The 283101-nt window shown below is 42.1% G+C and overlaps 2 protein-coding genes and 1 long non-coding RNA gene across 4 annotated transcripts; all 3 read left to right on the top strand.

Annotated features, from left to right (window-relative positions):
* Positions 1–45876: 45876 nt before the first annotated feature.
* LOC142827887 (uncharacterized) lies at positions 45877–60009 on the top strand. Its single transcript, XR_012902682.1, has 3 exons — positions 45877–45991; positions 58378–58534; positions 59335–60009. It is a non-coding gene; the product is annotated as an uncharacterized LOC142827887 (long non-coding RNA).
* A 24756-nt stretch (positions 60010–84765) lies between these two features.
* On the top strand, positions 84766–197777 carry HBS1L (HBS1 like translational GTPase). Of its 2 annotated transcripts, none has more exons than XM_075924223.2 (18): positions 84766–84923; positions 95719–95784; positions 97622–97832; positions 103412–103606; positions 157708–157816; positions 167306–167565; positions 168279–168444; positions 170461–170578; positions 176190–176336; positions 177859–177933; positions 179945–180062; positions 180274–180342; positions 183186–183290; positions 185893–185983; positions 187702–187810; positions 191590–191690; positions 194193–194337; positions 197105–197777. In XM_075924223.2, exons 2-18 carry the CDS (start codon positions 95758–95760, stop codon positions 197114–197116), a joined length of 2058 nt encoding a protein of 685 aa, XP_075780338.2. In that variant the 5' UTR covers positions 84766–84923; positions 95719–95757; the 3' UTR covers positions 197117–197777. The 2 variants fall into 2 exon arrangements, with proteins under 2 accessions (XP_075780338.2, XP_075780337.2); XM_075924222.2 differs by having other exon boundaries at positions 84769–84923; positions 97695–97832.
* Positions 197778–202426: 4649 nt separating this feature from the next.
* ALDH8A1 (aldehyde dehydrogenase 8 family member A1) lies at positions 202427–218455 on the top strand. The gene is made up of 7 exons (XM_006136271.5): positions 202427–202658; positions 208071–208218; positions 210209–210364; positions 211875–212024; positions 213445–213701; positions 215064–215225; positions 217434–218455. Exons 1-7 carry the CDS (start codon positions 202521–202523, stop codon positions 217884–217886), a joined length of 1464 nt encoding a protein of 487 aa, XP_006136333.2. The 5' UTR covers positions 202427–202520; the 3' UTR covers positions 217887–218455.
* The last annotated feature ends 64646 nt before the right edge of the window (positions 218456–283101 follow it).

The raw sequence follows: 283101 nt of genomic DNA, 5'->3' as shown, positions 1-283101 counted from the left end.
ATAATTCTTATGAACCCTAACAATCCTAAACATTTTTCTTCTCATAGTCATAATTAGTCAAGCAAAACTTCCATTGATTTTAATGGAAATTTATCATAAAGAAGGATTATAGGATTGGGCCCTTTAGACTACATCTTTCAACAAGGTTAAAAATTGATGTTTAATTTTCTTGGCCCATTTTGCAAGTACCAGTCTTAATTCTTAACTATTATTTGTTTCCTGCATTTTCTGAGTTTGTTAAAAATCTTGAAGGGACACTACCAACTTAGAATTATATGTTATAAAGCAACACCTTCCTTTACCTATTTTACCAGAAATACCTTAGATTATCAAAAGTAATATTTTTAAAATAATGTTGTTATTTGTGCTGTTTGTTTGCTGTTTGCATTTCTCTTGCATTTGACAATGAAAACCAAGTAGGTTTTATTTTCATTGTTTTATTTTTGTGTTCTTGTTTCTGTAATGTTTGGGTTTTGTATGCTGCAGAGGAATATTTATTGCTTAAAATCAGTTGGTTTTAAAGGACTTGAAGTATAGAAATAAATTGATATTTTATATAAAAGGTTTGTTATAACATTTAAATGTGAGGCTGAATTTGAATTGACGGGGTTGCTTTAACAAACTCAGATATAATTTTGTATATGTGGTTAAGAGAAGAGTGGGTAAGACACAAGGGGAGCAATCAGGAGGCCTCATTTATAACACATGCCATGCCACAGACTTCTTGCATATCAAGTCACTGAGGGGTATATATTTTTAGTCAGATTCCAGACTCCTTTAATTGTGGGTACAATTTGTGACTGAAAATCTGAACCTGGTTTTTTACTCCTGAAAAATCAGTTGTGAGTGTAAATCCGAGAAGGCAGGCTTGTAACTTTTTGTACCTGCAGTCAAAGTTGTTAAAGGTTTCACAAATTCACTACTCAGATTTATAACCACAAGGAAACTACAGAAACAAAAAGGTAAGTCTAAGGCTGGCCACCCTCCTGAAAATTTTGTATTTTAATTAAATCTGGAAGGGCCAAACCAGATCATGCATGAGGGTCTGTATAAGGACCCTTTTCATATGTGTTCATTTTTTTAAATTGTATCCTTTGGTATATATGGTTGTGACTATTTTCTTCCACTACTTGATCTGAGGAAGTGGGTCTGGCCCACGAAAGCTCATCATCTAATAAACCATCTTGTTAGTCTTTAAAGTGCTACATTGTCCTGCATTTTGTATAAGGACAGACATTCAAAAAGAACACACAAATATTTAATTCCATCCCATTGTTATCTCCTTCTCCATTGTCCTGTGGAGAATCTTCCAATGAGCTGGAGGTCCATGAGTGAGTAGACAGAGGAACAGTAATAAGGCTAGAGGGAAGCCACTCAAGAGTTAATGAAGCAGAGCCTCTCTATGCAAAGTAGAGCCCCTCTGTGCAGAGGAGCTCAGGAATACATGAAAAGGATCATCACCTCATAGTTTCCCATCACCCCTCACACTCTGGACTGCATGTAGGTAGCTCAGCCAGTAGCAAACATTAAGGTCTAAGTCACCTATGTGGAAGTCAATAGGAGTTTTTTATAAAAGAGGACTGCAAAATACAGAGATTCAGTTGCATTCAGGTGTAAACTAGATTTCAGGTTCTCATGGTGGCCCAATCTTGGAAGACCCTACTATAAGGTCTAAAACAGGGGTCTTACACTCAATTTACTTAGGGCCAGGGCCAGTCCTCAAATCTTCCTGGCAGGCCAATGGGCACCCCCCTCTGGCAGGGCCCGGGAGGAAGGAGGATGGGGAGTCTCTGCTCTTACCTACCTCCCTGTGGCGCTAGCCCTGCCTGGCATCCCTTGAGTCCCCACCAGCAGCGCACTGGGGCTAGAGTGGAATCTGGTTGCTACTTCTGGCCTGTCCCTTTGGCCTGGGGAAGGTGTGTGCAGAGCCATCCTGTCCATAAGATGGTTGGAGCAGCCACCCTAGCAACTGTGCTTTGGGGGGCTCTGCAGAGGCCACCCCAACTGTCTTATAGTGCGATGGTCCCCCATACTCAGGCTAGCCTGTGGGGCCCTGTGTGGGCTGAAGTTGCAGGAGATCCATCCCCCTACAGTGTACTTACCACGACAGTGGAAAGCAGAGCGTCCCAGACAGCTGTATTCTGCTCCACAGCATGGTGCAGCACTCCGCTTCCCACTGCTGCAGTGAAGTGGAGTGACTAGGATGGCCTAGGACATGGTGGTGGATCAGAGAAGAGGCTGCTGCATCGCTCCATTACCCTGTGGCTCCCACAACTGCAGTGAGTGCATGCGACGGGGGGGTGGGGGGATCAACCCCTGCTGCCACCCAACGCCTAGCCCTCCAGTAATCCCCAAGGCTGCATCCCATGGAGGAGCAGGTTTGGAGAAAGAGGTGCAATGTGCGGAGAGGGTGGAGCAGGGATGGGAAGAGGCAGGGTGGGGACAGAGCGGGACTGGACTTGAGGGAAAGGCATGCACACCCTCCTCTCTTAGGGCTGCAATGACTTGCACGATGGCAGCCAAATGCATGCCAGATTGTGGAACTGCTCAGGCCATAAGTTTGAGACCTCTGGTCTAAAGTAAGTAATGATCTCTTTATCAGGGTAAAGGAAAATCAATAGTAACCTGAGTGCTTCATGCTGCCAGTAGGAGAACACTATAAAGTGCATCAGTATAGTATCAAGATGAGAGGAAAGAGGCATAACTCGGATGTAATTATTATCTTGGATGATGGAAAGTTGTCCGTATTTGAGTAGCGGTTTTGTGGCAACCCCTCTTTCTTTGTATATGGTTTGGAAGGGAGAGCTATGCCTGGGGCCTCCCCAATTGCAAAAGCAGAATACTACAGAAGCTGAACATGTGTTCTACAAGGGCTGTTATTTCATTAGTTCTGAAACAACAGCACTGTGTTTGTTTCTACAGAGTGCAGTAGGGTCAAATTCAGCCCTGGGGGAAGTGGGACCAATTCTTTGGCCATCGGCAAAGTTGCATGTGCTTAAACAAGGGCTGTTTTTGAATATTACACTTTCACCCTTTGCAGAGTGTGTTGGACTCTAAATTTAGCAGTGTGAGCTTGATAATACAGTGAACACACATGGTTCATGTGATGAAACACAACACTCTCATAAACAAGTAAAATTATACTCTTTTTTTCCAGGACACAGTACAGAACATAAGAAATGTGCGCATCTTTCTAACCAATAGTAGGTTATTTACAATTACATCACATCCTTAAGAGTAATACAGGTTGAACCTCTGTGGTCTGGGACTCTCTGGTCCAACAACATCTGTGGTCTGGTCAGACCACGGATGTTGCGGGACAGGAGAGCCCCAGTGGCAGAGGTTGCTGGTAGCTAGGAGTGAAGCTGGCTGGCAGGCTAGTGGAGCCCATAGGACACCAGAGCCAGCAGCCGATGGGACAGGGAAGCCAGCAGGGAAGCCAGGCTGTCAATGTCTGGCGGGATCACTGGGAGCTCTTGTGGAGCAGTGGGGCTGTTATAAGGCCACTGGGGCTGCCACAACCCCTGGCAGAGTGGTGGGGTTGCTGCGGGGCCGGTGGAAGCTATGGCGGGACTGCCATAAGGCCAGCAGGGTGATGGGGCTGCTGCAGCTTTGCAGCTTGCAGGGCTGGGAGGCTGGGGAGAGTCCTGCAGAAAGGCTGTTGTCTCCTATCCCAGAGCATGCCTGGTGCAGAAAACTCCTTTGTCCAAGACCAGTAAGGTCGTGAGGGTGCAGGACCAGGGAATCCAACCTGTACAAAGATAGCAATATAGCAGGATATTAGTATTGTATGCTTTAGGTCTGCACAATACAAAATACCTCTTGCACATAATCTTGTCTCTCTGCAGACTATAAGTTTCCTTTCCTTCATGTCAGGTTCTGACAGCTTGTATTTCCAAGGTAATAGTTGCATTTCTTTATTTTTTTTTATTAAGTGATTTGAAATACAATGTGGTAAAAGTATTAGACAAATCAGATTACTGATAGTAAACAAGACAAATAGACCTAAACACAGACAAACTTGTTTTTAATGGAATGCTTCATTTAAAAATAATAATATGTCAAGAAATAGCTCTGTGCTTCTCAAAACAGATACTACACACAGAACATGATTTGTTCTATCTATATATGTGATTTGTCCTGGAGGTTGTGGTTATTATAATGCTGGCAAAGAAAGACACTTTTGCTGTGTGGTGTTGCTTTTAAATGTGTTCACTGACTGAGATACAACTTTAGACTGACTTCTGAAGTCCAATTTTTTCTCTCATTTACACTAGAACAAACCAAAAGTAATGCTGCTGATGTCATTAGTGGTATTCTGAATTTTTGTTGTCATACATGAAAAAATAATTTGGTTGCTAGGGCCTGATTCTTCATTCATACAGGTTGAATGTCTATTGCCCAGCATTCTCTGGTCCAGCAACATCTGTGGTCTGGCATGATTATAGTTAGCTGGATGTCCTCTTATCATAGGTGTGGCCAAGTTTCCCATGGTCCCATAAAATTTATTTTCAACCACCAGTCCTGGCTCTCCGTGTTCTGTGCTGTTATTTAGCTCTAATTTACCTCTAAATGTCTTCTAAGAACCCAATAAACACTGGAAGTGTTGGTAATGCTGCTAGACAATATTGACCTCATGTGGTTCAGTAAATTCTCTGTTTTGGCACTGGTCAGGCCCTGAGGGTGCTAGACTAGAGATTCAACTTGTACTAATTTTCCTCTGGTGTATTTCTAATAAGGAGGATATGTGGTCTCGTAGACAGCTTACTGGAGTGGGACTCAGGAGGCCCGGGGTTCTGCTTCCCCTCTCTCTGGCTTGCTGTGAGATCTTGGGCATATAACTTTCCCTCTCTATACCCTAGTCTCATCTTTCATAATAGAGGATAATGAATGTAACTTTCCTTTGTAAAATAGTTTTAGATCTATTGATAAAAATCACTAGGGAAGAACTCATATTATATACTAAGGTCCACCTTATACAGGTCAGACCATATGTTCACAATGATCTCTTCTGGCCTTAAAATCTGAATCTCCATTTACTTTAGTAACTTTAATGAGCTGCTCATGATTTACAGCAGCACAAGTGAGCGGCCCATGGGGTCTAATACTCCACTGCTTTGCAGTTTCTGTAGTCATTTACTTGATGGGTGGAGAATCAGGCCTATTGTCTTTAAAATGCATGAAATTTGACTAGCTGTAAAACAGTGATAAATGGCTCTAGCCGTGGTCCTAAATCACTGATCCTTGTCCTTTACTAGAGGTTTCTTTTTATAAATGACCTGTAGTTAATACAGCCTTGTAAAACTGTCTTGGGCACTTAATCTAGGCATAAGATTTTCCATGATGATGATCTACATTTTCCATGATGATGATGATTGATTATAAAATACTGGAGTGGTATTTTATTTGCTCATTTAAAAAAAAGAAAATCTCAAAACAAATGCAGAAGTAGAATTTTTCAGAGGGGCATAAACTCACTCCTTGCTGTTCTGCTTCCCTTCATTTTGATCTCACTATTTAGGGAGCTTACTATAGGATAAATGGCAAAACTTCTTATGTGTTATATAGTTCTTTCGTATTGGACCCTGTTTGGCCCTTTTTATTATGTCAGCGGACTGGGCCAAAAGAATAGCAAGAAAAATCATCGTTTTTGGTCAAGAGAAAATTCATCACTTCCATTTTACACACAGTAGTTCTCACAGTGTATGGACAGAAATTCAAGGGTTTATCAAATGACCTGTTCAACAAAGCTGTGATTACCTACAATGTCTTATTCCTGAATCCTTTATGTCCTTTGAAGTCAATAGAACTATACATATATTGTGTCCTTAATTCTGAAAGAATATGCTGTTCCTTTTCAGGATTGTAGAATAAGACAAAGAAATAAACAGGTGACAACAATTATTTAGACCATTTAAGGACAGACACTATTTTAATTCCAATATTAGTACCAAACACATTTTCTTTCAGTTTCTAAATGCTGATGAAAATTGTTGATGTAAAAATAAATTACTTTTATTGAAAATAACTTTTTATATTACATGCTACATTGCTTCTGAATTCATCTGTGTGGGAGTTTTTGTGATGCAAGTGTTTTGGGGCCTACATAAATATTTCTGTGTTTCTTTTGCAAATGTTAACAGACAAAAGTCAGAAATTTGCTGACTGAGAGTACAGTCTGATAAAGGTGAGTCAGGCATTCAAGGATTTAACCTAAATAAAACAGGAGTAGCTCCAAGGAAGACAATGGCATAAGTGAAAGGAGAATCAGGCCCATTATACCAAGACTTTCTTGCAGCAAAGAATGTTTTTGTAGCTTTATGACCAGTTTGTCGTGTAGTTGCACATATACATTGTCAAAGTGAAAACAAATTTTAAGACTAGATTTCAGAATGGACGTTTGCTGTGCTTTCCCTTTCATCTGTGTTAAGTGAAGCATTGTTAGGTAACCAGGGGATTTGTCCCACTATAGTAGGGGAATTTCTCTATGTTCACAGCACCCCAACTGAATTGAGTGAATTTAAATTCACTTCACCCAGAACCTGACCACTTTGACGTTTCATCCCAGTCCCATGTGAAAAGGACATCATACACACAGGTTAGACAGATCCCAGGAGTTCCTGGGTATTTTACTTCAGTCTTTCACGGGTACCCTTACTATAGGATATTCCTGACTCTCTTGTTATCTTTTTAACCGGTAATCGCAGCAATTCACTTAAACATATATAAAATTTAGTTACACCAAAAACTATTTATTTGGGGTTTAAAGAGTACTTTGCAGCATAAGTATTGTGAGGAAATGGCTTGCATAAGCCCGTCTGTGGCTCTGCCTCTACTTGCCTCTACTCTTCCACCTGAGGTTCCCCCACCCCCACTTTCTGCCCAAGGCCCTCCTCCTCCTCTTCCACCTTAGGATCTGTGGAAGTAAACATGAACTGGGAGCTGTGGATGCTGCACCTGGTTGGGATGGGGAAGTCTAGAGCAGCCCCTGGCCTATGTCCTGCCCTGCTGCTGCCTCAGTCCCGCCCGTGGCAGGAGAGTCTGTAGTCCCCCACAGCTACCAGTATAGCTCTGTCTGGAGGACCATAGCCTGTCCATGGTAAATGTTATATGGTAGGCAGTTGTGGGAAGTTCTGGACCTTCCACCTGCTCTGGACAGAGGGTCTATGGGGCAAGGACATGGGCTAGGCACTGCTCTTAGCCCCTGATCATGGGCAGGTGGTTGGTTTGTGTTGTGTCACCCTACAGCTACCCAGGCTCCCTGGCTAGGCTCTAGCTGCTGGTCTGGCTGGAGCAGCAGGGCCCTTGGGGGTCAGGAAAGAAGAAGGGCATAGCCAAGTCAGTGAGAGAAAATGGGAGGGCCATGGTGGTTTGCCCCCCTCGTTCCATCACCCCTGCTCTGGGGTACTGTTCTGGTTACTCTGACTGTTCAGGCTGTTACATTGTCCTTGGCTTTGCTTTGACCTGCTGTATTCTCCCTTGCTTTGCCTCACTGTACACTGGCCAGCTCCAGCTCATATGGAAGATGGGTTTTGTTGTCCCTCATTGGCCTGCCTGTCCTATCTATCTGGCTGATATGGAGTGCTTCCCTCTTCCCACTGGCCCTCGGGACTTATCAGTCTGATCCTTATTCCTCTGAGATTGTAAGAGGGGAAACAAAAACAAAACAAAAAAATTCTTATACCCATACATTTTTTTCTGTTTTGAGCTACTTTTTATGCTTTGCTGAGAGCACCTTCACAGAACACTTTCAGTCTTTCATGGTGACCTTTGATCCATTCATCAATGTTGGTCATATCTTCCTCCTCAGAGCCTTCTTTAGGTAGGATGTCTAGTGGCAACTAGGGCTCTCTGCAGAACATGTAGTAAAAAGGAGGGTAACCTGTGGAAGAGTGAACATGACATCTGTAAACCAATACTAACTTGGGGAGATGCTTCTTCCAGATTCTTGTCCTTTTGGGTGGTAGTATCTTTAACATCTCCTGCATGGTCCTGTTAAATCTCTTACACTGAATGCTTCTTTGTGGCTGCTAGCATTGTCCTTAGCTATGGTTCATTGCTTTCTTTGCTAACCTTAAAACTGGACATCCCTAACCAGTATGGTCCAATAGTAACTTCTCTTCATCATCTCCTCCTCATATCTCCACAGTGCTGTCTCATATCTCCTCATAAACAGTGGAGTTGACCACCTCTGTGGGCCCCTTGGTAAGGTGAGGGAAGGGGCATAGCTCTGCGCTCCTGGAAGGGGTGAGGCTAAGGGAAACTGGCCCTCAGCACTGCCCAGAGTAGGGCATGGCCTTCTCCCCAGCCCTTAGCACTGAATGGCTCTCCAGCAGAGGTTTAAAATATCTGGGTTACTTTGGTAGCAGCAGTGGCCAGAGCTCTGGGTTCCTGTGAATTGCCAGGCCCCAGGGAACTGCCCTCTTTGTGCCTCCCGTGCTGCTCCCACCCCGTTGGCAGGCTTGCTTATAAACTTCCTTGTATAGTGATACCGGCACAACCAGTTGCCACCCCTCTTCTCCATCTCTTGAGTCTCATATCAGCGAGAATGCTACTCTATGACATAATTTAAACTATTCCCACTGCTGGATTAATTTCTTGCATTGTGGGTGCTTGTTTCCAAGTGTCCAGATAGAACTTTTTTGTTTCATGGCTGTTGGTAGGATTGGTCAAGTATCATTCCATTGCTGCAGGATTCCAAATCTTGTCCCAGGATTACCCTGAAATCATTGCACCATTCCCGGAAGACACAGGATTCCTCCTTCCCCCCCGCTGCATTATACCTTTATCACTCAGGTTGTCTGCGCCAGTCACAGACAGGCTTGCATGACATCTTCAGGGATTACTAATACATTTCTCTCCTCCTGTTCCTCCATTAGGAGTAGTTGAAATAGTGTGTCAGCACTGGTGTTTTGTCTTCCCAGCTTGTAATTCACTTCAGAATCAAATTGTGCAAGCTGGGCCACCCATATATGTTCAACAGCACCCAAGGTGGTAGGTTTGTGGTCTGATACTACCATGAACTTCAAATACATTAAATAGTCATACTTTACTGTGATTGTGTGCTTAAGGACAAGCAGCTCTAGCTGAAAGGCAGTGTTCTTGTAGTTTTTCTCTGAAGACCTTAACCCATGGCTTGTATACACAACCACACTTTCAGCCCCCTTTTGCTTTTGACTGAGTACCATGCCCAGGATGGGAAGACTCCTATCTGTGGTCACTATGAAAGGCAAACTGAAATCAGGTTTTGTGGGTAAAGGTGGTGTCATTAACTGTCATTTGAGCTCATTGGTGGCTTTTTGATGTGTCATCCCATGCAAACTGTAGAGCTTGGCCTTTTCCCTTCTTTTGGTTTTATTGTCCCACTAGCCAAGGTAATGGTGCATCACTGTGTGAGAATTTTAGGACAAATCATCTGTAACTACTCATGAAATCTACCGCCTGTTTCACTTATTTGGCATTCTTAGGGACAGGGCAGTTTTTCAATGCCTTGATCTTCTCTTTGTTCACCTAAATGCCTTCTCTTGAGATCACGTAGCCAAGAAATTTGACTTCAGTATGTAGGAAGCAACACTTGCTAAGTTTAGGTTTCAAGACATGTTCCTTCAAACACATGAAGCCCAAATCCAGCTTTTCCATATCACTTTTGAAATCTCTGGAGAATACAATAATATTATCTATATTTATCAACTAGTTGTCCAGAATGTAGTCTCCCATACTCTCTCCATTGCACAACCCAAATGGCATATGTATTCATTCAGACAGCCCTACATGCATCATCGCTGAAGTCTTCCCCCTGTTTTATTTCTCCGCTGCTACTTGGAAATGGCCCAAAGTCTGATTGCTTTGGGAAATACAAGCTTCGTCCAAGGGGTCTTCCACCTGAAGCAGTGGGTAGGCACCCGTGCATGTCACTTCATTCAGTTTCCTGAAATCACGGTAGAACTGCACACCACCATCCTTTATTTATCACAGTTACTGGAGGCATTGGTCAGGGACTGTGGTTTACCTTAAGAGCACCTTGTGATATCAGATCCTGGACATATTTTTTTACCTCTTGAAATACTTGTGGCAAAATTCTTCTTCATTGAGGTGGCATCTCGAGTGATATACAATGCCTCACAATGGTGATATAATCAAAGACTTATTCATCTTTAGAAAAGACTTCTCAGTGCTTTACTAGCCATACTCATAAATTGGCCAACTGTGCAAGAGTCAGCCTTTGGAGCTCCTCTTGAACTCGAACTGGAAATTTTCTTGCCATGTCTTTCTTGAGAAGAGGCAACTATTTCTCCCATCTCTCATCTTGTCACCCACAGCTCATCTCCATTCTCTTCAAAGATCACTTCCACCCAAGGGACCACTTCTCCTGGTCAATGTACCTCTGTAACTCTGGTTTGAGTTCACAGCCTTCACACTTGGGTTTAGGAGTCTGATTGGTATACTTCCTTTGATGGATTTGGCCAGTATATTGGTGAACAGGAATTATTAGCCTCATATGAAGGCTCTACAAGTACTTGATATCTGTCAGTGTTTCCTGGTACCCAGCAGTGTCCATCACTGATCTTCTCACTCCACGAAGAAATGACCACTTTCTTTTCATCTTTAACATATTCAGCAGGGCCTAGGAAATGGCTTTGTCTCTCCACTTGAGACAATCCTCTATTCAGTATAAAATTCTGCTTAGACTGCCCGTGCTGGTTCATCATCCGGGTTCCTTTTCTTGGCCCCTTGAGCCCACTATTGATGTTCATCCATGGAATCACTGGTACTCCATAGGATTTCCTTCAGAGACTGTGTCTTTCAGTATGAATTTGCATTTTCCTGGCAGTGTCTGGACACGTATTCTACACCTGCTTTGAGGCATCCCACTACAGGGATTGCCAATCCATTAGCTGTCATTAGTCGTACAAATCATGAATTATGCATTTGGCTCTTTATCCTTGAAATACTTTTGAAAATATGACTCAGTAATGGTGGTGACTAGTGAGCCAGGATCTATCAAACAGCTGGTGTTCACCCCTACTATAGATACATCAGCAGTTATGCAGTCTCCAAAGCTCACTCACAGATGTTGATAGAGACACTAGTGTTGTCTGAGTTCCTTTCAACAGTGTTCGCAGGTTGATCTTCCACCAAAGACTGGCCTAGGAATCCTTATGTATGCTTGGCCTTCTAATGTAGTAGATAGAATCATAGAATCATAGGACTGGAAGGGACCTCGAGAGGTCATCGAGTCCAGCCCCCCACCCTCAAGGCAGGACCAAGCTCCGTCTACACCATCCCTGACAGATGTCTATCTAACCTGTTCTTAAATATCTCCAGAGAGGGAGATTCCACCACCTCCCTTGGCAATTTATTCCAATATTTGACCACCCTGACAGTTAGGAATTTTTTCCTAATGTCCAATCTAAACCTCCCCTGCTGCACTTTAAGCCCATTACTCCTTGTCCTGTCCTCAGGACACTTGTTCTCAATGCTTCACTGTCCCTACGCTCTGGAGATTTTGATTTCCTTCTTGAAAATCCACTAGTATGCCTAAGCTTCTCAAACATGTAGCAAATGTACCATCCCTAATAGTCTTTCAAGGAGACTGATTGAATCCAGATGATTTCTGGTACTTCAATACACTTCTTGATGTTTTCTCCTTTATTACCTTCATCACCACCTCCAGTTTCTCTCCCTTCTCTACAAATAGTTTCTGAATAGCTTCATGTCAATTTTCATATGTTAATTGTGTCTTTTCATGGCAGCTGTTTCATGACCCCTCCACTCCTTGTGTCGGGGTTGGTACCAGCGTCATCCTTCACAAAGATCTCATCTTCCACAGACCACACAATGGCAGCTTATATGAAATTGTGGAATTTCTCATTGGACCTCTTCTCAGCTTTCATCTTCATTTCACACATCAAGGAATCATCTCTGAGCCCAGTCACCAACTGCTTCTTGCAGATCACATCCCCGTCTGGAACTTGTTATGGGTTCTGGCACTCCACCTTGCTCATTTGAGGTCAGGCATTCCTGGGTGTTTACCTCTGCTTCTCCATGGGCAATTCTGGGCTTGTTATCCTTTTAACCTGTAATCACTTAAACATAGATGCAATTTATTTACACCAAAAGCTATTTCTTTGGGGAATAAAGAACATTCTCAGTGTAGGTACTTGGAGGAAATGGCTTGGATTAAGGTTCAATGCAGCAGTCTCTAAATTACAAATTTACAAGTCTGGTATCTTCTTCCTAGAGCTGGATGTGATGCTGTGGGGGTGGCGTTTGCCAGAATGGGTTCAGGCTCTGTGACAGATCTTGTTCTCCACCATCAGTTCTAGTCTCTTTGTCAGGCTGCATCCCTTTTTGGTCTGGCACTTAATGCCCTCTTAACAGACTTTGGGAAGAGGCTTATCTCTTCCTCTCTTGCTAGAACAGCACACACAACCTGGATATCAGAGCAGGAGATTCACCCCACCATTATCACACTCCAGTGCCTCATTCTCTCCAGCTGCTGCTCTGATGGCCCAGGCTGTTGCACTCTCTCTGGCTCTGTTCTGGTAGCCCTGACTAACATGGAGAATATGCCTTGGGCTTTCAACTTCTGCAATGGCCTGCTTGCCCTATCAAACCAGGTGACTTGGAGCACTGGCTTACTCCCAACGGTACTTGGGACTTTACTTTGTCAGGATCCTGGCTCCTTTTCAGTTCTCCCCCTTTCTCCTAGTATTGCAAGAGAGCCAAACAAACAAACCCAAACCAAACACTCAGTTTCAGTACGGGGTCAACAGCCCCGTTATCGGTAATTATATAAAAATGATACTTAGGAAGACTTCCAGATGTTTCTTATTTAAGCATCTCAGAATCTTTCCATGCATTCCTTTCCAAATGCAAAAAAAAAAAAGGACCTTCAGCTTTTGTGTTCAAACTTCTGCTGCTTTCATTATCTTCATTACTAATGGTTGCACCTTCTGTTGGTTTTTGTAGTCCTTGAATATTTTATTACTTCTGTTTTTGTGCTTTCCTTATGTTTCTGCGGAGAAGTTGTCTCTTTCTTTTACTAGTCTTGTTTCTGCATGCTCTTTTTCATGGATGCCAATTAATAATGAAGGCTGTGTGTGCTTCCCCTCCCTATGGCACAATGTGGCTTTCCCTAGGTCTCACTTTCTGTGAGAAGTAGGCCATCTACTGTTGCTTTCTAGTATGGATTCTAAACTATCAGTTTGCAATATAATGCCCAGAAAATGGCAATGTTACATATACAGCCCCCCCAACAGTAAATGCATCCAAAGGTAGAAAGCATAGATTACACTATTTATTGGACACTTACTATTTTAAAATATATTTTAATATAGTATAACTTCTCCATAAAACACTGAAACCATACCTAGTTTTTAACATGTTAAATTATGTGTTTGGGCTATATGCCAAAAAGTTGTATTTTGCTCCTAATTTTATTGTTTTCTAGCTTCTGATTTCAAGGGATTTACTTTTTATAAAATAAACTGTTCAGTGGGCAGTCTTACAAATTTAAAAGTCTTTCCAGAACAAAAGTTTTTCACGGTAATACATTTAAAAAAAACTAGGTTACAGGACAGGAGGTGGTTGCTAACAGCCAAGAGAAGATGCGTTAATGACAGTTTGCAGCAGTTTAGCAGTTTTTGTGTGTGCTTTTTTTTCTTAAGTGTGGTTATGAACAGAAAAGTGACTCTTTAAAAATGGCATCTCTACATATCTGCTCTCCATATGTCTTCTGAGTCATATCTGGATAGTATATTGAAAAAAAACAAGCTCTACTACTGTTAGCACTGCACAGCCAATATAGCTGTGAAAATGGAGCTGGAGCTGCTTTCTGTTCTGCCTATTGCATGATCACGAGTGACCAGAAAGATTCTGATTCCTGAATCGTTATTTCTGGTGGTGATACAGAAGCTGACACAGCACAGCTTCATCTTTTAAAGTTTTGTAGCAGTGAGCCTGTAGTACAGTCAGATGTTTGGAATTTGATTTGGTTATCATTGCTGGAAAATAATGAAGTACAGTTAAATAACATTTTTTGGACCATCACCACACATTCAAAGTCCCTTTTTTTAGGTTGAAATCAGATACTTCCTCCTTCTCTTCCTACATTTACTAACCGAGTGAATTCTCTACTACATTATCAGTGGAAAAACTGACTATCAAAGGGGAATAAATGAAAAATATATAGTGGCTGGTCACAAAGAAAAGATTTGCATAGTAATCTAATTGCATGTGTATATTCTTTTCCTATAGTCCAAAGGCCTAATTATATGAAAGGAAGCTTGAAAAGTAGTTTTACAATCAGCAGCCAAATGCTGTTCACATAACTAACTCTAAACATGCATCTGACAAAGTGGGTCTTTGCCCATGAAAGCTTATGCTCCAACACTTTGGTTAGTCTATAACGTGCCACAGGACTCCTCGCTGCTTTAACTCTAAACAGTGGTTTTCATGTATTTCAGTTGGAATACTTGCATGAGTCAAGTGAGCAGAATTTAGCCCAGTCTCCAATAAAATATTTGTCATGAGGTTCATTAATAAGTCAATAGCAAGCTTATATTATTATATGCAGTTCATTCTTTGGTAAATTCTAGAGAATGTAATGACCTAGGGTATTACTGTTATTTACATAGTTTTATGGAATACAGTAGTGGTTGCACTTAAAACATTAGTTTTAGAGAGATTCAAGTAGAATACAACTTGGATGGTAATATCTGTGGAGCTGGAATGAACTTTTAAAGAGTGCATGAATAAAACTACAAAACAAACGTCACCCCTGGGGTATATTATCCTATTTAAATTGAACAATAACAGAGATCCAGTACTGTGGTGGATATTATGATTACACAGAAAATCAAAATTACAAGTAAAAGCACATACCATTGGAGCATGGATAGCTCAGAGAACGTAAATGTGATATGGAGCCTTACATTTCTAGGTCAGTGGATGAAAATGGCAAACAGAAGAAATGTACTTTTCACACAGATGCTGTGCCTTTGAAAATTGTCTTTTAGACTGAACTCCTGCTGTGACAATATTTTTTCTTTAAATAAAATATTTTATGTTGATGTTTCTGATTGGGAAGGGCCCCCAATATTTACTGTCTGGAATTGTTGCCGTCAATGTGGTTCTTTTTGTGTTCTTGACAATGAATCTAGTGAAAACAAGGCCTCATGTATTTCCTTAAATTCTGTTGAATCAAATATTTCCTTAAATTCTGTTGAATTGAACAACATAATCAGTATAACAGTCCTTGTGATATCTATTGTGATATTAAATTCAATTAATTTTACAGTGCTCCCACATTTATGTTTGTTGATATTCCAGAGACTTCTGTATTGACAGCTTATAAGAATTAATTTTTATAGTAGTACCTGGAGGCCACAACCACAGTGCTAGGCATTGTACAAACATGTGCTAAGAGCCGGTGCCAGCCTCAAATTGCTTACAGTTTAAATAAACAAGGTAGACAAAAGTTGGGTGAAAAGTAGAATTATTATCATCCTCGTTTTATCAATGAGTATATGAGCCACAGAGACCCTTTCAACTTACTTAAATTCATACAGGAAGCCAAAGGTCACAAAAGATGGAGAATCAGGAAGTTATCTAAGATCTCCTGAGTCCGAGCTTAAGTGTCTTAACCACAAGGTCTTCTTGCTACTCTGTTGCTCTTGTATTCTAGAAATTGTCAGGAAAGAAGCTGAATATTTTGGCAGTTAACTATATGGCATTTTGGGGCTTTTGGCACCTAGAGAGGTTTGGGAGGATAGTCTGGGATTGTCCGATGACCACATTAGTTGACTGTTTCTGCTAAAATGATCAGCAGTAAAATAGCTGACAGTGTCACCATTTACATTTTCATCTTTGGCTTTCAGACTTAATCAAGTCAGAAGAATGGGGCAGATCTCAGAGCTATTACTTCAGATTGCTACAGATTCAGGAATGATAAACTGTCTCAGTGTACATTTGGCTTATGTTCTCAAGAGGCTTTTTTGATTAGTTGTTTTTTCTTCTCCTGAGTCAGAAGGTATAGAAATATATTTAAAAAAAATTAGAAGCTTGAATTTTGTGGCATAGTTCTTCCGGGAGAGGTGGATTCCTTGGTAAATTCTGTATCAATCGAATTTTAGCATGCTTGGCCCTGACACCACAGTCACTTTTTCAGTTTAAAAGATTGAGGCATTCCTGGCAATAATGTCATCATTTTCTTAAGCGAACACACTCTTGCTTTTTATTTGTTACATGTGATCTCGGTGAGATGCTTTTCTCTTTGACTACTGCAAATACTGCTCATCTTTGCTCCCCATCTAAAGTCTGTGAAGGTTTGCAGGCAATTTGCACTAATCATAGCAATGCTTTTATCTCCTTCCTCTTTCTTATGTATGCATTGGATTTGTTTGAATATTGGCCATTTAAATTGCAAACTCTTCTATAATGTGGGAACCATAGCTGAGTTTGTCTACCAAGCATCTCTGACTTATTTAATGTGTAGGGGGACTGAGTTAACAGTGCCAAGCATATGATTTTTGTAGCTGACTGCAAATCTTTCAGCCACTTCATTTGCTTGGGGATATTGGGGACTGATGGTAGTGTGCTGGAAATCATATCTTGCCATGAAAGCTTTGAAATCTTGCCCTATAAATGGTGGCCTATTTTTGGTAACAGTTCCTCTGGAATTCCCCAGTAAGCAAACATACTCTTAACCTTTCCAATAACACTCAGTCTCATTATATATAGCACACATGCAATCTCTAAGTATCCTGAGTAATACTCTATTGCACCGAGATACTTCTCTCCATTTAGCTCAGAGACTGCCACCCACTCTTCTCCCATGGCATGTCACACCCCGCAGGGCTGAATTAATTGTTTTAGCAGCCCATAGCTATTAGATTTTGTGGAGCCCCCTAGATTCTGAGGTGGGGCCAAAATAAGGGATTCAGAGTGTGGAAGGGGGCTGTGGGTTAAGGCAGGGTGTTGGGTAGAGGAAAGGATGCAGGCTCTGGGATGGGTCTTAGGATGAGGTGACTTGTTGAAGGGGGCTCCAGGCTGGGGTTAAAGTGGTTGGAGTACAGGAGGAGACTGAGAGCAGAGGTTGGGTGAGAATGCAGGATCTGATGCAGGAGGGAGCTCAAGGCTGGGGCAGAGCAATGGCGGTGCTTACCTGAGGCAGCTCCCCTTTGGTGTTGCAGGCCCTGGGGAGGGGGGAGGGAAGGTGGCTCTGTGCATTGCCCTGCACTCACCTGCAGGCACTGCTTACACAGCTCCCATTGGCCACCATTCCCAGCCAATGGGAACTATCAGGGCGGAGCTTGCAGGCAAAAGAAGCGCATGGATGGAGTTTACCAGCACTTGCAGCTCCAGCCCAGCATGCGAGGGAGGAGAAGACAATGTGCAGAGCCATGTGTATTGGAACGCAAGGGCTTTAGTGGCTGCAACCCGGGGGGGACCCCATGAAAAAGATCTGTACTTTTGGCAGCCAACAGATCTTTTTGTTGGGTTCCCCTTAGACCAAAGCCCGGGGATACAGCTCTTTTAGGCCCTTTCTTATTCTGGCCTTGAGACCCAGGTGATGCTACCAAAGAAAGGCTCTTCCCTTCTGTGTTGGCTTATTGACCTGGCAGAACCCAAAGGTTCTCAGATTTCTTTACTTGTTACGGGTTAGTATGAAGTCAAACTGAAGAAATGACAAATGCAAAGTACTTTGCTTAGGAAGGAACATATACAAAATGGGAAATGACTGCCTAGGAAGGAGTACTGCAGAAAAGGATCTGGGGATCATAGTGGATCAAAAGTTAAATATGAGACAACAGCATAACACTGTTGCTAAAAAGGCAAACATCATTCGGGGATGTATGAGCAGGAATATTGTGAGCAAAAAACAAGAACTAATTCTTCTGCTTTACTCTGTGCTTATTAGGTTTCATCTGGAGTATCGTGTCCAATTCTAGATGCCACATTCAAGGAAAGATTGGACAAATTGGAGAAAGTCCATAGAAGAGCAACAGAAATGATTAAAGATCTAGAAAACATGACCTGAGGGAAGCCTGAAAATATGTGGAATAGTAATAGAGATGTAGCCGTGTTAGTTTAGTCTAGCTGAAACAAAAAACAGGACTATGTAGCACTTTAAAGACTAACAAGATGGTTTATTAGGTGATGAGCTTTCGTGAGCCAGACCCACTTCCTCAGATCAAATTGTGGAAGAATATATATGGTCATGCCTATTTTCTTCCACAGTTTGATCTGAGGAAGTGGGTCTGGCCCACGAAATCTCATCACCTAATAAACCATCTTGTTGGTCTTTAAAGTGCTACATAGTCCTGTTTTTTGAAAATATGTGGTTTGTTTAGTCTGGAGAAGACAAAGAGGGGACATAACAGTTTTCAAATACATAAAAGGTTGTTACCAAAAGGAGGGGAAAAAACTGTTCTTCTTAACCTCTGACAAGGGTGCTGACAGGTGGACAGGGAGGGTAATGGGGGCAGCTATCTTGGGGTCTGGCAGTTTAAAAGGACATGGGTCTCTCAGCAGCTGCAGCTTCTACCTTGGCAGTAGCCAAAGCCCTAGGCCTTTTAAATTGCCAACAGAGTCCCTGGAGGCACACCCCTTGCGGCCCAGGCAGCACTGAAGGGTTGACTGGGGAAGGTTAGCCCCAGCATACCCTGTCCTCCCAAGGGAGACTTTTGTCAGCCCTGACCTCTGAGGATAGGACAAAAAGCAATGGGCTTAAATTGCAGCAAGGGCAGTTTACGTTAGACATTATGAAAAACTTCCCATCAGGGTGATTAAGCACTGGAATAAATTGCCTACGGAGACTGTGGAATCTCCATCTTGAAGATTTTTAAGAGAGGTTACACAAACACCTTTCAGGAATGGACTAGTTATTACTTAATACCTCCATGAATGCAAGGCACCAGACTAGCTAATCCCTTGAGGTCCTTTCCAGATTCTATGATTGTGTCTGTTTTATTTGCACTTCCTAATGCCCTGGGGACCAACCTGTATTTTTCTTACAATTTTCTCTCCAGGTTTATTACTATACAGGCAGTCCCCGAGTTACGCGGATCCGACTTACGTTGGATCTGCAGTTACGAACGGGGCTTTTCTCGCCCCGGAGGATGGGAGCGGTGGGACGCCCAGATGCGCCGTGGTCCACCGCCCCCGTCCTCCAGAGCGAGAAAAGCTGCTCCCCGTCTCCCTGGTCTGCCCGGGCGCGCTTGAGCTGTCCCCCTGAGGGCGTGCTCCGCGGCTTTGCTCCCCGTCTCCCGACCAGCAGACCAGGGAGATGGGGAGCAAAGCCTTGGAGCACGCCCGCAGCGGGACAGCCCAGGTGCGCTTGGGCTGTCCCTCTACGGGCATGCTCCGCGGATTTGTTCCCCATCTCCCTGGTCTGACCAGTAGACCAGGGAGATGGGGAGCAAAGCCTCGGAGCACGTCCGCAGTGGGACAGCCTCAGCGCGCCTGGACTGTCCCGCTGCCCGCGTGCTCTGCGGCTTTGCTCCGCGTCTCCCAGGTCAGCAGACCAGGGAGACGGGGAGCAAAGCCTTGGAGCACTCCCGCAGCGGGACAGCCCAGGTGCGCTTGGGCTGTCCTGCTACGGGCATGCTCCGCGGATTTGTTCCCCATCTCCCTGGTCTGACCAGTAGACCAGGGAGATGGGGAGCAAAGCCTCGGAGCACGTCCGCAGTGGGACAGCCTCAGCGCGCCTGGACTGTCCCGCTGCCCGCGTGCTCTGCGGCTTTGCTCCGCGTCTCCCAGGTCAGCAGACCAGGGAGACGGAGCAAAGCTGTGGAGGACTTGGGCGGTCCCGCCACCCCGTCTCCCTGGTCTGCTGGGGTAGGGGGTGCAGCTAGTGCCCCTCCCCGTCCCCCCCCAGCAGACCAGGCTTTTCTTGCCTACCCCTGGGGTAGAGCAGCTGGGGGCTGCCGGGTTGGTCCCGCAGCGCCGCTCCGGACCAACCCGGCAGCAGCCCAGCTGCTCTGCCCCAGGCGTCCTGATTCAGCCGCTGCTGGTCAGTTTCAGCAGCGGCTGAATCAGGACGCCTGGGGCAGAGCAGCTGGGGTGCTGCTGGGCTGCTCCAGTAGCGCCGAGGAGCCGTGCTACTGGAGCAACCCAGCAGCACCCCAGCTGCTCTGCCCCAGGCGTCCCCAAGTCAGCCGCTGCTGAAACTGACCAGCGGCTGACTACAGGAAGCCCGAGGCAGAGTTGCTCTGCTCCAGGCTTCCTGGAATCAGCCGCTGATCAGTTTCAGCAGCAGCTGACTTGGGGACGCCTGGGTTTCTTAAGTTGAATCTGTATGTAAGTCAGAACTGGCGTCCAGATTCAGCCACGGTTGAAACTGATCAGTTTCAGCAGCGGCTGACGCCAGTTCCGACTTACATACAGATTCAACTTAAGAACAAACCTACAGTCCCTATCTTGTACGTAACCGGGGGACTGCCTGTACTGTCCTTTATAAAGAAGTATGCCTTTAATTTCTAGTAAATGGTTGTTTTCTGTTTAGAAGATACATATTTTGAGGATTATTTTAATTGCCCCTTTATTCCATTATGAGTTACAGCAGGAGATTTTGGTCTGTTTATGTAGTTTGCCTGTTTTTACACTTTTTTTTTTTGTAAAGAACATTGATTGGACTATATATTTATATTTCTGTAACTCCTATAATTGCTGCTGCTGCTTCTAGCACGTGAATATCTTTTTAAGTTTGTTGTAGTTTTTTCTTTTGGCTGGAATATTTGCTATTATGAAATCTTTCCCTAAGACAAGCTCATTTCCTCACTCCTGAGTATTTAGCTGTACAATCATAACATTTTCTTCAAGATTTTTGTATAGAATGATTCATAAAAAATTAATGTTATTACATAGAATAATATTACAATCTATGAGGAAGGCATTAGTACAATGAATACTCTCCTTTATATGACTTAAAGGGAAATTTGAGATAGCTAGTGCATTATATAATATGTTGTTTTGGAGAACAAAAGAATAAACATATTGCTTTCTTTTTCATTCTGGCACAACAAACCGTGTACTGTTAATTATCTGTAGAGATAGCCTTACTTTAGGGAAACAGTGAAACTCAAAGGATTATTAAAGGGTAGAATCATCTTCATATGTTTTATTTCATCCAAGAACAGTCATAGGAGAGATAAGTCAAATACAGGACTATGTAGCACTTTAAAGACTAACGAGTGTTTCTCTTATTTCCTTCAGTGTGAGCATAAAACAACGTTTGTTGTTCCTGCATTACTCTTATATGTTAGGCCCTGATTCAGGAAAGCACTTATGCATATGTTTAAGTCAACTCTATTCAAAAGAACACTTAAGTATATGCTTAAAGTTAAGCAGGCATGAATTTCATTTTAATTGACATTTTTATGCACTCCCCTGAATAAGAATTGTTTTCTGAATTAAACCCTTAGTGCTGAAATATTTTGGAAGCACTGCTAATATAAAAAAGCTAAATGACAAAACAAAAAAATAAAAAAAGCGCTTGCCAAAATAAGTAACAAATTTGAATTTGGCATGTCTGGATTCAGTAGGTTCTACCAAAGTTTCTTGAAGTATCAATTAATGGGGAAACATGCACACTGTCTAGCTTTGGAATGATATCCTCAACTGTTAAACAAGAATATCACTCCTATTTTCCTGTTTTGTTAATTTGTTTTTGGTCAACATGTATTTTTACGTTTCTAGCCTGGTCCATTGTGTAAGTTCTTTCAATCTAGTTTCTCCTTGTTCTTGAAAAGAAATGAGATTCTGTAGTCTTTGTTAATACTATAGGGAATTACCCCTTCAGTTTTTTCCTTACTGACTCAAAATTCAAAAGACACCCATTTCCCAAACACTCCTTCCAATCTCGTGTATCAGCTCTATTCTGAAAACATAACTCCACAGGTTGTTAACCTATGACCTTATTATACTCTAATCTGGACAAACAGTCATTGTATGTTGTCTCATTTATAAACTGCTCTTTCAAGTCTAGTATGTCCACTGGGCTATCCTGGATAACATTTGTGATTTTAGCTTGGATTCGTAATGAAGACCATTGTATATTGAGTGACAGTCAATGCATTAGTTCCAGTGTCTATTTTAAATCTCAACAGTTTACCATGAATTAGCAAATCCATTTTCCAGTGTTCATCAGTGTTATCAACACAAGTAATTGAACCTTACAAGAATGTCTCTACATGCTACCACTTAATACCTTTTGTTCAGCACACAACTGCAAAATGGCCTTTTTTTTCTATGGCATTTTTGCATTTCTGGCTGGATATTCAGCTACACACATGAGTAGCTTTTGTGAATTCTTTGTGTATTTAAGGGCACATGCTTGCTTTGTCTGTGCCCTTTTTCTGCTTAGGAATATTTTAATAAGGTCTGCTTCAACTACTAGGGCAGCCTCTTGACCTGACTTCACCTTTGTAGTGATATGTCATCTCAGTGGCATGCTCTAGGGTCCAATTTGTTTATGACTGGAGATCATCCCTTCAATCCTTTTCAGAAATACCCATTACCAGTCTGTTTCAAATGTGTTCACTTTTAGTAATCTCAAAGTTACAGCATTATGGCTTGACAGATGCTTCGGTGGGTTCCCTTGTCTTTTGTTTATGCTAGTAAAAGCCCAGTTATGTATGCCATCTGTGGGCAATGTAGGTGCATCCGTAACCTCTAGAGCGCTTCCCTATGTCCAGATGTGGTGCTGCAGGGGTCCTTTCATTCAAGTGCCCCCTCCGCTCCTTCTGACATCAAGACACTTTGTTGTCTTATGTAGCTCTCCTACTAAATCACTGCTCAGTATGTTTTCTGGTTAACTGAAAAGTCCAAAATAAGAAATTCAAAGACCAATGAACTTAGATTCTCTTCCAGCTGTCGAGCAACCCCCAACCTATATATCTACATGCCCTCCTCCCCACCCAAGCCCATCTGTGATCCCCTCTGGAATACATGTCCCCACAACTATCCTCTACCCCTGAAAGCCCAGGGATCCAGAAGGACAAACAGCCTGGTGTTTGGTTCCAGGCTTATGTGAAGTTTCTTGTGCACCATGGTATCCCTCCCTCATGGTGTGTAAGGAACTGCAGCTGCCAGAAACTGCTACCCCCAGCTGTGTCCTCCACTGAGAGAGCTGGTTTCTGCCAGATCCAGCAGCCCCTAGTGGTGACTAGCAGCACTGTAGCCCATTTCTCTGAGGGTATGTCTACACAGCAGCATTATTTCGGAATAACTGACATTATTTCAAAATAACATAGTGCACGTCTACACAGCAAGCCATTATTGCGAAATAATTTCAAGATGAAGGACTTCTTACTCCATCTCCTGTAACTCTAATTTCACGAGGAATAAGGGAAGTTGAAGGAAGAGTGTCCTTCCTTCAACTTCCTGCTGTCTAGACAGGGCCAAAAGCTGAATTAAGCAATTTCAACTTCAGCTATGCAATTGACATAGCTGAAGTTACCTATCTTAATTTGACTTCTGCCCTACTATGTAAATGTACTCCGAGGGAAAGGAAATTCTGCACATACAACATTAGTTTTGCACAGCAGAATTTACCAGATGATTCAAGAACTACAGCAAAAGGACATAACGAAGAGAATTTGGACCCCGAAAGCAAGTGTTAGTGCTGTTACTCACATTGGAAGCTAAGTTCTTGGCAGGTGGGAAGGGTCAGCCCTGTGAATTATGAAGTTTGTCAGCCAGACCAGAAGAAGAAAAAACAAACGTATCATGTCAATCTGTTAAAACCCTGCACACCCAGGATACAGCTACACTGTGGGGGGTTTTCAAAGAAGGTATGCAAATTGCACTCACCTTTGCATATCTTCTTCTGATTCTTTTTCCAGAAGAGGATTTTCTGATATTTGGCCTATCTACACAAGGCCATATTTTATGAGGAATAAGGGGGCTTCTGAAAGAGGGTTTTTTTCTGACAGTTGGCCCTGTGTAGATGGGCCAAATATCTGAAAATCCTCTTCTGGAAAAAGAATCGGAAGAAGATATGCAAATGTGAATGCAATTTGTATACCTTCGAAAAAAACCAACACAGTGTAGCCGTACCCCCAGTAAAGGGGATCCTTATATCTTCATACCTCTATAAACCAAAACTAGGACCATCAATACCAACACCTGTTACAGGCTCAGAAACCCAACTGGAGGAATATTTGAACCCCAGGCAACAAAGGCAGACCAAGCTCCTAAGTTCAAAAACATCTTCTCAGAGAGTCCAGAACAAATGAATCTGATATTCTATCACCTTAAGACAGATCTTGGGAAGATGGTGCAGGAACTATACAATTGCCATCTAAGAAGATGCAGGCTCTAGTCAAAGATGAACTGGAGAAGATGCAGAAGCTGGGATGCCATCATGGAATTTCAAAGCACTTTGTGTAGTCCAATACTTCTGGTTCGCAATCCCAACCCCTCAGTCAAGCTTTGTGTAGATTTCCGAAAAGTAAATAAGATCTCTGCATTCTATGCCTACCCTATCCCTCATGTAGATGACATCCTTGAGTGTATAGAGGAATCCCAGTATATAACAATGTTGGCTCTGAAGAAAGAATACTGGCAAATTCTTCTGAAGATAGTGCCTTGGGAAAAGATTACCTTTGTCTACGCCCTGGTGACTCTGAGTTTAGAACCATGCCTTTTGGCCTATATGGGACAACAGCCATCTTCCAAAGCTTGATGGATGAAATACTACAACTACATATGGATTAGATGGCCAGTGCCACCTATTTAGACAATATAGTAATCTTCAGCCATGACTAGGAGTTTCATTTAGAGAAAGTAACAGCTCTTCTGTGCTTCTTAAAAGCAGCTGGGCTAATGGCAAACCTGGCCAAATGTGTTTTCAGCAAGGAGGAGACACAACACCTAGAGTACCTTCAAGGAGATGTGGTGATCAAAACCTTAACTGATTAGATGCAGGCCTTAAGAGATTCTCCGGCCCCCCCATGATAAACATACCAGATATGGTCCATTTTAGGCCTAGCTGGCAATTATAGAAAATTCATAGTGCTATTGATTTGCCACATTAGCAAAACTCCAGAAAGTATGATGGAGTGTTGAATGCCAGGCAACAGTCCAAAAAATTAGAGATTCTGTGCAGCCAATTGGTCTTACAGACCCCAGACTTTGAAAGGCTCTTTATATTCCAAACTAATGCCTTAGACTAATGGTGACTAATGCATCACCATAGGGGAAGTACTGTCCAAAGAATATGACATCTGGTGTTCTACTTCAGTCATAAGTTGCTTGTTCATGAACGAGCCTATGCAGTAATTGAAAAGAAGTGTCTCATAGTAAATGGGGCCACTGAAACACTTCTATTTTCTACTATGCTACCACTTTCAATTAGTCTACCATGCTCCACTGAAATGGCTGAACTGTATGAAGGACATGAGTGCAAGACTTATGAAGTGGTATCATAGCCTGCAGCCTTACTCCTCTTGGTGGCGTATCACTCCAACCATCAGAATAAGAATGCAGATTTCTTCTCCCAGGAAAGAAGAGCAGTATTTCCACAGAAAGTGTTCCCATTTAATTCCAAAAAGAGGAGATATCAGAGCTGAGCCCTGGTAAGACCAGGTGCTGGCCTGCTCCCTGACTAATTTCATTGCTAGGTAACCAAAGAGCCCAGCTTCACTGTCTTGGAACTGACAATAACCACAACCCTTGAATGGCTACTATTATAACAACTCTGCATATTAGCCCGGCTGTTCCTGGAGGATTCTGTACCATCACACAATGCAACATTTGGCAGAAAGCATGTAAATCCTTCAAGTGGTCCTTCAGCTGTAAAACATACTGTATCGCATTTGGTGTTATATTGACTTTTTCTACACAATCCCAAAAGCACCACAGCTTTTGTAATTCCTACTCATTAACCTATTCCACTGTTGTTAATTTTGGACTGGCAGATGATTAGTTAAGACTGGAAGAGTTTAACTCTGTTCCATAATTGCATTCCAGAGTTGGACAACCTATTTTGATATGTCCATTTTGCACACAATGGAAACAGATTACTTCTTGTGATGAAGTATGAGGTGGCATAGTGTATGAGGCATTGGTCTGACCATGCCTCCAGGTTTAGACTTTGGAGAGTCTGGGGAAAAATAGATTAGAGCTAGTTCCTGTTGTATGGTCTGTCTGCCCAGAGTGAAGAGAGTCCCCTGGAAGTGTATGATCTTGAAGTGGCCAAATCTCATATGGACCCATGGGCCATGGAGAGATGGGATCTCTTTCCAGGCTGATCTTGTAAAGTGTCAGTCTTTAAGTAATTTTCAGTGAGCCTCAATGCTTCATCTAGAGTCTCCAGTTGGTGTTTCTACCTCTGCTCTCATATAGGAGCAGGGAGAATTCAGAAGAATTGCTCCATAGTTATAAACTCAGGCTACGTCTACACTGCAGGCTTCTTGCCCAAGAAGTTTTTTGCAGAAGAGATCTTTTGCAAAAACTTCTTGCGCAAGATTGCATCCACACTGCAAAAGCTTATTGGAAAAGTGATGTGCTTTTGTACAAGAGAGCGTCTAGACTGCATGGACGCTCTCTCACAAGAAAGCTCTGCTTGCCGTTAACAGAACGGCCAGCAGGGCACTTGTGCTTGTTTCGATAGCTGTTTTTGTGCAAAAACTTCCTGCTGCTCATCCACACACACCTTTTTGCGCAATAACTCTTGCGCAAAAAGGAGTTATTCCTTGTAGAAAAAGGAATACCTACACCTCAAAAACTCCTCTGTTCTGTTGATTCGCTGTAAATGTTATTGCATAAAAATGTGCTTGAGGTGTGGATGCTCCATGAGTTTTCACGCAAAAACTCTGCAGTGTAAACATAACCTCAGCCACCTGCCTGCCTGTCCTTATTTCTGGTTTCATCTGCTTCCATCTGATGTCTTTAAGATTCAGTGCTAGCATCTTATGTTGTATGGACAGGCTAAACTTTGGTTTGCTGAAACCATGACAGTAAGTCTCCTCATTTATTTTGAATATGGCTGCCTTTGTCATTTGATAGTTGAGAGAAGATTGATGATCTACTGTGCCGAAGGCTGTCTATGATGCTCCCGTCAAGACATCTGCCAAGCAGATCGCCCTCATTTCAGGATTCCAGTAGGCACAAGATGCAGCACATTGAAAAGTCTCTAAAATGGCCTCTGGGTTATTGCTGAGCATCCTCTTCAATAACATAGGGATGTCTGACCAACCTCCCACATCTATCTAAACATCAGCCATCAAATGTGAATGTCTTCCAGCCAACACTCGAACTAAGTTATCCAGATGCTTTTGCTGAGCAACTACCATCACTAACATTTGCTGGTTTTGATATTGAGCCAGGGTTTGGGCTTCTTGTTGCTGGGCCACCACTTGCAACTCATTTATAGAGGGCCTTCAAGATGTTGTGTCAGAGCTTGCATATGTTGATGTTGCTTTTGCATGGCTGTCTGTTCTAAAGGTGTAGTGCATTGTGGGGCTAATAGTCAAAGGCTTCCTCCGTCTTCAAATTCTTTGTGGATTGAAGGGTCTTATGTGTGATTATATGCAGACTCCCACTTCAGTACTACATCTCGGTGGACACCCTTGCATCCAGAGCACTTCCTCCTGTCTAGGTGTGGTGCTACACGTGTCCTTTCACTGTAGCATGCCCTTCTGGCTTCCATGTAGTCTGTCATCTTATGAGGCCTAGCTCTCCTGATAACAGTGCAATCTGGCCTCTTTTGTGGATAACAGAAAATTCCAAAAGTAAGGAACTCGAAGTGCAAAGGCCTGAAAGCCTCTCCTCTGGTCTTTGTCTGACACTCATAGTCCTTGGCTTTCCCCCAGTCCCAAGGAAAGGATAAGGGAACCCAAGTCCACCTGTTCTATTGGATTCCAGTTGAGGAAGCCTTTTTCAGAACTGTCAAAATTAACCTTTCCCTTGTTATACCCCTCAGCTGCTTGCTACCTCTGTGGACTTTCTAGCTGTTTGTTCTGTTTCTCTCTCTGGAGTGTTGGAGTCTCTGGCAGCTTCTCACTAGTTTGTTAGCAGGAGCTTCTTTCCATAGTTCCTCTGTCAATGGCAGCTACCCGATATTCCTCCCTTACAGCCCTTTTATCCTATGCTATGGGGCTGCTAATCAATTCCAGCTGAGCCACGCAGGCAATTTCTGTGTTGAACATTGATTGTCAAACCAGCATGGGTTGTACAGATCCCATGACCTGCAGGAAGCAATAACTGACTTTTTTTTAGGACTATAGCAGAGTCATTCAACTTCCCTTTCTCTCTGGCTGTGTCCAGACTCAGGGTTTTTTTCGGGAAAAGTAGCCTTTTTCCAAAAAAACTTCACCTGCGTCTAGACTGCAGCCGCGTTCTTTTGAAATTAAATCGAAAGAACGCGGCTTTTCTTTCGACGGCGGTAAACCTCATTTCATGAGGAAGTGCTTCTTTCGAAAGAAGGCGTTCTTGAATGTAAATAGGGCTTCTTCGAAAGAGAGCATCCAGACTCACTGGGTGCTTTCTTTCGAAAAAGCGGCTTGCTCTTTCAAAAGTTCCGCGTGCAGTCTAGACGCTCTCTTTCGAAAGAGGCTTGCAGTCTAGACATAGCCTCTGATTGCCAAAACATTGAAAATGTGCTTAGCCTCTCATCCGATTGCGGATTGAGTGAGTTCACCAATGTTTTAACTATCCTTTTCTTAGGCATTGATAGCAATTGAAAGCATCTGGTTATCATGTTTGTGCACATACATGTGCACATGCTTAATTTTGAAATGTTCTGGAGAACTAGGGTCAGAGTTAGGCCTTCTCCTTGTCAAAGTTGCACCAAATGTGATTTCAAGTTATTTAGTTAAAATGTTCCAAACTGCCATGTGGACATTCTTCATTTGACCAAAACTAACCTATATCAACTTAGCTTATCTATCAAGTTAAGGTGAACTGATTTGAGCCAAATTTTGTGCACACAGGGATTGTACTGTTTTAATTAAATAGGTTTAAAATCTCGTTTCCAGTTAATCTGCAATTTTGAAATTTACTCATAATATTGTTAGTTACTTTTCTCATTTCACTCATATCTTTTGTTCCCCAACCATGTGAATTACCCCATCTTAAAATCCATTAGATCTACTGGGACAAATTCAGATGTGAGGATGTTTAAATTACATATTGGGAAATGAATAGAAATCTAAATTGGTGTAAACTGATGTTACTTCCATGGACATCATAGATTTCAATAAGAGCAAGGCATTGTTCCATATCATAACACATGAAGCCAAAGGTCTTCTTAAACAAAATTTGTTTAAGAACAATAGCAATCTGCAAATAAAACAGCTAAAACTTCTTCTGGGGTGTGATCTTGTTGTTAAGGCATAGCACTGGGATTTAGGATAAGAAAATTAAATTCCTGGCTCTGCCAGACTTTTACTCTGTGATCTTGGGCAAGTCACCTAACATGGGCATCATAATATTTTCCTGCTTTAACAGGTTGTTGTGGGAAATCATTCATTAATGTTTGGATGGTCTCTGTTTCTGTGGTGATGGAATCCAAATGAATACCTACATAAAATAAAATTTGCAAATATACTGTCTGTTCTGTTTATAACTAGAAAAGAACTCTCACTATTCAGTAAGCAAACCTTAATGCTGGGAAGATTTCACTTCTGTGGCTGGTTGATAACACCAATGCTACCGTTTAAAAAAGATGTCCCTCGTGTCTTTTGAAAATTCATCTTTCAGTATTCATACTTAGCATATATATTACAGGTTTTATAACTAATTACCATACTGTTTTTCTATACGACAAAGTTATGGAATTCTATCTTTTGATTGAACACACTATGTTACTGAGAGATAAGGTATTCATCAAAAATACAAAGCTAGAGCACATATTTTCAAGCTGATCATAATATAAATAAAGCAGGTCAAATTCACTGCTGGTATATTCTTTGCTTATTTGCTTTTGCTTACACCAGCAGAGAATGGATACTATTATCCTATTGATTTTGTTACCTCATATTTTACAAAGTAAGTTTACATAAAGTCCACTAAATCACTCATTGGCTACAGTTCATTAATTTCCTTAATCGTTTAAGCATCAGAATGGGACCATTTTCATAAACACCTGTGTTTCTAGCTGAGGTTGTCTTGGATTCTAACGTACATGTGTATATGACGGTGGGTTTTTTTAAGTTGAAAGAAAGAGTGATTTTTAATGGGGAGGAAGTTAAATGTTACATAACCACTAATGTAACAGGAATTAAGATGATGGCATCAATTCACAATCTGAAAATGTAAATATTTCTTTAAAACCATGGAGAATCAGAATTTTAGATAAAGAAGAAAGATCAAAGTAAAGTTTTCAAAAGCACCAACTAATTTTAAAACCTCATTCCCATTTTTAAAAGTGATAAATGCACATCATAGCCTAATTAACTTTTAATGAGACTTAGGCTCCTCAGTGCCTATGCCATTTTTGAAAATAAGCTTTTAAGCTTCTAAGTCACTTAGAGCTTGTTTATACTGCAGTTGGGAGCATGCTTCCCAATGTGGGTCGACAGACGTACGCTAGCTGCACATGAACTATTGCAATAAAAATAACCATGTGGACATTGTAGCATGGGTAGTAGCATAGGCTAGCTGCCAGAGTCCAAACCTGCCTGACTGGCTGGGTGCCTCACTCAGTCCATCACTTATGCCGTAACATCCACAAGGCTGTTTTTTGCACACTAGTTCCTGCAGAAATGGCATGAATCTGTATACCCAGGATGGGAGGCATGCTTCCAGGTGCATTGTAAACACGGTCTTGGGTGACTTTTGAAAATGTTGCCTCCCCACACCACTTAATATCATTTTGAAACTTATATCACATCCAGAAAGGTCAAGCAGAAAATATACTTACTACACTAAAAGAGACGAAAGTCAGATGGCCAAAGATTTTTTTTTTTTAAAGTCTCCAGATATCTTTTCCCTGGAGTAGATCCTCTTATTTTCCCTCTTCTTTCATGCCAGGTGATGTCATTGTGGACAGGGCCAGCTAACATGGCTTTTCTGATCTCTGTATAGATTGTATTCAGCAGTTTAAAGGTACAGTAATTGCTAATGTAGTGAGAACGCTTGATTTTTGTCCTTTTTTCCTTTTAGCATGTGTAAAAACCTTAAATGTTTTTGAATCTGAAATATTTGTTTTCTTTCATTAGAAATCCTAGTTTCTCTTGGAAGACTGGAGAATGTACAGAATGGTAATATTAGAGAGGCCATGCAGGTGAAACTTGATAAAATTGGAGGGGAAATTATTTTTATGCAGTCTATTAAAAATTGTCCTTGAATACTCAAATACTCAAACTGTTGAGGAAAAGCAGACTTCATTAAATATTTAACAGTCTGACCCTCTCTTAAGGCTAGGGAAGCCACAAAACACATCTAAGACCTATAACAAGTCCTTCAGCTACAGAAGAGACCTTCTGATGAAAGAGAAAATGTGGGGTGAAAAGTGGCTTCATTGAAGTAAATGGTTTTGAAAAAGAAATGTGGTGTTTTTATTTATATATAATGAAGAAACAAAAAAGATCACAAACCTGAATTTTATTCTCTTTTACAAGTTAAATTAAAAATATCTAGAAAGTCAATAAAAAAAATCATTTGGGGCCTGATCCAACATCCATGGAAGTCAATGAAAGGACTTCCATTGACTGCAATGGACACTGGATTGGGCCCTTTCAGGAAGCATTTTGGGCAACTCTTGCCAACCGTTATTTCATGTAAGAGAAATGGGGTTATCTCCCTTGTGCACTCTAGGCTTCTATCAGCAACATGGCATGTAAATAAGTGAGCTAAAGTAAAGGAAAAGCAGAAACTGTTCCTATAGTTCAGTACAGGGGGTGTGTTTGTTGTTAAAGAATATCAACAAAATGACACATTAGAGAGAGAGAATAAATCACAGAATGAGACTGGGAGGCAAAGCAGTAGAGAGGGTTGGAAGCAATTCCACAGTTTGTCTAAATACAAAAACAGTCCAATCATGTTAAGACCTGAGCCAGTGGGAAAATACAGTTTCACCATGTTAAAATTTTACATTGTTTTTCAGCTGTAACAAAAAGGAGAGCCTTCTTTTAAAAAGTGAAAAATGTTCCAGCAAGATTAGGAACAGGAAGCTAACTCTATGCCAAATTATCACTGATATTCAGCCTTTACAGCTGTGTTCTCTCCCTCACCTTAATTCAGAGATGGGAAATCCCCTTACTTTAGTTTCAGAAAATGTAGAAGTATGAATCTCAATAACTGTCTCAGCATGTGTTCCTTTCTTTAGACTCTGGAGACTGACCAATGAGATATAAATGAAGACCTCAGTCCGGCAACTGGCTTCATGTGGAAAAATCCTGCGTTTGCACAAAACTCCATTGATACCACTTGGGTCCACAAGGATGTAAGCGGGAGACAGTTGCAGGATATCAATTAGATCTTTTCCTTTCTAGAAAAAAATTTCTTCACTTTCTCAAAATGAAACATTTCAGCATAAATATTTTAATATGATAACACCATTTCTGAAAAACCCAATGTTTTAGAATTTTCATCTGTGGCAAATTTTCATTTTTTGTCCTAATTCAGAAATTCTTCTTTGAGTGCTTCTTCATGTCCATTCTTTATAGGTGTGTGCGCACTGCGTGCACAAGTTCCAGAAGCTTTTTCCCTCAGCAGTACCTGTCAGGCCAGTCAGGGAGCCCCTGGGAGTGGCGCCTGCATATCAGTGCATATTTACCCCTGCTTGCCTTCCACCCCTCAGTTCCTTCTTACTGCCCCTGATGGTTGTTGGAACTCTTCTTGCTTGCACTTGCAAGTGTATCCTTAGCAATTCATCTGTAAATAGTTTTCATTTAAATAGTTAGACAGTTGTTAGTAGAGTAGTTTAGTTAGTGTTGGTGGGAGTTTCCCGTGATCATTTCCTCTCCTCTGCCTGGGCCGCATGGCTTCAGTCCTTGTTTGGGTGCTTGAAACTCATGCCCTGTGGCAATCCCCACAATGACTGTTCCAAGTGTCTTAGGGAGGGACACCTAACTGATAGCTGCAAGATTTTCAGAGCTTTTAAGGTTAGGACCAAAACAGAAAGGGATGCCAGGCTTACATTTCTACTTATGGAGTTGGCCTTCCAACCTCCGGCACCAGCTTTGGCTCCCGCAGTTTGAAGTGCACTGGCATCGGTGTGTGAGCCGTCAGCAACACTGAGACCTTCTGCAGCACCAGGCCCTGATATGGCACCTTGGCACTGCTCTCAATCACCGGTGCTGCAGAAGAGGATGAAGGCCCGCAAAGGCAGATCCCTGAGCCACCACGAGCACAGAGTGCATCTGCAAGTAGGATACTTAGTGGCTCGATCATCACCAACACACCGGGGTACTCCTGCACCCGTTAGGTGCCAGTCAAACTCGGTGCGGGCAGGCACTCTGGACTTGCAGGACATGCCTTTGGAGGGTGTCTGACAACCCTCCACACCGGATCCCTTTGACCCAGCTCAGGACTTAATAGAGCTGACATCTTCACCAGGCTCGGCACCACCAGCAGAGTACTGTGATGAGTCCCGTGCCATGGCACCACCAGACATTTGGCACCGTGCCCTTCGTCAACATGGGCACTGGCCATCTCATCTACCCACCTGGCACCAGCGCCTCCAGCACGACCACAGTCCCCAGTACCAGGACCTCCTGAAGCACACATGCCGCCTGCTCTTGCTTGTCCGCCTCCAGGGCAAGCCAATGGCTATGGCACATCACCAGGCTCAGCACCACTCACAAGCACCATCGTCTGTGGTACTGCCTTGGTTGGCCTCAGAATGCTCTTTGGAGTCAGAGGCAGAGTCAGTGCTATTGAGAGCCTCGTCCTGCAGGTCTTGATCTCGGCACCACTCGTGCTGAAAGCACCGATCATGGCACCATAGCCTGGCTTCTCACCAGGCATGGCCTCCATAGTGGCAACCTCAAGTCCAATGGCCATTCTGGACCCCATGGGCTTATTATTAAACCCAAGGGCAGACAAGATCTCAGAGGGGTCCACTTACTCCTACCCCCAAGGCACCCCATCAGCTATACCCTTTCCTCAGGCACCAGTGTCAGACCGCAGGCTGAGCTCGCAAAAGGAAGAAGGCAGACTACCTGTAGAGGGTGAGACCATGTCTAGCCTGCTGACAGTCTTGGGCCCTCCCCACACCCAAGATAGTCATCAGGGTGGGGAACAGCTGCCACCCAGGGACCACCTTTGTGGTCCCCTGATGAGGCCCTAGCTGACCCTTCACCTTTTATGCTAGCCATGGACATGACAGCCCATCAAGAGCTCTTGAAGAGACTAGCCCAGAACCTAGAGGTCCAGGCAGAGGAAGCTGTGGACAGGGAAGTTGTGGATGAGAGTATTGCAGGGCCCAGGGCAGCACAATTTCATGGGGCCGCTCTCACCAGGCATCTCCTCTCTCACCTGTGTTGCGCGGCGTTTCAGCACGTCGCACACGCGCTCCTCCACCGTGCGGTGCGCGGCACCGGGGAATTTAAAGTGCGGTATCCCGCCGGGCCATTCAGCCCCTGAGTGCAGAGCCCAGGGCAGTTGCCCCGCTCGGCCTGCCCTATATCCACAGCTGGTTGTGGAGGATTTGGTCCCTATGGTAGATATTCTTACAGCAGATGCTCCTGCCAGGGTGACACTCCTGCTAAATAAGACAGTTGCCAAAATCTTCAAAACACTGTGGCAGGCCCCTGCTCCGATCCTCCCGACACAGAAGGGGTGGAATGACGATATTATGTGCCCCAATCTGGCCATGAGCACCTATTCGCCCAACCTCCCCCGGGGTCCTTGGTACTGGAGGCTGCCAACTATAGGGAAAGGCAGGGACAGCCAGACCAACTCCAAAAAGTAAAGAGCCCAAGAAGCTGGACCTTGTAGGCCACAAGGCCTATGCCACAGCAGGCCTACAACTAAGAATTGCCAACCAGCAGGCAAAGCTCAGTATGTACTCTTACAAATCTTGGGTGACTATGGACAAGTCCAAAGAACTATTTCCATGTGATTCCCAGCAGGAGTTTGGTGCACTGGCAAGAGGCAAGATTGTATCTTGCACCACACTTCAGGCAGCTTTGGATGCTGCATACTCCGCTGCCTGTTCCATGGCTATGGGCATTGTCATGTGGCAGAGTTCCTGGCTGCAAGTCTCAGGTATCCCACCCGAGGTGCAAACCATATTCAGGATCTTCCGTTTGAAGGGTCTAGACTGTTTTCTGAACAGACAAACAGCAAATTGCATAGCCTCAAGGACTCCAGGGTCACATTGAAGTCTTTGTGCATTCATATGCTGGCCCTACAAAGGCATCCTCTCTCCACCCTTATCAGCAGGGCCCAGAGGTCGGACTCCAGCAGGAGGAGGAACCATAGTAATAACAGAAGGGACAACAGGAGACAGTTCTGTTCTACCTCAAACCAGGGCGCAGGCCTCTCTAACAAGGCACAAGGGCCTGGGTCAGGCTTTTGAAGGTGCGCCCAAGGATGGAGTTACAGTCCCAACACTAGATCATCCCTTTGTCAACTGTTTATTCCACTTTCACTGTGCCTGGAGCAGGATCATCTCGGATTGGTGGGTCCTAGACACAGCAGTGGGATAGTCTATCTCATTCCTTGCTGTCCTATCCTGCCATGCTCCTCCCACAGTCCCTCTTCAGGGACCTTCTCACAAGCACCTTCTTCATCTGGAAGTTTGTTCGCTCCTGCACCTGGGGGCAGTGGAATTGGTTCTGCCAGAGTTCAGGGGAAAGGGGTTTTACTCCTATTACTTTTTAATCCCAAAATCCAAAGAGGGTCTTCTCCCCATTCTGGATCTCAGAGAGCTCAATGCCTTCGTAAAGAAGACAAGGTTCAGAATGGTCACATTAGCTTTGATCATTCCCTCCCTTGATCTAGGGGACTGGTATGCCACCCTTGACTTAAAAGATGCATCTTTCCATATTTCTGTTATTCCACCGCCCAGGAAGTTCCTCCGATTTATGATCGGAAGAGACAATTACCAGTTTGTGGTCCTCCCATTTGGCTTGTCTGCAGCCTCCAAGGTCTTTAAGAAACATATGGCAGTGGTGGCAGCCTTCCTCAGGAGGTGCAGAGTGCAAGTTTCCCCCTACTTAGGTGACTGGCTAATCGGGGCATACGGACCTGGTCAAAGATACCTTTATTCAACAAGGTCTAATGCTAAATGAGGAGAAGTCCACCCTTGTCTCACAGATAGTAGAGTTCATGGGAGCACAGCTGAACTCAACAACAGCTATGGCATCCCTTCCAAGGGCCAGGTTCATAGCCATAACAGACATTATTCTGGGTCTATGGGCATTGCCTCTGACAATAGCCTGGAATTGCATGAGGCTGCTAGGCCATAAGGCATCATGCACATATGTGGTGCAGCATGCCAGGCTATGCCTCGCCCCTTGCAGGTGTGGCTCACTCAGATATACAACTCAGCTCATTCACCAACAGATATAGTGGTCTCACAACCCTCAGAAGTCCTGGTCTCCCTGGACTGGTGGCTTCAAGAAGATGTGGTTTGTGGATGCGGTCCCCTTCACCAGGCAGACTCCATCAGACCAATTAGTGACGGACACTTCGGACATGGGTTGGGGAGTGCATCTCGTGGACCTCAGGACACAAGGTATGTGGGCATGTGCCAAGCAGTCACTGCATATAAACACATTAGGGAACTGACAGCAGTTTGTCTTGCTTGTCAGGTTTTTTTGCCTCACCTGAAAAGCAGATGCATTTCGGTGCTGACAGACAATATGGCAGTAATGTTCGATATCAACAGACAGGGTGGAGTTCAATCTTCTCCCCTGTGTTAGGAAGCCCTGGCCCTATGGGAACTCTGTATCGCACATGCAATTCACCTGGAGGCTACATGCCTCCCGGGGACATGCAATTTTCTGGCAGACCACGTGCGTCTTTCAGAGCACCTGAGTGGTCCCTCAGGCATGACATAGTCCAAGATACCTTCTGTAGGTGGGGGTTTCCCCACTTAGACTTTTTGCTCTGCACAGCAATAGCAAGTGCCAGCGCTTCTGCTCATACCTGAATCACAGACTAGGGTCGGTGGGGGATGCGCTTCTCATACACTCGCTTCCATGCCCCCAGTATGCCTTTCTCCCCTTCTTGTTAACACACCAGGTCCTCCTCAGGGTGCGGAGGTACAAGGTCTTAGTGATCTTGGAAGCTCCAGTGTGGCCCTGCCAGCACTGGTTCCCCACACTGTTGGATCTATCAGTAGAGGGGCCGTTTGCTCCCATTGCTCCCCAACCTGATTACCCAGGATCTAGGTCAGGGCCAGCTCTGTCACCCAAATCTCCAGTCCCTACATCTCACAGTATGGAAGATTCGTGGTTGAGGAGAGTGGAGTGCCTTTGTTTGGAATTAGTGAGGAGAGTGCTCTTGGAGAAAGGAAACCCTCCACTAGAGCCATGTATGTGGCTAAGTCTCATCATGGGCATCGCAGAAGAGGGTTGACCCACTCCAAAGGCCTATCCCACTTTTTCTTTGTTAGAACTCAGGCATCAAGGTCTGTCTACTTCAGTGTTGGTCCACCTAGCAGCCATTTCGGCATTCCACCTGGGAAAGCAGAGTCGAATTTTCACTAACGCAACAGTTAAGCGGTTCCTGAAGGGGATGGAGAGATTGTACCCTCATGTCTAAGAGTCCCATCACAATGGGACTTCAACCTGGTTCTCATGAGACTCATGGGCCCCTGGCAGAGCTGTTAGCTACATGCTCCCTAATGCATCTCTCCTGGAAGGTGACATTCCTGGTGGCCATCATGTCAGCTAGAAGGGAATCAGAACTAAAAGCCCTCGCATCAGAGCCCCCATACACCATATTCTTTAAGGACAAAATTAAACTATGTCCTCACCTGATGTTCCTGCCCAAGGTGGTATCACAATTCCATACCTCCCAGGACATTTTCTACTTGAAACCTCACTCCACTCACAAAGAACAGATATTACGCTCATTAGATGTGAGGAGAGCATTAATGTTTTATTTGGAAAGAACAAAGCCAATCTGTAGGTCCACGCAGCTCTTTATTTCAATAGCAGAGAGGATGAGGGGCCTTCCAATATCGGCCTCGTGCCCATCTTTGTGGATTGCATCATGTGTTAGGACGTGTTATGGCCTTACAAATAGACTGGCTCCTCCCATCACAGCCCATTCCACAAGGGAACAAGCCTCATCCACAGCCTTTCTGGCACAGGTACCCATCTTGGATGTCTGCAGGACAGCCACTTGGTCGTCAGTGCACATGTTTACCAGCCTAATAATTGCGCATTAGGCAGGGATGATGCAGCCCTTAGTAGGGCAGTGTTTCAGTCCATGTCATTTAGTCTCCAACCCCACCTCCATAGATAGAGCTTGGGAGTCACCTACATAGAATGGACATGAACAAGCACTTGAAGAAGAAAAAATGGTTACTTACCTCTTGTAACTGTTGTTCTTCAAAATGTGTTGCTCGTGTCCATTCACAATCCCAGTCACTTCCCCTTCATTGGAGATCTCTGGCAAGAAAGAACTGAGGGGGTGTAGGGCCAACAGGGCTATATCTGCGTTGATATACAGGTGCCATTCCAAGGGGCTCCCTGGCTGGCCCAATGGGTACTGCTGAGGGAAAAAGCTTCTGGAACTTGTGCGCATGGCACGCATACACCTGCATGGAATGGAGATAAGCAACACATCGAAGAACAGTTACGAGAGATAAGTAACCGTTTTTTCCATTTTCTGACCAGTTCTAAAGCATATCTTCACATCATTCTCCTCTCACTTACACATGATGCATCTCAGTTCAGATATTCTGCTCTTCTCTCATTTAGTGTTCTCTAATTCACTCATACCCCTCCTCAGCCAGAGAGCTTGTCCCCTGGGCTGATCAGTGATGTTCTTCATCTTCCATCCGTTCTAATACACTTATGCAGACAGAACTATAATTAAAAACTGAGTCCAACTCCAGTAGAAGTCAATAGGACATCTCTTATTGACCTAAATAGGAATTGCCAGACCCTTAATTATGTGCTCACTGTTTTTAAAATAAACTCTAGTGTAGTTCTAGAAAAATTTTAGCCTCTGGCCAAAAATTCCAGAGGCTAAAGTTTTATCCACTGCCTAGATACAGCATTGAATATGGGTATTAACCTGCCCAGCCTACTGCATCATGGTAGTTCCACTCTATGTTTGTATTAGTCAGCAGCAGTGTGATGCATCAACAGCATACTGGGCCCATAATCCAGAGGGTAATAGACTGAAATAATTGTTTGCTCCACTGTTTTAGATGCTCAGGTTCCAATGACCTGGTAAAAGAATCTAGCTCAGCAGTTCCCAACCTTTTCCAGATGGGGACTCATTTTGACAATTCAGGAAGACTTGGTGACCCAAGGCAATTAAAAAACAGTGGTGGGGGGGACGGGGACAGAGCCCCCTAGGGAGACATTTGGTGATCCTTTTGAAATGTAATGGCAACCCGTATTTGGGACGCGACCCATAGGTTGGGAAACTCTGCTAGATGGAACAAAAGGAAGACCATATCAAAATTTAGTAATGCTTGTTTAATTCTGGTGAGATGTTTTCTTTAGGTTTTCTAGTTAACACATGGATTATTATTATGATGGAGAGAATGAAAGCTGTATAAGCCAATACACTTTAGTCCTCATCATGTAAACCTACCATTAAGGAAAATATCTATTTCATTGTATTATTTGATAGCAAATAGAGATATGCAGTGCTGCCTCTGAGTGTGCAATGCAAATGTATGACATATTCCTATATCACTGAATTAAAAAACATGCTTTGTTGAAAATTATATTCAATGGCTAGTTAGCTAGATATCAGTATTTCATGAGTTCTGAAGTCTCATCTACAACAACAAAACAATGTAGTATCTTTCATTCGTTTTCATTATTGCTTTTTTTAAACATAACCATTAAGTTAATCAAATGAAATGCTGAAATGAAATGAGCTATACAACAAACTAGAACAGGCCTAGAGCAAGGAACACATTTTAAATTATTTTTGTATTAATTTCCATCTCTTTAGTCTCTGATTGTGATGAATGATGTAACAAAAAACTCTAAGGGCCAGATCAAAAGCCTATTGAAGATAATAGGCGCTGTCATACTTTTATTAAAATCAATGTAAAGGTCTCACTTCAGGGGGAGAAAGGTTTAGAGTCTGGGGAACACTGAGCATGCTTGAAAATCCCATGCTACATTTGAATGCAATGTGCCAATTCTTGCAATTAGAGCTGGTGAAAAGTTTTCTGATGGAAATTTTCTGTCAAAAAATGTTGATTTAACTAAATTGAAATGTTTTGTGGGAACGTGTTGATTTAATTGAAATGTTTGTGGGAAATTATCAAAATGTTTTGTTTCAGTAAAGCCAGAGCATTTTGTTTTGATGTTATTGTTTCTACTTTTACAGCACATATTGTGTTACGTATAAATAGTATAATTATTATTTCAACTTTTTTTATATAAGGAAAACCAATGAAATTGAAAAAAAGTGTTTAGATGCTTGTCAGTATGTGTTCCCTTTCTGCTGGCTATCTGTCCCATGCACCAGAGATCAGAACACTTTAGTCAGACTTTCCATTGGTTGCACCTGCATTCTTCACATTGTCAAGCCCCTTCCTGAAGGCAAAAGTGGGACACAGCAACAACCCAACCTTCAGTTTCTTTCTGATCACCTATGTTCTGTGAAAAATTCTGAAATTTCAATATTTTGTTCTGATTTAGAATTAAACCAGATTTTGAAATCTTAGAATTTGCCAAAGCATTAAAATTCCAAATTTCAACTATTTCTATCTGCAAATTTTTCTCTGAGTGGTCTGGGTTTACAATTAACTGTAATGGGACCAGAGTCATGGACTTTGTTTTTTTTTATAATAAATATACATTTTTCCTACATCCTCCTTTCACTACTTCTTCACCGTCTTTTCTCTTGCTTCTCCACTGCCATTTCTTATTTTACACTTCTCCATTATAAGCCCTATAAGTCCACAAAACTTACATAAGCCAAACTAGAACTCAGGAATTTCAGGCTCCAACTCTTGTGCTTAGTTAATGCCTTTCTGTCTCCCAATCGCTTTTTAAATGCTTAGCCAAGCCCCATTAGACCTTAGCTCCTTGATCAAAAATATGTTCTTTGACTAGTCAGAAGTATAGGCTGTTAGCTAGGGTGATAGCTTGGGACTCTGGAGATGCGGGTTGAGTTCCTTGTTCTATCTCAGGCTCCCTGTGTGATTCTGAAAAAAACACTTAAAAGTCTGTCCATGTCTAAGTTCCTTATCTGTAAATCAGGGATAAAACAGCAATTTTCTGCCTCAGAGGGATATAATGAAATACACGCATGATACATTCTGAGGTGCTATGGTAATAGAGGCCATATAAGGATCACAGATAACAGACTCATTATTCCCTTCCTCAGGTTCTAATTGACTTTACTCAAGTCATTACATATCCAAGGATTTCTGCCATTAGGTTTCTAGTAGCTTTGATTCATTATTCAGGTTTTGTTTTATCGCAACTTAATTATTGTTTGATAATGAAAAGATACTGTAGCTGCTTTTCTACAACAACTCAAGGCTGCCTAGTGATATGCTCTACTTAAGCATGTGGGAGACCTGGAGTCAATTTTCAAGCTATTCTCTCTCAACTCTCCTGGAGAGAAGAAAAAAAAAGCATTTCTTGTAATTAAAACATCACTTTACTTAGCCTAGCAGATTGAAAATTCTGAATTAAGAAACACTGGTCAGCATGATTAAAATCTAAACATATTTGGCAATAACTAGCATTTCTGAGCCTACTTGTGATGGCCATCTTGCTAAAAATGTTTAACAATGAAATTACATTTAAACTGTTACCTTTTAAATAGCCTCTAAAACCTCTCTACCATAGATTCTCCTGGTGACATCAATTAGGAAAATGCAGTCTCCTTCTTTAGGTTTTTTAACTTAGGTTAAACTAACCCATATTGTGATAAAATTCTAGTGATGACAAGACAGTTGTAATTTAACTCATGTTATTGGCTGTTGGGGGTCAACCCTAAAGGGCATTAGAGGACTTTTAATAGAACTTTTAATTAAAAAGGTTATTATTATTATCTATTATTATTTATTATTTAAGTCATAACAACAATCATAACAAAAAGTATTAGGTACCATTGAATATCATGGGTTCTACTGTAATTCACTTTATATGGTGTCAGACCATAATTCAATAGTAGTGTGCATAACTGAGTCTATGTTTTCACTGATATGTAAAGCTTACCCAGACTGACCAAAAAGGTGTCAACATGGGAGAGAGGGAGTAATATATCTTTAGTTACCTGAAAAAAGTAGCCCTTCCATTTTTTTCAAAGGTCTCAGATACTAGTTTAGTTATGAAATAACTATGAACTGGAAAAACAATAATAGGTATAAATGTGAAATGTGCATCTTATTCTGCCACAAAATTTTGTATTTCGTGTTCTGTATTTTGTATTTTACCACAGAGTGACTATCTGAGCCAGAGACTAGGGGTACAGCTTGACTACAAGTTTTTGTCGGAAAAATGTATGCAAAATGCGTTCCACATTTTGCATACCTTTTTCCATTTCGTTTGTTGGAAGAGGCTTTTCTGACATTTGGCCTGTTTAGACTGGGCTAAATGTCAGATAAAACCTTCTTTCGGAAGTTCCCTTCTATCTCGTAGAACAAGGAAAACGGGGGCTTCCAAAAGAGCGTGTTTGCTCTTCCACAAAAAAAAGCAGACAAGCAAACGCATTCCCCAGATGTCGTGGAGTTTTTTTGGGATGCCTACAGTCTAGCCATACCCTAGATGTCAGAACTCTTAGACTCTGATCCAAAGCCCACTGAAGTCAATGTGAATCCTAGAACTGTCTTCAATAAGCTATGGATGAGGCCATTGCTTTCCATTTCTGAATCTGCTATTGACTCACTGAAAATCCTTGAACGAGTTACTTAGAAATTAAAAAAAAATCTCCTGCTTTTGTTTTTAGAAGTTCATATTTAGACACCTACTGATAAGTGTCTCAAGCCAGACAACCATAAACAGGAGCATGCAAAATCAGTGGACACATTTGACCATTCTCTGTGCCAAATTCATCTCTGGCATAACTCAAGTGACAATTGAACTACATCAGGGCTGAATTTGCTCTTCTGTAACTCAGTTCATCAATCTGTAAAAATCTCAACTAACTCAGTTACTCTTAAATTAAATCAATGCTTATAAATTCCTTTAGATGAAAGGAATAATAAATAGCAATTTCAAATTTGAGTGTCTCCTGTTAGACCCCTAAATAAATGGCTTGATTTGCTGAGTCTCTGAAGCTCCCACTGGAGTTTGCTTCATCAAGATCAGGAATGCAGTTGGAGGCATGTATTGCTGTTATGAAGCATAACGGGACTTTTTTTTTCACAAATCTCTGTATAAAGTGTATTGTTTTCAAAATATTGTGTTAGATTATTGGCTTCTTTCTTTCTTGGTGAGGGGAAAGCTTAATTTGGTGCTTGACTATTCTGCTACTGTTCTTTTCAATATTACACAGATATTAAAGTAAAATCAAGAACCAAAATATACAAAACAAAGAAATCCACAAGAAAAAGAATTTGACTCATGAAAGGGATACCCCTACTTTCCCTCTTGGTAAAAATGAATCACTACTGAATATGAGACTTAGGTACAAAAGTTTAACTGTAAGTATTTGCTTTCTTTTTTTACCCCTTTTTCTGTTTTAATCTTGCACCTACATGTTTGTGGTTGCTATGAAACATAAATGACATTTACTTCAGTGGTATCCACAGAGGGGAAGGAGCTTTACTAAACTCAACCAACAAACCTGGAAATTATTTTATTTCCCCCTGTTTTGCTCAGTTGCTTTGACACTGATCCTAATAGAAGACTATCCCTTGTAAAGACTCAGGTGATTTGTGTTGAACATGGAACCAATATTTTCACATTTGAGACCTAATCCTGGCCTCCATACCTAGCCAAATTTCAATAGGAATTTTGCTTGAATAAACAGCTCTGGATAGGGACAAGTACAGATTTTGATGCAGCACCCCGCTGGTATTTTGTTTAGCATTCCAGTTGGATAAATTTATAGAAGCCCCTCCCTCACTTTGGTACTCAGATGTGCTCCATGAATGAGCATAGTATTTTTTCAACACAATCAATGAAAGTGCAATAAAGATTATTTAAAACTAAAGATTGTTTGCCTGGAAAGCTGACAGAAACTGTGGGCCTATCCAAAGCTCACTGATGTCAGTGAGAATTCTTCCCACTTGCTACAATGGGTATATGATTGTAGGCCAAACCTCTAGGCCTCAACACAGACAATATAATTTACTGTGAAATACACAAGTAATGAGCAAGGCACAAAGAAATTAACATTAGTAGATTTTTCTGATAAAAGATCCTATGTAACCCAGAATTCTAATTTTTCTGTCCTTATTTTTACAAACTGTTACAAAACTCAGCAAGTAATTATAATAAGGCCACATATTTATTCTGGCAAAAGAAATGAAAATAAGTGAGCCAAAACCTCAGTTTATGCAAAGTTAGTCAGTTTACTCCAACTGAGGATCTGGTTTCTTGTGTTTAAATGACCAAAATATAAATTAACGGATAAAAATAATATCCAAATGGTAATATGCTGTTGAGATTTGACTGTTATATCTGCAGAAGTTCTAAACCAGAGGCTAGGAAGTATGAGTTTAAATTATCTTTTTTGGCACACTTACAGAAATAAAGTTTCAAAAGTTATGAAAGTTGAAGTGAATGGGAAAGAGATTAGGATCATTGTTCTGTCAAGCAAATGACCTTTTCATTTGACTCAGAGAGAAAAACAAAGTTTTTCAGCAGCTTTCTGCAATATGACATTGTGTTTGCCTCATAAATGTGAGACAAACTTTTTATGACCTTTAATCCGTACCATTCAGAAATCAATTAAACATAGAAAAAGTAAAATGACTGAACATTGCTAAGCAAAAATTTGTTTATAGCAAGCAAAACAGCATTTAACAAGATCTATTATATTCCTATAACAAAAATTTAGAATTCTATCCTGACGGCTGTTAGTAATAATTAGGGTTGTAGGTTTGGAATGGAGAAATCATGTTCTGATAAAAGTTGGGGCCATCATAAAATATAAGACAAATATGACATGTTGAATACCTTTCAAAAATAGCTTTTCTGAGTAGTGTTCATTCCCTTGTATGCTCAATCAGGTTCTCTGTTTCTGCTTAAAATCTCAAGTCTTTAAAAAAGCCCATGTGTTTTCTTTTTGAGAGGTGCTGGAAAGTAACTCTAGTTTAGAGTGTTTGTTTTTTGTTCATCTTTAATTCCCACTTCATTGCCATAGAGCTGAATCATGAACCCTTCACTGATTCCAGCTACTGGATAACATTCAGTGGGGAGAAAAATCACTCTCGCTGGGGGTGAGGAGCAGGAGACAAGGAAGTTTAGGGAGCAAAGTGTGTGGGATAGAACAGATGACAAAATGGAAATGAGCAGGTTAATTAGGTAGAAAAAGAGAAGATGGGGAAAGAGAGGAGGAGCAGGGAAATGACAGAGAGGTAGGAGGGTGAAAAAGGAGCAGAACATAATTGTCCAACATCAGCCTTTGAGGGAAAGGAGGGGATTTCACTCACCCTAAGGTCTGTCTCCAAAAATCCCAGATTTTTAGCAGTATTATGATAATGGGGATCATGGTCGCAAATACTACAGCGATGATGAACACAACAGAGGAAAAGCACTGAGTCTGTTACAGTACAGATGTGTCATAAAGAAGATGATGCTTGAGCCTACTCATGTTTGCTTTCACATGAAATAGAGACTATATTATTGCCCTGTTATTTACAGAGGAGTTTTCAAAACTCACAGAAGGCAGTGAGCTCTCATGGAAAGTCAAGGTATTTGGACATCTCAGTGCTGCTTGTGCCTTCCCTCTATTATTTAATCAGCAAAGAGAAAATAAGGTGAGAGAAGAGGTCAGCCAAAAGAAAGTCTCAGATTTTTCAGTTTTGCAGGTGTAGAGAGAATGTGATGGTGGGGGAGGAGTGAAAAGAGGAAGGGGGTTGAGATGAACAGTAAAACCTATTTAGAGCCTGGGGCTACGAGGAGCTGGCAGTAGGTTGTGGGGAAGGGAGGTTTGAGAGCAGCCAGGGGGATGTCTGGAGAAAGAAAACATGTCTAAGGCCTGAAGTAAAAAAGAAAAAAATAACAAAGGGATATTATATGTAATTACAGGGTTCATATATTAAAACTATTTATTTCTTCATTAGGGAATCTTGCAAAGTGACTGGTCAATGACTGTAATTTGTGAAAGTGCACTAATACCTTTTGTTATACAGTCCAAGCAGTTCTGTCTGACCCAAGATGTTGGGTTCAGGGTATTACAATAGTTATTGACAGGTAGCCACTTTTTATACAGTGCAGTATATCACTTTGTCAAAATGGAGGAGAAGGGTAGAGAGAGGAGAAAAGAAGAGGGATAGTGACTGACAGCATAATGTTTAAACTGTCAAATTCCTTATGAACAAATTAGATGATGCTTATCTAATTGATGTTTTGGAGGCAATCCAGGGTTTCATTTTATTTTATAAAATGTGATTTTTTTTATTGGAACTGAAACAACGACTCCCCTGCCACTGATTGTATTCTCCTGACAAAGTGTTGTATCTGGTTAACAGGGAGTAAATGCCTTCCACAAGTTTCCACACCTACTTGGATGGAAAGGATCAGGATGGATTAATAACAGGCTCTTTTCTGAGGATAAGGGCAACCTGGTGTAAGCCTTTATGAAAAGGACTTATTGGGAAGGCTAACTAGGTTCAATCAGCAGGTCCAAGCTAGAGCTAGGCCACAATACCAAATTACAAAAGGCGGAATATGCTAGCACAAGCAGGTCCTTTCTGCTATTCCATTTACTTTGAATCATGTTGTGTTTTCATTTTGTTAAAACCTGTTGAAGTCAAATCCCTGACAATAAACACACAGCAGAGAAACTCTCTTTGTGAAAGACTGTGGCTGTTGAATTGTTTTGAACAGTTGTGCCAATGTACAGTTTTCAAAGGCAATTTCCCTTGGTGCCTCTGAATGCTTTAAATGTGTTGTTTGGAACAGCTTTTCAGAAGACCATAGGCAAGTTTTGTTCCTGTTCCAGAAGGCTGATCCATCAGTAGAAGATTTTAGCTAGAGAATGAACAATTTGTTACTTCAAATACCTTTGGGTTATAGATTGTCTGGAAGGTTTTGGCTGAATATCAATGGGTGGTTAATGGCACTGTGGACGTAGGGGATACTGTTGCCTGGGAGAACCCAAAGGCCACAACCAGAGGGAAGACAAATAGTCTCACTTCCTCTGTTCAGAAACAAAGACTGAGGAATATGAAAACCTTTGAAAATTTAAGAGTTACAGCAACCGCATATTAGAGCTAATTGCCCGGACACTTTGCGAAATTTGATTTCAGTGTGGGGGGAACTTAATTTGCTCTTGGCAAACAAGGCAGAATGCTTAATTAAACTTAACAAAATACGTTTTTTGAGAGAGGAAACAGGACTGACAGAACTTTGGCTTATCAACAAAAAGAAAGAACACAAAGAGAAAAGGATTAGTGAAAATGAAGATCAAGAGAGGATCAGAAATATATTGGCTAAAATCCAGGAAACATTTGTTACACTTTATAAGCAACTCTTTTTCCCAAGTGTGTAGAAAAGAGGAACCAGATGATCTTCTCCTAAAGGGATATTGACCCTCTTCTCCCGCCCCCCCCTCCCCCGCAAACCTCCCTATGTGTTAGTGAACAGATGCCCTCTAGCTATCAAGGATGTGTTGGTGGCAATAGTCATTGAAATGTAAATGGGAGGTTCATAAAGAATTTATACAATCATGTTGATTAATATAGAGGATGTTAATGTGCGGAACCTTATGCATGATAGAGCGAACTTGCTCCATGATTAGCAGAAGCTTTTTTGGACCTTTCTTTTTGGTTAGCATGGGCTTGATTCTACATGGCTTTGCCCTTGGTACTTTTTACACTTGTGAAAATTAGATAAAATATGTTACCTTCTGATCTGATAGCATTTTACACTTCGGCTGTGTCTACACTGCACCCCTTTTCTGGAAAAGGGATGCAGATGAGACAAGTCAGAATTGCAAATGAAGCAGGGGATTTAAATATCCCCCGCTTCATTTGTATAAACATGGCTGCCGCTTTTTTCCGGCTCGGGGCTTTGCCGGAAAAAAGCGCCAGTCTAGATGGGGATCTTTCGGAAAATAAAGCCTTTTCTGAAAGGTCCCTTATTCCCCTTAAAATCAGGAATAAGGGACCTTATGTAACCCACACACCTATTGGGGCTATGTCTACACTACAGAGTTTTTTAAAAAAACCCAGCCATTTTTCTGAAAAAACATAAATTACGTCCACATTGCAATCGTGTTCTTTCGAAAGAAAATGGAAAGAATAGAGGGATTTTTCTGACATTGGTAAACCTTTTTCAACGAGGAAGAAGCCTTTTTCTGAAAGAGCTCTCTCAGAAAAAGCCGTGTGTGGACGGGGAAGAGGGAGTTCTTTCGAAAAAAGAGGAAAGAGGAAAAAGCACAGGTGCCCTCATGGCCACTCCGTCCATAGTAATTACAGCTTGAATGCGAGATAGCATCCACACTGAATGGATGCTATCTTTCGAAAAAGCAGATCGCTTTTTCAATTAGCTTTTGTGTGTGGATGCTCTCTCTCTGAAGTTATTTTGGAAGATCTCTTCTGAAAAAAAGTTCTTCTGAGTTATCGTAGATAGTTCTCTGAAAACTTCCACACAGTGTGCAGCGGTGGTCTAAAAGGCAAATAGGATGTTAGGAATTATTAAGAAAGGGATAGAAAATAAGACCCAGAATATCTTACTGCCCCGTATAAAACTATGGTACGCCCACATCTTGAATACTGTGTACAGATGTGGTCTCCTCACCTCAAAAAAGATATTTTGGCCTTAGAAAGGATTCAGAAAAGGGCAACTAAAATGATTAGGGATTTGGAACCCATATGAAGAGAGGTTAAAGCGACTGGGACTGTTCAGTTTAGAAAAGAGGAGACTAAGGGGGGATATGATAGAGGTATATAAAATAATGAGTGGTGTGGAGAGGGAATAAATAAAAGTTATTTATTAGTTCCCATAATAGAAGAACTAGAGGACACCAAATGAAATTAATGGGTAGCAGGTTTAAAACTAATAAAAGAAAGTTCTTCTTCACACAGTGCGTAGTCAACCTGTGGAACTCCTTGCCAGGGGAGGCTGTGAAGGCTAGGACTATAATAGAGTTTAAAGAGAAACTAGATAATTTCATGGAGGTTACGCCCATAAAAGGTTATTAGCCAGGGGATAGAAATGGTGTCCCTGGCCTCTGTTTGTCAGAGGATGAAAAGGATGGCAAGAGACAAATCGCTTGATCATTGTCTTCGGTCCATCCCCTCTGGGGCACCAGGTGCTGGCCACTGTTGGCAGACAGGATACTGGGCTAGATGGACCTTTGGTCTGACCCAGTACGGCCATTCTTATGTTCTCATGTTTATGGAAGATCTCTTCCAGAAAAGCTTCTTCCGAAAGTAGCCTACAGTCTATACATAACCTGGGTATGGCTTACTTTCCCATGTAGTGGCACTTAGACCACTTACAGCAAGAGATAAGAAGTGAGCTCTATAGCCTAAGCTGTGAGCTATCTGGCTTTGTAACTCATGCTGTAGAGGTTTCACAGTTTCTGAGGTCTCAGGTTTGTTCCACCTGCAGATGGTTATACAGGCACTGGAAAATCAGACCTTGTTCACAAAGACTGTGTCTACATTGGCACCCCTTTCTGGAAAAGGGATGCTAATGAGACACTTCAGAATTGCAAATCCACAGGGGATTTAAATATTCCCCGCGGCATTTGCATTTACATGGCTGCCGCTTTTTTCCGGCTCGGGGTTTTTGCCAGAGAAAAGCGCCAGTGTAGACACGATTTTCCGGAAAATAAGCCCTTCTTCAGAAGATCCCTTATTCCTACTTTCAAGTTGGAATAAGGGATCCTCCAGAAAAGGGCTTATTTTCCGGAGAATCGCGTCTAGACTGGCGCTTTTCTCCGGCAAAAACCCCGAGCCGGAAAAAAGCGGCAGCCATGTAAATGCAAATGCCATGGGGGATATTTAAATCCCCCGTGGATTTGCAATTCTGAAGTGTCTCATTATCATCCCTTTTCCGGAAAGGTATGCCAATGTAGACACAGCCAAAGTGTGAAACAGAACAGTCATGCAAAGTTTTAAGCACCACTTAAATATCATATAAATGATGTAAATGCTACATAATGCAATGCAGTCCTTCTGCAGTGGGACAAATTTCACCATGAAACTCATTTAAACCCATCTTTTTTTTTTAAACACCAGTAATAATAGGAGCCTAAAGTACTTGAACCTCAACAGAGAAGAATGAGAATAGTATTCTTAGTGAACAGGTGACAGTATATCAAAGCCTTCTGTAATAATCTAAACAGATTCCTAATTTAGTAAAAATTTGCACAGTAACAGCAGGGTTTGCCCTCAGGTGGTGGAGCCTATAGCTTAGGCAGCACAGATTACATGGTGATCATCACCTCAAGGAAATCAAGTGATCCCAGGGTCAAAGAGTAAAGGACAGGGCTTTGAGAGTATAATTGTGAGTAAGAGAAGGGAAAGATGGGCAGGAAGCCTGAGAGAAAACAAGAGAATACTTTTTAGGCCGGGAGGCCTTGGTTGGGAGAGATTCTGCTCAAGAAGCAGAGACAAGACAGACAGACAGACTAACCCACCCTCAGAGAGGAGGGGGCCGTGTCTATCGGAAACTGGGGTGAAGACTGTATAAATTTGCATTTTGCTTGGGAAGACTTTGCGTTAAACTACCAGGAGACACGGAAGGTGTGTCAGGGCCGGGAGGGCTTATGTGCACTTGAAGACTAAATCAAAGGCATCCCTGTGAACTGTGAATTCTTAAAGGGTCCCTGAAGATGGGATAGTTAAGAATGGCAGGGTAGTAGAGTGACTCCTGTCCACAAAGAGGGCGCCTAAGTGCGATCAATGGCCACACTGCTGTATGTGTAAAAAAAATTCAGGGAAGTCATTTTCTTTTTCCATTTTGTCAAGTCAATTCCAATTAAAACAGCAAACAATCACAAAAACCTTTTGAGGCTCAAGAAATTTGTGTCCATTTTGTTGTGGTTAAATCCCCCACCCCTGTTAGGGGATAAGGCCCAGATTTTTAAAATAATTACATGCTTATAGGATCTAGGCACCTCAATACCTTTAAAATCTGGGCCTAGGGGATTGATCCTAAATTCAGTAAGGTTAACTGGAAAACTGTCATTGATTTAAATAGGGTTTGGATCATTCAATAAGTAATAGAAGGTAAGAGGGGTATGCGTATAATATCTGAAACATTAAGTCTTTCTTGCACAATTTTTGCAGGGCTTATAAAATATATCAGTTAAGAAACCAATAAAGGTAAAACAGTAGTATTTCCTAAGACTGATACAGCTATAAACTATAAATGTGTTTATTCTACTGTAATATATTCCCCTGAATGCACAAAAACATGCAATCAGTACCTTTTTCCTGTATAACTGCATTCCCACTAGGAGCTGTACTGATTTAACTATAAAATCACAGTCCTAGCTGAAATAGTTAAATATGTACAGAAACTATGTGTAGACAAGATCTGATCCTGGATTGGGAGACTGTGCTCTGATGCCACATACATTTTTAATTAATTTTGAGAATAAACTTGCACTTTCTGAGGATTTCACCCTTTAATCCCTATCCTCCATCCCATGAGGAAGAATTCCTATATGTAAATTCAATCGGGTAGAAGCTCTGTTATTGAAGGCTATGTTAAGTCACTCTGTGGAGAGTGATTACAGTATTTCTCCATCAAAAATAGTACTTCATCAAAGTATATAAATATTTACGTTGTGGATGGACAGATGGACTACAGTATTTTAGAAAACCAATGTGAAACTTACTTATAACTCAAAAGGAAATCCCGAACATTTTTGAACTGTTACAAAGGAAGGTACATATTTGCACCATGTAAACATCCTGGTTTTACCCAGGAAAGGAATCAGATCCAGAGTACTCTAAGAGAGGGTTGTCTTGTGGTATCTTTGGCCTCCATCTGCACTCTTGAAGCACTAATGATCTTGCAGTTAGACAGGGCTAAATCATTTTTAAAATGTGTTTCTGAGCTGTGCAGCAACCATGATAAATATCATAGGTGTAGCATGGTTCAGAAACATGAATTAAACACACAGTTCAGTCTGGCCTTTACTGCAAACATTAACTGTGTTTAACTGTAAGTGAACTATAAATGTAGGTTCTGGACTGTGGACAGGACCCATGAATACTGTAAAATGATATCAAGTTGTACTGGACATCTAATAAGTGATCTTCATCTCATAAGATTTCCAGTTTTACTTCCAAACCAAAGAGGGGTTTTAGCTAATTCAGTTGCTTATGCACATTAAACTTGTTATAGCTAGTTTATAAGACTTGTCATTTGGAAGAGGTAGGACACAACACAGCGGGGAGTGGGTGGCTCAAGGGATTAATGCCTCACCAGTCTTTCTCCTCTAAGGCCTTGTCTACACAGGCACATTTTTTTCAGAATAATCATTCTAAGTTGTGAATTTAAACAGATATTGTTATATAGCATGTTCAGTGGCATGTCAACAAGAGTTCTATGGCCTCAGTCCAGTTCCTAGAAAGTAGATGACCACTGTCATCTGATTTAGTACTAGATCACAGTGTGAGGCTATGTTTAGACTGCAGGCTTTTTTCAGAAGAACCATTTTTCAGAAGAGATCTTCCAAAAAAACTTCAGCGAGAGAGCATCCACACACAAAAGCTAATTGAAAAAGCGATCTGCTTTTTCGAAAGATAGCATCCATTCAGTGTGGATGCTATCTCGCATTCAAGCTGTAATTACTATGGACAAAGTGGCCATGAGGGCACCTGTGCTTTTTCCTCTTTCCTCTTCTTTTGAAAGAACTCCCTCTTTCCTGTCCACACACGCCTTTTTCTGAAAGAGCTCTTTCAGAAAAAGGCTTCTTCCTCATAGAACAAGGATTGCCAACATCGGAAAAACCCCTCTGTTCTTTCGATTTACTTACGGAAGAATGTGATTGCAGTGTGCATGCAACTCAGGTTTTGTCGGAAAAACGAACGTTTTTCCGATAAAACGCTGTAGTGTGGACATACCCTGAGTCTCAGCAGTAAAGCAAAGAACTGAACCTGCCATAGAGACTGACTGTTCTCTTTCAATATTAGAGAAAGTCAGTATTTGAGGAGTACTGCCAGGAAGTATCAAGAATCTTATCCCACTGCTGTCCATGATAATACCTGTTCTGGGGATTAAAAATAAAAAACAAAAGACTTCAGAATTGGAGGCCGTCAATCTGGAAAACAGCCCCAAGAATTGAAAAAAAATGTTTCTGGAAATAAGTGAAGTATATACTAACTAGCAAAGATTATCATCACATTTTTTACAAAATAATTAGCGTGAATCATAAGGGACTATTTATAATGAGTCATGCTGTGGTCAGAATTTTCATGTATCAAGCAGGTATTTTTCTCAAAGAATACTTTTTGGTGGTTTTCTTAGTTTTCAGTTATTCAGGATATATAGTTTCTTACCAGTATTGAGAGTTCCAAAGCAGTTGATACTATGAATACTTCAGATGCAGATTGTCAGAATTAACTGATCACGCAGCGCTATGTTTCTCTATCCAGTGCAGCTCAGTCCTTGCAAATTTTAAACCAGCTGAAACACAGACAGTTGAATTGACTTCAGTGTTAATGTGTGGTGAGCAGGAAAACGTGCAGGTATGCAGAACCACTTTCCTGCTGATTGTTGTATCTGTATTGCACAGACTTCTTCCCTTAGCAGAGTTTCAACTGAACCTCTCTGCTCCATTCAACATGGGCCTGACCCAAAGGCCATTGAAGCCAATGGAAAGACTCCTACTGACCTCACTGCACTTTGGATCAGGTTTCTTGTACAGAATGTGTCAGTAGCCTTGCTCATTTACTTAACTGCCTATCATGAAAACAAATTGTTTTTAGGTGAGAGGTGGCACAATATTAAAAACTCTGAATACAGAGAAATGTGATCTCCTTAACTCTCATTCTGGTGGGCATCCACGCTCTGACACCTTTTAGAGGTTCAACAGTAGCAGTTTATGTAGGGAAGTGACTCAGACTTGCTGAAGTACATTTCAGCATGTGGAGTTCACTCATTCTGACATCAACCTAAGATCACTCCTTCCACTTCAAAAAACAATTGGAAATATTTGGTAGAGTTTTCTGTTTCTACTATCCATTTTAATGATGCCTCTTTCCTTGATTTTTTTTACTTATTTTATACTATGTATTCTATGCTTCTGATAATATTTCATTATTTTCACTATTTATGTGGTAAGATAAGATGTTTTATAAATATAATTTATTGCTATTATTCCATTTTATAACAATCAGAGGTGAGCCTGCCCCCATGAAATTTCTCAGGATATTTATTTCCTTAAGAGCTAAAAAATATTTGTAAATATTGTGAATAGCAAAAACTGACTTTTTAATCCACATACACTATTTAAATGCTGCCTAATAATTGTGTAATGTTTGCAGCTGTGAGGAAAAAATACAGGTTTTTTTCCAGTTACTGCATATTTTTAATATGTAGAGCCTGATTCTGCATATAATATTCCCTCTGAAATGATAGTTTGGGGTATTGCAGTTCAGGATCCATAAAGTAGCTTTTATAGTAGCTGCCTCCTCCCCACCCTTGGTTTCCCTAAAGTATGGGGTGTATTGTGGGTGTGATGGGAGCATTTTGTGGAATAGCTGGGGGATCATTGCAGCCATCATAAATTAGCGGAGCACAGAGTATGTGCTAAATTACACCTGTGGTCACAATGGACCCCAGTGCAAAAGTGACTTTAAACCAGTTTTGTCAATCTTCCCCATCCCTCAGGTCCTGCACTGCGTGTAAATTAGCTAGATTAGAGGAACTGACCCCAAATGTTTCATCTCTTCTACTATATAAGTATATATCAATTGCATGTATGAAACAATGTGGTTTAGAAATGTATTATCTCTTTTTTGTTTTTTGACAGACTTTTGATCCCTTGCTGACTCATAAAAAGAGACTTGGCAGGGGTGGAGAGATGGCCCATGTCAACTTGTGCCCCAGTCTTGATAGCAGTGAAAAACCAATGCCTTGAACTGAAAGTCTGTTTCAGCCTTTGTTTCAGAAGATACCCTTTCGTTTCTTAAAATAAATTGAGTGCAAATTTTGGCTTTGCCCCAATTTCATATGTGTTCCTTTAGCAAAAATATTTTGTTTCTGGGACATTCTTACAGTTTAACTTTTGAGCTTTTTCTGCCAGTATATTTAAGAGAGTTTATATTGTGTCTCAGACTTTCAAAACCACCTACCTAAATGATATCTGCAAATTCTGCACAAAAAAGTTTTTGTTTTGCATATTTAAAGAGGTTTTGCATATTAAGATGGGTACATCCATAGGTAAATATGTTCATTTATGCATGCAGATGCAGCCCATTTTAAAATAAATGTATACCACTTTGTATTCACTGTGCACTGAGGGTTTTTCACAGCACAGTATACATGGTGATTTCAGAGTTATCAAATATATGTCAAATCACAATAAAAAATAGTCCTTGGGCCAAACCTGTTCCTATTCATAACCAAACTCTTCAATATTCAGTGACTCTAAGATCGTGAATTTGCCACAGAATTCAACTCTGGAATCTAAGCTTACATAAGGGACTGGGGGAGGGTTGCTTATCCTTATGATTGTGAAAAAACTTACCAAATGTGAACTAAGAGCAATAGGTACAGCATTGTCTTTCTGATTCTGCAGAGAGCCTAAAATTATTGCTCTGACTAGTGAGGAATGGGTTGTTAACTTTGAAATCTAATGAGGATAGTAGGTATAAATATAAATTTATAGCATGGCATCATTGTAGGCTTTTTAATTCAACACCTTAATACAACTTTTTCCAGTCTATTCAGGAATGAAATATTCTTTCATTGCTTTGGTTTTTTCCACCTTAAAATTGTTTTGCAGTGTTTTTTGATACTCTTATATCTTCTTGGCCTGACTTTAGTCATTTCTCAATTTCTGGTATATGGAATCTTTTAGGGTCTTTAGCACCTGTTGGTTGTATTATTTCCCACACTTTGTGAGGTCATGTGATAACACCTGCTGCAGAATTAAAAGGCTTCTACTGAGACACCAACCACAAAAGCAGACTGTGGTTTTGAGAAAAGCACATCATGCTGAGGGTGACATCCAGCACTGTTGTGACACCACCTGCTTCCATGTTTGAAGTAGTCTCTTAAGCAGTGTGAATCATGTTCGACATGCTAACGCCAAAGGGCCAGTGCAAAACTTTGACAATAGTGTAAATAGTTTAAAAGGAAAAAAATAGATAAGGGAAATTTTTAAGCAACAAAGTTTATATTTATAGATTTGAAGGATGCACAAAGCTAGATTAAGTCAATCTGAAACCCTAAGCATCCCCCAACATAGACCTTCCTTTTTAGGGGCTCTGCTCCTTTGGTATAGCCCTATCTCTGCTTGGGGTGGCAATGGCAGGGCTAGCAATAGAAAGTCTGTCTGGTGTGTTTGTGGGAAACTGAAGTGTTCTTCTTTGGAAGCATGGAAATTCCCTTCCTCCTGGCTCACTGTTCATTGACTTCAGATGACCTGAGGTCAGAAGGAGGGGAAAAATAGCCCTCCTCCTGAGGGCTTAAACAGAAAACTTGAACAAAGAACTACCTACCTCCATAGCAGCGCTCTAATGAGATAGCAACAGTGAAATCCCTGTATTCCCCACATACAATCATCTGCTGGGATGGCCTCAACTGGAGGCTCCAGCAGGCAGAAACCCCAGGTCTCCCCCCCAGCCAGTGTTTGTGTAGCTACACAATAGTGTTTGAGAGATACACATTGACAAAAAACCATGAGAAACAGTCACAAATTTCAGAGACCAATAAAATTGAAGGTGCTTGTCTGCATCTTTAGATGCCCAAATACCTTTAAAATTTGCCCCTTGGTTTCTTTGTGCCTCTCTGATCCATTTGTAAAATGTGGATAATACTGTCTACCTTAGGGGGATATTGTGGGATAAACATACCAGAGATTGTGAGGAGCTCAGTTACTATGGTAGTGTGGTCCATATTTTGTATCAATTAAGGCAAGTGGAGATGAAGGCCTGCCTAAAGTTTTTAGCATAAGTGGAGTAAAGGCAGTGTAGGACAAAGGTGCCCTTGCACAGCTAGTAATAAGCACATTGGAGATGAAGCCTATTCTAGGACCTTTTACAGGCCATTTATTTTGATGAGCACAGAGCCCTTATTGCAGGTAGTGTGCAAAACCATCAACAGTTGTCACAGTAAAATTGCATAACCATTCATTTAATATTGTGGAGGAGAAGTTTCCACTAATGAGTGAGATTCGTTGAAAACACTGTAGCATCTACAGTATTAGCAATTAAATGAACCAAACAATTTTTAAAAGAGAAAAATGTAGTGTATATTAAGATGTGCTGAGTCCATTTATTTTGACATCTATGGTTTAGTTGTAATTTTTTATGTTCAAAGGGAACCATGAGTAATAACCAGAAGTTGCAGAGTATGGGATATGCTCTTCTTAAATAGGTGTATTTTGATGTAGTATCTCAGGTCACCCTCATCTCTCCCACAACTGAGGCTACGTTTAAACTGCAGGCTTCTTTGAGAAGAAGCTTTTCAAGAAGAGATCTTCTGTAAAGCGTGTATCCACACTGCCAAAGCGCATTCAAAAAGTGATCTGCTTTTTCAAAAGCTAGCGTCCATTCAGTGTGGATGCTATCTCACCTGTAAGCTGTGATTCTTATGGATGGAAAGGCCACCAGGGCAGTTGTGCTTTTTCCCCCTCATCTTTCAAAAGAACTCCCTCTTCCCTGTCCACACATGCCTTTTTCTGAAAGAGCTCTTTTGGAAAAAGGCTTCCTCGTAGAAAGTGGTTTACTAATGTCAGGAAAAACCCTCTGCTCTTTTGAAAGAATGTGATTGCAGTGTGTATGTAAGTGAAGTTTTTTCAGGAAAATGTCTGTTTTTCTGAAAAAGCTCTGTGGTGTAGCAGCCTCAGAGTAGCACCTTGATTCCCTGATTCTTACTCTGTAGTCCACTTCTGCTATGAAGTCAAATCAACATTTGAATTCTTCCATCCATCTTCAACCATCCCACTCCTGAAAAGTGGTGCTCTGGCTTCACTTCCTAACCTTCTGCTCTATGTTTGGTTTTCCAGATGCTGCAGAGTTTCTGTAAACAGGTAATAGAGCACCAGGCTTCACTACAGTATGCAGGAGGTGAAGCAAAGATCACATGCAAGTAGCAGGAAATCACCAATGACAAGAACAAACTGGAAATATAATGTACCATCTTGATAGACATTTAAAATACAGGTAAAACATCATAGATGTTTTCATCTGCTAGATGGGGCCAGCAGCAGCCAGGGCCAAGTTCAATATATAGGGGTTCCTTTCCAACCATCCCACACAGATCTGGCTTGAGTTCACACCCAGTAACCTGGGAAATTCATACTTCATGACAGGGCACCTTTGAGGGCCAATGCTTTCCCACTCACAAGCACAGAGTCTGAGTGTAGAAAAGAAATTTTAATAAAGGGAAAGGAAGTAATTTGGCATTAATTTGAGAAAATACCACAGGGTTCATAAACAAAAAAAACATGAGTAGAAGTCTCCCCCCTGCCCAGTAGGTTAGGTAATGACTTTTTCCTCTCAGGCTCTTAAGTCCAGTAACCTAAACATCCCCTTCACATGCCCAACCCTTCTCTTCTCCCTACTCAGTCATTGCCTTGGTCATGGTAGACCCAGAGTTCAGGGGTGCATATGCAGAGGTCATCCTGTGTGGGAGGAGATAGAGAAGCTTCTTATTCCACTGATCACTCGCCATCTACCTGTTCATTGCTGCTGCCCTGCTGGCTCTCAGTCATCATCCACTGCCATCCACTTCGTGGCTACGACTGTGACCATCAGTCCAAATGATTTCAGCTCCCAGTGATTTCAACTCTTAGCAAGCAGGGTAGAACACAACTCCAACACCATTAATATGCAAAGAGGGGCACCCAATCGTGCCTATTTAGCTCTGTTCTTTGATCTTTGGGAGGGAGGAGGGTTGTTAAACCATTCCAGCCATATAGTCAGCTGACCAAAATAACCTTCCCTTGCTTCTTCCCCGATAGAGCTCTGAAACTCAAGCCTGTGCATTTGCAAGATTCTGCTAACTGTGCACCCTTCCATTTGGAACAACTCAGCCCAGTCCTACTTTTCTGTATTTCCACAAAATTACAAACATTGGTAACTATATTTAGCTATCCCTGCATTTAATACAAACATAGCTGGTGTTGGGTCACAAAATAAGTTGATTACAATGAGCAAAATACTGTTCCATCTGGATATCTAACAAATCTATGTAAATACAGTTTGTTCCTGCTTTGCTTAGACGCACCCAGGGTTTCGCTCCCATTCTAGCTAGCTGAATGGAAGCATTTCTTCAGACCCTGCTTACACATCCAGGGAAGATGAGCCATACGTCTCTACGGCTTTGTATACACTGCAAGTTTTTGCAGCAGAAAATATGCTAATGAGGGACTCATTAGCAGGGCTCAACAAATAATACAATCTACTCGCCACAGGCGAGTAGATCATAACCCAGAAGAGTCAGGTTTGGGCGATCTGTGCATGCGCAGATTGCCGGACAGCGCAGCTGGTGAGTGGGGCTTGCCGCGGTTCGGCAAGCCCTGCTCATTAGCATGAGTCATGATGTCATTAGCATATTTTCTGCCAATTCTTTTTGCACAAAAAGCAGCAGTGTATCCGTTTCTGTTTTGCGCAAAAAAACCCCCCCAAAACAAAAAACCCCCACCACATCACACCTTTTGTGCAAGATCCTTATGCCTTTCCGGTAGGCACCCCCTACGCCCCTGGTTCTGACACCTATGGCTATGTGCACACAGTTTCCATTGGCTTCACCAAGTTTTTCCACATACTCAACCAACAGAATAATGTATTCCCAAATTCTAAAGTACACTTCTACTGTGTCCCAATGCTTTGCTGAGCCATACCACTGCACTTATACAAATCTATATACATTTTGGTTTTTGCTAGGATTGGGCCGCCTTTTCAAGTCATGATGGGAAAAGGAGTATTAAGCAAACAGATTGGCTGAGTCTAGACTGGCAAGTTTTTCCACAAAAGCAGCTGCTTTTGCGGAAAAACTTGCCAGCTGTCTATACTGGCCGCTTGAAGTTCCTCAAGAACACGGACTTCCGACTGTCTGAAATCAGTGCTTCTTGCGGAAATACTATGCTGCTCCCGTTCGGGCAAAAGCCCTCTTGCGCAAATGCTTTTGCACAAGAGGGCCAGTGTAGACAACGCGGTATTGTTTTGCGCAAAAAAGCCCCAATGGCGAAAATGGTGATCGGGGCTTTCTTGCGCAAAACCACGTCCAGATTGGCACGGACGTTTTTCCGCAAAAAGTGCTTTTGCGGAAAAGCGTCCGTGCCAATCTAGACACTCTTTTCCGCAAATGCTTTTAACGGAAAAACTTTTCCGTTAAAAGCATTTGCGGAAAATTATGCCAGTCTAGACATAGCCATTATGTATGCACTGTATTTATGTTACAGAAATGACCATTTTAAAAATACCTGATTGATTCCAGGTGCAAAATTGGTTATAATTAGAAGATTAGGCCAAACACCACCTAATATTACCTACCTGTTTCCTGTTCTTTTTGGAAGAACCTTTATCAGTGTGAAAGTCCTTCAAGTGCTTCTGTTCTGTCTTCCATAGTAGATGTTGCATTGGTTCAACCTATCAAATAGAAATCATTTGTGAGCCTGATGCAAAGCCCATGGAATTCAGTGTGAGCTTTTACAGTGACTTTAATGGGATTTGGATCAGAACAACAAAGCAACAAGACCATAAATCCTATAAATCTCAGTTCCTTAAAATAGAAGTTGCCTTATGTCTTTCAGGGTTTGTCTACCCTATAGCCACTTCAGCTGCTTAGCTGTAGCACTGCAGGTTTTTTCACCACTCCAAGGCTATGTCTAGACTGCAAGCTTCTTTCGAAAGAGCCTCTTTCGAAAGAGAGCGTCTAGACTACAACACGCGGATCGGAAAATCGATCCACTTTTTCGAAAAAGAGCGTCCTGACTGCTGGACGCTCTCTCGAAATTAAAAGCCACCCGGAACCGCTTCTGCCAGGGCATGGGGGCAGCATTTCCTTCCGGGTGCTGCTGCCTGCCTGCCCTTTGCAGAGACGTGGCGTGGTTCAAGGGACACTCCTGAACACCCGTTGCTCTGCTCCTGCAGCTGCCTTTGCTGTCCCTCTAGGAGGTAAGCAAGGCATTGCAGTGCTGGTTTGGAGTGCTCAGTTTCCTGGGACACCCCAGCAGCTTTTTTCTCTGGAGGTTTTTCTGTTTGAGACCCATTTTTTTGGCATGGAGCCAGAGCTGCCCCTGGGCAGGCGATGGCCCCACACCATCATACTGCAACTGTTGCTGCATCTGCATGACACAGTCATGAGGCTACTTCCCCATCTGGACCCAGACCAGAGGTACGAAGGGCTCCTCCGTCAAGCAGCCGCACTGCCCTTGCCTCCAAACTTCTTTGTGGACAGGCGTGTTTGGAGGCTTGACACCAGCTCTGACTGGTGGGACCGGCTCATGAGGGAGATCTGGGATGACCAAGAGTGGCTACGCAACTTCAGGATGCGAAAGACCACTTTCCAGGAGCTGTGTACCTGGCTCGCCCCTGCTCTGCAACGGCAAGACACCCACCTGCGGCCCGCTATCCCCCTGGAAAAGAGAGTCGCCATTGCCCTCTGGAAGCTGGCAACCCCCGACAGCTACCGCTCCGTGGGACACCAATTTGGAGTGGGCAGGTCTACCGTAGGATCCATCCTGATGGAGGTAAGTCATTGTCTGGGGACAGTCACAGTTTGGGGTGGGCGGAAGGGAGACTGTCAGGAAGGGCCAAGTGGAGTGGGAGTGGGAGGGAGCTCCTCCACTCACCCTGAATTGTTGGGGGGGGTTCTGAGGAGGGGATTCCCGGGGTGTTTGAGAGGGAAGGTGGGTGGTGGGTTCTCCTCCTAAGAGATAAGGCACCCCTTCTAACATTTTGTTGTCTGTCTCGTTCTGCAGGTGGTGAGGGCCATCAATTCGGAGCTGCTCAACAGGCTCATCTGTCTAAAAGATCTGGACAGCGTCATGGCCGGCTTTGCTGCCCTTGGCTTCCCGAATTGTGGAGGAGCGCTCGATGGGACACACATTCCAATCCGTGCACCGCCCCATCGAGCAGCCCAATTCATTAACAGAAAGGGCTACTTTTCTATGGTCCTCCAGGCCCTGGTCGACCATCATGGCCAGTTTTCTGACATTTGTGTTGGGTGGTCAGGGCGGGCACATGATGCCCGCATCTTCAGGAACTCGTACCTCTACCGGAGGCTTCAGGCAGGAACATTTTTCTCGCATCACGACTTTGCGGTTGGGGATGTGCACATGCCGGTGTGTATAGTGGCTGATGCCGCCTACCCCCTGATGCCGTGGCTGATGAAGCCCTACACCGGCCACCTGGATGCGAGCAAGGAGCAGTTTAATGCTCACCTTAACCAGGCTCGCAACCAGGTGGAATGTGCGTTTGGACGTTTAAAAGGCAGATTCCGGTGCTTGCTCACACGCCTAGACATGGGGGTGAGCAACATCCCTGAGGTGGTGGCTGCGTGTTGCATTCTCCATAACCTGGTGGAGAGGAAAGGGGAGGCCTTCCTACCAGGGTGGGGTAGAGGTGCTGATGGCCAGGAGAGGCACTTTGCCCAGCCCCGGACAGCTGCCATCTGCCAGGCTCACCGGTCTGCTGTTGGCATACAGGAGGCCCTACGGGAGCAATTCTCAAGTGGAGGCCACTGACTCTACTGAGGGGCTTCTGCCCGGGGACTGGGCCCTGGCCCAATAGAAGCTTCCCTCCACAACCCATCTCCTGACCCTGTTTGGACAAATCATTAACACCAGGGTTTGTCTCAAAATAATATGTTCTGTTTAATTTTTTTAAATATCTCTCAAAAAATAGTATAACTGTTGCAAACATAAAAAAGCTTTTGTTCATTTTTGATGTTGACAAAACTATGTACAATAAACATTTTTTTGAACACTTTCTTTGTGATTTAACTGGGGTGATGGAGGTGCTTGAAACCTGGAGGGGGGAAGGGGACTTGAAACCTGGAGGGTGGAAGGGGATCAGGTTGCACGGTGCTTGCCTGATTTCCCTCTCCTGCCTGGGCCTCGTGTTCGGGGTGCACCATGGCCACGGGATCGGGTGGTGTACCTGTCGGTTGGCTGGCTGGGGTGCTCTTGGGACGTGGAGGCCTGGGGGAGAGGAGGGCCAGGGGGGGAAAGGGATGCTGTTGTGGAAGGGGGGTTTGGTGGGGCGGAGTCATGGGGTCCTGGAGGAGCAGGACCAGGCACAGGCGCAGGCAAGCCGCAGACCTCCCTGAGAGTGGCAGTCAGGGACGTGCGCTGCTGGACCAGCTCCTCCATCAGCCGGTCACGCCACCGATCCTCTGCCTCCGCCCTCTCTCTCAGGATGGAGTTGAGCTCCTGCACGGCCTCCACGTGCTGCCTCAGGATGTCCGCATAGACACGCCTGTGTCTGCGGCTCCCATGTCCCCGAGATGGAGATGGAGGTGGGGCTGGGGTGCTGCGGCCCTCTTGCATGGCTGGTCCGGCTGTGGAGGAAAAGAAGAAGACACAATCAGTCCTAAAAAACTGGACTCTGTAGCACTTAAAATACTAACAGGATGGTTTCTTAGGGGATGAGCTTTCGTGGGCCAGACCCACTTCCTCAGATCAGAGTAACACGGCTACATTTCTATCACAATCAGTCATGTGTGCAACAGCTGTCCAAAAGGGCATGCCCTCTCCTTGAGACAGGGGAATCAGACATTCTGAAGGTAACACCGTGTGTGACCTGGGCATCAGCCTGAGCATGACAGGTTTCCCTTGTGCATCACCCACTGTGCACCCACCTACCTCCCCTCCCCCCCCCGGGTGTTACACAACCTCACTGCACTCACCTGCTGCTTCCTCTCCTGTGCCAGATGACACCTGGGAGGCCTCTGGGGTCTGGGTGACTGGCTCCAGGGTGAGGGTCGCCGTCTCCTCACTGTCCTCCTCCTCTGGCACCATGTCCCCGTTTCCAGACTGCTCTGGGTCCTGCTCGGGAGCGTCCACCACGGGGTCTGCCAGTCCAGACTGGACGAACTGCCGTGGTGTGCGTGCTTCTCCACTGCCACCCAGGATCTGGTCCAGCTCGCTGTAGTAAGGGCAGTAGTAGGGGGCTGCCCCAGAACGGGAGCTCTCCTCACTGGCCTTGACGTACCCTTGCCGCAGCTCCTTAACTTTGGAGCGCACCTGGTCCTGGGTGCGGGGGTAGTGTCCCTTCTGGGCCAGGGCCTCTGCCATGTGGCCATAAATGTCGGCATTTCGCCGCCGGCTTTTGAGGGCTTGTAAGGCCTCCTCCTCTCCCCAGAGCTCCAGAAGGGTCTTGAGCTCTGGCCCAGACCAGGATGGTGCCCGGCATTTGGAGCCCCTGGCTGGGTCCCCAGAAGGCTCTGTGGAAGGGCCAGGAGGGTCTTGGGGCTGGGACATGCTGCAGCAAAGTAGCCGTGTGCTCTGGCTCCTTTGCTGCAACAAGTGGCTGTGAGGGTGCCTGTCCCTTTAAGAAATGGCTGCAGACAGGAACCAGAGACATGCAAGCCATGCCCCAGACTGTCCACCAGGGCTTCTTTCTGGAGGCCAATATTTTCGAAAAAATGGCCTCCCCCCGTCCACACTCACTTATTTTCGACGGATCTCCGTCGAAAAAGGCGTTCTTCCTCGTGGAATGAGGTTTACCGCCGTCGAAAGAAAAGCCGCGTTCTTTCGATTTAATTTCGAAAGAACGCGGCTGCAGTCTAGACGCAGGTGAAGTTTTTTCGAAAAAAGGCTACTTTCTTCGAAAAAAACCCTGAGTCTGGACACAGCCCAAGAGGCAGATGCTAGAAAAATCCTTTTGGTAACCTTCTAAAAACTACATAGGAGGTTAGATCAACTAACTGTGGTGGTCACAGCATGAAATTTTTTATAGCCCCTTGTTGCAGAGCTGACTCACCACCCTGGCACCTCCAACCAGTTGTCCTGGGAAGTAGCTCTCTTGCCTCACTGGACGCCTCTCTCTAGGTGGTGTCTTCCTGCATTTCTCCTTGGTCACGGCATCTTCTTCCAGGCACTGCCCTCTGGCAGTGTCCACATCAGTGTCTAAGCCCCTTTTCCAGGAGTTCATTATTTACTGCACTCACCCTGCAGGGTCCTCTCTTTCCCAGGGCACCCTGCTCTCTAAGGGTACGTCTACACTACAGCGCTAATTCGAACTAAGCTAATTCGAACTAGCGCATCTAGAACTAAAAACTAGTTCGAATTAGCGTTTTGCTAATTCGAACTAGCGCGTCCACACTGATTGGACGCAGGGGGGCATTTAAGGGCAGCTGAAACCGGTTCTGGCAGGGCATCAGGTCAGTAGTTGCTTTGTGTGGCTGCTGTCTGAGGCTATCTGAGGCTCGAGCTTAAAGGGACCCCCCTGGACAGCCGGTTCTCAGCTTTTCCTGCTTGCTTGCCAACCTCGCCGAGGGACAGCAAAGTGTCGGTCTCTGTGCCCGTCTGTGTCGGTGCTTCCCTTCGGGGGGGCCGCCGCAGGTGGCAACATGGAGCCACGGCTCGCCCTGCACCTTCTGGTGCACGTTCTGGACTTGCTGCTGCAAGCCTGCCAGCAATGGCTCGAGGCTGCCTGGCACCACCTGGTGAACGTCAGCCCCCTGCCTCTCCGCCTGGCCGCCCTGGGGGCCGTGGAGGAGCCGCCGCGGTGCCCCAGCACCGGCGTGCCCCGCCGCATCTGGCGTCTGGACACCAGCACCGACTGGTGGGACCGCATCGTCCTGGAGCGCTGGGAGGACTGACAGTGGACCCAGAACTTCAGGATGAGGAGGGACACCTTCCTGGAGTTCTGCGAGTGGCTCGCCCCTGCCCTGCGCAGAAGGGACACTCGCATGAGACCCTCCATCCCCCTCCAGAAGCGGGTGGCCATCGCCCTCTGGAAGCTCTCCACGCCGGACAGCTACCGATCCGTCGGGAACCAGTACGGCGTGGGGAGATCCACCGTCGGAGCGGTGCTCATGCAGGTATGGCACTCGTCGGCCACCGAGCCAGGAGGAAGGGGGGTTGCGAGGAGGGGATGGGCCGCCCCAGGGACAAAGAGGGGGCGGGAGGAGGCGAAAGCGCCCCGCACCGGAGGGGTCGGGCTGTCCCGGCCGTACTACACGCTGCCAGGGGGGTTGCTTCCGGGACAGGAGCATGGGGCACTGCCAGGGCACGCACGCTCCCAGCCACCCGGGCGCCCCACTGATTGGCGCTTTGCTGTGTCTCTCTCCGCAGGTGGTCAAGGCCATCAACCGGGTGCTGCTCTGCAGGGTGGTCCGCCTCGCCGACCCGGACGCCGTCATCCGGGGATTCGGCGCCTTCGGCTTCCCCATCGACGGGACGCACATCCCCATCCGTGCCCCGGAACACCAGGCGTCCCGGTACGTCAACAGAAAGGGGTACTTCTCCGTGATCCTGCAGGCCGTGTGTGACCACCGGGGCCAGTTCACGGACATTAATGTGGGCTGGTCTGGCAAAGCACACGACGCCTGGGTGTACCGCAACTCCTCCGTGTGCCAGCGGCTGCAGGCCGGGACCTTCTTCCCCGACCGCCACATCAGGGTCGGGGACGTGGACATGCCCGTGTGCCTGGTGGGGGATGCCGCCTACCCACTGCAGCCGTGGCTGATGAAGCCCTACACGGGGCACCTCAATCCCTCCTGCCAGGCCTTCAATGCCAGGCTGACCAGGGCCCGCATCGTGGTGGAGGGGGCCTTCGGGCGACTGAAAGCCCGCTTTCGATGCCTCCTCACCCGTCTGGACCTGGCCGAGCACAACATCCCTCCCGTGGTGGCGGCATGTTGTGTGCTCCACAATTTGTGTGAGCGAAAGGGGGAGGCTTTCCTGCCAGCCTGGATGGCTGAGGCTGACCACATGGCTGGACACTACGGTCAACCCCACACCGCCGCCATCCGGGAAACCCAGCGGGGGGCCGTCCGGATCCGGGAAGCCCTGCGGGAGAGCTTCCTGGTGGAGGAGGAGGAGGACTGACCTCTCCCTGCATGCCCCACTGGGGCCTTCTTCCACCCTACCCCCCTTCTCCTTTCCCCTCCCTATCTACTGTAAAATAAAGACACCTGTTTTTGAAACAAAAACGTCAGTTTATTTAACATAACTGGGTGCGGGAAGGGAGGAATGAGGGTTGGAGAGGGGAGGGGGAAACCTGGGACAAGGGAGCTGGAAGGGGAGGGAAGGGAGGAAGGGAAAGGAAAGCTCAGGGGTGGGAGTCCGGCTGCCTCTCCCGTCTCGCCACACTGTGGGTCCGGGGGCGTTGGTGGGAAATGGTTGTGGAGGGGGGGGCAGAGAGGACAGGGGGTGTGGAGGAAGCAGGAGCGGAAGCAGGAGCGGGAGCAGGAGGAGCAGGGGGAGCAGGGGGAACAAGAGGGGGAGCAGGGGGAGCAGCAGGAGGAGGAAATGGGAAGCGGTCGAGCAGGCTCTGGAGGTGGCCTCGCAGGGCACGGCCCTGCTCCTTCAAGGCCTCCAGACTCCTCCGGCGCAGCCTCAGGTCCTCCTGGACCCAGTGGTCCTGGAGACGGAGCTGTTGATCCAGGAACTGGAGGTGCCGCCTCTGGTACTCCTCCTGGTTCCTGGCTGTCCTGCTTGCCCGGGCGCGGGCGGCTGCTGCAGGCGGGGTGGTGTGCCCTGCAGTCCCAGGTGCTGCGGCTGTGGTGCAAGAAGACCAGCGGTCAATTTCCCCAGGGGCCCAGGTGTGTGAAACCCAGCTCCCCTCTGCAAGGCCAGGGCCCCTGCAGGATCCCCAGCTGCTGCTCCTTGGTGGGCAAGGCCCAGGCGCAGGGTCCCGGGGCTCCCTCTCGCCCCAGCCCCCCGTACACATAAGGGGAACATGAGGGTACTCACAGGTGGACGCCTCCCCGGCCTCAGACGACACAGGCGAGCGGCTCTGTGGCGTGCCTCGGGGGTCCCGGGTCCTGGGCAGGCTGGCGGCAGGCTCCTGGCTCTCAGAGCCCTCTTCCTCCTCCTCTGTCTCCAGGAGCGGTCCCTCTGCCCCGGGGTCAATCACGTCCCGGGGGGCAGGGACGGCATGAGCCCCCAGGAGGCGGTCCAGGGCGTGGAAGTGGGGGCAGGCCTCTGGGTCGGCCCCTGGCTGGCAGGCCCGGGAGTAGGACTGCCGCAAGTCCTTAATTTTGCAGCGGACCTGCTCCCGGCTGCGCTGGTGGCCCCTGGCGGCCAGGCTGGCAGCCATGCATCCGTAGACGGCCGCGTTCCTGTGGCTAGTGCGGAGATCGTGGACATTGGAGGCTTCCCCCCAAACCTCGATGAGGTCCACGATCTCCGCACTTGACCAGGCGGGCGCCTGCCTTTTGCGCCCCCGGGCAGGCTCCTGGGAGCCGCCAGGCTGGTCCTGGGGAGCAGTGGAGGGCTGGGAGCCCTCGGATGGCTGGCTCATCCTGTGGCAGGTGCAGGGTCTGCTGGCATGGGTGCTGGCAGCCTTGTAACTGGCACAAACTGTGTAGCCAGCCCGTGGCCCTTTAAGGGCTCCGGGGCCGGGACGGGGGCAATAGAGTTTCCCTGGTGTTGGCCAGAGTGGCCACCAGGGAAACCTGGGAAGCCTTAGCCTCCCACTAGTTCGAATTAAGGGTCTACACAGCCCTTAATTCGAACTAGCTAGTTCGAACTAGGCTTAATCCTCGTAAAATGAGGTTTACCTAGTTCGAACTAAGTGCTCCGTTAGTTCGAATTAAGTTCGAACTAACGGAGCGCTAGTGTAGCGCCTAGGAAAGTTAGTTCGAACTAACTTTGTAGTGTAGACATACCCAAACTCAGGACTCTCAGTTCCCCTGCCTATGATGGCTGCCCCACTACAGCCCTCATGGCCCTGGGCCTTGCTCCAGGCCCTCCAGCCTGGGCGCTCACTTGGCGGGAGCTCCCCTAACCCTGCCTTGCTTCCCCAGCAATGCTTCAGCTCCATGGAGCCACCTACTTCCCTAGCAGCCAGTTTCTTTCTGTTCTCTCCCCCTGAGCAGCCCACTGTTCTCCTTTATATAGCCCCCAGCTGGGTCTTCCATAGCTCTAACTGCCCCAGCTGGGGCGTTACTTTTAACCACTGCTTCGGGCTGGGGTTTTGCCCTTAAAGGGCCAGTGCAGGGCAAACGTCCTGTCACACCGCTATTGAAGTAGCTAGGTGGACCTATATTTTAGATGTAGGTCAGGCCTCAGCAAATACTCTTTGCCATGTGGCAGTGCTTACAAACACTTTCTTAACCTAGTAGAGTATTTACTGTTCACAGAATTAAGTGTGTTAAATATGCAATAGGCTTAGACTATAAATAATCACAAGTGCTTATACCTGGAACAGATTGTCAGATTAAGCTTTCTCATGCATATACAATGTGTTACACTGAAGCAACATTTGCGTCCATTCACTAGCTAAAACAATGCAACTTTCCTCTCTACACTGCTGATGTAAAGAGATCAAGGGTTCAACTCTGTGTATCCAAACTGTACTGTTAGTTACTGCTATGTAATATTTTATAAGAGAAGTTAAAACTCATAGCAAAAGGGTACAAGGTAGTTAAGTGACTAACGACCCATTCATTGGCATGGGTGGATAAAGACTAAGGCTACATCTACATTGGCATGATCTTGCGCAAATACTCTTTAATGCAAGAGTTCTTGCATTGAAGTATTTGCGCAAGAGAGCGTCTACACTGGCATGTGCCTTTGCGCAAAAGATGTGCTTTTGCGCAAGAGCATCCTAGAATCATAGAATCATAGGACTATAAGGGACCTCGAGAGGTCATCGAGTCATCCAGCCTCCCGCCCTCAAGGCAGGACCAAGCTCTGTCTACACCATCCCTGACAGATGTCTGTTTAACCTGTTCTTAAATATCTCCAGAGAGGGAGATTCCACCACCTCCCTTGGCAATTTATTCCAATATTTGACCACCCTGACAGTTAGGAATTTTTTCCTAATGTCCAATCTAAACCTCCCCTGCTGCACTTTAAGCCCATTACTCCTTGTCCTGTCCTCAGAAACCAAGAGGAACAAATTTTCGCCTTCCTCCTTGTGACACCCTTTTAGATATTTGAAAACCGCTATCATGTCCCCCCTTAATCTTCTTTTTTCCAAACTAAACAAGCCCAGTTCATGAAGCCTGGCTTCATAGGTCATGTTCTCTAGACCTATAATCATTCTTGTCGCTCTTCTCTGTACCCTTTCCAATTTCTCCACATCTTTCTTGAAATGTGGCGCCCAGAACTGGACACAGTACTCCAGCTGAGGCCTAACTAGTGCAGAGTAGAGCGGCAGAATGACTTCACGAGTTTTGCTTACAACACACCTGTTGATACAACCTAGAATCATATTTGCTTTTTTTGCAACAGCATCACACTGTTGACTCATATTCAACTTGTGGTCCACTATGACCCCACTATGACACATCCGTGCCAGTGTAGATGCTCTCTTGTGCAAGAAAGCTCTGATGGCCATTTTAACTATAGGGCTTTCTTGCGCAAGAAATTAATGTTGCCTGTCTACACTGGCCTCTTGCGCAAGAACAGTTGTGCAAGAGGGCTTATTCCTGAGTGGGAGCATCATGGTTCTTGCGCAAGAAGCACTGATTTCACACATTAGAACGTCAGTGTTCTTGCGCAAGAACCCATGGTCGGTGTAGATAGGCAGCAAGTTTTTGCGCAAAAGCGGCTGCTTCTGCACAAGATCGCGCCAATGTAGACACAGCCTAATTGTAGCTCCAGCTCATCAGACCTTTGTGCCTTCTCCTACTCTGGCACATCCCTTTAGACTTCCCTTAATTATTATTCTCTTTCCTGAGGTATATTCTTCTCATATTTCTTGTGTACATAGTTATCATGCTGTCCATCACTATAATTTGTTTAATCATACTGTCCATCACTATAATTTGTTTAATCTTTTCCCTTGTCACTTTCAAAATAAAGATGAAGCCACCATGCCTATGAGACTGGAACGTGAACTTTAATCTGTGATCACCCTATACTAACTAATTAATAATTAGATCATAAAAGACATGTTCCCATCAGATTGGTAGTGGTTTTATTTGATTCTGGGGCTATTTGATCCAGAGTTACTTTGATTTTAAATTGAATAATTATTCAATAAACAAGTAAATAAATATTACCACCATTATTTAGGGCCTGATTTTGATCTAAGTCATGTTGGTTTAAATCAGAAGTAATTAATTTAAATAAAGTGTGTTATGCAGGTGTAAAATTACTATCAGTTTGGCATTAGGGCCTTTACATATTAATATTCTCTAGGTATTATACGCACACATCTAAGAGCAAAGGCTGATTTCAGTATTCTGCAAACAGTCCTAGACTGATTTCTAAGTTCCCACCTTTATTAGGGTGTACTGCTCTGAAGTCATCTAAAGTAGAATATCCATAGGGACACTATCCACAGAAGAAGGCACTTACTTTGTACAGTAACTGGAGTTCTTCAAGATGTTTTGTTCCTGTGGTTGCTCCACTAGCATCCTTAATTTCTTTTTGCTTTGGAGTCTAGTTTTTCAGGACTTTCAGGAAGAGAAGGAACTGAGGGCAGATTCAGCTGACAGTGCTCTACGTATATTGGTATGAGTCAAGACGATATATAGGGTGTTTGTGTAGACCAAATTAGCATTGCTACCAAAAGTCCAAATCAAAAGTGCATAGTGCACATCTGCTCCTGAAGTGGAGCACTTATAGGATACGTCCATACGGCAGTGTTATTTCAGAATAACAACGTTATTCCAAAATAACATAGTCCGCCTCTACAGTACAAGTAGTTATTTCAACATAATGTAAAAATAATGTTGAGCTGGAAGACTTCTTATTCCAACTTCTGTAACCCTCATTTTACAACGAGTAAGGGAAGTCTGAGGAAGAGTGCTTTTTCATGGACTTCCTGTTGCGTAGAAAGCGCCAAAAGCCGAAATAAGCTATTTTGACTTAAGTTACGCAATTGACATAGCTCAAGTTGCATATTTTATTTTGGCTTTAGTCATGGTGTATAGACATGCTCTTAGGGACAAACATTCTAGTTCCTTTGCAAGGTAAGTAGTTGGCATTGTCTACACAGCAAGAAGTCCAAAAAAGAGCACTCTTCCTCTGATTTCCCTTACTCCTCGTAAAATAAGGGTTACAGCATGATTTTTTTAAAAAATGCAGAAATACTTTAGAAGCCTTCAGGTATTCATTTTGCAAACTATGTGGTGACTGTTGATCCTGTGTCTTCTTAAATTTACAATGACACTAACCTTCCATTCAAAGCTGAGAGTGAGGCAGCCAATGCACTACTGGGATATTATGTCATAACCATAAATTGTAGTCTCAGAATTAAGGTTCCAACTCCAGCAAAGCACATAAGCATCTACTTAGGCATCTATTGTAAGTACCTTGCTGGAGTCCGACCTAACTGGGTAGTAGCTATTAAAATCTGAAAGTGTGGGGCCATATTCAACCCTGATGAGACCTCACACTGAAGTTACTTCAGGGACGAATTTGATTAATGGTTCCTATCTCTAATTGCCAACTAAATGATACTTATGGCAGTTCTGCTAAATCTACTTAATTATTAAACATAGTAATAAGGACCACTGTATTGTCCCCTGACTCTCCTACTACCAGCTTTTGTATGACTGACCATATACAACACTTCAAACGTCAGTATTAGTGTCTGACAATCAAAAAAAATTTTGGTTTAAAGTCTTGACCAGGCAAGATTTTAGAAAGAGAATCAACTTAATTCCTGAATAATCAGAAAATACACAACAATGAGGGACTTTATTGCTCTTAGAAACTAAGGCCTTATTCACTTTAGGGAACAGAATAGGACTAGCCACAATTGTTGTTAAGCATATTGTAGTTATTGGTTGTGAGGTTCTACAGTTGAATTTAAATGCTATTAGCCATGAAGGAAGATATCTGCAGTAATCATCAGTACAGAATACACATTCAACTTGAGTTTTGGCGAGAAATTGTTATTTTGTGTATGATAAGGGAAGGGATGGGTGTGTGTCCTGTCTCTTTTCTATTGTGTACACATTTTGGGGAGAACAACTTGAATTCTGAAAAAAAAAATTGTGTTATTATTTGTACTTATTATTTGTGCCTTTCTCACTGAATTATTCATTTAAACATAAACATGAAAAAGATTCCATACATGTAAGAATCTAATTCAGCACATCACCAATTTACAAAGAAATCAGATACCGCAAATTATAAGTTTTAGATTACTGCTGCTTTGCACAGTGTTTATACAATTAGTGTAGTGTCACATATAACTTAATAACTAACACTAGTAGACTTTTAGGAAGATGGCATAAATTTGGAAGTATAATGTACAATTGTACCTATTAATTACTATGACTAAAATAAAATATGCATTTGTAATGTCTAGTTTATTATTTGTTGTAATAAATTATAGAAAGATGAAAGTGGAAAAGATTCATAGATATCTATAATAGATAGCAATAATGTAACAGAAGTATAGCTAAACAATGCAGTTTTTGTGGCACCAAAAGAATGCATGTGTCTCATTGTGTCATAAAGGCTACAAAATATATTAGGAAATTTTGACTATAACTTTTTAAATTCATGTACCTCCTTTATACTTTGTGGCTAATATTTTCCTATTATCAAGACCTTGCATATTTTCAGCACCCACCCAGCCCCAGGGTATTATTATTATTTTTAAAGGTCTGAGTGACAAGTACATTGATATAAGTGAATCATCATTGTGCAGGCATGAAATATTATCAGATTGGTTTTCAAGTAGATTTATACATTTGAGAAAGTGCATCTGCCATAGAAGATTAGTCTCTGGAAGATAGAACATTTGTTCTAGTAATGGGTGATAGAATTTTACACTTTAGACATGTGAAGCAAATTAGATAGTACACTGACATCTTGTTGAGTAGTTCCTGGTTATCAGATCCAATGACAAAAACTAAGCTTAAAGGATATTATTGTGCAAGATTGTTGGTGTAGGGCCAAGTTTCCATTCTCTGCTGGTTCCACTGCTTCGTGTTCCAAAACTGCAAATTTGGTTCTAGCATCTGGTCTTAAATTAAGCTAGCTGAACATGAAGAAGGGAAGTAAATAAACCCTCAAAGTGCCGGATTATCCTGTTATTCCATGATAAAATGGCAATGTCTGCTGTAGACTTCTTCAAGGGCTACAGTAAAAGAGAAAGCTAGCGGGAACAGAGAAAAAGATATCACTTTGAACTCAAAATTCTTCTGTAGCAACCTTAAGGACTTTAGTCACAGGCCAAAGTGTAATGTTATCTATTTGAATGTGGTCACATACCTCATGGCAATTGTGATGCTCCATTTCACACTTAAAAATAAAATAATTAAATGCATTATATATGTCAAACACATATTTCAACCACAAATGCTACACAATTCCATAGGCTTGATCCTGTGCTCACTTATGCAAAGGAAGTGATGCACAATCACAATGATGGTGGTTCTAACTCCACAACTTTTACTCATAACAGACTGCATATATTCTGGGAACTGCTGTTTTTTATTATGTTTTCCATACACAGAACAATTATATTTCTGACCATTCGTATTTAGAACAGCAACAGAACAAGAAAAACAATGAAGAACAAGAGTAAAGTCCTCACAAGACAGCATTATATGGTTTCCTTGGTAACATGATGGTTCCGCTGAATTTGCCAACAGCAAATTCCCAGAAATTGTATAGTTCAAAATACAGAAACAAAATCAGAATAATTACCAGCTAAAATCCACCATAGTTTAACAAGCTACTCTCTTAACAAGCAACTAGAATGATACATTCTCCCCCCCTCTACCCAAGGGGATATGTGTGTTAACAAATTTTTAATGCTAAGTGTTGTGTCAAAAAGTTGGTAGTGAGAGATCTTAAGATGGCTAGTATAATCAATGGTTGTGTCCAAATGAGGTGATTTTAACTTGTGTTCATCGTGCAGTGAGTCTCACCTATGAACACTTGTGCAATGCTTCTGAAATAGAATTTTTCAGTCACCTTTAGATTCAGAATCCTTTTCTTACTGAAGTCAATGGAAAAACTCTCACTAATTTCAGTGGGATCAGGATTAGGCCCCTGTGATCCAGAGACATATTGTGCCATAATCATGCTATTGCACAGATACTATTTATGCTGTGGTAGTCAGAGCCTGTTAACTATCAGGCTGTGTCTAGACTGGCAAGTTTTTCCGCAAAATCATCTGCCTTTGTGGAAAAACTTGCCAGCTGTCTACACTGCCCGCTTGAATTTCTGGAAAAGCACTGATGATCTCATGTAAGATCGTCAGTGCTTTTCCGGAAATACAATGCTGCTCCCGTTCGGGCAAAAGTCTTTTTCCCAAAGACTTTTGCGCAAAAGGGCCAGTGTAGACAGCACAGTACTGTTTTCTGCAAAAAAGCCCCGATCACGAAAATGGCGATCGGGGCTTTTTTGCGGAAAACCGCGTCTAGATTGGCAACGGACGCTTTTCCGCAAAAAGTGCTTTTGCGGAAAGGCATCCTGCCAATCTAGATGTACTTTTCCAAAAATGCTTTTAACGGAAAACTTTTCCATTAAAAGAATTTTCGGAAAATCATGCCAGTGTAGATGTAGCCTCAGTGTTTTAATGCTGCAATGACACACACATATACGCAAACACAGAATTGTATACAACAGAATGTTGCTGGTATATATTGTACACAAGTTGCTATAAATTGTATTGGAACTCACATATGCATGACATGTTGAAAAATAAGTGTAAGACTACTTGTATTATACCACCTTAATATCCATTATTCTAATTAATGCAACTTTTCAGTAGACCTGTTAGAAGCTGGCTTGTGTTCTAAACCCTGAAGGTTTACATCACTTCCAAAACTCTTGTATATGTGTTTTAAATATATTTACTGTCATAACTCTAAATATATTTGTTATCCATATACAGTAAAAATCCGATGGTCCGGCATCTGACGGTCCGGCACTCCTGATGGTCCGGCACCATCAGGAACCCGGAAGTGCTCCGGGCAGCTGGACCATTGGAGCTGCTCTGCCCCCAGCTTCCCCGATTCAGCCACTGCTAAAACTGACCAGCGCTGAATCCAGGAAGCAGGGGGCAGAATAGCTGGAGTGCTGCCGGGTAGGTCCAGTAGCGCTGCCCCTCGGGGCTGTGGGACCAACCCAGCAGCACCCCAGCTGTCCCGGATTCAGCCGCTGCTGAAATTGACCAGCGGCTGACTCCAGGAAGCCCGATACAGAGCTGCTCTGCCCCAGCTTCCTGGAATCAGCCCTGGTCAGTTTCAGCAGCAGCTGACTTGGGTACACCTGGGACAGAGAAGCTGGGGTGCTGCTGGGTTGGTCCCTGCAGCGCCGAGGTTTGGCGCTACCAGACCAACCCAGCAGCGCCCCAGCTGCTCTGTCCCAGGCGTCCCGATTCAGCCGCTGCTGAAACTGACCAGGGCTGACTCCAGGAAGCCCGGGGCAGAGCAGCTCTGCCTCTGGCTTTCTGGAGTCAGCCGCTGATAAGTTTCAGCAGCGGCTGACTTGGGGACACCTGGGGCAGAGCAGCTGGGGTGCTGCTAGGTTGGTCCAGTAGCGCCGAGGAGCAGCACTGCGGGACCAACCCGTCAGCACCACAGCTGCTCTGCCCCAGGCGTCCCCAAGAGCAGCTGGGGTGCTGACGGGTTGGTCTCGCGACACCAAGGGTCGGCGCTACTGGACCAACCCAGCAGCACCCCAGCTGCTCTGCTGCAGGCGTCCCCGATTCAGCCGCTGCTGAAACTGACCAGCAGCGGCTGAATCGGGGACTCCTGGGGCAGAGCCGGACTATCAGAAGGGAGGGCTATGAAGGGTCTGGGGTAGCATTCCCCCCACCCCACCCCAGACCCCTCATAGCCCCCCCTTCTGATAGTCCAGCATATCTGATAATCCGGCACCCCCTGGGTCCTAAAGATGCCGGATTATCGGAAGTTTACTGTAAATGGCTAGTTCATTTTTTAAGCCTGCTAAATTGCTGACCTCAGTCAGAATGAGTTTCACAATCCAAGGGTGTGTCTACACTGCAGGGCTTAACTTGAAATAAGCTACGCAAATTGAGCTACATCAATTGTGTATGTTATTTCAAAATAGCTTATTTCGAAATAGGGAGTGTCTATACAGCACATATTTCAAAATGGAGCACTCTTTCTACAACTTCCCTTATTCCTCATACAATGAGGGTTATAGGAGTCGGAATAAAAGGTCCTCCAGCTTGACAGTATTTTGACACTATTTTAAAATAACTGCCTGCTGTGTAAAGTGGATTAAGGTATTTCAGAATAGCGCTAGTTATTTCGAAATAGTGTTGCAGTGTACATGTACCCTTATTCTGTGTTGCATGCAAAATAATTCCCTTTATCATTTAAAACTGTTTCACTTTTCTGTTTCATTGAATTCTCACTTATTATTTTACTAAAAGTAAAAATGGACATTTCTGATCTAACTTCTGTATGACTTTCAGTACTGTATATTTAGTTTTATCGTGTCCCTTCTTCTTTTCCTCTGTAAGGTAAATACCAATCATTTCAATCTCTTTTCATATAAGATTTTTCATGCCCATAATAATTCTTATTATCTATTTCTGAAACTCCTTTATTTGTGTGATATCTTTTTCAGGGTGTAATAGCATTACAATATTTCCATATAATTTTCTGTCCCAATTGTTATGCATCCTAGAGTATTATTTGTTTTTTAACTGCTGAAGTACTTTGAGCAGAGGGCTTTACTGAATTCTCCTATGATGGGGTATATTAGGCCTGTATTTGATAAGAAGGGGTTAACCCCATATTGTGGGCAGAGGAAGCCTCACAGCCATGCCACTGCTGGGCATGCTCCAACTGGAGCTTCAGTATAAAAGGGAGCAGCCCAGCTCAATAGGAGTTGGTTGCCAAGGAGGGAGGATGCATATTGCAGGGTCCCTTTTGGGAGCTGCTAGAGCCCGAGGCTGTAGTTACCTGACTGCTTGCACAAGCCCAAGACGGAATGGAGTCATTGAGATTTCTCAAGCTGATGAACCCAGGGACCCAAGAGACCTGCGGACAACAGTGCTAGAAAACAGCATTTGAAGTAACCCCAAGGAGCTAGACACCATGGCTACGTCTAGACTGGCATGATTTTCCGGAAATGCTTTTAACAAAAAAGTTTTCCGTTAAAAGCATTTCGGAAAAGAGCATCTAGATTGGCACGGATGCTTTTCCGCAAAAGCACTTTTTGTGGAAAAGTGTCCGTGGCCAATCTAGATGCGCTTTTGTGCAAAAAAGCCCCGATCGCCATTTTCGCGATCAGGGCATTTTTGCGCAAAACAAATCTCAGCTGTCTACACTGGCCCTTTTGTGCAAAAGTTTTGGGCAAAAAGGACTTTTGCCCGAATGGGAGCAGCATAGTATTTCCGCAAAAAGCACTGATTTCTTACAGTAGGAAGTAAGTGCTTTTGCGGAAATTCAAGCGGCTAGTGTAGACAGCTGGCAAGTTTTTCCGGAAAAGCGGCTGATATTCTGGAAAAACTGGCCAGTCTAGACACAGCCCATCTGGTTATGGAAATGGGATGAAGGCAGCAAAAGTTGCATATAAAACAAAAATATTTAGATTAGTCAAAATTAGACTAACTTTAGAGGGACCTAACTAAATTGATGAATTGGCAACATGATGGCAAATGAAATTCAGTGTTGACAAATGGAAAGTAGTGCATATTTGGATGAAACAACTAGATCTCTGCTGCCCTATTGGTGCATCTATTTGATGCTACAAGGGTTTTAGGTTGGCATCTGGTGCAGTAGGGAGGGCCCAAGTCTCCCTACCTCAGACACAAACCCTACTGTTGTGGTTCATTTTCCCCCCTTGGCCACTAGGCCATGCAGTCCCACTGAGGAGGGCAGCCATATTAACTCTGGCCATTAGGCCATACTTCCTTAAGGCTAAGGATGGTCATTTGGACTCAGCTGAGGGGCCATAATACCTCTCCCCCTGCCCAGAGTGTAATGGGGTCTACAGGCCCACAATGATGTCCAGGTCTTTTTCCTGAGTTGCTGCTGTTAATTTAGGATCTTGAAAGGTGTATAAATAGTTGTTTCATCCAAATATGCACTACTTTACATTTGTCAGCACTGAATTTAATTTGCCATCATGTTGCCAATTCATCAATTTAGTTAGGTCCCTCTAAAGTTAGTCTAGTTTTGACTAATCTAAATATTTTTGTTTTATATGCAACTTTTGCTATTCTGTAGCTCATCCTATTTTCCAGATCATGAATACAACAGTGATCACAATACGCAAACTTTTGATGCCCATTGTAAATTCTTTTACTGTGTTGCAAAAATGATTTATTCCCATTCTGTTTTTGTCTTCTAGCCAGTTTCTAAGCTAGATAGTGTTCTTTTAAATAAAGATATGCATGCATTTAATGAGTACAGATCTTTTCAGAAGTTCAGATAATTTATCAGTCAAATACATATTTAGTGACTGTCACGTTACTGGAATTTGAGGGAAGCAGCCGGATCATGGCTGTACCCATAGGTGGGGGTGCTGGCCCCAACAATGATAGAGAAGGGGGCCATGTGGGGTATTGAATGGGAGCTTGTTGTTTTCTGATCCTGTGTATGCTATTTTTGTGAGTGTATAATGTCTGTGTGAGCAGATAGGAATCTGTAATCTGTGTGGAAGCTGAATATTTCTCTGAATGTGATTAAGCATTGCTATGGACAGGCTGAGTAGCGAAGCCCTGTGGAACAATGGCACTTGATGGGCCAAGGACACACCTAAAGCATGAGGGCCGAGACCTAAGAGCTGCCAGCAGAGAGAGGCTGAGGACCAGAAGACCGACTGAGACCAGAAGAGGCCAGGAAGGGGGTATAAAGAGGCCATGTGGTCAATGCCATTTTGGCTTGAGCTCAGCACTTCATCCCAGAGGCAGCATTGCAGGGATTGAAGGGCCTGAAAGACCTGTGGACCCATCCTGATCTTAGGATGCGCAATAAGAACTTTTAAACCAGCAGCTGCAACATCTCTGCTAGAGCCTGCACCGAGAACTGGGAGATTCGGCGCATGTAACGTACTGTACTTTAATAACCTTACTCTCATGCTTTTCTTTCTTGTGTTAATAAACCTTTAGTTGTTAGATGCTAAAGGATTGGCCCAGTGTGATTTGTGGGTAAGGTCCAAGGGATAAATTGGCCACAGATCTGTGGCTGGTTTCCTGGAACCGGACAGAACTTGTTCGGGGTAGGTGGGATTGGGTGCTAGGACCCCCCACCTGTGTATGAGGTCTGGGGCCATCTGGGGCACGGTTATTGCTGGGGTGTCGGAGGGGTTTTGCTCGTGAGGCTTCAGGCAGGCTGCTGAAGCGCTCTGTGGGACTGGTTTGTGGCCTGTGTGGAGAGGTCACCAGTCGGGGGGCTGTAAGGAGCCCCGGATTCGAGCAATTCACCCTGAGCGGACGCCCTCAGCTGTGCCCAGACACGGCCCGGTCTGACACAGTGACATTGACACTCTATTTTAAAAGTTAACCCAAAAGTGACACACTATGTCACCTGGAATTAACTTTCTCCAAACCATGCTCTGTTTAGTTGTAGTTTTAAACGAAGTAGTGTTTAAGTACAATCTCTGTATAGAGTATCACTTGAACTATCTTACACATTATCAAGATAGCTTTCCCAATTATCACCTCTAATACCATTAACTCACAAACATCCCACTCTCCCCACCTCTAATATCGTCAATTCACAGACACTTACCTTCCTTCCTCCCCCCGCCCTGCATTCCCCTCCTGTTCTGAAATGTGATTTGTCCTTTTCATATGTGTTCATTTTTTTTAATTGTATCCTTTGGTATATATGGTTGTGACTATTTTCTTCCACTATTTGATCTGAGGAAGTGGGTCTGGCCCACGAAAGCTCATCTTGTTAGTCTTTAAAGTGCTACATTGTCCTGCATTTTGCTTCAGCTACCCCAGACTAACACGGCTACATTTCTATCACTATTCTGTATAGAGTATTGATACCTAAAGCTTTTTAGACAGTTACGAAGCTGAGCAACGTGTATATGATTGGGGACTGTTCTCCCACTACAAGCAAGTAGAAAAAGGCAGCCGCTACAGTATTTCATAAAATTGTTCCTGTTCAGAAAACTAAAGGCCTTGTTAGCCATTTAAGCACAGTTGACTTACTGAATAATCTTGCTGTGAATCTTCTGAGGACTGGGAATTATATAAAGTGAATAGAAAAGAGGTTCTTTTGAAAATGTGTTATGAGATTCCCAGAAGACATTTTACTGGTCAAAAAGGGTATGTCTATGTTGCATTCCTCCTTCAAGAGAGGAATGCAAATGCAGACAAACGAAATTGGAAATGAAGCGTAAATTTTAATTTCCCGCGCATCATTTGCATAATTGCAGCCAGCCGTTTTTCCGAAATATCATATTACGAGGGGAAAAAGTGGTTATTTCGAAAAGAAACCCTTCCTTTGAAATAACCCTTAAACCTCATTTTTAAAGAGTAAGGATTATTTTGAAGGAAGGATTTCTTTTAGAAATAACCCAGTTTTTTTCTTGAAATACAGTATTTTGGAAAAGTGGCAGGCTGCAATTATGCAAATGAAGCATGGGAAATTCAAATCCACGCTTCATTTGCAGTTTTGTTTGTCTGCATTTGCATTCCTCTCTCAAAGGAGGAATGTAATGTAAACATACTGAAAGAGAACTACACAAAAAAAAATCACTATCCAGAAGCTTTATTCCTTAAAATGTGTAAATAGTTTTGAAATGTTTCATTAAATGATAATTAATTTTTTTTTAAATGTACTAACACAGGAAGCTGGAAGACAGATGATTACTGATGGGTTTTGGATACTTCTAGGTCAACAGTTCTGATCAGCCACTTGATGATAACCAAAGTTATTACTATCTGCTGGTTGTTTAGCCTCTGAGAAATAGATTGGTTGTCTCAATTCAGTTCCTAGTACATATATCTTTACATAAGAAATATCTTTTTAAGGCAGTCTCAGTGAAGGGAGTAGGGTCTGAATGATTATAGAGAATGAACTTTTTCACCTCAAGAGGCACTATCTTTAGGCTAAAGATGTTGAAGGCAGATAGGCAGGATACTGTCAGGCTGTGTCTACATTGGCAAGATTTTCCGCAAAAGCAGCTGCTTTTGTGCAAAATCTTGCCACCTGTCTACACTGGCTGCGAGTACTTGCGCAAGAACACTGACGTTCTAATGTCTAAAATCAGTGTTTCTTGCGCAAATACTCTGATGCTCCCGCTCAGGGATAAGCCCTCTTGTGCAACTGTTCTTGCTCAAGAGGCCAGTGTAGACAGGCAACGTTAATTTCTTGTGCAAGAAAGCCCAATGGCTAAAATGGCCGTTGGAGCTTTTTTGCGCAAGAGAGCATCAACACTGGCACCAGGGCCGGCCCGAGCCCTTTTGGTGCCCTCAGCCCAGGTGCGCGGTGCCGCTCCTGGGTGCAGGGCGCATGCGCATACCGGCCACGGCCTCTGGCAGGGCCCGACAGCCATGGGAGGAAGGGCGCTGCTGGCTGGTGCCGTGGGGATGCAGGCAGGTCAGTGCTGTGGGAGCCGGGCGCGCAACTCCTGATGGCAGCTGTAAGGGACACCATCAAGTGCCTCTCATCGGTTGGCGCCCTGGGAGCTGCCCGGCTCGCCCATGCCTCCGTCCAACTGACTGGCACGGATGCTTTTGCGCAAAAGCACATCTCTTGCACAAAGGCACATGCCAATGTAGACGCTCTGTTGCGCAAATACTTTAATGCAAAAACTCCTGCGTTATAAGTATTTGCGCAAAACCTTGCCAATGTAGACGTAGCCTCATAGTGCTCAAATTGCTGCTACAGTTTAAATCTCTTTAGTGTGGTACCCTTAGGTCCCGATTGGTGTTAAACTAGAAAATTTGTCATATCATGGGGGGGGGGGGGGGTTCAATATTGTCTAGCAGCATTGCCAACACTTCCACTGCTTACAGGGCTCTTAGAAGACATTTAGGGGTAAATTAGTGCTAAATAACAACACAGAACACTGAGAGCCAGGACTGGTGGGTGAAAACTTTATGGGACCGTGGGAAAGTTGGCTACTCACGTAAGTGGACGTCAGCAAGATTTTACTAATGTTGCCAGACCAGAGTGTGCAGGACTAGAGAAATTCAACTTGTATCACATTGCACATGACCGGTGGCTTGACAATCTTCATTTGTATTCTTTGCTGTTAGGCGGACACCTTTAGCTTGGTCTACACCAGGGGTCTCCAAACTACGGCCCGGGGGCCGGATGCGGCCCGCGAGGCCCTCTCATCCGGCCCGTGGAGACCTTTTTGGATTCAAAGGCAGAAGAAGTGAGATTGTTTCAAAACCCATTTGAAGCAGATGTGGCCAGTTGCCCAGATGAACTGCAGCTGGAAGTCATTGAGTTGCAAGCAAATGACCTCCTTAGGGACAAGTTCAAAATAGGACTGGTGGGTTTTTACCAGTTTTTGCCCAAGGAAGACTTTCCTAATGTCAAAACTTTTGCATCAATGTACCTTTCAATCTTTGGAACAACATACCTGTGTGAACAAACATTTTCAAGAATGAAATACGTGAAGAACAATTTGAGAACAAACTTGTCCGATGATAATCTCAGGTCACTGTTGATGTTAGGGACAACAAATCTAAAGCCAGAAATGTCTGCTATTTTGGCATCCAGGAAACAATTTCACCATTCACACTAATACAGGTGTTCATGTGTAGTGTATGAATGTGTTATTAAATAATAACTGAATAAAATAATATTAAATAAATAATTAAAAACAACATCCATGTTTTGATTGTTTTTTATTTGGACCTCAAGTGTGCAGTCGGCCCCGAACTGCTGTTTGATAGTTAATGCGGCCCTCGGGCTGAAAAGTTTGGAGACCCCTGGTCTACACCAAAGTTAGGCGGACACAGATACCTAACTCAGCAATGTGACACACCTACGTCCTTGAACAATGCCATTCATCTGATTGTCAGTATGAATGCCAGTGAGGTACTGGGGGGGGCACTGATGACAAGGGTGTCAGGGCAGCGGCACAGCTGGGCCAGTCTGGGGAGGATGGGCATGGCCAGTGTGTGCAGAAGGAAGCGCGGGCGGGACGCCGTGGCCAGAGCCTGGTTACTGGGGTGCGGCGCAGGCAGGGGCCCGGGGCAGGGCGTGGCTGGGACTGGCGCGTGGGGAGGCGCAGAGAGCGCGGCGCTGGTGAGGGGGTGACCGGGCTGGGGAGGGACCGCGGGGCAGGGCGGGAGGCGCGAGCGCTGACGCGACATTGGGCAGGGGAAAACTCGCACTCGGCGCACCACCTTGGTTGGCCCGACCGGCGGCGCATGCGCAGACACTAAAGGAGCGCGGGGGGGGGGTGTTTTGCGCCTGCGCACAGCGATTCGGAGCGGCCAGGCGGAGACCAAGATGGCGGCGTAAGGCTGCGGCCACCAGCGCCACCGAGTGCGAGCGACGCCGCCGCCGCCATGTCGCGGCACAGGAACGTCCGAGGCTATAACTACGACGAAGGTAGCGAGACGCCTCCGCCTTTCCTGTCCCCGGTCTCTCCGAGTAGCTGCCCCTCGGTCCGGCCTGGCAGCCTCAGCGGCCTGAACGCGTCTCCTGGGGCGGACCCGCGTCCCCGCCAGGCCATGGGCCGGGCCCCAGGGGGCAGCAGCGTGTGTGAGGGGGTTAGGCCCTGGGGAGGAGGAGCTGGGATGGGGGCTTACTGGGCCCCATGGGAGGGGGCTGTTTCCCTTCCAGTGCCCAGGCAGGGCTTGTTTACGAAGCGCCGTGCGAGGCGCGTGGGTTTAACTCCTTCCCTTGCAGCTCACCCATCCCCACTCTGCGCGGGGCTTTCACAGCGCGGCGGCGGCGGGGGGGGGATACTAAAGAAGTAGAAAAGCATTTTAAAAGCACCTCATCTGGCAGGGGTTGACGAGGTGGGGGGGGACGGGAGCGTACTGCTTTCTGCTCTCTTGGAAACTGGCTGCGTCCCCAGCGGGCAGCGCTCCCTTCCCACCTACTGCGGACAAGCTTGTTTCCCCCCAGCCCGGCGGCTGGGCGCTGCGTGTTCCCTGTGTTTCCCGGCACCGCGCGTGACGTCACAACCACCCGACCCATCCATCCAGGCGGCCTGTTGCTCTTGGGCAGGCAGGAAAAGAGGGGATTTGTAGGGCCGGTAATAGAGCAGCTGGTTTCTAGACACTTTGTCTTAAGATGGAAATGTTTAAGGCTCTGTGTATCTTATGTTTGCCTTCGTATAACTATATTATTACCAGCTCCTGTGTCAGAGTAGCTTAGCTGGATATACTAGCGTTCTTTGATATTCTGTCTCATTTACTTAGGAGCTCACTTATCAGTGATTTGAAATATTGATTTTGCACCTCTCTTTAACCAGGGTGTGTAGCTCCTCTTAGTAGTTTAGGTCTAATTTGTATCAGTTTATCTTCCAGCTGTGTTATTACAAGAAACTCAGGTCACTAAGATCTTTTCCTTATTTTTCACCAGCGTAGCTATAGTAATCCAGTCACCTCAATGTAGATATATTGCACTCATGTAAAATGGGGTTTGTACTATTAGGGTTTATTAAACTACACGAATGAAAGCAACACTTCATTAATCCAACATCTACATTAGGGCTACGTCTACACTGGCATGATTTTCCGGAAATGCTTTTAACGGAAAAGTTTTCCATTAAAAGCATTTTCGGAAAAGTGCATCTAGATTGGCAGGACGCTTTTCTGCAAAAGCACTTTTTGCGGAAAAGCAGCCGTGGCCAATCTAGACGTGGTTTTCCGCAAAAAAGCTCCGATCGCCGTTTTCGCGATTGGGGCTTTTTTGCGGAAAACAAATCTCTGCTGTCTACATTGGCCCTTTTGCGCAAAAGTTTTTCGGAAAAAGACTTTTGCACGAACGGGAGCAGCATAGTATTTCCACAAAAGCACTGACAATCTTACATGAGATCATCAGTGCTTTTCCGGAAATTCAAGCGGGCAGTGTAGACAGCTGGCAAGTTTTTCCGCAAAAGCAGATGGTTTTGTGGAAAAACTTGCCAGTCTAGACACAGCCTAGGAGTTTGGCTCACTGGTGAAAATTAACCTAAAATAGACATGGGTGTTCTCTGCTTGATTATTTCACCCTTTGAAAATTAAATCAATTTCACCTATTCTGTATTAGGGTTAAGATCTACAAATGTCCCTACTTATAAGTGGTTTTCAGTTTCCTGTTAAAAACTTGGGTCCCTATCCTTCAAACACAAATGAGTAGTTCTGCACATGATTAATCCTTTTCATTCAGACTACACTGCTTATGCAGCTAAAGTTATTTGCATAAGTGTTTGCTGGATTGGAGCCTTTAATTGCTATCTGTGTATAATGGCCATCTTATGTACACCAGAAACTTAGTCTACAATTCATGTTGTATCTAAATTTGTTCTGTGTGTATGTATATGTCTGTACACATAAGTATAAATATACATCCAGAGAGACATACATTATAGAGACATGTTGCCTGTACCATAAAGTTTTGGTATGAGTTTATGTTTTCGGTTGATGATGCAATTTTCTATGTTTGTATCAGTAAATAAAATGAAATCACTTCTAGTGCTGGACAGGGCATATCAGATCTTGCATTCCTACAGCAAAGGTGGTTAGTTCACTGAAATTAGGGACAAGAAAGACCATTTACACATCTCATATGTATTTCCTCGTTTTTGTCCAAAATTTTGCTGACGTTAATCTCACTGCGTTAGCTCTGCCAGGAATAGCCATGGTGGAGTGTTAGTGCATATCTAATGATGTCATGGCTAAATCACAGGCAGTCACTTGTGCTTTCACTAGCTTGCTCATCATTGTTACCTCTGCTATAGCTATGCTGACTTGGGAAAAATTGGGAAAACAAAAGGAGAAAATGCATCTCCTTCAGTGAAAAATCAAACCATGCTTGTACTGGTATGATTCCATATGAGTTATTGTGGGTAGTTTTTCTTTTTAATAATTTTGCTGTTCTTCCTCTATCCTCTACAATTAAAACTCATAAATACAAAAGGAGGGGGAATAATTTTTCAGTGGCTAAAATGGATATAGTAATAATTGCCACACTTATTTATAAATACATCTGGCAATGTCCAAAGAGAAGATCAATACTATTTTTCGGGGTGTAATACAATTTTGTTTTAGGTATGGATATTAAATTTTGATTAATCAGCTAATCGAGTAGTTGATGGAATTTCCATCGACTCCTTGATTAGTTGATAAAGGGTGGAGGGTGCTTGCTATCCCACTGTGCCCCGTCCTTTGAAATATACAAGAGCGGCCCACGACTCTTGTACATTTCAAAGGGATAGGTGCAGTGGAATGTAAGTGACTAGTTGACTATCGGATAAGCAGAAGTGTATTGGATAGTTGACTAGTGATGCGACTAGTTGCTTCTCCTCATCCCCCCCCCTTGCTGCCTCTATCAGAGAGAGGTGGCAAGGGGGCGAGGAGCAGAGCCAATGCTGAGGGGAGCCAGCTTAAAAGCCGGTTTCCCCCCAGCACAATCGATGCGGGTGGCAGAGGAGGTAGAGGCACAGTTGGAAACCGCGCGAGTGGTGTCTGAAGCAGTCTTCACTTGTGCCACTTTTGCTTTTCTGCTTTTCAAAAGCAGAAGCTCTGCAGGGAGCACAGGGCCAGTGGGGGAGTCCCTGCTGGTACCCCGCTCTCTGCAGTGCTTCCTTCTTCTCAAGAGCCCCACAGTGGCTTTTGTACATTTCAAAGGCTCAGGAGCTGCAGGGATCTCTGGGCCAGTCCCCTGCTGACCCTGCACTCCCTGCGGGACTTCCTCTTTTGAACTGTAGCAAGAGCCCAGCAGGAAAAATCTATGGAAATCCCATTGACTATTCAATTAGTTAATCTAAATTTAACATCCCTAGTGCAGCATTTGGGACCCCACGCAAGTGGGACTGCTTTGGTCCCTGCTTGCAATGTTTCTCCCGCTGCTTCTCTGCCTCCCCTACCCTCCCACGGGGATGGTGCTGGGGGGAACAGATTTTAAGCTGACTCCTCCCAGCACTAGCTCCTGCTCTGCCCCCTCAATGGGTGCCTCTGATAAAGAGGCAGGAAGAAAGGGGTAGGAAGCAACTAGTTGAGTAGTGACTCAGTTACCCAATAAGCCTAGACTTATTGGGTTGTCGACTAGTCACTTACATCCCTGGTTTTAGATTTTGTATTTATGTAAAAATTGATATACCTGTTGTTTATCTGGGAATGATAGGAACACAAGAATTACCATAAGAGATCATACCAGTGATCCATCTGTCTAGTTCAGTATCTTGCCTTTAGCAGCCTGTATCCAGTATCGAATACTTCAAAAGAAGATGTGGGCAATTCCAAGGTAGATAACCAGCAAATAACAAGTTTATAAGAGAAGCTTCTTAATACCTGGTTTATGCTGTGAAGCATGACAATTAATACCTTTTCTATTTTTCTCTATTTAATGTAACTATGTTACATTCTCTATAGAGATAATGTGCTTATTATACATGTATACGTCTGAATCCTGCTAAACTCACATCCTTGATATTTTTTCAATGAGTTCCACTGGTTAATTAGTATGCTTAATTTCAAAAAAATTAATTTTTTTGACTTTCAAGGTCAATGAATGTGCTTTGATTTTTCATTATGAAAGAGATAAATAGAGCATACAATTTATCAGCACTATACTATTTATCATGTTTTAATCTTTATATAGCCCATTTATTGTCTCCTGTTAAAAGGAAAAAGTCCCAGTCTTTTCAGGCTCTCATTATACAGAAGTCTTCCAGGCCTCTGGTTGGTCCCTTCCCTCCTCTTCGCCCCTCCCCCGCTGCTTTGGTTCTTCTTTCAACCTATTCTGTTTCTTCTGTACCCTGAGATGTGGCCAGGACTGAAGGCAGTATTTCAGACAAGGGAGTACCATTGGACTACAGCCTACAGCACGTGCCGTAAGTGGCACACGAGCTGAATTTCTGTGGCATGTGGGGTGGGAGCTCAGCCCCGCTAGCCTCAGGATTGCCGTGCAGCTACAGGCTGGAACACCAGCTCCGGCTTCCTGCTGTGGGAGGGAGAGGGGCAGGATGGGAGAGGTGCACTGCATAGGGTCCAGGGCCTGGGCGTGCAGCTACTGGGAACTATGGGATTAATCTTGCTCCCAGTGCTTCAGGCTCTGCCTCTTGCTGTGGGAGGGTGGGATTGGGGCTGCTCTACAGATCTGAGCTAGGTAGCTGGTCACACATGGAGTGCAGGGCCACACCCTGTGGGGTGTGCACGGCGCTGCTCCCCGTAGGGTGTGTGCGGGGGGTGGGGAGCCCCTTCCTCAGCATCTTCCTATGCCTGGCTGTTCTGGAATCAGCCTCGGGCTCTGCTTGCCCCAGCCCCGGAGCTGCAGGTCAGGGGCAAGCCCTGGCAAAGGGCTGTGCCAGGCAGGGAAGTGACTCTGCCACCTCCACCCCCTAGCCCCTCATTACCCTAGTGCTGCTCCTGGGGGGCTGTGAATCCCAGCGCTGCTGCCCTGCCAGTGAGTGTGCTGGGAGCACAGGGATGTATGGGTAAGGAGGATGCAGGGGAAGGATGGGAGGGGCAAGGGTTGCAATGAGGGGAATGGGATGATGCAGGGGATCAGCTTGGGCAGGGACCATGGGCTGAGGGGAGTGAGGCTGGAGTAGAGAGATGCGGAGGAGGGGAATACAATTTTTCTTTGCAGAAGTTGCATTTTCCTTTATTTCCCCACTTCTTTGCCTTCCTCCCCAACTGATGTGGCTGCATTCTCACCCTCTTGCCTTTTCTGCGTTACTCCCACCCCCAAATTCCCCCTTGTACTCATATCCCCACTCCACCCCTCTCCTGCTGCCAAACTCTTCCAGACCCTGCCCTCTTCACCCTGTCCTACACACCACCTCTTTCCCAGATTCAGCATCTCTATTCCTCTCGCTGGATAAAATAGGCAGTCCCATCCCGCACAATGAACCCCTCATTTTTGTTCCATCCCAGAGCCAAAAATGTCCATAAAATCCACTAACTTTGGAACCCCAGAAAAGTGAATCTGGTCTATGGGAAGCCATGAATCTCAGTCCTCCCTGTTCCTTCCTCTCAGTCTGAGGCTGGAGTATCAAAGGAGTGAGGTGTCTCAGTTGAGGGCAACATTAATGAGGGTTGGGGTTTTTTGGAGGAGTTTTTTTGCTTCTCACTTATGTGGTCCCCAACTGATTTTTCTGTGGGTCAGTGGCCCCAACCCAAAAAAGATTCCCCACTCCTGCCATAAATAAAGAAAACATTGAAACCTTTTGTGTTGGATATAAATTAATAATTTATTTAAAATGAAGTTTGATAAACTAACATGAGAAAGTTAAAATGCTTAATCTGTTTAATAATTTAACTTAAATCATTCTCCCTAGCTGTAGCACTAGCAAAATGGCTCAGGCGTAAGTATGTAATTAACAGTGAGTTTCTGTTAGCAACTAGTGGTCTGTGGAAAGGTTTGCATTGAGCCAGGTGGTCCACAGGGTGCACTGAGAGACCCTCCTCCACTTCCAGGAGAGTGGCCCAGGGCAAGAGGGTTAAATCTTGGCACACCACTTCAGAAAGGTTGCCAACCCCAATTTACATAAAGTCATTCTAAAATGTCTCTATTTTCAGTCTTGTTCTTCATGAATTTTAACATTTTATTTCTTCATGTGTTTTTTTTTTAATTTGATCATCTCTGCATCTTGAGCAGATATTTTCATTAAGCTATTTAATCTTTTTTTCCTAACAAGTTCCATTTGATTTTAGGACTGAATAAAGGAGCGCATTTAAATTTTTATTTCCGAGTTGTTATTTTTCATTTGTCAACATTACAGTTGCACTTACCAGTGTGCATTAGTTTATTTCATTTGAATTTCATCATTAATTTCTCTCCTGTTGGCTAATTTAGTAATTTTGTTTCATCTGCAAAATTTACCACATCACTAGCCAGTCCCTTTTCCAGATAGATAGGAAGTACTTTAAAATACTCAGTCTCAGTGAGGAACCATGGTACACATTTCTGTTAATCTTTGATCATGTTAAAAAATGATTCCTTCTCCTCAATTAAACAGTTTATAATCCATGGTAGTAGTTATTTTACTGTTACTTAGTTTCCTTAGCAGCTGTTTGTGACAAACTTTTGTCAAATGTTTAATGAAAGCCCAAATAATTATGACAACCAGTTATCCATTACCAATGGGTTATTATTGACATAACCAAGGAATTATTATAGATTGTATAGGTATGATTATTCTGTACAAAAGCTGATTTGTCTATGCCACCTCATGTAGTTAGAACAATAAGCCTTTAATTCTCCAGGTCTCTGAGTGCTCTTTGTAGGGAAGAGTACAACATTTGCTTTGATGTAGGAGCTGATCTTCAGGACTGTGCATTGTTTTGTTAGCACGCTAACTACTTCATTCTTCATGACTTTTTGAAACAAATTATATAAATATTTTAAACTGTGTGTACACTAACTTCCTGTAAACAATATTTTAGCATATGTTCTCTGTATTTGTTCACTATCTACTTGTAAATACTAAACCTTGAAAATGTTTACCTTTTTCCATATTCTTAGTATGATTTCTTCCTGTAAATGACATCTGAGAGCCATATCCTGATCTAAAGAGACATCAACTTATTTATTAGAAATAATTAATATTACCGTTACATAGCTTTACATGTCCATTGAACTGTAATGTTAATCTTCCGAATACTGTTATAAAATTTACCCGTTTTATAGATGGAGAAATGAGGCAAGAGATGGAACAGTCATTGAAAGGGCCAGGACATGTTGGCTCTTAATCTTATGTTAATTCCTTCAAAATAGATCATGCTTCTTCTCAAGAAGGCCAATGAGTTTATTCAGTTGAGGATAAGGTTGTTACTTAATGACATTGTAGTTCACATTTAAAAGGAAACGGAAGGAAAATCTACATGACCAGTAACATTGCTGCAGCAAGGGAGGTTCCTAACTGTCAAGGTGGTTAAACACAGGAATAAATCGCCTAGGGGGTTGTGAAATCCCCATCACTGGAGATATTTAAGAGCAGGTTAGACAGACCTCTATAAGGGATGATATAGACCATGCTTGGTCCTGCCATGAGGGCAGGGGACTGGACTTGATCTCTTGAGGTCTCTTCCAGTTTTAGTATTCTATGATTGCTGGACAGATGCTTACTCAATATTAAATGCTTTCCATTCCTTCTCTAAAAGTCAGTAAAATTCTTATTCTTGGAATAACTAATAGGAAAGGATACATTTTCATAAATGCAGAACTGATAATGATTTTTCATGACTGGGAGAAGGAGACACACAAATATGGGGTAGGTGTTATAAAATAGATCACAATATAAGGGGAAAAGATAAAAATATGTAAATAAATGCAGAGAACAAAAAGGATGCGAGGGAACATCATACTTAAATGGGATTTTACATCCCTAATATTAATTGATTAACCAGTTAAACTTAAAGGGGGAGAGGGCTTTGCCTTAGGGTTGGATCCAGGGTAGGACCGCCGCTAACAGGGGCTCCTCTACTCAGGGTGGAGTGCTCTCCGCCTGTAGTGGGCCTGCAGAGGGTGGGAATATGCTCAAGCCCCCACTGATTAACCCGAACCGGTAATCCTCGCCTATTAAATTAAATTAAATTAAATGAGGCTTAGTGGTTAACTATTCTCATCCCTACTTAACAAATAGGAAAGAGACCCTTCTATAAGAGAAAAAGAAGTATAAATTTAATATAGGAAAGAAATTACATTATATTTCTTAAAGTTGCTCGTATAGAAAGTAGGTAATGCCGTGGGGGGGGGTGTGTGTGTGTGTGTGTGTGTGTGTGGGTGTGTGTGTGGGTGTGTGTGTAGGTGTGTGTGTAGGTGTGTGTGTGTGTGTTTTAATTTCTTTAATTTGAAAGGTTGTGGATAGCTGGGGGATGGCAATACTGGTATTCTTTACCTGCTAGTGAATACTAGGGAAATCTTTTAAACTCTTCAGGTTAGACCAAATTAGATCTGTTGAGAGTGTGTAGAAATTTTTAAATGGGAAAATGTACTTTGTATGTCAGTAGTGGTATAAGATACTTGCTTTTTGGCTGAAATAATGTCTGTACCATTTGTTATATAATATAGTTCAGTAATAGAAGTACAGTTGTAGTTACTTTTTCTTTTGGGTAAGAATAAGGCAGGCAAAATATGGCCCACCAAACATTTAGACCATTGAACTCCTTGGGCAGGCTTCCTGGATTCTGTGGCCCCGCATGCCACTCAAAAGCAACTGGCTGCTGGGACAAGCATGTGTGTCTCCTCTCTATGTGCGCCATTTGGAGAAGGGGGAGCTGCGAGTCTTTTGCTTATGAGAGACTGTGTAGCTAGGAATGGGGGCAGGGTGTAGAGACTTCCCCATCGCCTGTGGGGTGTACAGGGCAGAGACATGCATGCTGGTCCCAGTAGCTGGCTGCGTATTGGACCACGGCAGCCAGGGAACCTGCCTGAAGGTCCCACTGGACCACCTACTGGGAGTCATCTATGGGAAAGGTCTCCTAGAGAGAGCCTATACCTGGCACCCCTTCCTGCACCCCAGTTCTCTGTCCCAGATCACAACTCCCTCCTGCATCCAACTTCGCTTCCAGGACCCCTACTAGGGATCTAAGCAACCATTAAAGTAGTTGATTACCCGATAAATATGCTTATTGGGTAGATGAGTAATGACTCGATTAGTTGCTGCCCCCCCTCTGCCTTGCTGCCTCTATCAGAGAGAGGCGGGCAGGGATGGGGAAGCCAGGAGCTGGTGCTGGGGGGAGGCTTGATCCCCGGGAGCTCTTCATACATTTAAAAGTCACAGCCACAGCAGGGTTATCTCCCGGGCCAGGAACTAACCACATCTGGCTTTTCAGTGTTCCCTCCCCCCTTGTTGACTAATCAAGTAGTCAATGGAAATTTCATTGACTACTCGATTAGCTGATTACCCACCATTTAACATCCCTAACCCCTACCCTAGGTCATAATGCCATCTTCACGTGTACCCCCAGCACCCTATCTGTACCCAAATTCAAACTTCCTCCTGTACTTAAAAGCCAGTTCCTCCCAGTACCATCTGCACGGCAGGACAGGGAAAATAGAGGTGCAGCGGGGAAATGACGGGCGGGAACTAAAGCCGTCCCTGCTCGCTCCAGTCTGACTGCTGTGCCTCTCTCTTTGAAATGTAGAAAGAGCCCTGTGAGAGAGGAGGAACGGGAGGCGAGTGGGGACTGCTTCTGTCACTGCTGCTCTTCTTCAATCAACTCTTACTACATTTAAAAGGCAGAGGTGCAGCGGGGATAGTGCTCGCTCCCTCCTCCCTTATCAACTAATCAAGTAGTGGATGGAAATTCCATTGACAACTTGATTAGTTGATTAATTGAAATTTAACATCCCTATTTCAAAGGGAGAGGAGAAGCGGAGAACCCGGCCAGAGTGGGGACTGAAGCAGTCCCCATTTGCCCCGGATTCTCCACTGTGCCTCTGCCTTTGAAATGTAGGAAGAGCTGCCTGCAACTCTGACTACATTTTAAAAAGCAGAGGCGCAGCATTTGTGATCGGGTGTGAGCTGGGACATCTGAGTCCTGGCTTACTCCCAGTCCCCCGCTACACTTCTGTCACTCTTGCCCCTGTGGAGATGGTGCTAGGAGGAACTAGCTTTTAAGTCTGCTCCCCTCCAGCACTGGCTCCTTCACTAGTCCTCCTCCCCACCCTACCTGATAGAGACAGCAAGGCGGGGTGGGGAGCAACTAGTCAATGACCCTAGTTAGGGACGTGAAAGTGTAACCATATACATGGTTAACAAATGACCCTGGGGTCATCAGTTAATGTTCATTATTGCACATGGGCTCCCGGTATGCACGAACCCATTCTCGCCAGCTCCCATGCGCACCGGTTCCTGGGGAGCCACCTGCGGCCCTGTGCTACTTACTGCATCTATATCAGAGGCAGCAGTGTAGATGAGGGCAGATGGGTGCTGGGTTAAAAGCTGGCTCCCTGCACTCTCTGACTTCCATACATGTGTAACCGCTGAAATTTTCAGCGGTTACATGATTGCGTAATTAAATATATTTTGACGCTATTATATATACTACTATTCTTACTGATTACTGAGTAAAGATTCGCTGTTTGTCAGTGTAACTTTAGAAATATTGAAGTGGAATAATTCTAATATAACTGGGGAGAGGGTTTTAAAAAATACTTAAGAAATTGTTTCTAAATACTCCTTACTTGTTAAATATTTTAAAAAGTGTATGTAGATTAATTCTTATTGTTTCCTGTTGCTTAGATTTTGAAGATGATGATCTTTATGGCCAATCGGTAGAGGATGATTGTTGTATTTCCCCGTCAACAGGTTAGTTCAAATGTTTATTTATGGAATTTTCACTTGGAAAAATATGGACAAATATAGATGACAAAATATAGGGAAGATTGGGATTTGCTGGTTAAATCTAGAAAGATAGCTTTGCAAATAGTTGTGGCAACTAAAATGATTGACTATCAAACATTGGATGATGAGCATTTAAGAAACATTTGATAAGATTATAACTTAAAAGATGAGATTATCAAATTGGTAAGTGTACAGTATAAAAGTTAACTGTGCGAGTATTAGGGGTGTTAAAAAGCTGAACTGCTGAACTTTACAGCGGTTATATGTTTACAGGTGACGGGGGGGCAGGTTGGATCTGGCTTTAAAGCTGGCTATCTACAAGTGTTGGGGCTAGCAAGTACCGGTTCCCGCCTGCCACCCCCTTTCCTGTGCTGCTGCCTCTGGGAGGCAGTAGCATGGGGGAGGGAGTGTGCAGCAGGGAGGGCGGCTCTGCAGGCGGGGTGGCGCATAGTTCTGAGGAGCCGGCTCCCCATGCATACTGGCTCCTGAGCTGGTACGTGTGGTGTGCAGGCTTTTAAAAGCTAGTGTCCCATGTACACCAACTGCTGCCTGCCCCCTCCCATCTGTCTTGTGATACCGAGATTGGGGGTGAGGAGGTGTGTGTAACCCTTAGGATTAACTGATGAGCCAAGGCTAATTGGTTCCTTAGCGAGTATAATGTAATGGGGTACGAATAGCTGTTCACTTTGTAGTTACTGTGTGTGTTTGCTATTTTTGCACACTTCTGTGGAAATTATTATTGCATCAGCATTTGTGGAATCACTACATTGTTTTTGCATGGAAGCCAGAATATTTGCATGTGGACAAGATTTGCTTTTCTCATTTAAAAAGGTTCAGCCATCCAGTGATAAAGTAGCAACAAACCAAGTGTCTCAAGAATCTGCTTACACACCATAAATACAATATAGCAAATTGTAGTAAATGTTCACAGACAACTCCTAAGCTGAAATTTCACATAAACTTTGAAAATTATGAGTAATGACTAGAGTCTAAATTTCGCAAAGCTTTTAAGCATATAATTTAGGCACCTTTCTTATTAAGGATGGGGTTTATACATTTTTCAAAAATGTAAATGTGTGCTAAGGTACTTTGAATCATGGCCTGAATTTGTAAAAATTAAAGCTCAAGAACAGAAAAATTGACTGAATTAATTGAATAAATGTTTATGAATAGGTAGTACATACAGGTTGACACTCTGTAATCTGGATTTCCCTATTCTGGCAATACCTCTGGCATCGTCAGAGTGACCACTGGGAACACTCATGGGAATAAGCTAGTGGGTTGGTGCCAGGAACTTTGCCAGACTAGAGGGCTGAGAAAGAGGAGCCCTGGGCAGCAGCAGTGCCACTGAGCACAACATGGAGCCCCTAGTCATCTGGGATAGGGTGGCAGCCAGCAGATCAGCTGGGCAGTATGCAGAGCCCTGAGCAACCGTGGAACGGCTGGGTGGGAGTGGCGCTCTCACACCCCAGAGCAACAGTCGAGCTGCTGGGATGGGAAGAGTACGGAGCCCCGGGCGGTACCAGGAGCTACTGGGGAGACCACAGAGCCCTGGGTGGCAGTGGGAGCTCCCTGGGTTTCCCAAAGCTGCCCTTGAATGAAAATGGCGAACTAGAGCCAGCGGCAGCCATAAAGCTGTATGACTACAGACCTTTTAGGAAAACAAAGCGGCGCAGGCCTGCTAGTAGCTTTCTCAAAGTGGGCCTGCAGGAACGATGCTCTGAGTTAATGATTGCAAAATAAGATTTTTTTCCATATTAATTGATGCACGCTGTTGTCATTACATGTTTTCTTTTGCTAGATTCTGTATTCAAACAATGGGATATTTATTTCAAGGGAAATTATTTTTAATATACTGCTCCTGGTTGTTGTAGCTGCTCAGTTTATTTACTCAAGACGTGATAAACCCTCAGCACTTGCTGAGCCATTAGAAGAAGAGTATGGCTATGAAGGTGCAGAAGAATCTGCCAACTGTTTTACATCCAGTCACCAGCTAACTGGAGTCGATCAAGGTAATTGTTAAGAACAATCAATCTTATTTTCATTCTACTGTGATTTAAAGACCCGAATATAATTAGGTAATTAGGAATAGTTAGTCAACCACAAACTGAGTCCAGTGATTAATTCAGATTTATTTACTATAATGAGGTCCCAAGTAGTTATCTTATATGAATGCAATACTTTCTGTATTTGTAAATAAGTTTGAGAAACTTTAATATTTTGCTAATGGTTGCATGAGTCTTCCAGCATATATTTCCCAAATTGAATTATCCATACAAGTTTTTCTTTCCATGTGTTTCTGAGGAAGAGTCTAATTAGTAACTCATCCTGTTCTCTGGTTTGATTTGGTGGTCTGTGAAGGACCCCCACTATTACGCTCTCCAGTACTTTGTTAGCACTAGCTAATAATGGGGAAGATAGGGCTTCTACAGTATTGTTCAATTGGCCACATTGCTTATACAGTACTACATATATCATTGTTAGTTGTTTTGTTAACTAACCTACAAAAATGCATATTTATCATGCAGCACCTATCTTATCGAATATATCTAAGTTAACTTTGGCCTGAATACTGGATCCTCTTTTTTGAGAGCTTCTGTACATTTCTACTTAAGGGGATCCGTGCTCTGCTTGCCTCAAGTTCACAAACCCTGTTGAAAAATGTGACAATGACATTGCGTGAGTAATGCCATTTGGTACTTGTATAATAGACTGTATGAATGAGTATGGTTGATCGTAACGTGATCACATTTGTAATGTGCAAGCTTAATAAAGTGCAGAGCAGTAATATGTATGGTTGGTGTTTTAATAGGGCTAATTTTGCAAAACTGAAAACAGTTATAAGCTAAGTCAGCTAGGTGGAAGAATTTAATCAGAAAAATGTGAATGAGAATTGGGAATAGTTTAAAAACACCGTACAAGATGAGTGGGGAATTGAAGGGAGTTATAAATATAACAAGAATAAGAAAAGAGAAACTAGAAATTGTAAAATGACGACAAGAGAAACAAGGAAAAATCTATGGTCAGCAGTGTTAAGGACAGCAAGGAGTTTTTAAAAACTTAGGAACAAAAGGACTCTTGGCAATGGTATTGGTCCATTATTAGATGAAAATGGTAGAATTCTTAATAATAATGGAGCAAAGGCAAAAGTGACCAATAGATATTGAGCCTGACACTAATGTTGGGCGAGACAAGGGAGCAGCTGGTGTGGGACACAATTAATAAAGAATTAAAGGAGGGTAATGTAATTAATACCAATCATCATGGGTTTGTGGAATAGATCCTGTCAAACTAATTTGGTATCTCTCTTGGATGAGATTACAAGTTTAATTGATAAAGACAATAGTGTTAGCATACACATTTCTCTTTCTAAAATGGCATTTCGCATGATTGTCACTTCTATCAGGAGAACTAGTGAAGAACTACAAATCCTAATGACTAATTTGCTATACCACGTTATATAAGCACTTTAAAGACTAACAAGATGGTTTATTAGATGATGAGCTTTCGTGGGCCAGACCCACTTCCTCAGATCAAATAATGGAAGAAAATAGTCACAACCATATATACCAAAGGATACAATTTAAAAAAAATGAACACACATGAAAAGGACAAATCACATTACAGAACAGAAGGGGGATGTAGGGGGGGGGGGAAGGAAGGTGAATGCCAGTGAGTTAATGATATTAGAGATGGGGAAGGGGAAATGTCTGTGAGTTAATAGTATTAGAGGTGATAATTGGGGAAGCTATCTTTGTAATGTGTAAGATAGCTGGGGTCTTTAAGTCCCGTGCGGAGAGTGTCGAATTTTAGCATGAATGCCAGTTCAGAGGATTCCCTTTCAAGTGCAGATTTGAATGTCTTCTGAAGTAGGATGCAGGTTAGCAGGTCATTGAGACTGTGTCCTTTCTGGTTGAAATGACAAGCAACTGTTTTTTCTTTGTGATCCTGTCTGTCTGTTTTGTGGGCATTGATTCTTTGGCAAAGGGTCTGAGACGTTTGTCCAATGTACATAGCAGACGGACACTTTTGGCACATGATATCATAGATTATATTTCTGGAGGCGCAGGAATATGTATTCTTGATCTTGTAACTCACTTGGTTAGGCCCAATAATGGTGTCAGCAGAGTGAATATGTGGACAAAGCTGGCAGCAGGGTTTGTTGCAAGGGAAAGTACCGGGGTTGGTATTAGTGTGGTATGTCCTGTGGTTGTTGGTAAGAATCATCTTGAGGTTAGGTGGTTGTCTATAGGACAACTCCCATCCAGCACACACCATACGATCCATCATCTATAGCCAAGCCCTTCGATACAACCGCATCTGCTCTAATCCCACAGACAGAGACCAGAAACTTCAGGATCTCTACCAAGCATTTATAAACCTCAACTACCCACCTGGAGAAATAAAAAAGCAAATTGAAAGAGCCAAACAAATACCTAGAAACCATCTACTACGAGACAGACCCAAGAAAACCAACAATAGAACACCACTTGTCATCACCTACAGCTCCCAACTTATACCTGTCCAACACATTATCAATAGATTACAGCCTATACTGGAACAGGACACTAAACTCCAAGAAGCTCTGGGAGACAGACCCTATAAACTTGATAAACTGTTCCTTGAACTTAGCTTCATGCTCTAATGATGGGTTTAAGAGAACTGTTTTATGAGTCTTGACCTGAGAATTCCTAAGGCTTTATTCCACTGGGGCTGTCCTGCTCACTAATCCCACACCAGTCAGAATATGCAGGGGCCATTGAAGAAAAAAGCATTGATTAGTACCCAGAATTAGCGATTATTTATTTGAAAGTTACTTCTGCCCCTTCACGCTTTCCTCCTATCTTCTTCTTTACCTGATAGTTCTTTATGTACATAGGGCTATGTGGTTCAGGAAAAGGAACTGAGGTAACTGGGAGCTGCACTCCCTTATGGAGACTGAATGTTTGCCAAAAGAGGGTGACCATTCAGCCCCAGCAGATAGGGTTTTCAGGAGAGGATCATAAGTTTGAGGTGACAGATGCATCATCCCCTCCCCCCCAAGTACAAATGCACAAGGTGGCCACAAATAGCCTTTCTGTAACCCTTGATATATGAAATATTTATTGTGGGACATGGATACTATATTATCTTAGTTTTATGCATTTAATTTCTCTTAAAATGGCTATTCTTAAAAATGAATATTTTAATTCTTTGTTAGATTTAGGAGTATATGCTTGCATGAGAACATTTGTCTTCTTATCTTTGCTACTGTTTGTCTGAAGGTTGTTCTTTGGCATGCCGGATGAATGGGACAGATGTGTATTGATTTACATTTTCCTTCCTGTAACTTTGTAATGGAAACATGATTTACATGAAATTCTGATTCTATAATTTCATATTTTCCTCTGTCATCTCAAGAGTTCTTGTCCATCATGTCAGTTTCAGTCCTGATTGGCCTGGAGATAGGGGAGTACAGGAAATCTTTTCCCACAGCTAGGGGCATGGGAGCTTAGTGGGAAGGGGGAGCAAAGGGGCTCCCCCACACCCAGACCGATCATGGTTTGTGTGTGGGGAAGCTCAAAGTGTCCTGGCCCTGCCTCTTCCTTTGGAGGCCCTGCCCCCCCCTTTTTTTCTCCATTATAGAATTTTACCTGTTGTCAGAAACTTTAATTATTATTAATCACTAGGGGGCTGCACCCCTTGCTCACTATGCTCACTATGCTCACCAGCCCTCCTTTTGCCTCCTCAGAGCACCGGGACAGGGGAGGTCATGCAGCTCCCTCCCCTCCAGAGCACTGGGGAGGGGTGAGGCTGCAGGCCTCAACCTCTCCTCCCTCTAACACTGGGGAGAGGAGAAGGGAAAGGCCATGCAGCTCCGGCTGCCCTCAGCACTTTCTGCCCCTCTCCTCAGCCTGCCATGCCTTCTCCCCCTCCCCCCACCTGCTGCAGCCAGAAGAGGCTCGCAGCTTCTGCTCCTCTCCTCTGGAGCACCGAGAAGGGGAAAGGGGAGTGGCTTTGTGGCTCCCAGCTTCTGCCCTCCCCTCCGAGCACCGGGGAGGAGGGACTCGTTTCATGTCCTGGGGCTGTGTGGCTTGCAGCTTCTGCTCACCCAACCAGAGCATGGGGAGGGAGGCTGGGGCAACGTGTTGCCCCATCCTCCCACTTACTTGAAGGGCCTAGGCTTATCAGGTAGTCAAGTCGGCTGCTCACATCCCCCTCTCCCCCCGCTTTGCTGTCTCTGCCCTCCTTGCTCCTCCTATTTTTTAAATGCAGAGCTGCAACAGGTTCTGCATTTACAATGTTGTAGGAGCCGGACTGACAGGCTGCCTGGCTCAGTCCTGGCTTGTGCCAGTCTGAGACCACATCCTGCTGTGGCACTTGAATTGAAAAGGCAGTAGAACCCTGGGGCAGGCTGCTCGGCTCCTATTACCTTTTAAATAGCAGAACCACAGCAGGGTTTGGATCCGCATACAGCATGAGCTGGGACTGAGCAGGTTGCCTATCAACTAATTGAGTCGTCAATAAAAATTCTGTTGACTACTCGATTAAATACCCACCTCTTAACATTATTAGTCTGTAGTGGGGTTCCTGGCTAAACAGCCAGATGAAGCATATTTCTGACCTTTTTAAAAAAAGTTTGATCTAATAAAATATACTGCCTTACTCACTTTGTGTGTCTTTTAAAAATAAGTAATTTATGCTCAATTTTAAACCGGTACTACATAATTTTTGGGACATTCATTCATTCTGTCATTGGAGATTTTTAAGAGCAGGTGAGACAAATACCTGCCAGGATGAAGTAGATAATATTTAGTCCTGCCATGATTGGGACTGGACTGGATTACCTGTGAAGGTCCCTTTCAGTGGAGCCCTGCATGGACACAAAAATTGTATCTGAATCTACACCTGGATCTTGCAAAAATGAGTGGATATCTGCATCATCAGATACCCACAGATAAAAAGCAAATATCTGCATTTGCCAGACTCTGCCTTTCAGTCCTATGGTTCTGTGACTTTAGTTTATTGTTTACAGGATTGTCCATCACGTTATTCTGTAGTTTCCATTCATTTCCTTTTAACTTCTGAAATGTATGTAATGTCAATAGAAAAGTCTGGCTTTAAATCATGTCGATTTTTACATTCAGAAACATGTCTCAAATCTAGGAAACATAAGATTTCGGATAGCTTTAATGTTAAAGTGTTCATCTAAAGCTGCTAGTATTTATGGTTATTCAGCTGCTAAGTCCCAAGGCTTGAAAAGATGCTGTTTACCATAGACATTAAATAGTGTCTGCAAACACTTAAAATGTTCTGTTAAATGGATATAATATGGGCTTATCAAATTACTTTGACTAATTTTAAGTTGAATAATTGCACTCTTCCATAATACTGTTCATGTTGGTAACACTTACTAGTTAAGTGTTCAGCCCTTTAAAGACAATTTAAAATCATTTCTCATACTAACGTTTGCTGAAATAATTGAAAAATTCTTCTGTGCTCGGAGTAAGAGAAAATGCCAGAGAAGAAATCAGGTTGCAATGATTTTTCTAATTACCATTCCTGCCTCATCCCAAATATGTTTTACACATTTTATAATTTTATTTTGTAGCTCATCTTTATTCGTGTCTTGACCAGATGAGAGAAGTGCTGGGGGAAGCTGTACCAGAGCGGGTGATGGTGGAAGCAGTGTTGAATAGTAAATTTGATATACAGAAGGCTTTGGATCTTGTGCTTTCACAAGACAGTAAGCAAAGTATGAAGACCAAGAATGAAGAAGCTGTGATTATGGGAAAGACAACAAAAGGTATGCTTTTATTTATTATGTTTTGGTTCACTGTCTGCATAGGATAATTCTGACTCGAAAACTGGAAGATACTTGGATACTGAATGATACCCATTGACTAAACAAAATATTTCTAAATACATTTCAGGATTTTAAGAAATATACAGAACATCTTTTAAAGGAAGCAGTAGTTTTTACTAAAATTAAAATCATGTTTTAGATTTGGTTCGGTCCCCTAATTTAAAATGTAAGCAATCACAATCCCCGTTTTCTAATATATACCTTAGATATGTTACTACTTAAATTATCCATCTGTTAACTTTTTTTGTTTTTTAATGTAAGACAGCAAATTTTAAGACATTTTAAATGTTTGCTGGTGATAGAGCTAGCACAATAACTGTGTGGAGTAAGACATCTTAAATGTTGATACCCATTTACTAACTTAGTTTCTTTTGGTGGATAATTGTAAATAATTTTGCTAAATGATTGAATATTATTACCTTTCAGAACTCACAAATTTGATTATAGCAAATTTGATGCAATGCAATTTTCAAGTAACATTTAGTAATTAAATGCCTTTCATGTTTTTTCTTGATTTTGCTCTTGCTGCCTCCTTAAAAATGGAAATTTTCGTTGTGACCATACATCTGTCTGAAAATTATTGGCTATTGTAAGGTAAGGAGACTTATTTTATTCAGAAACTTCCACTAATTCAGATAATTTGTCTGTCTTAATAGAAGACACTTCAGCAAACTCCAACATATCTGACCTCAGTAGCTTGACAGTCAAAACTAAATCACCTTGTTACTTTTCAACTTTAAGTGACAAAATGCTCTTCAAAGCTAAAAATTCTAATATATCCTCAGTTGAAAAGCAAATATTTGAATCTTTTCATAAATCTTCAGCTGTTCTATATTCTTCCCTCAGTAATGATTTGTGTGAGGAATCATGTTATGACTCTGTCAGTAAACATGTGGCAGAACAACTTCAAGACAATACTGGCACAGTAAGTTTGATTTCCAGCAATGAAAGCAAACTTTGCTTTACTGTAGGTGCTGAATTATTGAAAGCTAGTCATTCTGACAGTCCTCTCTGGAAGCAGTTGTACTGCAAGGAGCCACAAGACTTGAAATCTTTGCTGATGCAGGATGATTATTTAAGTCTCCAAGACAGGGGACTATTTAGGGTCCAAAATTCTTCAGATCATAGTAGTAAGAGAAGTATGGATAGTTGTCCTGGCTTAATGAGTGCTGTAGAGAAGACTGAGCTTTTTGAAAAATTTCCTTCGTTTCTGTCAAGTACTGGGCAAAACATCTCATCTTCAGAAATGAGTAGTTTGCCATTTTCAAAGTCTGGAGGTACATCACTGGCTGATCTGCTTCAAGAGCCCAAGGAAAGTAATTCAAACCACTGTTGTTCTTTGTCTGATCTTTATAACCAGTCATCTACGAGTTTTACAGATTTGAAATTTGAATCCTCACCATGGTCACAACTAGCTGGTCAACATCAAGCTGCAGCTGGGATGTCAGAATTAACAGGATCTCTGTCGTCTTTGGCATTTTCTAAGGCTTCTCCAGTAAGAGAACTGGAGAATTTATCACTTTCGGATTTAATTGCAGAAACCATTGAAGTAGATAAACCTCAAGATGCAAAAGACTGCTCTAGATTCAGTATAGCTGAAACGTGGCCTTCTGCAGGAGTAAATACAAACATTGATTTAAGTGTCCTTATAAAAAATCCAGAAATATCTTCACAAGCTGTAATAGGCCAGTCAAATACTATAGTTCCAGAAATGAAAGTTTTAAGTTCAAAGCAAGGAAAAAATACCATTTTAGCTAAAGGAAATAAAAAAAGAAAAAAAGGACACCTTTCTAAGAGCCAGGATCTTTCTCTCTCGTGGATGAAGGGTCTCTGTGCTAGACCTTCAGCTTTTGCTTTAACTTTGTGTCTCCGTTATCCTACAAAAGGCTGTAAACGGCACACAGTTGATATACACAAGACTTTTCTATATAGTAGGCAAGTACAAGAAGTAAAAAATAAGGAAATTAGCCCTTCAATAGTAATAACACCATTTGACTTTAAATCAGCATCTCCTGATGACATTGTGAAAGCTGGACAAAAAAGAGCCTTTACAAGAGAATAGTGCGAAGTAGGGGAAAGAATTAGTAGTTATCCTTCAGAGTCTTTTAAAATGATTTTTAAAGTTTTGTATAGACAGTATATTCTACATTTGATAATTTTCAACAAAAAGTCAGTGGTAATTTTTTTTGTGGACTTTTAAACTGTTGCACTGAGTGTCTATATATTTTTTTTCATATTTTTCATCAACCAAGATAAAACACCTTAACTTTCACAAAGTCTTAATCTTTAATATGTAAGAATTGAACATATTTAGGATGCTACTATATAAAAATACATTTCTAAGAAAGAAAAAATAGGCTTAATTAAAAAAAAAAATCCTAGATTTACCATTCAGTTTTCCTGTTTTGTTATACTGCAGAACAAAACCTAAAGTAGTTACGGCTATGAATTAATTTGATTATGTGTACTTAAATTTAAATTTTAAGATTTCTGGTACATTTCATAATTAAATTATCTTGTGGCATGGTTTAATGCCTAACTGTTGCTAATTGCATTCTCAGTTTCATTATTCTTTTTTATAATTGTTTGGTCGTAGTGATGTTACTAATCTCAGAACTTTATATCATGTACACACTAACTCCTTCGTTTAAAAGAAATAACCCCAGAAAAATCAATATTGACCTCTATATCTAATTTTAAGCCATTTGCTAGCTTTTGGTGGGACCAGACTTTAAGATGGCAATGGTAGTGTAAGTTAAATTTGCAAATGTATCTGTTAAAACATCCAGGTATTAAAACTGGGCATTTAAGGACATTGGAAAAGGGGGGGGGGGGAGAGAGAGAGAGGTTTTTCCTCAAATTTTTTCCAGTTTGAACCCATCACTTGTTTTAAGTTTGTTTGAAGTGGGTTGGAAGAAAAACTGCTCCCCCCACCACCCCCTGCCTAGTGAAAAGCCCAAGTATCAGGACAAGCTATAGGTGCTATTTCTCCTTTTAGGAAAAAGTTATCTTTAAGCAATAGAAATGTGGTAATTTTACATTCTCTTTATAGTTTGAGCCAGTGTTCGTTATTTTGAGCCTTAATAATTGAGGCCAAAGTTAGGTTTTGAACTTTATCTAATTGTCACTGGATTCTGATGCTGTCTGTAAGTAGTTTGTATCTGTACACAGGTGTTTGTGTTTGGCAAATTGTAGTACTTTTACACTTGAATCTATGAGCAATCAGTCAGTATTTTCAACAGTCACGCTGCAGTATATCCTATAACCCCAACTGGAGCAGTTGCACAGTCCAGTCTGGGAGTGGAAGTCTGTTCCCATCCCTTAAGCCCTGGCCCCTTCTTGCCACCTCCCCATCTGTACCCCACATTACACCCTGTCTCCCAAGAGATGTGGCTTCAGAGATTACCAGTGGGCCTGGTGTGGGACAACGGCAGTGGGCAAGCCCCCTTGCACTCTCTGCAGTGGCGGGAGCCATATGGAAGCAGAGTGTACTCGGCAGGCATACTCACTTCATGGTGCTTCACTTCCCTGCATCTCCCAACACTGCAGGAAGTGCTGGGAGGGTCCCTCCCCACCTCCAGGAATCTGAGGCTGAATCCCTTGGGGGATGAGATACAATGGGAGTAGAGGCCACGGTGGTGGCAGAAGGGAGGGTGGGGGAAGGTTTGGGGGACAGGAACAGACAGTCCCCTCTCCAGCCTGCTGGTACTCACAGTCTGGATTGTGCAGCTGCTTTGGCTAGGGGTGGTCCGTGGGCTGAGAGTTTTAAGAACCCTGCTATAAAGGTACTATTACTACTAGAAAAATAAGCTTGTTCATACTTTACCATATCTTTTCAAATATAACTAGGAAACTATTATTTAAATAATAAATTAAATCTTAATAGTAGAGCTTTAGTAAGTTGACTATAAAAAAACCCTTAATATTTAGAATTATTCCTTGCTTTAATTAACTATATCAGTTTAGTCATAAAAAGCATTTGAAAGCACTGGAATGCAGGTTTCATTCACTATATATTGTTTTGTTTAGCTGGTAAACTGTAAATTGTCACTCTTTAGGAAATTCTTTTAATATGTATCAGACTTGTTTTTATTGAAGTGTTTGATTTTCTAACCTCCAGAATAGAGTTTGTGGTTCTAGTGCCTTGTAATAAAGATGATAGCACTGTAGTGTTAATATTCTGACTAGTGATCTTGCTTTATTTTTGTTTAGGCTCCCATATCCAGAAGATTTTAGGGGCTTTAAGTACTTTAAAACATCATTCCCATAAAAATAGGTAGTTTGTTTAGATAACTAAAAGAGCAGAAGCAAAACCCAGCATCCTTCTATTTTGCTTACAAATTGTTTTCTCCACCATAAACTAACATGGAAAGAATTTCTCAAGCCTTGTCCAGAACGATGTCACATTCTCTCCAATTATGAGAAGAACTTTCCCATTTTATACCAATAGAGAAAACACTAGATGGCTTTTGTTGCCATCACAAGGTAATCCCTCAAGAATACTAACTTTTATCATTTAAGATTCATAGTAGAAGCTTCAGTTTTACTTCCTGAACAATAAGTAAGCAAGGTAGATCATGGTGAAGTTGTTCACTGGCTCAAAATACTGACTGAATAGCTCAAAATGTTTTTTTTTAAAAAAATCTTCATTCAAGTTAGCTGTTTTCTGAAGTCTCTCTAAATATGAACAGCTTTTTACTTGATACCCAGACTCTATTTTAGATTTTAGGTCTTACATGAAGAAATTTGTGCAATAAACGTATCTTCAAATTTATTCTAAATGGGACAGTGAGAAAAAAAGTTTAATGTTTTAATAATTTTTTTAAATGGCCCAGTGCTCTTTAGTTTAAGTGATTGGGTCTTTTCTTGTTCCTGCTGTTTCCTGATGGTCTGATTTTCTTATGGAGGTGTTATCAGTTTCTGGTGGAAGAAGTGCTATTATATTTAGTGGAATAAATTGTTTCTTAGCTTATGTCTTGTCTTCCCCCTGCTCTAGCTAGTCTTACTTTGCTGTCTCTGTTCTCTCATTTCCTCGTTGGTACTCTTTTCCTAAAAATTTTTTGAACGTTAAATGCTATTAGCAGTTTTAGAGCCAAATTCTGCACAAATCTTACCTGCACTAAACTCCTGTTGATTTAATCACAGATTATGTGCAAGTCCCTGAAAGAATTCAGCACGTAGAAACCAGTTCTGCAATGATATCTGCAGATAGTCCAATGGGCCCACGCAGAGCCTTATTGAGTTCAGTTGGATTCTAAACTCTTGTTGGAGTCCACCCACGCAGATGTCATTGCAGATTGGGGCCTCAGTGCTTACCTTTACATGTAAGTAATATTTCTTATGTCTGTTGCATTGGCACTGTTGATGATCCTGAAGATGCAATGCATAATATTGTTCAGAAGGATAAAAATTATGCAGCATGTGGTGGGAAATGTCTGCACACACTGTAAATCTGCAGCCTAAAATGATCTTTTAATAAATATGAGCAGAGTAAAATTTTCAAAAGTGACCAAAGTGATACCCTGCATCACTTAGGAAGCTATCTCTTATTGAATACAGTGAGATTTTGGGTCCTTTGCCAGTTAAGCACTTCAGAAAAATTTTACCCACCATATTGATTAACTAAAAGATAGCCGGTTCCTGTATTTCTGAAGCTGAAACTGGTGTACAAATGAATTACTCAATAAGAACTATGTTTGTGGCTCACAGAAAAGTCTTAATTTTCTTAAACTACTGCATGGTATTATGGCACCTTGAATTTTCATATAGGATATGTTTTTCGTTGATTGCAAAAGTTTCTAGCTAATTAACCTTAAAATCTGTTACTGAAATCCCTTTTTGTTTACATTTTATATAAAATAGGGTGGTGGTTTGTTATAAATATTTCCTTAATAGTTTGCAGCCAGTCTGTAACTTGACATGTGTATATGGGTCACCTGTACTAATGTCTTACATATTGATATTCAGATTTTTAAATAGTAAAGTATGTGTGTGTCTGCACACAATGTAAACATGAAAGGAAGCATTAAGCTACGTGGAATGTACTGCTTACAGCTTTCAGACTGTTGTAAAGTATACATCTTTTGTAAATTGTTTTACATGTATTTTTTTAAAATTAAATAAGTCATTTAGTATTTTTAATTAAATTTGTAAATACTGCTTTTCATTCTGTAAAAAACACTTTGTAAAAGACTGATTAAACACATAATTTCTTGCTAACAGTCTGTTTTGTACATTTTGTCACTATTAGGAGTGTACTAGCCACTTATTTTGAGGGGTAGGCTCTCTAGAATGTGAGTTGATTTGGACAGATGCCCCTGTTTCCATAGAAGTTTCCACAGAAATGGCCAATACTATGCAGACAAATATATCCACACATGTGGAATCCAGATGCAATAAAGGTGTTAGTGTTTTTTTTAGAAATATATTTGAGAATATTTGCACTGTTAGATTATGGATAGAATTTTTAGGCTTCTCTAAATTCTAAATAAAAAGGGAACAATATTAATAAAATAACCATCTAACTGTAAATGCCAGGTATAGAACCTTTTCTTTGTTCTCCAGGCTAATCTATACTTCAAGCTAAATCAGCATTGTTGCGATCAATGCAACAGTGTTGATTTTAGTGGGTGTGATGAAGACCTGCTAAATTGATGGGAGAGTACTCCAGCTTCATGAGACGTGTGAAGTAGGCCAGCAGACAAGCGTTCTTCCATTGACACAGTGCAGTGTAGACACTGCTGTAGGTCAACCTTAGTTATGATGGCTTCAGTTACATAAGTTATGTAACTGAAGTAGCATATCTTAGGTTGACTTCCAGCTTTAGTGTAGCCCAGCCTTCAGCCCCCAGTGTAATATACAGTGTATCAGTGCTATTACATTTAAGGTTGTACAGATGTTCAGACATTTATAACTGTCAGACACTTTCATCTTGTAGGCTTACATTTTCCAGGCTTTTGTGTCTGCCTCTGGGTGTATTTGTTTTGGAAAAATTGAGCAAAATTAAGAGTACAAAGCAAGTGGAAAACTAACTTTCTCCATTAATTAAAAAATAGACCTCTTTTAACAGCCTGTGTGTAGTTCAGGAAGATTATATTACATATATATAGAGACCAGTTATAGTACTTGCCTCATTCTCTATGCATTTTGCAGGGTAAAAACTGCACAGCTCCTAAGGTGTATAGACTCATAGACTTTAAGGTCAGAAGGGACCATTATGATCATCTATGACCCCCTGCGCAATGCAGGCCACAATCTCACCCACCCACTCCTGGAATAATCCTCTCACCTATATCTTAGATATTGAAGCCTTCAAATAGTTTAAAGACCCCAAGATGCAGAGAATCCTCCAGCTGTGATCTGTGCCCCATGATACAGAGGAAGGTGAAAAACCTCCAGAGCCTCTGACAATCTACTGTGAAGGAAAATTCCCTCACGAACCCAAATATGGCGATCAGCTGAACCCTGAGCATGTGGGCAAGACTCACCAGCCAGACACCCAGGAAATGAGGTGGTTGTGGAATCTCTAAAGTGTGCTCGGGCAAGATTCCTTCTTTCACATTTTATTATGAATGTGATACAGAGCACTTCATATATCTAGTCAAATGCAGTAGTTGCATGTCATGGAATCTTTTTCTCTGACAAAACTTAAGATTTTCATCCAACTAACGAGAAATTAAGGTTGCATGGTGAAGCATTCAAAAGCCAGGAAATAATAGATAAGATTGCACATGCATCCTTTCCCCCTCTCTCATTCAGAACCTCATGACTTTAGGTCAGCTCCTGCAGGGAGCCCCAGTTGCCTTGCCCCACCCACATGCTGCTCAAAAACGTGGCTGTGGGGTGGTTTCACTTTAAAATCTGTGAGCCCGGAGAGGAGGGGGAAAAGCTTTAGGAGCTGCTCCCATCCCCAGCACAATTGGCTGGCTTCCGGCCAGAAACTGGCCAATGGGTGGTGCCTGTTTCAATAACAGGCAGCCATGAAGCACAAGGAGCTGGTAGTTATTCACCGGCTGCAGCCATGTGCTTTATGTGGCGGTGGAACAGACCGGGAGGCTGATTCAGGAGTAGGCTGTTAAGTCTCCTGGCCAGATCCTGCCTCTGGCACCCCAGCCCCTCCATTCCTCAACCCTCTGCCCCCTACTCCACATACCCAAATCCTCTACCTACTTCCTGTACCCATATCTCGTCCCAGATCTGGCACCCCAATCCCCTGCTCAAATCACAGTCCTTTCCTGCCCTAGCTCATGCCCCAAACCCTTGCATCCCCTCCTATACCCCAATTCTCTGCCCTAGAACACAGTCCAACCCCCTGCACTGCAGTCCAGTGCAACAGGTCACAACTGCTTCTTTCACTCAAACTCCCTCCCTTATCCCAAACTCCCTTCTGCACCCAGCCCCCATCCCAGACCCCGTACCTCCTCCATTAATATCATGGAAAAATGTGGCCCTCAACCACTTTCCATATTCTTGGAGTGGCTTCCCAACAAAATTGTCAATCCCTGCTTTAGGTGCAGAATCTCTGCCACTCTGCCATTTGATCCACCAGTTATTTTCAGAGAGAGATTGGTAATTTTGCTTTTGGGGTCTTAAGTTACGGTTCAGGGGTATTTTGATGGGGCAACATTCCTAAATAGGAATAGAGTATCATTGACATGATTGTCAGTTTTGTTGCTGTCCACCAGACTCAGAGTAACAACAGTGAAAATGGTTAGTGTCTTCATTTTCACTGTGTTGCTGCTCATAGTCCAGGGACTGGCAATCTTTGACACAAGGCCTATCAAGGTAATCCACTGGTGCAGGCTGCAAGACATTTTGTTTGCATTGACCATCCACAGGCACAGCCCCCTGTAACTCCCAGTGGTTGCGGTTTGCCTCTTCTGGCCAGTGGGAGCTCTGGGAAGCAGAAGTCAGCATGTCTTTGTGGCCTGCACTGCTTCCTGCAATTGCCATTGGCTGGAAATGATGAATTGCAGCTATTGGGAGCTCTGTGGGAGGAAGAGGGGGACCTGTCTGCAGGCAGTCAATGTAAACAAAATGTGTAGCAGCTCGCCAGCAGATTACTCTGATGTGCTTTGTGCCAAAGATTGCCGACCCCATCGTAGCTCTTCAACAAGCAGCAGCATAGACACTGGAGTGGTTTTTAGGCCTAACAAGAAAATGAAGCAAACATAAGGGTTATAAACTTTTTTTAAATGAAAGTTCTAATTTTACAGAAATAAACATCTCTTTTCACATAGGGAGGGTTAATCTGTAATAGATAATTGACTTCTGAATGCTGTCCCAGAGTTAGGGTCCTACCAAATTCATGGTCCATTTTAATCAATTTCATGGTCATCAGACTTCAAAAATAAACATTTAATTATTTCAGCTGTTTACATCTGAAATTTCAGAATATAGTAATTGTAGGGGTCATGACCCAAAAAGGAGTTGTGGTGCAGTTGCGAAGTTATTGTATAGAGAGTTGTGGTACTGCTATCCTTACTTTAGTACTTTTACTAGCAGCGAGACTTTCTTCAGATATGGGCAACTGGAGAGTGGTGGCTGCTGGCTAACAGCCAAGTTTTGAAGGCAAAGCCACTGCCCAACAGCAGCGCAGAAATAAGGGTGGCATGGTATGGTATTGCCATTTTTCTGTGCTGCTGCTTCTGGTAGAGCCTTGAGAGTTGGGTGCCTGCCAACAGCTCAGAAGTAATAGTGGCAGTACTGTGACTCCTCCTCCCCTAAATAATTTTTGTGATCCTCCCATATTTGCAGAAATTAAATTGACATCATATTTATAACTTCTGAGAAATCTTGAAAAAAATCACACTTTAAGCATATTTCTAGTCTGAAAGCTGCTGATGTAAATATGTCTCTCTCTTAGTCAAAATGATATGCTCCCTAGACATATTCATTTTCATTTCTACTTCTACCGTTTAAGTTGTTTTCATTGCGTTTTTTACTTGTTAGCACTATAGAATGAACATGCACGCATACAAATATATACACACACACACACACACACACACACAATTCTATTGCATCTTGGCCCTCAACAGAATTGTAAACTGCTTTCTTATTGTAAGATTTTCAGTAATGCATGAACCAAAAAAGGCAGATCTCTGGTTAAATTTACAGGATTGCCCCCACTCTCAAAATCTTGTCAATCTTCTTGTCTACTCTTTTCTGCTTCCTCTATCCAGGAAGCACCTGTGATTGGCCATTGGAGAAGTAGTTCTTTCTGCAGTTTTATCACCAACTTCAGATTCATGCTACAAGCCTTGTTTGCCAAACTGTTTTGTCCCAACTGATTTGTTGGCCCAGTAAAGGACCTCACCTGAGTATTGAGCTAGTCACTTAGCTATAATTTTTCAAAAGTTCCTATGTAAGTTTGGTGTCTATATTCCATTAATAACTTCTTGCTTCACCTCATCTATCCGTAAAATGGTGATATTAATTTGTGGATCAAATCTGCTGTGATTGAAGCAATAAAATTGTAATAACACTGTATCTATTTTGACAAAATGACTTTTTAAAGTATATTTTCACTTTAATATGCTGGTTGAAGGTATTGTGTTAATGCATAATAATTATTAATGTATAATGCTCTAGTATGTAGCACTATAAATTGCATGGTAACAGACAATTCCTACACTAAAATACTTAAATCAAAATAGAGAAGACAAAGGTTTGGCAAGTAAATAGAGAATTGAAGAGGCTTGCCCCAACTTCTGACAGCATGTCATTAGCAGAGTTGGGAATAAAGCCAAGGTCTTTCTTTGCAAACCAGTTCAGTACCCTATTCACTCATTCTCAGTTCTTCTCCAGAAAAGATACAGACTTTACAGGGGAGACAGTTCTTCATTTATTAGTATAACTAATTATTTTAATTATTAAGTGTCAGGTATTCTGGGAAATATACAGACATATTGGAAGAAACATTTTCTTCCAATATGTCTGTATATCTCCATCATACAGATGAGGGTGTGGCAGTGGGGATGGACTGGTCAGAGATGAGGATGCAACATAAAAGCAGAGTAAGCAGATGTGAAATATTTATAACAGCCTTCCTCTGTCTCAACCCCTTCTCTTCCTCTTTCTTTATATCAAAACCAGTCCCAGTTCTATTCCATAAACCATTTCAGGCATATCAGCATAGCCTACATATGACAACACACTAGAATAAGAAACAGCCAACTAAATATCACAGAAGAGCTTTGAACAAATCCCTGCTGCTTACCATAGTGGTTCTGACTTAGCTGCCTGAGGGGAGTTTCCCAATCCTGGGACAGACACTTAATGGTCTGGCTTTCATGTTTCTGTATGTACATTGCAGTTGCAACAGCTTTCTATTCTAAAGTGCAGTGTAGTGGAATGCAAGCTATCTTTTACAATTTGGGAGTTAATATGCAACTTAAAAGGTGGATTAAATGGTTAAAGGGGAGCCTAAAATGTGTTATTTTAAAAGGGAGCTGTATTCTGGAGGAAAGTATATAGTGAACTTCCTCAAGGATTAGTATTGGGATCAATCTTTTGCATTTTCATTATCTTGACCCAAAAAATGGGAGTGTTCCAATCAAATTTGCAGATGACACTAAGTTAGCAGTCACTGTTAATGTGGAGGAGAAGTGGAATATCATGGAAGATTTGAATGAGCTTGGAAACTGAAATTTTAGAAATGTGAACTTTGGTAGTGCAAGGTCATGTGCACAGTTAGAAACTAACAACAAATTTTTTTTAATAGCAGTTGGAAACAAAATAGGAGGAGAAAGACCTGGTTGTATTAGTATATCACAGGATGACTATGAGCCATCACAGTATTGTGGCCAGGAAAAATGCTAATGCAATCATAGGATGCATCAGGTGATTTATTTGCAGTAGAGATAGAGAAGTGTTAGTACCATTATATAAAGGATTTGGTGTGATCTCATCTGGAATACTGTGCAATTCTGATCTCCCATGTTTAAAGAAGGTGACTTCAAACTGAAAAATGCATAGAGAATGGCTTCTAGGATGATCAGCGAAATGAAGATATAATCATATGAGAGGAGGCTTAAGGAGCTTGGGTTGTTTAGCTTAACCAAATGAAGGCTTAGAAGAAATGATTGCTCTCTACTTATATGTCAGAAGAATAGACTCAAGGGATGGAGGGGTCTTATTTGAGTTAAGGGCTAGTGTTTGCCACATGAAGAAATGGATATAAACTAGACATCAGCAAGTTTTTAGGCTTGAAATTAGACATCGGTTTCTAACCATCAGCAGGCTAAACATCTGCAACAGCCTTCCAAAGTGAGTAGTGTGGGTGTGGGAAACTAACGTGTTTCAAGACTGAGCTTATTACATTTATGGAAGAAATGGTATGATGAGGTTGCCTACAATGGCATATGGCACGGTTGCACTTACTGTTAGCAAATATCTCCAGCAGCTGGGGATGGGACAGTAGTTGTGAAGGACTCTGTTACTAAGGTAAATTCTCTCTCAGGTGTCTGACTGGTGGGCCTCTCCCACATGTGCAGGTTTTAACTCATCAATATGTTTGTTGATCACGATGAAGTGTTCTCCCCATGTCAGATTGCCAAAGTTGTAGAAGGTTTTTACCTTTCTCTGCAGTATGGGACAGAAGTGACTTGTTGGTTTCAACTAGAATAAATAGTGGATTCTTTGTAACTTACAGACTTTAAAATCAAAGATTTAGGACTTCCAAAATTCAGTTATAGATTATGGAGCTATTACAGAAGTGAGTGAATAAGGTTCTGTGGCCAGAAATGTGCAAATCAGACTAGATAATCATGATAGTTCCTTCTGGTATTAAAGTCTGTGATTAATTTTTGGCATGCTGCTTTGTGAGTCCATAATCGGTGGGCGTGTGTGGGGTGGGTTGGGGGGTGGGGTGTCTAAAAATCTAAGTCAAATTGGAAAATAAACATCCAAAAGCTATACTTCCACATTCCATCCCTAGGGAGGATTCTCAAGAATTACTGGAAAAAAGTGTTCTGAAACTTATATTAATAATAGTGAATGGTATATTTTTGTTTGCTTAAGATGCCCACAGCTTTTGTTCAGGATATAGGAACTATCATGCTTGATCGTTGTATTCTGATGCATCCCAGTCTGCAAATCACTTTCCTATTTACATCTAAACTGCCCAGTAGGACACTAGAAAGGCCCTGGTTTTTTACTGGTCACATTTTTATTTATTCAACATGTCATGGTTGCATCCAGATGCCTCAGTTAGTTAGGGTTGAATGAGGTACTATGTAAATAAATATTAAAATGGTTCCTGAGCAACAGTGTTTTAGCTTTGATATAAAGTATTTTAAATATAACTGATTATTCAAGAAGCTTTTAAATCATGGGATATAATGACAAACTTCAAGACTTTGTGTTTTGTGTACTAAAAATATGTCTCCACAGACATTAGGACGTATTGAATCTCTGCACTAAAATACTGTGTGGGCTTTAGAAAGGAAGTGGCTTATTCACAGAAAAATGTGTCATCAGCAGTGAAAACCTTTTAAAATGTTCTGAGATACTTTTTTGAGATTCTCTTCATATGTACTGTACACCTACACAGGAAAAAGTGACACTCCAGTCTTTTTTCTGAGAGAAGTTTTGCCTTGCAGCGTTTTAACACTAGTATAGTTTATTTTTTGAACAAAGAATAGCCGTCTGTACAAAGTAGGTCATTTAGCTAGCTATAGCACACATTAATATTATGTATTTGGTTTAGAAACCTGGATAAAATTTAAATTGATACCCAGTTTGAATTCTGTACGGTTCCATAGAAGACGGCAATAGAATCATAGAAATGTAGGTCTGGTAGGGACCTTAAGAGATGTTCAAGTGCAGTCCCCTGCCCTGAGGCGGGACTGAATACACATAGTAGACCATCCTTGACAGGTGTATGAGTAACTGTTTCTATTTTTAGAATAGATCATGTCCTCAGCAGAGGATTAGTATGTTTATCAGCTAAATTTCTGTTTGTCTTAGGAAAACTAATATTTTTATTTTATTCTGTACATTGAAGTGAAGAATCAGTCTGATCTCAGATTTGTAGGATCTCTGACATTCTGCAGCACTGTGGAATTTTTCTTTAAGACCGTGATATTCTGCATCCCAGTTTGATGTCAGAACATGTGTGGAGTAGGAAAAGTAAACTTACATTTTGTATGTACTTGCATGTTGTTTGTCTACACATTCCAGTTTAAAGCGCCGCAGCAGCAGTGCTTTCACACTGCAGTGTTGATCATGGCAAGAGCACTGGAAGAGAACTCTCCCAGTGCTTTAGGCAAATCAGCTCGCTGAGGGGAGTAGCTAACAGCACTGGGAGTTTGTTTATACTGACAAACAGTGTTGTAACTTGCTGTGCTTGGAGGGAGGGTGTTTTTTCACACTCTTCACTCAGAAAGTAGCGCAGTAACTTTCCAGTGTAGACAGACCCTTACAATGCACAGTGAGCATCTGAACATTAATCTTAAATTCCTGTTCTCTTAGGTATACCTTATGTTGTATATCCTTACAGCTATAGAGAGAGAATCTTAGTGGACTGTCAAAATACATTTTGATAAGATTTTCCTGGTTCAAATACCAAAGAATAGGTTTAGCAAGATGCACAATGGGGGAGAGCTAGGATATAGTCACCGTTATTTGGGGTGCCCCAGCCCTATTTTCATACTTTGTTTAAAACATTAAACTTAATTAAGTTGTTTTTAAATCTAATCAATTCCAAAAAAGTTAAAATAGTTTCAAGTGCTAAATCCATTTTTGAGTCCTTTCTTTTACTTTCTGTGGTTTTACAATCACATTTTCCTATATATTTAAATGTTTTTCTCTTCCCTGTTGCTGACCCACATAAACAGAGGAAAATGAGTAACCTCATGTGACAAAACAGAGGAAATGATGAAACTAACTACATATAGGACTATTGAATGCACAAAGCAAGCTGAAAAACAGAATTGTTTCCCTTGTAATTTTCCTGTTATCTTCTTAGCAGTTGCAACATTTAAACATTTTGCATGGATAAAAGTGATTTGAATTGCCCAGCTTCTGATATTGGATGTTTTAATTGCCATGTTTTATTAGAATTTCCTTCCCTAAAGTAATATACCTATAGCATTACAAGCAGTTTATGGAAGCCTTTTCTTATTTCAGCACCTGTGAATAGAGCTGTAAGTGTTCACTCTAGCTGTTTGCTAATTTACCTCATTTTACTAGTTTGTTCATTGTACTTATTATACAATGCTATTGGATTTTGTAAAACCAGTTGTTCTGGGTAGAGTCTCACAGCTCAGTTTTGTTTCTGGTCTGAAGGTAAATATTTTGTTTTTATTACCAATAGAGGGTATTATCCGTGCTTTCACCTAATATATTTGCACATATCTTCTTACTAACTATCAAACACTTAGCTACTACTAAGTAGGAATGTAAAATCCCAGTTAATAATTTAACTGGTTAAACCTTAGAGATAACTAGTTAACGGAGTAAGCAGGCTTTGGTCCCTCTCCCCCGTGTAGGGCTGCAGCTGCCAACACCTCCCCCCCGTGTGAAGAGGGAGGGTGGGGGGAGAGTGCGGTGGCTTCTACTCCTCCTCGCCTGCCTGCCAGCCCGCAAGGCTCCCATCCCAGCTGCTGCCACCGCCAGCAGCCCAGCGTGCGGGGGATCAGCTCCTACTCCCCATCCCTGCCGGGCTGGAGCAGCACTCCACTTGCAGCGGGCTATGGGTGGGAGGATTGCTCATGGGTACCAGTTCCCAGTATGTATTACTAGCTAAGGGTGATGCTTACCAGGTAACTGGTTACCTGTTCACATCCCTGCTACTGAGAAGGTGGAAATGTCAGTGTCTGTCCATCCTGATCTACTGGTGTCATACTTGGGAATCTTAAAAGATTTACACAGATGTTTAATCATTGTTATTTTTCTTCAGTTGCTCTCTTCTCTCCCTCTCACTCCCAATGCCTAGAAGCTGGAGAATGAGGAAGGGCCGAAGAAGATGACTGGGCAGAATATGTGGCTGGCATACAAATTACTCAGTTTTAGAAATATGTACTATTATTATGGAAATTGATAATAGGTTTGTTTATTTACACTGTATGCTCACAATTCTGTTCTTTCCCTGTGATCTGCCAGAAGGAAAAAAAGTTTTCATATTTTTCTCTTAGGGCCAGAAAATTGATAACTTGCCTTTATCCTTGATAGCCAGCAGTTTTTTCCATCTGTCATGTGCTAACCAGGCACCAGGTAGTTTATATCTCATTAACAGTCTGTCTAATATTACATAATTTTTGATATCCTCTTTTTCTTCTGCATCTAGTTCACTCAACTTCAAATATTTCCAGCAGAATTGCATGAACTGGAAAATTGGATAATAGTTTCATGAATTCAGAGTCAGCATAAAGCTGTATTAAAGTTATAGCATAAACTAATACGGCGATGTTCAAAAAAGAAATGCGCAGTTTTGTATCTGCTACAGGAAATTTGTTAGGATACCTTTTTTCCCGTGCCTTTTATTTTTTCACTTAAGGGATTTAGGAGTAAAAGTCCCATGGAAAATCTGCGATTTTTGCTCTTAACTTTCTCAGTTGCTTTTGAAAATCTCTGTTAATTCCTGCTTCTGTTTTTCACAAACTTTCTGTGTAGGGATGCAGTTTTTGTCCATATTGTCATTATATGTTAATACAATCACTTTATATATATATATATATATATATATATGAAAAGGACATCAAAACTGTAAATGACAAGCTTTTACTGTTCAGCAAAATACTGAATATGAAAAAGCCAGGAAGCTGGAGGAAATTTTATCAGGTAAATTGGAGAGAAGAATGTGAATGAGTGCACTAAATATGGTTTCAGTATTTCTAAAGTAGCATCACATGTATTTTAGTTTTCCCGTAGTAAGTTAATTTAAATCATTGATAAATATTAGGAAATGGGAGGATTCGTGGGATTTTAAAGGAGCATGAGATTGTGTGGGGTTTGGCTTTGAGTCCTGACTTCAATTTTCCAAAGAGTAAAAATACAAACTACTGCAAGTTAATGTTGAAACTAGAATTCCTATGAGTTTGTGTTCTTCTTTGAGACCTGGGTGGAACACTACTTTTTGAGACTGCTGCTGATTTAGGTATTCTCTGGGATGTAAGTATAATGGCTTTATTCTCAAATATTTGCTTATTTAAAACCGGGCAAAATAACACATTTTTGATAGAGAGTCACTAACAGTGTCATTATAATGAACAGATGAAGAGAAAGAAAGTGTGGGGGAAAAATAGTGAAGTGGAAGAGGAATTCTGGCATTTTTTGCAGGCTCTTTAGCAAGTAAAACATCTGGGGGTACACAGCAGCAGGAAGGAAGTTGTAATATAAGGGCAGAACAGTAGAGGTAGTAGTGATAGAATAAGGAGGCAACCATCCACAAAGCTGAAAAGAATATTATAAATTGCTTTAGTTAATAATCCTAAAGCCATACATCTCTGGTATATTTTCTAATGTTTTGGTATGTCCATTTTAAAATACCCTAGTGTTTGGATTTTCATAGCGTAGTAAAACTGTCAGGGAGCTTTCCCTAATACAGTAAATTTACGATAATCCGGCACCTTTAGGACCCAGGGGGTGCCGGATTATCAGATATGCCGGACTATCGGAAGGGGGGGCTATGAGGGGTCTGGAGTGGGGTGGAAGGGGATGCCACCCCAGACCCCTCATAGCCCCCCCTTACGATAGTCCGGCTCTGCCCCAGGCGTCCCTGATTCAGCTGCTGCTGGTCAGTTTCAGCAGCAGCTGAATCGGGGATGCCTGCAATAGAGCAGCTGGGGTGCTGCCGGGTTGGTCCCGCAGCGCCAAGGGGCGGCGCTACGGCACCAACCCAGCAGCACTCCAGCTGCTCTTGGGGACGCCTGGGACAGAGCAGCTGGGGTACTGCCAGATTGGTCCCGTAGCGCTGCCCCTGGAATCAGCTTCCTGGAATCAGCCGCTGATCTGTTTCAGCAGCGGCTGAATCGGGGACCCGTGGGGCAGAGCAGCTGGGGTCCTGCCGGGTTGGTCACGCAGCCCCGAGGGGCAGCGCTAGGAGACCAACCCAGCAGCACCCCAGCTGCTCTGCTTCCGGCTTCCCCGATTCACCTGCTGGTCAGTTACAGCAGCAGCTGAATGGGGGAAGCCTGTCCGGCTGCCCCAGCACTTCCGGGTTCCTGATGGTGCCGGACCATCAGGAGTCCTGGAGCATTGGATGCCATACTAATGGAGTTTTACTGTATTCAGAAGCCTGCATTTTTTCTTCATATTGCTCCTAGTTAACCATTGTACAATTCTAAATAGTTCTTTATCTCTGTAGAATAGAGATGGTAATGCTTCATCCCAGCTTACAAATTGGAGGATATGTCACTTTGAAGATTTGGTCTTAGTTAAGTGCAGAGAGTGTTGGTTGTTGCTCACGTGCCTTTTCCTCCCAAGTTTAGTATAGCAAATTTTAAAATTCTGTTGTCTTATAGTTTTAAGTATAAAATTATGTTTATGGGAAAAATATGTAATGTAGTAATTCAAAAATCTGTAAGAATTTATTTTTAAAAGCATGTAGTATGAGACCATGTATGTGAAGTATCCACCCCAACATTTTCTGAAATTTCAGTTTAAATAGGGTTATAATAACAAACAGGATGGTTCTGTGGTGGAGACTGTACAAAAATGTTACTGGTTTTGTTTTATACAAAAGTGAACCTGAAATTTGTTTTGAATATGATAGTTAAAATGGCAAATGACATTTGGTGCTGGCCATTTTCAGCATAGCCTAATATCTTCTGGCTCCATCCTCTGGATAAATTGGGTAAAGAATGTGAATGAGGCCAAACAGCAAAAATTAAGATGTTTGTACACCAATGCGAGGAGCCTAGGTAACAAAAAGGAGGAACTAGAGCTATTGGTCCAGGAAGTGAAACCAGATATTATAGGAATAACAGAAACATGGTGGAATACTAGGCATGACTGAAGTGGAGATGAACGTAGGAGATAGCTGTGTAGAGAGTCTCTGGGTTAAGCTAAAAGGGGTAAAAAACGAGGGTGATATCATGCTAGGAGTCTACTACAGGCCACCTAGCCAGGTGGAAGAGGTGGATGAGGCCTTTTTTAAACAATTAACAAAACTATCCAAGCCCAAGATTTGGTGGTGATGGGGGACTTCAATTATCCAGACATATGTTGGGAAACTAACACAGCGAGGCACAGGCTATCCAATAAGTTTCTGGACTGCATTGGAGACAACTTTCTGTTTCAGAAGGTTGAAAAAGCTACCAGAGGAGAAGCTGTTCTGGATTTGGTTTTAACAAATAGGGAGGAACTAGTTGAGAACTTGAAAGTGGAAGACAGTATAGGGGACAGTGATCACGAAATAATACAGTTCATGATCTTAAGGAAAGGTAGAAAGGAGACCAGCACAATTGAGGTAATAGATTTCAGGAAGGCAGATTTTGATAAGATCAGAGAACTTGTAGGTAAGGTCCCATGGGAAGCAAGACTGAAGGGAAAAACAACTGAGGAGAGTTGGAAGTATTTCAAAGGGACGTTGTTAAGGGCCCAAAAGCAAACAATTCCGCTGTGTAGGAAAGATAGAAAATATGGCAAAAGACCAGCTTGGCTTAACAAGGAGATCTTGCATGATCTCAAAATAAAAAAGGAGTCATATAAAAAATGGAAACTAGGACAACTAACAAAGGATGAATATAGGCAAGCAACACGGGAATGCAGGGGCAAGATTAGAAAGGCAAAGGCACAAAATGAGATCAAATTAGCTACAGGCATAAAGGGAAACAAGAAGACCTTTTATAAATACATTAAAAGCAAGAGGAAGACCAAGGACAGGGTAGGCCCACTGATTAGTGAGGAGGGAGAGGCAGTAACACGGAACTTGGAAATGGCGGAGATGCTCAATGACTTCTTTGTTTCGGACTTCACCGAGAAGTCTGGAGGTGTGCCTAACGTAGTGAATACAAGCAGAGAGAGGGTAAGTTTAGAAGATAGGATACACAAAGAACAAGTTAAAAATCACTTAGGAAAGTTAGATGTCAGCAAGTCACCAGGTCCTGATGAAATGCATCCCAGGATACTCAAGGAGCTGATAGAGGAGGTATCTGAACCTTTAGCTATGATCTTTGAAAAATCATGGCAGACAGGGGAGATTCCAGAAGACTGGAAAAGGGCAAATATTGTGCCCATCTATAAAAAGGGGAATAAGAACAACCCAGGAAACTACAGACCGGTCAGTTTAACGTCTGTCCCAGGGAAGATAATGGAGCAGGTAATTAAGGAAATCGTATGCAAACACTTGGAAGGTAATAAAGTGATAGGGAATAGCCAGCATGGGTTTGTGAAGAACAAATCATGCCAAACTAATCTGATAGCTTTCTTTGATAGGATAACGAGCCTTGTGGATAAGGGAGAAGCGGTGGATGTCATATACCTAGACTTTAGTAAGGCATTTGATACGGTCTCGCATGAGATTCTTATTGATAAACTAGGCAAATATAACTTAGATAGGGCCACGATAAGGTGGGTGCATAATTGGCTGGTTAACCATAGTTAGAGAGTTGTTGTTAACGGTTCTAAATCCTGCTGGAAAGGGATAACAAGTGGAGTTCCTCAAGGGTCTGTTTTGGGACCCGTACTGTTCAATATCTTCATCAATGATGTAGATATTGGGATAGAGAGTATGCTTATTAAGTTTGCAGATGATACCAAACTGGGTGGGGTTGCGACTTCTTTGGAGGATAGGGACATAATTCAAAATGACCTTAGCAAGTTAGAGAAATGGTCAGAGGTAAACAGGATGAGGTTTAATAAAGAGAAATGCAAAGTGCTCCACTTAGGAAGGAACAATCAGTTCCATACATACAAGATGGGAAGCGACTGTCTAGGAAGGAGCATGGTGGAAAGGGATCTAGGGGTCATAGTGGACCACAAGTTGAATATGAGTCAACAGTGTGATGCTGTTGCAAAAAAAGCAAATATGATTCTAGGTTGTATCAACAGGTGTGTTGTAAGCAAAACTCGTGATGTCATTCTGCCGCTCTACTCTGCACTAGTTAGGCCTCAGCTGGAGTACTGTGTCCAGTTCTGGGCGCCACATTTCAAGAAAGATGTGGAGAAACTGGAAAGGGTACAGAGAAGAGCGACAAGAATGATTATAGGTTTAGAGAACATGACCTATGAAGCCAGGCTTCATGAACTGGGCTTGTTTAGTTTGGAAAAAAGAAGATTAAGGGGGGACATGATAGCGGTTTTCAAATATCTAAAAGGGTGTCACAAGGAGGAAGGAGAAAATTTGTTCCTCTTGGTTTCTGAGGACAGGACAAGGAGTAATGGGCTTAAAGTGCAGCAGGGGAGGTTTAGATTGGACATTAGGAAAAAATTCCTAACTGTCAGGGTGGTCAAATATTGGAATAAATTGCCAAGGGAGGTGGTGGAATCTCCCTCTCTGGAGATATTTAAGAACAGGTTAGATAGACATCTGTCAGGGATGGTGTAGACGGAGCTTGGTCCTACCTTGAGGGCGGGGGGCTGGACTCGATGACCTCTCGAGGTCCCTTCCAGTCCTATTATTCTATGATTCTATGACTGGAGTACAGGTATTGAAGGGTATGTGTTGTTTAGGAAAGACAGAAATAAGGGTAAAGGTGGTGGAGTCGCATTGTATATCAAAGATGAGGTAGATTGTAAAGAAATAAAAAGTGATGGAATGGAGAAGACAGAGTCCGTTTGGGCAAAAATCACATTGGGGAAGAAAACTATCAGATCCTCCCCTGGGATAGTGCTTGGGGTGTGTTATAGACCACCAGGATCCAATTTGGATATGGATAGAGACCTCTTTAATGTTTTTAATGAAGTAAATACTCATGGAAACTGTGTAATCATGGGAGATTTCAACTTTCCAGATATAGACTGGAGAACAAGTGCTAGTAATAGTAAAAGGGCTCAGATTTTCCTAGATGTGATAGCTGATGAATTCCTTCATCAAGTAGTTGCTGAACCAACAAGGGGGGATGCTATTTTAGATTTGGTTTTGGTGAGTAGCGAGGACCTCATAGATGAAATTGTTGTAGGAGACAACCTTGGCTCGAGTGATCATGGGCTAATTCAGTTTAAATTAAATGGAAGGATAAACAAAAATAAATCTGAGACTAGGGTTTTTGATTTCAAAAGGGCTAACTTTAGTAAATTAAGGAAATTCGTTAGGGAAGTTGATTGGACTAAAGAAATTATGGATATTAAAGTGGAGGAGGCCTGGAATTATTTTAAGTCAAAGTTACAGAAGCTGTCAGAAGCCTGTATCCCTAGAAAAGGGAACAAATTTATAGGCAGGTGTGTTAGACCAAGCTGGATGAGCAAGCATCTCAGAGAGGTGATTAAGAAAAAGCAGAAAGCATATAAGGAGTGGAAAATGGGAGGGATCAGTAAAGAAAGCTACCTTATTGAGGTTAGAGTATGTAGGGATAAAGTGAGAGAGGCTAAAAGTCAGGTAGAGTTGGACCTTGGAAAGGGAATTAAAACCAATAGTAAAAGGTTTTATAGCCATATAAATAGGAAAAAAACAAAAAAAGAGGAAGTAGGACCACTAATTACTAAGGATGGAGTGGAGGTTAAGGATAATCTAGGAATGGCCCAATATTTGAACAAATACTTTGCTTCAGTCTTTAATGAGGCTAATGAAGAGCTTAGGGATAATGGTAAGTTAACAAATGGGACTGAGGATAAGGCGGTAGATATTACCATATCCGAGGTGAAAGCCAAACTTGAACAGCTTAATGGGAGTAAATCGCGGGGCCCAGATGGTCTTCTCCAAGAATATTAAAGGAACTGGCACATGAACTTGCAAGTCCATTAGCAAACATTTTTAATAAATCTCTAAACTCAGGGGTTGTACCATTTGACTGGAGAATTGCTTTAAGAAAGGGAAAAAAAGCGACCCAGGTAACTATAGGCCTGTTAGTTTGACATCTGTAGTATGTAAGATCCTGGAAAAAATTTTGAAGGAGAAAGTAGTTAGAGACATTGAGGCTAATGGCAATTGGGACAAATTACAGCATGGTTTTACAAAAGGTAGATCGTGCCAAACCAACCTGATCTCCTTTTTTGAGAAAGTAACAGATTTTTTAGATAAAGGAAATGCAGTGGATCTAATCTACCTCGACTTTAGTAAGGCATTTGATACAGTACCACATGGAGAATTATTGGTTAAATTGGAAAAGATAGGGATTAATATGAAAGTTGAGAGGTGGATAAGCAACTGGTTAAAGGGGAGACTACAGCGGGTCATACTGAAAGGTGTACTGTCAGGTTGGAGGAAGGTTACTAGCGGAGTTCCTCAGGGATCAGTTTTGGGGCCAATTGTATTTAATCTTTTTATTGCTGATCTTGGCACCAAAAGTGGAAGTGTCCTAATAAAATTTGCAGATGACACGAAGTTGGGAGCTATTGCCAATTCAGAAAAGGATCGGGATATCATACAGGAAGATCTGGATGATCTTGTAAATTGGAGTGATAGCAATAGGATGAAATTTAATAGTGAGAAGTGTAAGGTTATGCATTTAGGGATTAATAACAAGAATTTTAGTTATAAGCTGGGGACACATCAGTTGGAAGTTAACGGAGGAGGAGAAGGACCTCGGAGTCCTGGTTGATTATAGAATGACTATGAGCCGCCATTGTGACATGGCCGTGAAAAAGGCTAATACGATCTTGGGATGTATTAGGCGAGGTATTTCCAGTAGGGATAAGGAGGTGTTAGTGCCATTATACAAGGCATTGGTGAAACCCCATTTGGAATACTGTGTGCAGTTCTGGTCTCCCATGTTTAAGAAGGATGAATTCAAACTGGAACAGGTACAAAGAAGGGCCACTAGGATGATCCGAGGAATGGAAGACCTGTCTTATGAAGGGAGACTCAAGGAGCTTGGCTTGTTTACTTTAACCAAAAGAAGGCTGAGGGGGGACATGATTGCACTTTTTAAATATATTAGAGGGATAAATACCAGGGAGGGAGAGGAATTATTTAAGTTTAATACCAATGTGGACACAAGAACAAATGGATATAAGCTGGCTAGTAGGAAGTTTAGACTTGAGATTAGACGAAGGTTTCTAACCATTAGAGGAGTGAAGTTCTGGAACGGCCTTCCAAGGGAAGTAGTGGGGGCAAAAGATCTGTCTGGTTTCAAGATTAAACTAGATGGGTTTATGAAGGGGATGGTTTGATGAGATAACAGGATCTTGGTAGCTAATTGACCATTCATTATCAGTGGGAAATAGGTCAATGGAGGGATGATAGGAGTTACTATAGAGAACTTTCTGGGTGTCTGGCTGATGAGTCTTGCCCACATGCTCAGGGTTTAGCTGATTGCCATATTTGGGGTCGGGAAGGAATTTTCCTCCAGGGTAGATTGGCAGAGGCCCTGGAGGTTTTTCGCCTTCCTCTGTAGCATGGGGTACAGATCACAGCTAGAGGATCTCTGCATCTTGGGGTCTTCAAAGTATTTGAAGGCTTCAATATCTGAGATATAGGTGAGAGGATTATTCTAGGAGGGGTGGGTGAGATTTTGTGGCCTGCACTGTGCAGGGGGTCAGACTAGATGATCAAAATGGTCCCTTCTGACCTTGGAGTCTATGAGTCTATGTTCTTTCTTTGTTCAGCTCCATTTTTGAGAGAGGCAACCAGAATCTAAGATTATATAGTTTCAAATGAGATTGCTAGCGATAGCCATTCTGTTATATCAACAGTCAAATTAACAGTGGATATACTATATGCTTATGTATGTGACTACCCCCACAAAACTCTGATGCATGCACACAGCAGTCTAGCTGGTGGCTTCTGTGGTATGTTAGGCGTTTTGGTAGAACCATGTATTTTTCATGCAATGAGTCGGTTGCAGCTATGTAAATTATGATGAGTGGATAAATAATTTTAGTCTAAGAAAACTGCCTTTCCAGCTTTTTGGCTAATTTAAGGTTTGTCACCATAGCTATAGTAATGAGATGTGCGAATTTTTCCCAGTGTACTTTTTACTGTTAATATATTGTTTTTAAATACCACAAAAGTTGTTGAGTGCAGATAAACTCAGACTACGCTTAATCAGCCTAATGCATTGATAAAGCTTGATTTTATGTTTTACAAGTTAAATTCAAAGCAGCTTTAGCAGTTTCACACCTAGATTTCAAATATTTTTTTTCTGTAAATGTGTTGCCACTAACACATTTGAATAACAAAGTATACTAAAGCTTGTAGTCAGTATTTATAATGTCTCCCTTCCTCTGCACTTTGCTCTTCATATGTACTGTATATGTATACTGTCCAAGATTATAAGGATTCAAGAAAGGGGAATGGCAAACTCTGGTGCTTCTTCGAGTGATGTCCCCATGTGTGCTCTAGTGTTGGTGTTGGGCTTGTCCCGGTGCCACGGATTGGGGACTTGTGAATCAGTGATCAGTCGGGCTGCGCATACGTGAGCAGAGAGCGGCATTCCCGCTTTTGAAGTAGTGCGCGCAGCCCGCTTTCCCCTCAGTTTCTTTTTCACCGCCCTCGGCTATGGACAGAGCTCAACCCTCCTCCTCAGCTCACTCTGCATAAGAAACAAGAAGATTGAATGCCTTAGCCCTAAACTACTCAGGGCTTCTTTCTTTCTTTAAACAGAAACAAAAAGAAAAAAAGCTGCCAGCGGTGTTACCGCTTCACAGTGGCAAGCCATGACGGCAGCTGCGGCAAACTAGAACAAAGAAAAGAGATGAACAAACCAACTGATAAAATAACTAGGACTTGGCCCACACAATTTGTGTGGCATAGTCACTCTTGGGGGGAGACATGCCAGACTCTTCTAAGAACAAGAGATGTGGAAAATGTTGGAATTCTATGCCAGCCTCTGATGCCCACAGCGAATGTATACACTGTTTGGGGGAGACTCACGTACTGCAAAAATGTGTCCATTGCCGCAGCTGACAGCAAGATCTCGCAAGGAAAGAGAGCTCACAGCCTGCATGCTATCCATTGACAAAGCCCTTGACCCCCATAGCTATAAAGGGGGTAATAAGGGCTTGAGCGCAAAATCTCTTCAGGGCAATACCTCCCGCCCTTTACCTCAAAAAACACAGTCAAGAACCAGCCCCTCACCAGCCCCCTCTCTCCTCCCAGGAATCAGTAAAGAGGTTGAACTGGCACCTTGGGGAAAGCGGGCTGCACGCACTACTTCAAAGGCGGGAATTCCGATCTCTGCTTGTTCATGCACAGCCTGCCTGATCACTGCTTCACAAGTCTCCAATCCGTGGCACTGGGATGAACCCGACACCAACAGTACAGCACCCATGAGAACACACATCTCGAAGAACAATTGTTACTGCACAGAGTGAGTAACTTCTCTTTCATTTTAATATTTACTTCAGAAAAATACCAAGAGACTGAATGAATGGTGGTAAAGATAAAGTTAGTTAACTTGGGAGATAAATACTAAAAACAGGGAGATACTGTCTCTAAATTGAGGAAAACAATTTAGCACTAAACTTACTCTCGAGAGACTCATTTCAAAGTGTTTTCTGTCAGCTTGTTAGCTACCTTTGAGAATCCCCAGACTTCGTACCCTATGAGTTAGGTCTCCAGTATCATGGAAACCAGTTACATTAAATACCCTTTTGTGCATGTTTTGGCGTATCTTTTTTCCCCCCCCTTTATAGCAAGGTCAGGATAAGTTACTTTTTCTAGCTTCTGCCCTCCTGTTGGCGCAACTGGGGGTGATACTCTTTGACCATAATGAAGGGACAGAAGACACTGACGTGGGTTGAATTGGATTGCAACTTCATTATTAGATAACAGTGTACCGTGCTGGTACCCCTCACATTTATTGTGTAATTACTCGGGAGAGGGCTTTTACCAGTCCCCTCCCCACCCCTTTCCATCTCTGTCCCTCCATCAGATTAATTGCCAGAACCTTACCATTTCTAGGGCGAGGGGCTTCCATCTGCTGCCAGTATTCTCTCTAATCTTTTCCATCCATGTGTGGATTTTTTCCATCCATATGTGGAATAATTTAATGTATGTTCACCGAGGCAATAGAGACACCAATAGAACCACAAAATCTAGCTGTGAGTGCACAAAATCTAGCTGGGTGGCACTTGAATGTCTTTTGAGTGGCTGCATAAGCACACAGCTTATGGGGAACACTACCTACTGTCCATCTTTTTCCCCACTGGTCTCTCCAGCAAATTCATTGCCTTACCATCTACCACTGCCTCACAGGAGGGGTAAAGATGGACTATATGCATGGAGGGTTCGCTCGCAGCCATACCACGCATAGGAGTCCCCGGCCACCCCTATTTGTTCCTTTAATGAACACCTCAAAGATAAATGTGCAAATCTGTGTGAAATGCTAAGAAAATATCTCTCACTTTCCCCAGCTAGGTCGACTCTTTGACCATTCATGGCTAGAGTTGATTGTATTGTTACCAGTAGAGTGCACACTTGGGTACAAACAGAGTGGCAGTTCCGTGACTTCACAGGACCTAACAGAAATTAAGTAAGATATTAAAGCTAGTTACGTTAGTGTCTCCAGATTGTGAATTAAAAATCAGTTATGTGATGATTATGTTCTTTACCGTAGCTGTTTGGGACATGATCATGTATCTCTAATTACCATGCTTAGTAGCTTACAACTTTGATGTGCCACTTCCAGATTACATTTCTAGAAGCTGTTTATTGAATAATGTTAGATGAGTTGAACAGTCTAATATTCATGATGGTGTTACTGAGACAGGCTTCTTGACTACACCTTTGTGGATTGCTCAAGGAGTTGCAGAAGACTTCCAGTTTGAAGAGCCCAAACTCTTTCACAGCGAAGACATCTTTCTTCTCCCCAGTCCTGGATTTCTGGATCACGTTATGCTCCCTAGGAATCTGCTGTAGGGCAGATAAGAAGATATGTCTCTCAAACGAACAATGCCCACCATCTCAGCACTGTTTGGGCTATAATGTAAGAGGATCAAGGAAAAAAAATTGGCAGCAATCTGCATCCTAATTCACTGCATCTCAAGCCGCCACTTCTAAGCACTTTGCATGAGGCTGTCCAGAGTCTGAACAATTATATTTCGCAGAATCAGTTGCCATCGACACACCTGTTACACCCATTCAGAAGTTGTCTGTTCCTATTTCACAGCAGTTGTATCACCGCTGACAGATGGGTCCTGGGGATTATTTTGAAGAGTTACGCCGTTCATTCATGCCGCTTCCCCACTCCAGTCCTCCTTCCCCGTTCCCCTTCAGGAACCCTTCTCATGAGAAATTACTTCATCAGGATATATATAAATTGTTATTCCATTGAACCAGTCCTGGTGTAACTCAGGAGCAAGGGCATTTACTCCCATTATTTCTTTGTCCTCAAAATGAAGTGAAGTTGGAGTTCCATTCTACATTTAAAGGCATTAAACAAATACAGGATGGGGCAGATGTTCAAAGTGGTCACACTAATAGCCATTATTCCAGTTCCAGAAGAATGAGATTTCCTACCGTTAACCTTTTGGTCAGGACTGTTATCAGTTCAGACTGCTCTGTCCAGGTTATTCGCCAAAGTTCTCCTCATTGAATCAGAGCACTAACCCCAATACAGTGACCAGAGTTTCTCATGCTGCTTTTGACTCAGTACAAAGACTCAGCACCCTGGGACAGATGCCTTCCTAATAGGCTGTTGAGCTCACCTACATAACCACAAGGTTCAGGACAAATAAGCCTTCCACAGAAGTGATCATCCATGTCAGTCTTTTGGAGCTAAGTGCTGACAGGAATGCCTGTATGCACTTTCTGCGTTTCATCAAGAATACCCACATGTCTGTCATGATGGACTTTAATATGACCTCCCTTTTACCTAAGTCACCAAGAGGGTGCTAAATCCCCTTCCCTCCTCAAGGAAGCACTCAGACTTTGGAAATGGTGCATTCCTCACAATGTGCTCATCATAGCAATCTACCTCCCAGGGATACAGAATATGACATCTGACAGTCTCAGAATATCTGTCATGTCCCCAAATGGGAACTAAACTCAGAGTTACATTCACGTATATTTGCCATTTGGGGAATTCTGTCTACACATCTCTTTACTACTTATCAGAATGAGAAATGTCTTCCTTATTGCCTCAGGCCTGGCCTGGGGAAATATTCACTGGGAGATGCTCTCATCCTCCCATAGCACAGGGACCTCTTGTATGCTTTTCCCAGTTTTCTGTCCAAAGCCTGGTTGAAAATCCAACAAGACAAACTGAGAGTTATTCTGATTATCCCTTTTGGCCAAGACAAGTCTGACTTCTTTATCTGACACAGATGGCAATATGCCCTCCTGTTCCTCCTCGTCCAATTCTTCAACTAATCTCTCAAAACAGTGGCCTGCTCTTTTATGCTAACCTGCGAGTCCTTCACCTACAGGTGTGGCTTTATATTAGCTCCAAAGCTTAGAGGCAGAATACTCTGAGATATAAGATGTGTTGCTACACAACCAAAGTTGACCACTCAATGCATTTACCTACAAAATGAAAATGATTCTAAGTTGCTATTAATCTAAACTCATAGATCCAACCTCATCTTCCGGTCTCTGATTTTACACTACATTTTAGACCTCAAGAGGTCAAAATTCTAACTGAGCTTCGTTAAGGTACATCTTACAGTGAAAATATCCTTCCGCCACTAGGCAGACAAATACTCAGTGTTTGATCACCTGCTCATGCGTAGATTCCTTAAGGGCACTGGACATTTCTTCCAATGTTTGATCCCACCTGCTTCAGCCTGGGATCTTAACCTAGTTCTCAGGGCTTTGATAACATCTCCCTTGGAGTCCTGCTTTCTCATACGTGTCTCCATGAAGACACGTGTACAAGAGATGGTCAATTTCTAATTGCCATTTCCTCAACAAGGTGCATAGGAGAAATAGCAGCCCTGATGGCACAGCTACCATTCATGGCCCTTTTTAAAGGCTAAGTAACTTGAAGGCCATATCTCAAGTTTTTCCCTACTGTGTCTACATTCTTCCATATGAATCAACAGATCCATGTCCCTGTTTTTTCCCCAAAACCACTTTGTGACAATAGCAATCTGCATTTGCTATATATTAGAGTACTACCATTCTACTTGCAGAGGGCTAAGGATGTTAGGAAATCTCCTAAATTCTTCCTTTTGTTCACAGAAAGATCCCAAAGCTCTGTGATATTGGTTCAAAGACTATCCAAATGGGTCTGGTTTATCAGTGTTATCAAGGGCACAGTTTGCTTCCTTCCAAAGTCCGTATGCACTCTATGTGGTCCATTTCTACCTTATTCTCATTTCTTAAAGATATTCCTGTCTCATTAATCTGTAGAGAAGTGACTTAGGCCTATGCCCGTATGCTCACAGAACGTTAATGATCACTGAAGATTCGACCCCCAACGCCATCTTCAACTCCATAGTACTCTATGTAGTAACAGACTGTGCTCTGAAGTCTCAGCCTCCAGTAGTGAGTACTGCTTAGGAGTCTCCTATAGTGGAGCACTCACAGGGACACTGCTCAAAGAAGAGGAGGAAGTTATTTATCTCGTGCAGTAATAGTTCTTCGAGATGTGTCCCCTGGTGGGTGCTCCACAACTCACCCTCCTCCCTCTACTTCAGAGTTCTCTGTAGGGCTCTGTGGCAGAGAAGGAAGTGAGGGGCTTTCACCTAGATCACCCCTAGATATGCTCTTCCTCCCTCATCGTCTGCCTGGAGGCTATGTGCAGACTCAATTGGCACTGCTACCAAAAATCTCTGCTTAGAGGTGCAGGGCGCACATACACCCATATCCTATGTACCTAAACCTACATCTTGAAGGACCATCAGTACTGCACAAGGTGAGTAACTTTCTCTTCTTACATTTGCATAGAGCCTTTCATGTTTGGGTGCGACTGTTACCCAAATAATAAAAATGTGGTATACCTATATATGCATAAAACTGTAACATCTTTGTTTCTAAAATACATTGTCAATACACAGACTGATAGCACCATCCACTGGTAGTGTAATGTAAGTTTTACATGAAACCTGAGATTAGTAGCTGCATTATTTTTGGAAATGAAATCACATTTAATGTACCTGGTTTTTACATATTGTGCTTTCAGTTTTATACACTCATATTGGGCCAGAGTCTGAACAGAAATTCTGTTATTTTGCATTGACTGGATACGTTTCTTTCAATTTAGGTTTCTGGTTAATGGCTCTACTTTTTGGGGGGTTATCTCCTATTTAATGCTGACTTGGTTCTTTATGTGCCCATTTATGGTCAGAGTTAAACTTCAGAAATATTTGGCTGAGTTTTTTCTAAATCCCAATGAAAGTCATATTACAGTCATTTAAGTAAAATACGTTGAATAAGAAAACACCACTAACGATTCGTGGTTGTAGCTCTATGTAAGAATCAGATGTGGTAATGTACTGTTATGGAACAGTATGCAGTGTAAATGTTTAATGTACAAATGATACTTTATAACAAATGATGACTTCAGATAAAATTCAGGAAGTTGCAGATTGAGAAGGGATGTTGTTGAGCTTTACTAGGCAGATTAGCAAAAAAGCATGCATCCCACAAATCATGATTTTCACTAGGTACAGAATTGGTACAGAATAAACTATACTGCCTTGTGATGGAGTTAATTACCGGATTTAAGTCCATTCATTACAGGGATTTGGCACCAGAAATTCGAGTGTAACTTTCTTGTTAGAAAACTATCAAGTGAGAAAATAGTTCTTTGGTTAACACACAACTACTGGATGTAGTGTATGCATTATAATACAGTGTGTAATTATATGAGTACTATATTTCAGGGGTGGGGGCCACTGACCCACAGAAAAATCAATTGGGAGCCGCACCAGTGAGAAGCAAAACCAAACCCAACCCTCACTTTTGTGACCTCTCACTGAGACACCTCGCTCCCCTCATGCTCTAGGCTCAGAGAGGTGGGTAGGAGGGAGAAGGAAGGACCAAGGTTCAGGGCTTCCCCTAGGCGAAATTAACTCTTCTACGAGTATGGGGCCAGTAGATTTTGAGGGGGCCCCTCTATGGCTCTGAGATGGGGCCAAAATGAGTTCAGTGTGCTAGAGTGGGTGGGGGGTGGGTGTTTGGGGTCTTGGAGGGAGGTAGGGCGCATGATGGGGGTGTGGGGCCTAGGAAGTATGTAGGCAGTAGTGGAAAAAATATGCAAAAAAGTTACTTGAGTAAAAGTATTGCTACTTTGAAAAAAATGTAATTAAGTAAAAGTCAAAATATTCTGCTGGAAAACTCGAGTTACAGATACAAAAGTATTGCATCTTAATTGTACTCAAGTATACAGAAGTAAAACGTAGTCATCCTATGGAAATCTATGATTAACCACCCGAATTATCATAGGGCACCCGAAGTACCATTTGGGTCGGGGCCTCTGATCTACAGAAAAATCAAATTGTGTGGGGGCCACACAAGTGAGAGGCAACACCCTCCTCCCCCTCTCACCCATCCCCCTCCCCCCCGAAAAAACAAAACAAACCAAAAAACCTCACTGATATGGCTCCCAACTGAGATACCTCACTCCGCTGGCACTACAGCCCCATGGTAGGGAGGCGGGGGAGAGGAGGCAGGGAGGACCAAACTTCAAGGCTTTCCTCAGGCCAGATTAACTGTTTTGGAGTCCCAGGCTCCCAGTAGATATAGTAGATTTTGAGAGCCCCCCCAGGCTCTGGGGTGAGGCCAGAATGAGGGGTTCAGTGTTCCGGAGGGAGTTGCCAGGGAGTGGGGGTGAAGCTGGGGGTCTGGGTGGGAGGTAGGGTGCTGGAGTCGGCTGGCAGTGGAGGTCTGACTGGGGGGGAAGTGCAGGAGCGGGTTGAGGGTAGGGTGTCTAGAAGGGTGGGAGGGTGTAAGAGTGGACCAGGGCTGGGAGAACTGGGTGGGGGGCATGTGTGGGCGAGATGGGGTGCAAGGGCTGGCCATGGGCGGAGTGGGGGGTGTTTACCTAGGTCCGTGCTCCCTGCCATTCCCCACTGCTCCCATTGGCCAAAATCTGGCCAATGGGAGTAGCTGGGAAACCCTTCCATGAATGGTTTCCAGCACCACATACCCCCAGCTGGGGGATGGTGGGTGGTAGCCTGCAGTGGTAGCATGCAGTGCTGCATTTCTTCTCCCCTACATGCTGGATCTGGACTGTCAGTCTCAGGGCTCCCTACCCCTGCACAGATGGCAATTAAAAGGCTTCTTCATTGTCCGTATCATTGTACTTGTTGATTGTTTTTTTTTTTTAAATTGTCACTGCATAACAATTGGATGCTTTGTACATGCGGCTATATTTTAGCAAATCAGAATGCTGGCTTGCGCAACTGTAGTGGAGTAAAAAGTACAATATTTTCTAAAAAAAATTACTCGAGTAAAAGTCAAAGTATCACAAAAATAAATTACTTGAGTAAAGTACAAATACTGAAAAAATGTACTTGAGTAGCATAACAAAGTATTTCTACATAGTTACTTTCTACCTTTGGATGTAGGGTGCAGGAGTGAGCTGATGATAAAGGGTCTGAGCAGAAGGCAGAGTACAGGAGGGAGCTGTGATGGGGAGTCTGGGCAGGAGCAGGCTGTGAGTGGGAAGGGAGGGGGTCCAGGATGGTGGTGGGCATGCAGGGCCTGGGAGGGAGATAGGGTAGAGGATCTAGGTTGGAGGAATTATTCAGGAGGTGGATAAAAGTGGTGGAGGGCCAGGATGGGTGGAAGAGGGGGCTGTGGGTGCAGCATCTGGGAGGGGAGATATGTGAAGGCAATGAGGAGTGCTTACCTGTGCAGCTCCCTACTGCTCCCATTGGCCATGGTTCCGACCAGGTGAGCCTCCAGGTGAGCTGCTGTTTCCTGATCTGGGGGAAGGCGGGGGGGGGGGGGGGGGGGGGAGGGGGAAAATGGCAGTTTTCAGCTTTCTCCCCCCTGCCAGGAAGAGCCTGAGAGCCAGAGTTGGCCCCAGCCTACCTTGATATGGCCCTTGAGACTCTGACCTTCACCCCCGCAGCAGGGAGCTAGCACTGTCATTCCAGCCACATGGGGAGGCTGTGGGATTGGAGCACCAGCTTGAGCTCCCTGCAGCGGGGGGGGGGGGGGGGGCTGAGTCCCGAACCTTAGGGATGAACCAGAACTGGTTAATGAATGGAGATTGCTATCTGTAGGATCCTTCTTTTTTATTGCAGAAGTTAGGTGTGTTGTAAGTGAGGCAGGGGACTGAAAGAAAAGAAAGGGTGGTGGTATGGTTAATACTGTCTGGGAGGATTGGATTCCAAAGCCAGAAGGGACAATTGTGATTATTTGCTCTGACATTCTGTATAACACACAACATAGTATTTCCCCAAAATAATTCCTAGAACATACCTTTTAGAGGACTTAGGAGAAGAATCCAGTATGACCGTTGGTAATTGATTCAAATAGTTTATTACTCTCACTTATGCTTTATTTTCAGTCTGAATTTGGTCAAATTCTAGTAATTGAATCATGGTATACCTTTTTCTGCTAAATGGAAAAGCTCATTTGTAAATATTTTCCCTGTGTATGTACTTTCAAATTGTGATCAAGTCATCCCTCAACCTTTTCTTTTTTTAACTGAATAAGTTTAACTCCTGGAGCCTATCACAGTAAGGCTTATTTGCTGTCCTTGAATCATTCTCAAGGCTTTTCTGAAACGATGCCAGTTTATCAACATCTTTCTTGAATTATGGACACCAAAATTGGACATAGTATTCCAGCAGCTGTTGCACAGGTGCCAAATAGAGGTAAAATAACCACTTTACTCCTTCTTGAGGTTTCCATATTCATGCATTCAAGGATAGCATTTTGGCCACCATTCTGGGAGCTCATGTTCAGGTGATTATCCACCACAACTACCACACTTTTTTCTTTCTTTCTTTTTTTTTTTAAAAGCATTCCTGCTTTCTAGGATAGAGTCCCCTATTCTTTAAGTGTGGCCTGCCTTCTTTGTTCCTAGGTGTATACATTTACATTAGCCATATTGAAATGCATGTAATTTATTTGCACCACCAGAATGCCATGTGGTCCAGATCACTTTGAAACCGTGAGCAGTTCTCTTCATTATCACCATTAGTATTTTTAGTAGCAAACTGTTAGTGATATTTTTCTTCAATTTAATAAAAATGCTAAATAATGTAGGTACAGTAATTGATCCCTATGGGATTCTAACAGAAACACACCTATTTAATGATTTTTCTTTGCTTATATATACATTTTGAGACCTCACAGTTAGCCAGTAATTCAGATAATATGTGCTGGGTATATTTTTAGCTTTTTTTTAATCAAAATGTCATGAGGCACCAAATCAAATGCTGTCCCTTCTGATTTTGAAGTCTGAGAGACTTACAGAAGTCTATATTACATTAATACAATTACTTTTATCAACCAAACTGTACACTGCAGGGTAGCTCTTCCCTGTGGGCTCATGGCCCACAGTGGCTACTCTCAGTATCATGCCCCTCCAAACAGCAGCTCCTCCTATAACATGTTATGGAAAACAGTCCCTGTCCTAAAGCTTCTGGTTGTCTTGGCACAACCAAACTCTGACCTTGCTTTAAGTTAGGAGATGAGGAAGCTGCATATGAAATTTGGTGATTCTAGTTCTTACCATTTAGGAGGAGTTTTTGAACAAACTGACTCGCAGACAGACACACACCTTTAAAATTGGTCCTCCCTCTACTAAGTCTGGCCACCATTCAAACTATATATTTCCCTCTCCCTATAGAAGGTGGACCATTGTTCTCCAAACAAAAACCCTACACTGCTTATCCAGCCAACGATTTGCTTCCAAAGTCTCCTACCTACTGTTTTTGTGAGACAGGAAGGATTTCAGAGAAGATTGCTCTATCCTTGTCTCTCACGCAAAGTTCCTATGTGGTACTAAACAAATCACATAAACCAGACTTTTAACAGCTGAGCACTAATTGTGTGTTCTTCATATTCTGGGTGCATAACTTGGGACCCTGAAGTCTGATTTGCTGAAGTGCTGAGCAATCACAACTGCAACTGAAATCAATGGAAGATGTCCTTTGAACATACAAAATCTTGTATGATGCTCAGTACTGAGATACCTAGCACCTGATTTTTCAGATAAGGCACTTAAAATTTCTGTATACTTTTTACATTTAATCTTTGTGCCTAAGTTCTCCATATGTAAAATGATAAGAATCATATTCCCTCACTTCACAGGCTTGTGTGAAAGTAAATCTATTTGTAATTTACTCTGCATGCAACTGTGATGAGCACCATAGGAAAAAAAAACCCGAGGAAATGAATAATTCTGTTTTCAGAACTGAGTATGAACAGTGCACAGAAAATTAGACACAAAGTGACACATTGAACTAGAACAATAAAAAAAGACTAGCTGCTTAAGAGTATCCTACATTCTGTGCACTGAATGAGAGGAGTTCTTTGGACGAAATAGTATGTGATTTTATATTTAAGACTGCCTTGTAATTCAGCACAAAGGGGCTGAATTAAGGTTGCACATGCAATCTTAGTTCTGGCATTTTCTAACTTCTAAATACTTGACATTGCAACCTTAGTTATTTTTAATTTATTTTTAAAATGCAATTTCCTTGATTTAAAAAAAAAAATCAAACTGAAAAAAACAAATTTCATTATGTACCTTTACTTTGACATTTGCATGGGTCATTGACAGAGTTGGAATTATTAGGTTTATCATAGATCTCTATTGCTTAAGCTGACAGAGCAATGGTTACCAGTGATAAATTGTAATCTATCCATCACTTGAGAAGGATGAAACACAATTTGCCAGTGGGTTTCACGGGGGTTTGTTGACAGCAGAGGAATGGTGGGATTCTGGAATCCTGGATTCTACACAGGTGGTGGAAGGGCATGTCTAGTCCTTCTACTGATTTCCCTCAAGTCTGATCCCATCAGTCCCGTCCCCTCGAAGCTGACTGTCCCAGTCTTGCAAAAACAACAGATACAGACTAATATGGCTATCCCTCTGAGGCTTGTCCCTCTCCTGTCTGATGTCCACTCTTGTGTCTTCATGCCAGTCCTTTCTCTTCACTTAGCCAATTCCAGTCTCTGCTGTTCAGATTTATCTGGCCCTCTTATGCTCATACCTCCATACTTCCCATCCCAGTTCCAGCCTTAGCTCCTTGTTTAATCTCCTTGCTTGGTCAGTTCTCCAATTCCAGCTCCTCATCCAATCTCTCTCTCCCTCACCCTGGCCTCTAGTCACCTCCCTAGCCTTACTACTGTTAGCCCCCAGCTCTTCTGCATCCAGTCTTAATGAATCCCCTTCTCTTCATTCCTCCAGCCTCTTATCATAGTCTCCCCCCTGCTAATTTCCAGTCCCAGTTCCCTCTCCTACCCCAGATTCTTGTCCTAATCTACTCCCCTCTGTAGGTTTGCCACTTCTCTCCTCTGCATTTGAATTATGCACTTTTCTTCTCCACACTGAGAGTCCAGCAGAGAGGATCATTGAGAGCACAGGAAAGACAGTCTTCCCGCTCTCAACTTAGGTACCTGGACCAAGTATGGTGAGGTGCACAGCAGCTCAGAACAGCAGTTACAGCTTCAGGTTGGGGCATGTTCAGTGCAGATGGAAACTGGGGCATTGTGCTGCTAAAATCTAAATCTGTACTGAGCATATGCAAACTAGAGATGTAACAGGATAACAATTTAAATGGTTAACCAATAAGCCCGTGCTTGCTGATTACCATGAACAGTTACACACAGGCTGCCGCCCTACTCCCAGGAAGCTGGTTTAAAAGCCAGCTTCCTGCACTTACCAGCTCCTGGGGAGTTGGCTGCTGCCCCACACAGTGGGCTTTGCAGTATACAGCTTTTTAGCTTTACTAGGACTTTTTAGATAAGATTGCTGGGATCTTTTTAACACAGGCAAAATGCATTTTTCACTGCAGCTTCTTTGGGACCTGACCAGTCTCAGGACAAGGGAGTTGTCCAAACCAGAGGAGGCTGGTTGGTGAGGGGCTGCCAGCCTCTCTGATAGGCTCCTCTCTCCAGCTACCTGGCATCACTGCCGTTGGTTCCCTGGCTACAGCAGTCCTGCAATTTCTGGTGGCAGCCTTGCAGGTGCTCACAGCCCCACCAACTGTGGGCTCTGCAGCTCTTTCTTCCTCTGAATTGCTAACTTTGGATGCCCTGTTGGCTTCCTGGCCACACCATCTGTGGGCTTGGTGGCTGCCCCACCCATGGACTCCAGCACCCTGCCAGCTTCCCGGCTCACTGCAAGCTCTGTTGCCTTCCCATGGGTTCAGACGCCCCCACTGTCTTCCCAGCCCAGCCGGATGCGGGCTATGGTGCCTTATGGGCTTTGCTGCTCTTCTGGTGACTCTGCTTCCAGCCACTGGCAACCTCTGTGCTGGGGCTGTCCTGTTCAGCAACAGTGGTCTTTCTGGAAGATACCTGGCATGGAAAGTTATTGACTAAACAAATGAAATTTGGCAAAGTTATAAGCAACTGAAAGTAGGGTAATGTACCTGGAAATGTTGGGCAATCTTGATAGTAAGGGATACTTTTGGCTCTGCTTATAATACTGCACTGTGTAATGAGCTGTTCGAAACATAAGTTGTTGCTAGGAGTGATGTGTTGAATTCAAATTGGATACTGTTTGCATTGCTGTGTGTTCTGATAATTCAAACTAATCCTAACAATATTCATGAATTTATTTTCAGTGCCCTCCTTTATCACCTTTTGAATCAGAACCTTACCACTACTGAAATTAAATAGTCCTGTATTCAGGCACAAGCAAAATTATGTGTTTAGCATTTTTCACTGAAAGTGCCCACTGGTAGTTTCATTGAAAAAAAAAATAAAAAAAAATATTTTCATAGATTCACTGACTGAAACATTACAGAGAAGATAATAGTTGTAATAAGCTTTAAGTTACCTGGAAAACCCCTGACTGTGGTTTGTATTTAGGAAATAACCTTTCTTTTAAACAGAAAACCAAAACTCAGTGTTCTTATTTGAGGAATTGTTTTCAATAACACTCTTTGAGTAGCTGAATCAATATTGTAGGACCGACTTATGCTGCCTTTTTTTGGCCATAGTTTAAAATTTTTAAATTTGTCTGTTACAGATGTTCAGTAGCAGTAGCTATACCTTGGAAGTACTTGATGCATAAATTTTGTGTTCAGTTGCAGTGTTGTCACTCTTTTACTAAAATGGCTTAATTATGAATTTGTGTAAGTTAATATTGTAGAAAAAACAGCTTTTTTAGAAAAGCAGAGTTTTACACTAAATATATTGATAGTGTGAAATTTGAGCTAGCTGCTGATGCCATTGACAAGTATAGAAAAATCTGTTACATTTCATGTTTTTAAATTTTCCTTTTCTATAGTCTTTTACTACTTTGGGTATTTACCTAAAATCCACATCCTATTTGTTCCATCTGGTACTTGTTTCTCATGTTCATTGGACATTGCTTTCAAGTTGTCTTGCTTAGTCAAAAGTGCCTTCTGGCGATGAGGACATTGTAAAACATATTTCAGCAGAATGTAACCTTTTAAAGATTTAGGTTTTGCAAACCTTGCAAATGCTTTAGGAAGTCTGGAAGGGACATTTTAAAATCTGAGAATGAGGTAATAGTGGTCTCATTTTGAGGGCAGGTATACACTACAAGCGCAGGTCAATCTAAGCAACACAGTTTAAGTTATGTTAGTAGTGTAACTCAAATCGACATAGCTTAGATCTACTTATCACAGGGCCTATGCTGTGGGGTCAGCAACTCCTGTTGCTCATCTCATTCTGGTGGAGTCAACAGGAGAGTGATTGGCAGTCAGATTAGTTGGTCTTTACTAGACAGGCTAAAATCAACTACTGGTGGATCAATCACTGCAGTGTTGATTCTCCCCATAGTGGAGATGAGCCCTTTGTCATGAGGCATAAAGAATACATGACTGAGCTTTTGAGCTCTATTCCCAAGATCATCACTGACTGGTCTCAATACCTTGTACTTACAGAACACTATACACATTTCTAGGTGGACCTCAATGTATCCCAGTAAAATAGGTAATTGACATTGATGGTTATATGGCATGCTTTATCTAAATCATTGGTTCCCAAACTTTTTGGCATCACGCCCCCTTTTTGATTTTTTGAGAAACCCTCATTCCTTCCCCCGCCCTCCTCCCCCCCAAAAAAACCCAGCTGTGAAACTTGTTGAGGAAGAAAAAAAGAAAAGAACTGACTGGGGACAAAAAAACAAAAATAGCAGCAAAACTTGGAGGGGAGATTGACCGGGCGGGGGGGAAAGGGGTTGGATAGCCTAACGCCCCCCCCCTGGAATTTCTTCACGTCCCTCCCCCCCCAAGCGGGGCATGCCCCCTAGTTTGGGAACCCATGATCTAAATAGTTTAATAAGATTTCTGATTTGACAGCACTCTAGGGGTATGTCTCGATTGCATCCCTCTGTAGGCAGAGGGATGCAGATTAGGCAGGTTGACATTGCAAATGAGGCAGGGATTTAAATATCCATGCCTAATTTGCGTAAAAATGGCAAATGCGTTTTGCCGACTCAGCACTTTGTCGGCAAAAAGCAGCAGTCTAGAGGGGATCTGTAGAGAAAGAAAGCCTTTTTCGACAGCTCCTGTAAACCACCTTGCAGGAGGCATGTTCCGGTTTATGAAAGGCAAAATACCTGGTTCTCAATTCCATGCCTTAAAAATAAGACTCTCTTTTCTCACCTTCCAACTTAACTGACATACTCAGAACCTACAAGGAAGACTGATTTAAAGCTGAAATGATTCATGGCTTTAGAATTTTTTTAAATCAATTAAATCATTTAGCTCTTACTAGCTTTTAAATGATCATAAATTAAAAGCTATTACATTTTTTTTCAAATGTGGCATGTTTTATAGAAGTTATTAAGATGTCAAACCATATATTATAGACTTTTTTCTAAGGGTATGTCTGTGCTAGGAAACTATTTCAAAATAATTTACTTCAAAATAGTAACTCTGGAAATAACTATTGAAATAGCATGTCCACACCACAGGGAAGCCTCAGAATTAGTCTGTGGCAGACTCCCTTAATGTGGATATGCTATCTCAACTTAGAGCTCCATAAAGGACAGAGGAGTAATTAGTTTGAATGACTCTGGGGAGTAGTTATTTTGAAATAGAGCAGTTGAGCGTCCACAGTCCTGCTAACTATTTCAAAATAAGCATTATTACTTGTGGAAAGCTGGAGTTATTTATAAATAACCAGCCCCAAATTTTGAAATAACGGGCTTGGTAGTGTGGATGCTCCATATGTTTTGAAATAATGGCCCAGTGTAGACCAGGGCTAAATCTGTAAGAAATTCTACTTTATATTTGACAAATCATTTATAGTAATATAAAGATTATATTTTATGTCCAACATAAACAGAATTAAGGCTCAGTTTTAACATAACTCTGCATTGTCTGAATTGTTGAATGTTTGATTACCTAGCACTAGTCTTAAATTAATATTAGTTTTTTTCATGTTTTTTCTAAAGATTGGAAATACATAATTTATCTAGACTGGAGATACAGTAATGTATTTATAAGATAATGGGACGGTATATATGTGGGCTTTTAATTTTAGGCTTAAATAAGTATTTAGTGGTAAATGGCTGCTATTAGCAAAGCTGTAAACTATACCAAGAAATCAGTATATGTTGAAAATATCTCATGCAGCTCTTGGTCTCTGCATCTATTCCAATAATCACTTTTGCATCATCTGTATGTAGTCTATTTGAATCTAAATTCATTTAGTGGCAGGGAGGATTCTAGTAATCACTGACAGTTTTCAAATCAAGATGAATATTTTTCAATAAAAACACTGATTCATTTTGTGGAAGTTCTGTGGCCTACACTTTGGCTATGTCTAGACTGCAGGCTTCTTTCGAAAGAGGCTCTTTCGAAAGCATCTTTCGAAAGAGCCTCTTTCAAAAGATCGCGTCTAGACTGCAGGCGGATCTTTCGAAAGAGAAATCCGCTTTTTTGAAAGAGAGCACCCAGCGAGTCTGGATGCTCTCTTTCGAAGACGGCCTCTTTACATTGAAGAACGCCTTCTTTCGAAGGAGGAACTTTCGAAAGAAGGCGTTCTTCCTCGTGAAACGAGGTTTACCGCCATCGAAAGAAAAGCCGCGTTCTTTCGAAATAATTTCGAAAGAACGCGGCTTGAGTCTGGACGCAGGGGAAGTTTTTTCAGGAAAAGGCTACTTTTCCCGAAAAAACCCCTGAGTCTGGACACGGCCTTTGTCAGATTAGAAGGTCATAATGGTACCTTCTGGTCTTGGAATTTGCAAATATATGAATCTATGATCCTACGAACCTATGAAATGGATGCGGAGTTTAGTGCACAAGTGTCCACCATAGTAACTGCCTCTGAATTTGGTAATCTCAGCAGAGAGAGAGAGATCAATATAAGGTTTATAGAAGCACTTGTCTTGTTTTCAGAACTCACTTAGACACTTAAGGTGTGTCTAAACTTCACCCGTCTGCCGACAGAGGAATGTAGATTAGGCACATCATTATTGCAAATGAAGCAGGGATTTAAATATCCTGTGCTTCATTTGAATAGAAATGGCCACTACTTTTTGCCGATGTGGCACTTTGCTGGCAAAAAGCGGCAGTCTAGACGGGGATCGGTCGACAAGGAAAGCCTTTTCTGACTGAGTCTGTAAACCTCGTGAATCTGTGTCCCATTGGCTATAAGTGCTTAAGAGCTTAAGACACATTTGAAAATGGAACATAAGTTCCAAAGTTACTGAAGTGGCTCTGAAAATGTTACCTTCATTTTCTAGTTTTTGTTCTGTACAGCAGTGTTAAGTTTGAGTGAATGTGACTAAAGTTTTCAAGTGCCATTGAAACAAGTAAAATTCTCTGCTGTTTTGCAGAGCCTTTGAACTGATGCAGCAGAGTAAAGAGGCTGTAATCTTGCTGTCAGTATCCAGCAAAGAATTGCCTTGTTGGAGGGGAATTCTCTTGCTGATACAAATAGTACAGGCAGTCCCCGGGTTACGTACAAGATAGGGACTGTAGGTTTGTTCTTAAGTTGAATCTGTATGTAAGTCGGAACTGGCGTCCAGATTCAGCCGCTGCTGAAACTGATCAGTTTCAACAGTGGCTGAATCTGGATGCCAGTTCTGACTTACATACAGATTCAACTTAAGAACCCCAGGCATCCCCAAGTCAGCTGCTTCTGAAACTGATCAGCGACTGATTCCAGGAAGCCTGGGGCAGAGCAACTCTGCCTCGGGCTTCCTGTAGTCAGCCACTGGTCAGTTTCAGCAGCGGCTGACTTGGGGACGCCTGGGACAGAGCAGCTGGGGTGCTGCTGGGTTGGTCCAGTAGCGCCGCCGCTCCTCGGCGCTACTGGACCAACCCAGCAGCACCCAAGCTGCTCTGCCCCAGGCGTCCTGATTCAGCCGCTGCTGTAACTGACCAGCAGTGGCTGAATCAGGACGCCTGGGGCAGAGCAGCTGGGGTGCTGCCGGGTTGGTCCAGTAGCGCCCAGAGCGGCGCTACGGGACCAACCGGCAGCGCCCCAGCTGCTGTACCACAGGCGTCCGGAGCAAAGCCACGGAGCACGGGGGCAGCGGGACAGCCCAGACGCGCCGTGACTGCCCTGCTGCCCTCGGGCTCCGCGGCTTTGCTCTGCTTTGCTCCCCGTGCCCCTGGTCTGCAGACCAGGGTGACGTGGAGCAAAGCGGCGGAACACGTGGGCAGCGGACAGCCTAGACGCGTCTGGGCTGTCCGCTGCCCGCGTGTTCCGCCGTTTTGCTTCCTCTCCCTGGTCTGCTGGAGACCAGGGAGTGGGCCCCGTTCATAACTGCGGATCCGACATAAGTCGGATCTGCGTAACTCGGGGACTGCCTGTATACCAAGCTCTTGTGTCTGTATCCTCTGCTGTTAGGCTTCTTTGCTCCCATCAGGGCTGGGGCAGGCCCTGATAATGAGTCCTGACTCCTAACTAGTTCCTTGATATTCCACATGTCCCTTTTGCCAGGCTGAGCTTTGGCAGGATAGAATTCTGGTCTATTGTGCCCCACGCTAATATTTTTACCAAAGCAGGCTCTATACATTTAATATTATGTAATAGAAATGTAGGGTTGGAGAGGAGCTTGAAAAGTCAAGTCCAGCTCCCTGTGCCAAGGCAGACTTCATAAAACTCTAGTATAGCTTGCAGGTGTTTGTTCATCCTGTTTTTAAAAAATGTCTAGTAATGAGAATTCCACAAATGCTTATTGAATTCTATTTCAGAGCTTAACTGCTGTTATAGTTTAATTTTTTTCTTAATATCTAACCTAAATCTCCCTTGCTGCAATTTAAGCCCATTACGTCTGGTCCAGTTCTCAATGGACCTGGAGAACAATTGGTTACCATCCTGTTTGTAGCAGCCGTTTAACATACTGGAAGACTGTTGCTTGGTCTGTCCTCAGTTGTCTTTTTAACAACTTTTAACTGTTCTTCATAGTTCAGGTTTTCAAAATCTTTTATCATATTTGTCTATCTCCTCAGGACTCAATTTTCCATTTGTCCACATCTTTCCCAAAGTGTGGTACTCAGACTTGGACACAGTACTCCAACTGAGCCCTCACCTGTGTTGAGTAGAGTGAAATATTTACCTCCCATGTCTTTAATATATTTCTGTTACTGCACCTCAGAATATTAGCCTATTTTGTAGCTGTATGATGTTGACTTACATTCAGTTTGTGACCCATTGTAACACCTAGATGCTTTTCAGCACTACTAGCAGCTGACCAGGCGGTTATTTCCCATTTTGTAGCTGTGCATTTGATTTTTTTCCCTTCCTAAGTGAAGTACTTTGCACTTGCATATACTGAATTTCATCTTGCTGAATTGAGGCCTGTTCTTCAGTTTGTCAAGATCATTTTGAACTTGATTCTTCCCCATTTGGTATCATCTACAAAATATGTAAGCACCTTCTCCATTCCATTATCAAGTCCTTAATGAGATATCAAATAGTACTGGAACCAGGATTGACCCATATTGAACCTGATTAGATTTGCTCTCCTGGCTTGACAGTGAACCATTGGTAACTCATTATCTTTTAACAGTCTTTCATCTAGCTTCTCACCCACTTCATAGTAATGTAATCTAGACAACATTTCCATATTTTGCTTATTAGAGTCACGTGGGACTATAAAAAAAGCCTTACTAAATTCAAGATATGTCACATCATCTACTTCCCCACATCCACAAGACCAGTAACCACACCAAAGAAGGAAATTAGGTTTTTGACACATCCATGCTGGCTATTTCGTATAAACCTAATATTCTCCCTGTACGTAGAAATTGATGGTTTAATTTGTTTCGATATCTTTCCAGCTATTTAAGTTAAATTGACTGGTACATAATTTTAAAGGTCCTCTTTGTTTCTCCTTTTAAAGATAGGAATTATGTTTGTCCTTCTCCAGTGTTCTGGTTTCTCATTTGTCCTCCACAAGTTCTTAAAGAAAACTGTTAATGGTTCTGAGATTGCTTCAGCTAGTTCCATAAGTATTGCAGGACAAATTTCACAAAGCTCTGCTGATTTAAATACATCTAACTTAGCTAAGGGATTGTCTTCACTTACCCTGAGATCAGCACCATGGAGATTGATCTTCTGGGGTTCAATATAGCGATTTAGTGGGTTTAGTAAAATCCTTCTGAATCGACTACTGATGACAACTCTGTCGACTCCAGTACTCCACCGGGTCACGGAGAATAAGGGAAGTTGCCAGGAGACTTTCTCATGTTGACCTCCTGCAGTGGGAGGATGCTACAGAAATTTGACCTAAGGTACATCAGCTCCAGCTACACTATTCTCATAGCTGGAGTTTGCATATCTTAGGTTGATTTTTCTCCCCTAATATAGACCTGGCCTGGTCGCAATAGAGTTTGTCCTGTCAACCTCCTACAGGGAGGACGCTGCAAAAATTCAACCTAAGATACGTTGACTCATAGCTATTCTTGTAGCTGCAGTTGCATATCTTAGGTTGACTTTCTCCCCTCGTATAGAACTGGCCTAAGTATTCTTTAATCTGATCATTGCCAATTTTTACTTGCATTCTTTTCCTCTTGTTTTGTTTTCAGTATCTAGTTGCCATTTATTTTTTTTAGGGAAGAGCAAACCAAAAGAAGCATTAAACACCAGAGCTTTCTTGATACCAGTAATTAGCTCTCTTTGCTCACTAAGCAGAGATCCTGTACTACTTTTGCCTTTCTCTTGTGCCTGACAGATTTAAAGACCCTTTTTTAATGCTTTTTATGTCACTTGCTAGATGTTAACCAATCACATATTGGGATACAAGGGTATGCCTACACTACAATTAAAACCAGCAGTTGGCTTGTGCTAGCTCACTTGGGCTTGTGGGACTCAGGCTAAGAGCTATACAGACTGTTTAGACATTGGGTTTGGGCTTGAGCACAGATTCTAGGACCTGGAGAAGTGGGAGGGACCTAGAAGTCAGGCTGCAGTTGTAGTGTAGACATACTCTTGTAGCCCAATATATGTTGAGTTAACACCTAGCAAGGGACATAACAGACAATAAGAAGAGATTTTTTATAGAGAGACACACCTGAATGATACCATTGTTGTATTTGAATATAGTATCCCTTCACAATTTTCTTTAAAGACCATCTCGGAGGGATATCTGTGTTAGTCTACATCTGCAAAAACAAGGAGACCAGTGGCACCTTTGAGACTAACAGAGTTATTAAGACATTAAGATTTTGTGGGTAAGGGCTGCATCCAAAGTTCCTCCGTCTAGTGACCTCATCTTTCCACATGAACCGGCTCATTGAGGTTTCAACTTCTATCCAGAGCCTCACTGTGACAACAGGGAAACTATACTACATACACTTAATGATAGAAGAGCCTTGGAATTTTATTTGGACAGGATAAAGGCCATTAGGAAATCTCCTAAGTACTTCTTCTCAGTTGTGGAAAATATGGAATCCATAGTAAGCCACGAGATCAGTTTCCATGTCAGTTACATTTCTTTAAAATGTTCCCATCTCATAAATTTGCAGAGCAGCGAATTGGACTTCTGCTCATAATTTTGCAGAATACTAATTAGTAGATAATCAGCATATGATGTCATCTTTGGCTATCTGGTATTGTCATCCAGATCCCCAACACTCCTTCAGGGATATTACTCTGGAATCACCTTCTCGAAGAAGAAAAGGAAGAAGTTACACACCTTGTGCAGTAATGATAGTTCTTCAACAAGTGTGTGTCTATAGGTGTGCCTCAATCCACCCTATTCCCCTTTACTTTGGAGTTCTCAATAGGGGCTTTGCAGTAGAGAAGAAAATTAGGGGGTTCACTTGCACAGCACTAGTTAACTTCAAGACAGAGCATGAGGGAGGGAGGGCGTATGTGTGGGCTGAATAAATGCTGCTATCTACAGTCTCTGAATAGAGACATAGATACAGACACACCTACAGTGGAGCACCCAAAGCGATACACATCTTGAAAAAATGTCATTATTGCCCAGTGCGAGTAACTTGCTTCCCCCCTCCCCCCCCCCCCCCACTAGTTTGGAACTGTTTCATCACATTGTGAAACGACTTCTTAGTAGTTTGTCCTATAGGTTTGCTTCTCGAGAGGATTGCCAGGGCCATTCTGTGGGGGCTTCTACAGGAATGCCTGCTGAAAGACATGAGTCTTGTAACATATTGTGAATGCTGATGGAGTTGGCCTTGATCTGTGGTGGTCAAGAATTCCACATTCAAAGCTCAGAGTTCCTTTCTGCTGGCTCGCCCGACTTTGAATTGTGTTCTCTAAGCTGTCCTATTTTAACTTCAGCATTCAAGAATTTACTCTAGGGAGTAGAACATGATATTCCCATGAGAAACTTGTTAGCAAAAGTACATTTTTAAAGTAAGTTTTATTTTTTTGGTTTATTCTTTCCCCATTCTGTAACCACCACCACTGTGTTATGATAAGTCTCTGGTCATCACATGGGTACTGTTGGGTCAGTCCCAATAAATAAATACTGAAGGCTGTGTATTGCTCCTACTCCCAAATTTCTTTTTCATCTGCAGCTTAATTTTCTATGATGCACACAAATACTTCTGGAAAGTGAAAAGAAGATTTTTCTGCTTATTGTGAAACGACTTTAATACCAAATGTACATGCCTCTGCTTGGCATTAGAGATGCAAATCATGCTATGTAAACTTAAATTTGAAATTCCACAGCTACACTACTAATCTGTGTGTGCTTAACATTTGATAGTATCTCTTGAATTCTTAATTAAAGAATTTAAATCAGATTGACCATATTATGAACATTATCATCTGAATTGAAAACCAGATAGAGGATTATAAAGAAAAGGTGGTGGAAAACTGCAGTGAATTGGAGTGAGGATGCTTTGGGCAGCAGAGGGAAAATAATATCTAGGTTTCCAAAGCAGTGCATAAGAAAGGTGGTGCATAAATCCACATGTATTAGATTATATGGAACAGTCTCACAACTGAAAAAGTACTGTGTGCTGTAAATACAGGATATGTAATATGACAAATAATTTACAAAGTTCAGTGTTGCCTCTTTAAGGTGTCTCCAATGACAGCTACATGTAAAAGATTTTGTCAGTTTAAAATGTGAGGATACATTTTTACCCTTATGGGAGGAATATAATGAACAAAATGTGACATTCTGCCTTTTTTTCCTCACTTGTGTTATCAGTGATAGCCCTGACAACTTTTGTTTAAGGACTTGATACTATTGACAAAAATGTATGCAATTTCTGTTCATGTATGATCTAATTCAGCAGTTCTCAAACTGTTTGGGCTCCGGAGCCCTTTACATGTGTAAAAATGTATGCAGAGCCCCAGCGGTCCACTGATTGTATGTGTTGTACCTATCAATGTTTCCAGTTTGTCAACCTTGTGGAGCCCTTGGAGATGTCTCGCGGAGCCCGGAGCACATTTTGAGAAACACTGATCTAATTTATTTTGTTCATCCGTAACATTCGAATACATGAAAGTTAGTGAAACCATGTTATCGCAGTTCCTTTGATTGTGGGAGTATGTGTCAGTTTATGTTTCCAACCTGGGGTCATCTACATCCTCAGATGATTCTGAATATCCATGTAGCAATAGTTGTCAAGAATGCTATTTCCCATATTCCCAGTGAGAAGGCTCCATCCTTTTCTTTCAAATATGAACCTTACCATAGTTGTCTATTCCTTTTGTCATATTGAGGTGTGTTACACTACATTTCTACACCTTAAGAAAACTTGGCATCTTAGTTGGTTCAGAATGCATCTGCTTGTTTAAGAGCATTGCTTTCAGGAATTGATTACAGCTGTGCTCTGTAATATGCATTGGCTTCCCTTTTTTTTTTTTCTCCCAGGATGCAATTTAGAGATTTGTCTTTTTCCTTTAAATGCTATGTGCTTAAATGATTTGGGTCGTGTGTGACACAACAGATGTTGACAGTTGGGGCACTGATGATAACAGCATCCCTGTGTAAATGAGAGGGGAAATAGGAATGTGAATGGTTAACCAGTAAGTATCACCCATTCTCCAGCTCCCCACCCATTGTAGGCAGGTGGCTGCTACAGTCCCATTGGGCCTGCCTCAGGCTGGGGGTGCTCCAGCTTTGCCGCAGAAGCTTCTGGCCACAGTGGGAGGGGAGAGGGTGTAGTGACCCCCACCAACCGTGTTTAATCAGTTAACCAGCCAAACATGATGTTTAATCAGTTAACCATGATGGCTAATTGGTTAACCGTGATGATTAGTTGGCTGGCTAATTAAATGGGATTTTACATCCCTAATGGGAATATAGCTGGCATTTTCAGTGACAGAGCTTACTTCCTCTTCACTTTTCGGCTTTGTCTACACTACAGAGTTCATGCCTCATGTTGACCTAACTCTGTAAGTGTCTACACTAGAATTGTTGCTCCCACCATTATAAGTTTGCAGTACACCGACCTAATAATGCAACTTCCGAGAGAGGTATAGCACTTAAATCAGTGTAGCTAAGGTGATATAGAATCTGTGTAGACACTGTGTAACTTACATTGCCTGTTGGCTGTAAGCCCCATATGGGACCCTCAGGTGGAGTCCTGGGATGAGGCTGACTGCTCAGGGTGGAGGTGGAATACTCAAGCTGTGCCCCACGCAGTCAGGGGGAAGAGCTCCTGCTGAGGATGTACACCAGCTACAGAGAAGGCATAGGACTGGTCTGTACTACGAGCTTAGGTTGATGTAATCAGTGTTAGGCTGAATTTGTATTGTGTCTTCATTGACCAGTCCCTCCCTCTTAATGGGCTTTTAAAATTGACCCTTCTATTCCACCTGGATGAGTGGAGTAAAGTCTGAGGCAACATTTGTGCCTCAAATTAAGGGCAGTGTAATCACAATATATTGTAATGCAGAGTTACTGACCTCCAGGTGATGATATAATGGGCTCCATTGTGACCACTTTGAGCACTTCGAACTCCAAAGCTTTTCAGCCAGGTGACCAATAAAAGCCCTGGGAACTTTTGAGTGTTCATTTCCTGTTGCAGCAGAGTGGAGCGCTCGGCAGCACAGCTGAACTTGCCCGCCCAGAGTCACACACTACCTCCAGCATGGAGCGTTTGTGAGACATAGGATCTGATTACTGGAAAGAGAGGAGCAGTCTGTGCAGGCAGAGCTCTGAACCAGCGAAAGAAACACTGATATCAATGCCAAAATGGAATATGCCATGGTGGATAAGGGCTACGCCAGTTACAGCAATTCTGCTTGACAATAAAGGACCTTAGACAAGTATAGCACAGGGCAAGGCTGGTTCTGAGCCACAGACCTGGGAAGCTGATGATATGCATCCATAACCACCAACAACAATATTTTCATCTGATAAGGCATTGGGACCCTAAGCCGGAATTCCAATCTGCTGCAGAGGTTGAGAGCTACCCACAGTGCATCACTTTTTGAGTCAATACATCCCATGGCAGTGAGGAAGTGCTCATTTGACCAGAGCCAACTCATGGGGACATGCAGAATTGCATTTTTTAAATAAGATGCTCAAAGTTGAATTAAATAAAATCAAACTAATTTTGTAGTGTAGACATGCCCATAGTGTTGACATGAACCACCGCATAATTATTGAAGTGGTTGTATATCAACCTAACGTAGGTAAACTGAGTTTTGTTGTGAGTTTTGTCTGGCCTTTATCTGGTAGAGCCCAGATTTATGTAGCCTCGAAGCACACTGCAAGGAGATTTGTTCCTGCCTTAATTTGAGAGCAATGTTAGTACTGAGTTGAGATTTTCTTGCTAACATTTTATTTATATATTTTCATTAATGTCCACCATCCTTACCCAAAGGGCTCACAGTTCAGTATTGCTCCATTTGCTATACTGTGTATATTATAAACAACAACGGTGCATGCAGTGGTTATATGCTCCTGATCAGTATAAATAATAAAGATGTTAAGAAGTGGGTAATTTGCTAATCGTGTAGTCAATAGAATTTTTACCTATACAATTAGTTGATAAAGGATGGCACTTAAAGCACTCAGTCCTGGCTCGTGCCAGGTCTGGGAGCTACCCCCACTGCAGCTCTGCATTTAAAATGTGGTAGGAGCCAGGCTCCTGCCCACCTGATTCCTACTATGTTTTAAATGTAGAGCTGCGGTGAGATTAGGTCCCCCCCCCCCCCACTGTGGCTGAGCATTTAAATGCGTATAGTCGATAATGTTAATAAGCTTTGCTTGTCAGTTAATCAGTTAATTGACTATACTGTTACATTCCTAATAAATAATAAAAGTAATCTAGGTTATTAGTTGCATCTAGTTGTTTGCTTCAGTACTGTCCTCCTGCAGTTCCATTTGTATGTTCGTTATTTGCTCCAAATCTGCTTCTTGTACTACAGTGGTATTGAAATGCCAAAATTTATTATTTTTAGTTTAAATGCTGGCATGATTGCAAGTTTTTAGGTATCTAAAAGGATGTCACAAGGAGGAAGAAGGAAAAATTGTTCTCCTTGGCCTCTGAGGACAGGGCAAGAAGCAGTAGGCTTAAACTGAAACAAGGGAGGTTTAGGTTGGATATTAGAAAAAATCCAGGGTGGTTAAACACTGGAATAGTTGCCTAGAGATGTTGTAGATTCTGCATGTCTGGAGAGACTTAAGAGCAGGTTAGATGGTCTAGACAGTACTCGGTCCTGCCGTGAGGGCAGGGGACTGGACTTGATGACCTCTCAAGGTCCCTTCCAGTTCTAGTGTTCTATGAATCCTATTTTTTAAGGTTTAAGTTTTAGCCTTTAAGGCATTAACGGGGTAAATAAATACAATTTAAATAATCATTTGGAGAAATGGCTACTAAACAGATGTCAGAATTCAAGTGGGAAGAGAAAAAGTAAATAGTAATCAGAATGATGTAATTTTTCAGGTTTAATAACTCTCACTTTGGATATTCTTTATTTGACCTGTGTATATGCTTCAAAACCAAAAAACAATTTTGCTTTCAACCAATGGTCTGTGACCCATGAAAAGTGGCAAGTTTTTAATCCCCACAATTTGTTTGACCTTGGTGTCATTTATTTTATTAATTGCAAACTATTTGTGTGGGATCTGTAAACTTAATAGCTTTTCATGTATATACTGCAAGTAACTGAACTTTTCATGACTTATCTTTTTTTAATTTAATTATTTTATTTTCTCTTATTTATACCCACTCTATGGGTATGTCTACACTAGCCCCCTAGTTCGAACTAGGGAGGCTAATGTAGGCATTCGAAGTTGCAAATAAAGCCCGGGATTTAAATATCAAATTAATATTTAATTTGAATTTTCCCAGGCGCCGCCATTTTTAAATGTCCCTTAGTCCGAACTCTCTGCCCGCGGCTACTTGCCGCACTGAGTAGGTAGTTTGAATTAGGATCTCTAGTTCCACAAGGTGTACCGGTAGTTCGAATTAGAGATCCTAATTCGAACTACCTACTCTGTGCCGCGTGTAGCTGCAGGCACGGAGTTTGGACTAAGGGACACTTAAAAATGGCGGTGCCCGGGAAGATGCAAATGAAGCCCGGGGTATTTAAATCCCGGGCTTCATTTGCAACTTCGAATGCCTACATTAGCCTCCTTAGTTCGAACTAGGGGGCTAGTGTAGACATACCCTAAGTGTATTGGATTAATTCAAACCCCTTTATTTTTCATATCTGAGTAAAGATTTTTACATTGTAAAATGTGCAGTTTTCCTCAGTAAAATTATATGCATTAATGCTGGTATAATAATATTTAGTTCTTAGCACATTTTACTGATAGCTCTCTAAGTGCTTTACAAATAAAAGTGAGCATTGTTATCCCCATTATACAGGTGGAGAAAATTGATTAGAGAGATTCTCACTTATTAAATATTGAATATTGTGAGCAACTGTGGAATCTTTAAAAAATGTGCATGCTTTTTTGGATTGCTCTCTATTAAAGAGCTGTCTGCGGTATTCTGTTTCCTCACCTAAAATGTATCTTTAAGATCCTTGACCACAATTATATATAACCTGTACAGCGATATGATTGTGTGGTTTTGAAAAGAGACCTATCGTGCTTAAAATACAATAAAAACTGACCATTGACTAGTAGGATCAAATGACTTTTAATACATTTTACTAAAGTCAGGCAGAACAACTGAAACATTTATCAAGAAAGAAGAGTTCATTTGATGTCGAAAACTAGAATTAATGGTTTATTGGGAATAACTATATATCAGAGTCATGATGTAAGAAGGTTGTGGGAATTGTGAGATTCTCCTCTTTCTGAGGTCAATAACCCTTTTGTACAGCTTTCAAAGGAATTTATTGCAAGTTTGTTAGGGTTTTGCAAGACCAGTTCACAAAATTTAAAGTAAATAATAGAGCTGTTCACTGGAAAAACATTTGTTTGTCCCATGGGTAATTATATTGTAGAAACAAAATTAAAATGTTTTTATTTTACTTAATGTGAAATTCACACTTTCTGGGCTTCCAGAAAATGGATTACATAAGGAGTGTAACTTAATCAATGTTCTATTTAATTAATGCTAGTTCTAATTTTAAGTTCATACTTTAATTTTTCTGTTACTAGGAAAACCAAGAGATTCCCAGTCAACCAAAATTGATTCTGAAATTCTGCCGAAAGTTACCAAAATGACAGTGTCTGGAAAGAAACAATCTATGGGATTTGAAGTTCCAAGGTAAATCAACCCTTCATAATTCAAGATACTTTAACAGTTGTTCTTTCAGACTGGTGCACCTGTAGCAAGTTTATTTCTTTTTATATATTTTTAGAGTTTTTAGTGTACACTCTGCAAAACTAACCATCTTGGCTTCTTGTTTGACTCATAATTACTTTCAGAAGAAGGCATCTCACGTTGTGAGTTTAACAAATCCTTTCACTATGAATAGTGTAGAGATATCAACTAGTCAATTATTTAAACATCCTCTTCGTAGAATGCTAACGCTAATCTTTCTGGAGGCTAGTTTATTTAAACATTTTCTAAATGGAATTATGAGACAATACATTAAAACTGTAATTGATTTTTCATTGAAAGAATGTAGCGTAAATATGAGAACGTAATTTATGGGGAAAATAATCATTTCAGGCTAACTGCCCTCCATTGCACATACAACTTCCATTGATTTAAGTGAGAGGACTATGCATATGATATCGGAAGGTAGAAATTGACCATTTTTTGGTGTATGTTTTTTAATATAATACAGTGATTGGGCAAAATTGGGAGAGGCAGTTTAAATTAGAAGTTGTTGAGTAGTCTTTCTTTTCACAGATTAAAAATGGAACAGTTTAAGAAAACAGTTCTGAAAATAATTTCTAAGTTCAGAGAGCTGAACTGTTAACAGTGAGGGTCTTACAGTTGTTGTGCTAAGTGTCATGTTACAATAGAATTTCCTATTCTTTCTTGAATGTATTTAAAATAAAGCTAGTGGAAGATTTAGTTTTAGAAATTTACCAGGAATAAAGGGAGAGTGAAGTTGAGTTATGAGAGCATTGTGTGAGATACTAGCTTTCTTCCATAGTAAAACTCATTAATTTAATAGAAAAAAGATTTAGCAGCATTTTAAAAATGCTTTAATCAGAAAAAAGACATAAGTACCATCAGAACAAACTGCTCTGCATAGTTGATCAGAGTATACAGCTCTGTTCAGGATGGATCATTTTAGAAATGAGTCTTAATGTGCTTTTTATCTCTGCTAAGACTGCCAAGAAAGTTTCTATTATAGGATTTTCTATACTGTCCATTAGTGGTATAAGAGCTTATTGGTTACCCAAGTGGTTACATGCAGCTCATGATCCAACTCCAAGGGAGCTGACTGCAGCTCCGTGCTGCTACCTCTGATACAGTAAGTGGGAGCCAGCTCCCAGCTTCCATGGAGCTGACTGCCGTCCCATGCGGTAGGTGCCTGTAATTATGCAACTGCTGAAATTTTCATTTTAACATCCCTACTATCCTACTGGGTAATTCCAGTCTCAGTGGTGGTTTTGTAATAAGGTATTAAATTATGTGAAATGTGCAGAGACCATAATTTTGTATGCCACTGAATAGTCATCAGGTTATAATGACTATTTTTAGGTATTTACCTAGAGCAAAATATAATCTGTGAGCTGAAGGCTGACTCCAACATGTAACTCCTTGAGCCTTTCAAAATCCTGCCAGTACTGCTGGTGAATCTGTGAAATAGTTAAGATAACCGGTAACATACATCAATTTATAGTAACCAGTGACTATGGGTAAAATCTTTTCCACGTGGAAATCAGTTTCAAAACACTTGTTGACTTCAGTATAGACAGAAGATCGCCCTCCCTCTCTGGAATATCTTATGGCATCCTTTATAGTCCATGGTTCAGCATGGGACGTGGTAAAACTCATAGCTATGAGTAAAAGTTTCGAAGAGAAGAAGTCGATGTCAGTGATAAAACTTTCCATCTTTCAACATTCCTGTAGGGACGGTAGGAATAGCTTGTTTAAGTGCTCAACAAAAGTTATAATTAAAATGTTTCTTCATATTAAAAAAAAAAAATTGGGAGCTGACCATGAATGTACCATCAGTTGAACAACAGCCATATTTTGAGTTCCTATGTTGTTCATTTTGAGGGGAAGTCAGGTAGATAAACTGTGGAAGACTTCTCCTTTATCCAGAGGCTAAAGTAAATTCTGGATAGGCAGCTGGTAGTTTATTTTCTTCTTGGAATAAACAGTAGTTTTGGTAGGGCTGTCTCTATTCCTTTTTCCTCTCTAGTGACCCTTAAGTGGAAATGTATATGCTTCAGTTTTATATTATAGCAGTCCTCAGCTCTAAAGCAGCTGTTTGTCATCCAGCTGGGTTTGAATGCTCATTGTTCTGAGTGAGGTTTAATTTCTCATGCAGGACTTCCTTTCAAATAAATAGCAATATTATAGAAGTGATGCAGCTAATTAGAATGCTTTGTTCTGTGCAAAAAGCTACCATTATTTGAATGGAGGCTGCCATCATAATGGAGCTTTAGTCTAGTGGAGTCATAGAAAGGTCATTATTATGTAAGATCTGAAGAGAATCTTGCTGGCAGGCGAGAGAAGCATCTTGGCAAACAAGGAGCACTTCTCAGAGAGTCAGTCAATAAACATGTGTGTCCTTCTCTAACTTGATACAAAATGGACAGTTTAGTCTTTAGGGTGCTTAGTGGTGATGCCTTCAGCTAGACATTGAGTGGTCAGCCCAAATATTAGAGTGTGTCTAGACTACAGGGTTTTTTTCGAAAAAAGTGGCCTTTTTTCAGAAAAACGTCACCTGCATATATACTGCTGCCATGTTTTTTCAAAATTAAATTGAATTAACACGGCAATTTTTTCGACTGCAGAAAACCTCATTTTACAAGGAACAACTCTTTTTTTCAAAAGTGCTCTTTCAAAAAAAGGCATTATTGAACGCAAACCATGCTTTTTCGAAAGAGAGCATCCAGATTGCCTGGGTGCTCTTTCAAAAAAGTGGCTCTCTTTTTTGAAAATACTGGTTGCTGTCTAGACGCTCTCTTTGGAAGAGGCTTTTTCAAAAAGGTTCTTTCGAAAAAGCCTCTTTTGAAAGAGGCTTGTAGTCTAGATGTAAGCTTAGTGTTGCATTACAAACTTATTGTTGCTTTGCAGCTGTTACACATGTAGTTCTGAACTTGAAACAAACAAGCAACCCTATTTAGAGTCTCTGTATTACACTGTTTTCTTTTGCAGTAGTTTGTCCTGGAATATTGAAAGCCTAACGGTATGTTATTTGAGATTGGGAGAATTACTCAATTTATTTAATACCTATGAAAAATCCTCCATTACCTCTTTTTAGTCACTTTTGCTATCAAGGTTCCATTTATAAATGACTTACAAAGGGTTAATAAATAGATTTAAAAAAATACTCTACTGAGGTGAGCAGCATGTGCATATAGCCATTAGTGCACTGCAGTATTGTACAATGTTAAAACATTTTATAAATATTTCATTAATCCTTCATAAACTCTGTAATTGGAACTTTAGTATAAAGTATGATTCGTTCTTTCTTTAAAGAAGCTTATTAAAATGTGATAATTATGGGCTGTTACGAATTGCTTCTGCTCATCCAGAAATATAATTTATGCTATCATGTGCTGACAATGTCCGTCTGCTATGTACATTGGACAAACGTCTCAGACACTTTGCCAAAGAATCAATGCACACAAAACAGATATTAGACAGGATCACAAAGAAAAAACAGTTTCTTGACATTTCAACCAGAAAGGGCATTGTCTCAATGACCTGATTACCTGCTCAAAGACCTTTTAACACCAGACTTGAAAGAGAATCCTCTGAACTGTCATTCATGCTTAAATTTGACACTTTACACCTAGGTCTTCACAAGGAGGCTAATTACCTTACCCATTACAAAGATAGCTTCCCCAATTATCACCTCTAATATCATTAGCTCACAGACATTTACCTCCCCCTCCCCCCCATCCCTCTTCTGTTCTGAAATTTGATTTGTCCTTTTCATATGTGTTCATTTTTTTTATTGGCTCCTTTGGTATATATGGTCATGCCAATTTTCTTCCACAATTTGATCTGAGGAAGTAGGTCTGGCCCACGAAAGCTCATCACCTAATAAACCATCTTGTTAGTCTTTAAAGTGCTACATAGTCCTGTTTTTTTGTTTCAGCTAGACTACATATCTCTTGCTATTATAGAGTTCTGGTTTTCTTTCTTGGGGTTGATGGATACTTCAGAAGGAGTATCCTGGAAAAGTGTGGTTTGTTCTTTTGACAAACTGCTGCTCTGCTTCACTAACTAAAGACAATATTGCCATTCTCTGTGTATGAACTCATGAAAGAAACCAGAGCAAATATAAGCAAGTGACGACAATCATTTCAGCCAGGCTGACCAAATTTGTACAAATATAATCTGGAGTGGGCAAACAAATTTGAGAGCTTCCTTAATAAATTTAGGTTTCCCAAAAAGAGCTTGCTATATAAAAGAGGTTTAGTATCCATTATGACTGGAAGATTACAAAGAATATTTAACTTAAAAGTCACAAATTGGTGTATGCAAGCATTATTTAAGAGAACCCTCAACTGTATAAGCACTTAGATAATGCTTTGAGTATAGAGGTTGTTGAAGCTTCTTTTCCTTTAATAAATTAATGAAATAGCTTAATTCAATTGTGGTTGAAACGTTTCATTTTTCATAGAGTTTTGCTTTTTGCCTGTTTAGAGGAAAGTTTGATCAATTTAGACAAATTTAAATACACGTTATAAGATTCCAAATCCTGAAACCAGTCTTGATTACAGGAAGAGATCCTTTATAAGGTTCTCAGCTGAAGCTCTGTGAGTATTTGGTCCTATGATGCATCATCTTAATGCTTCTGTTCACATCATGATGATGCATTAATGAGGATGATGTCTCATGTAGCAGTATTATCATATGTTTGATAAAATGTCATTGTGGTGTTTCCTCATCTAGCAATAACGACATCGTACCTGACATAATTTTGGGTCAAGATGAGAACTTGGATCAGAATAACTGAGCCCTTTGCTCTGTTTTCCAGTCTATTCAATTTATCCTGCCCTGTTTATAATCAGGTCCCACAACCTATTTGTCTGACCCTACACTTTACAATGCCCATTTCTCCTTTATCCCATCTCCAATTGCACCATCACTCTCCATTCTGCTTCTCCAAACCTAATCCTTGAATTCCAAAATTTTCCCTCCCCATATAACTGTTAGGTTCGTACCCAAACCAAAATATAAGTACACAAATGAAGATCTTAAGATTGTTACCTTACATGCTTTCTTTCCTTTTCTTGTTTCTTTATTCCTTTTCTATCTTGCACGAGCTCCTCAGTGTACTTCTTCTCCATTCCATTGTTCTTTGTTTCTCTTCCTTTTTCCCTCACCATCTTTTTCCTCGCCTCCTTTCCTCTCTTCCCTATTGTGCTTCTATCTCCTTTTCCAACCCATGCAACTAGTGCTGAATGATGGGAAAGGGAGCCTGGTGTGTCACTCGAGTTTCCAAATATTCCTTTATAAAAATCTTTCCTTTCCTGTGTTTCTCAGTTCCCATCATGCAGTTCATGCAGAAGGGAGTTGAAAGATTTTGTTTAATTGTCCCCGTTTAGATTTGCCTTACCAGGGGAGGACAATCTGGGGAGTCAAGCAAGGTTCTTTGTCATGTGGCAGCAGAACTTTTTTTCTGGGAGAACTTTCAACAGTAAGCTTTTTTCCCCCACTAATTTGAAAGGGAGAAGTCACCCCCACCCTAGACTTAGCATTCTGTTTTTAAATTCTCCTACCCCATGGAGTGTGAACTGTAGATAAAGGTAACTTATGTGACTAGGAATGTAAGAGTTAAACCGAGTAACCAATAAACCGATTCTTATCGGTTCTTGTAACTGGTTAAGCTCCCATGGGAGCCTACAGCATTTAACCGTGTAACTTATTGAATTGTAATACTGAGAAATTAAGACTTCCATACATATTGTTAAGCATATAAAAAGGTTATAACTTTTAATTAATTATTGTATTTGTTCATTGTGCTAGATTTTTTGTCTTTGCTCTAATATTTGGGTAGATTCAGTATGAAAAATCTCTGGAACAGTGCCTGAAAATCTGCAGAAGAACTTCTCAGTTCTACTTTTGGAGTTGCTGTAATTGCAGTTTCATATAGTTTCTTCACTTTTAACTTTTGTTTTAAATTCTCATGGGAAATTGTGCAGACAATAAAGGGGGAGGTAGTGGGTCACTATCTACAAAGTCAAGTTTGACCTTTTTTCTGATGCTAGAACTTCTCTCTAGATCTTTGAATGTCAAGGCTTCAGGAACCTAATTTTGAGACAATATAAAGAATATGCATAAGTGTTTTATGCCCCGTCTGAAACCACTGGGTGCTAAAATTGTGAGGTATAAATACCTGGGAAAAAAAATCAGAGGAAAGGCTAGAAGAGAGTTTTAATCTTGGTGGGAAAAGCATGATAGAGGTTGAACCTATATAATCCAGACTTCCCTGGTCTGGCAATATCCAGACTCCGTGGCTGAAGCACTCACAGGGAAAAAGCGGTGGGCCTGGACCATGAGAGTTGCCAGACCAGGAAGAATGGAGCAGTGACCTAAGCAAAGGGAGTCCTGTGGGGGGGGGGGAGGGTCAGCTGCTAGTGCAGCAGATTTTGTGGAGCCATAGCACCCTTGGAGGCCGGAACAGGGGAGCCCTAGTGCCCCGGGGGGCAGACGGTCAGGAGTGGAGGGGCTAGCACTGACCTTGCCTGATATGGCAAATTCCCTAGTTTGGAACCAGTCAGGTCCTGAGGCTGCTGGATCGGAGAAGTTCAACCTGTACAAATAAAATGTGTAAATATTTAACTCCGAAATAATGCATGACTTCTGTCAAAACTGATTTGGCTTACTTTATGATTTCTGACATTTTAAATCTTCTGTTCAAGTAGTAGGAAAAGCTCTCTGACTACAGTGCTCTCTGCATTTGTATTTGGTGTAAAAAATTGATATGTTTTGTTTTATGAAATAAATGTCTAAACAGACAGGAATTGGGGAAGGTGATTTTCAATGAAATGACTCAGAGGCATAGCTGTGTTAGTCTGTAACTTCAAAAACAGCAAGTAGTCTTGTGGTAGCTTAGAAAATAATTGTCATATATAAAATTGTCATATATAAAATAATTGTCATGGGCTTTTATGGGCAAAACCCCCATCTGAAGAAGAGGGTTTTGCCCAGGAAAGCTCATGGTACTATCTATATTTTTGTTAGTGTCAAAGGGCCAGGGCTAAACTTGATATAAACTATGCAATTCAAGCTACACAATTGACGTAGCTCAAGTCGAAATAGCTTATTTCAACTTTGGGCATGTCTACAGAGCAGTTATTTCAAAATAGAGCACTCTTCCCCTGACTTCCCTTACTCCTCATACGATGAGGTTTACAGAAGTAGGAATAAGAAACCTGTTATCTTTAATTTATTTTGAAATAATGGGCTTGCTGTGTAGATGCACACTATGTTATTTCAGAATGACTGATGTTATTCCAAAATAACGCTCCTGTGTAGACATGTCCTAAGGTGCCACAGGACTACTCATTGTTTTTGAATGAAATGAATATAGTGCTGGTTTATTTCCAGAACAGGCATTGTATATACTTAACATAATATATATTTAAGTAACTTTTAAAAAATGAGGTTCTTTGGGACCCAAAGCAGCATAGGTCCTAGAATATTTTCCAGTAAAAGTAAGCATAGATAGATGGCTGCTGTATTTTTCTGTAGATAAACTACTTTTAAATGCATGTTGTGATGACCCACTACTTTCAGATCTTTAAGCACGTGAAGTGAAATATAGCTTCTTCAGTTTAAATTACAAGGAGGATTTATTTTGTTGGAATGTGATGAACACATAAGTTCTAACACACACCTAAATGGGATGCAGTGGGCATGGAGGTCTTTAATGGCCATCAAAAATGTTTATTATGTGGCAGCTTTACAATCCCATTCAAAGGTAACTGTCCCAGATGACCTATCCAAGAGTCAGTATTCACTTAGTCATAGTTCCTTTAGCTCCTAGACCCCATTCTCCAGGCCACCTACCTAAAATTCCAAGACCTGCTTCTTTCCCACATTCTCTTGCATTCCCAAGTCATGTTTCCTGTGACAGAATTCCCTGCAGTGTTCCACTGACCAGACCTCCCTTCCTGTGACTTCTATCCCTGCTCTGGGATCTACTCTAAAGTATCACTATCAACTCTCTTGTTGGGCTCAGCTTCTCTTAACTAGGTTGTTTTTCCTCTTCTTTGCAAGAGCTAATGAGCAAGCTCTCCTTTAACTCACCAGGGTAGCTCAGGTCTAGCCAGTCCTTATCAACCTTTTGCTCTTCACAAATGCTTTCTGTACCAGCTTGATGCTGCTGCTGCTCCTCCTCCTGGGTTTCTCCTTTCTTCCTCAGGCACCTCTCACTTGTCCTTCTCCTAACTTTGTCAGCTCTTTCCTCTTTTAAGCCCAATTATGGGTACATTGGTGGTGTCTCTCTTAAAAGGCCAGTGTCTCTGACATGCTATATTTTGAAGTAATTGTTCAAAACACTGTAATTTTGGTACTTTGATACATTTGGACCATTATGCTATGATACATATTGTGTAATAAGGGCTTTCATTCATATCTTGCTGTGTGCACTTATGCCTTACCATTGATCCCATCCTTGTTAACCAGGTAGCTTACACACAGGAATACCGAATCATAGGGTTTTTTTTTTGTTTGTTTGTTTTTTTTTGGTCTGAATCTGTCAGCAACCATGGGAATTTTTTCTGTCTTTATTTTTTGTTTACTGTGTTTGGCTTTTCTGTGAGGGTCATAAATATTTGAACAACGCTTATTAATGAATTTATCCTCAGAACACCTCTGTGAATTAGGGACTATAGGCTTTATTTTACAGATGGTAAACTGAATCAAAGAGGAAGTGATGCAACCAGGGTCATGCAGTAGTCCCGTGGTAGAACTGGGTGGGAAAAACCTACCATGCAGATGTCCTGTAGCCTGGGCCATTGCCTTAATCATCTTTCCTCCTCTCTTTTATTACTAATCCTAACTTTCCCAATACAGCTCTCCATAAACATGGCAACTCTGCTGACTTTTGGGAAGGCATTGGAGGGCTACTAGCGGTTGAGTGATTTAGCCTGCATTCATGCAGCAAAGTGGGTGCATTATCAGCCCAAGGATAAGCAGCACTCAGGTTTTAATCTATACCTCAGGAGTAGTCCACCCCAGTTTGATGAGAGATTCTTGTGTATGAACAGGAGCCTGGTTAGGAACAACTGCCGGGTAAGAGTCCAGGTTAATTCTACGGTAAAGACAAGCCCTCGTGAGTCACTTCTCATAACTCTCTCAACATCAAAAGAAGGGGCCACGAAGAAGAGGTTTCTTCTGTCTGAATTTCAAATAGTACAGTGGGTGCTTTCTTATTTTACTTTTGTTCACGCTGCTTTTCAGGCAGGATATTCAGAACCTGTATCTGTCATTTGTGTCTGGTTGTTTATCACTTCCATTTCAGTAGACTCTCACTATTTAGCAGAGATTCTTAATTTGAAGGGTTGGACTGTACGTAAAGTGATACTCCATTTGTTCTCTGATGCTGTAGGGCTTCAATTACTTCCCTATAAATCCTGGTTTTCTCTTTATTTCTCCTAGTATGATTGTTGAAGAGAATGGCCATAATTCTAATACACCCCCAAAACGACCATTATCTGAAGAGTCCAATGTCACTTCTGGAGTAATTGAGATGGTCTCTAAACCAGCTCTTTCATCCCAGACAATTCAGATTTCAGAAGAACAGACTACAGTTCCTACTCCAGTGAAAAAACCTAGCAAGACAAAACAACAAATAAATGTGAAAGCAGAATTGGAGAAGAGACAAGGAGGAAAACAGCTTCTGAATTTAGTGGTAATAGGTAATATTTTTTTCTTTATTTTATTTCAAATATTTTTTGGCCAGAAATATGTGCTTGTTGAGTCTGTGTGTGTTGCAGGAGCAAGATATGCCTCTATTTAGGAAAGAAAATGTCTCAGATTGCACTGAAAACCTCTTGCCCTTGTAGAGTATAACCACTTGTCATCTTCATGGACTGAACTACCAAGTAGGCCTTCTGCCCTTCCCCATATCTTGTCAAAATATAGTATACTTTGAAGTGGACTCATCTTTTTAGCATTTTTCTTTTTAACTTAAGTTTGGCAAAACAGAGGTCATTGTCAAACTTCACCCATTTCTTCTCTCTAGATAATTCTTGTCTGCTGCTGTGTATGATTGTTAGACTCTGAATTGCATGAGCATGAAACAAAACTTCAGGGCATTAATTCCCATATCTACAGTTGAAACAAAATACAGGACTATGTAGCACTTTAAAGACTAACAAGATGGTTTATTAGATGATGAGCTTTTGTGGGCCAGACCCATTTGGGTCTGGCCCACGAAAGCTCATCATCTAATAAACCATCTTGTTAGTCTTTAAAGTGCTACATAGTCCTGTATTTTGTTTCAGCTACACCAGACTAACACGGCTACATTTCTATCACATACCTACAGTGTGTTTCTTTTCCAGCTGTATTATGAAGTCTAAAATTTGTAGTTTAATAATACCGGTCTAATATTTACTTCCCTTCTTAGGACATGTTGATGCAGGTAAAAGTACTTTAATGGGTCATTTACTTTACCTGTTGGGCAATGTGAACAAACGAACTATGCATAAATATGAGCAGGAATCCAAAAAGGCTGGCAAAGCTTCATTTGCTTATGCATGGGTGTTGGATGAAACTGGGGAAGAAAGAGAAAGGTAGGCAAGTTAACGTCTAACATGAATTAATGTTTTCTCTGATTGTGACGTCTGTTACTAACTGTCATTATACTGATTAGCTATGTGCTACTTAAATATTTTAAGAGTAAAATATTTGGTAGAAAATATTTCATCCTTCGTCTACTTAGAGGTATGCTATTGAACGAAAATAAGTATCTTGTCTTGGCTATAGAAATGGAATGCCATTGAGAAGTTGGGTATTTTTTGTTGTTAAAATCCTCAGTATGAAGAGCTGATACAATTTGTTTGATCAAGGCACCAGTGCATGTGAGGAGTTTAAGAAAGGTGAATTTTTTGTCTATTACATCTGACTTGTTAAATTAATATTAGAACACCCTTTGAAATGTCTCTGCCAGCAACATATTAAATTGAAATAAAATGTGTAAATACTTTTTCTGTGTAATGCATTTTTAAATTGTATTACAATGAGAAGGAAGTAATGTGGATAATTTAAAAAAATCATAAAGTCAGTTTTAAAAGCTATATAAATTGGATCTGTGGACAATAACCTTCTGTGTTCAGAAAAACATGAACTAAACAGTAATTTTAATATCTTACCACAGTTTTTGTGGTGTTTGTCAGTATCTTGGGTTTCATTTAAAACCACAGAATGAAATTTGTTTATCTAATGTAATTGTATTTTTATGTCATGCTCATCACCCATGGTATCATGGTATTCAGGCTCCTCTGGTTACAAAGATAACCTTGAAAATGTAAACTGATACAGAGAAATGGGAGTGGGGTGGGCTGCAGAGAGACTAGCTTTTTTAAAAAAAATGAAAGAGAAATGAACTTTAGTTTATTTTCATGAACACTGCAAAACTTCTTCAAATACCAGTCTTCCCCTACATATGTTCAATACAGGCTTTTGTTTGAAAACGACAAAAATCCAATCAACCAAAAATCTTTGTTGCAGACAAAAATGTGAAAATGTTTTTTGTCTCAGAACTTAAAATCCTGAAAATGGAATTTGGCTATCTAGTAATAAAATATTTTTAAATGTTGCTTTAAAACTAAAGTGTTATTAAAGATTAGGATGAATATGTAAACAATGTCTTTGCTTTTATTTCTGTAAATAAAAGAGCTATTCCATGTTTACAGGAAACTTAAATAATTTTCGCCCTCAAACCAGGCTAAGAACTTGGATTATTTTTCCCTCTTCCCCCCCCCCCCCCCACTTTCAAGCCTATATTTTAAAACTAAAGAGTTCTGAAGTGCTCCTTAAATATTTAGATAGTGTTTTACTGTCATTTGGTGTCTCATGGTTAAAAAATGGATAGGACAAGGCGATTTCCCATAGATGCAGTTTAGTCAAATTTGGACTTGAGTCCAGAACTATTCTGCCCTTTTTGAATCATAACAGGCAGATGTGAATGATGTGACATTTACAAAAGTATATCTTAATTCCTATAATTATAGTCAGTAATTTTTTCTTGATTGTGCTTTTGCTGCTGTTGATCCCTATTTTTCAAGGGTGGAGAACTTCAAAATACTGACTTACAAAATGTAACAGCAGCTTTGTGCTTTGCTAGTTAATTCAGAACTGTGTTACTTGTTCTTTGATTTGAGGATATAATCTGTTATGGTATGCAGCTGCCATATTTTCAGCTTCTAGGACTTCAACTGTTTACATGTTGTTCTCTTCTTATCAGCAATTTTTGGCTAACTATACATCTCCTCTCCTACTTGGCATAGCAGAATTAGATTTGGATATCTTTATACATAGCAAAGAACCATATAAAGGGGAAGAGTAAAACTTTTCTTGGCAACACATGTTTTCTTAACTTTTTCAAGATGAAATTCAGATGCAGATAGATAGTTTGTCCAATAAAAGGAAAAGTCATGCCACAAGTAGTCTCCTTAAACTGGCCAAATTTAGTATATGTTCAAATAAACGAATAGTGGCTATGGTGTTCTGATTTATTAAGTCTGCTATTTAATAACTGTGTCTGATGAACTTGACAAGCAGTTGTAATGATGTGTGTTTTATTTAAGGGGAGTAACAATGGATGTGGGCATGACCAAATTTGAGACAAAGACTAAAGTTATTACTTTGATGGATGCTCCAGGCCATAAAGATTTCATACCAAATATGATCACAGGAGCTGCACAGGTAGTAAATATTTCTTAACTGCGCGTATCAAATATAATGTGTTGTTTTATAACTTAGTATTGTACCTTATTTAAATCTAACCTTTTAAACAACATCAATTCCCCCTCAAACCCTTCCCCCCCAGAATCTTTAACAGTTTCTATATATTACATATTAGCAGATAATCTTCTGTTCAAAACATCATACATGTAAATGTATTTTGGGCATCCTAACCTTTAAAAAACGGGGAAAAATAAGTCTTTCATTTTCAGGAAATTTTAACTTTTTGGGGAGGAAGGAGAGGAGAGGGGGAGAGAGTTTTGAGAACTGAAACCATAGAATCATAGAATACTAGGACTGGAAGGGACCTCGAGAGATCATCGAGTCCAGTCCCCTGCCCTCATGGCAGGACCAAATAATGTCTAGACCATCCCTGATAGACATTTATCTAACCTACTCTTAAATATCTCCAGAGATGGAGATTCTACAACCTCCCTGGGCAATTTATTCCAGTGTTTGGCTACCCTGATAGTTAGGAACTTTTTCCTAATGTCCATCCTAAACTCCCTTGCTGCAGTTTAAGCCCATTGCTTCTTATTCTATCCCCAGAGGCCAAGATGAACAAGTTTCTCCCTCCTCCTTATGACACCCTTTTAGATTCCTGAAAACGGCTATCATGTCCCCCCTCAATCTTCTCTTTTCTAAACTAAACAAACCCAATTCCTTCAGTCTTCTCTCATAGGTCATGTTCTCTAGACTTTTAATCATTCTTGTTGCTCTTCTCTGGACCCTCTCCAATTTCTCCACATCTTTCTTGAAATGCAGTGCCCAGAACTGAACACAATACTCCAACTGAGACCTAACCAGCGCAGAGTAGAGCAGAAGAATGACTTCTCGTGTCTTGCTCACAACACACCTGTTAATGCATCCCAGAATCATGTTTGCTTTCTTTGCAACAGCACCACACTGCTGACTCATATTCAACTTGTGGTCCACTATAACCCCTAGATCCCTTTCTGCCATACTCCTTCCCAGACAATCGCTTCCAATTCTGTATGTATGAAACTGATTGTTCCTTCCTAAGTGGAGCACTTTGCCTTTGTCTTTATTAAACTTCATCCTATTTACCTCAGACCATTTCTCCAATTTGTCCAGGTCATTTTGAATTATGACCCTATCATCCAGATTAGTCGCAACCCCTCCCAGCTTGGTATCATCTGCAAACTTAATAAGCATGCTTTCTATACCAATGTCTAAATCGTTGATGAAGATATTGAACAGAGCCGGTCCCAGAACAGATCCTTGTGGAACCCCACTTGTTATGCCTTTCCAGCAGGATTGTGAGCCATTAATAACTACCCTCTGAGTACGGTTATCCAGCCAGTTGTGCACCCACCTTATAGTAGCCCCATCTAAGTTGTATTTACCTAGTTTATTGATAAGAATATCATGCGAGACCGTATCAAATGCCTTATTAAAGTCTAGATATACCACATCCACCGCTTCTCCCGTATCCACAAGACTCGTTATCCTATCAAAGAAAGCTATCAGATTGGTTTGACACGGTTTATTCTTTACAAATCCATGCTGGCTGTTTCCTATCACCTTGCCACTTTCCAAGTGTTTTCAGATGATTTATTTAATTACTTGCTCCATTATCTTCCCTGGCACAGAAGTTAAACTAACTGGTCTATAGAATCCTGGTTTGTTCTTTTTCCCTTTTTATAGATGGGCACTATATTTGCCCTTTTCCAGTCTTCTGGAATCTCTCCTGTCTCCCATGATTTTCCAAAGATGATAGCTAGAGGCTCAGATACCTCCTTTATCAGCTCCTTGGGTATTCTAGGATGCATTTCATCAGGCCCTAGTGACTTGCCAGCATCTAACTTTTCTAGGTGATTTTTGACTTGTTCTTTTTTTATTTTACATTCTAAAACTACCCCCTTCCCACTAGCCTTCACTATGTTAGGCATTCCTACAGACTTCTCGGTGAAGACCGAATCAAAGAAGTCATTGAGCATCTCTTCCATTTCCAAGTTTCCTGTTACTGTTTCTCCCTCCTCACTGACCAGTGGGCCAACCCTCTCCTTGGTCGTCTTCTTGCTTCTAATGTATTTATAAAAAGTCTTCTTGTTTCCCTTTATTCCTATAGCTAGTTCGAACTCATTCTGTGCCTTTGCCTTTCTAATCTTGCTCCTGCATTCCTGTGCTGTTTGCCTATATTCATCCTTTTGTAATTTGTCCTACTTTCCATTTTTTATATGACTTTATTATTTTTAGATCATGCAGGATCTCATGGTTAAGCCAAGGCGGTCTTTTGCTGTATTTTCTATCTTTCCGACACATCGGAATAGCTTGCTTTTGGGCCTTTAACACTGTCCCTTTGAAAAACTGCCAACTCTCTTCAGTCTCGATTCCTATGGAACCTTACCTATCAGCTCTCTAAGCTTACCAAAATCCGCCTTCCTGAAATCCATTGTCTCTATTTTGTTGTTCTCCCTTCTACCCTTCCTTAGAATTGTGAACTCTATGATTTCATGATCACTTTTACCCAAGCTGCCTTCCACTTTCAAATTCTCAATCAGTTCCTCCCTATTTGTTAGGATCAAATCTAGAACAGCTTCCCCCCTGGTAGCTTTTTTTAACCTTCTAAAATAAAAAGTCTCCAGTGCAGTCCAAGAACTTATTGGATAGTCTGTGCCCTGCAGTGTTATTTTCCCAACATATATCTAGATAGTTGAAGTCCCCCATCACCACCAAATCTTGGGCTTTGGATGATATTGTTAGTTGTTTAAAAAAAGCCTCATCCACTTCTTCCACCTGGGTAGGTGGCCTGTAGTAGACTCCTAGTATGACATTACCTTTGTTTTTAATCCCTTTTAGCCTAACCCAGAGACTCTCAACACTTCCGTCTCCTATGTCCATCTCCACCTCACTCCAAGTGTGTTCATTTTTAATGTATATGGCAACACCTCCTCCCTTTTTTCCCTGTCTATCTTTCCTGAGCAAGCTGTACCCTTCTATGCAAACATTCCAATCATGTGTATTATCCCACCAAGTTTCTGTGATGCCAACAGTGTCATAATTGTACTTATTTATTAGCACTTCCTGTTCTTCTTGCTTATTTCCCATACTTCTCGCATTTGTATATAGGCGTCTAAGATCCTGATTTGACCTTGCCTCCCAGTTTTGCCCTGACCCTCCTTTCTCTCTGCCATTGTAGCCCACGCTCCCTCCCATTTCCGACCCATCTCCCAGGTCTCCATATTCTCCACTTACCTGTGGGCTTTGCTCACCTGTCCCCATCGAACCTAGTTTAAAGCCTTCCTCACTAGGTTTGCCATTCTGTATCCAAATAGGGTCTTCCCCCTCCTCGAAAGGTGGACCCCATCCCTGCTTAGCAGTCCTTCCTGGAATAGCATCCCATGGTCGAGGAAGCCAAAGCCCTCCTGGCGACACCATCTTCGCAGCCAGGCATTCACCTCCAGGATGCACCTGTCTCTGCCTGGGCCCCTACCTTCAATAGGAAGGATCGAAGAGAATACCACCTGCGCTCCCAACCCCTTCACCTGTACTCCCAGAGCCCTGTAGTCACTCTTGATCTGCTCAGTGTCACACATCACAGTGTCATTAGTGCCCACATGGATGAGTAGCATGGGGTAGTAGTCAGAGGGCCTGATAATCCTCGACAATGCCTCTGTAACATCTTGGATATGGGCCCCTGGCAGACAACATACCTCCTGAGATGAAATGTCAGGGCGACATATGGGCGCCTCCGTCCCCCTCAGAAGAGAGTCTCCGACCACCACTTCCCTATGTTTCCTATTCATAGTGGTGGCAGCAGACCTCCCAGCCTTGGAGGTACGGGGCTTCTCCGCCTCCGGTGTATGGGGTGATTGCTGATCTCTTGTATAAAGAAGAGCATAACGGTTTCCTAGTACCACGGCGGGAGGGTTCGGAGCAGGGGTGGAGCAGTGCCTGCTGCCAGAAGTAACCAGCTGCCACTTTCCATCCTGAGCCATCTCCTCCTCCACCAGTGGTGTGTCCACAGTCCTGTGTACTGGGACAGCTACCTCAGCTGTCTCCTCATGAACATGGTCCAGGAATTTCTCATGGATGCAGGTGCTCCTCAACCTAGCCACCTTCTCCTGTAGCTCTACCACCTGCTGCCTGAGAGATTCCACCAGCAGGCATCTCTCGCATTGGATGATCTCCCCAGCCTGGATATTAATAAGTGGGAATTGCAATCCACAGTCCCTGCAAAACCACACCAGGATCTGGGTAGAGGCATCCATGCTCAGGTGCTGTTTCTGGAACCTTACAGGCACCGGTGGAGGAGACAGAAGCAGTGCTGGCACAGGTGTTGCGGGTGTTCCTGACCATCGTAGGCCTCCCTCTGTCAAACTCCCCTGTCTGCAGCTCCTGTCCGCTTCGCATAATGTCTTATGCTTTTTTCTAAATTGAATATAAGAACGAAAGAATGACCATACTGGGTCAGAGCAAAGGTCCATCTAGCCCAGTATCCTGTCCTCTGACTGTGGTCAGTGCCAGAGGAATGAACAGAAGAAGTAATTAATCATCAAATGATCCAACCCCAGTCACCATTCTCAGCTTCAGACACACAGAGGTTAGGGACACCATCCCTGCCCTATGTGGCTAATAGCTATTGATAGATCTATCTTCCATTAATGTATTCCTTTTTTAACCGTCTTATAGTCTTGGAGTTCACAACATCCTCTGGCAAGGAATTCAACAGATTGACTGTGCATTGTATGAAGAAATACTTCTTTTTGTTTGTTTTAAATTTAATTTGGTGACCACTAGTTCTTGTGTTATGGGAAGGAGTAAATAATTCTTCTTTAATCACTTTCCATACCGATCATGATTATATAGACCTATATCATCTCCTCCTCCCCTCAGTCGTCTCTTTTCCAAGCTGAAAAGTCCCAGTCTTATTAATCTCTCCTCAAATGACAGCTGTTCTATACCCCTAATAATTTTGGATGCCTGTTTCTGAACTTTTTCCAAAGTCAAGATATATATTTTGAGATGAGGCGACACATCTACATGCAGTATTCAAGATGTGGTTGTACCATGAATTTATGTAGAGGCAATAAGATATTCTCTGTTTTCTTCGCTGTCCCTTTCTTACTGATTCCCAATATTCTATCTCCTTTTTTTGACTGCTGTAACTTTTTTAGGGCAACTGTAGCTGTTTGGAGGGTTAAATATTATATGTTGCAGCTTTAGCTTTCTTGAGGTGTGGTTGGTGGTTAAACAAGAGTCTGATGTAAGTTCCCTGTAACCTATGGGGCTGCTTGGGTATTGGCATAACATTACAGAATGATGCGGTAGGTCTCTGTCAGTTAATGCGTGGCTCAGCTCACTTCATGATATCCTTCTGATCCCTTGTGTGGAAAAAGGGAATGAATTGGGACTTTGATTTGGAGCTAGGGTTTTTGGGCAGGCCTGAGGGAACAGAAAAGGCATTCCCGTTTTCATCTGGAGTCGTGCTGACGGTCTCTTGTTGAGTATAGGTTAAGGTGTGTGTTTGACTAGTCAGGGCCATATTTATCCATAATATATTTATCTTGTACAAATTATTTTCCTAACCATCTTTTTTGTCACCTAGGCTGATGTGGCTATCTTGGTTGTAGATGCCAGCAGAGGAGAGTTTGAAGCAGGGTTTGAGACTGGTGGACAGACACGAGAACACGGGTTGTTGGTTCGCTCTCTCGGAGTAACACAACTGGCAGTTGCAGTCAATAAAATGGATCAGGTACTTGCTTGATCATTTTCTTTACTGAAAGGTTCCGTATCCCTTCATATGAATTCTAAATTAAGAGGATCTGTGTTCCACGGCCAGAAGATTTGTCCTTCCCTTTTTCTTTACACAGTTACCAGTTCTCATAATGCCTGTGTTCAGCAAGAAGAAAATTCTTCTGAAGCCTGTGAATTCCTCATGTAGACCAAGAAGAGGTAGATTTTCAAAAATAAGGGGCAGTTAGATGCTAAATTCCCATTGGGAGTCAATGGGAATTGGATCTGTAACTCCACTTTGTATTTTTTTAAAATCTCCCCAAAGAGTACTGTCTAAGTAATCCTGCTGACATTTACTGGGGTAAACATTCCCCATGAAGATTGTCAGGACCATTGATGGGGGGAAGGGTCAGCTGCAGAAGCTGGAGCCCCAGAGCCTTTAAATCACCACCAGAGCCCTGTACAGCAGGGTCTAGGTAGTGCTCAGGGATGGCTGGGGGAGGCTAGCTCTCAGCCCCACTCCTCTCACCTGAGGCTCCACCCCTACTGGGGGGCCCAGATTTTAGCCCCTCCTCTACCTTGCCCAGGGCCCCTGTAAGTCTGTGGGTCACCCTCGGAATTGCCACCCTGATGACAGTTGTAGAGTCACATGGGGTGCTGATGAGTGTATGTAGCTGCATTTGCTCAAAAACATGCTATTTATTTAAAATTACACTTACTGTACATATTAGTAATACATTACAACTAAATACATGTAAATTAAGAGAAATCCTTGTGGAGTCTGATTTTTGTTTTGCCTTGAACATAAGAACGGCCATACTGGGTCAGACCAAAGGTCCATCTAGCCCAGTATCCTGTCTGCCGACCAGGGGCGGCCCGTGAGCCTAGGCAAACTAGGCAGTTGCCGTTGGTGCCACTGGCCCGGGCGCCCGATGATGACGTAATAGGGTGCCCCGTGATTACGTCACGGCTGTGCAGGTGGGAGCGCCGATCACGCCTTCCGCCTGGGGCGCCAGCTGCCGCAGCCGGCCTCAGACCACTCCTGCTGCTGACAGTGGCCAATACCACATGCCCCAGAGAGAGGGATCACAACAGGTAATCCTCACATGATTCCTTCCCTGTCACCCACCTCCAGAGCAGGTGAATGATACTATGTGAATTTAAAAACAAAAATCAGAGGTACTGTGGTGAACAAGTTCATTTATAGTATCTTAGACAGAAAGTAGAACTGCAGATTTACCCTACAACTTATTCCAGATAGACAAATTTCTGTGCCTAAATGCAGCCCTATTGCATTCAGTTACATTCCACATTGTAGAATAAGGCCTTCAATTCATTTTCTTTCATAATATGCTCAATGCTGTCTTTCTCAAAATGTGGAAGAAACACTATCAACATTTTATTAATTAGGCTTAATCTTTGAACTGAAGTTTTCATGTAAGGTCTTAAGCTGGGTGTACAGTATTAAGCAGTCGATGTAATTTGTATAGAGAAATATGCCAAAATCCAATATTTTTTTTCAAAAAATGTTTTTATTTTAGGTCAGTTGGCATCAGGAGAGATTTCTGGAAATTACCAGTAAACTTGGCCAGTTTCTTAAACAAGCTGGCTTTAAGGTAAAGTAAATTTAAGATTGAGGTTTTTAAAGGCTTGCGGCCTCCCGTATAACAACTCTTCTATTTCTCCAGTTTGTCTAGATCATTTCCAAAGCACTTGCAACCCTTCACAATATGGTATCATCTGCAAACTTTATAGGTGTACTCTCTTCCATTATCTAAATCATTGATGAAGATACTGAACAGAACTTGCCCCAAAACTGACCCTTGCAGAACCATACTCATTATGCCCTTCCAGCATGACTCAGAACCATTGATAACTACTCTCTGGAGATGGTTATCCCATCAGTTATGCACCTGTCTTTATAGTACAGGCTGTATCTCCCTGTCCGGCATCCTTGGGACCTGACTGGTTCAGAACCAGGGAATTTACTGGACCAGAGGAGGTCAGTGCGGCAGGGGCTCTGCTTCCCCCCTGGCCGCCTGGGGGCTCCACTTATCCTGAGGCACACCTCCCTGTCTGCAGCATTCAGAAATTCCTCAAATTATTGAGGAACCAGGAAGCTTGTACCGAGAACCACATTCTATTCATTCCTCAGGCAAAGCTGTCATGCTTTCTCCATCATCTCCGGGAATGACTTTCATCCCTTCCAGGAGCTGGCAAAAGAGTGACTGAAACCCTCCAGACACCATTGGAGGAAGTCAAGGATACACATTCTCTACTCTTTAGCATCCTCCACTATACCTCCTCCTCATAGATGGCCCTCCCAATTAATGAGGCCATTTTAGACCTGGCAAAGATTGTGTGGCAGATCCCAGAATCAGTGGTACCAGTTTGCAAGTGGGTGGACAAAAAAATGCCATGTCCCTGCTAGGGATATCACGTGTATGCGATTAACTGATAAGCCTCAGCTTATTGATGAATCTTATCGAACACGTGCGCGCTCCTCCCACCGCCCACACCTTGCTGCCTCTGTATCATGCTGTCAGCCAATACTTTAGAATCTAAAATCTAAAGGTTTTTTAATAAAAGAAAGAAAAGGGATAGTAAAATTTTTAAAAGAATATGTATACCAATTGCAAAATTATTGGTGCAGGCATGTAGCAGAGATGAAATAAACTGGTGTCTTAGTTTCTGGAATACATCATCTGTTAGGATGACTCAGCAGTCCTTGCAGACTTCAGTTCATAGGCGAGATCCTTCATAGGCGAGAAGTAGGAATGAAGACAAAAATGGAAGAACATCCAGGACCCTCTTTATTATCTTTGCGCATGTGAAGGGATTCCCATTGTTCTGTTTGTGTGAAAGTATGTCCCAAGATGGAGTTTGTCATGAAGTCGCCTGTCCATGCATGATTCAGTCCTTTTCAAGGAGCAGCCATCGCTTACATGCTGGTATGAACGTTTGCATCAAAGTTTGTTGGATGTGGATTGGCAACACCAGCTGTACATAGTCAGTCAAGTACTGTTGTTCACTTCACTAGCAACCGTTTCACAATGGGCTGGCCAAGCGGCCTGTTGAGGTCTCCAGAAGCAAATGTTTGAAATACAAGTACATAGCTAATACTTAAAACTTCAAATGCAAAAATGATGCATGCCCATGAGCAGTATAAACAGAATCTGCAAATCATAAGATTTTCATAGACATCTTACTTGGCCCACTTTGTACAAGATTTGGTGCAAACATATAACAGTGATTGCAACAATGATTTGTACTCTCATCTTACAGTTATGTAACTGTCACATGTAACGTATACTTTCTGATTTTGTCTTCGCTTTGATTGCTTTGATGTACAGTAAACAGAAGGAAGCTTCATCAGCCAAGAAGACCTTCAAATTTTGAATAAATTGAGAGTTCATCTTATTAGAGGCTGGGTATTATCAGGCAAAATATTTTCTTTTTGACTCAAGGAAAATGTGAAATAGTAAGCAAAATGCCATGAATTTAAATATAGTTGTAGTAATATTGTAAATGTGCTCTTTACTGCTGTTTTTTCATAAAGGTACCATTCTACAGATGCATTGTATATGTATTTTTGAGAATTTTTTTTTGTTCTGTTTCTTTAATTAGGAGTCTGATGTAGCTTATATCCCTACAAGTGGCCTTGGTGGTGAAAATCTAGTCTCAGTATGTCAATCAAGTGAACTCACTGAATGGTATAAGGGAAAATGTTTGTTAGAACAAATTGGTGAGTGTGCCATTCTGCTTTATTTTTATTTGGTACATTGTATTCTTGTTTGTCAAAACTGTTCTTTTTGGGGGAGGAAATTGTGTGTGTTTGTGTGTAGCAGGGGGAGATGGGATGAAATATATTCGGTTGCTTAAGTGAAAAATTGTGAGATGATCATTTTGGTCACTTAAATATAGAGAATCTCAAGGTATTATTAATTTATTTTCAGATTCTTTCAAACCACCTCAGAGATCAGTGGATAAACCCTTTAGATTATGCGTGTCTGATGTCTTTAAAGGTTGGTTTTACTGTGTATAAATTTTATTTGATTAATGGATCTGAAGATGTAAATCTATAGCTAGATGTGTGTGTGCATATTTTGACAAATTTTAAATTATTTTAAAATCATTTCTTTTAACTGCTAAAAATCTGACTATAAAATAAGTGTAAAAAGAGACTTCTGTTCAGGGGATTATACTTATTTTATGTGTACAAAGCAGTTTTATTATTGTATGTTTTATTGATGTTTTACTGGTAAAGAAGCTGATTGTGTCATACTGATGGTTACACATGTGGAATTTGCAGATTGGGGTATAGAAATCAGTAGTCTTGGCTTGTGGTTCGGTTCTTATTCCTTGAGAGCATAATTAAGTGGCAGTGTGATCTGAGATTTATTATACAACCTGACATAGTAACCATTAATTTATTGCCACGTCATACGTTCTATTATTTACTGTTGAAACTTTAAGAATTTATCACATTGAAGTATGTTGCATACCAGAGTAAACATCATTACAGTGTTGCTATATGTATACCGTACGTAAAACTATTGAGGAACTTTTCAATAATTAATTTTGTAGTGAGCTCAATTTTACAGCTTTACTAATGAACTTAAAATGAATAATTTTACTAAACCTACTCTATACAAATCCGCATTTGCGAAATATTTTTGGTGGTAGTTTGGGAATTACGTCCTTATTTACAGATACAGAGTCTGTTGTTTAAATAGTAAATTTTTTTCATGCATGGCTAGTTTTGAACACTTATCCAGCTTTGAAATTTGGGCCCTTATATTTTTATTTTAGATTTTTTTTCTAGCACACGTGGTTCTCTCACTTTCCACACTTTTGTGGTGTTGCATGTTTGTTGTTATTTGACCAACACAGTAATTCAGATACAAATCGGTTGTAATAGAGAAGAAAAATGTCCCACTGGTTCATCTGGTAATGCTTCTCTAGATACATATGACGGAGCACCCTAATGAAGAAAGAAATGTTACTCTGTTATTCTATGAATATAACATATATGCATAAAACATTTCTAGATACATGCTGAAACTTAAAAAAAAGTTACGAATTTTTGTCTGAAACCAAACATGTCTTTATAGTTTGGAAGAACTTTGCTTCAAGTATATCTATAAGAGCAAGAACAGTAGCCTACCACTCACTTTTTTAATAAATAACCAGTGAGAACATTTATATGACTAAAATTGCACTCACTAGTTCAGTAAAACTCCAATAGTCCAGCATCCAATTGTATGGCACTCCTGAGAGTCCGGCATCAAAATGGCAAGAGCCTAGTGAGTGAAGTTCTGCAAAAAACGAGTTATAAGGCGGTGGCGGCAGCAGCTGAACCGAGTGAAACCGGACGGGACTGAATCAGTTTGCCACTGGCATTGTGTGACGCTGGACAGTGATTGTGCTACAATAAAAAGGGTTAAAAACACTTTATATACAGTATATACTGTGTTTATGTATATATAAATAAACCTTATAGTACCTCCTGATAGTCCAGCATATCCGATAATTCAGCACCATCTAGGTCCCAAAGGTTCCGGATTATCCGAAGTCTACTGTATATAGATTTTCAAAATGAGAAATATATAGTAAACTTCCGATAATCCGGCACCTTTAGGACCCAGGGGGTGCCGGATTATCAGATATGCTGGACTATCGGATGGAAGGGCTATGAGGGGTCTGGAGTGGGGTGGGAGGGGATGCCACCCCAGACCTCTCTAAGCCCCCCCCTTCCGATAGTCCGGCTCTGCCCCAGGTGTCCCTGATTCAGCCGCTGCTGGTCAGTTTCAGCAGCAGCTGAATCAGAGATGCCTGCAGCAGAGCAGCTGGGGTACTGCCCAGTTGGTCCCGTAGCGCTGTCCCTTGGGGCTGCGTTACCAACCTGGCAGGACCCCAGCTGATCTGCCCCAGGCGTCCCCGATTCAGCCGCTGCTGAAACAGATCAGCAGCTGATTCCAGGAAGCCTGAGGCAGAGCAGCTGAGGTCCTGCCGGGTTGGTCCCGTAGCACCGTCCTTCGGCACTGTGGGACCAACCCGGCAGCTCTCCAGCTGCTCTGCCCCAGGCGTCCCCAAAAGCAGTTGGGGTGCTGCTGGGTTGGTCCCACAGCTCTGAGGGGCAGCGCTACAGGACCAACCTGGCAGCACCCCAGCTCCTTTGCTCCCGGCTTCCCGGATTCAACTGCTGGTCAGTTTCAGAAGTGGCTGAATGGGGGAAGCCTGTCCGGATGCCCCAGCACTTCCAGGTTCCTGATGGTGCCGGACCATCAGGAGTGCCGGAGCATTGGATGCCAGACTAATGGAGTTTTACAGTACTTTGTAAATATAATACTTTTTTATTCATAACAAATGCTAAACTCACCTACTATTGCTGTAAGTTTGAATAGCAAACCAATTTTAATTGACTTTTGGAGAGTATAAAGTATGCCAGTAGAGCTGGTTCATTGGACAATAAATATGCCTGAGTACATGAAGTTGTCTTAAGATACCTCAGTAAATATTTTTGTCTATAAATCATATTGGGGTGCTTAAAATCAAATGGGCTAATGATCTAATGTATCAAAAAACTAAAAGTTGGATTTTTATGCAACCATATTAATTTTAAAGAACTGGGTTTCTGCTCTTAGATTAGAAAAATACCAAATCAAGGGGTTTCAGAATTAATGTTTTCATTATTATGTAAAACTGTTGACTTTACAAATAATGAATACTGACTTAGCTGAGAAAAATGTGTGTTCTCACATTAAAATTAATCTATCTTGCTATTGGGTTAACTTTATATAAAAATGCTTCTTACACTTCTATATAGTTGTTTTATTATTTCAAATTCTTAACATGATTATTACAGATCAAGGATCAGGATTTTGTGTGACTGGTAAAATAGAAGCAGGCTATATTCAGACTGGAGATAGACTTCTAGCTATGCCTCCCAATGAAACTTGCACTGCAAAAGGTACAGTATTCAAAAGCTTGTTTACTTTCAGGTCAATACTGGTCTAGAAACAGTTACTGAAATGGTAACAGGTTGTCAAACTGATACCAACTGTCAAACATATAATGTGAAAGCATAAACGAATTTTAGATGTGCCGGTATAAATATCTGTCTTTGAAAGATATGTGAAAGTGTGTATGGTTTTTCATTTTTTTTATAGTGCAAGTTATTCCATGTGTGTCAGCCTCATGATTTTTTTCAGTGAAAAGAGTTCAGCAGTTCCTAGCTGTAAAATGTATGAAACACAAAGAATCATTAGTAGTCAGACTTCCTAGAGCATTGCTATTTGTGTGTGGGTTTTAAACAGCCCTTGCAGGTAAATCTTACCTTCTGAAGTTTTTCATACCTGTTGTGCTTGAAGACATTCCATTGTTAGGGATGGGAGGCACTTATCAGTCCAACTGTATCCCAGGTGCTTATCAATTGAAAATATATTTCTGCAGTCTTAAAAATTTCAAGGAACAGAAGAATATTAAATCATATTTCCCCCTTTCAATATGCCACATACATTTTCAGCATTTAATTTTATTTTTTCACAATTTTCTTAACTCCTGTATCAGCAAATAGAAGAAAGAATGAGTTTGTGTTTGAAAAAAAGTTTTGTTTCAGTTTATTTTTTGATGATAATAAAATGTTGAATAACTGAGGAAAGTTGTTGAATAGCCATTTGTTTCAACTATTAGTTTTATAGTGTTCACCACTAAGGGAAATTAAAACCTATTTTTCTGATTTGGTTATATGGAAGAGTTGATACTAAATTTATTATTTTTGTATGACTGGCTAATGACTGAACAATTGAGCCGTCATAAAAAAAATTCAAAATATTTGTGCACGATATTAATATGCACACTAATGGCTAGAACATTTAAAGCTGTTAAGGTGAAAATATTTCTTGATTACATGTAACAAGTGAATACATGACACTACAATATGTTGAAACTAAATCTTCATAAAGTTTGCAGTAATAAAGTGCATAGATATGCACTGCTAGGTATATTTAAACTAAATGAAAAATAAAAATGTTTTAAAACATGTTTATGTATGTCTGGTATAGCTAATATTGTCATTGAGGAACATGCAAAGCATCTAGGAAGGGAAGGATGTACAATGGTGGCATTAATCTTTTTACTTCTACAGTGCATTCTGCTGTCCTTGTTCACTAGTACACCTGAAGAGTCGAACAGAAATTTACAGCAGTCTGAGTATGCTAAGTGTGGGGATGACCTGACCACTTTTCTATGCTTGTTGCAGGAGGGGAGGAAGTAGCACAGAAATTGTTAGGTCTATATCATTTGAGTATTTCCCCATCCTATGTTGGGAAGAGCCATCTGGCACTGTAGCATCACATAGTGGCTCAAATGTAGCTGTGGATTTGGAGCAACTGTTTATTAAATACTTACATTTAAGGAGGAGACAATAACATACTTGTATCTCAGTACAAACTTGAGGCATGTTAACCTGTATATGGCTCTGAGCTAATCAATTCTAACAAAAAGAAAAGTCTGAACTTTGTTTATCCTTGTCTGGGAGTGCCACCTTTAGGTGAAGTAATTATCAACATTGCTTAACAAAATAGTCCCTCATGGCATCATGCTTGAATTTGAATAACACTGTATGCCCATGCTGGAAAGGAACAGGAGAGACAGATTTGCAAACTAAGAAATACAGTTTGGTATGTGTTAACGTAACCCACACACTTCTGGGTGTAGTATAATGTCCCATCTAGTGGCACGTAGACCACTTAACAGAGAGAATCGCAAGTTTACTCTACAGCCCTAGCTAATAGCTATCTGGCTTTTAGTTCATGCGTCAGAGGCTCATTACACTAAGCTTCAGAGTTCCCAGATTTGATTCCGCCTACTAATGACCAGGGTCTGGCAGAGATGCATTAATATGAAATGTTTCTTGTTTAAATTGTGATTTGCAGTGAAATGGACCTAATCTGTGAATGTACAGTATTTACAAAATCAAAACTTTGGCTAACATTTTTTTTTTGCTTCAGTATTACTTATTTACAAGTCCCAATGAATTTTTTATTCTCACCAATAAGTCTATACCTATTCTCACAATCAATAGAATACCTACCCAATTGCTTTCTAATAGGTAACATTCAACCCAAAGTCATTTGTTGCACTTTTCCTCTGATAGGGAGAGCACTAACTAACTTACGGTAAATGAAAGTTGACATTTGAACCAGTAAGGAACAATGAAAGGCAGGACGGTGTATGCATGTGCATCAGAGAATGGGTGGGGCAAACACTGTGGTATTAGTACACAGTAATATTTTCAAGACCGCATCATCTGCGCTGTGTGACTAGCGCTGAATCCACTCCCATGACATAGACAAAGCCATATTAATAGGGTGGAGTGAGAGCGGTAAGTCCTTTAAAAAAAAAAATTGTTTCCTCTGTGCTTTTAGTCAAAAGCTTTTACTCTCAGCCCATTCATATTGAAAATTGATGAGTAATGGTTGATGAAGCACAAATGGCCCAAACAGAGCTGTTTGTTTGTAGCACAGAACCTAGGTACTTCACTGTGAGGTTCTGTTCTTACTCATTTCCAGGAATCACACTGCATGATGAACCAGTTGATTGGGCTGCAGCAGGAGATCACGTTAGTCTCACTTTGACCGGCATGGATATTATCAAAATCAAGTGAGTGCAAATCTGAGTTTCAGTCTAAGCAACGGTTTGTTTTTAATGAAAAACCTTGTAACTACTACACTTTATAGTCGGCGGTTTACTTGAAGAATGATTTGGTTACCAGGATATTTAAAACCAAAGTGATGCATATCACCTGGCCTGCATGTACAAACGTTGGAAACATCTGCTGTATGTGCAACGGCAACCTCAGAAGAACACTGTTAGTGTTCGTGATTAATTGACCCTAATGCTGGCAGAAGTGATTGTAAAAGCCTTTTGCTTACGCTTCTCATTCTTGGAATTGCAAAATATAAGTCTTGAATTGCCAAATGGAGCTATATATAATAATATATTCAGAATTTAGATAATATAAAAGGCTTATCAAGACTTCACCATACTCTAAATCATCCAGACAAAAGCATGTCTAAACTGTATGGTCAAACTATTGGTAGTGAACAATTAATTCAATAAATTTAGCCCCTCATTCTGTTTCCCAAAAATTTAAAGAAACAGATATAATTTTTAAATAAATTGATTAATATTAATGATTTATGAAAGCATATTGCAGCCTACTCATTTCTAACAATACGTTTGTCACAGCTGCTGCAATGTGTTTTGGTTATTTGTTAATTGCTATTCATGTAACATGTTTGGAATTCATGTGGCTTCTTTTCTGCTGTGGGTCGAACTGCCAAACTCATAAGGCTCTTTCAAGCTGGCTGCCCAAATGCTACTTGTTTCAATATTTGCGCAAATGTATACTTTCCTTTGCTAAGGAAAAAGACAGTTATTTTGATTTCCTTCGCTGCAGCAGTTGTATTCCTTGACAGTCTCTTCTGCTGTTGTCAAATGAAGTTCGTTTGGGAGTTGTGCTGTCCACGTTCTGTAGGTTGTTTGTCTTGGGTGATGTAAATTTTTGAAAAGTAAAAGTCTTTACGTTTCAGGTCTATTGAAATTGTTGGTGTTCTGTTCTGTTCAATTCCGGGGGCATGGCTGGGTTGCTCAGACACCTTGATCTAAGTTCTTTCTGTGGTCATGTTTGAAAGGGTACAACTGATGTGATTGTGTATGAATAACAAAGTGATGTACACATGGAATAGGGCATTGGTTTTCTTTCTCTGTTTTTGTGTTAGTGTAGGTCTGGTTAGTACTGAGTGACACATAGCAATGCTCCCCTTATCTCCTTTATCCACAAAAAACATGATTTGTGGATTTAACACTACTGGTTGCATATCTTAGCTTCAGTATAGCTCTATTATGAAAGTGGGTTTATTTGTTGTGCTTGAACACATTGCTGATGAAAGTTAAAAGATTTAATGGTGTTGGAGAGAGTAGCCCTCACGCCACAAAACAGGTAAATCAAAGGCAGCAGCACTGCATATTTGCCCACCCCAAAATGTCTTGCCATTGTTCTGGAGAGATGACCTCTGGGTAATAGGCTAATTTATTCTCCTTGGTGTGTCTTCTCACCAAATATTATAATTTAAGAAGAATTTTAGCAGTGGAGGTACTTGTCCATTTGGATCTTGCCATACTTTTCCACACTCACCCACAAACAACTTTTATATCTTGTAGTAATGCACTTGACTTCGTGCATTAATTGTGTGATAGTTTCTTTTCACATAAATCGTATTATTGTGTCACTTCTTTTAGTTAATAGTTACTTAAAAAGTACTGCTTAACATTTTTCCAATATAATATCAGAATATTTGTCTTGTTTCTTCTTGTAGTGTTGGCTGTGTATTTTGTGGTCTCAAAGAACCCATCAAAGCATGCACTCGTTTCAGAGCTCGTGTCCTCATCTTTAATATTGAAGTCCCCATTACTAAAGGATTCCCTGTAAGTCTTCAACTAGTTGTCTCTTTGAACATTCTGATTTTCTTCATAGGTGGCTCAGTATTCTTGTTGATTTAAATAAAACAATTTTGTACTCCTACAGAGGGAAAACTTAGTAAACAGCAATATGTAATCATTAGCATTCTCTTGAAATTCTAGTTTAAAGATGCAGAGTTACAGCTTTGGAGGCAGATTCCTGTTAGGGATGTAAGCAACTGATCAACTACCTGATAAGCATAGGCTTATCGGGTAGTCGAGTTGACTAGTCACTTCCCCCGCTTGCTGCCTCTGTATCAGAGGCAACAAAGTGGGGGGCAGCAGGAGCTGGTGCTGGGAGGAGCCAGCTTCAAAGCCAGTTTTCCCCAGCACTGTCTCCGCAGGGGGTTGCAAGTGGCAGGGAAGGCAGCGGCGCAGTAGGATATGGCGTGAGCAGAGGCAGTGTAGCAGGGGCTCAAGCACTCCCTGCTCACCTCAGGTTCCCCGTGGGCAGCTCTTACTACATTTAAAAGGCAAAGGTGCAGCCGGGATAGTGAGTGCCCCCGCCCTACCTCTTATTGGCTAATTGAGTAGTCGATAGGAATTCCATCGGCTACTTGATTAGCTGGTTAATCAAAATTTAACATCCCTAATTCCTGTTCCTCCTGATTTCTGATAAATTCTGTCCCGATCAAAGAATGTGAGGGTTATGCACACTGGTTTTAAGCAGGCCAGTCACTAATAATACATTTATAGAAATGCACCTAGTTGTAAATCTCAGTACCTGCCACAGGCTTCAAAAATGGACAATAACCAAAAAACTTAGAAAGAAATATTTATTATAATGTATAAAAGTACCACCCTTAAGAGAGGTCTAGTAATCATATCCACAGCTGTCCCATAAAGTCCAGGATATGGCTGCCCAGGAGATAAGCTCTGAGTAGATGAATAGTGTTTATGCCTAGACAATAATTTGATGTGTGATTGCAGCAAGCACAAAAATACCTGAAAAATCAGCGAGGAGTCCTGTGGCACCTTATAGACTAACAGAAGTGTTGGAGCATAAGCTTTCGTGGGCAAAGACCCACTTCTTCAGATGCATGTAGTAGAAATTTCCAGAGGCAGGTATAAATATGCAGGCCAGAATCAGGCTAGAGATAATGAGGCGAATCTAATCACGGAGGATGAGGCACACTTCTAGTAGCTGATCTGGAGGTGTGAATACCAACAGAGGAGAAGCTGCTTTTGTAGTTAGCCAGCCATTCACAGTCTTTGTTTAATCCTGAGTTGATGGTGTCAAACTTGAGGATGAACTGTAGCTCAGTGGTTTCTCTTTGAAGTCTGGTCTTGACGTTTTTTTGCTGGAGGATGGCTACCTTTAGATCTGCAATTGTGTGTCCAGGGAGATTAAAGTGTTCTCCTACAAGTTTTTGTATATTGCCATTCCGAATATTTGATTTGTGTCCATTTATTCTTTTACGTAGGGACTGTCCAGTTTGGCTGATGTGTATATAGTAGAGGGGTATTGTTGGCACATGATGGCATATATTACATTGGTAGATGTGCAGGAGAATGAACCAGTGACCATGTGGCTGATCTGGTTAGGTCCTGTGATGGTGCTGCTGGTGTATATATGTGGGCAGAGTTGGCACCGAGGTTTGTTGCATGGAGTGGTTCCTGAGTTAGTTACTATTGTGCGGTGTATAGTTGCTGGGTATACGTCTGGCTCTGTTAATCTGTCTCCTCACTTCCTTGTGTGGGTATCGTAGTTTCCAGAATGCTTGTAGAAGACCTTATAGGTGTAGGTCTCTGTCTGAGAGGTTGGAGCATATGCGGTTGTACCTCAGTGCTTGGCTGTAGACAATGGATAGTGTGGTGTGTCCGGAATGGAAGCTAGAGGCATGCAGGTAAGCATAGCGGTCGGTAGGCTTTCGGTATGGGGTGGTGTTTATATGACCGTCACTTATTTGCACCTTGGTGTCCAGGAAATGGACCTCCCATGAAGACTGGTCCATGCTGAGGTTGATGGTGGGGTGGAAGCTGTTGAAATCATGGTAAAATTCTTCCAGAGTCTCCTTCCCATGGGTCCAGATGATGAAGATCTCATCGATGTAGCGTAGGTAGAGAAGGGGCATAAGTGGATGAGAGCTGAGGAAGTGTTGTTCCAGGTTAGTCATAAAAATGTTGGCGTATTGTGGGGCCGTGTAGGTGCCCATAGCAGTGTCACTGGTCTGGAGGTATATATTGTCACCAAATCTGAAATAGTTGTGTGTGAGGATAAAGTCACAGAGCTCAGCCACCAGTTGTGCTGTCGCATCATCAGGGATACTGTTCCTGACAGCTTGTATTCCATCTACGTGTGGGATGTTTGTGTAGAGAGCCTCTACATCCATGGTGGCTAGGATAGTGTTTTCTGGAAGATCACCAATGCATAGTAGTTTTCTCAGGAAATCAGTAGTGTCACAGAGGTAACTGGGAGTGCTGGTGGTGTAAGGTCTGAGTAGAGAGTCCACATATCCAGACAGTCCTTCAGTGAGAATGCCAATGCCCGAGATGATGGGGCGTCCAGGATTTCCAGTTTTGTGGATCTTGGGTAATAGATAGAACAGCTCTGGTCGGGGCTCTAAGGGTGTGTTGATTTGTTCCTGTGCTTCTGTGGGGAGTGTCCTGGGCAGATGATGTAGTTTCTTAGTGTATTCCTCAGTGGGATCTGACGAAAGTGGCTATAGAATTTGGTATTGGAGAGTTGTCTGGCAGCCTCCTTTTGGTAGTCAGGCCTGCTCATGATGACAACAGCACCTCCTTTATCAGCCTCTTTGATTATAATGTCAGAGTTGTTCCAGAGGCTGTGGATGGCATTGCGTTCTGCACGACAGGTTATAAGGCAAGCGATGCTGTTTTTCCACAATTTCTTCCTGTGCACGTCAGCGGAAGCATTCTGTATAGAGGTCCAGACTGTCATTTAGACCCTCAGGAGGAGTCCATGTGGAGTAGTTCTTCTTGTGCTGTTGGTGGGAAGGTATCTGTGTGTCAGTGCGCTGTTCAGTGTTGTGTTGGAAGTATTCCTTGAGATGGAAACAGCGAAAGTAGGCTTCCAGATCACCGCAGAACTGTATCATGTTAGTGGGGGTGGTGGGGCAAAAAGAGAGTCCCTTAGACAGGACAGACTCTTCTGCCGGGCTGAGTGTATAATTGGAAAGATTGACAATATTGTTGGGTGAGTTAGGGGTACCACTGTCGTGGCCCCATGTGGCAGGTATGATTTTAGACAGCTTACAGTCCTTTTTCCTCTGTAGAGAAGTGAAGTGTGTAATGTAGATCTCCTGTCTTACTTTAGTAAAGTCCGTTTGTGGGGAAGGTTGTTTTTTTTTTTTAAATACCTAAATTAGCTTGAATCTAGCTAGTTTGAATAACAATATCAGTGAAGCCACAGCAGCATAGGTTGTGCAAATCTACCTTGGAACCTGGATATGTACTCAAGATACTAGCCCTTGTTTTCACTATGTCATTTCTACTGTTGTTTGAACTAGTGCTGCCTCAGGTATATCTGCACGTGCTGCAGTCACACCTCAAATTGCAGTGGAGACACATACCCAGAGAAGAATGTCCATCAGTAAAGCTAGGAATTTTTGTGCTACTATCGGGCCAGTTCTTTATTTTGACATGTGCATTAGTAGACAGAATTTTTTGGAAGTCAAAGTTTAGACTTTGAGGATGTTTCAGGCTCTTAAAATATAGGTAGATGTAAATGTAGAATTTTAAAATGTAAGCTGCTAACTGAAAAAAGGAAGCTTTTGTTATTTTAGGTGATTTTACACTATCAAACTGTAAGTGAGCCTGCCACTATTAGACGATTGCTGAGTATCCTTCACAAGAGTACTGGCGAAGTCACAAAGAAGAAACCTAAGTAAGTATTTATGAAATTAACATTAACTACAATAAACATTTAGTATATTCAAATATGTAAAAATAAAACAAATTGAATCATAGTACAGAAAATATTTTGTTTCAAGATAGTTTTAATATACTTACATATTGTACTGTGTTTCATTTGTAGAGTTCAAAGCACTTTATAAAACAAGATGAGTATCTTAATCCTTGTTTTACAGATGCTATGGCACAGGAAGTGAATTGACTTGCCCAGTCTCACCCTGTGAGTCATTAGCAGAGCTGTGAATAGTACATGTTTTCCCAGATTACTATCTCAATGCCATGCTGTGACGGCACGTTGGGGGTTCCCCATCTCCTGCACCCCGAAATGGCACAAACAGACTGCACCAGCCAGTGGAATTGAGGGTGGTTTATTGCTCCTCCAGCACAGCGCAGCACAGATGTAATCTGGTTACAGGAACTGGGGCTAAGAGGCCTCAGTGCTCCCCCTTGAGATAGGGGAGTCCCAGCCCCCTCCCCAGCTCCTTATTCCCTGCCTTCCAGCCAGGAACTAACTAACCCTCTTCCAGCCCTGCCCCCCAGCCAGGGCAGCATCCACCTTCCTTTGTTCCTCTCCATGGGGGGTGTCTGGCCACTGGTTCAACAAGTTTGGCATTACCTCTGCCTAGTGAGGCTTTCCCTGCTGGGTCTTGCTCCAGACAGCAGGGGTCACCACATCCCAGCAAGTACCCCCACTACGTCACACATGCTCACTAGATTATGCTTTAGTTCCTGAAATAAGACAGAGTCTGTAGTATGATTTGGACACTGATTGGTTAAAATCATATGCTGATTGGCATATTGTTGCATGGCTGTGATGTCATTAAAATTGCTCACTCCCAGAGAATGCATGGCAGGATATCTCACTGAAAGAAATGGAAAGAAAATCCTGAAACCTAGATAGAAGATTGGTGTGTTTTGTGTCTAGAGAAGAGATGATGACCATGCCCCCTCAGAATTATTCATTATTCTTAATCGTCTCATACTAATTTTTATTTTTTCCTGTCACAAGCTAAGCAGAGTTGGGTTGACTTAGTAATTGGTGTGAAGACCACTAAGGGGAAAAAACAAGTATTTCCAGAAGAAAGTTATAGTTCATCTGTAGAAAGCATGATAGTTCATCTGTATAAAGCAGTATTAAATCAGTGCTCCAGTTTGATGGTACAAATTAAACCTCTAAAATCCAGGACTCTTTGGTCCAGCAACATCTGTAGTCCAACAGGACCACAAATATTGCTGGATCAGAGAGTCCTGGCTGGTCAGGTTCAGGGGCTGGGCTGGGAGTAGGGAGCACAGTCCTAGCATGGCTGGGGGCAGTGGGGCTAGCACTGGAGGAACTGGACTGACATTTGGGAGGGGAGCCTTGATCTCCCCATGTCCAGCAAACACCGTGATTCGAAACCACCTCTGTCCCAAATGTGTGGGACCATGGAAGGTTCTACCTTATTGTCATTCACATAAAACTTAACTGAGAGTCTACTGCTTGTGTTCATTAAAGATCCTTTGAGAACAAATGTAGTGTTGTTAGCTTTGGCATTTAACAGTGGCAGTGTCCCACTTGGTAATTACATTCTGCTTGCTTGAATTTAAAAATCCAATCTGTAGTTTAATTGGGCGTAATATTTTCCACTTTCTGCCCTAAACTTGTTGTGTAGGTTGAGGAGTAGTAGTGTGTACTGTGAAACAGTTGTCCCGTGTTATTCCATGTAATAATACTGTGTTCAGTTCTTCTATCCACAGTTCACAAAGGATGTTAATAAATTGATATCCCTAGCCTCTGTTTCTCTGGGAGTGGGTGACAAGGGAGGGATCACATGAGAATTACCTGTTCTGATCACTCCCTCTGGGGCATCTGTTATTGGCCACTGTCAACAGACATAATACTGGACTAGATGGACCTTTGGTCTGACCCAGTATGGCCGTTTTTATGGAAGGGCCTTGAGAATGATTGAAAAACATGCTTTTATAGTGACAGACTCAAGGTGCTCGATCTATTTTACTTAACAAAGAGAAGGTTGGGGTAACCATGATCACGGCCTGTAAGTACCTACTTGGAGGGACAGAAATTTGATTATAGAAGATTCTTCAGTTCAGAAGTCAAAGGTATAAGAAGGTTGAATGGCTAGAAATTGAAGCTAGACAAATCCAGACTAGAAATACTGCACAAATCTTTAACAGTAAGGGTAATTAACCATTGGAACAATTTTCTAAAATGGGTAGTGGATTCTTTGTCAGAATTTTTCAATGAAGATTGAATATTTTTCTAAAATGTTTTCAAACAAGGGATTAATACAGAGAAGTCTTATGATCTGTATTAAATATGAGGTCAATTATCATAGTCATCACTGCTGGTCTTACAGTGTATTAATTTATAATTTGCAGTGGATTAGCTTTTAAATCTACTGACAGATTGTTTTACTATATTATAGATATAGTCGTATTGATATAAAAATTGGGTGTTTTAATGTTTTATTTGCAGGGTCCTGACTAAAGGACAGAATGCTTTAATAGAACTACAGACACACAGGCCTGTTGCCCTTGAATTGTACAAAGATTTTAAAGAACTTGGAAGGTTTATGTTACGCTACAGCGGATCCACTATAGCTGCAGGTGTTGTCACAGAGGTATGATGCTTTTGTAATGGATTTTCTAGAATGTTTTCTAGCCTGTGATTTTTGGCCCTGTAGGACTTGAGTTCTAGTTCCAGTTCTGGGGCCCCCCACTACAAAAAGGATGCGGAAGCATTGGAGAGGGTCCAGCGGAGGGCAACCAGAATGATTAGGGGGCTGGAGCATATGACCTATGAGGAGAGGCTGAGGGACTTGGGTCTGTTTAGTCTGCAGAAGCGAAGAGTGAGGGGGGATTTGATAGCAGCCTTCAACTTCCTGAAGGGAGGTTCCAAAGAGGATGGAGAGAGGCTGTTCTCAGTAGTGACAGATGGCAGAACAAGGAGCAATGGTCTCAAGTTGTGGTGGGAGAGGTCCAGGTTGGATATTAGGAAAAACTATTTTACTAGAAGGGTAGTGAAGCATTGGAATGGGTTACCTAGGGAAGTAGTGGAGTCTCCATCCCTAGAGGTATTTAAGTCTCGGCTTGACAAAGCCCTGGCCGGGTTGATTTAGATGGGATTGGTCCTGCCTAGAGCGGGGGGCTGGACTTGACGACCTTCTGAGGTCTCTTCCAGTTCTATGATTCTATGATAAGGGGATGGTTGGATGAAATAACATGATCTTGGTAACTAATTGACCATTCATTATCAGTTGGAAATAGGTCAATGGAGGGATGATAGGAGTTGCTATAGGGAACTTTCTGGGTGTCTGGCTGGTGAGTCTTGCCCACATGCTCAGGGTTTAGCTGATTGCCATATTTGGGGTCGGGAAGGAATTTTCCTCCAGGGTAGATTGGCAGAGGCCCTGGAGGTTTTTCGCCTTCCTCTGTAGCATTGGGCACAGATCACAGCTGAAGGACTCTGCATGTTGGGTCCTTCAAAGTATTTGAATGCTTCAATATCTTTGATATAGGTGAGAGGATTATTCTAAGAGGGGTGGTTGAGATTCTGTGTCCTGCACTGTGCAGGAGGTCAGACTAGATGATCATAATGGTCCCTTCTGACCTTAAAGTCTATGAATCTATGAATGTTGATTATGGAGACGTGGCAGCTTCTCCATAATAAAAGTTGCAATCAGCTTCCAGGACAAAGCCTCTTTTAATAGCCCTATTACTATAAATCGGAAATTTAATTTGACCTGAAAATTGCTAGGCATGTACTATGAAAACAACATTTTTTCAAAAATTCTCACTTCTTTGTATCCCTCCAACTTAAAAATGGCTTTTTACCATCTCTTCCACATAGATAAACTTGCAGTTAAACAGCATTGTTAATTTTTATTGATAACTTTGGGCCCAGTCCTAGTCTCACTTATCTTAAATGTATTGTAAACCAAATCCTGCTTCCCACTAATAGCTATAGGCATTTTATGCTGTTAATTTCAGAAGGTGCAGGGACAGGCACTATGCAAATGTGTAAATTTTTCCCTGCCATTATCATGATTATGCTTTTGAAAATATAAAAGTTCTTCTAAACTGACAGATAAAGTCATCTTTTTTAAGCCTGTGATTTTTGGCCCTGTAGGACTTGAGTTCTAATTCCAGCTGTGTGTAATGTATTGTGAAAAGGTGGTGGTATCATCCCACTTTTATACAGAGGCTCATGGCTTGATAAGTTATCAGTAATGGAGACTGGATTAGAACTCTTATTCCTCTGTTTAAAACACATTTACCAGAGCTGGTGAGGCTTTGTGAACTATATTACAAAGGTGCCTTAACATATCTTCTTGAACTTCTGAAATCCATGATTCTCTGGTCTGGCAACATCCATAGTCCAGCAGGACCATGGATGTTGCTGGATCAGAGAGCCCTAGCGCCCGGGAGTGCAAACCCTGCCCCTGATGAGCCCTGGTCAGGCAGGGAAGAAATGGGCCATCCCTGGAGGAGCCTCAGCCAGGTGGTACAGCAGTGGGACAGGCAAGCCCTGTCCCTGGCAGGGATCCCTGGTCTGTCTAGGTAGAAGTGGGGCTGTGGAGGTGAGGGAGCTCTGTCCCCAGGGAACCCAGGCCAGGTGAGGGCAGCAGCAGGACCAGTGAGCCCAGTCTCTGGCAAAGATCTCCGGTCAGGCGCGGGAGAAATGGGGCCATGAAGATGGGGGAGCTAGCAGCGGGACTGGTGAGCTGCAAAAGTGGGGCAGCCCACAAGCCTCATCCCCAGGAAGAGCAGCAGCAGAACAGGCGAGCCCCGTCCCTGGCACGGGTCCTTGGTTGGGCATGGGAGAAACAGCCACAGAGACTAGGGAGCTCCAGCAGGTTGAAGTCCAAGTCCAAGCCCTGCAGGCTGGATCCCAGTGGCAGTGGGCCCAGAACAGGGCTAACTGCAGGGAGAGGCAGCGTCCTAGGAGGCCAGTGGCCGGGGACCTCTCCATATCTGGCAAATTCCCTCATTCAGGACAGGTCATGTTCTGAGGGTGCCAGACAAGGGAAGTCCAACCTCTCCATATCTGGACTTACACAGTTTACACAGGACTCTGAACTAGTTTACAAAGGACTCTGAACTAGGACCGTGATCTTATAATCAATTGTAATAATTTAACTTTGCTACTGTGAGGAGTCCCATTGGAACACCTCATAGTAGTAAAGTTATGCATGTGTTGAAATGCCTGTAAAATTGGAGCCTAAATAAACTTGTGGCTGGTTAATCTGTTCTTTGGAAATAACTTGGTAGGACTCTGTGTTAGAATGTATACAGCATGACTTTTGTGGTGCTCTCTGGTTTTTGCTGTAGTATTTTCATTTTCTTATGAAATGACAAAACCTACAGCTTTTTTCTTTTTCTTTTTAGATTAAAGAATGACAGTGGTGCTAAGACTTCAGTGACCCAACCAAAATGCAATCAGCCATTCACACCTCTTTCAGAATCCAGTTACTTCAGCTGAAGGAACTAAGTGCAATTAAATGAAAAAAAAAGGAAAAAAAGAAAATTTAAATTCTATTGGACATTTAGTGAACTTTTTATCTGTCTCTGCCTAATGCAAAACAAAATGCCAACTGACATGGAAATGCTAATGTTGCACATTCTCATTTCAAAAGCTCCCATATTTCTCTGTGTGAAATTTACCCCACACCTGCAGCTCACAGAGCTTTATGGAAACTTGATTGGAAAGATGCATTAGAAGATAAGATGGCGAATCATCAAGAAACAATCTTGCTACTTCCAACCATTGACTGTTTACATTTTTTCTTTGATTTGCTCATTGCTGCACATTAATCCAATAAAGTAACTTAATTGGTCTAATATATTTTAAGGTTTGAGATGAATGCATTTTCAGGGGAAAAATGTTTACTTCCGTTTCAGAGAAAGGTATGTTGTGTCATCTACAAGATTTTTTCCCCCATCCTAAAATTTATTTAAAAAAAGAAAATTTAACCGCATGTGTAGTGGAAGCTGTGCCAACAATGGCTAATTTTATTTTTGAAGTGTAAAAATATAATAAAGTAGCCTGGTCTGAGCATAATATGTCTTGCCTTCTTCAAACCATATTATTTAATTTAAACCCTTTCTAAATTCCATTAAACTGAGCATAATTTTGCACAACAAAATGTTTCTATGTAAAAGTTGTAAAGTAAAACTGGAAACTACATACTGATTATGTTGAAGGTATGTTTTCACTGCTGAGTTAGTCCGGACTATTACTAGTGTGTTGCCCTAACACCCTTCTCATCTAAAATCTACTGATCAGAAAAATCTACTGATGAGATTCTAGTAGTGCTTTCAACTTGAGCTTTCTGTCCTAGGATACAGTCTATAACATGAATGCTGATTTCACCTGTGCTGGTAACCTGTTCATTTTTCAGTAATGATGCATGTGGAACCACTCAAGTGCTGGTAATCCTTCAGTGCCTTCCCACAATTCCCTCCTTGTGCCCTGAAGAACAGACAAATTCTCCCATTGTTCATTGGGACTCAGAGTGACTCAGCTTGCTGCCTGGCAGAGAGCCATAGGATATGACTCTAGAAGTCCGAGCAAGTGCAAGACACAGTAACTTAGATAGGATTTTGTAGTATGACTACTCCTACCGAGGATAGTCTAATTTGGGTGCTTAGACATGAGTGTGATGACCTGGATTATCTCTGCAGTGAAGACATACCCTAAGATGTGAAGAACGCTGAAGATTGGGCTCATAATTCTATTCAAGAAGTTGCCCAAAAAATATTTCTGTAAGCACTTATATATGCTCATCTATTTCTACTTTTCCCATATTGTTGGAGGTTACTTAGGCTGCAATCAAATGCATAGACTACAGTTCTTCAAATATTTATGCATGAGCGTAACTTTACACATGTGAATTATCCATTGATTTTAGTGGGAATATGTACATTCCTCAAGTTAAACAGGTGCATAAATACTTGCAGGATTGAGGCCTCAAGATATGCTTCACTGTTTGTTTAACATGGGTAATTGACACCTGTTAGCCTAGCCTAGGTATGAATGTTGATGCTGTTCTTGCGTTGAACTGTGTCTGTCTTGAGAGCTTATTCCATGGTTCTTTGTGGTAAAATGCTAAGATTCGTGCACTGTCACTTGTATTACTTGTGGGAGTACTTTTCTGTCATCAAGAGGGAACTGTGAGAAAGATGCTATAGTGTTATTAACACTTGAGTGGTTTTGTCTGCATCCTCAGTGTGAAGTGTGCAGGTTTTGGCCCATGTTAAGTCAGAGCTGGGCTCTAACTAGAGAGATCATGTTGATCTCAAGTCGTGAATTTCTGGGCCTGTTACCCTCAAAACAGAACACTTGTTTTGTAAATTGTACTGTAATACCAGTACCTTTAATTAGGGTTTCCAGTAGATTTTTAACAATGCATATACTTAAATTTATACTTAAACCATTATGGCAGAAGTCTGACAAGATTCCAGAGGTTTAATACTCTTAAACAATAGCCGAGTCACTTCAATAGATGTACTTAAAACCAAGGTAACGCCGTTTATAGATATGAAATCACAGGTAAGCCGAAGTGCTGGAGTGGATGAAAAGTATCCTAAAATAAAAAAAATTCAGTCTATTTCCTGACTCTTGTGCATGAGGAACCAAGTACATCATAGTCTCTTTTCTCCTTAAAAATGCAAATTGACCCAAGTGTTAACAGCTGGTTAGTACAAGGGACAGAAATAAATGGTGGAAAAGATGAAGGAAAGAGAAGCTACAACTTTCAGATCTGTTTTTTTTATTATTTTAGAACTACAGATTCCACCACATTATTACTATTTCTCAAGCAGACAATGTCCTACAGTTCTGTATGTTTTGAGCTTTTTGAGCTGAGCCCCACTCCACCCCCACTTTGTACCATTTCAGTTACAATTTTTAGTTATATCCTCCCATCCCAGACACAAATGAATACCTGTCTCCCTTTGGACTTTCAGGGTGAGGGAGGGCATTTGTGACAATCTCTAGTAGTGGAACCAGCATTGGGTGCAGAGGTCAACATCTGCCACACATACCAATTTCTGCACATCAGCTGAGGGGCTTGCTGAGGTGAATCAGGAGGTGGAGGTGATGCTGCCTTTCTGAGCCCAACATGTGGGGCAGTGGGTTGCTGTTGCTCCTCTAGTGTTCCTTTACCCCAGTTTGAAAACCTCTGGTTTGGAAGATGATGGTAAAATGTTTCCAGTGGAGCTTGAGTCAAAATATCTGGAATCCTTAGGTGAATTTCTAGCCTAGCTAATGGGGCCAGGATTTTACCCCCATCTTTTTCTTGTGTTATTGAAGATGGACTTACAAAGCCCTAGCATAGTACTTAAAACAGGTGAATCATGGCTTTTTAAGGGCAACATGCAAGTGTTTTTGTGAGTTGTCTTATTCCCAGTTCTCAAACAAAAAACAGAAATTAGAAGACTTTCCCAGATCTCTTCAGCTCATAGCTTTAGGCTCTCGACATCACTCTCCTCATAGGGATGTCTAACAATACACTGTCTCAGGGATGGAGTTAAAGAAAAATTGTAGGGATTAGCAATACTTCTCACATTGATTACAACATTCTCTTTGCAAAATGTAAAGGCCTTGTACGATGGCTGCATAGGTTTCTCATTAGGAATTTTGTAAAACATACAGTATTTTGTGTGATGCGTTACAAAGATGAAAAAAATGTTCCTCCTAAAAGTAATTTTATTACATCTAATGTGCTCTTTTTCCTTGGGCCCCAAACACCATTTTAACCCTGGGTCAATGAAAAGTGGAGAACTCAGAAGTCGTGTATATGAAAGAACTTTAAGTCCTCTCGATCTTCTCCTCTCCCCACCCCCAAATCTCCATGAACACAGCTTTTACAATAAAATGCAAATGAGCAAGCAAACTAATCTATAAATAAATCTGTATGTATTTGCATTATACAAGTGAGGTGGTAGCCACACAAAAGCCTGACTAGTTGCTGTGCTGTTTGTGTACATGAAGTTTGTGGGGAGGTACGGTCCATCTTCCCAACCAGAGACCAAATTGTGGGGATTTCATTGCATATCCCTTGTAGCAATTGTATCATGTACATAGTCCCAACAATGAAGCTCCTGTGGTCTCTCTACTTTGCAACGGCCAGTAAGGCTTCAGGTTCGACGCCGAATGGGTACAGCAGAACTGCATGGCTACCCAGCTTCAACACAGATGAAGAGGGCATTGTTCTGGCTTTTGACACCAATCTGCATGCTGTGTATGTAGTTCCCTGACCCTATTATTGTTCATTGAATTTGAAATTGTGGTTGTTGAGGAATACATGTCAAATATAGAAATATGATGATATGTATAATGTGGTGACAGGAGTTTTACTGATTGCAGTAATCTGCACAGTTTATTATATTTTGAGAAAAATCTCCGCAGACAGCCATATTTGTATCTGCTTCTATTTCTCAGGGAAGTAAAACAAAGTTGCTTAACTAAACAGGAGAAACTTCCTAATGGGAAGGTGTTTTATACAGTAGAACAGTGTTTCTCAGTCAGTGGCATGCGTACCTTTAAGGGTACATGAGAGAAGTCTGGGGGATACCTCAACACAAGTGAAATTTGGCAAAAAAAGTCCAGGATTTTGTCTTACAAAGAGGATTGGGGAGGGGGTGACAGCACGTGCCTGTCAAATTGAACGTTCAGAGATGCGCAGCCGGACGTTAACAGCCACTCTGCGTACGCTCCCCAGCGCCTGGCGGGAAAAGCATGTGGCTGCAGTGGCGGCTCTGGTGAGACGCAGGCCAGTTCCAAGTTGGGAGGGATGGGAGGAAAAAAAAATAACTTCTACGGCCTCCTCTCTTAGTTTGTTTCCTCTCCAGCAGCCTCCCCAAGGTGCTCCAACGGGGAGGGCGACTGAACCTGGAGACGCGCATTACCCCCACCCCTGCCAGCTGCTCAGTACAACGTATCCCCATCGCCCCTTCCCCATGGCACTGCGGAGATGAGCTAAAAGGTGGTGAAGTGGCACAATAAGCTTTGCTTCTAAGGACCTCCCACATCAGTGGCGTGGGGGGGGGGCAGTTGCCCACGGAGACCACGCTGGGATGTGAGTGCACAGCCCTATGTGGCGAGCCTGGCACTGGTGGGACACTTGCTGTCTGCAGACAAGCCGCTGAGGCAGGGCCAGGTGGCAGGAGCAGGCACTTCAAAGGTAGGGTTACCGTATGTCCCGTGTGTGGCTCTGGGAGAGGAGAGGTGCATTGGGTTAGAGCGGGGAGCTGGAGGTGCCTGGCTCTGGAGGAAGGGGAGGGCATTGGGTTAGAGCGGGTGGACTGGGAGTGCCTGGCTCCGGGGGTACTTATAATTTTTTTTAAAGAGGTACTTTATAAAAAAAGGTTGAGAAACTGCTGTAGAATACTTATGCAAGTGAAGAAGTGAAAGTCCTATTTCCTTGTGATGTTTCAACTAAAAAAAAAATCTAGAAAATATACTGGAGGGGAGCAATTTGCTTTCCCCCCATTTTTTGTTCTGTACTGTTCTAATTTTGGCTCTACATCTTTTTCTTTTTTGTCCTGCCTTGAAAATAGTTGCTGATCCTGCCACCTTGGAACTGAACAGAATATTCTTGGACAGCTGTAGGTAAAACACTCTTTTTCCTGCTCATTTGTCCCTGCTGGCACACAAGGAGTTCTTCCCATTTGTTGGGTTGTCTGTCATTGGAGAGGGAGAAAAAGAAAGGGGTGGAGCTCAGGCCTGAAGTGTAACTAGGTACGAAACTGCAGTATAAACTGACAGCTAAAAGAAATCAGATGAAACCAGCTCTTCACAATGGCTGGCCCAAAGACACTCTTAGTGTTGGAGAACTTCATAAATGGTAAATTTCTTCCTTGTTCCTCCTATATTGACTCCTATGATCCATCCACTGGAGACGTGTATTGCAAAGTACCAGACAGTGGCAAAGAAGAGGTGAGTACTTTAGTTTCCCTAGCAGAAGATAAAGAAAAAATGAGAAGAGAAATAACAGTGCAGTTTATGGGGTGGAATGTGGAGAAAGCAGGAAGAGGATTGTTAAAGTGATTAATTGTTTACATTTAAATGACTAAGTTCTTAACATTACTATAAGGCCAGGGACAAATCCTTTTTGTCACACAGTTCGCTATTAAAAGCTATGCCCTGTCAATCAGTGTAGCTTCAGTTACTTCATTGGAGTCAGTCACATCAGCAGAGGATGGAGTCCTGTCTTGCAAAAGGAAGTCAAAGGCAATGGTCACATCAGCAGTTTGCAGATAATAACACTGGAGTCGGGGGAAAAGGGTCTGTTCATCTCCCCTCCATGAGCAGCCCTAGTGATACTATATCCAATGAATATCTTCTCCCTTATTATCTATTTTCTACTACTCATTCATATGACTTTGCACACTAGGGCTCTATCCATAAAATGTCAAAATCTCACAGCCTTTCTGAGGTCTGTGCTCTGCAGATGGATGTTGAGCATTTAGAACATTGCTATTGCAGATGAAAAAGTAACATTTTAGTACAGCTGCAGGAATGTGCCTCTATGTACAGTGCAGTAGTGTGCATCAATCGAGAGCTGAAATGCAATATTTCTTTTTGGCCCCGCAGGTCAGCTTTGTTGCATATTTTTTGCCACATGACATGTTCAAGTGTTAGGGCTACAAGACATTTGTAGTGAGAATTGCCATTTAGTTTATGGCAAAGTACTGCTTATAGGCAATGAAATTGAAGGTGTGTACAACGTAGTGTGGTGCGTTCAGGAAGAGGACAGATGAACAGAAAAGAGTTTTATATTACACAGCAAGCGCTTTCAAAACTTTGACTAATAAGTGCTCAATATTGTTTCATTTTCAGAATAAGTGGTCTTAAGTCCTGTTACTATAAATGAGTACCTCTTTCACATGTGTCAATCATATTGAGCTTGTTTTGCTTGTTCAGCAAGAACCTTTAGCACCATAATTGTGGTTGGGTAAATATTTGCAAGGTGCTGATGGTTAAAGTGTAACCACGCTGACTTTGATACACTGTGCTTAATGTAAAATCTAGACACTCCAAAAACTCTCTGTGCTTGAAGAATTGTTTCTTTCATGAATAAACACTATGTGGGTCCTATTTTGTTTACTCACACAAGTAGATACACAAATAATTATAACAGTAACAGATTTGTGAATGTGCCTGCATTTTAGGAGAGCTATTAAGCCATATACAAATGAAAATAAGGACCTACTATATTAGAAGCCAGTAATGGATCAGTGGTCATTTGAGGAGGCTATTCATGTTCATAAGTGTTTGCAGAATCAGGCTTACTTTCCCCACCAGACATGCTCTTGAACACAGATATTCAAAGGGCAAACATCAGACTTAACCCCACCAAGCAGGTTACTCCCCCCCCCCCCCCCATTCACACACACAAACACTGGTTCCCACAGACAACTCAGTCTGAGAAAACCCCTTTATCCTCAGGACCACATAGTCTTACAATTCTTGATAGACACCAATTTACCATGTGTAGTTTGGCTAACATAGCACTCAGATTTTTTTTAAATGGTGCTTACTCTCTGGTTTTTAGTCTGTTATTTCTATTTTCTTATATGGAGAAAGAGGGCAGGGGAAGTATATATTAGAATAAGTACAGGTTTGTAATTATGTTTTGATAACACACATTGTCTTTGTTGGCTCAATTGTTTTTTCCCCTTCTCTCTTTGATGCTTTCCTTTAGTCAACTTCAGTCTATTTTCTCTCTGATTCTTTGCACCTTTCCTCTGACCATATTTCTACCTATATATCTTCTTTTTTCTTCCTTCTCCTTTATATTTTCTCCATAGACTAATTTCCTTCTTTTCCATCCCTCCTCCTGGCTTCTAGGGATGTTGGCTATTCAATTACCTGTATCTGAGTAACCACATGAATTCTTATTGGCTAGTCAATTATTCTGTAGTCCCCAGGGACAGGTACAGCAGCCAGTGCAATTTAACCCTGTTCTTGAAGAACCCCCTGCTGCTCCACACTGCTGCTTCTGTATCCGAGGCAGCAGCACGGGATGCCAGGTGGGAGCTAGTCCATGAGGAAAGCCAGTTGAAAAACCAGCTCCCTGCACAGACTGGCTTCCTGCCACTCCATGTTGCTGTCTCTGATACAGAGGCAGTAGCCCCTGTCTGTGGGGGCCTGAGGTCCATGGTGAGCTCGGACACCGCCTCCCCCTCTCTCCACTCTGTGGACAGGGCTACTACCAGGGACCATCCTCTCTCCATGGCAAGTCCAGGCTCGCTGCGGAGAGTCTGCTCTGTGGGAGGCAGAGCAGCCTCTGTCCACAGGAAGCTCCGGCTCACTGCAGACAGAGGCTGTTTGTGGCAGCCTCACCTGCCCCTCACTCTCAGTGCTGCTGCCTCTAATAGAGACAGCAGTGTGGGGGCAGTGGAGTCAGGAGACCCCCCACAAAGCTGGTGCTTGGGGACAGCTGGCTTTTATGCTGGCTCCCCACAGCACTGGCTCCTGCTCCCCCCACCTTGCTGCCTCTGTTGCAAGATGAACCAATAAGCCTAGGCTTATCTGTGAATCATATAGTCGACTACACATTGACATCCCTACTGGCTTGCACATTTTTTTCCCTCAGGATATCTTGCCCTCTCAGCTTATGAAAATCCCTCTGTAGTGCTCACATTCCATCCCTACAAAATCACTGCAGTGTTAAGGCAGAGGGGAATCTGTGGCTGCTATATGGGACAAGTAGCTCTGATTCGGGGAGTTTCTTCCTCTGATGAGATACTTTATTGAGACATAGAAGATGGTAGGGAAGTGTCAGCAGAAAAAGCGAAGCAGCCACAGCAGCACAATGGCACCTAGTGGCAGAAGAATAGAAGAATAGGTCTTTTGAAAAAGGCATTTGAGGATGGTTCACTTTGGTCAAATGAATAGGGAGTCATGAACCTTGTGTGCTGTTACTGGCTTGGCCAGTGATCTGCTGTGTGATGCTGCTCAGGACACTTCACTTCTCTGTTCTCCTATTTCTCCCAGCCTTTGTCTAATCTATTTACGATGCCCTTATAATATATGAAAAGGGAAAGATATGTTCCCGGGGTCTTCAACTGGAGTGATGTATGCCGGATCCAGTCAGTAGCTATGTAGCCAATTAGTGAAAAAAACCAGTAGAATTCAGAGATAATTTCCTAACAAACTGTATTGCACCCATTCCAAGGCAATTCTATACTGGATCTTATGACAGATAGAGATACGTTTATCATAGGATTGAAAATTAATGGTTACCTTAAGAATACATGATCTGAATACATTCAGTATGGGCAGAGAGGACAATCCCAACCAGTGTGTGTAAACACACATCCACTCTTGGTGCTATACGAAGGGCTAATTTCTTAAAGTTGATGGAAACTGGGAAGAAAAATATAGACAGAAAAATGTGATATGAATATTGAGAGTGCTTTAAAAAGAGTTTATTAGATGGCCAAAAGTCATAATTCCACAATCAGGAAAGTAAGTCAATTTTAGTTCAGTGGCAAAGTGAAGTAATTAGATATAAAAGAAAAACCTGTAAGAAATGGATAATAGGGGAAATTGATATTGTTCAATATAAATTAGAAGCTATAAAGTGTAAAACTTAGATAAGGGAAGCTGAAGACATCAGGAAAAATTCCATGGCTAGCAGAGCAAAGGAAAATAGGGAAGTTTTACATATACTAGGGACAAAATAAATTCTAGAAAACTTATACACTCATTACTTTATGGAGATGATGAAATTGTTAATGATGTAGAAATATTTTTTGTATTTGGGGGGGGGGAAGCAAGATCTAATCTACATACTTTGTGAGGAGGAAGACATTTTTTATTCCATTAGTGTTTGTGTCTCACTGGGAATCTTTGGTCTGGTAACATTCAGACCATGGATGTTCCTGGACCAGAGAGCCCAAGGTCAGGGGGCCAGTGGTTGGTGGCACAGTCAGGAGCCCTGTGATGCAACCGGGAACCTTGTGGGGCTGGTGGTGGCTGGGCACCCTGACTAGGCCAGCAGCAGCAGTGCATGGTAGTAGGCTGGGAGACTGCTGGCAGGTGACCTCCCCTGGTCCAGAAAATTGCCTTGTTAGGAACCAGTCAGGTCCCAAGTGTGCCGGACCAGGGAGGTCCAACCTATAGTAACAAAACATCTTTGTGGACAAATGTTTTAAAATTAGTAGATTTGGATTACTTGCTCACAAAAGAGCTAAAAGAAATAGGTCTTTGGCCTGTTGATATCCATTTTTATATCTTGGAATACTGGATAAATTATTGAGGATTGCTCTAATATTCAGAGAGAGCAAGTAGGATAACCCAGTAACTGTAGGCCAGTTAACCTGATATAAATCCTAAACAAAATAATGGAAAAGCTGATATGGCAATCAGTTGCTACAGAATTGACTGATAGGTATATAATTGATGCCATTTTACATGGATTTATGGAAAATAGGTTCTGACAAAAATATGATTTAATTCTTTGAGATTACAGGTTTAGTTAGTTGATAATGGTAAGTGTGTAGATATAAGTGACTTTAAGGCGTTTAATATTGTATGACATTCTGTTTAAAAATTAGCACCATACAATATCAATAAGCACCCATTAAATAGACTACAAATTGACTAGATAGATAAAAAATCGTCATCAGTGTGGAATCTTTTAACTGGGGGTGTTTCTAAAAGAGTTCTACAAGGAATAGTAGCAGGCCTGAGGTAATTCAAAGTTTTCAGCAGTGATCTGGAAGTAAACATAAAATCATTGTTAAAATTTGTGTATGACAGAATAGCCAAGCCAGGACGGGGCAGTCACACAGAACTATCTGGGTTGCTTGGGAAGCTGGCCTTATTCCAGGGTTTCCCAGCCTATGGGTTGGGACCCAAATACGGGTCGCCATTACATTTCAAAAGGGTCGCCAAGTGTCTCCCCAGGTGGTTCTGCCCTCCCTTCTCCCCCCGTTTTTGAATTGCCTTGGGTCACCAAGTCTTCCTGAATTGTCAAAATGGGTCCCCATCTGGAAAAGGTTGGGAACCGCTGACTTATTCCAACAAATGTTGCAATACAGCCAAACGAAAGTTATTCCTCTAGAGATAAAGAATGACGACTTATGCAATGTGAGGCTATATCCAGGAGAGCTGCAACTCTGAAAAGAATCCCGGAGGCATAGAGAAGGAATAACTGAGTGTGAACTTCCAGAAAGGGAAATCCCAGTTAGACATACTGCCTGTAAATGTAAGGAAGGAATAGTCTTCTGCATAGACAAGATAACTCAAAGGATTTTTAATTTCTCATATGTCAATGGCTCTGTTGATTCTTTCCACAAAGAGTCTTTGAAGTTAATCATCTCTGCTTTATTCTTTCAGGTAGACACTGCTGTCACAGCTGCCAGAGATGCCTTTCCAGGCTGGTCCTCCAAAAGCCCTCAGGAAAGATCTCAGATAATGAACAAATTAGCAGACCTGATAGAGAGTGACCTGGAGGCATTTGCACACGCGGAATCAAAAGATCAAGGTAAAAGCAGGATTTGTTTCTCTTTGTCAGTCTGTCCCCAGATGAGGTTATAAAAAAGGGAGGGCCTTGTTAAATGAGTCAAAATGTCCAACCCCTATTCTTGACTCTAATGCGGGCTGTGTGATTGGGTCACTTAGAGCCAAATTTTTAAAGCTCCCACAAATATTGTGTGCCTAACAGTGCAATCCTTGGATTTCATTTATTGAGGTGCTGAATGTTTATTTCAATTAGATGTATAGATGCTTAGCACCTTCTGAAATATGAACTGTGTTTCTAAAGTTGGACACTCAAAACTAGAGATCAGTTTTGAAAATATGGGCCTCTAATTCCACCACATCTCTGCAAAATAAGGATGACAATACCTGCTACACAGAGGGGCTGAGGCTAAATTTAATCAAGACCATAAAGCACTTTGAGGTCCTCAGACAGAGCATGCTGCAGAAGAGTGAAACATAATCAGTCCTATGGAAGTATTATAAATGTATTTATTTGTATTGTGATCATGGGGTTCCCAGCCAAGGATCCTATTTTATGAGGCACAAGGCATGTAGCCTGTGGTGGTGTAAATATGCTTGTAAATATGGATATGCCTAACTCGACTATGCTTTATGTAAAATATTTATTGTAACATGTCATTTTAAAAGTTACAAGCTGCCAAATGTGTATATTATATTTGTGTGCATGCATCATTCCTGTGTTTTGAAGTCAGAAATACGTAGCATAAACCTGTTGACTGATTTAGACCTGCTAAGGGAAGGCCGCTAGTGGTACTTAAGGAACTTTAATTGCCTAGTATTTCTGAATAGTCTTGCTTCTCCTGTGAGCCTGGACTATGGTTGATCCTACAAAAACATTTGACCAGGCCACCTGATGCTGAAAACCATGTTTTGGACTCTGTTCTTCTCCACTCAAGTTGAGAAAAATGTGAATTGTACACAAAGGATTCCCATCTCGGGTAAAATATATACAAAGGCATGAAAACAAATAATAGGAGCTGTTGCCAGATACCAGGAGACTCCTAGTTACCAACTAAGTTGCCTGCTGAAAACATCTAAGATTGAACAGAGGGAAGGATTTGGGAACCTGCCTTGCTTGTGAGAAGAGGTGATTAGAACTACTGTTAGGGTAAGAAATTGCATGCAACAAGTTTCTTGGTGTATTAGGCTTAGCTTGTGTGGTTTTGTTTTATTTTGCTTATTCACTTACTTTTTTTATCCGCCATCAGTTGCTGCAACCACTGAAATCCTGCTTTTATACTTAATACAATTGATTTTTGTTTATTAATAAACCCAGTGTAAATAATTGTCCCTGGGGAGACAACAGCTGTGCATCTATCGCTTTCATTGATAGAGGGCAAACTACTTAGGAGCTCACTCTGTATAAACTTTTTGTATAGTGAGATGGATTTATCTGGAGGCTCGGTCATATTGGGGCTGTGCACCTGCAGGTGCTGTTCCAAGTCCCTTTGAGCCTTCCCAGAGCTGACCACATCTCAGTGTCTGTGTTACTTAGCTGGGGAAGCTGTGACCCCTACGTTGTACCATTGGTGAGGGAGACCTGTGGTTCTGGCCCAGCAGGACAGCATGGTGGGGCGCCCCGGAGAGCAATAAGGTGGGCTTCGTGGTATTTTCAGTACATCAAGTAGAGTCTCAAAGGGACCTCTGCGACTGAACTGTCACATGCACACACAGCACAACCATGTTCTCCACCCCTACGAGCTTATCTAAATGGCTGCTTATTACCATAATTTGTATTTATGTTCTTCATGATGAGTTCCTTTCCAGGCATCAAATTACTTTACCATTCATCATCACCAATGGAATTGTTCCCTAAGTAGCATGTACGAATCCCAGTTCAGGGTTCCAGCTTGATCTGAAAGGTTTTTGGGGCAGAGGCTTGTCTGTGCATAGTGACATTATGTAAATGCTTTCCCCCACAGTACAGTACATGGTAAAGACACAGCGGTGTGCTTGTTACTTTTCTTGTTCAGGAAAAACAGTTACATTTGCTAGAACAGTGGACATCCCACGGGCAGCATACAACTTCCGGTTCTTCGCATCTTCCATCCTTCACCATACCACAGAATGCACTCAGATGGACCACATGGGCTGTATGCATTACACCACGAGAACACCAGTGGGAATTGGTGAGTATTCTCAAAGGGCAAATGCTGAAAAGCTTAGCAGACTGTCTACCAAGAAAGGGAAAAGAATAAGAAAAAGGGGGACCTTAAGCACCGCTGTGTATTATTATTTTTTTTAACTTCAAGCAGCATTCACAAGGACAAAGGGAAAGAATTATTATAAAGTCAGTGTTTACTGCCTATAGATCCATACTAAGCTTGGATGCTCCACTGTGAACTCTAGCACTTTAGTACTGCAAAGTCAATGAGCAATTGCAACATTTACCCTAAAACACACCCTTTTCCTACAGTAGGGCTGGTCCCATCCTTAAAATCCTCTCTGTAATTTTATTTATTATAGCTATGTAGGTAGGTACCATTGGTGTATCTATATACACATACTGTCCGGGTAAGTGGGATTTTCAAAAGCATTCAAAATAGACTTAATTCTGCTCTCGTTGATGCCAGTAGTCAAACCTCACATTAACTTCAGTGGGAGCAGAGCTATGTCAATGGTGAGCACTTTTAAATGTGTGCATATGTATATATAGTACATGGTTTTTGGGAAACTAGCCACAAGATGGCACTGCCCCTTCAGAGAGAGGCTGAATATGTGTGGTGTTTTGGAGCTATGTGAATAATGGTGCAAATATTTGTATATCTGTTTGACTATATAATACATTTGTTTAATAAACTTGACCTGTTTCATTCTCTTCATATGAGCAATTGAAAATCTAAGGCTCACAGCAATTACATTTTAAATTCATTACATATGCTTGTGTTGAAACTCTGTTCACTCTCATTCAGTCTAACATAAGAACAGGCAAGAACACAGGTCCATCTAACCCAGGATCATGTCTTCCAGCAGTGGCCAATGCCAGGTGCCCCAGAGGGAATGAAGAGAGCAGGCAATCATCAAGTGATTGATATGCTATCAACTGTTCTCAGCTTCTGACAAACAGAGGCTGGGGACACCATCTCTGCCCGTCCTGGCTAATAGCCATTGATGGACCTATCTTGCAACAAGGAATACCACATGACCAATCACAATTTGAATTTTGAATATTTGCGATAAATATACAGAGTAAAAAAATACATGAAGTTAGTAATTGAATACATCTTAATAGCTGAGCAACTGGAGGAAATCCATCTGTTCTTTATTATTCTGGACTAAATTCATCAGGTAAATTATTCATTGTGCATGATGCACTCAGCTCTAATATTTGACAAGCCTGAAATGGCAATCGATTTGTATAAACAAAAAAAGTCGAATGGGACTAGTAATTTCAAATTTTCTCTTATCATTGAATTGTGAATCCTCAGTGTCTGGACCTGTCTATAGAGCATGACAAAGCTCCCACTGCAAATATATCTCTGATACACTGGCAGAAACACACAGAAAAATCATTTCTCCAGCTGAGGTGGTCAAATAAATTTGCGCTGGAAACTTTTGGCATAGTTTACATGGGTTATTCAAATCTTCTGTTTCAATACATTTGGCCTCTTAATTTTGTCTTTTTTTTTCCCTTTGTAGCTGGTTTAATAAGTCCTTGGAATTTGCCACTTTACTTGCTAACCTGGAAAATAGCCCCAGCCATTGCCTCTGGAAACACCGTCATCGCCAAGCCCAGTGAGATGACATCTGTCACGGCTTGGATGATGTGCAAACTTCTGGGGAAAGCAGGTAAATTAAAAAAGCCCTCTGCACAGGGACCCTGCTGTTTGTTGCAGAAGTTGGATGGTGTCTAGTCAATGAAGCAAGCAATTGCAGGAGGAGAAAGGATGGTTGCAGGGCTAGGGCAGTTGAATTCTTCACTGGAGAACTGGATTCTATTCTGCCTCTCGCCCACACCGTCCCTCCCTCTGCTATCTTCTCCTCATCCCCATCTGTTCACCTCACCTCTGCGTTCCATTTAGGCTTTCTCCTTCCACAGTGCTTTGGTGCCAGCAGAGGGAACATGGGGAGCATAGGAAAGAGTTTGTTAGTTCTCACTTCCTGTGCCTGGTGCCACATTGGTCCCCAGCAGCTGGGAGCAGCAATTCTAGGGAAAGTCTTGCTCTGCCCCTGCATTCCCAGATTGAAGTATGCTAGGTACAGATGAAAATTTCAGCAAATAGAGCTGCCAAACTTTAAGGCTGTGTCTTTACTTAAAAAAAACAACAACCTGGCTACTTCTAGTAAAATAACAAGGTAAAATCCTAGTGAAGACAAGACACTTAATGGTCCCCACACAAGTTAGCAAGTCAAATTAACTCTTAGGTCATCCATTCAATGTGAAAGCTACAAATGCTCTTGTCTTGACTAGGATTTTAGTTCATGTTTACCAGCTAAATTTAAGAAAAAACTCTCTCTCTTGGTGGAGATTCACAGATAACAAGTCTCCACTGACAATGTTGTGTCCCCATGGGTGCAGTCTTTCATCTGACCAGCATAAGGTACATTTCTGACATCAAAGGGACCTCCCTGGCAAATTTGAAGTCCTTGTCACCAAGTGTGTAGGCACTAGCACAGGGGTGGGGAACCTGTGGTGTGGGTTTTTGTTATTTTTTCTCACTTTTTTTATGCATTACTGACTGATTTTTCTGTGGGTCAGTGGCCCCTAACCTCAGAAATGTTCCCCACCTTTGCACTAGAACGTCCTGAGAAAATGGTTGCAGGAATATCTTTAACTTGGGCAAAACAAGTTTGTTGTTAAATTTAATTCTGAGAAATGGTTGAACTGTTGAACTGTTTTTTGCTGAATTAAAAAAACCCCTATCAGCCTAAAGGAGACCAATATGGAAAAATTTGAGACCTAATGGTTAAAGTTTGGCCTCAGTTACATGCAACTGAAAACTGGGCTTTCTAATGGAAGGTGTCAGGTAATCTTACCCTTTGGCAGGGTTACCAGCTCCACACATAATAATACAAGAACAGATATTGAAACCAAATAGTCATTGTTTCATCTAGTTATTTTTACAGTTTGGCTCAACCACTCTTAAAGCCAAGGGCATCCTTGTTAATGTAGCACTATTAGTTGTTTCCTGGCTTCTAAGAGGAGTGCAACATTCACCTAACTTTCCTGAAGTGAAGGCCATGTGTTTTGTGTGATTGTTCCCACAAGGAATCCCACCGGGGGTGGTGAACATTGTCTTTGGAACTGGCCCCAAAGCTGGAGAGGCTATTGTCTCCCATCCTGATGTGCCACTGATTTCCTTCACTGGAAGCACGCTTACGGCCCAGCACATCAGAGAGAGGAGTGCCCCATACTGCAAAAAGCTCTCTCTGGAACTGGGAGGCAAGAACCCTGCAATCATCTTTGAGGATGCTGATCTGGATCAATGCATTCCTACCACAGTGAGATCCAGCTTTGCAAATCAGGTAAAGGGAGATGTTCCTTTCTTAACCCTGTTACATATTAAGTGTGTAAACAGCAAATGTGTATGCGTGAGTGCACTTTTGGGCTTGTCTGGCTCTTAAATAGTCAAAGGTAAATAAAGACTTCATAGAATTAGCAGAATAGAAGTAGAAGTTTATGAAACTGATGTTTTCATGATCTTAGCACCAGAAAAATAATGATATTAAATAATTTAATCCTCTAAGCTGTGATGTCCAAGTGGCTATTGCTATAGGAAGTTTATCCACACTTAACTTGCCAAATAGCCACATGTGACTAAGTGGCTAACGTGTTGGACACAATGGCTGTATAGTGTCTTTCATTCAAATATATCAACACACTTTACAGTCCTCTCTAGGGGTACATCTACACTACACACTTATTTCAAAATAAGCTATTCCGGAATAGTTATTCCGAAATAGTTTATTTCGAAATAGCATGTCTGCACTGCAGGGAAGCCTCAAAATTAGTCTGAGGCAGGCTTCCCCAATGTAGACTAATGTGCTATCTCGATTTAGAGCCCCAGGAGCTACTGGGGAGGAATAACTTAGAATGGTCATGGGGTGGGGCTATTTCAAAATAGCAGCAAGGGGGCATCTACACATGCCTTATTTCAAAATAACTGTTTCAGAATAGGCATTATTCCTCATAAAATGAGGTTTACGAATTTCAGAATAAGCTGTCCGTTATTTCAAAATTATTTTGAAATAACGGAATGACTGTGTAGACACTCTCATTGTTATCTTGGAATAACAGTGAGCTTGTAGACGCATCCTAGGAAACAAAGTTACATATCCCCCTAGAAAGTAGATAAGTTATTTATCTAGATGGAAACAACTGAGAGGTCAGGTCCCAGAATCAAATGAGTCATTAAAAGAGATTGGAATAAAACTCAGGAATTCCAGTCCTCTGTTCAAACCACTAGATGCTCCCATTCTTTGTCAACATCTTCAGCAATGCCAGCAAGCCTATGAAAAAAAGTTGGGGGGGGGGGAGAGAAACTTTTCTGGGATGTCAAGGGAGTGCCATTCAAATATTGAAAGTAATATTTCTGTGAGAAGTGATGCGGAGGTTAAATAACCAAGACTGAATAATAAAATGAACAGTCAAGACGTCTTATTTAGTGACCACTTGATTTTATTATTGTCCCTTTGTCCTTTTTCTCCTCTTCTCCCCTCTAGTCTGTTTAGAGCAATTTTGAGTCTCCTTTAAATTTAGTCTGTGCTCTTTCTGAGGTAGAGACTGTTTTTATGTGTTTTTTTGTGAGGGGCCTACCACATTTCTGGGCACTTGGAAATAATTGCAACAATTGACAGCATCTTTGTTTCTCTCCTCCTGTTTAATAGGGTGAAATCTGTCTCTGCACCAGCAGGATCTTTGTTCAAAGGGGAATTTATAATGAATTTTTGAAGACGTTTGTAGAAGAAGCCAGGAAGTGGAAGGCTGGAAGCCCCTCAGATCCCACAGCCTGTATGGGGGCACTGATAAGTAAAGAGCATTTAGAAAAGGTAACTGCAAAGAAAATCCTGCCTGAACTAGTCACATTGTAGAGATCCAGAAAAGATTACTTGCTCATGATTAGGATGACGACCATGTAATATTGTGTTAGAACTTTGCCAATCACCTCTAATTTCCTCATAAATGGTCATGAAAAAGTGTCTGATGTGTCATGTGTGTGCTGTGTACGGGCTATGTTCACATTATCACCCCAGGAAAAGTAAAGTTTGTGGACAAAAAATTTTAAGCTAAGTGATCAAGCTGTTGTTGTGAAAGTATTCAAAAGAATCTAACAGTTCTAAATCCAGCAATCGGGCAACCTTTTCATTGACTTACATCTTGGAACATAGTAATGACTGATTTGCATCATTAATAAAAAAATATGTACTATAGTATATCTGCTTTATAATGCAACTAGGGAGGAATGCAAAACCACAGTTTATCTGGGATATTGGGTGGCTTTGGGGGACTTCATAATGGTATATAGAGGGAAACTTTTGTCCACAAGTTTCAGGAGTTCTGCTTAGGTCTTCAGTGGCTAACAATAGTTACCATCTGGTGGCTATTGGTTGGTTGATGTAAAATGAATACAAATGTGTTTTCTGGAGCTCCATTTCCAGAACTGGTGTCCATTTCCTCAAACTCATTTGTGCAAATGGTATAAGCTAGTAATAGGCTGACAGTTCTGCACAGAAGAGAAGGTTCAAATAGACATTCTGATCTCTTCCTCTGGGTCCTAGTACTGAGTCCTCCAGGTCAGTGATGAGACATATAGGTAGATGACCCTAACTCTATTTCTACCTGTCTTTCATGTCGTCACCAAACAGGCACAAAAGTTGAGTCCCAGGGGGAGTCTTGGCTTCTTACACACCAAGCATTTAAAAGAAAGGAGGTGAAAAAAACCTCAGTGATTTATCTGTGAAATTCCTAGAGTGGGAGAATGCAGTCTGTGGTTTCAAAGTGTGACAAAGCTCCTATGAAAACTCGGTGGGTCCTGCACTTCCTGGCAGATTTTGCTTTCCTCAGAGGCTCACAACAGCCCACAGTTTTAGGCATCACACCCATGGCTTTAATTTGCTGTTTGTTGAGCTCTTTTCATCATTGGCTGGCATATAATAAAACAGAGAATAAACTCCACAGTCCTTTTTTCCCTGAGTGGAAATGGGGAGGTGGATGTAGGGGGGAAACCCGGGTCCACCCTCTACTTCGGGTTCCAGCCCAGGGCCCTGTGAGGATCCCTGACACCTGCTATAAGACAGCTCCAAGACCCCTGGTCTACATCCCCACACCTTGCTCAGCACCTTCCTACTCTCCGGTTCATCCTCCTAGTGTTCAGTTGTTATCTCTTTCCTCCTAGCCTAGTGGTGCCATCCTCTCAGCTACATGAGTGACTCGACTGCAGACAAAGCTTCTTTTATAGCCAGTCTGAACTGGTTTTCTTAATTACCCCCAGGTGTCATAATTGGCCGAGGCTGGCCTGACTCTGCAGGCCTGATCAATTAGCCTCGGGTGTTCCACTAGCCCTGATTGCCTCTGCTGGTTCTAAACCAGCCCCTCCCTGTTACTCTGTGAACAGAGATCTCCTCAGTCTGAGGTTTATAGATCTCTCTTCCACTACTTTTTCATAGCCTTCTGTTCTGACCCTGTCACAAAAGCTGTAGATAGAACAAGATCCATAGCATGACCTGTATGCTCAAGATAGCCTATGATGGTGACAACTACTTAAATTGTGTGTTTTTTGTTGTGCTCATCACTGCCTGAGTGCTGTGACATCGTCTAGTGAGCTTTCCTGTATGGCATGGAAATATAATTGCCCTCATGACACAAGGGGAAAGTGAGGCAGGTAGTGGTGTGGTGTGTTGCCCATGGTCATAGAGAAGTCTGTGATGTATAAGGGATTAAAAACCACATCCTCTGGGCTGTAATAATGTGACTATCCTTTTACCCCTTCAAAAAGTATTTAAGGAACAAATTAATGTTTTGGCTAGCAAGTTAATGAGAGAAAGGGAATAGTTGACTTATAGAGAAAAATGCCCTGACTTCTTTTTACATATACTTGGCTGCAAACCTAGGGAATGAGACCCTGTCATTGGCAGGAGAAAAATGTCCCCGTAGGTCACTGGGAAATGCTCCGAGATTCCCTGTTGCTCTATATTGAAAATTTGAAATTGACAACATTTTCAGTTTCTCTCACTGGTGTTTTGCTCTCCCCCACACAGGTAAAGAATTATATCAAGACCGCTCGAGCTGAAGGGGCTAGAATTCTCTGTGGAGAAGGAGTGGATTCTATGGATCTTCCAACTGGAAATCAGAATGGCTATTTCATGCTGCCTACAGTCATTGCAGAAGTCAAGGATGAATCCAGCTGTATGCAAGAAGAGATCTTTGGTCCTGTGACGTGCGTGGCACTGTTTGATACAGAAGAGGAAGTGATTAAAAGAGCCAATGGTGTCAAGTATGGCCTGGCAGCCACAGTATGGTCAAGCAATGTGGGGCGTGTTCATCGTGTTGCTAAGAGACTGCAAGCTGGATTGGTGTGGACCAACTGCTGGCTAATTAGGGATCTGAACTTGCCATTTGGTGGGATGAAAGCCTCAGGGATAGGCAGGGAGGGAGCAAAGGAGTCTTACGAGTTTTTCACAGAGGTCAAAACCATTACAATAAAACACTGAAATTTACCTGAAATATTTAAAATTAAATATTTCAAGGCAAAATAATTGTCCAACATTTGTGCTCACAAATGTCTCTGGGGTATACCAAGAGATCATGACTTGCTGCTTATAATTATTTTTTATAGAAATGCATTAGTTAAGTACCAATTACAGTTAAAGATGTTCTGCCTCACAACTAGCAGCAGAGAGAGTAACCCACTGTGTCAGACAGCAAGACTAATTTGGATTCTGTATCATGCCCAAGCAACAAACCTGATAACTAGGGTTCAAGGAGATGAAGGAGTTAGTCCATTAAAAGTATTACCTCACACATCTTGACACACATATCTTGGGACCTACATGACTATAACCACACTGTGAACAAATATCTGAAAAAAGGCAAATTAGAGACAGAGTGATAAATAATGAAGTGTGTGGTCAACAAATCATTTTGATAAAGACACAAGCAAGTTATGATATAATAGGAATGCACATATGTACTCTCTAAATGGGTAACTGCAATTAATAATGTGTTTTGCACTTCAATTGCATTATCACACTAATACTAATAAAATTCCACACTAAAATTCCCAAGGCAGTTCTGCTCATCTATTCAATTGTGTTAAACTATAGAGCCAGGATATTTCTCTAAGGCACAAATAAAGCAAACATATTTTTATCATAACTCTTTTTAAAAATATATAGCTGTATTGCCATCCTACTGAAATGGTTATTTTGATGTTATAACCTTTTATCATCTAAATTGCGCCTATGCTGTTTTTTTCACATTCCTAAAAGAAATGTCTGGCCACACATAGTCACAGATTTACCTGCTGATGAATTCTGGAAATGACTCCTTTTAGCAGGACTGTTTGAAATTTTTAACAATTTTTTTAAAAAACCCTGTTAAAATTAGCCCATTTTCAGAGCTTCTGTGAAAACGGTGCACCTTGCAAAACTTTCCCATTTGGTGAAAAGGGAGTTGAAGTTAGGCATAATTTCTCTCACACTCCAAGTAAATGCCAGTGAACATTTCAGAAGAGATTCTTAAGGTGTGTTTTTCAGGTTTGGGGCTGGATTTTTTCACTCAGTTGAAGCTGATAGTGATCTTTCAGGTTCTATGGCTTGCTTAAGCTACCCATAAGCTCAGAACAATCAGTTAAAGCCATTTTGACTATTTTTCTCATGAATTAATTGCAGGACTGATTTTTTTTTTTTTGGTCTGGGAAGGAGATATCCTCCCTAAACCCATACAGGTGTTGAGTAACTGGAGATGACCATTCAGGGTAGTAGAACTTATTGCTTCTCTGTCCCTAACAGAGAAAACACAATGGAAAGGATTCAGGATTGTGAAGGGGAGATGGTCTTTTTTTTAGGCTTGTTGGGAAGAGGGGTATTAAGTGGGGATGGAGGGCCAACATGTACCTGGTAGCAGTAACTCAGATAATGTTTGGAGAAGCATTTGACTATTAATTAATAAGTTACTCTGAACCCTTTGAAGTTCCCTTATGAGTAGTTTGATCTTTTTCCATGGTGCTACAGCTGGATTCCTTTCCACACACTGAAATACATTTCCTAAGGATGCTTTTTCCTGAATGTATTTTGGCTATGCTAATGCTAGGATTTGCATGGTTTTTTCCCCTGAAATTCGAAGGGTCCAAAGGCTGCTCTAAATTATTCCAGCCTTTTGCCCTTTGGAGATGGGAGAAGCAGGGTATAATGAGCTTCTTCAGGGTCCCTTTGTATTATTTTGATGGTGTCACAGAGCTACTTCTGGACTTTCTCTGAGGTTGAAAAAGCCTTTCATTCTAGTGAAACAAAAAACAAGACTATGTAGCACTTTAAAGACTAACAAGATGGTTTATTAGGTGATGAGCTTTCATGGGCCAGACCCACTTCCTCAGATCAAATAGTGGAAGAAAATTGTCACATCCGTATATACCAACGGATACAATTAAAAAAATGAACACATATGAAAAGGACAAATCAAATTTCAGAACAGAAGGGGGATGGGGGAAAGGAGATAAATGTCTGTGAGCTAATGATATTAGTGGTGATAATTGGGGAAGCTATCTTTGTAATGGGTAAGATAATTAGCATCTTTATTCAAACTTAGGTGTAAAGTGTCGAATTTAAGCATGAATGACTGTTCAGAGGATTCTCTTTCAAGTGTAGTCTTAAAAGGCTTTTGAAGCAGGATGCAGGTAATTAAGTCGTTGAGACAATGTCCTTTCTGGTTGAAATGGCAAGAAACTGTTTTTCTTTGTGATCCTGTCTATCTGTTTTGTGGGCAGGATCACAAAGAAAAAAGTTTTTTGCCATTTCAACCAGAAAGGACATTGTCTCAACGACTTGATTACCTGCATCCTGCTTCAAAAGCCTTTTAAGACTACACTTAAAAGAGAATCCTCTGAACTGTTATTCATGCTTAAATTCGACACTTTACACCTAAGTTTGAATAAAGACGCTTACCCATTACAAAGATAGCTTCCCCAATTATCACCTCTAATATCATTAGCTCACAGACATTTACTTCACCTCCATCCCCCTTCTGTTCTGAAATTTGATTTGTCCTTTTCATATGTGTTCATTTTTTTAATTGAATCCTTTGATATATATGGTTGTGACAATTTTCTTCCACTATTTGATCTGAGGAAGTGGGTCTGGCCCACAAAAGCTCATCACCTAATAAACCATCTTGTTAGTCTTTAAAGTGCTACATACTCCTGTTTTTGTTTCAGCTACACCAGACTAACACAGCTACATTTCTATCACTTTTCATTCCAGTGGACTGCTTAGTCTGGTGTGTTTGCAGCTGATGGCCATATGGTGGCAGCAGAGTACATGGTTCATTTGTTCTTTTCTCTTATGCTACTTACCTTGCTACTGGAAAAGTAAATAATGAAAGGGATCTGCAGTTGGCTGTGCGCTTGAGTTGCAACCCAGGAGAGACTAAAATGCTGCTTACCTGATTAGCAGAGTGCCCATAGCCAGCAGCATGTGTTTCTTCTGGTGGTGCACATGTGCACATTCCTTAGTCCAGATTGCAAAATTTATTCTGCACATGGATGAAAAAAATAGAGGGAACATTGTACTACTGTAGTGTGTTGAACTCTTCAGAAACCCTGTTTTGAGGAATCAAGCACTCTGAGTCTGAGAAACTACTTACTCTGAGGGCAGATCCTCTCAATTGTGGAGCATGGCACATTACGTAGAAGGGTAGCTTGAACTATCACCTTAGTCTTTCCTGGGTGCAGGTTTGGTGAGTGAGGCTGAAGTAAGGAGAGAGAACGTGCCTGAGTGGAGCTGGGGAGGGGAGCCATGCCAGCCAGAGAGACAGCCCAGCAGCAGAGCCATGCTGGGAGCAGGGCAGCAGCCACAGAACATGAGGGGCCAGAACAACAGCCCAGGAGGTGGGGGAAGCACAGTAGAAAGTGGAGCTGGGTGCAGTGAGCAGCAGGGGAGACCCTGGGAAGAAGGGCCCTGACACCCTGAGCAAGTGTCTGACCTGCAGCACAGCTGGGGCCTGAGAAGGCAGCCTGGGGCCTGCAAGGAACAGACTGTGAAGTGCCCTTACACTCCACAGGCACTGTGTGTGAGGCCACTGTGTCTGAGCGGAGTGATATGCTTTCCAGTCACTTTTTAAAATTTGATTGCTGTTTAATCAATTGAATTTGCTTTGAACTGTACGTGATCATCAGTAGGGCTTGACAAATAATGTAATCTACTCGCCTATGGCGAGTAGATTGCAACCCGGAAGAGCCGGGTTCGAGTGATCTGCGCATGTGCGGATCACCGGACAGCGTGACTGGTGAGCGGGGCTCGCTGCGGTTTGGCAAGCCCTGATCATCAGTGGGTCAGGGAAACATTCAGTAAGAAGAAGGTTAGGGGTCAAGCCCCCAGGAATCCTGGACCCACCCTTACTGGGGTTTTGAAAACCCTGCCACACAGGAGAGTGGAAGGGGAGTGCTCGAGGTCAAAGAGGTCTCTGGATAAAGAAAGTGGGAGCGGCGTAGTGTAGAAGCCAGGAAAGTTCCTCACCATTCTCCTGCTTCCTCCAGGTGTGGGTTTTGGCTGGTGCATTGAGCAAGCTGGGGAATAATGCTGCTTGCGTAGGATGTAAAGGAAGTATAGATCTGAGCGTCATCTGTGTGCTGCTTGTCCTTCAGCCCGCAATGTCTTACGTGCTACAGGCACAATTGGGGAGTGGTGAAAGGTCGATAGAACCTTGCAGCAATCTTCAAATTACGCTGGTGGCGCAGTGCTTGTCCAAAGTGCACGTCTGGGTTCACTTTGAGGAAAAGAACGTGAGCCAGTTCAGAACTTCTTCACTTACCGCTGCAGCTTTTTGAGAACAGAAAAAAATTGGTAATCACTGGAGACAAATGCTATGGGGAGGCTAAGGAAGTCCAGCAGGCTGAGTATATAGGATATTTCCCTTGTTTCTGGCCAGGGGGTGATCATACACCAGAACAATGAATACTGTCTTTAGTCCATATTATCCACAAACTCTAGCTTTCTTCCTCTCACTGCTTTTTTTGGTTGCAGATGGCTGAGACAGGGCACATGGGTGATAATGTGTGTGTAGTTCAGGAGTCCTCAAACTTTTCACAGTCATTCCTCCCCCCTTCTGACCTGGCCTCGCAGGAGGGCATGGATAGGAATAAATGGACCCAGGCTGCTGCTGCTGCTGGGCGGGGAATGGAGTCATGGCTGGGAGCAGAACAGCAGCCAGGAGCTGATGCTGGGGCCAGTGCAGGTGCTGGAGGTCAAGGTTGGTGTGGAAAGAGCCATAGTCGAGAGCCAGGGAAGCAGCAGATCTGGGACTGGGTGGCCCTTCCGCTCTAACCCCATGGACCAGTCTTGTGCCCTCCATTCCCCTCCCCATATTCCCCAAATGTTCTTCTGCACCCACAAAGGGGACCACAATCTGTAGATTAGGAACCACTGTTGTAGCCATAATCAGGAAGTAGTTTTATTTATTCTTCTGTTCCCTGCTCTCTTGGATGAGTAGAGTTTCCTATATGTGTATTCTGGAATTCAGCAGGTGCCCAGGAATTTCTGGGATGAACCATGGTTGGTTTCCTTTTGCCTTGTGATGAGAACAATTCTTATTTCTGCCTGGGGTAAGGTGGCAATTCTTGTGATTCTACTGTCCATCTCCAGTAGGGTTGCCAGATGGTTTCAAGAAACATACTGGACACACTTGACGTTACATCACTATCTACAGTACACCTTATTTAGAAAATACTGGACATTTATATTTTCTGATTTATATTTTCTCAATTTGTTTCCCTGAACAGAAAGCTCAAATACTGGACTGTCCGGTTCAAAACTGGATACCTGGCAACCCTAACCTCCAGCCTCTGATGGCAGTTAGCCAGATGGGCAGCTGCGTGTGGCTCTGAGAATGAGCTGTCAAATGGAAAGTTCAGAGGGGAGGCTGGTCTGCTGTAACAAAGTGCTATCTGTATGGATAGCGAGGTCTCCCAAGCTACTAAACTGTGTGAACTTCATTTCCATATTGAACAGAACTCTCACAGATCTTCCAGGGCAGGTGTGGGGGGAGGGAGGGAGAAGCTGGTGTCTAGAATTTGATAGAGAAATGGGTTGCTCGTGTTTAATCTTACCTCTGGATTCTGATTAAGTGGATGCACTCCGGATTTTCTTTAGAGTGAGCTTTTCCTTTGTTTGAGCCTGGCAGAGAATAGAATGGTGACTCTGATTCCAGATTTTTCTCCCTCTCTTGAGTCTGTGACTTATTAAATATCCTGGAAGACAAGGTGAGCTAATACCAGGCCTGAAACATCTCTCTGCCAGGTTTCTGGGATGCTGTCTGGGTTGGGTGACTTTGAATTTTCCAACCCTATGGGGAAGTTTTATTACAAGCTACCCAGCTGGCAAGGGAAATCATGTGAATGTTATGAGGGTTTGTTTAATTACTTTTATGTAAGCCCTGAAGAGTTCATCCATCTGTTCATTCTCTCAGAAGGGATTAAGTTCAGTTCTACTTAACGCCAGGAGATTATCTCACTAGGGCGAGATGATTCTCCACATACATGTGCAACTGTGTATGCACCATACTGTTCAACTGATTTATTTTAAAATATTTTTACCCATCCTCTCTATTTCAAATGTTCAAGGTGGCTTACAAAATGGCTAATGGAGGCTTTTTTATTCTTCATCAGGGATTTTTTAACATGTTTAGTTCTGGATCTATTTGAACCTGCTATCTTAGTGGTCATGCGTTGCTTGAAAAAACAGGTTTGCTTTGCGATACTCTATTCTGTGTATATATTTTCTGTTTGCAGGAGTGAATTGGGGGGGGGGGGGAATAGGGGGCATACAAGTTTCAAATTTTGTTACATCCATGACCCTACAGTTTTCACCGCGTTGACAAAGACCAGTCCTTTTGCCTGTCTTCTAACTATGAAAATGGGATCCAGCCTCCTACCCAGCAGGCATTTCCTGTCTAAATGCAGACTTGGAATACAATGGCAGGGAAACAGAATCAGAATTAAGGTTGTTTGTGGAGCCTTAACTATAGTTTTCCAGGCTTTCAATGCTAGACTTTAAAATTCATCTGTGGGGCCAAAGCCTGCAACTTTCTTCTTCCCTATACCTGGAAGAGCCAGAAGACTGGTCCCTGGGGACATAGGAAACAGTCTGTTCTAGATATGGGTCACTGTTTGCTTGAAAACCTACCAACCCTCGAGTGAATAGAATTTCAGATGTCTACAGTGCAGGCCTTTGAGCTTGCCAAAAAGTGGGTACACTGCTAAGCATTTGAAAGAGTTTGTTGGGCCACAGAATTCATGGTGTTCTCCTGTGGGATTGGCTGCATTGCCTTAAAAATACTCTTGGGCAGTTGTTCTAACTGAAGAAAAATGCAATAACTTTGGGGCCATTTTCTAACCCCTTCACTGAGGACCATTGGGAATTTCAGCGAGAGCACTTGTGGAGAAAGATCATACTCAACATAAGTAAGAGCAACAGAATCTGCTCAGGGATGAATCAAAGAGGTTTTTTTTCCTGTGGATCTAACTACATCAGCACAAGAGCTAGGCAAAAATTCCTCTTGCTGCCAGAGGAAATAAATGTCACAGATTTGTGTGTGTGTGTGTGTGGGGGGGGGGGGGGGGGGGATTTCCTTTGATTTCTTAAAATGGAACACAAGAAATGGTATAAGTGGCCACTTGGGGTACGTCTACACTGCATTCCTCTTTCAAGAGAGGAATGCAAATGCAGACAAACGAAATTGAAAATGAAGCGCGGATTTGAATTTCCCACACTTCATTTGCATAACCGCGTCCGGCTGCTTTTTCTAACTACCCTATTTCGAAAAAAGAAATGCTGTCTAGATGTGGTTATTTTGAAAGAAACCTCTTCTTTCGAAATAACCCTTAATCCTCATTTTATAAGGAGTAAGCGTTATTTCGAAAGAAGGGTTTTCTTTCAAAATAACTGTGTCTAGATAGCGTTTCTTTTTTCGAAATAGGGTATTTCGAAAAAGCGGCCGGACGCAATTATGCAAATGGAGCACGGGAAATTCAAATCTGTGCTTTATTTGCAATTTCGTTTGTTTGCATTTGTATTTCTTTCTCGAAAGAGGAATGCAGTGTAGACATACTGTTGGACTGAAGAAGATGAATTGTTTGCCTACTGAAAATTCATGCTTTTGTCTTGGGAAGGAATGTCACAGCTTTTGCGGATAGAAAATGCTAAAAATAAATCCTGGATTCTGTTTACCATCTGGTTCTAAAATATTCAAATTTTCAAGTGAATATGTGATAATAGAGAATAATTTTCCCTGTGTTTGATCACCTTGTATTTCAGACTCTCTGCCCCTTCCTCCCCACAAGAACCTGTGACTAGTGTGCTGTGTACAGAATAGCAATGATTACAGTCACGGAAATTTGATTAGGAAGCTATCTTACCCATGCTGCAGTGTTCTCAGAATAGAACTGGTTACTTTGGAGTAGAAAGGATTCTTTGTGGGTCATAATTCTATTCCTACAGTTATTCATTTTTTTTCGTAACTGACAGCTTTGTCTCTTCACATGATCTGTGGGAAAAGTCTGCTTTGACAGAGAAGCAAGTATGTTTTGGCCTTTTCTCTGGCTGAGTCATATGGCAGGTGATGACACTTGGATGTGCTACAGTAATGGCATGCATAAAAGCCTGCACCCTATCAAAAAAGGATTTTGTGTCCATATGTTGCTGCAAGTGTTTTTCTAAATCAGTTGACTCTGTGAATGATTGCTGGCCATTTCCTTCACTGGGACAATATTCACATAACCCCTCTCTTCTATTAAAAAAATTAAAATCTCGTATCGTAATGTTGGGGAGCACCTTCTCCAAAGCCTGGATTATAGAAATGTAATAATGTGCATCTCCGTCCAAGGAGTCCAAAAGGTTTTACCAATAACTACTTAAACCTTTGGGTCAGGTGTCATAGGAGGTAAACTGAGGCATTACTGTGTCTGCGTTGAGAAATTTAGAGGCCACAGACTTTTTCCCTTGGCTGATGCTTTATCTTCTCATTTGTTTTTTCTCTGCCAATTGAAAAAAACAAACCAAAACAAAACACAGCTTCCAATGGGAATTTGTTTTATTTATGTATGTAGTATTGCTATAGCTGTGTTGGGCCCAGGATAATAGAGAGACAAGCCCAGGTGAGGCAATATCTTTTATTGTACCAGCTTCTGTTGGTGAGGGAGACCAGCTTTTGGCTACATGGAACTATATATTTGCACAAGGCCTAGCACAATGGAGTGCCTCCAGGCACTACCATAATGCAAATATTAAGTGACTCAACATAAGAAGATATTTTTATTAAGTTAAGATGCTGGAAGAATTCATGAATGTAGGAACATGGAGCCAAATTCTCAGCTTGAGTAAACTTAGTGAGCTACATTTGATGAGCTGAGATTGAGACCTGTCTAGGAAAAAAAAAAAAACTTCTGTGATGGGACCCATCTCTCTCTTCCTTCCTGTATCTATTCACTGTTACTTTCACAGTTGGGACTAGAGGTGGGCAACTAATACTGAAGTGTCTCTTGAATATTCAGTGGAATAGTGAAATGAGTGTGTTCTAGCTATAAACTTGCTTCTTTATGGTTGCTTTCTATAAGACAATTGAATGATAGCTTTACTTTGCTCTTTCTCTTGTTTCAGGACGCATTCACTTATTCACACGCCTCTCACAAACATACATTTCCAACCACATAGTTTCTGAGGCTTTGCTGAAATATTACAGTTTATGGGATTTTGGCAACAGGACGTGAACATTCTGTCCAGGAGCACTGTCTGCATTTCCTTGACTGAGCAAGATACTCCACTTTGGTCTGATAACACATACATTTTCTCTTTCTTCCTCCCAGCTCTTCATATTTTACTTATGCTGTCACACACTTGGGCGTACTCCTCAGTGTTGTTTTGCAACCATTTCTGACCACTGTTAGTCAATACTGTAAATTCTCTGCTGAAGGATTTACTACTTCTGGAGAAGAGCATTCTTGCCTGGGGTGGGCATGTAGTTTGGACAGAATTATTATTCCCCCTTATTTGTACTGCTGTAGTGCTTAGGAGTCTTAGTCATGAACCTGGCCCTGTTGTACAAATACAAATCACCACTGACCAGGCCATTAAAAATGCAGTTGGCATGGGGCTGGCAGGCTTCCCTAATTGGCTCTCCACAGCTCCCTGGAAATGACAGTCACGTTCCTGCATTTATTAGGTGGAGAGATGGCTGGGGGGGGGGGGGGCATTCCACAGACTGCTCTCACCTGGAGTGCTAGAGCTTCTGGGGTGGTCCCTGAAGGCGGGTTCAGGAAGGGACACTAGCTGGGGCTGAAGGAAGGCATGTGGGAGGGAGCTATGGGTTGAGGAGTGTGTGGGGGGGGGTACAGACACTGGGCTAGAGATATGGGCTGCAGGTTAGGGCCAGAAATGAGGGCTTCCTAGTGTAGGCAGGGTCTCCAGGCTGGAGCAGGGAGTTGAGGGGCAGGGGTGGGAGGTGAGGACTCTGGGGTGGGGCCAGGAAGTGGGATTTGGGGTGCAGACGGGGGTTCTGAGCTGAGACAGAGAATTGGGATGCAGGATGGTGTTCAGGGGAAAGGCTCCAAGTGGGAGTCTTGATGTGAAAGAGAGCTCACAGCTGGGGCAGAGAGTTGGGGTAAAGACTCCTGGCAGCACTTACCTCACGTGCCTCCCTAGAAGCAGAGACATGTATCTCAGCTCTTAGGTGCAGAAATGGCCAGAGCCCTCACCCTTTCATGCAACCCAGCCCAGAGCTTCCTCCCATTCTCTCAGCCCTTCATTTCTGCCCCCCCCCCCCCCCGGGAGCATGCACACCCAGCTGGGGCCTTCCCTCCTTCCAACTTCCTTCCCCAGCCCAGTGAAAATGAAGGAATGAAGGTGCGTGAGAGTGAGCGACAGAGGGAAAGGGATGGAGTGAGTAGGGGTGGGGGGGCTCAGAAAAGGGGTAGGGTAGGTGTGGGGCAAGGGCATTCAGTTCTGTGAGATTAGAAAGTTGGAAAGCAGAACTTCATAGGAGTACCTCAGCACACTAGCGACCTAACTATTGTCAAGCTTTTTAGAGAGACAAGGTAGGATTTTTGGAGAGACGAGGTAATATCTTTTTGTTTCTCTCACCAGCAGAAGTTGGTCCAATAAAAGATATTATCTCCCCCAACCATGTCTTGCTCACATCCTGGGACCAGCATGGTTAAAGGAACACTCAACAGTCATATTTTTGTAGGCCTCATAGCAAAGGAGAGTTTTAAAGGAGGGTCATATAATTTAAGACCAGAAGGACCAACAGCTTGTTGGAATTCGCTTCACTGCAAGGCTCCAGAATCCCTGGCATTTGTAATGGTCCAAATGTGCAAACACCTATTTTCCATGGAAATTTCCTAGCAATATAGCAATAATTAATCTATTGTCCACATCAAGTGTTCCCTCAGAAACCACTTCTCTGACCTGAGGAAGTGGGTCTGGCCCACGAAAGCTCATCATCTAATAAACCATCTTGTTAGTCTTTAAAGTGCTACATAGTCCTGCATTTTGCTTCAACTACCCCAGACTAACACGGCTACATTTCTATCACTATTCTCTGACCAAGATATTGCCAACAAAAAGAAGCTTTTAAAGCACCTCTGAGGCCCCAAATGAAATGTTGTCAAATAATCCATTTAAAGGACAATTCTGCTGATATCTGTTGCTTGTGTGACTTTGGTTTATCTTTTTCATGACAAAGTTTTTGCATACAATAAGGCTTATTGTCTAGCCCTCTGCTATTTAATAATCCTGAGTACCTTCCATCTTCAGAGCTCTGTGTTGTTTTCTAATCCTTCATAAATCCTGGCATAAGGGATGTGCCAATGGGGGGCCAGGAGTTGGAAGAATAGGAAGGGGAGCTGTAGTTTTTATTCCTATGGAGATTACACACAGCAGTCCTTGTGGGAACAGGCTGCAGTGGTCGCTAATGCCCTCTAGGTCTGTTCATGTTACACTGCGGACCTACTCTGTGCCCTGTAGCATCCCAGAATTTGGAAGTTGCAAAAGTGGCTTAAAGTCACTTCAGCTCTGCTTCTCACAGGTCTGGGGAGATCTGAGCTGCTCCATTTAGAAGCTCAGAACAGAATCTCATCTCCTGGCTCCTACCCTTGTGCTATGACTGCTCAGGCAGAACTCTTCTTTAGATTCCACATGAACAGGCCACATCCTCCTTTTCGTGTTTGGTATTGAGCCAACCATATTGTCACCACTGTGAGGACATACTCATAACTAGTTGTCATCATAATCTTCCCTGTAACCACTCGTCAAGAACACAGGATTATGACTTCCACAGCAGAAGTGGATCAGTCCTTAGAATCAAAGTTCCTGGTATTATGTAAATCGCCTTAGGTTTAAAAGGAGTGGGAGAGGAGGAAGGCTAGCAAGAAAATAAACATTGTCTTTAAATAGAAAGGCCTACTTCTCAGTTACATCTGGCCCTTTACACCTATGTTAAAGCTTCTGGGTGAAAAAGAGCCAGAAGATATAATGAAAATCAGGCCCAAATAGAGAAGTTTCACAAGCAGTAGTGGCTTTTTGCTTTGAAACATCCTGAAACCTCTATCTGGACTGGCCCCGGTGTCTGAACACATGAAGAAAACTTCAATGCTTCGCTTTAGTGTGTGAGACAAGAAAAACGCGTATATTTGCAACAATATGGATTTCACAAGAGCTCTTTAATATACTTTGGAGCATGGAATGAGAGATTATGGATATGGAAATCATTGCACCTCATTTAACGGTCATCAAGGACTTTTTGGCATGTGAGGAAGATAAATCTTTAGTGCAGAATGTGCATGGACAGGTGGTGGAGAGGGATTGTATATAAATATGATGTTGAGCTAGCACTACCTCTATTCTTTCTTTGAAGTCCTGGTCAAAGCACTCCTATGGTACCATCATTGCTGTTTCTTCATCTAGACCACTCAAATATCCATTCAGATTAAGCTCAGAAATTAGAATGTCCTTGAGCCACTGATCTTAGCTCAAACCAGCATGCTTTGGATGGCAACAGAAATGCTACATGAGCCGAAAGAAGCCACCTTCTCCCCTTGCAAGTACGAGCTGTGTTTTCTTGTCTAAACTGGAAGTTGCCCTATATATGTCTCACACCATTCCATTCATGAAATCTATTTTCTGTTTACAGATGCTCCATAAATGTTTGCATATACACCTGTGGGGCTGATATCTGAGCTTGCTAATATTGATGCAAAACTTCCAGTGACTGCCATAGGAGCAGGCTTGTGGGCCTAAGCAATTCTTTTTGCCTCTGTAAATGGAGGTTCACCCTTAAACACTGGTAACAGGAAAAGAATTGATGAGTAAAATTCTCCTCTTCCATCTGCACAGCAGAACACATGTCTGGTGTTCATTCTCCCCACGTAGATGGCTCTCTCATTGACATCAGCGGAAATTCTGCTCAGGCAAGGAGAGAACTGTACTGGAGTTGAAAGCCACTGTGTGGATCTGAGAAAAATAGCCCTTTATGGTTTGGTTGGCTTGTTGTTTTGCAATAGCTTGTTCAATCCTATGCAGGCTATAATTTTCCCCTCAGAGCTTCAGCTCTCCTGCTGAGTGGGGTGGAGATCAAGGGGGGTCAAAGAGACAGTCAGGACGTTGTGCAAGCAGCTTATTGTTTAACCATGACTATGCAAACACAGGATTGGTTTAATTTCTTTCCCCCTTTCCTGCAACAAGTCTCCTCCCCGCAGGTTAATATAGTTCATGAGTTTTGGACAGCAGTCACACGAAGCGTACTGCACCCTTTCCTCAGGATGTATCCATTGCAGTGTAATCTTTATAAAGACCAAAGACTGAACTGCAAGGTTAGGGTCAGGCTACAACACGTGGAAAAGAAAAACTGTCCCCCAGGCTTCTGGTAAATGTCAAAGTGATGAGTGCTGTAAAAGCTGCCAGGGTGAGAAGAATCTTCCCAGCCTATCCATGAACCTTTGTCACCGTATTGTGTAGAAGAGAAACACATGCTGCTGTGCATGATAAAAGGAGTGCTTCTATTTTTGCTTTTGGCTGTGTAATTTCCCTACCATGGGTTCCTCTTTTAAAGGGCTGAGAACTCCTGAAACCAAGTGGCTATGGGGGCTGCTGGATGAAGTACAAAGTGGGGCCTCTTCTCATTCCATAGAATCATAGAACACTAGAACTGGAAGGGATCTCGAGAGGTCATCAAGTCTGGTCCCTTGCCCTCATGGCAGGACCCAGTACTGTCTAGACCATCCCTGACTGACATTTATCTAACCTATTCTTAAATATCTCCAGAGATGAGGAGTCCACAACCTCCCTAGCCAACTTATTCCAGTGTTTAACCACCCTGACAGTTAGGAAGTTTTTCCTAATGTCCAACCTAAACTTCCCTTGCTGTAGTTTAAGTCCATTGCTTCTTGTCCTATTCTCAGAGGCCAAGGAGAACAATTTTTCTCCCTCTTCCCTGTGATACCATTTAAGATACCTGAAAACCGCTATCATGTCAAATTGGAGAAATGGTCTGAGGTAAACAGGATGAAGTTTAATAAGGACAAATGCAAAGTGCTCCACTTAGGAAGGAACAATCAGTTTCACACATACAGAATGGGAAGCAACTGTCTAGGGATCTAGGGGTTATAGTGGACTACAAGCTAAATATGAGTCAGCAGTGTGATGCTGTTGCAAAAAAGCAAACATGATTCTGGGATGCATTAACAGGTGTGTTGTGAGCAAGACACGAGAAGTCATTCTTCCACTCTACTCTACGCTGGTTAGGCCTCAGTTGGAGTATTGTATCCAGTTCTGGGCACCACATTTCAAGAAAGATGTGGAGAAATTGGAGAGGTTCCAGAGAGGAGCAACAAGAATGATTAAAGATTTAGAGAACATGACCTATGAAGGAAGACTGAAAGAATTGGGTTTGTTTAGTTTGGAAAAGAGAAGATTGAGGGGGGACATGATAGCAGTTTTCAGATATCTAAAAGGGTGTCATAAGGAAGAGGGAGAAAACTTGTTCATCTTGGCCTCTGAGGATAGAACAAGAAGCAATGGGCTTAAAGTGCAGCAAGGGAGGTTTAGGTTGGACATTAGGAAAAAGTTCCTAACTGTCAGAGTGGTTAAACACTGGAATAAATTGCCCAGGGAGGTTGTGGAATCTCCACCTGTGGAGATATTTAAGAGTAGGTTAGATAAATGTGTCTCAGGGATGGTCTGCCATGAGGGCAGGGGACCAGACTCGATGACCTGTCGAGGTCTCTTCCAGTCCTAGTATTTTATGATTCTGTGTCCCCTCTCAGTCTTCTCCTTTCCAAACTTAACAAGCCCAAATCTTTCAGTCTTCCTTGATAGGTCATGTTCTCTAGACCTTTAAACATTCTTGTAGTTCTTCTTGGACTTTCTCCAAATCTTTCTTGAAATGTGCCGCCCAGAACTGTACACAATATTCCAATTGCAGCCTAATCAGTGCAGAGTAGAGCAGAAGAATAACTTCTCGTGTCTTGCTCACAACACTCCTGTTAATGCATCCCAGAATCATGTTTGCTTTTTTTACAACATCATCCATCTGTGTAAGGTAAACCTCATCGCCACGGAATGGGGAGTTCCTCCTCTTTGCAACAGCTAATTTGTCAGATGTCCTAATCTATTCCTGAAATGAAATGCAGGTGGGAATCATAACCTCTTTCCTCAAAAACACCCGCCTTATCTTTCCATTGCACTTTGAAGACGGGCCTTTCTCTGGCTCAAGGTGATTCTCAGTTGTGATTTTGGGCCATTTGCTTAATGCTGTCTCTCTTATGCACTATAGAACTTTGCCCGGGGGGGGGGGGGGGGTCCAGTTAGGCATTTTGCCCCTAATTGTAAGGAAAATGTAGTGCTACCCCCAAATGCTACATTGCCAGCCTCAGAAACCTAAGCTGACTTTGTGGAACTGTGCAAGCCCCCCCCCCCCTCATTTTTCATCTTTCTGACTGCATAGCACCACCTCCTGGGGTCCAGTATCAACACACAGAGAAACTACCAGCGAAAGTGCCAGTGGTGATTTTTTTTTAATCTGGCAGGAGCTCTTCAGCTCACTTCAGACTAGTCAAAAGTCATCAAATAGTACAAATGTTCTGCCATTACTATTTTGAGTCAGTGACCCTGAGAGGGGCACCATGATCTGACCCAATGTCTTTAGGGGAGCTCCCCTTCTACTAAGAGGAAAATGTAAGGAGATGTATATGGCTGTCTAAATGCATGTAATGCTTCATATATAAACTGTGTGCAAGTGTGTGTGTGGGGGGCGGGGAGGAGAGAATAAAATCTTAGGGTATAAAGTTTTTGAACAGATAAGCCTGGGGGAAAGTGGCGTAAAAATCAGGAAAAAGGCTTTTTTCTATTACATAGTATCTGCTTGCCCTGACTCTTCTTCCTCTGTCCTGCCCTGTCCATGAATAGGTGGTTAGGAGGTGCTTCCTGCAAGTCATTTCACTATCTCTGCTGGAGAATCTGAGCTAGGATTAAAAACAGAGGTTGGCTTGAGGGTGAGGAGTAAGGGTGACTGATCTCAGCTGATGGGAAAGTATGACTCTCAAGTGAACTGGCCTATTTCCCAAAAAGAATCCACCTCCGTGGAAAAGAGATTAATAAACTACATCCAGTGGTTACACCAGGCTCAGGACAGCAGTTTACATTGTAGCCACCGGATGAGGAGTTTCAGTATGTTATAAAGTGATTATTTATATCTTCCATTTAAATGACACATTTGTTTCCCTAAAACAGAATGATTGTATAAAGTGCTATTTTTTATGTTTTATTAGGTTCTAAATATAAAGCAGGACAGAAGGGTGTGTATCTGCAGCACTGATTGATTTGTGCCGGATGGGAGGAAGCTAAGAATCTCCCACCGCTTCTCCAAATGATCTGTTCCCTGGACAGGGGCTCCAGAATAGGGGTGGGGCAGAGGGCCCTATTGCTTTTTACCAGTCATAAGGATGGTGACTGGGAGAAGAGAGTGAGTGGGAGTTGGGGTGTTGGGGGGAAGAGGTAGCCTGGTGTGGGTTTTGGGGGAAGAAGCAGTGTGGAGACAGGGTCTTGAGGAAGGAGTGGTGCGAGGGTGGGGGCTCGTGGAGAATAGTTGGTACAAGGACAATGGGTGGGAGGGATATGGAGAAGGAGCAGCTTTGGGGGTAGAGAACAGTTTGGGCCTCTCTGAGGCCCCCCCCCCCCCCACACTTTTAGGATGCCTCCACCATTCCTGCCTCTGGGTCTATATGTATAATAACTTCTCAGTCTCTGAATGAATTTTCCCTGCTGCTTCTACATGTATTGCTTCTAGAGATGCCCGGGGGTGTTGTGTTTTTCTCAGGTTACTAAGTGGGAGCCTGGTTCTGTGTATTACAGTTGAATAGGAACCCCAAGATCTCAAACCCCGACCTGCATGCCGCCAGCTCCACCTGGCAGAAGGGTTATGTACGTGATTTACTAAACAGACAGTTTGCCTTGATCTACTGCTTTAAGACCTTCCTGAGGCTCCCCTTCCAGGAAGTCACAAAAATGTTCCCATTAAAATGACTTCAGCATAGTGTGTGCTTTTAGTAATACCTAACAGTGAGCACATGTACAAGCCTCACTAGGACCACATACGAAGGAATGTTAAGTTTTCTAACCACATAGTGGTTCCTTCGTGAACTCAGACAACTAATGGCTCAGGGCAAACTTTCCTGGCTGGTTCTTTGCATTCGGAGGAGAGAGGCTTTCTTAATTTGAAGGAACATCCTTTATCTCTCACATAGAGGTATCCAGTTCTGCCTGAACATGGTGATGATGGGCCTTTTAGAAATGCAGAACAGAGGCAACTATGGGTGAGTTTTTAAAAATCTAAATTTTAAAAAGGGAAGGCTGAGACAAACTTGATATTTCCATGACAAGCTAACAATTTTTTTCTGATTAAATAAATTAAGCCCAAGATCTCAGCCAAGTCCAATGAAATTCATTGTTAAGACTGACTTCTACTGTAGGACTTTCCTACTTTAGAGTTGGAATCTCAGGGCTTGTAAGGAATAACTTTTGAGGCTTTTCCATATTCCTCTGTGAGGCCTAAATTTTCCCTATTGTTGAATTTCTAGAAATTTCTCTTTAAACGCTTTCTCTTGTAACCATTTTTTAAAATCTTCTGTCAGGACAGGAAGGATGGGTAAAGGTATAGCACAAGAATAGGGAACCTCAGGCCCAGGGGCCGGATGTGAACCCCCGCTTGCCTGGATCCAGTCCCCAAAGCTCATACCCCCACCCAATATTGGAGAACCCACGCTGGCGCTCCAGCCTCTCTGTTGCCCCATCACAGGGCTGGAGCACATAATCTACTAGGCTGGGCCCTTCTAGGCTCTGGTGTGAGAGGGGAATGTGGGGGATGTCAGGGGCAACATCAGTGCAGAGGTTTTTTTTGTGTTTGTGGCCCCCGACTGATTTTTCTATGGATCAGCAGCCCCAACCCAAAAAAGATCCCCCACTCCTGGTGTAGAGGAAATCTTTCCACAGGCTTGCTTTCTAAATTTCCAGTAGTTACTTGGTTCATGGCAGCCTGAGGACAGTCTTTCATATAGTATTTGAATTCAGATTTTTCTGATCCAGTTGGGATCAGAATTAAAAAGAGCAAAAACCCTTAATCTGATTTTTACTACTTTGGAACTCCAGAAAATGTTAAGTATGAGTACAGAGAACATGCAATTCAGTGTGAGCAGAGAGGACTCTATGTGGACTGACTCTGAGTCAAGCTGGCAGAGTATAGAATATTTGTTTTATTAGACCCATTTTTTTAAACCAGTGGGAATGCTAAGAAAGCTTATCTGACAAATCCCAGTCTCCCAGTTTTCCAGATGAGCAGAATGAGTTTAGTGCAGTAGGTTCAGTACTATTGTGGTACAGTCATATTTTGTACTTGCATTGTACATTCCATCTAGGATGTTTTAAAATACTGCATGAACATTAACAGTCCAAGCCTCATGACATTCTCTCTGAGGTAATGTTAGGTATAAGCCACTTTTTTTTTTTGCAAAAGGAGAAATTAAGCATACAAGCATTAAAGAGCTGATCCTGTTCCCACGGATGTGAATGGGTGTTTCATTGCTGATTTCAGTGGGAGCAGACACAGAGCAAGCCAATGCAGATCCAGAAAGAGAACTTTGATCTCCTGACTTCCAGTTATGTGTTCTAATTGGTTCCTTTCTGTGGCCCTGCAACGCGCCCATATCCAGTGTGTCACTTCTAACATTTTCACTGCAGAACTTGCTATGATGTTGATGCTCTAATTTGGTGATGTTCAAATTTAACCCTCCTAGCATCCAACTTAAAGTATTATCAGTTCTGTATTACAGGAAGGGGAACTGAGGCACTGAAAGGTACAGTGCGTTGTCCAAGATGACACAGGGGGGTTCATGGCAAAGCCAGGTACAATTGCCGTGGCTGTCCTTTTTCTCTGTTAGTAAATTAAAGCATTTACTAAAAGTGCCATATTAGGAAAAGTTAATCATACCAAGATGTGCTGGCTACAAAGAGATCTAGAAAAGTGGAAAGCCCATTTTACTGAACAGTGATAATAGCCGTACAAAAGAATGCCAGCCCTGAAAGCTTCATCTGTTAGTTTTTGAGCTATGGGCATGCGGTATCAAGTTAGTGTTGTTTGTGTCTTGATTAATATTGTCTTCCATACCACTAACCTGCCTAATCTATTGGGATGCCAGCATAACATGGTCTGGAACATGTTATAAGAACCAGACTAGAATAGAACAGAGAAATTAGTACTGGTAAATACATAATATCGAGAAATACTGATGTTACATTAGCTACAAATAGGAGTGTCTAATGGTCTTGAATGCCATCTTTATAGAGAATCTGACTCTAGTGTTAGTTACACCAGTCTCTGGTGTTATTTCACACTGTGAGTTAACATGTTATATTCTATCTTCGTTCAAATGATATCTGGTATATGTTACAACTAGGCACATAATATGGTTCTGACTTAATGGCCTGGACTGTACACAGATTTTGTGCCTGTTTAGGGCTTTGTTTTTTTTTTTACCAGTGTAGTTAAACTCGTACAACCTCTAGTGTGAGTATTGTTATATGGGTATAACTGTTTCTCCTTTCTGTATGGGAATGAACTATACCAGTATAACTGTGTCCACATGATGATGAGGTATGGTGAGACTTTAACTACTCGGGTATAGCTAAAGTGATTCAACTTTTGTGTGTAGTAGACAAAGCTTTAACACAGAGACCTTAAGCCATATAGTTCGACCTGAGAAGACTGCGTTAAAGGTATTTACACTGTGGTGAGTGAATAACTGATCTTTTTTTTTTTTTTTGGTTCAGAGTCCAAAAGGAACGTTTAAATAAAGAGAACCCCATTAGTTCATTTCAATCTAGACTTGAATGTCTTGGGTTTACTCACCAATATGAAAACCAATAAAAACTTCATTTTGGGGTTTCTTGGGGTGTTTTCATCTCTTTTTTTAAAATTAGCAACATTTCAAAATGAGATGCCATTTCCAAACAAAAACCTCAAAGTATTTTATTTCAAAATGACTCAGACAAACCATTGAGACTTGTTTTCCCCTTCCCCCACTACTCCTTTTTTGGGTCATAACTATTTGTTGAATTTGGCCCAAATGCATAATTTGGATGCCCTGAAAAATGCCTTTTTCAGCACTTTTACTATCTACTCAAAAAGTTTCACATCATGAATTAACATCATTGTACACAAATGTCGGCACAACCTCACCAGAAAGAAACTTACTTTCTAGAGCTGGAGTTTAATGTTTTGTCGTATGTCATTTGAAAAGGAATTTCTCCTAGACTTTCATTGAAACCTTCTCACATTTCATATGCCCTCAATATCATGAACATTTGGAACCTCTGTTTTGTGTAATACATGAACTCATTAAAAGACTTAAATTAATCATCCTTAGTATAGCTATTCTTCAGTTATATGCCTACACTTTGAGAAATAAAATGACACTGATGGGGGCAACTGGAAAATACTTTGTAGGGTCAATATCCAACTCAAAAAAGTACTCTTAACTAGTTCCTCTTAGTTGGGCAATCTGACCTACATAATGATATTTTTTTTGTTTTCTCTGCAAAAGACTTAGAAGACCTGTCATCGGGAGAATTCCAACTTTTTGCCTATCTATTCCCCCATCACTGACATTCCTATTATAATGATATTAGAGAGAGTTAAAATTCAGGGGGAGGGAGGGAGACCCTGAGCTATTAGCTTCATTCTGCAGTCCCCACTTAACGAGCAAATGTACATCACTGTCAATGGAATGTTTTGCTTTAATAACCACAGTTTGAGCCCACGGGTCTGTAAATGTTGATGGCAATACACCTAATTCCCCATCAACTTTGGTGCTGTGCAGGAAGTCCCAGTAAAGCTCTTTTCTTAGCAGACTCATGGGTTCTGTGACTTTCAGTAAAATGCCTCATTCATGAAATGTTGCTATTAAGATGATAATGAGCTATGCTGTTAGCTTTCTTGAATATTTCCTAATGTGTTTGAAGGATGATACGTCGTCTATCATACAACGTTTTATGCTTTCCCATAAATATTTTACCCCCATGCACACAATCTGTGTGTGGTGAAACGTGAAATTGTCAACATGGGTATTATTTGCTTGTCTGAACAGTAATTTTCAGCTCATGAAGTTGTTTTGAAATTTCTAGTACCAGTTTTTAGTTTTAAAGCATCATTAGACAAGATGTGATGGCTTTAACACCATTTGGAACAATACCCACACAGCATGGCTGACTAATAAAGAAACAAATAAGCTCTCAGCCATACCTGCACAGCTAATCTCCTTGCAGAATGCAGCTGTCATTCTTTGAGGGAAGGCAATGCTTCCCTTGATGTGCCATTCTCATGCTGTGAGCTCACCTTCACTTTGATAGCCTCTTACATCCACTTCTCCCAGACATCATTCTTTATTTATGGCGTGTAGAATAAAGATTCCCAAAGTGAATATCTCCATTTGCCATCAAACTTACTCCTTGCCCTTGGAACACCTTGCGATGCATGTTGCAAGTCACAAACACTTATTGGAACAAACATCAGGTGTTAATTGAGGCCCCAACCCAGCAAAGCAATTTAAACATACAGTTAACTTTCAGGATGTAAGGAGTGTCACTAAAGTTGTGCCATATAGAACATAGAATCATTACAGGTAACAGCTGCAGATGTGATAACGAAGGGGGAAATGATAAAAGTGAAGAGGATAGATCACTGATTCAGAGCAATCTGGATCTCTTGGTAAACGGGGCACAAGCAAGGAAGGATTGCTAAATGTAAACATGTACATTTAGGAACAAGGAATGTAGACCATATTTGCAGCATGGGGGATTCTAGTCTGGGAAGAAGGGATTGAAAATGATTGGGGAGGTTTTGATGGAGAATGAGCTCATTGTGAGCTGACAGTGTAATGCTGTGGCCAAAAGGTTTAATGCCATCCTAGGACACATGAACGGAGGAATATGGAACATGAGGGAATAAGTTATTTTATCTTTGAATTTGGTGCTAATATGAAATTTGCTGGATTTGTGTGTCCAGTGTTGGTGCCCCCAATTCATTCAGGGTGAAGCTAAATTGGAGAGTGGTCAGAGAGGAACCATGAGAATGATGAAAGGATTAAAAAACACACCTTGTAGTGATAGACTCATGGAACTTAATCTATGTAATTACACTAAGAGAAGGTTAAGGTACAACTTGAGCACAATCTAAAAGTAGCTGGATGGGGAGCAAATATTTGACAACAGGCTCTCCAATCTAGCATAGAAAGGTAAATGACTTGCCCAAGGTCACAGAAAAAGTCCGTGGCAGGATAAGAAACTGAACCCAAGTTTCCCTAAGTCCCAGGCAAGTGGATCACCCTTCCTCTCAGATAGTAATGGTGCATATCAAGTGTCAGGTAAGTGGAAGGCCTTTTTCAAGGCACTCAGAAGCAGATGGATATAGTACTTGGAAATCCCTGACACTAAGCCCTGTGCTTAATCCACTAAACCATGTGGCTGTGTCTAGACTGGCAAGTTTTTCCGCAAAATCATCTGCTTTTGCGGAAAAACTTGCCAGCTGTCTACACTGGCCACTTGAATTTCCGCAAAAGCACTGACGATCACATGTAAGATTGTCAGTCCTTTTGCGGAAATACTATGCTGCTCCCATTCGGGCAAAAGTCTTTTTCTGAAAAACTTTTGCACAAAAGGGCCAGTGTAGACAGCAGAGATTGGTTTTCAGCAAAAAAGCCCCAATCACAAAAATGGCGATCAGGGCTTTTTTGCGGAAAAGCTCATCTAGATTGGCCACAGATGCTTTTCCTTGCCAATCTAGACGCACTTTTCCGAAAATGCTTTTAACGGAAAACTTTTCTGTTAAAAGCATTTCTGGAAAATCATGCCAGTGTAGACGTAGCCTGTATGTATGGAGCCCCCTCCCTCAAGTGGTATTATGACCCCAAGTGACAATAACCAATATTCATTTGCCAACATTGAGATACCCGTGATTTCATAGGATCTTTGGAGAAAATTTTAATTTTTTTTCAAAATATTGCTTCCATCTTTCGTAATTACACAGCTCTAGGTCATATGCACCTTCCTGGCAACAGGCTTCAGTGTGGCCAACTCTTATGATTTTATCATGAGTTTTGCAATATTTGCTATTTTTGAGTCCAAGCCACAGCTCTGTGATAACATCAAAATCTCAGCTTTCGTTCAAAGCAGTAAGCTTGTGGCCCTGGTGGTTGAAGACTGGACTTGAAGACAGGACCCAAGTGCATTCTAAAAGTAAACAAAAATCCTATTTTTAAAAGTCTTGTGATTTTTTTTTTTGAATGAATCAGGATTGGCAATAATACAAGCTATAGCTCTTCTTTCCGTTCATTACATTAACGGGAGTTGAGACAGATGAAAAGTTTCTTTGTCTTGACAGCTGCTGTATAACATTGGGTAATACAGCATTACACTGCCAGCTCGCAATGAGCACTTGGGCAGCCACTCAGGAGCGATTCAGATGCCACCCAGCTGATTAGCAGAGTGCCCACAGCCAGCAGCATGTGTTTCTATGGGTGGTGTCCATACCTTGGTGCAGGTCACAACATTTATTCTGCACATGGATTGAAAAAATTAGAGGGAACACTGACAACAACCAGGTCTCCGTTTACTGACTGTGAAGTGAAATGCAGAGATATCTGCCGGAGCTGTACTGTGTGTTACACTGGCCTCTCGGTTCCGTAAAACACAGTTTCTAGTTGGCTTGTCTGAAACGGGTGAGTTTAAAAGGAATCATACTGCCTGCTGGCTTGTTCACAGCAGGAACCAAGAGGCAGGTTGCATACAAGGTTCCTGTTCCTGCAGAGCATGGTAAAGATGTCCATTACTTCTGCCTACAATTTAATTTACCAAGAAGTTATTTCCTGGAGCAAGAAGGCCTATTAACACCTATACCCTCTCATGCAAGCAGGCTTCTTGCCTGCCTCTACTCCCTTCCACCTGTTGTGTCTTTCAGCAGCATGATCTGTAAATGCTCTTTGAGTTGTTTTTACTTGAAACATTTCATGAGCACAGGGGAGAAAAGAGCCACTAGGTGGTACTGTGACTCTACAGTATATATATTATTCATACAACCTCAATAGAATGGATGTTTGCTTTCAATCTGCATCAAAGACAGATGTGGCTGAGCCAATAGAGTGTGTGGTTTAAAGATTTCCTTCTCTAGTCTTTGGCTGATAATCCTTAATCATTTACAAGGGAGTTTCTTTGGACAGAGTATGGTTCAATACTCTAGTTAGTTCTTTCTTAGAGCTAGTTTCTCCTCTTCACTATCATGAATGGAAAGAACTCAACCATAATTGAAGATCCTTAGAGATTTGATGCTTAGTCTGGGGATAAACTCCCCAAAATATGGATGATGTTTGGGAGCAGTATGAGAGGAGCTCCTAGGACCTACTTCTGTACAAATAATTAATAATGATGCCTGTACATATGTTTACATATTAATAGATCATCATCTGTTGATACACAAACAGCATTCTTCATAAGTAATAAATGTTCCATAATGATGTTGTTAAGCACTGGAAATTGCTTGTGTTTTAGCAGCCATCATCAGATGGTTGACTAAATTTATTTACATCTCTGAGCCTGTACAATGGGACTGGGAATCTCATGAGAAAAGACTCTTATGGCTGTATGACTTTTCCCTAAATGATCAGCATGCAGAAATATAAATGGTTTGCAAAGAGGGAAAATAACATAAATTAAAACATGGAATTAGCCATCACCTTCTTGTGCTGGTTTAAAAGCTTATTTCTGATTTAATTTAAATGTTAAGTGAAAGATTTAGGCAGTGCCAATCTTTTCCAAACTGGTTTAACCAACCTTAATACAGTTCCCTTTTTGAGACTATTTCCCCACTAGTGGCACTTGGATGGTGAGGCTATTTATGAGCCCTTGTTTGCAATATATATATATCATTTATACAAATAAATCTCTCCCCCAGTTGTACAGGTTGGATGAGTGTATGTGGCTAGTGCAGCATAACATCCTGAAGTACAGCTGGTCAAAATAACACTGTGGGGAAAGGGAGAAAACCTTATTTGCAAAGAAAGTTCCTACTACTGTGAAATGTAATGTACATAAAAAGTACAACTCTGATTCACCACTGCCTTTCTCCAATTTTATGTTGATGTGTCACCATTCAAATCCATAGCATTAAACTTGTAAAAGTAGAACGACCCCCTTGTTGCATAATTTCTTCTGTCGCTTCTAATTGGGTGTGCCCATTAATTCAAACTAGTGGCTGCAGCTAGATCCTATGGTACAGGATTATAGCCATCCTTTTTGGGGTAACTTATATCCACAGGTACTTGCTAGACACATTTTCACAATGATTTTATTGTATTTACCCCTTTAGAAAGGATGTAAGTAAATATTCCATTCTACATCTGGCTCATTGCAAGTGAAAGAAACAATACTTTTAGTAACACAGACCATGACTGATCCTCTGTATAGACTGGTATAAAAGGGGTGACTGCAGCCAAGGATAGAATACCTTTAGTCCAGAAACTGAAGAGAAATGATCTATGAGGCCCTTTCTTCCCTCCACCCCAGCCTTGGAGACCCTCATGTTGGAGGCATGCCAAAATAGGAAGGACAGGTCCCAGTACTGAGTGCTATGGCCATTCTGGGTTGCTGAGCCAACTACTGACAGCTACATAGAGGCTGCAGTAAACCTTAGCCAGTCCTCAAACCACTGCAGATTGTGCTAAGGGCCATAGCAGTACAGCTGCAGGCTGAATCCAGGTGGCATAAAAGTGATTTAGTCCCATGATTAAGGCGCATAAAACTGTTGCAGTGTTTTAGCATGGTTTACCTCACTGGATAGGAATAGAAATCTGTTATAACCATGACTGCATTGAACAGAGGCAGATCAAGAGAGGAACCTTGGAGAAACAGAAGAGAGAGCCACTGAAAACCTACCACTTTATTTTGTAGATGATGGGGAGAGGCCCTCAACCACAAGGCAGGTAGAAAGATTACAACCTGTGTTCAGTAGCTAGAGAGGGGAGCATAGCTAGTAAATCATCTCTTCCACCACCCTTTCAGAGGGTTTCCAGAGAGTGTAAGAAGTCTACAAAGTATGTCCCAGTAGCTGTTTTCCTTTATAGTGAGGAAGCATCCATGAAACATTGATGATATAGAACTCTATTTAAGTCCTAACTACAGGCAGTCCCCGGGTTACATGGATCCGACTTACATCGGATCCCTACTTACAAACGGGGTGAGGCAACCCCGCACTAGCTGCTTCCCCCCAGCAGACCAGGGAGATGCGAAGCTAGCGCCCCCCCCAGCAGACCAGGGAGAAGCGGAGCAGCTTTTCTCAGCAGACACCTCATCTTGAGAATAAAGGACTGAGGGAAGTGAGGTGTGGGAGAATAAAACTGAGCTCTGGAGAAATGTTTGGCTAGAGTTTCCCCTACAATATGTACCAGTTCCGACTTAAATACAAATTCAACTTAAGAACAAACCTACAGTCCCTATCTTGTACGTAACCCAGGGACTGCCTGTACTTTAGATTGCAGAACCAGCTACATGATGGTAGAACCCTACCTTAGGGAGAGGTTATTCTCCTACAAAAAGAGAAATCCAAGAGCTATGGTAAGAACAGTGTGAAGTGAACATGACACTACTGGAACAGACTTTGACAGGATTAAACAAGAAATGAAATTGACCCAGCCTTAGAACAGAAAGTGTTATACCAGATTGAGGGGTGAAGGGAAACGCCCAGGCACCTTTAAGCATGGAATTTTAGAGATGAAATGGTTGCATGTGATAAGATTTTATGCTAAGGCCATTGGGGGAGATTTTCAAAGCCCAACTGCCAATTGTGCCTTTGAAAATCTCCCTTGTTGTGTAAATTCACCATGGAATGAGAGTCTGGAAACTAAACATAAACCATGGTGTCTATAAATCTCTGTCACGCCCTTATTTCAGCATCTTTCTATGGGTAGAAGTGCCTCCTTTTTGGGAGGCTTGGTTTGGAGTAATTGTTCTTTTCCGGTGCTTAGTAACTGTGGCAAAACTTCCACAAATGTTTTACATTTCCTGAAAAGGAACTATAATATTGGGTAATAGGATTATAAAATGCAAAGACTCTTCGCTAAATGTAGAATGCTTCTCAGAAGCTGGGGCAGGGAACACTAATTTTGGTGCAAGACAGTTTGCAGTGATCATTCTTTGGAATGTGTGTAATGACAATTCTTGAACAGATAGAAGTGAAGACACACAAGCCTTACCCTAAGAACTGAAGTGTTTTGTATCCCACATTTCAGTAGTAGTTGAGGTGAATTCAGTGAACCTCAGAAATAGGCCTCCAAGGGGCTATTTTGGAGGTTTGGGATTTCCAGAAAGCCACGCCTTATTTCTTCTGGAAATGTGCTCTAAGGAATGTCTGCACTAATTATTTAGAAATAACTAAATTCAAATTAACTCTTGAAATAACAAAATCGAAATAGCTTGTCCCCACTACGGAGAAACCTCAAATTAGTCCGAGGCAGGCTCCATTAAAGTGAACGCACTACCTCAACTTAGAGCCTCAGGAAGCACTGGGGAGTAATTACTTCAAATTTCTCTGGGAAGCAGTTACTTTGAAATAGCAGCAGTGGAGTGTCCACACTATCGCTATTTTGAAATCAGCTTATTCCTGGAGGAAAGCAGAAGTACAGATTTTGAAATAACCAGCCCCTTATTTCAAAAGAATGGGCTTGGTGATGTGGATGCTCCTCTTATTTCAAAATAAGGGGGGTTATTTTAAAATAACTTTCTAGTGTAGCACAGGGCTTCAATGAAGACCAGGAGAATGTCAGAGTTCCTACAGTGGAGTTTAGACTGTATTTTTACTAGACAAAACACAGCTGAGATTTGTAGATGTCAGAACTGGGACTTTTTTCTTGGGCCTAAGCAGAGAACTCTGGAAGGTCTCCAAACTTTTATAACTGTTGTGTGTGTGGGAGAGTTGGGGGGGGGGGGGAGGTGTTTTGTTTTTTAAGGAGGAGGAGTACAAGATGTCTCAAAGAGTTTGGCATGAAATTCACTGAAAACAGTCCAGACTGATAAAAATCTTCAGAACCTCTCTGGAAAGTTTTGCCATTATTATTATTAATAATAAAACTACCTGAGATGCAATGTTTTTCTGAGAATGGGATTCAGTCTGCTAATCCTTACCTTCAGAATAAAGATTGTTTCCAAGGGGAAGGAATGTAGCTTTTTCATTTAGAAGGAATCTGCAATGTTGAATATTTATACTTTAGAGGAGAAAGGGGTTCCATACCCTTCCCTAGCTGCTCATATAGTTATTTCCATCCAAAGTCACTACATTTGAAAGGAAATCAAATAAGCACAATGTCCTTTGGACTGCTTGCAACAATGTTGACATAAAAGCATTGAGAAGACATAACTCAACATGAAATTTTGAGGAGTGATCATTATCTTGCTTGACTATATATTAGGAAAAAACTTCAGCAATAAGATTTTTGATGGTGAACCAAACTGGGAAATGAACTTTATGTACGTATTGTTAGAAATGGTATTTCATGTCACTGAGAGAATAGTTGGGTAAAATTTTTCACTTCAAATGTGACACTAAAATGTTTCACTAATTCAGCCAAATGGTTTTGGTTAAAAAACAAAAAACAAAAACAAAACCTTAAACCTCCCCTCCCCCTTAAAATTGAAATACATGGTTAAGTATTTTTCAAAACAAAATATGTTGATTTTTTGGGGGGGAGGAGGGAGATGAAAATGACTTCAAAATATCCTTAATTTTGAAAAAAATAAAAATGGGTAAAACAATGATTGAAATTGAAACAAAACACTTTGTTAATGATCAGATGAAAAAATCAGTTTAGCCCCACTGATTTTTTTTTAACTTTTCCAGTTTCCAAAAATTTAGAGAGAATAATTTTTCATTTGATCCGAATATTTTAAATTTTTTTTTACAGAATTGCCAACAAACCAAAAAGTACCTTTATTCTGTCTTTCTCTGTAGTGTGATTTGATCATATGATGTTTCCAGAAATCATATGCTTCGTAAATGCAAATGAAACAAAGCAAAACAAGCATACTACACAGAAAGATCCGAGAGAGAGAGAAGAAAATAGCCTCTGTCCTATGAACTAAGGTACTAAATGTCTGCAAACGACCTAAAAAAGAGGAAGCAAACAGGCAGAGTAACAAGGTATTAGAAATATCTAGTATCAAGTGGCTTTGGTGCAATAATGTATTCAGATGTAGGAATTTAGCAGGTGGCTAGATAGGCAAGGTTGATATATATCCTCAGAAGTAAAACTGACAGTTTTGTGTCTTAGACTGCATAGAACTTATAGCAGGGGCCAAGAGCCTGATCCTGCAAATATTTTCAGAAATACTTAACTTCAGGTATATGCTTACTTCCACTGAGGTCATTGAGGGTACTGGCCTACTTTCATACTCAGGGGCAGATGAGAGTTTTGCAGGGCCCAGGACGCAGGTCCTATTGAAGCACGGGGCTCAGGGCAGCACAATTTCACGCATGCGCCATGGCCACAGCTGACAGGTAGTAGCGCATGTGCGGGGCCTATTGAAGCATGGGGCCCGGGGCAGTTGCCCTGCTCACCCTGCCCTATATCCGCTGCTGTTCATACTTAATGTTAAGCATGTGTACAAGTTTTTTGCTGGATCATAGCCCAGTGATGTTTGTATAATGTTAATGATTTGTGTGAGTTTTTCCAGTGACTTCTTGATTTCTTCTTTCCATTATCATTTCATGTGATTATGTACAGTTTTTGCTTCCTTATTGCATAGAATCACTTTTTAGATATTATATGTGAAAATGTTCATTCTTTTGGGCTGAGAACCCTAGGGGAAAAAATGCTAATTTCCTCTTCCTTCAACTTTTTCATCCCTAAGCATCCCTAAAAAAGAGATGCAATGAATATGAAAAAGAATAAAAGATAATTACAAGACAATTGTATCCTTGCTTTCGATACCTGCATGTTACAGCCACTTGTATGTGAGTTAAACAGATAACAAAGGGATGCAAACCAACATAATGCAAGCAAGCATGACATTCCAAGGCTCTGGGTCTAAATTCCTTGCATTAAAACTAATCTATTGCCCACCAGATTCTCTGGGTGAGATTTTCAGTGCCGACTAGAAGGTCTGAAAGTTCAATTTGCATTAAAATTCATGTGCACAGCAGTATGCAAATCCCATAGGTGGCTGTAAAAGCCTGTAGCTTTTAATATTATAAAAGTTCATGAATTTTATATATGAACCATGGACTTTCACTTTGTTTATTTTGTGCTTCTGATTTGTTAATTATATCAGCAAAGGGTGATTTATTGCTAAAGCATATATATGCAATATAAAGCAATTCTCAGATATATGGGCTCAGAACTAAAGTGATCAATTTCTGCCAACATCAACCTTTACAATGGTTTCATTCCAACTTGTTCTGATAAAATTTCTTCCTCTTCCTTTCTGATATTTTTGGGGGATGATGTATTTTCAAAAAGCTCTAAGGAAATGAGATTCCCAATTTCCCTTGAAATTCTACAGGAGCTGAGCACCTAACTTTTACCATTTCCTTTGAAAAATCTCAACATTGATAGATGAAAAAAGCTGAATAACCAGGCCTTCTTCTGACTACAGAGCAATCCATGTTTGAAAACTGGGTTACATTTGAGATTCAGGATACCTTTAGAAAAGGCTGATCAATGAAGGCAGGACAAGAAGAAATCAGCAAATCTGCAGCAAGAAAGTCTTAGTTTAGATATTAGGTAAAACTTTCTAACGGTGAGTGAAGTTAATTTCTCCCCTGTGCCCTACATGTGGCTTCTCCCTGGAGCTTTGCTCTCCCTCAGCCTCATGGCTGGTGCAGCTTCTACTGGGATTTGGGGGCTTCCCTAGAGGTACAGTGGCTTCTCAGGCTGTCTCCTCTCTGCCTCCAGTCTGGCAGGAAGGTGCCCCAGTCTTGACTAGCAGCCAACTGCTGGCCCAGAGGAGCTCAAGGAAAGGGGCAGGAAGAAATGCTGCTGTGCTGGGCATGAGAGAACAACCAAGGGAAGGGGCCAGAGAGGAACCAGGAGCAGAGGTGACAGAGTCATACTCTAGGTATACAAGTACACACAGCTGCATAGGGGTACCTGAAAATTTGGTGTCCCAGATTTTCTGATGCTCGACAGTTGTGTGTTTTGCATATGCCTAGGGATGGCCTTTGTGGTGCAACCTCAGATCATCTGAACTGCTCTCATCCTGGCATGCATCTGGCATGCATGTGTCATTATATTTGTTAAACTTGTTATTCAAGCCAATAGTTTTCCATTTAACAAACGTAAACATCTATTGGAGCCCTCTACTTGCTGTACAATACATCAGTACAGGAGAGATGCAGTGGTGGATCGTTTCCATCTAATTTCATTTCATGTAATCATTTCCAACTAACCCCATGGGCTACCACATGAGATTGAATGGAAAAGCTCTTGTGTGCTCTAGAGCTGTATGAACAGCAGACTGGAGAATGAGGAGATCTGGCAAATCATAGCATTTGTACAAAACACAGCAAGTGCATATTCATAGAGAGCTCTTATCGTAAGCATTTATATAAATTTGGAATATGTGATTAGTTAGCAAGTGCTAGGAAAGGAAAGTAGATCATAGCATCCGATATTCGGGATAATTGTGTATTAACTGGTTAAAAGACAGGAAACAAAGGGTAGGAATAAATGGTAAATTTTCAGATTGGAGAGGGGTAACTAGTGGTGTCCCCCAAGGGTCAGTCCTGGGACCAATCCTTTTCAACTTATTCATAAATGATCTGGAGAAAGGGGTAAGCAGTGAGGTAGTAAAGTTTGCAGATGATACAAAACTGTTTAGGATAGTCAAGACAGAAGCAGACTGTGAGGGACTCCAAGAAGATCTCACCAAACTCAGTGATTGGGCAGCAAAATGGCAAATGAAATTTAATGTGGATAAGTGTAAGTAATGCACATTGGGAAAAATAACCCCAACTATACGTACAGTATGATGGGGGCTAATTTGGCTATGACAAATCAGGAAAGGGATCTTGGAGTTATCGTAGACAGTTCTCTGAAAACTTCCACGCAGTGTGCAGCGGCGGTCAAAAAGGCAAATAGGATGCTAGGAATTATTAGGAAAGGGATAGAAAATAAGACACAGAATATCTTACTGCCCCTGTATAAAACTATGGTACGCCCACATCTGGAATACTGTGTACAGATGTGGTCTCCTCACCTCAAAAAAGATATTTTGGCCTTGGAAAGGGTTCAGAAAAGGGCAACTAAAATGATTAGGGGTTTGGAACGGGTCCCATAGGAGAGGTTAAAGCGACTGGGACTTTTCAGTTTAGAAAAAAGGAGACTGAGGGGGGATATGATAGAGGTCTATAAAATCATGAGTGGTGTGGAGAGGGCCGATAAAGAAAAGTTATTTATTAGTTCCCTAAATAGAAGAACTAGAGGTCACCAAATGAAATTAATGGGTAGCAGGTTTAAAACTAATAAAAGAAAGTTCTTCTTCACACAGCGTGTAATCAACCTGTGGAACTCCTTGCCAGAGGAGGCTTTGAAGGCTAGGACTATAATAGAGTTTAAAGAGAAGCTAGATAATTTCATGGAGGTTAGGTCCATAAAAGGCTATTAGCCAGGGGATAAAATGGTGTCCTTGGCCTCTGTTTGTCAGAGGCTGGAAAGGGATGGCAGGAGACAAATCGCTTGATCATTGTCTTCAGTCAACCCTCTCTGGGGTACCTGGTGCTGGCCACTGTCGGTAGACAGGATACTGGGCTAGAAGGACCTTTGGTCTGACCCAGTACGGCCGTTCTTATTAACAGGCTTGGGGCTTAGCTCAGAGAATCATGTGAAAGACCAGGTCAATATTCTGTGGCAGCAGGGCATAGGAGAGAGGGCACTAAATGGGGGACTTGGAGACTTAAGATCTGATTTCCAGACAGCTCCTGTCCTGCTGTGTGATGTTAAGCATATCACTTCATACTCTGGGCCTCTATTGCCCCTTCCACCTGCTTGTTTGCCTTGGATATTTAGGCTGGAAGCTCTTTGGGGCAGGAACTGTGTCTCATGTTTGTACAGCTCCCAGCATAATGGGGTCTCCAGGTACAACTGTCAGACAAATAGAATGATATTCTGAGCATTCAGACATTTCACCTTCGACCTGTCAACCTTCTTTCTTTCTTCTTCTGTGTGCTTAAAGACAGGAGATGAGTTGGTTTTACATTATTACAGGCTTTCTTCTGCTAACTCTAGGCCATAGACAATATAAATACAAGATAAAATGAGAGAAGAGTGCACAGTATCAAAGAAAAGCTAAGGAAATAACATGGGATCTCCAGGTTCAGTTGCAACTTGTAGAAGAAGGTGTTTGCCTCAGGGTGACGAGGAAGTGCTTAGCAAATTAGCCCAGTTCAAACTTGGCATAGCTTCATTGACATTAGTGGAATTATACCCGGGATGAATTTGGGCCATTGTGCTTTTTGAATTGAAAAAGATACTGAGAACCACGTGCATCATGAGTGGTTGGGGCATAAAATACATTAACTCACACCAGTGTTTCTTTTCTCCAGCCCCAGTAGTTATCAGCTTTGCAAGCCTGATTTTCATTGACACTAGGTGTGTGTCTACATTGAAGTCATAGCATGTGACTGAATCTGATGTGAACATATCTGATATATCTTTATTCTACTCATTTTAGTTACCAGTAACAGTGAAATTGTGGCTACAAGGGTTAGCTGCTCGAATAATTATGCAAGGTATAATTAGTACAAATGTCACTTTTTAAAAATTGGATATTTTTGCAAAACAGTTCATTTTCAAAACAGGCTATCTTTATCCACAAGATCATTTTGTGTTGAAAAATTTTAACCAGCTCTATGTAAAACCATTATCCCCTCATAACTGGGGAAACTGAGGTAAAGAGCATTTTCTGTGACTTAAGGCTTATCTACACATATAGCACCAGAGTGGCACAGCTGCACTGCTGTAGCATCACTGCCATAGCACTTAGTGAAGATGTTACCTATGCCAACAGGAGAGCCTCTTCCGTCAGTGTAGGTACTCCCCCTCCTCAAAAGGTGGTGGCTATGTTGATGCGAGAAGCCCTTCCGTCAACATAACACTGTTTACAGCCCCCACACTGAACACTGGGAACCATGGCCAATGGGAGTTGCAGGGGCGCTGCCCATACACAGTGGCATGTGGAGACACCCCACCCTCCAGACTCCCTTGCCTAGGAGCCGCTGCTAGAGGGGCATAACAGTCATTTTAGGGAGGTGCTTGCAGTTAGCACTGACCTTCTGACCCCCTCTTGCATCCCAACCCCTCAGCCTAGAGCCCACAGTCAAACTTCCTCCCAGAGCCTGCACCCCATACTCCCCCATACCCCAACCCTCTGCCCTACCCTGGTGAAAGCGAGTGAGGTTGGGGGAGAGAGCGCAACGGAGAGATGGAGGATGGAATGAGTGTGGTGCAAGGCCTCAAAGAAGGGGTGAGACAGGAGTGTGGTGTCAGGGAAGGGACAGGACAAGGATCTCTAGGTTGGCCCAATTAAACAGTTGGCAACTCGCCACATGGTCATGTGGAAGCCCTGGCTGTGCTGGCCTCGTTCAGGGCATCAGCTGCGCAGCTGGCAGCTAGCTGCACACCGGCCAGAGAAGTCACAGCACCACCCAGTCGTTAGGGCTGACCACATCTGTGCAGGCATGGCTGGTGCATGTGTGAGGTGGCTTATTGACTGTTCTGCCCTGGGCCCCAGAATTGCTGTCAGCAGGCCTGGTTAGGCCTGAATAACTGCATTGCTGAGAGATGTAGATTTTCTGCATCCCTGAGTGACATAGTTATACCGACATGTCTGTAGTATAGCCCAAGTTTTGCTGAGCATCACACAGCAAATGGTGATGAAGCTGGAAAGAAACCCCGTGACTCCTGACTTTCAGACTCCTAATTCATTTATTGATGAAGCTATGATGCTGACACATAGCAAAACAACAACAGAAACTAGACCTCCAGTGTGTCGTATGCCACTGGTCCCCAATGACTGCACAATTATCATGAGACTTTGTACTCACTCCATTTTACAATGCGGTGCTGTGTTACAAATTATGTGGTTTTTTTACTGTGGGTCACCACTGTATCTGTAGAAATGTGTGTGTGTTGAATAATTCAATTAAAAATTGTACTTTGTTCCTGAGTGGTTTCCTTTATTTCCCTTTTTCTCTTTCAATTTTATTTCAACATCCATGAACATCTATTTAAAAAACCACATAGTGAAAAAGAAAGTGAACTATTTGGGACAAGTTTCTCCTTTTCTGATTGAAATGAAAATTTGAAATTTTCTTTTCCTAAGCGTAATCTAAAAGCAGTTACATATGCTAAAGTTCTCTCTGTTTTTCCTAGTGATTCCCCCTCATGATTTTTATTTGTTCCAATTTTTAGGGACCCAGAAGGCTTGTGTTTGTTCTCTGTATCTCATTAGCATATGTGGGCCTGGAATCTGTGGGAGTTCTCTGTGACATACAGTGTTTTTTTTTTCTAATGATGTCAGCCTTCTGAAAGTGTTTTTAAAGCTCACTTTGAAACGTGGCATGTACTGAAGGAGATGAATGTTGGCTATGACTACCCCTTTATAGATCTATGATCAATTACATACATTACATGTACTCCGTTTCACCCAGCATGGTCCTTGTATACTATTACTTTCATTTGTTGGTTCTCTCCACTAGGGTACGTGGTAATGCAGATTTTTCATGGAACGGAAACAAATCAAAACAAATTCAATTTAGCCTGCTGCTATGGAGTCCACAGGATTATGTCTTCAAACTCATTCAACTTATTCTAATTCTTCTAATTTTCCTTAAGAATCCTTGACACGGCTGTGTGATTTTGTTTTCTCCAGCAAATTGCCCATCACATTTTAATTTTCTTCCAGAGCACCGGTTTGTCTCTGTAAACCTTTGTCAGAGTGATTAGCCTGGTGAGAGGAAAAAATGATAAGTCTGTTCAGTTTCTATAATTCTGTGCTGTTCTGGGAAATGACAGTTAGATAGTCGGCTGGTTTTATCTGTTTTGTGACATTGTCTTTATCTGCAAGCACCACAGTTTGTTCTTTAAAAAAGAAAACAAAGGAAACAAAGCATCTAGCTGAATCTAAAATATTATGACCAATGGTCTCTGGCTCCATCTGGGCTGGGCTTTGAGTAGAAGTGAAAGGGAGCTAATGGAGGATAGAGCCATCTCTTATGCACACCCCACCCCAATTTTGTGTTTCTGCAATGCTGAGGCTGTCCAGAAGCCAGTCGAGCCTCTGGTATAAATTAGAGTAGCCTCAAGATTGCTGTGTCTTACACTTGGTTACCAATGGCCTCCTCAGAGATTGCATTGACAACTGGGGATCACTGAATGTCCTGGCAATAGTGGTCGCCACCTATATATACTAATGTGGTTTCCCTTTAAAAATATGCTCAGTCCTGTAACTTTCAGACAGCTAGCTGTATGTAAGTGGTCACTCTATCTATTCCTTTCTTTCCTGATCCTGGTGGTTTTCAAGAGGAGACGGGTGGCAACTGACAGAGAGCAGCTTCCCATTTTCACATGCTCACATTAGCCCATGCTGGTGACTCCTCATTTGGCTTCTCTGCTCTTTCTCCTCGCCTTTAGACTCCAGAGCTTGGGCTGGGAGCCACTGAGTGACCCCTGGCCAGTGCTGACATCATGCGAGGAAAGCTGGTGGCATGGAGAACCCTGGCATCTCCAGCTTCCTGTTGGCTTTTCCTGCTCAGCTGACAAAAGGAATGCCACGATAGGATCAAGATGTGGCTCTCAAATGGGCCAAGCAACTCTACCTAGCCTTCACCACTTAAAACAACACCATTACCACAAAGACGGCCCACAGCTTAGAAAAGATCAGTTGAGATATCCTCAAAAAATGAGGAGTAACGTCAGTTCAAACCAAGGGGTTTGGTTTGAACTAACGCATCCTGGCGCGCACTTTCAGTTTTGAAACAGCTGTTGAGTGGAGTAACGCGCCGATGAGATCATGCTAATGAAGCGTGGGATATTTAAATCCCCACTTCATTGATTATTTCAAATGCCTACATTTGCATCCCTAGTTCGAACTAGGGTGCAAGTGTAGACATACTCTTAGTCTATAAGGTGCCACAGGACTCCTCATCACTTTTGCAGATTCAGACTAACTCTCTGATAATTGACACAAACCTCCTGACATTCTGCTCGATGAGCAGAGCACATTCCTTGAACTTTGCTATCTCTACACACACACACACACACACACATGTGCGCGTGCGCACGCAGGACAAACATTGCACTGGGGAGAAGATGAGAGAACAAATCCATGATAAATGGTCGTCACATTGCTTAAGGCACTACTGGAAGGTGCTCAGATACTGTGATGATAAATGTGGTGTAAGGGCCAATAAAGAATAGAATAGTTGACAGTACTTCATGTAAATTACTGACCCACAGTAATATCTGATTTTTAAGTAGGTAACTATTGATCCTCTTCAAACTGGGGAAATATTTAGTACTCAGAATATGAACTTTTCCATTCATTGGCTGGCAGTCTGATGAATGTCTATTCTATTTAAAAGCTATCTTTGAAAAATGATTTAAGCTGACACCTTTGAAAACAATTTTATTTAATGAGACAAATCAAATGGTCTGTCATAGATTTCTCTGTTGCTCTTCCCAAGTTTTTAATTATATGGGTATTTGCATGGAGATAGATAGTTTTGGCTTCTGAGTTCCTCTGCTTCACTGCTTAGCTCCTAATTGAACTCCTAATTATAAATGCTATTCATGGTAGGCAGCCATGAAACTGACAAGAAGCATGTCTATTTCATTCAGCAGTTGCCTGGGGAGTATATATGGTTTCAGAAATACTATGTGTTAGTGTAAGACATGGGTTTTACTCTGAAAGTCTCTGGTGTCAGGCAAGATGGTGGCTATCACACCATTAAATGTAGTGTCAGATGATTGATGAGCAGCAAGGGCCAATGAAACATCTTATCTTCACACAAATATCCTTCATGATAAAGTCAAGGAGGAAACAGAAACGCAGGCAACGTATGACAGATCATTGATTCTAAAAAGAATATCTTGTGATGTGTTCCCCACAAGGACAACGGGTCTCTAACATAAGGATGATCATTAGTGGGTGTAATATAGAAACCTGATTTGCCACAGCCTCAGGCCAGTTTGTTCCATGCTGCTGTTTCTCCTTTTCACCCAGGAGACTGATAGGATTCAGCTGAAGTTCAGGTGCAAAAGCCTCAGCAAATGAGACTGTCACTGGGGGCTGAAGGCTCAGGGGATATTTGCTGGGCACATGTAACAGGTGGCTTTTAAACCTCCCCTGCCCTTTTCTGTCCCCACAGAGTTTCAGGTAAAGAAAGGAAGTCCAGCCTTAGGCTAATTTAAAAGGAGGTCTAAAAACAAAATAAAGCTGTGGAATTATGTAGATATTCCACTTGGTTAGATTCTAGCTTCATTTAAATCATTGTAGGAACACGGGCTGGATGCTTGTCCCATACTTCTCTTGTTTTGGCAGCAAGGCCCTCTGAAATTTTTGGTCTACCACAAGGCATCCTGGGAAAGAAATCAAACTATATAAACTACCTCCTTCCCTCAGAGCAAAGAACTGGAACTGTTTGAAGCTTAGAACTTAGAAGCTATAGAAAAAGCCTTGGAAAGGTGGCGATCAAGAAGAGGAAGCCCAGGAGGGGCTCATAGCTTTCTCTTGGGACTTTGTTGATTTATTTGTTTGCTAGTTTGCTAGGAGGCCCAAACATGGAGAGAAGATTGAGAACAAGGTGAAGGAGCAAGCCTTGGTCAAAGAAGCAACATGGACTTGAGGCCTAGACAAGTTCCTGCACCTTCCAGAAGTCCAACAGCTAAAATGTCCCTTTCACTACTGCACCATGACAGAATGAGAGTTGAACACAGACACAAATGAGAAATCTGAGCCCTGAACAGACTGAGGGGAAACTTTATTTATTTACATTGAACTTTTGCCAGCCTCAGAGAGGTGGGAGTTTAATATATGCAGAGGGCTGAGCCACCTGGCCAAGAGAAGGAGACTGAGGCAACAGCTGAATTACCATGACAATCAGGTGAGCTGCTCTTTCCACGACTTATACCTGTTGAGCGGTATTTAAATCACAGGTCCTGGCCTTTGAATCTATTGTATTCAGAAGGTTTCAGACCTGCCTAAATAAAATGTTGGCTGTCCAGTAGCCCTGAGGTTTACTGTCCATAAATCTCTGCAGCATTCACGGGAATTCCTGAACGGGCAAAGGTGGTAGAATGTACTGTACTTTCAGAAGGAAAATTAATAGCGTTCATTCCTTTTTTTTTTAATGCTGCTATTTAGGAAGTCCCAAAGTACACGCTATCTTCGTTGCTTACATTTCCTGTGTAAGCAAAAAGCTCATAAAGTTACTTCATGCCATATTTCTTCCTATTTGTTTGTTGGCAGGAGCAGCAGTCATATGGATGCCTGGAGCATCAGAGTAGTAATCTCTCCTTTGCCTTTCTGCTGTTTCCTGCTCAGCCTTAATGATAACAAAAATGAGTGAGGGCAAAGAAATGGAACTGAAGGAAGAGGATGAAGGTTTCCAAGCAGTGCTGTCCTTCATGCTACATCACCCTGGCTGCCCACTCCTTCTGCCTTCACATTTGTTTTAAACTCATACTGGTCATATAATTGAAGCTCAGCCAAAGCCACAAGTGTGGAATGATGCTACATCTAGTGCTTCCCACCTGGAATCAATTTTGGAATACTCCTTGCACTCACCCCATGTAGCCAGATGCTCAACCTGTTCTTCATGTGGGCCACTGGGTACTAGAATGGCAGCCCTGAAACTGTGCTTCCTGTTGTGGTGGATGTGGCTTAAATTCTAGTTAATCAGGCATCACTTCCCTGCTCATTTATGCATGTGGGCTCTCTTTCCCACCTGTATCTCTTGTAATCATGGACCAGATAAAAGCATCAGTAGACACATGTTTGGTCACCAGGTGCCACTTTTCTGCAGCCCTGGCAGCAGGCGGAGAAGTAGCTGCTGTTGAAAGAATCTGAAATGTTCCCATTTTGCTCTCCTTAATGATCCTCTCTGGTCTAAGGTGTTGTCATCTAAGCACATCAGTCTTGTGATTATCCTGAAAGGGAATTGGATGTTTTTGCTTATCTTCAGGAGATTCTTATCTTGCTTTGAGGGACAGTCTTCCTGGTTTTCTGTCCATCACTCTTTTTTTCAGAATTAGCACCATTATTTTAGTAAATTGTTTTCAGATGTATTAAATGTCAGCCTATCCATATTTATTGTTATTCATATTTTGGCTAACTACTTTTGTCCAATCTGATTAATAAACATTTCTCTTAACAAGTGTTATAAGTCTTTTGCAAAACCTCTTCAAGAATCAGGCCAACACATTCATTAAGGGCATATTTTCACTCATCGCAATGGAGATTGAAGTTCTGCCATTCAATTTAGCGGGTCTAGTATACACCTGTAAATCCAATGTTGAGAGCAACTCCAGCTGGCTCCTGTACTCCTTGTGGTCATGAGGGAAGGGAAGCGTTTGGTCCTGCCGGCCTCTCACTGTGGGGACGCCACGAAGCTTAGCTTAAGGTAACCCGACTCCCGCTACATATTCTTCGTAGCTGGAGTTGCATGTACCTTAAACCACGTAAGTTACTTCTGCTGTTCTTATATTTGTTTGCATTACTTTTTTGCTCCAGTTCTCTTCGTTGCCAAGAGCAATTAAATACAAACAGAAGGCTGCTTTAAAAAAGACTGAAACTCACAATTTCAGAAAAGTGTGTCTGCAGTTTAAGTCTTCTCAAGTGCCACTTGCAAATACACAGATTCCATTTCAACAGTTGGGTCGTTGGACAGTGGTGCCTAGGGAAGCCATGCGCCATTGAGTGAAACCTGAAAGCAGTCTAAATGTATTTAGCTAGACATGGAAAGCCTAAACCATATTGTAATGTTGCATCCCATAATCTTTATGGAAATAGGCCTATAAATTGAACCTAACTCAAATAGTCTTTATGCAAAATATTTCATGTGACCTGTCATTGGAAAGCTTGTTATCCCCTGAATGTGCATATACTGTTTGTTTGCATGTATCATTTCTGTATCTGAAATTAAGACTATTAACTGTAGGTTTATTATCAATGTCTTCATGTTGAGAAAAGCTTGTTTCCAGCCCATCAGGAACAACAATGAAGAAGCCAGACACATAGCTGACAGCTCATGAACAAAAGACAACTGAGTGAATGAAAAATGTTTTCCTGCAAACATGCTACAAAGACGTGTGTCCCATATCACCTGATGCTAGAATCCATCTTGAATGTTGTGCTTTTACATGGAGGTGTGAGAGAATTGAACAGAGGCTTCCTACCTTAGGGAAAGTCTGTATCAAGCAAGGGAAGTAAACAATGATTCTCTTCAGCTGGCTTTCCAGTCTGACTCCCCACCCCGAGAGGATACACGAAAACACCTGGAAACAAAAGGATGGTAATGACAGAGGTGAGGGAGAACTGCTGGGCTCAGGTCAGAAAGGACATCTCTAGCATGAGAAGGACTTTATCTGAAATAAGAACTAGGGTGAGAAATTATAATTTGTAACAAGTTCTTTTAGCGTATTAGGGTTAGCTGGTGTGTTTTGTTTTATTTTGCTTAGTAACTTACTTTGACCTGTCTATTATCACTTGCAATCACTTAAATCCTACTTTTTACTTAACAAAATCACTTTTGTTGATTAATAAACCCAGTGTAAATAACTGTTACCTGGTGGGGAAAACAGCAATGCATATTTCTCTTTATTGATAAAGGGGGTGACCATGTTATAAGCTTGCTCTGAATAAGCTTTATGCAGAGTAAAATGGATTTATCTGGGATTTTGGTCTCATTGGGGATCTGCTCCTAGGTGCTGCATCAAGCCCCTTTGACTGAGCTTCCCCAGAACTGGTTTGATATCAGTGTCTGTGTTGCTCTGCGGTGGGCTGTGATCCCAATTATGTGCCATCGCTGGGGAACCAAAGATTTTGGCAGGACAGAGTGGAGGGGTGCCCCAGAGAGTAGTAGGTAGGCGGGCTCAGTGGTTTTATCAGCACATCAAGTGACAGTTTCCAGGTGATCTCTGTGATCCAATCCATTCTGTGTCCGGTTCAAAAGTCAAAACCAAAATCTGAAAGACAATACAAACTGAAATGGATAAGAAATAGGAAAAGGGGAGGTATGATGAGACTGGACACCTCCTGAAAGGTTTGAAAAGCACCTTAGACTTCCACTGCCATTCCAGCATTAAGCAGGTCCTTGTTAACTATTTACCAGGATGTCTAAGTCACAAGCCCTGTGCCCTAGTTTGGCTCTGGAAGCATCTGAGAATAGTTTCAAGAAAAATCCTCTTGTCTGTCCAAATGAAATAAAATGGCTAAACATAAACACACATGCTTCATCCCCTTATGCTCCAAGAACTAGAGAAAGCATTTAGGTTGTCTTGTTCTCTGTCTTGAAAGCTCAGCAACAATACACAGACAAACGATGTGCAGTAGGAAGACCACTATCTCTCCCGTCAGTTAAAGGTTTTTTATGCAATGCAATTTGTCTTGTTTTGGCAGTGATCAGCATTTTTGTTCCGTGCATGTGTAATGCTTGCTACAGACAATTTGCAAACACCCAAGACACAAAAAAGGGGGCAGTGGGGATTTTTGTATTATCAGAGGCTGCTTGAAAAACAAAACAAGGGTGGTTTTTTTTTTGTCTGCTCAAATTTTTGTGCAAAATGATTGGCCAGAATGATTTGTTAACTCAAGATTGTTTGAATTTTTCTTTTGTTCACCATCATGTGAGAGCGCTTATCTGTTCAGTGATGGGCATGTTTTCATCAGCTTGTGTGAGTGTTTTGGCTGTGAGGAGGGCTGAATAATTGCTATTTTGCATGGTTGGATTGTGAAATGGAAACGTGTACACTATGACATGGCATGAAAGAAACTGAACTGAAATGTGGCTGCACTTTTAGTGAATGGGGTTTTCATTTGGTGGATAATTTATGAACATAACCACAATCCTGCTTTTTATAAGTGATTGTTGATACCTGTTTTATAACCTTTGGCATACACTGGCAGAACTACTGGTGACATATAATAATTCAAGATAGTTCTTTTTTCTGCAGGGGATACCGCTGACCGTAATGTCTGAAGCGGCACCTCTGACTGACAGCCAGTACAGTATGTACTGTATTTCACTGATTATCTCTACTTGGAATCTGGGCAGACAAGACTACATTTGTGTTCCAACAGCAATCATCTATCCATCCAATAACTGAAGTGGAACTCACGATCTTTGGTGTCAGACACAGGCTTCTACTTGCTGAGCTCTTCCAGAGGATAAGCCAGGGGTTAGTAAGCCAAAAAGAAGACACTGTTGAGCTAACACAAGCCAATAGAGTGCAAAACTTCACTAAAAGCCATGCATTTTTGTTGTCTCTGAAGTCTTAAGCTACAATTAAAAACCCCACCAATGGTCTACAAGTCACAGAAAGTAAATGGATCAGAGTCTAAATGTTGTAAAGAGAGACAATGATGAAATTGTGTATCCATTATACAGAATTTGGGGATTTGTATATTTGAATGCATTGAAAATTATATATAAAGGGGAGAGTCACTAGAGGACAAAGGATTATGAGGAGTTGTGACCGAAGGACCTCATGATGCCAACTGGCAGAGGGCACAGGGATACACAAAAGTTACAGGGACCTCCTGGGTCTGACATCTACATAATAGTTTGTCAAAAATGTTGTGTAATGTGTCCAACAAAGTCTGTGTTACATGGATCATCATACACATTGTGAGATGTATGTATGGAAAATATATGAAAAGTTAAATATAGATAGATAGATATACTAAAAATTAATGTTCTCTAGGTCAGCGAGTTAAAGCAAATCACTGAAACATGATTTATGTCTTCTGTTAGGCAGGGGCAAATTATCTTATCACTCCAGTGCTCAGCCTGTACTTCATCTTAGCACCAGGTATTAGAACTGTAGTGAGAACTCACTTATTTTGCATGGGCATAAGCAAATTAAGTATTGTATAGTTCACCATGGATGCCCATTTAAAGTCTGAGCAAAATGCTAATCAGTAGATAGCCATGGCTAGAGGAAAAAAACCAAACCAGCAGGGACGTATCTTGTTTCAGGATTAAGAAAATAAACTTTTGGAACTATATCTAGAGAGGAGAAGGACATTCAGGTATTCCTTCAGTCTGGGAGGACAAGCTGCTGATTTTATGAGAAGGGTTCTCATCCAAGGGTTCTGATTGAGAATGCTGGGAAAGGGAGTTGGGACAAGCCATCTTGTAAGAGACAGGAAATGTCTGATGAGTTAATACTCTAGAAAGTGTGCTATGATTTTGTTTTGAATGAAACTATGGGTCCCATTTTTCTTACTGTCTAAACTTTGGGAACAGAGATTCTGAGCACTGTGGGAGAGGTCAGTGGAACAAAGGTTGAGTTCTCCAAAGGACATTTGGCTGGCTTGGGAGTTGGTATGTGCCCATCGCTAACCTGTCTGGCATGAGCGAACCCAGCAGACACCTGGAAGCCGTGGGTGTGCGGCCAGTGGCTGGTGGTTTCAGGCAGCTCATCCACAGCAGGCACAGACAAGAATTCTTTATGTGGATGGAGGGCATCCCAGAAGGCAAGTGGTGGCTAGGAGCCTCACAGTCCTGGGTACCTCAGGAGGTGTCACCATGGTGTAATCAGCTGGATCTACACCCAGTTTGCTGGTTAGCTAAGCGTCACGCTTCCAGCACTTATTTACCGAAGACTGTAAATGCTAAGAAGTTCACAAGTGAGAAAGTTGGGAACAGGTAGGAAAAAAGTCCTAAGTGGTTAATTGTTTTCTGTTGGTTCATTTTGAATGAGGGAATAGAGCAGCAAAAAGGTAGGATGTAGAAAGAAGCTTATACTAAATACACCAAAAAGCAGTAGGAAGAGTTGCATACAGAGTGTTGCTTGTGTGCTGCCAGAAAAAAATGTGGAGGGGTTGAATGTCCTGATTGTGAAATCTGACAAGCAACATGAAGGGCAGCCAGATTCCCTGAGGATGCCTAAAGACTTGGAAACCCAGCCTGACCCAATTCTTGTTGAGACAGCCGTGACACTTAGGTTGGCTGAGAGAGAGGTCCAGAAGATGGCAATAGCAGGTAGAGAACAGGAGCAGGAGGCAGAGTAAGTTACCCTAGAAGTGGCTTTCCAAGAGCACTGGAACTAGAAGACAAAAAAGTGTGAAACCTGAGAAGCAAAACCTAGAAAAAAGCATGAGAGAGACGGTATGCCCTGAGCCTGCTGGCCTTACAAAAACTGATCTCTTGGCCAATGAGCAATCCCTGCCAGGGCATCACACCTCTGGAACAAGCTGGACCCAAGCTTTAGAGAGACTGACTGTAATTAAGAATATCTAACCACCTTTGAAATCCCTGACTACTATAGAATGGCTGTCGGAATCCCCACACAAACTGGAGAAGCTCTGGAAATATTTAACGATGAAGATGTTAGTGAAATTAATAAATACGGTTAGTTCCAGGGTTCTGTGTTAAAAAGCTTTCCAATTACTGCAGAGGCCTGTTGCCTCTCATTCAGAAACCTCAAGAAAGTTGTTAAATGAAGTCCGGAGGAATATGTGCATATAATGGTGGATTATTTGAGCAAATGCATAAAGAGTAGTGGTAGCTCTGTTTTCTCAGGAGCAGTTCTCTGAGGTTTGCTCTAAGGAAGCTTGAACCGCTGTGTGGGAGAAAACGCCAGCATCAGTGGAGGCAGCTGCCACAGCAGCTGCCTTGTATCATATAAGTGAAACTATTTAGGGAGCACAAGTCCCAAAGGGAAAGCACAACCCTGGCATAAAAGAGAGTTCCCCAGTTTGTTCCAGGGAAAAAGGTGGGAGGAAAGGGAACTAAAGCCACACTACCCCAGTTGCAGTCACCTCCTTGTGACCCTAATGACAGGAGCCCAGACCAAGAGGAAGACCCCTAAAATGTTTGTTTTTCAGGTCACTTGATCACATGAAAAGACAATGCCCTAAGTGTGGGGCTCCAAGTTCAATCTTCTCTCTGTACAGGTAATGAAGAGACCTGTCAGTCAGAGGCTTCAGGGGTAGCAGAAGGGAGTTCTGGATAACTTGGTCAGTTCTGACCTCCCGGAGGTAGGCAAAGAATTTGTTAGGCCAGGATAATGGTACCGTGTGAGGCAGTGGTGCTCAGGTGTGGTAGTCAGGAGGGAGGGGATTCAGGAGAGTGCTCTGCTGCCTGAGAAGGTGGTGAAACTACTAGCTCTAAGACAGTATAATACCATGGTACCTTTAGCTGGCATTGACCTGGAATGGGAAGGCTTAAGGAGTACTTTGACAGTGGGAGTTCTTAAGAATTTACCAGCTGATGTGTGGGCTGGGAATGCCATGCCATGGGTGCCCAAAGCAGTTGATACTGAGGTCTGTAGTGAAAGGAAATACATCTGTGAACTCTGGGAAGCATCTCAGAAGAGGCAAAGACAGCTGAGAGGGAGGGAGAGAACCCACTGCCCCTTATCAACTGGGAGTACTCTGCCCCCTTATCGACTCTGAAGGCAGAGCTGCCACTTATCAACTGGGAGTGTCCAAGGGAAGGGGGCGCAGGAATCTTTAACCCTGCCAGCAACAGCAAATGGCATTTATTGCAGAGCGAGCAGCTGACAGAGAGCATTAGAGAAGCTGTCCACAGTAAGAAATCAGAGGAAGGTTCTGACAGAAGAGGGTAGGCTGTACTGGGGAGGCTCCAATGGGGGAAATAAAAGGCATGGGGGCCCTACAAACAATTGATTGGGCCCTCAAAGGATCATGTGTTGTTAGCCAATGACTGGCCTTTTGCAGGACAGTTGGGAAGACAAAGGACATTAAAAGGCTAAAGAATGTATTTTTTGTCCCAATATTTAAAGTGACGAGGCTTTTCATAGACCCTGTGACATATCAGAAGTGGGAAAAGCCTGTAGGATATTGTAGGGAAACATCACGGGGGCACAATGAAGGCAGAGAGAGATTTTTGTCTGTGAGCCTCATTACCCCCGGTGTGCTTTTAAGCCACACAGAAATTACTGACTCTGGTATCTCACTTGTTCCTTTTCAAAGGCAGGCTCCTCGGAGAATGCCTCTGGAAGCCAAATCCAGGTCACTGCAGCAATCAGCATGAAAGGAGTTAATGGCTGATGAGTCTCCGTACCGCCTACATGTCCATGAGGTGCTAGAGCTGTACTCTTATCTCACAAGGGGGTGACTGGGATTCCTGAGTGACTGCCCCATTGTGACTTATTGGTGGGGAGCCTATGGGAAGCTGCTGTACCCTGTTCTCCACCTCTCCCAGCTGAGGGAATCCCGGCAAGGGGGTGTGTGCTGCACACATGGCCACCAAGAACAGCTGCTGTGCTGATGCTAATGACACCGAAAAAGAGTTCCAAACCGGAGACAGAGGAAAGCAGCCCAGCAGGTCTGAGCGGCCCCCTGTCAGGAGAGTTCTTTGGAGAGGCCACATGTCTAGAGGTACTCTGGCCTGGAGAAATATTTTCCTGTCAGATGTAACAAGACAGGCCATTTGCTGGTGCACATGCTATTGCCACACGAGTGTTGCCCATTCTACTAGATCAGTGTTAACTTCTTGGAGCTCAGTTGGTGCGTCACCTTCAACCAGGGTTGCCAGCTGTCAGGAAATTCACGGATAGTCCATAAACAAGAGCTAAAAATTGGTCCTCTCCATAAAAACATGCATAGATGAGTAACAACCCACCAAGTTTTGCAGCGGATCTGAGGAGTCCCTCCCCCTTGGCCCTACAATTCCCAGGGCAGGGGCAGAGAGGGGAATTTTTCTGGTGGGGGCTGCCTTCGACCTGCTGCTTGCTGGTGGGGGCTTTTCTTTTCCACCTCCAGCTTTTGAACTCTTCTTATGCCAATTTAACCTACTTATTAGCCACATTATTGTCCTCCAAGTTCTCCAGTTTGTGATCACACATTGTGCCAGCCACATTGTCAACCACTGCTGTGGCGAGGTCTGAATACAAACATTGACTACTGTTCACTTTTGTCCTTTTGAGCCATCTTTACATTGCATAAGAATGTGTCCATAAAAAAGTTTGGTTGGCCATAATTTTTTTTGGTGTTGTCCATACAAATCATTTTCAACAGCTGTTTCATTCCTTGACTCACTGCTAGATGTCCAGTTCTAGCAGCACCCACTAAGGTGTCTCCATGGGCATATGTGAGGCAGAAATTGGCCAGTGGTGTGCAAATATTTTATAGTCATAATTCAAAATTATTCAATGAAATTTCTCCTGAATGTTGTTTATTTTTAGAGCCGCTGCTCAAAGTGTGAACTCCAAACTTCAGGTTTTATAGGTTAGGGGTGATTAATGAAATAAGTAACTGGGTATTGTTTGCTCTTCCCCATATGAATGTAATTATAATCTTGGGCAAATGCTTGTAGAAAGACAACTTAAAATCCATGAGGGTTTGAGTGCGTGTGTGTAAAATTTGTTTTCTGTGACCATTAGTGCTAAATAAATGGTGTGTGAATATTTGCAGGAAGGAAACACAAAGGGGGTGTAAGAATATTCATGGAACTTCTTATGTTATATTCACACAGCCCTTCCTCTGTGCAATGACAAATATACACTGGGAAGTTATAGGCTTGTTGTGCACAGAAGGGCAGTGAACTGGCCTTTGTGCTGCTAAATATCAGATGGCTAGTTACACCATTGGATCGAATCATTTTGCTGCCAGAGTGTGACTACACTTTCCATTCTAACATCAGCAATTTGAAATGTGTGAATATTTAACAAAAACTACACTGGCAGATTTGGGATGAAGATTACAAAATCTGGTTGAATGAAGGAATGCTACAGGCATCATTTAAGTTCTGTGAGAAATGGTTTGACATCGAAATTAGACCTCAGTACAGTATTGGCACTAAAACAAGAGGGAACATAGGAACACTGCCTGATCCAAGCTGGCTATGATGCAGACTAGTACTGCACTGAAATTTATTGACCTTGTTTTTTTTATATAAGAGTGATGACTCCACACTAGAACTATGACCTTCTAGCAGCCAGCTCATGGACATCTGTTTTATCAGAAAATGGGCATTGACTTGTCAGATGATTCAGATTGGCTTGTGCCTCACACACCCCTTGTTACTCCCATAAATCACTTGGTCTGGATGAGATTGGCTGTCTGAAATAGCTCTTAAAAAACTTTGGCACTGGTCCCTGCTGGTGTCCATGATCATGAAGAGCATTTATGCATACACAAGTTATGCATGCCCTTGTCTATTTAACCCATCAGGAGGGAACACAAATGCAATCGGAAACAATACAGCACAGACTACATTATTTAAAAAATAGCTCACACATCTAATTCTCTCTGTTTTGCTAAAGTTGCTGTCTGCCCCTTGAGCAATGATAGATGGAGACTGTAGGAGGAATTCTAAGGATCCTCCAACCTTTCAGGAACTCACTTTCCTTAAGCCTCTAATTCCCCTCTTTTTAGACTGCAGTGAATGCAGCACTCAACTTACAGCATGAAAGATGAATGAACTGCCTCCTCCAAAGCCACTCTGAAGATAAACTGGCAAGCACTGAGGAACTGAATGCCGCCAATTCCCAGTGGCCAATAAGTTTCCTTTGCTGTGGGCTGAACTGCTCTGGCCTAGGAGTCAGAGACCCTAAACTATCCCAGAACTCATGCCTCGTCACTGTGCTGCCCTTGTGGCTAATCCCTCTAGCTGGCTGACCTTCAGCTTTCCCGTGCCATTATCTGTTCCATAATCAACTAGACTCAGGCAGGTAGCATTGGTTTTAACAGTTACAAAAAGCAAACAAGTGTTTTGAAAGCAGCTGTTTGTAATATTGCATCAGTGCCTAATAGCCTATCGGGGTTAGTCTGCACTAGTTGGCTTGGATGAAATAAGAAATGACCCAAAATCTCAAACTGAACCATCAGCAAAAGATGCATTGATATTCATGTAGCTTTGTGCTTTGCAATTTTGGCTGGAAGTGCAAACCGGCATTTATAAACAACGAGTAGTCCTGTGGTACCTTAGAAACTAACAAAAATATATAGGATCATGAGCTTTCATGGATAAAATGATGAAGTGGGTTTTGCCCATGAAAGCTCATGATTCTCTATATTTTTGTTAATCTCTGTGTCACAGGACTACTTGTTGTTTTTAAAGTTACAGACTGACATTGCTACTTCCTCAGTATTCATAAATTTTTCAGCTTGATCACTAAAACATGTTTCCAATATGTGCAGCCAGACATTTGATTATCCGAACCAAAGCTCTGAATCTTCTGAGGTTTGCACAGCTCTTGGAACAATGAAGGCAGAAATCTTTTTTATATTATTCTCCTAATATATACATTTTATCTCACTGATGCTTCAAATCATGCTACTGGTTTGGAATTAAAGGTGTGTGTCATTCAGATATTTTGTGCATTAGTTTTCTGCATAGACCATAAATTGGGAATGGATTTGCAAGCGTACTTTTATTTCACTTTTCCCTTCTGGTCTTATCTACATTGGATATATTCTCTGATCACATCCACTGAGTTCCATTCATCAGTGTAATAGTACTCGGACCAATCCCAGGGCTAGGTAACCAAAACTTCTCTTTGTCCCAGGTGGGCACAACCAAGTTTTAAGCAGTGACAAATTGCACCTTTGCAAATTGTGGCTTAGCATGTCTAAATTTGGGGTGCGCATTGGTGGCCACCAATTAATGTTATCAGGGTACATCCCCTAATATAGACACAGCCTTAGTATTTCTGGTAAGAGGGGCCCTCAGGGCATTGTTGTGTACTTGCTGATTATATGAATACTGTATTCATCAGCTGCCTTTGTGCTTTATAGTTTCACCCTGTCAGGACTGCTGACAAAGGGAGGCAAAGGGGGCGGTTGCCCCAGGGCCCAGTGATTCTGTATGGCCCAGGGCTCCTGGCTACTGCCACCACAACTGCAGCTGTGCCTGGAGCCCCAAACCCTTTAAATTGCCACTGGAGTACCACCCAGAGCACTCTGGGTTGCTCTAAAGGCGGGAGGAGAGAGGTGAGCTGTGGTCCAGTCAGCGTTGAGGGCTGGCCACCCCCAGCCCTGCCCCTTCTGCCTGAGGTTCTGCCCATTCTGGGAGCATGGAACCAGCTCCCCCTCCTCCTCATCCCACACCTTGCCCAGGAGCCCGGCATGGCTGTCAGTTCCCTGCACCCTACTAGACTCCAACCACTGCCTCTCCTTTTCAGTCAGATGAGTGGAATAATGTAATGTCTCAAAACTATGTTTTCAGCAAGCATGTGTGAAAATTTTGTTAGAAAGAGTTCTCTGAAACAAGATGGCTGCCTTCAGAACTGTGGGTGTTGGAAGGTTCCCAGAAATATTTTGTGAGAAGCATTATCACATATGTATGTAGGATAGGCAGATAGCTCCTGTGTTTATCACTACCACCGCCACCACCATGATCTGTGACCCCCGAGAGTCCAGTGGAACAGTTCTAGCAAAAGCTGACAAGGGTTCTGTTTTGTGGAAATTTGAGAGATTTACTAATCTATTTTCCTTCCATAGTGGAACAAAATCAAACTGTTTAGAACATTTTCACAGGAATGAAACTGTGTCAAAATGTTGGGTTTTGGCTCGAAACCTGAGTTTTTTGAGATGTAAATGTGCATGGGCGCATGCACGCACCTCTCTCCCTCTTTCTTGTTGAAACTCATATATCTGTGAAACTGCATATTTTGGCACAGTTTCATTCAATTAGAAATGTCCCCACCAGCTCGAGTTCTTGCTGTTCCTTGTCTGCTTTGCTGGGTAGTGCTGCTGATATTGTGGCAAAAAAGCTCTTGTAATAGTAGGCACTCATTTATAGATTTACTAAACATCCACATTAGACAAAATATCTATTTATTTTGCATACAAACAAACATACAATAGCATACTTTCCTCCCCTTCCCTCTAGCTAGTACTCTCATTCCATAAACGTCTGTAGCGAAAACCCTCCTCAGATCATCAGAGACTGAAACACCCTTACATAAGCTGTTTTTTTCCAAGTTTTTTAAATATTTTCCAACTTATATTGCATGCTATTGTCTCCTTGCTGTAAACTCTAGCCAAAACTCCCCCAACAACATTCTTCACTGACTTTGCAAATCATTTAGACCGCAAACAAGCCTTTTAAAGAGTCATTGATTTCTGCAAGAAAGCAATTATGTTTATTATATATGAAATTAAAATAGCTGGAATGCACATTTTACAACTCACAGATCTCCAGTGAAAGCCACACATAAAAACTCCAGTGACAGCTCAAAATGTTATTTTCATCTATGCATTTAAATTTGGGAATTACACCTTTTATCTTCCAGAACTATCAGGATACCCCTTTGTGTATAAAGCGGTTTTAGCTGCTACCTGTTCTTAATAGCCGTCATCCTCTTCTGGCATATAATATAGCAGGATATGTCATCCCATCTATGACTATTAACACATAAAGTAGGGGGGGTCACTAAATAAAATTTATAGGCAGCAAGTTTAAAACAAACAAAAGGAAGTAGTGAGCCTGTGGAACTCCTTGCCAGAGGATGCTGTGAAGGTAAACACTGTTATGGAGTTCAAAAAAGAACTAGATAATTCATGATGAATAGATTCATCAATGGCTATTAGCCAGGATTGGGAGGGATGGTGTTCCTCATGTTTGTTTGCCAGAAGCTGGGAATGGGAGATAGGCGATGGGTCACTTACTAATTATCCGTTCTGTTCATTTCCTCTGTGGCACCTGGCATTGGCCAGTGTCAGAAGACATGATGGTTGACTAGCTGGATTTTTGGTCTGACCCAGTATGTCCCTTCTTATGTGTATGTACTGAACAAAAGCATTGTTGTGCAAAGAAGACATAAGATTTTGTTATGTACATCTTCCCTGTTATAATATTAACATCTCTATATTTCAGTGAGTAATGCAGAAATAATCAGTCTGTACAGATATATGTTAGAGTATTACTACCCCAATAGAAATGATCTAGCAGAACCTAGAACTGAATATGGGTGGAATTTATTCTTTGAATATCTAGTCCCTAATAATGAAGTAGGCACCATTAAAACAACATTCATCTGCCCAAGTGTGTTCGGTGACCATGGTACCTTCTAATACTTAAAGCATAGGACATTGTACTGCAGTCATAGCAGAGTAGTGGATGTTGAGCAAATTGTAATAGCTTGCCGTGTGCTAAATAACGTCACCTACACTTGGGAATCACTGAATTCTCAGCAGACTTAATTCTTTATTGCTTCTCTTTTTGCCAGTTGCACCCTTGCTTTTCTATAGGATAGCTCTTCTATATTTCTGCATACATTTTCTGTATGGCAAGGTTACCACTTTATACAACTAGTAATATACTGTTCGACTGTTAACTATTTGTCTTTTGACCCTCCTTCTGTTTGCCAATGGTATTCTAAAAGTAGATGTATAATATCATGGCTAAAGCACTAGCTAGGACTTGTGTCGCTAGATTTGGGTTCAGTTGTCTCTAATTTTCGGTTGCTTCCATTTTGGGGCCCTCGGTTTGTTCTACTCACTTAGAGCAGTGCAAATCCTATGCAGTTGCTTCTGATTTATGCTGGGGTAGAAAAAAAAATTGGGCATTTGGCCTATTGACTTCAAGTGGAGTTTCTGGTGAGCAGAATCTCTGAAAATGTGAACTGAGGTGTCTTGTGTTGGCCATCTAGAATTGAGGTAACCAAAATTAGAGGCCACTCCTGAGAATTTCAGTCTTCCTCTCTTTCTGTATCAGTTGTATAGTACAAATGTTTGAATGTCTCAGTGGGATGTAGCATGCTGAATTTATTATTTCTTAGAAGTGCTTTGAGATCCTTGAGTGCATATATATCTTTGCTGTAGACAAATGAAATGTGCTCTGTAGTAACATGGGACATTCATTGACGTGTTTCAAACTAAATGTCTAAACATTATAGAGCAGGTTATTCTCTATTTTATCTAGCTAGAAATAAAGCAATAATACCTCCAGGTTCTTTTTGGCGAGGTTTGGATAATGGCTGACGTGGGCTTGTCATCTTTGTCAACAAGATTGATGCCTCTCCCATGAATTGGCTAGCTAAACTACTGATGGTTTTTGTCTGAGTTAACCTGAGGTCACACTTAGACAGCGGTTTCATGCAGCATTGAGGAATGCAGGTTTTGGCTTAATCTGAAGTTTCCAGTCATTGTTTCTGGCTCTTTTGTTCCATATTTGTTGTTAGCACATTCAGCCCAACCATTATTTTAGTGTTCAGTTTTTAGCGTTTAGTGTACAATAATTCCTCATTTAACACTACAGATACATTTCTGAAAATGTTTGTGCTAAGCGGAAAACGTGCTATGCAGGGTCAATTTTCCATTAAAAATAATGGAAAAGGTGGGGGTTGTGTTTCAGGTGGTGGCAAAGTCAATTTTTTGTTGGTGCTGGGTCTTCAAAGTCATATTAGATATCTAGCAGCACAAGATAACTAGCAACACAAGTTGCCACCGTTTGTTAAAACACAAAGATAAATACGTGAGTGAGCGGGGGAGTGCTGTGACCACGTGTATTCATCCACTCATGCGTATTACCACTGTTTTCATCAACTTATACCACTGTGCAAAGTAGTCCACCGCTTGATTATTTTCGTGTTATTTTGGGGACGGTCATGTTACTCGAAAAACGTTCCCTAAAAAAAAAATTGTGCTTTTGCAAAAATGTGTTAAGCAGGCACGTGTTAAACAAGTAATTATTATATTGTAGCTCTCAGTCATTAAGTGGCTCTGGTAGGGTTAGGAAGAGCTAAAGAGCAATGGCTGTCCCTAAAATAATTCTCACTGGAGTGGGTGGGTAATGTAGGTAAGGCAAGGCATTGCCTTCCCAAAACCGCCCATGCTCTCACTGCCCAAGAAGGCTAGGGCTGCAGTGCAGCTGCCCGACTCTCCGACCACTGGGGAACGTTGTGTCTGTAGCATGACTGCCCAGCTCTCTGGCTGGTTGGCCATACCACCCACTGGGACAGTGAGACTAAGGGGGTCTCAGGATGTTCAGGAGGCTGAGGGTAGCAGCCTGCGGTGGGGACTGGGCTTGGTTCCCTGGGGGAAAGGGGGTGGCGGAAGGGGCAGGGCCTCAGGCAGAAGGGGTGGGACTGGTGTTTGCCTTCCCCAGCAGGGCGTTCACCCACCATTCATGCTAGAATGGCCAGCCTATCACAGAAGGCTGGAAGAAGCACACTCTGGCTTGAATGTGGGAGCCCTGTAGTAGAGTGCAGCATTTGATACGCTCCCTCTCATTAGATCAAAACTGCAGGCTGGTATGACACCATCCTTCCCCTCTTTGGGAGCTCTAGTGTCAGTTTTGATCAGAACTTCTGCCTAGGGAATGCAAGGACTGTAATTATAGCTGTTCCCTGTGCAGGGATGAAAGATATGGACCCTTTAAAAAAGGTTTGGGGTTCAGCTCTTGGTTCACGTTCCATCTCTGTTCATTATTTTACCTCAAAAGGCTTCACAGAATTAAATTATGTACATGAACTTTAATTGGCATCAGGTGGCTAAAACTTCATGGATTTATGAAGTAATCAAATTTTCTTACAAATATAAAAGGCAAGTTACAGTATTTCAAGTGCAATTATCTCTCTCTTGCTTATGTTTCCTTTTAGTCTCATATTACTTTTTCACACCTATTACACAGAAGCTTAAAAAGCCCTTCTTCATATTCCTAAATGGTGAAATTCTAAGTTGAATGAAATAACTCTCACCATTTCACTCGGGGGTTGAATAGACTGTTCAGAAGAAACGATACACATGTTGTAAGACTGGTAGTATCTGTTTTATGTCCCTTGTGAGAAAATTTTACAAATAGATCTTATGCCCTCACTGTCAGAGTGATCAATATGCTGTCACCATTCTTTAGTAATCTTGGAATTTGGTTCTCCCACCCACATTGGTGATGGTATCACAGTGTACTTCCTTGTACTGAGTAAGGGACTGCCTCCTCGGGACATGGCCTTCTTAGTCATGAGAATGTATCAAATGTAGAAGTGATTGTATTAAATAAGCCATATGAACTTTTACCACATGCATTCAGCTCTGCATATGAAAATCAATCGACTCTTAGGGTATATCGACACTGCAATTAGACACCCGCGGCTGGCCTGTGCCAGCTGACTCAGGCTCATGGGGCTCAGGTTGCAGGGCTGTTTAATTGCAGTGTTGAAGATGTTCTGGCACAGGCAGCAGTCTAGGGTGAAAAGACACCATGTGTGAAAATTCAGGATGGGGCGGGGGTGAGGAGTAATAGGCACTGATGTAGGACAAAGCCCTGAATGTTGGGACTGTCTCTCTAAAATCAGAACCTCTGGTCACTCTACTGGAGTCCAAGCTCTTGGAAGGGGCAGGGCCTCAGGCAGATGGGGTGGGACTGGTATTTGCCAAGTCTGAGACCCTCCCACCAGTGCTCCCTGTAAGCTCAGAATTTAGGCAGCCATCCAGAAGAGATTCAAATGCAGCCCAGCTGGTTAGCAGAGTGCTCGCAGCTGGCAGTGTGTGTTTCTATTGGTGGTGCACATTTGTACATACCTCAGTGAACATAACAAAATTCATTGCCCTCTTGACAGAAAAAAAATTAGAGGGAACATTGCTTCCCATGAGGCAGTGTCTTGAATCCTGGGCTCCTATGTCTACATTGCAATGACAGAGCCCCACAGCCTGAGACCTAAGAGCCTGAGTCAACTGGCATGGGCCAGTCCTGGGACTTTTGTTGCAGCGTAGCCTTTTGATGCTGATTCTCGTCTCATTTACAGCAACTTTACATCAGTGTAGCTCCATTCACTTCAGTGGTGTGATCCTGATTTACACTGGTGTAAGGGATAGGAAGCTCAGGCCCCCTAATCTCCCGGGATGTATTTTCTTCAGTCTACAACCATGCACACAACAAATAACACCTTATTACCAGTCAGTAAAAAAATATAGCCTCAATTGCATTTAAATCTGAACAGCAACAAGGTAATGTAGTAGAGGGGAAATAAACAGGAAAAAGCCAGAGGAACCAATCTTCAGCTGATTTAAAAGATTGTAATTCTGTTATGGAACTAAGTCAATTTACACTTGCTGTGGATCTGTCCTTGCATCTCTATAGCTTCTCCCCACCCCATTTATTTATGGTTCAGAGGGCTTTTAATTAGGATTTTAGAAAAATTGCCACTTGCTTTAATGTTGTTTTTTCTTCTCTGACTCACCAACAACCTCATTGACTGGAAGAGTTCTTCTTTCTGAGTGTGCATTTCATAACTCTAATATGTCAAGTTAGTCAGAGATATAAAGTGCCAATTTGCTTAAGTTTTTTTCCATGTTGCTGTTGACAGTTAATAAGAATTGATATATTGCCCTGCTTTTCTCCAGGGTCTGCTATCTCCTTTCATATTAATAGGGAATTCTTCTTCGTGCTCAATGAATGCAGAAGATTTCCTCTTGAAAATAACAGCTTTCCTCCAGGGTCTGCTCTCTCCTTTCTGAAGCAGGCAGTGCAAGCTCAAAATAGAAAGGCTGAGAGAGAAACAGCAGCAGCATTAGCCAGGTTCCAAGGATGCAACTGTGCTTACAGAAATCAGACTGGATTAATCAATGTGCACTGTGTACGCTTGTGCCGCCCCCTCCACACCCCCGCCACCGCATCTACCCTCCCCCTTCCCTTTGTTATGACGTGGGCACCTAGGTCAAATTTGAGCGAGTGGCATTGTGACCTGGTGCACAGACTGCAGCATCACTGAGATTTGTCCTGGCTTCTCCTCTGTCATGGTAGAGGAGCAGCTGAGCCAAATCGGAGTGATGCTGCTACCCACCACCAAGCTGCAATGCCTGGTGCAGGAAGCAAGGCCCAGTTCCAAAGGGCAGGCTCACCTTCCAGCCTCTTGGCCTGGGACATCCCCTCTACACCAGGTCAGGATTAGGCTTGCAGTGCCAGGATGAGGGTGTTGCTGCAGGTGGTTGATACCCCCTCAGTAGTGCATGCAGGAGGTCGTGGTGATGTGCGCTCAGTGAATTGGGAGGCCACATTTGCCCCTGGAGAGGAGAGAGACCTATTCTAATACCAGCTTAATTCTTTACAGTTCTCTGAATGCAGCAAAGACTAAAACCATTTCTGTTGTTTACATTTGTTATTTATCACTAGAAGATTTTCCCTTAGCTTGGGTCCTGAATTCGATTCATTTTTATTTTTTCTTCATTTAAATTATTGCTCTGGGGTGGGGCTGGAGATGAGGGGTTCAGGATGCAGGCTGCCCTGGGAAGAGAGGACAGCTACAGCCCTCTCTCACCACAGGCTGCTTCTCCATGGCCACTTCAGCTCCAGTGGGCACAGCTGGGGGAGGAATGCATGTTTCCCGGCTGGTGACAGATACATAGATAAATAGATAAACACATACACAGAAAACTCTCTGAAATATACAGTAGATAGCTGTTCCTTTCTCCACCCCTGCTCCTTGTTGGTCCAGTGGGGTTATAACTGTCCCAGTCCCCATCTCTGGCCCCTTGCTACCCCGCTGTGGTCATTCTACAGTATAACTCTCTCCTGCCGGATATCTCCCTTTTCATTTTACGAGAAACAATCAAATTCCAGGCACCTCCCATTGTCCTGGCACAACCAAACCCTGACCTTGCTTTAGCTTAGGAGAAGAGGAAGCTGCCTACCGAATTTGGTGGCCCTAGCTCTTACTGTTCAGAAGGAGTTCTTGAACAGACAAGCTCACAAACGGACGGACAGACAAAGATGTACAGTTCTTAAATATATAGTCATCTGAAGAAGTGGGTTGTGCCCACAAAAGTTCATGATCCCATCTCCATGTTTTGTTAGTCTTTAAAGTGCTACCAGACTATTTGTTGTTTTTTTCATATATAGTAAGATTAGTGTTACCATAATCCCAGGCAGCTCTAGTCATGGATCGGGACCCCAATGCACTTGGTGCTGTACAGTCACAGAATAAAAAGGTAGGCCCTGTCCCTGAGAGTTTTCAAACTAAATATAAGACAAAGGTGCACCGAAGGGGAAGCACAAGGAAATAACACCACCATAATGGTCAGGAGTAGTGGTCAATTTTCAATACTTCTCCAGTAACATGTTGTTCTGGCAAAAGGAGATGATTTCCTTCTGAGTTTGCCATTATGTTCAGACATCTATGTTATGACTCATATTTCCTCTAGCTGAACTGGAGATATTCATTGATCTGCCGAAAGCCTAAATAACAAATGGACCTCACAACTTTGCAGGACTCCTGCAGATGCTGGTGTCGGGATTTTTTTTAACAGCGCATGCAAAATAAGGGTTTTTTTTCTGGCAGTTATTCACACCCCTTGGCCTCTCTTTGCTAATGTTTAACAGAAGTCTATTGATTACAGCAGCCAACGTGCACTGTAAATGGGAACTGAAGGTTATATTTTTGGCCCATGGCTGGTTTATGCATATATAAAAAGTGGAAGTTACATATTTCACAGACCCATATTACCGTGGGATGCATTCTCAGTCACTGTACTGTGACAAGAAGGTGGGATCTTTTTATCTAGGTACAGAATGGTTTGCATTGCTGTGGTATCGCAAGTGCCACTGGAACAAGCCTCATGAAAGAGGTGAAAATTCAGCATGCACATTGTGCTTGTTCTGTCTGTCTGCAGCCACTTGGTTAGCCTGGTGCACTAGGGGGCCAGCCTCCCAGTCCCCTTTGGCCAGGCTGTCAAAAAATTCACCACTACCATCCCTCCATTGCAAGCTCCCAGAGTCCCTGTTAGCCACTTGAATTAATTCACAAGTCACCTCAAAAATATTTAAAAAGCACATGTATGTCATATACCCTGTCCTCACAGCAAGGTAACAATTTAGAATCGATGCCTCCGGAGAACCCCAATATATGGGGTCTGCCTTCATTTAGCAGGGCAGGAACCTGCTACTGCATTTTCTCCTGTTCAAGTTCATGTTGCAAGCTTTTTGCAAATTGCAGTTTTCCTCCACAAGCTGGTCTCTGCAATGCCAGCCACTGGTGAAAAGGTGAACTTCTGGTGAGAGTCTAACTGCTGCTGCTATCAGCCTCTTCCCTGTTTCTTCCTAGGGGCTTATCCCCAAGATCTCCCTGTTCTGTTTTTCCATTCTGACCTCCATCAGTTCTTGCTGGCCATCTGGATGCTTCTCTCGAGTACACTCCTGTCTGGGACTATCATGTCTTTTCTGGTCCTCAGAATACAGCGGATTGGCCAGCTGTGCCTTTGACAGTTCTTGAGAGATTAGCTATGGCTACCAGATCACACCAGCTGTTGTCTTGGATTGCTCATAACTCATTGTTCCTGCTTATTTTTTCCTCTTTTTTTCTCTCCAGAAAAGAACACGGTATTGTTTTACTCTAGCTCTTCCATCTGCAATAGTTTCTTTTGGGCTGTTGGCACTTGCTGGATCTTTACCAGTGTCACTCTCCCACCAAATATGTCACAGTTACTGGGCTAACTGTCCTCTGACATTTCCAACTCATGTCTAACTTGCTTGTTTCTTCATATGCATCTCCTCCAGGACTTGAGTCATCACCTCTCTTGTCAGGTGGAATCCTATGATTAGCCCACTCTCTGACTGAGCTTTGGGCTGCAGTTGCCTTGTATTATCTCTGGCTAGCTCACCCAGTTCGACTGAAACTTAGGCCAGGTCCACACTAAGGGGGAAGGCTGGCTTACGGTACGTAATTCCAGCTATGTAAAAAACGTAGCTGGAGTCCACATATCTTAAGCCAAGCTTCGGCACTGTCCTCACAAAGGGAGGTCAACAGGAGAAACTCTCCTGTTGACTTCCTTTACTCCCTGTGAGGAGTAAGAGTATTGGTGCTGATGGAGGCGCCCTCAACATTTGATTTAGCGGGTCTTTACTGGGCTCATTAAATCAAACGCTGGAACAATGATCTTCCCGCAAGTGGAGATGTGGCCTTTAGTTCTATTTGCTCTGAGAGCAGAGCCAGTGGTAGCCAGTGACCAAGGCAAGTCTGATTTATTTAGAACCATAAGATGCCTACTTTGCTTTCTCCAAGCCTTACCATTCTCTGGATCCTGACTTCTTCAGACTCCCTTTACAGACTTCTCTCTGTGTCAGCCTGCTTGACAGCTGACTTTCCTTCCATTACTGAGAGCACGGTAGCTGTTTAGCATCATTTGATCTCCAGGTTCCCAGCCTGGAAAAACAGCTATGTGTCTTTAGGTCAGAGCCTGGAAGAAATTGCCAGTGTTTTCTGGGATGCTGCTCCTTACAGTTAACCTTGGTCTACATTAGGGCTTTATTTCAAAATAACTCCCCTTAGGTCAAAATAGTAAGTGGAACGTCCAAACGTAAGCAGTATTTCAAAATCTGTACTCCTGCTTTCTTCAAGGAATAACACTAATTTTGAAATAGTTATCTCAAAATAGCAGTAGTATGGATGCTCCAGTGCCTCTGTTTCAAAGTAATTAATCCCCAGAGTCATTCAAACTAATTACTAATTATTTCCTGGAGCTCTAAGTTGAGGTAACACATCCACATTAATGGATCCTGCCTTTGACTAATTTCGAGGCTTCCCTGTAGTGAGGACACGCTATTTCAATTTCATTATTTTGGGTGTTATTAAATTGATTTTAGTTATTTTGAAATAGTTTCTTAGTGTAGACATGCTGTTGGGGTGGTTTCTTGCTTGTTCTTCCCATAGCCTCATATTAAGCTATATCAATGCTGTGATACAGAAAAGTTTTATAACTAAACCCACAATAACTTCATTGCACTGACCTGATTACATACACAGTGTTCACAAAATCATCTCAGTATTAAAACATCACATGGTAGCTCCACATGCCTCTGAAATGCCTTCATTTCTCTATTCCTATTTTGTGTGGTAATCATACCCTAACTGCGGATATATCCTTCTCTTGACTGCAGACCTAGAGTTAGGAGCCAAGTTACTACTATTGGATAACTGCTTGTTAATATTACTCTGTCTGCTGTCCTACTGATGTCTTCAATATTCTGCACTGAGAGTATCTCACAACAGGAAAATCTCTGAAGCTGAAGTTCTTTTGATATTCAGAATGTGGCTTGGCTTTCTATAGTTGGCTTTTGACTTATCTTTTCCATTGCTCTACCACAGACCATTCAGCAGTTATTTTTAAAGAAGAAAGGTTTTTTTTCCCCCTAACAAGTTCTTACTTCTATTTCTTCTGTCTCTGAGGGTATGGCTAGACTACAAGTTTTCATCAGAAAAAGGTACACAAATTGCACACCACATTTTGTGTACCTTTTTCTGATTCTTTTGTCGGAAGAGACTTTTCCATGGGTACATCTAGACTACATGCCTCTGTCGCCAGAGGCATGTAGATTAGGCTACCCGACATAGTAAAATGAAGCGGTGATTTAAATAATCTCCGCTTCATTTAAATTTACATGGCTGCCGCGCTGAGCCGACAAACAGCTGATCAGCTGTTTGTTGGCTCAGCGCGATAGTCTGGACGCGCAGGTGTCAACATCAAAGGTATTTGTCGACCACCCAGGTAAGCCTCCTTCAAACGTATTCCCTGAACATGGCAGTTTTTTTCAGGATACATCCGAGAAAAACCCTGCAGTCTAGCTATAGCCTTATTAATAGGCCAGCATTTCAAAAGTGACTATTGATGTTGGATGCCTGACCTGAATCACCTTATGAAGTTCTGAGTTATTTCAGAAAAGTCCTGAGTGTCCAGCCCTTCGAGGTTCCTCAGGTTGGGCACCCTAAATTTCTAGCCACTTTGAAAATCTTGGCCATGCTCTAACTGGGCCTGTACTTGTACTTTAATACATTGACTATCAACATCTGCAGTAGGACCTCAGAATTATGAATACCAGAGTTATGAAGTGACCGGTCTACACATATCTAATTTGAAATCAGAAGTATACAATCAGGCAGCAGCAGAAGAGGCATAAAAACAAACAATCAACACCAAATACAGTACAGTACTGTGTTAAATGTAAACTACTAAAAAATTAAAGGAAAGTTTTTAAAAAAGTAACTGTTTCTGTGCTTGTTTCATTTAAATTAAGGTGGCTAAGAGCAGCATTTTTGTTCTGTGTAATAAAGTTTCAAAGCTATATTAGTCAGTAAGCTGTGGAATAGTCTCCCAAGAGAGCTGGTAAAAGTACGAATGTATAGGATATTTTCAACTGGTCTGGGCATAGAGCTAGATAAAAGGTGTGCTGAAGAGAAGACTCCTACTTTGTCAGGTAATTGATTAGAAGTTCAATGTTCAGTTTTAAACGTTTGCAAGAACAACTGTAGCATTTTGTTCAGAGTTACGAACAACCTCCATTGATGAGGTGTTTGTAACTCGGAGATTCTATGGTGTATGAATCTCTTCCTTTATCATAGAATTGTAGAGTTGAATCACCAGAAATAAAAAAAAAAGATCTATTTGATCATCTAATCAATTCCCTGACAAAGTAGGAGTCTTTTTTTCAGCACACCTTTTATCTAGCTCTCTGCCCAGACTTGTTGAAAATATCCTATACATTTGGACTTTTACCTGCTCTCTCAGGAGAGTATACCGTGGCCTATTACCTACCCATGAGAGGAAACTTTTCCAACTATACAAAGTTTTTCCTTTCTTTACTTTGGCCATACTTCCTGGAACCATTCTAATTACCAGGGAAGGAAAATATTGTTCATTCTTAGCTAAACTGTATTAGATTTTAATCTTCCCTGGTTTGACTTTCCCTACATAGTCTTGATCATTCTGTTCCTCTTAAATGAACTCCCTCCAATTTGTCAGATAACTTTCTGCTATTGAGCTGCCCTGGAAGTGGTCACACCAGAATGATACCAGACAAAATCTAAATCTCACTAAAATCAACAGAAAGATTGATCAGTGGCTCAGGGCAGGCCTATAGGAGGAACTCAAAACAGCATTGTGTTTTTGATTTACATGTCCAACTCCTATCTTTCTTGCTGTCCAATGCCGCCATGGTTCTCTTTCAGTGTCACCACTTTCCACATCTCTCCTTCTTCCTGAATATTTTGTATTTCAATATTTCTGATTATTATTGGTTTTATGTGTCAAGCTGAATCTCATTTTTCTAAAACCTGCCCTTGTTTGTGATCTTACTAGGCCAAGCCGTCCACCCAAATGTAACCTCTTCACATGGTTCTGGTGGGACAGAACCATAAATCTGCCCTAGGAGAGCAGCTGGGGAATCTTGTAGAGTGGGAATTACTGACTGTGGCCTATTTACAGTGTTGCCAGCTCTCATGATTTTATCATGAGTCTTGTGATATTTTTTGTGTTTCTTCAAGCCCCAGTTCCTGGAGTCAGGTGGCTACATGAGAATCTTAGATTTAATTAAATAATTAAAAAAGGAAGCTTCCAGCTTGAAAACATGACTTGAATGCACCTTAAAGTCTCACAAACCAGAAGAACTCTATTTTTACTGTTCATGTCAGTGGCTCATTTTTAATAGGTAGTAAGTTTAAAACAAATAAAAGGAAGTATTTCTTCATACAATGCTGTCAACCTGTGGAACTCCTTGCCAGAGGATGTTGTGAAGACTAGGACTTTAATAGGATTCAAAAGAAGAATTAGATAAATTCATGGAGGATAGGTCCTTCAGTTGCTATTAGCTAGGATTGGCAGGAATGGTGTCCCTAGCCTCTGTTTGTCAGAAGCTGGCAATGGGTGATAGGGAATGGATCATGAGATGATTACCTGTTCTCTTCTCTCCCACTGGGCATCAGGCACTGACCTCTGTTGGAAGATAGGATACTGAACTAGATGGATCTTTGGACTGACACAGTATGGCCATTCTTATTTTCTGTTTTTGTAAAATCTCGTTATTTTTTTAAGGCACAACTCATGCTTTTTGAATGGCAGGGGGCTGCAATACTTCATGCAGTTGGCAGGGGTAACTCTACACAACCGCTTTCTACCTTCCCTGGGATAGGGGAGATGTCTCAAACTGTTGCCTGGAATACTATTGTTCTCCAGACAC

The sequence above is a fragment of the Pelodiscus sinensis genome, chromosome 3 (assembly GCF_052426305.1).
Source record: "Pelodiscus sinensis isolate ZL-2025 chromosome 3, ASM5242630v1, whole genome shotgun sequence".
NCBI classification, from domain to species: Eukaryota; Metazoa; Chordata; order Testudines; family Trionychidae; genus Pelodiscus; species Pelodiscus sinensis.
The sequence above is the reverse complement of the archived record's forward strand: the minus strand, read 5'-3'. Positions and strand labels throughout refer to the sequence as shown.

Bases quoted from the DNA above. Each gene is read 5' to 3' on its own strand.
- HBS1L (XM_075924222.2), top strand. From the start codon at position 84,881: ATGTCGCGGCACAGGAACGTCCGAGGCTATAACTACGACGAAG. The intron at 157,817-167,305 runs GTAAATCAACCC...TATTTCTCCTAG, and splicing joins ATGGGATTTGAAGTTCCAAG to TATGATTGTTGAAGAGAATG. The intron at 177,934-179,944 runs GTAAAGTAAATT...TTCTTTAATTAG, and splicing joins TTAAACAAGCTGGCTTTAAG to GAGTCTGATGTAGCTTATAT.
- ALDH8A1 (XM_006136271.5), top strand. From the start codon at position 202,521: ATGGCTGGCCCAAAGACACTCTTAGTGTTGGAGAACTTCATAAATGGT. The intron at 213,702-215,063 runs GTAAAGGGAGAT...CCTGTTTAATAG, and splicing joins GATCCAGCTTTGCAAATCAG to GGTGAAATCTGTCTCTGCAC. The intron at 215,226-217,433 runs GTAACTGCAAAG...TCCCCCACACAG, and splicing joins GTAAAGAGCATTTAGAAAAG to GTAAAGAATTATATCAAGAC.